Source organism: Strix aluco, chromosome 5 (genome assembly GCF_031877795.1).
Source record: "Strix aluco isolate bStrAlu1 chromosome 5, bStrAlu1.hap1, whole genome shotgun sequence".
Taxonomy (NCBI): domain Eukaryota; kingdom Metazoa; phylum Chordata; class Aves; order Strigiformes; family Strigidae; genus Strix; species Strix aluco.
Window position 1 is genome coordinate 85,344,958 of NC_133935.1, and position 288,358 is coordinate 85,633,315.

General features: G+C 44.6%; 2 protein-coding genes across 4 annotated transcripts; one reads left to right on the top strand and one right to left on the bottom strand.

The window, feature by feature from the left end:
• Nucleotides 1-23,429: 23,429 nt before the first annotated feature.
• On the top strand, nt 23,430-122,976 carry MKLN1 (muskelin 1). 3 transcript variants are annotated; one of them, XM_074828071.1, is made up of 18 exons: nt 23,430-23,548; nt 38,237-38,306; nt 45,599-45,741; nt 47,157-47,245; nt 53,757-53,866; nt 57,826-58,018; nt 65,595-65,672; nt 66,871-66,936; nt 75,180-75,292; nt 92,638-92,850; nt 94,703-94,924; nt 96,910-97,039; nt 106,007-106,154; nt 107,227-107,341; nt 109,963-110,102; nt 112,677-112,779; nt 120,842-120,896; nt 122,662-122,976. In XM_074828071.1, exons 1-18 carry the CDS (start codon nt 23,457-23,459, stop codon nt 122,781-122,783), a joined length of 2,202 nt encoding a protein of 733 aa, XP_074684172.1. In that variant the 5' UTR covers nt 23,430-23,456; the 3' UTR covers nt 122,784-122,976. The 3 variants fall into 3 exon arrangements, with proteins under 3 accessions (XP_074684172.1, XP_074684173.1, XP_074684175.1); XM_074828072.1 differs by lacking the exon at nt 23,430-23,548 and adding an exon at nt 38,114-38,131; XM_074828074.1 differs by lacking the exons at nt 23,430-23,548; nt 38,237-38,306; nt 45,599-45,741; nt 47,157-47,245 and having other exon boundaries at nt 57,823-58,018.
• A 10,161-nt stretch (nt 122,977-133,137) lies between these two features.
• Nucleotides 133,138-179,998, bottom strand: PODXL (podocalyxin like). The gene is made up of 9 exons (XM_074828070.1): nt 179,879-179,998; nt 149,738-150,562; nt 147,396-147,550; nt 146,483-146,548; nt 141,060-141,216; nt 140,123-140,184; nt 139,852-140,019; nt 138,100-138,156; nt 133,138-136,834 (listed from the first exon to the last, which is right to left on the bottom strand). The coding sequence occupies exons 1-9, from the start codon at nt 179,916-179,918 to the stop codon at nt 136,640-136,642; spliced, it is 1,725 nt and encodes a 574-aa protein (XP_074684171.1). The 5' UTR covers nt 179,919-179,998; the 3' UTR covers nt 133,138-136,639.
• Nucleotides 179,999-288,358: the final 108,360 nt, after the last annotated feature.

A 288,358-nucleotide genomic window follows, 5' to 3' on the forward strand; every position in this document is an offset into this window, starting at 1 on the left:
TCTCCAGAAGGTCCAATTCCTTCCTTAGTTGCCTTCTCTGTTTTTTTCCCCCTCACTCCATGCGCAGACCTCCCAGAGAGCAGGGATGGCCACGTGGTGAGGAGAGGAAATTTCAGCTCTTGTGGCTGAATGGCCAATCTCAGGGGAAGAGCAGGAGAGGGTATGATGGGGCATGGATGAGTTAAAGGTTTTTAAAGGTGACCTCAAATCACTGCTCCTGATGTGCCCCTGGCTGCTTCAGCATGAGTGAAGACTCGAGGAGCCTCTCACTTGATCAAATAAGAGGGAGGGTTCTCAGTCAGAGGGAGAAACCCCTTCCCCACTGCTCCCTTGAAGGTGAACAGGAGCTGACTTTATCTCCTGGAGAAGACCAGCAGCCTTCTCTGTGACCCTGCTGCCTTTCAGCCAGCGCATTTTGCCACCAATTTACTTTTTTTTCTGGTCTCATCATTCAGCAGCGCTAATTGCCTTTCCAAATTGCTGGGCATGTGACCGAGAGCATCTCCTTTGGCATCTCAGCTCTCCTGTGCCTGCTTACGTGCACGCCGGTAATTTGTGTCTCTCCAAGCCGGGGAGCTGGAGAGCTCTTCCCCACGAGGAGCTGATGATTCACGTCCCCAGAAAAGGGAATCAATAAAGCATGACTAAGGCAGCCCTACATCAGGATGGTGATTAGAGACTGCCTCCGCATCTTTGTCCGGAGTGGCAATTTACTGATTGTCTTTACGATTTTTGTCTTGCAGGGTCTTTGCCAGGCTTCCAGCAGCCCTTTTTATTTATTCATTTATTTTTGACTCCGGTGTTTCGCAGGGTTTGGATTTGCTGCCTTGCGCTTTCTGGGGATGAGGAGTTGTGCCGACCTACAAATTTCTCGGCAATCCGTCGAGAACGGTAATTCACACTGCCCTAAACCAGCCCCAAACAGAGAGATGGGTGTTATTAATCACTGCTATGGGGCCTCTTGGGGATTGCTTGCCCACAAAAACGCTTTGGGGCAGAAGACTTCTTGAGAGCTTTTGATTTATGAACTTGCCACCAAATGTGCCGAACACACAGACAAGATAAGTGCACACTGGACATGAAACTAATTATATACTATCTGCAGCCAGCCGTTCACAAGAAGGTAAATTAACGCTTGGCCATGAGACAGAGGATACTTTACACCTTTTGCAGGCCAGGTCCCAGGAGTACACATACACACAGGTACTCCACAGCCTGAAGTTCAGTTCTCGTGTGGCTTCATGCTGTTTCTCAGTGCTTCTCCAATTCACCCTGTGTGGAAACCTTCTTGGAGCAACGTGTGGATGCAGGGATGTGCCTGGTCACCAAACCAGCCCCAGTCTTAATGGCTCCGGGAGCATTTCTCTAGTAGATGTGACATCCAAGCATGGTCTGGGAAGGGTTTCTCTTTGCAAGGTCATTTTGTGCTGGATCAGTTCCCCAGCTCAGGTCGTTGCACAGTGCCACGGCAGTGAGGCAAGGGATTTGGGGACTGTTAAATAGGGTATGGCAGCCTTAGTGACAGGTGAGGTGAGGATGGGGCTTGGAGATACTGGCTGGTGTAGGAGACATCAGGAAAAGTCTTCTTGTGAGGAGGTGCTGCTTGGAAGACCCTCCATAAGGCTCCTGGAGATGGGGCACAGAGATGGCACTTGTCGCCTGATGGCATTTCGTGAGCATCCAGGCTCCAGAAACACCATGGGGAGCAGAGACCCAGTCTCGGAGCAGTCCTCAAAGCCTGCAGAAGTGATGACAGGGAAGAGGAAAGACGGGAAGGAAGAGGCACTTCCCCGTGCCCATGCCAGGAGGATGCAGCACATAATTCCTGGCACAGAGGTTGCAGTTTCCACAGCAGTCCCCGAGGCTCAGCCTGACCTCCCTAACCACATGAAACTAAAATATATCTCTAATCCATCTGCTCATGAAGCCTGTTATTGTCGTGGTACCCAGGTGATGCCTAATGGGAGAAAATGCTCCTGGGATGGATGAGCACAGGAGGACTGGGACACGCCTTAGCTTAGACACTGGATTTAGGATCTGCCTCATCCCATCCCCAGTCTAGCATAGTCCCACTTACCTGAAAGAGCTGCTTTAACATCCCAAAAGGGTAGATTTCTCCCTGCAGCCCTTCAGACGTGTCTAAACTTCTCCATCGGCTCACTCTCACACTTGTTACTACTAGAGTCGTTTTTATTACCTCCATCAACGGTGCGAGGCGCTGCCTCCAGGGGGCAAGCCAGGATGCCTAAATTAGCTAAAGGGAACCTGTATAGGTGACTTCAGTCTGTCCAGGACCAGCCAGGTATCCCCAGCAGAGACCAAGTCTCCCTGCTCTGCTCAGCCTGCTGGAGCCCCTGGCTCTATGGGGCGCCCTGGGAGAAAGCATCTCCCTACCTGGGCATCTCCCGTGGGTAAATAAACAAATAGAGGAGGTAACGGCAGTGCTGAAGCACGATGCTGATGGACACCTGGGGTTTTGTTGGCCACAATCCATCCCCCTCCCCTTTGCATGGGTGCTTTTCCAACAAAAAAGAAAATATAAGCCAGATTCCAGCCATGTACCACAGGTTTGGGAGCGCTGCTGCACCCGGCATTTGCTTTCCCAAGTGGGGACACGCTTTGGCTTAGCCGCCCTGGTCCTGGCTCCAGGTCCTGCTGGGGATGGCGATGCCACGGGCAAGGGTCTCGCTGGGGATGGTGATGCTGTGGGCGAGGGTTCTGCTGGGGACGGCAATGCCATGGGTGAGGGTCTCGCTGGGGATGGTGATACTGTAGGTGAGGGTCCCACTGCAGATGGTGATGCCATGGGCAAGGGTCCCACTGGAGACCCCCCTGGCCCTGGCGATGCTGCCTGCTGCTCAGACGCAGGTCCTCATCTCAGCCTGCCTGCGAGGCTCCCGTTCCTGGTCGCTTCCCAAAACCCAGTCAGATGACAGGGTTATTTACTAAGGCTGGCAGGAAGGAAAGGCCATAAATTCCCCAGATATAACGGCTGAGTCAGAGAACGAGGCGGCCGCGGCCAATTCCAGCGTGGCCTGAAAGAGCAGCTTAAAGGGAGGGGACAGGGTCAGCTGTGGCTCGTGCTGTCCCCCCCTAACCCGGGAGGCTAAGAGGGATGAGGAGGTATCAGACAGCAGGTCCCGCCAGCTCCCAGCGGTCCCAGAGCTGCTTTTGCTGGGCAGGCCACCCTGCATTTGCTTCCCGTGCTGGGAGGCAGCAGTTTTCTTTGGTCTCCTGCCCTGCTCGAGGATCATGGTTTGGTTGAAAGGCCTTGCAGACAGCCTGCCCTTCCACCCCAGGGATCACTGCTTCTCTGGCAGGAAAGCAAAAGGTTCAGCCTTCGGGGCTGAAGACCACGTATTATCTTCTGCAGGGTTTTTGCAACCCCTTGGGTTTTTTTAAAGAAAATAATTGCACATTCCTAAAATTAGCCCTGACGTGCTGCAAAAGCAAAATCAACACATTTCATTAAGAAAAAAAATAACCGCCATAAGGAGACATTTGGATCCATTCACATGCATTTCTTTTTCCTCTGTTTGTTTGGTTGTTTGGGAGCAAATTCTCCAGCAGGCTTCAAGCAGCCACAAACCAAACCGGATAAATATTGTCTCTCCAGAAGGCTTTACCCCACGCTGCCTGCTCCTGCCCCTCACAGCGTATGGCCTCCACAGTTGACCCACCCAGACCCCAACCCTGGTAATTTTGCTCCTGGTTCCCTCACCAGTTGTTGCATCCATTATTTCTGCTCTCTCCAGGTTTCTTCCTGCTCCATCTCAGGGGCACTCTAGACCTCCTGGGAAGGACTTCCAGTGGGTCATGATGGAGGGTCCTACAGTTTCCGATGCCCACCCCCCATTTAAGACTTTACAAAAGCTCTGGGAATTGAAAAATGCACCACTTGAGGACCAGATCCCACCACATCTCCAGACCTCTCAGGTGCCACCGTTGTATTGACCTCCCCCTTCAGTTCTCCTGTTCCTGGTGTGGTGCTGGTGTCTCACACACCAGCATCACGGTGCTGCAGCCCCAGGGACAACTGGTGATGCTCCGATTGTGGCATCTGCTACAGGCAGACACAGCCAGGAGAGAGGACAGGGTGCTGGGACCTGCCGTGGAAACCTCAGGTGAAAACAGCCCGTCTCCTGCTGTCTCCACCTCTTCCTCCTCCCCCTTCAGCCTCAATCCCCAGCAGATCCTGAGAAGGTTGACAGATGAAGGTCTTCCTTTCCCACCGCGGCTCCTGGCTCTCTCACTGAGGGTAACACTCTTCCCATCGCCAGCCTGATTTCCTTGCACTATTGAGATTTATCTGCGAGGAAAGACAAAAAGTCATGAAATCAGCCCCAGCAATAGCCTGTGTCCTTCCAGCCTGCTTAGGGAAGACACGAATGCTCCCAGGTCTCTGTCCTCCGCTGCCCCCTCTCTCCTGACAGCCAGGAGAGCTCAGCTCAGCGCTCCAGGGACACGGCTTATGCTACTCGAGCGATTCACGGCTGTTGCTCAAGACCTCACGGATGGAAAGGTCTTGAGCAACAGCCGTGAATCGCCCAAGTAGCGTAAAGAGAAGGCGGTCAGGGAGCATTTTAGGTGCCAGGGGAGCGCGTAGGCAAGCACAGACCTGGGAGATTTCTGGTGAAACCAGTTTAAGCCACGCTAGCGAGTTGGAGAACTGAAGGTGGTGTAGAGATGGGGCACACATTTGAAGGCACAACGCTGTTCTTTGGTGGGCTGCCGGGCTGCTCATCACCGGCCTTTCAAGTGGTTTTTGTTGCAGGTGGGGAAAGGAAGCAGGTAGTAAACCTGGAGAAGGCGGCTATGTGCACCGGGGGACACAGCTGCCCTGTTCGCTCCAGGAACATATCTCTAAATATCAAACCAGCTAAGGATGAGGAGGGCTGGGTCTGCAGAAATACCTGTGAAAGACACCCGTAAGTATATTCAGAGGGTTAAAAAGAGACTGAGTGGGCTAAGTGGTGAGTAATGAAGATGTCACTCAACAAGATGAGATGTTTCAGTGTATTCAAAACCGCTTTACATTGGATGGAAATTTCCAGGTGTTTGGAACAAAACCAGAGAAAACTCTTTATTATTTACCAAACTGCTTCAAATTTACTATTCTCTGTGTATCTCATTTTATACAGGAAGACATCGTCCTTCCAGATCATTAGCAAAGATGTTAATGAAACTTGATCTTTAGCCCTGACTCTTGTTCCACCCTGATAAATGTGCCTTGCTCAATGTAGCACACTCTTGTTTAGGATTACTTACTGCATTTCAATGTGTTTTCAGTTTGTACAAACCACATTTCAGACCAATGCATTTTTTTTCTAATTTTTTTATTTCCTAAGACAAAGAAGCAAAATACATTAGTCAAAATAAAAACACATGTTCATAAAGGCTGTGCTGTCTTTATCCTCTGGCTGTGCCATTCTCTAACAGCATTCCTCTTCGCACCAAAAAGAGCTGGAAAAGAAGAAAACCTGGCAGTTTTCTGTGCCCATCGTCCCTCGAGTCTGACTCTTGTCTCATGGTAATTTTATTCCTCATCTGGCTTCTGCAAAGTTTCTCCCCATGGACACTATTGTGTGGACAGAACCAAGCTCTAAATATTTCATCATGATTTTTTCTTAAATATTCATTCTATTATTTTTATAGGCTGGTGATTGCCAGAATTATATTCTCCCCCCTTTTTCTAAAATCACCACCACATTTCCTTTCTTCTTCCTCTCAGGATCATATTGCCCAAGATTTTAAAAGATAGCCACCCAAGGATCAATATGTTCATTAACTAATCCCGTTATTAGCACCTGAGAATGAGTACTGGATGATGTCTGCAACATACACAGATCGATTTCTTAAATATAAAATTTCTCAAGAACCCATTTTTTGTCTTTATCATTCACCTTTCCTTTCTCCCTGCACTTGGAGGACAAGATTTTAAGGAGTGCTTACAGTATTGGCCCTTTTGACCTGTCAGTAGTGTTGTTTTCCTCCTCATTCACCTTCCTGCGACATTTTTGGGTGAAAAAGGCCTTCTTAATCCTTCAATGAAGTCCAACTTGTTTTGCTGCCTGGCTCACTGTCCTCCTCCCAGCAATCCTTAACTGTCTCAAAAGGCTCCCGCTTGGTTACCTCCCTCTATTCTCCAGCCACGGGCAGATGTTCACCCCGCAGAGGGCTGTGCCAGCTGGAAATGTCACCGTGCCCCAGCTAATTGTTACCGTCCTCAGCTGGAAAGGACATTCTGCACCACTCTGTCAACGGCAAGTATCATTCTGACCCCAAACCCGCCGCATCCGCTCCAACGAGCGGTGCTGCTTCATGTTAAACGGGCTGGAGCAGCTGGTGGGTGGGGAGGGGCGGCTGGAGGGGGAGCACGTCCAGTGGCACAGCTGGATCCAGGAGCACACATCTGTCCACGGCTCCCCATCCTTGAGCCTCTTGAGACTCAGCCTTGGCCAGCTTTTACATTGGACAATCTTCTGGCCTTCAGCCCTGGGTAGAGCCTTGCTTGGGATTTTCCAGCCTTTTCCCTCACTACTGGCTTTTACTCTTCCTTCAAGCACAGATTTAAAAACCTCCAAATCCCTGTTTTGCTTTCTAGTCCTATGCAATCCTCTCCGTGGCCCTGCTGAACTCCGTTCACAAGCGGCGCAGCCAAGGTTTCCCATCCATTCCTAGTCGGTAAGAAGCAGATTCAGGAAGGTCTTCCAAAGCGTAACTCATCACACGAGTGCATGTGGCAGACTCTCGCCTTGGGATGAGCAGCTGAGTTGGAAAGAAGTGGAGAGGGGGTGGAGGATTGGCTGGAAAAATATGAAAGCTCAGTGCAGTCTCGAAGCAGCAAGACAGCAGGACCCAGTAGTTTTAGGGAGGCTGGGGTGGTCCTTCAGGCTTACGGCAGGAGCTGCCTCGCGCTGTCGCTGTGGCGGATGGTGCCGATTAGCCACGGGCTCCTTTTCAAAGCATCAGGCCATCCTCTAGCTCCAAGGAGCTGGCGACTCAACCTCATGCCACGCAGCCGTAACCAGCTGTGACAGCTTTGATTTCTCCTGCGCTTGCCTTGCCGCCTCCAGGCTCTGCTACAGCACCCGGAGGAATCGGCCCTTGCTGACAGCTTTGTCACCTTGGGCTGCCTGCAGCTCCGTGCCCCGACGAGAGACGCCAGCGAGGGCTGCTCCCAAAATAGCAGCGAGGCTCCTGGCTTTGGGTCAGACGTCCCCTGTGCTGGCCCTGTTGTGGGGAACGCACTTTGTACTGGCGTTTCTGCACTCACTGTCCAGACGTTCACCTGTGGAAGGGGGAAAGGAGGAAAGTTTCAAGTGCAGAAGCATTTTGGGTGCCCCGTCTTATGCCTGAAGCATCACCCCATTCCGTGGAAAGCACAAAGAATAAACCATCCCACTTTAATCACTGTCGTGATTAAACCAAGAACCCACCGGTGATTTAGTATCAGATTGCAGCCCTGCCATGGGGAATAATTGCTACATCACAGGGACTCGATGGTCATCGCCTCGCAGGGCAAACGGGAGCGACGGCGTCAGCCTGGGAGCCTGCGTTCCCCTGTAGGCTGGCCCTCGGGTGCTTTAGCTTTCAGGTCTGTGTTCTTCCCCAGGACCAGGCTCCGAATGGATTTCCCCGAAAGCAACTTAGAAACGGGGTGTGATTTTGACTGCGTGCACCCAGCAGATCCTGGAGCACGACATGCACGAGCTAATGCAAAGCCCTTGAAGGTCTTACTACGTTATCTGCTTATTGTGTAGCTGGAGGAGACTAAGCAGTGAGGGAAGGTCACTGGCTTAGGGGATCCTGGGGCTGGCAGGGACAAGCCTGGAGGTTTGCTCACTGCCACCCAGGCCACAGCTCTGCAGAAGCCATCCCTGGGGGGAACCACCAGAAATCGCCCAAGGCAGAATCTCTACAGCCTTTTTCTCCTGAACAAAGGAGTCATTTCCCATGGAAATACCCCAGACAAACTCCAGACACCTCATCCCTTCTCCTTACAAACTCAGCCATGGCAGGGATGCTTTATTATCTTTCAAATCACAGCGATTTGCCTTTCCTCTCCCAATTCCATAACAATAGTTGGTGTTTAGAGGGCATTTTCCTTACCTTTACCCCCTGCCAGTTTCTAGTAATTTATACAGAGGGAAACTGAAGCAGAGAGACAAGGTAAGTTCATTTTTCAGTGCTAGAGCTCTCAGGAGTTGTGGCTCCTCTGGACCTCCTCCCTTGCCAGCCTGCCAGGACTGAAATTGCTGGGAAACAGAAAACAGAGATATTTGGGCAGAACTTTCCCCAAAAAACAGTTAAATCCTCACCCTACCTTCAAAGACTTTCCTCCCCTGCCCTGGGCAAGCCACCGAGTTTATTTGTGAGTCAGAAATAATGACACCTCTTCACTTAGCAGCGTGAGGGTGCAGAAAGGAAAATAATGCTGAGCAGCGCTAAAACCCTAACACGCTCCTATTAACCACGGATTTCTGAACCTGCTTCTTCTTCGCGCGCTTTATCAACATGTTCACAGTTGCTGTTTATTTGGTAGAATTATTTAGCAGCAAAAGCTCTCCTAGTGGTGTTTTGACATCTGCCTCTCCTCCAAGAAGTTCGCATCTGAGATGCAGATGTGCCGGCTGCGACCTGCTGCAGGCAGACGTTGAATTGTGGAAGGAGGTTCAGATGAAACAGTTTTGATATGTAGAGCCCGAGGGCCCAATGTACCCCACCTGTATTCTCCAGGCTGTAACAACACCGTTATTTGTACTGAAATCAGTGGTAAAGTTTTCATCGAGTCTCACTACGCTGAATCAAGGCCTACAGATGGCACCAAACCGAAATATGATTGATGATTTTGCAAGCGCAAGCCAAAGGTGGGTGGAAAACGCATCTTGGAAACCAGCTTGGTAGCACTTTGATGCCTTCTGAAGTCTTACCAGAATGCAAAAACGTACCTGGCATTTTGCAGCTGTAAATATGGTCTTCACAGCCACGTACAGCACTTCCAGCTGCACAGATGCTACTTATCTTTGTGTTCTCCTGGAACAAAACCTTGCTTTATTTTTCTCACTTCCAAAATAAACTTCCTTTTCTGCACTCCCACAGAGAATCGCCACCGGGAAGAAAAGCTGTGCAGAGTTTTCTATCCAGCAGATTGCCTCTCTGTTCCCTCTACCCTGAAAACCTGAAAGCAGAGCAGGGCTACTGTTTACAGAAAACCGAAGAGCATTTAAAGATGTCTTGTTTCTAAATACATCCATTTCTGATTGAAAGAAGCTGAGCTAGTCACATTGAAGGAGCTAATTAAAATGTAAACAGCATCGCTTTTAATTGCTAGCGCTAAAAATTGTCATTATTTATTTTAAAAGTCAAGGTGCATAAGAATATGTGTTTAATTGCAAAAAGAAGGAGGAGGTGAATTTTAAACGTACTTTGGAGATGCTGCAGTCTGAGCTCTGGCTGGTTGCTTCCATGAGAAAATGCAGTGGGCTTTTTCACCCTGCAAATCCTTCGATGCAGACACACAGTTTGATTTTTTTTTTTCTCTTTTAATGCATCTGTTTGTTTGTTTGGCCTTTTTTTTAAAAAAAAAAAAATCCTATTTCCCATCTTCTGCAATTCTCGCTCTTGGAGGAGTCTGGAAATCAGTCCAACACTTCCAGATCAGTCATTATTGGATGTTTTTCTGTTCACGCTGTTAAATGGCTCGATTGTGTGTAATTAGTTAAAGATGTGAAGTGCCGACTAAGTGCTAAGTAATGTTACATAAGTGTAATGTATGGCAGACACACTGTGCCACAAAAAGCATAATACTATTTTGCACTTAACTAGCACCTCTTACCCCAGGTTGGCAGAGCTCCTCACTATCCCTGCTGGAGGTTGTCAGCACCCCGGAAAATTAGGTTATTGTTTTAATACGCATTTACAGCTGAGAAAACTGAGGCACAGAGCAGTTAAGTGCCTTGTCCCCATTCCTCTGGTGACTCAGCAGCTGAGGGACATCCCAAGTCCCACTGCCAGCTCTGGTTAGGGGTGACGCTCCATAACCCCTGGCTGCACGGCTGCTGCCACGCTCACTGTCGGCAAAACCCTGGGGTCACAGCCCTAGGGACAAGCTGAGAGCAGAGGGGGAGGATCTTTGCAGACGCTGCAGCCCGCCAGTGCGTGGGGAAAGGACCACTGGGTCGGTGCGTGGTGATGGGGGCCGGTTGTAGGTGTGCTGAGACAAGAGGCTTGTGTCCTCAGAAAGGCTCCCGTCCTAGTGAAGGATCGAGATCCCACCTCTTGCCTCTCCTCGGTCAACTGCTTGTTAGAAAGATCCATTTCCTTTGAAGGTGGCAGGCTTCTGCTTCCAGCAATGCATTTTTGTAGGGCTTGCTACATTGAGGAGGGAGAGGAAGAGCAGCTTCACCTCTTGCTGCCGAGCTTAAGTCATCTCCCAGCTCCCATTCCATGGATACACACTGGACAAAGCTGCCTGTTAACTCGAGGACTTTCTGCCTGTGAAACCCAAGCAGCCATGCAGTGAGCCAGCACAGGTCGGGACATGGTTGAGCCATGGCAGGCCACTACTCTGTGCCTAAGGTCACCAGCCACGAGCTGGGAGTTGCCACCTCGACGGATTGCTGATCCAGACCCAGCCAGATTGGCCCCGGAGGGCTTGGGGCAGGATGCGCATCATCCCTGCTGCCCGGGCACCCCTGCTCTGTCCCCTCTTGCAGCATCACTATGTTCTTCCTCTTCCTTTTTCTGGTGAGCGAAGTCCTTGCAGACTCTCTCTCCCTCCCCGGGGTGTTTTCTCCAGGCCTTGAATTGCTGTTGTAACTGTGCCCTCCTCGGATTTTTAACATCCTCTGGAAAATTTAATTTCACACCGTATTTGTATGTTTAACAAAAATAATTCCAAACACCAAAAACAAGCCATGCCCTGACTGGCATTACGTAGCATTTGTGATAATTGGATTCTCGGAAAGCCAAGCACTTTCTGGGCTTTAATGAGATTCAAACTTTAATTACTGCGTCCCTTTCCCAGGCATGCAGTGGAAGCAGGGAGGAAAATGACCATAATCAGGTCTTCGGCATGTTGCAAGAGGTGGCCTCGATGGGTCGCATTTTGGTTCCTTAATGAGGGGCCATTCTTGCCACGCACAGTTGGAAAGCCAGTTTCTCTTGCATCGTGGCCTACATTTACATCCCTTAGGATTTTGGCCACAAACCACTGCTGCATCTTCTCAGAAGAAGGCACTTCTCCACAGATGGAAAGCCAACAGAGATGGACCTGCGGGACAGGGAGATGAGAACGTGTTTGGGGCTGGTGCAGACTTTCATTAAGGTCTTGATAATGAGTGATATAACACAGGGTGGTCCTTGGGCGGGGCCCAGGGTCCCTGCAGGACCAGCATCACCTTCCCGCAAACCCCTTGCACGGCTCTTCTCCTCCTGCACCGTGCAGATCCCAGGCAAATCTTGCCTGTAAGGCTGGGATGACTCATTTGCTGGCTTTCTCACTTCCCCGCCTCCATCCCGGAGGATGCGGTGTTTTGCCGAGTCTTATCTGCACTGAGGTTGGAGGAGGCAGATGAATGCAGTGGTTTCATGTCTGCAGAGGGATGGGCTCATTAACAGAAACACTTAAACTTTATCTGGGAGGAATCAAGATACCGCGTGGTCATCTGAGAGGACCTTTAAATTGCAACGTTCAGCCTGTGTGACGATGTTCAGATCCGAGCCAAGAGAAATTAATTACAAAAGAAAGGGCTTTGTTAGACACTGCATCAAATGCTTCATAGAGTTGATATATTGCCTTAAGGTGTTCCCACATCCACTCATTTTGTAAACTGATAAGAAATCTTTCCATCTATGTGTTCTTGATAGCCCCACAGCTTAACTTTTGTTACTCCATGATTCTTTAGATGGTCAAAGATTTATGTCGCGCCCTGCCTTTCCCCTTGCTGTGTTCGGACCAAAGTCAGAATTGCCAGGTAAAAATTTCCAAGATTGCTCTTCTTTCCATTTCCTGACCTCTTTTCCAAGTTCCCAGCTATCACCCTGGTTTTCCATCACTTAAAAAAGGTCACCGCTGTTGCTTCTTTTCCTCTCTCAGCAGTCTGAGTACACGCTGTCCTTGCCTAATACATGCAAGGATTTTCTTAGAATTACCTTCTTTTTAATCGCTAGCTGGTTTTGTATTCAGTCATGTACTCTAGATGCCTACACAGCGAGACGTGACTGCTTCTTGCTGGCAGCAGGGGAAGCCAAGGTCTAAGCGGGCAGGAGCAGTGGGTGGCTTGAATCACTCTTGACATGAGACACCCCAGCAGTCACCGTGGGCAGGCGTCGTACCTCCAGTCTGCCCGTGGCCGTGATCTCCACCAGTTCCTGACATTACTCACGCCACTTTCTCCGTTGGCTGAATGTCGGCAACTCAGCCAGCTTAGGAGGAGGAAACCCTTCTTCACGGCCATGGGGTCGGCAGTGAAGGAGCTGCATGGGGAGCTGGGGCAGGTGCTTGGGGTGAAGGAGCTCAGAGGGGCTGGTGCTGCAAGGGGAAAGCCTTACACAGGGCTCAGAGCACCCCTGGGGATGTGCTTTTTGCAACCAATTCCTTCAACATTGCCCAGGGGATGTCAGGCAGAGCAGGTAGGCACCTTGCAGCCCTCCTCCTCCAGAGATAGACCTGTCTCTCTGGTACTTCTTGGTCTGGCATTTTTGCTGTCCTGCCGGAGGAGGCAGGGTTGTTCTGCCTCCCCTGGGCTCATTTTTAGGGCTCTGCAGCAGGCATGGGTGGTGGGTGCTCCCCAGACATCCAGGACAAGCAGGGAGTTGGGAACTGTGAGCAAATCTGCAGCTTTGGGGTACATGTAGGGACATATTTTGTGAGGTTACGGCACGCCCTTGAGCTTCTTCCAGGTTTGCGTGGAGCCAGATTCCCCATCTTTGACAGAAATGACTGGATTCATGGCAAGGGGCTGAAATAAGGGTCTTGGGGAAGATAAAAGGGTGAACTGGAGGGCTCCCATGGGCTCAGAGCCTCACCTTGCAGAAGGGCACAGGCAGCCTTAGGCCCCATTGAGACAAATCCCAGGAACAAAGTGCCCGCATAAAGGCTCTTACCCTGGGGCTTATGCAAAGCAAAGTCCTCTCCCTGCAGTGACCAAGGACCTTGAATTTCCTGTACGTAAGTCTGGACAAACATGAACACATCAGCAGGTAATGCAGGATGACCTGTGCTATGTGTCCAGGCTGGAGAAGGGCAAGGTGCTTCCTGCAGGTGTCCATCCTGTAACACCCAGGACCCGAAGTAATTGGAATCTGCTTGGCTTGTGGCATGCAGCACCACTTCAGGACATGATTTGAATGTTGTCCTGTGTTCCAGTGTAAACCAGCAACGGAAAATCCATGCTGGATGGGGTTAGGCGGGAGCTTGTTTTATTCCAGCATGCATTGGGCTGATACTCTCTGGACCGTGCTTTTCCGGGTGCCCATGTTGAAGGACATGGTGAGTTGGGTCATTCTCCTATCTCTCTTCTCTGGCTTTGGGTAGGGTATCCTCCTCCTCTGGCACATCTGGAGCAGGACTCCTCACTCTCAGCTATGCGGGGAGGACCCTGAGCCCCACAGCCAATCTATGGATGTGGGAGCAGGTTGGGAAAGCAGCACGGATGGCACTCACGCAGCCCACAAACCTCTGAGCTCTGGCTGCCAAGCCCACACAGATGACTGCCCGTAAGCACGAGTCCATCCCAAGCCTTCAGCAGTCACAGGACTGTTGTCTCCCTCCTCTTCCCAGGAAGCAGATTGCAAAACCATGTAACCGCAGAGACTAGCAGTGTCTGAACGGGCTCAGGCACCAGTCCATGCCCATCTGTGGCTCCTGGGAAATTGTCTTCTACAGGGTGGGAGAAGCTGAGCTTGGTGAGAAACAAAGCCTCCTGCTGGGTATACAGCCCTTCTGTCTGCTCAGAAAATGGAAACGCTCTCCTGCAATGGACTGAAAACTTCTGGACCTATAAGAAAAACCAGCCACATCCCATGTATCACCCCAACCTCCCCAAAACAGCCTTTCGGGGAGGGCAGCTCTTAGTGTCGGGCTCTGGACAGTGCAGAGGGGGCTATTGGGGTGGATTTGCTGCTGGGGCAACCTCTGGAAAAAATAATGCAACTTGAGATCCCCTGAATGTCTTGCACTGAGAGAATATGCTTATTCCTTCACATAATATTACTTCTCTCTTTGGTAGAAGGAAAAATCGTCCCTCTTCAGTGTGTTCCCCTTATTTTCCACTTGAGCCTGAGTGCTGAAGAGGGTCTTAAGTGGAGCATCTAGCCGTGGCCCGAAGGGTGATCTTGATGAATAGGTACATCCTTCCCCAAGCCCTGCCCTTCCCAGAACTGCTGCCAGTATTTCCACCTACTTAGTACAAAACCAGGAATAGACACAACAGGAAGCGATTCTCTAGAATGAAGCAGCCTCTCTGAGACTTCAGAGATTGGGCACAACCTCTCCCCGGGGAGCGCTGGGATGGGGCGGTGGGTTTAGCACAGTCTGTCTTACAGTGGGCAACGCACCATGACAGCGCGTCTGCAGATTTTCATTTCATCGGGCATGGCAAGTGAAAGGATGCTCTCCTTTTCCGGAGGTCAGGCATCACTCCTCCTTATGGACCTCTCTGCAAAGATGGGGAATGCAAGTGGTGGAAAGAATCAGTTCCAGGTTATCCGTGGTTTCTTCTCTCCCTACTCCTGGCTGTGGAGATCCTGAGTCAGATGTCTGTGCAGGGCGCAGAGCAGTTGGCAGAAGCTGCTGAGACGGTTTGCGGCTGGCTAACCACCGCCGGGGAAAAGAGAAGGGAGTTGGCATCATCTCCGCGTGGCCTGTGGCTGGACACTCAACAGGAAACAGGGAGAGCCCAGCAACCTCACTGGAAAAGTCATCTTCTGCACGGATCAAAGCATGAGACTGTCTCCAGGACGAGAAAATAAGTAGAGAGCGTGAGAAACAGCGGCTCATTTAAAAAAAGAGGCAGAGGGAGAATGTGCTTCCCTGGCTTGGCTGGAAAGTGAAAGAGCCAGGCTTGCAGAGGTGGAATGGCAGATCACAGCAGCGCTACCAGGAGGGCACTGGGACAGCACTGACTGTTTAATAATTTTCATATACAACAAGAAGAGGTTAAAAATATTTGTTTGCAAAACCAGAGCATAATTAGTAGTGAGTCATGGAAAGCGTTGTTCCAGCTACTGTGAAAACAAGGTGGTGCTGAAGGGTTTGCTGGTCATTTGAAAGAGTCGAGAGCTTCAGCCCAAGATTCCTTCCTTAATTGCACCACTCTTGGCCACTCGCTCTAAATTAAGCAGACAGGAGCACAAGAGAGCTAATGCAGTGCTCTGAAAGGCAAACTATTAACCAAAGTGTCTCTCAGATGTTTAACTTCAAGGAGGCATGATTGAAATCTCATCAATTATGATCAGCGGACATGAGAAGGGCTTGAAGTTCATCCATAACGTAATTTGCAGAATAATAAAAATTAAAGATGTGAAACCTATTTTAGGTTGAGTCTACTTCAGTGCTCAGGGTGAGTTAGATAGGTCTCTGTATTATGCTTCCCGCTGTGCTGCATGCATGCAAAAACGCAGTGCAAGAAAAGTTTCCCTGATCCATTTTTGTTACTCAGAGGATGTTGCTATCTAATATTTACACTACAGTTACAGACATAAGCACTTTCTGTGCAGTCCCAGGCATATTCCCTGCTTTTGTCTTCATTGGCAGTTTTCTCTTTCCAAAACCCACCCAGTTATTCTCACAGCTCTTCTCCTGGATCGCAAACAGCTCTCTGCTGTCCCTGGCATCCTCTTCCTTTAATCACTTTGCACAAGTCCCCTGCCCTCAGCAGACTTGTCAATGGGAACAATGAACTTAGGGGAGACCGTGACATTCCTGATTGAAAAACAAGATTGAGTCCTTCACTTCCCACTGTGCTGCTGACAGCAATACTACTTAGCACTCCTACCCTATGACGCATTACCCAAACATTAGCTAATTATCCTGCCTGACTCCTTAGAAAGTAGGCAATTAAGTATTTAGCTCCATTCTCCAGATGGGGAAACCCAGGCACAAAAAGAGGTTAATAGGGGAAAGGCCAATCCTACTGCGTAGGGTGGAGAGCATCCCGATGTTTGGAGGAGCAGTGTTGAGCATGGGGCTTGTCTCACCCATCTCAGCTGTCTGCGCTAAAGCTGAGCTTCTTCTAGAGTTGGCATAAAGGACCAGCACCTTGGGAGAGTGATTCATCCTCACCCAAGACGTCTCCCAATAAACTGGGCTGAATCATCCTCCAGGAAGAGCACCCAAGGCGTCCATCCACCTTCTCCATACTGCCAAGGGGAAGGGGAGCACCTGGGAAGGTTCGGATGCCTCAAGCAGACGGTGAGAGTTGTCTCCAAACCACAGACAGCAATGTTGCCAGAATCAGTGCTCAAGAGCTCCTAGATCATGGGAAATGTTTCGCTGGTGTCATTTAAACCAACTTTGATGTGCACCTTGGAGCACAGTGGCAGAAAGCAGGCTGCAAGCTCCATCCTCCTTACTATCAGTTTGGTGACCAGTGCTCCATTGTAACCGTGAATTGGGGCTATCTTTGGAGGGAGAAAATGCTGAAATAAACTATTTTTAATGCAGACAGAAAGTGTTCAGCAGAAAGGTCTTTAAAATAAAGCAACAGAAGGAGTCCAAGCCTAATAACAAGAGTTCTAGCTATTGTGACTAAGTACTCCATAAAATGTGTAATTATGGCACTATAGCAACTATTGAATTCCAAGGCACATTTTGCATCTGAAACACAGGGCAGAGCATCCTCTTTGGGTGATTCAGAGAAATAATCACAACACCCAAGCGCGGCGTAGAAAAGGGAGAAGCACCGAACTGCAGCACACCATCAGCAGCGTGCGCCTGGCATGCAGGCGCCGTCCCCGTGGGAGCAGCCCTGCCCAGGATGAGCGCACCTGCCTGGGGGGGGGAAGAGAGGAACAAATATTTTTAGCCCATGGCACAGCTGCGCCCGAGCATCTCGTCGTCTGCTTCCTACGAGCTCTTGCTGAATCGTGGAGCGGAGCCGAGCACGGGGGCGCGGCGCACGGGTGGGCACGGAGACGGTGGCACGGGGGTGACGTCGGAGAGCGCATTTTACCAAAGCATGGAGGGTGGGACTATGATTTGTACCACCGCTCCCATCTCACCCGCTCCTCCTGCCCTCGGGTGCCCCGTTTCAGTTCAGACGGGGCCAAGCACACAAGGGTACCAAGGAGATCTTCTTTCCTTGGCGTGGCTCAGAGCCACTTGCATCCCTTAAAAGGCATCTTCTGACTCAGATACACTCTCCTCCATTGTCTGGGGCATGTTGTTTTGCAGCTGGAGACTGGTGAATGAAGCTGAGTTACTGACCTTGATTCGAAAAAAATGCATGCTTGTGCTTTGTAAAACAAGCCTTTTAAAGCTGGCTTTTATACAAAGAATTATGCCAATGTGAGTATGGAGGCGCTGGTATTTCAGGCCCCTTTCAATCTTCTGGATTGCCAGGGAGCTCTTTCACAGATTTAAGGCTTTAACCAAAGGACGGATGCTGCAAGAGGTGGTGAAGAGGACTCAAGCAGGTATTTAAGTGCGTGGCCTAGGAGCAGATGCTTGGATCAGGGCCTAGATCAGAAGAGGTATGTTATTATGCTGAAGGAGGTATTGTTTTACTGTGTTGTAAGGAGGCACAGATGATCCTTCTCCCTAAGTGGAGGAAAAAATAAAATAACCTGTCTTTGAGGCTTGCTCTCACCCCTTTTTGGTGTGGATATGCACTGCAGCCCTGGAGAAAATGGGTCTCAAACAGCTTTGCCACTTTTTTTTTCCATTGTGTCATCAAAATGAGAGATGATGATGAATGAGGCCAGTTTGGGGGTTTTTTTTTGAATTGTCCTTGGTCCTGCTCCATCCTTGCCCACAGGTTAGAGGTATTTTTCTTTGAAGACGCTATGGGAGGCAGCACCTTTGGCTTGGGAAGATGCTCTTCAGCCGGGGTCCAGCGCAGGCAGGCGGGTTTATCCCCCTTGCATGGCGTACTGAGTTAAAATGAAGCCCTGGTTTTGCAGAGGGAGCTTGGTTAGGTGAGCATGGCCAAAATCTGGTACGACAATACCCCGTCAGGCCAGCGCTCTGCTTCCGCTCAGAAAACAATAGGAGTTTACACAACTGCAGCCCACTTGAGGTTTTCGCCTTACTTCACAGCTAAGCAACGAGACCCCAAATGTTACAGCTCTGCCTAATGTCCTTGGCTCTGTCCTGCTTTGGAAGGAAACATGCTGTGGCCTGTGCTGCCAATGCTATTTCCTCTCGCTTGTCTTTAAAGGTCTCTTTTTCCAACAGCTGATCGGCTCTGCAGCTCCGGGGAGTACGTGAGATCCGGCTGGCCCACGATCTAGCTGGTATGGCCGCGTGCCATGTTGTTGTTTGTATTGCTTTCATTTTTTTGGCGTTACTTGGCTCTTCCACGCAACTTGTTTTCATCCTGAACTATGTGCTCATTACATATCCAAACACCCACGCAGGTTTTGCATGAGGAAACTCGAAACACACGCACAGTAGAGGAGCAAGTTTGTGATGGGGGGGAATGAGATATTTGTCTCGAGGCAGACACAAACAATTGTCAAATCCCCGAGCTGCCCATGGCTGGATTTCAAGCTTACTGACGACAAGCACTTGAACGCCGTGTGCGCATCCTCCTGGCACCTCTTGTGGTCACCTTGTCCTCTCCCAGAAACTCCAGCTACTGTCCAAGACACCCATCCAGGGACCTCCTTGCTCTCTGGCAGGCTGTGCCCTGAACGCCAAAGGGACCCATTTTTGCTGCTAGGAAAGCTCTCAGTTCTCCTCCATGGCACCGTCCTCACCGAGCAGCCAGCCACAGGCAGTACAGATCTATCTGGCCAGTTCAGGTCTGGCAGGCACCAAGTCATGTTGGAGGGTTTCAGCAAGGTCCCAAGCAAGGGCGTCAGAAAAAGGACTGTTCTGCATGGTATTTGCTTCATAAATGCTCTCTTTGGGGTTTTTCTCTAAAGCAGTGTGTGTGAGGTGCTGTTGGAGGTAGCGTCGGTGCCATTGGGCCCCCCAGGTTGCATGGATCTGGTGTTACATTAGCGCAGCAAACACAGCATGGCCCTGGACTAGCAGAGTGGGGTTCAGATACTCATGTTTTCTGAGTCTCTCCCATTTTTATGGCCCCACCAGCATCGCAGTTGAGCTCCGGCAGCCGCCCTGATCGGGATGCAGAGAGCTCAGCTGGAGGCTCCAAGCTGTCCAAATCTGCAGCATGCCGCTCCCCTGCACATCGCGCTCCTCCCCACCGTGCTCGGCCTGCTCAGAGCGTGGAAAAAACCTCTCCCAGCAACTACCGGTAACTGCACAGTGCTGGGCAGTCTGAGCCTGAGAAACTGGGGGACTCGGTTGGCAGCTCAGAATTGCTTTGCTTCCTCACAGCCTTCCCTGCTGCCTATGCTGCAGAAGAATAAAAATTTTCCAGGGCTGTCAGTACTGCGTATTTCATCAGCATTCACTTCACTTTAAGTCCAAAATGTGCTAAAAATAAGCTGTCTCGGCATTCAGGTCTTGATTCAAGTGGTAACAGGATACCGAGCAGAGAAACTCCTGGGGTGGTTTGCACTGTGCAGCGCTGAGCAGGGGGCCGTTGGCTCTCCCTCTTCCTCCTCCTCCTCCTCCTCCCGGCTGCTGCGGGGTTGTTGCCCACTGCTCGTTCATAATCCCCTAAATTTCATATTCAAAGGTCACAGGTTTTACAGCTCCCCTTGGGCTGGTTGTCAGCGAGGCTCCAAATGCTGAGGTAGCGTCTCTTCTTCTGGGGTTGGTAGTGTATTATCAGCGAGATCCTTAGTAAACTATTTCTTTTAATACTCCTGCAGTAACTTTGGGATGGGGATGCCCGCAGGCAGAAGTTTGGACAAGTGAAGTCTGAAATGCCACGGGAAGGCCACTAACTTCAAAAAGCCTCATTAGTGCAGCAGTGGAGGGAGGTGTGGACGTTTGTGCCTCCTGCATGGACTTTACTGGCTGTAGCAGAGCTGTGTGGCTTTGATACCAGTGAAAACGCTGCGAACCCCCCTCCTGGGAAGGGGTCCTGAGATGAAGCGCTTGCTGCTCCCCCTCGCTTTTAAAATGCCCAGTTGATGTTCAGCCTTCAAGGCTGCTGAACGAGTTTTTCATCCGCAGTCAGATTTTACTGCCACATTCTCACTCGCTTTCCTAAAATAAAGGGGAAAAAAAATAAAAAAAAAATCCTTGTGCTAATTTAATCTAGCCAGGCATCTTGCTGTCCTGCCTGATAATATCTCTCCAATCTGTCATTTCCAACAGACAGCTGTTTATTTGTTTGGATTTTTTTTTTTTTTTTTTGCTTGCTCTTGAAATATCTCCTCTGCTTTCTCAAGCAGCCCAGAGCTGCCCCAGGGATGTTCCAAGCTTCCCCCTTGCTTTGGTGGGGGCTTTGGCTGGAAACATCTCCCTTCTCCAGGAAAAACCCTACAACCACCTCAGACAGAGAAACATGTCAAAGAATACGTATCTTACATGCTGGTCCCTAGTAGGTGTTTGGGGTTTCAGAGCCAGCCTCATGGCCAGCAGCCATGCAGTGGGCCAAAGCACTGAAAACCAACCTGGTGCAAATCTGGAGATCCCAACGGGAGCTTCTCTCCAAACTGAGCGTGGCAGAGGGACCAGTGCTGCCGGCGAATTATTCAGCGGGATCAACTGCAAAGGAGGAGATGATTAATATTTTACTATCTGTTCAATATCTTCTTAAGTGATCTAGATGGTAGGATCAAGCGTACCATGATGAAGTTTGCTGACGATACCAAACTGAGTGGGGCAGTGGACACTTCGGAAGGGAGAGCCACCCTGCAGGAAGACCTGGATAGGCTGGAAGAGTGGGACAACAAGAACCTTATGAAGTACAACAAGGACAAGTGTAAGGTTTTGCACCTGGGAAAACATAATCCAGGAGTGCAGCACAGGCTGGGATCTACCTGGCTGGGGAGCAGCTCTGTGGAAAGGGACCTGGGGGACAACAAGCTCAATATGAGCAACCAGTGTGCTGCAGCAGCAAAGAAACCCAATGGGGTGCTGGGCTGCATCAACAACCGCCTCACCAGCAGAGATAAAGAAGTCATCATCCCACTCTACTCAGCGCTTGTCAGGCCACACCTGGAATACTGTGTTCAGTTTTGGTTCCTGCTATACAAAAAAGATGTGGAGAGGCTGGAGAGGGTCTAGAGAAGGGCCACAAAGATGGCCAAGGAACTGGGAAGCCTGCCACGTGAGGAAAGGCTGAGAGAACTGAGTTTGTTCAGCCTTGAGAAGAGAATGCTTAGGGGAGACCTTATCACCATGTTCCAGTATTTAAGGGGTGGCTACAGAGAAGATGGAGACTCCCTTCTCACAAGGAGTCACATGGAAAAGACGAGGGGTAATGGGTACAAGTTACTCCTGGGGACATTCTGATTGGACACAAGAAGAAAAATTTTCACAATGAGAACGATCAGCCACTGGAATAATCTCCCCAGGGAAGTGGTGGATTCTCCCACACCGGACACTTTTAAGATTCATCTGGACAGGGTGCTGGGCCACCTTGTCTAGACCGTACTTTTGCTAAGAAAGGTTCGACCAGATGATCCTTGAGGTCCCTTCCAACCTGGTATTCTATGACCCTATGATTAAACACAAGTTATTTCCTAAAATCCACAGTAAAATAAAAATTATTAAATACAACAGCGTGCAAGATGTGGGAAACCACTTGGGTTCCTTCCCACAGCCCAGGCCGCCAGGTTGCCTCTCCATGAAGCACATAGACGAGCTGTTGTATGGACTGAAAAAATGACCCCAGGAAAAAACCCTGATTAATTCTGGCACCCAGCACCCAATTTGCAATTGCTTTCAAACAGGGTTGTCGGTCAAACACTAAATCTGGGCACCACACAATCATCCGCATTTTCATTTTACTTGTTATTTACTTTTATTTATCTATTTACTGTTATTTATGATGACTTTAATAGTTTTAACTCCTTCTTGGGAAAAAAACCAAACCAGCCAGCATTTAAAAATTCTTGGGAAGTGTAAGAATACGTGGTCAAATATTCAGCTGATAAAATGGAGCAAGGGAGGATAACTGTGCTACCCATGGCAGGGATTGGTGCAGGAGCCAGCATGGGATCAAACCCCACTGAGTCTTCTTAGATCCCTTTCCCAAGCACCCACCCATGGCCGCTGTGGGGTCAGGAAAGGAGACGTCCCCTTAGGCAATCAAAACCCCACTCCAGTCCCATAGGGCATCTCCCTGAGCCCCACAACCCACCTCAGTCCCATGGGCATCCCCCTAAGCACCACAGGGCATTCTCCTGAGCCCCACAGCCCCATGCAGCCCCACGGGGCAACCCCCTGAGCCTCACCTCAGTCCACCTCAGCTCCACCAGTCATCCCTCTGCGTCCCACGGCCCAGTGCAGCCCAGTGGGTTATCCCTGTGAGCCCCACAGTAACCAACACAGGGCATCCCCCTGAGCCTCACCTCAGCCCCACGGGGCAACCCCCTGGGCCCCACAGCCCACCTCAGCCTCACAGAGCATCCCCCTGAGCCTCACCTCAGTCCCACAGGGCACCTCTCTGAGCCCCACAGCCCACCTCAGCCCCACGGGGCATCCCCCTGAGACTCACCTCAGCCCAAACGGGTCATCCCCCTGAGCCTCACAGCCCACCCCAGCCCCACGGGACATGTCCTTGAGCCCCACAGCCCATCTCAGCTCCACGGGGCTACTCCCTGAGTCTCACAGACCACCTCAGCCCCACAGGGCATCCCCCTGAGCCCCACAGCCCACCTCAGCCCCACAGGCCATCCCCCTGAGCCCCACGGATCATCCCCCTGAGCCTCACCTTAGCCCCACAGATCATCCCCCCGAGCCCCACCTCAGCCCCACAGATCATCCCCCTGAGCCCCACAGCCCACCTCAGCCCCACAGGGCATCCCCCTGAGCCTCACAGCCCACCTCAGCCCCACAGGCCATCCCCCTGAGCCCCACGGATCATCCCCCTGAGCCTCACCTTAGCCCCACAGATCATCCCCCCGAGCCCCACCTCAGCCCCACAGATCATCCCCCTGAGCCCCACAGCCCACCTCAGCCCCACAGGGCACCCCCTGAGCCCCACAGCCCAACGCAGCCCCATGGCACACCCCAGCCCCCCGGGTGTCACACCCCACTGTGGCCCCACGACCCGTTGTCCCGCCCAGGCCCTACCTCAGCCCATGACTCCCCCGCGCCCCCCAGGCCCCGCCGTCCCCCCTCCCGCGCGGCCCCTTTAAGAGCGCGGCCCCGCCCCCCCGCGGTCGCTGCCGGGGCCGCGGCTGCCGCTGCTGACAACAAGATGGCGGCGGCGGGGCCGGCGGGCCCCGAGAGCCGGGTGCTGGGCTACACCCTGCACCGCTGGAGCAGCTTCTCCTCCACCTACTTGCCCGAGTGAGTCTTGGCCTCGGCTCTGGCCGCGGCCTCGGCGCTAGGCCGCTCCGCGCCGCGGCGGGCTGCCGGGCCTGCGCCGGGCCTGCTCCGTGGCCTGCGCGGGGAGGCCGCGACGGCGGCGGCTGCTCTGGGGGGGGGGCGCGGGCCCGGCCACCGCCGGCGGGAGGGAGCTGGGGCGGCCTGGGCTGGCCTGAGCGCCGGGTTGGTGAGCGGAGGGTCGGCTGCGGGGGGGTATGTGTGTGTGTGTGTGTGTGTGGGGGAGAGGTTGGTCAGCAGGGTTTGGGGGGGGCTGTGTGGGGGAAGAAGTGATCGGTAAGGTTTGGGGGGGCTGTGTGTGGAGGAAGGGCCTGGTCAGCAGGGTTTGGGGGGGCTGTGTGTGGGAGGGATGGTCAGCAGGGTTTGGGGGGACTGAGTGGGGGAAGCAGTGATCAGCAAGGTTTTGGGGGGCTGTGTGTGGAGGAAGGGCCTGGTCAGCAGGGTTTGGGGGTCTGTGTGGGGGAGGGATGGTCAGCAGGGTTTGGGGGGGCTGTGGGTGGAGGAAGGGCTGGTCAGCAGATTTCGGGGCTTCAGTGGGGGAGGGGGTGCTCAGCAGGGCTGGGAGGGTGTGTGTGGGGGATTGAGCACCAGCATTGGGGAGGATGTGTGTGTGCTTGGTGGTTGTTGAACAGATTTAGGGGGATCTTTGGGGTAGAGGGTCTGGGTGGCAGGTTTGGGGGGTGGGGAAGTGGGGAGGGTCTGGCTGCCAGGTTGGGGTCAGGTAGGAGGCGGGGGGGTTGAGCACCGGGCTTGAGGAGGAAGGGCAGTGTGCATGGGGGGGGTGATCAGCAGGTACGAGCAAGGGGAGGGGGGCACGTAAGGAGGAGCAGTTGGCCCCAGATGTGGGGGAAAAACAGGCACTGTGTGTGAGAGAGGCTGGTCACCAGGTTAAGTGGGGAGAAGGGTAAGTAAACCTTTATCCCTCCTGCCCTGCAGGTTTGGGTATGTCAGGTGCCTGTGAGCAGTGTGGTTTTTGGCAGCTGGGCTTCCTCTCCTGGCCTTGACCTCTGAAACACTGGGCCACTGTCACCTGCTCTGTGTGGTGTTGGGGGAAGGGGGTCACCTGCTGCCCTCTTCTCGTAGGGATTTGGGGTTTGGCAAAAGGAGAGTGGAGCTGTGTTTTACAGTCATCAGTTTGCGCTGCCATGCTAAGGTGAAGCCATCCTGAACTTGGCTGTGTGGCAGTCCAGCTATGGCCTGTTAAATTCCTCTTTCATAGTAAAATTTGGAGTGACTAATGTGGTCTGGGTGTGCTGTTTTTGATACACCTTTTCAATAAGTCAGCATCACTGTTGGTCGGGAGGACCATTAGGATTACAGTGCTTGGACACCTTAGTCATTGCAGGCTGTAGAGTCTTGTCTAATCATTGATTGTGCTGAATTTAATAACCTTTGATTGAAATATCTTTGTCACCCACTATCAACAAACGACAGGGATGCCTTATTTGTTAATTATTAATGTCATGAATTATCTCCACTTTCCAAAAGGAAGTGAACCTTTAAAAAAAAGTTTTTCTGACTAAACTCCTAGTCGTATCTTTCTGTATATTTGCTTTGTTAAATGTTAAAAAGAATTGGATTCTTTTATAACTGGTAATCTTTGGTGATTATTAAGTAATCCCTTTACTGTTAAAAAGACTTGACTTTAAGGTGTTTCTTTCAGGCCTGTGATCATGCTTGTAGTTAGTTCTACCAGCATTTCTGCCTTTCAACATCGTCTTAAAGTGTTGGTCCCTGAATAGAAGGGTGATGGTCCATTATTGATCTCACTGGTGCAATATAAAAAGATAATACCGTCTTTCTCCTTGATACTCTTTTTCAAGGCTCCTGTTAGGCCTTTTTGTTACAGACTCGTGTCAGGAATTAATGTTCACGTGGTATCTGCAGTGCTGCCCAAAGTCCTTAATGTCATTGGCTTCTGTGATACAATTCCCTTTCCTACAGCAGGGCTGGTGTTTTACAAAAACATGACCTTGCATTCGGCTGTTTTTTAAGATACTGTTTAAGTGGGCTTATAATCAGTAAAGACAATTTTAACGGCTTTTAAAGCGGTATTCAATAATCCCAGTGATGGGGTTATTCTCTGGCATGCTGACCTTGCTCTGAGGGATGCTGGTCCTAACGCTTGTGTGCTGTCTTCTATGAAAGTTTTGGTTTTTATTTGCTGTCTGCTAACTTTTGATTCCTTTGTTATGGGAGAGAGAGATTAAATGAGATCTTAAAAGCAAAGGGGAGGCTTTGACCTGCCATTTAAGATCAGATTCTCAAAAGGAGAAGCATATGGGAGGGTGGTTTTTTGGGCATGAAGTGAAGATGGAAAACTTTAAAATTGCTGGGACAGCAACGTAACATACTGTGGGATGAACACGCAGATAGAACTAGAAGTTGTCTTAGTATTTAATATGTGGAACAGAATGATGGTCTTCTGGAAGGATACTGGGAATTCTGGTTATACTGTTGTTTAAACAAGTTTGCTACGGTAACTAGGAAGAAACTACTTTAACCTTGAAGTTGAGGGATGCTGCCATAGTGTGTGTAGGAATACACTACTTATTTAATAACGTTGCTTGTCGTGGGGAGCTGCGGTATTGCAAGCAAAGTGCTTGTGGAAGAGGAACAGAGTAGATTGCGCGTGTTCTTGGTCAGCTAAATATAATTTAAACACACTGCTTAAGTAGTTGTATGGTTTTAAATCTAAAACAAAGCTATGAAATATAAAACTTTCATCACTGCTGTCCAGGGAAGAAATGAAATGTCTAGTAACTTACATTGCTTATGTGATGCTGAACTGATACCGAAACTTTTCGGAACACTGAAATCACCTGATAATTGCTCTTTTTAATTTAAAAAACCCAAACAACAAGTGTTTTTCAAAGACCTTTCTGGTTATGTTCTAGTTTAGGATCAGTAGTCTATTGAAAAACACCAGTTTTCTTTCAATGACAGAATTTTTTTCTGGTGAATGCCAGTGTCTTTTCTGTTGTGTATGGTGGTGGTACTAGGGGATTAGTTAGTGCTGGATCCCATTTCTGGCTGTTTTACTAGTGCTGCAGCTAGCTGCATGTTTGCAAAGACCTTTCCAAACATTAAATGAAGATTGTCCTTCTCGAGTCTGCCAAAGAATAGTTCTACTGTTTTTCAAACTGCTGGAGTTGTCCTCTATTGGCTTGTAGCTACCAGCAGGAAGACTGACTTGGATATTTATTTTAAAAACTCTGTGGGTAGAAGTGAAAGAGTTGATCTAGTAATAGTGTCTAGTTCGGTCTGCGTTGTAGGGGAGGTTGTACCTTTGGGAAGAAAACTGATCCAAGAGGAAATTTGTTCTTGAAACATCTGGTGTTTTCTGAGACACTCTGCCCGTGCAGAGGCAGCGGGGCATTGAGAGGCTTCAGCTTGTCCAACTTGGAAAATGTTCAACCCAGCACATTGCCTGAGACTCCTCCATCGGATCCCTTCCTTGCCGCTCTGAGGTTCTTCCCCAAAGGATTGGAACCGTGTGGGAGGCTGCTCCCTGATGTCTCACAAGGGACTGGCCTAGGGATTTCCCCCTCCTTCCCCCCCAGTCACTTGACATGAGCTACACAAAGGAGTAATGGTCTCTTTTGACATATGCTGAGAAAGAGAGCTGGACTTTATTCCCTTCTCTCCTCTGGCCTTCTGCAGAAAGTTATGAGCTCAGTCACTCCTGGTTTGGACAAGGCGGGAATACACAATTTATAGAAGATGTTGTAACCCTTGTTCAAACTTGGTTGGTTTGGTAAGGAAGAAAACCAAAAGTTACGGTTCTGCATTCTGAGGGAAGCACTTGCTGTTCTGATTTTGGTTTTTAATGGCCTGTTTTTGTACCTGCTTCTGCTTAAACTTCCTGCTAAGGTGACTACGGTGACTACGAGGTGAAGTATGGCCCTCCTGTACCCTTTTCTATTGCCAAATTACACGCTAAATTACTGTATCCTAGGACCATGGTTTCTAGTGATTGCATCAGACCCGTGACTGATGATCTCTTGTAGATGGCGGTTGCGCTCGGGTCCTTCTGTCACTGTTTTATATAGCCGAAATCCGACTTCAGAGACTAACAAGAGCTTTTGACTCTGTTATGCTAGTCATGTACCTTTTGAGGAAGTTTCATCCCATTTCTATTGCTCAGATCTTCGGAGTCACTCAGGTTTTCCTGTATGGTGTCTCTGTAGAGGAAGATCAGTACATTTCCTAGATCTGACTTTAGTTTTTTCTATTGGTATTTTGTTCAGTTATTTCTTGTGTTAAGGTTGTTATTAAGAATATAAAATAAGATTGGTTTCTCAGCTGATAACTGAATGCCATTAGCAGCCTGCTAATTGGTAGTCACTTTTTCATTGCAACACATTTTCATCTATCTCACCGTGGACTTCAGTTATTCTGATAATTCCAGTCTTTTCCAGTTTGACACCTTGTGTGGTATTGCATCAGATGCTGAACGCTGGAATGTTGTCTCTTCTAGAAAGCACTCTGGAACAGAGAAAGATCCAGCTGATTTGTTACAATACACTTAAAATAATTGTGTGCGTTTTTGCTGGTTTTCTGTATTTCCATCAAACAAGGGGAAGTAAACTCAGTGAAAGATATTTTGATGAGTGACTTGTAGACTTCTGAAGTGAGAATGCAGATTTTTTTTTTTTTTTTTTTTTTGCTTTTTAGTTAAGAGGCTGTGACAGTAATTTCCTGCCCGGTCTAACCAAACATCTGCTGCTGCACTGTGTTTACTCTGAAACAAAGGTGTACTCTCCCGTGTTTTTTTAATCTAAGGTATTGCAAAGCATTAGTAAGAAGGTACTGAGAACATGTGTAACAAACTTTTTGGGGTAAAGTCCATAAGGATTTAAAAAAAAATAAAACCCGAACTGGAAAATAAGCCAAATTCCAGCTACCATGTTCTCTGAGATTTCTGTATCAGGAAAAAAGACGCGTTTGTGGCTAGTGAAATGTTTTTCTCAGTTTCTCCTCCTACCATGTGAAGCTGATGATTCAGATCTGTACCTTATAGGTTCGCTGATGCATCCAGGTCTTGAAGAATCTCATGTTCTAATTGAGCTCAGTCATGACTACTGAAAAGGTTTGTTTTTTCTGTTCTGTTTTCTGATAGCGAGCTCTGTTTCCTTGATGAGGTGAAGATCCCTTCTGTTGAGGTCTCAGCAGTTTAAAGCTATCTAAACCAGACCAAAACGCTGGACTAGCAAAGTGTGCTTTCCAGCTTTTCTGGCAGGGTGAACTGTCTTATCATCCATATGCTAGAATCACAGAATATCACAGAGTCATAGTTTGGGTTGGAAGAGACCTTAAAGATCATCCAGTTCCTCCTCCGCTGCCATGGAGTCTTAATGATACTGCTGCTGTTCATGGTCTCTTAAATAACTTCAGTTGCATAGCAGTGATGACTTCCATTCTAGTTTTAGAACAGTGAGTTTGGGGTTCTTTTGCACATATAAGCATGAATGTAGTTTTTTCAGCTTTAATTGTCAGCATTAATAGTTTTACTTGAGTATTTTCATGTAGCCAATTCACTTTCCTTGCTCTAGCTGCTTTGCCTGTCGGTAGGGGCAGATAAACCGGCACACCTGCTGGCTATCTGTAATTATGTGCTTGTGATGTCTTTGCAATATTGGTCAATACTTTTAACATTTACCAAAATGAGCTGGGAATGCAGACATTGGCTAATGAAGTATGCTGACTGACTGTTCTCCGCTGGTGAACCCTGCGGATAGAAATGGTCTTGGTTCTGCTTTTGTCCTTTTCAGTGTCCAGTGGAATTTTTTTTTTTTTTCCCCCACTTGTTTGTGTGGATTTTCTGGATGTTTCTAGACAATCTCATGTTCTGACAGGAACTTTCCCCCTAGTTTACATCACTTCTCTAGCTTAGGATTTTTCTCTGAAAGCTGAAATTTGGTACTTAAAAATCAAAATATTTCTGTAGCAAATAGTTATCTACAGATTGCATATTTAACTATTGGGTGCTTCTCTAGTGTCTGATAAGGTGAAGTGGTGAGAAAGAAAAAGATCAGAGAGGTAGAGGGAGTGAAAACAATCACAAAATTATGAAGTTGTTCATTCCTTACGGTATTGGCATCAGAAATCTGATAGCTCTTGCTTCCCAGGTAAAAGCATAAATGCTGTAGTATGAGAAGAAACATCTTTAAGCTCCAGTTAAAATATAGCCATTATTTAAGAGATTAGACAAGAGTCTTATTCACTGGCAGAAGGATGAAGGCGAAATGCTAATTGTTCTGGTTCCCTGGTGTGACTAACCTGGCAGAACCTGTATTCCTCCGACATTCAACCTTTTCTGGGATGGCATTTTTTGGGGAACATTAAGAATGTAAAATTTTCATAGGATGTGTTAACATCATTAGATTATGGATCATTTGTTCTGTATGTGGCTTTATATCCTGCAAGCTTAATAAAGGTTTTCTAGCTCCTGATTACTAATTACTTCCTTAAAGACTTAAACACTATTTCAAACGGAGCATGTTTTCCTTGGGATAGCTGTTGTTATTGCTCAGACAGCATGTACAGTCCGTTTGATTTTTTTTTTTTTTAATGACAGAGAACATAGTTTCTTATTCTGCACATTCATCATCTTTTTAGCAGATCGCTGTTAGAATGCTCAGTTAGGTTTATCGCCACCATTGATTTTTATGATGTGTTCCTGATTTTCCTGTTGAGGTTAAGTGGTGTGTGCAGCATTGATTCAGTCAGATATCCAGAGGTCAACATGTTCTAAACTTCCAAAGCAAGCCAGTGCTTGACTGACTTTAATTGCATGTTAATATAAACTAAAACCAAGTGTAGTTTTGCTTTTTTGACTACAGCCTGTTGAATTTTGTAGGAACAGTGGACTGTAAGTTCTGCTAGGTCTGAATTCAATAATATACTAGTTACTGGAAGGGGAGGAGGGAGCGCTGAAGATGTAGAGTGGTTTGTAACCTTAGGTAGTTGCCATTTCAGTCATTACTTGAAACTCAGTATGCATAATCTTTGAGAAATTATTTCCTGGATCAATTTAAATCAAGGAACACAACCATATATTTAAGTTGAGGATAGCAGCCTGTATGTCTGAATTTAAACTGCAAAAGCAAACTGGTTAATAGTGCTTGCTCCTCCTCTGCTGGTGTGTTCTGCAGTTCCTGGAAAATGACATGATCTCGATAATGGAGAAAAATTGTGCACTGGTCATTTTGAACTTGGTGGTGTTTTCCTCAGCCCTCTCTACCTTTTCTTTCCAGACTGACTGCTGCGTTCATAATGTCACTCTCAACCTCTGGAAGGGTGCCTGAAAAACACTGAAACTCTGCTTAGGGGACACTGCCTGTATTTTTCTTGAATGCTTTTCTGTAGGTACATACTTTAAGCAACATTTGGATCTTAAGATAAATATTTAAATATTAATTTGCTAGCCTACTCTCCATTTTAAAATTGTATTAGTAAGGACGCGCTCTTAACACAGAGCGTTAAAATGGAAGAAGAAAATGTGGATTAGGTAAATTGACCTGTGGTAAGGAATTGCTGAATGAGTTCCCACGCCGCACAAGGGCATGCTGTTGCGAACTTATGCATTTTGTCTCCTAAAAAACCCACTTTCTGATACAGGGTTTGGAAACTGCCAAATATCTAAGTAATGTTGGCTTGGGAACTGGTGTACCCTTTAGCATGAGTTATTTATATTGCCCCAAAATAAGGAATTATTCCATAATGTAGCTCTAGGGGCAAATGTTTCTGACTTGTAACGTAATTCCCCAAATAACTAGTACTTCATGACAGGCTGATATGTCTTTATTTTCCCAGGTCAGTATTTTGTCTTCAGGATTGCCTGAGCAGAGTTAGAGTTACAGTGAGAGAACCTTAGTTTTGAAAGGAAAGCTAATAAAGTGAAGATGGTCCCACCTGGAACCAGGAAGCATTTTCTGGAGAGTTTTGGTGAAAAAGCTCCATACCTGGTGTTAGTTTGGGCATAAGGGGGCTTCAGTCTGTTTTATTGAACGTAGTCTGCTTTGAATTCTTTTACAAGCATCAGTTTTTTGGGTGAACATTTTACTAAGTGTGAAGTTACAGTGGTGATGAATATTAAAGATGTGTTTATGGCTTACAGTAAGAATTTATATCTTTATATGTGATTGCTTAGTCTGTTTTTATGGATTCCTTGTTGAGTGGAAATATTACTAATATCACGGCATGTAAGAGCATTGTTGCAATGCTGTGAAATCATGGAAGACCTAAATCTACTCCCTGGCCTTTGTAAAATTTTTCCATATGTGTGTTAGTCAAATAAAAATACTCCAAGTTTGTGATGCTTCCAAAATACAGCGCTGGGGACTGACTTAGATGTGTGCTGGACATTGCTTTCCTCTGGTCTCCTTGTAAAGGGTCTGTCCCTTCACAAGCAAATGCTTTTGGAAATGAGAAGTGAGAGCAGTGCAGTACTGAGGTGTGCTACACCACCAGTGCTGTGGAAGATTTGGGAAGTCTACGTTCAGTGTCTTTTCTGGTGGTTGCTGGCAGTAGAAATCCCCATGTTCACACACTGTCTAAACTCTTTTCCCACCATGAAGTGAGATTTTTTTTTTTTTTTTAAATGAGAACTAAACTTTGTTATAAAGTGGCTGTGGCTGGTGACGTCTTAAACTCTGACAAATTTTACTACAATATTTTATTGGCTACAAATCCAGCGAGCTGAAGAATCTAATATCTTCATTTTTTTCCTTGAAAATTGAAGGGTAGAATTCATCCTATTCTTGGTCTTTTTATCGAGCCAGGTATTGATTTCTGCTCAGGGAACCTTCTGGAACCTCACATAAACTAGGTTACATGCATGCTGTTGCTTGAGTTAGTGCTTTGTGGATCAGTTAAAAGGCTGGATTTCAAATATGCTTGTGGCCTAGACATGTAGAAATGAGCACTGAGTATGAAAAGAAATAGGCAAAAGGTTCCAGATAATCTTATATTCACTAATATCAGTTCACTAAGGTGATCAGGTGAAGCAGTCTTTATAATTGCTGATTTCATCAGCATTTTAAGTTATTTTCTTTTCAAAAAAGTAGATAGACTTTAAATACATGGAAAAGATCTGTTGTTTCAGTGATCTAATAATTCTTAAATTTAAAACCAAAGCTAGCGTGGGGAGAGAACAAACCTCGATAATTTTTAAGTTTAAAGGTCACTTACCAGTTAAGTTTAAAGTAAAATTCCTAAACATTGGGACTTTTAGGCTCATAATCATATGTGATGTGTGACATTACTGTGGGTGCCAACATACCTGAATACGCCTGACTTTATTTTTTCTACAATTTGTTTTTCTGCTGTGCTAATACTGATATTACCAACCTGGAGCCAGGAGCTCTTGCTGCTAAGGATTTGGGTTGCCGAGTGCTGTGATACAGTCAAAAGTTTAATCTGTGATTTAGAGTTGTTGAGTGTCACTGGAATAGAAGTTATTTACCAGACTCTGATAACTTCCTGGGAATTCACTATACTGCTGCAGTTTTAGTCACTGTTGGTAACATTTAATTCCTGGCATGTCAGGAGGAAGCACTGATGAATCAAAAATACCTTGTTTAAAGAAATCTTAACTAGATGGGGCGAGTGAGGAGGAGTACTTTGTGTGTGTTACTGGAAATGTCTGCAACAGTGTCATTTCGTGTTTAAGGAGCGGTTTGGTTTTTAGTAAAGGCCTTTGGGTATCATTGGACTGGCAGTCATGAGAGGCAGCTTAAAAAAAAAAAGTAGTAAATTGTTCACTGAAAGAGATAATTGAGAAACCGATTTTAATGGAGCTATTTCTAGGCCACAGCTAAGCGATACCTGTTTTGTTGTCCAGTATAGTCAGCTGTGATCTGATAAGTATATTTCTGTAAGGTGATTTCTAAATTCATCAGTTTATTTTTGTATGCTGTACTTGCTTAGCTGTTTTACTTCTGATAGAATTAAATTTATAATATACTGGATGTTTGTGTGAAACTGCTGCTGAGCAGATGGAAACAAATTTGAGCAGTAAGTTGGCAAATCTTATGACAGTATAGTGTTTAAAATAGCACACTTGTGTACATGTTTAACTCAAACTTTATTTCACCATGCAGGAGGTCCTCCTGTACTTTATAGTAGTGGGGTTAAGAAGTCCTGTGTTTTAAAAAAGGTAAAACCGAAAAATGACACTCAAATCCAAAAAAATTTTGTTTCCTGAATGTATCTGCATACTGCATAATAATTGTGCATGTTTTACTGTGTTTCAACCAGGAAATTTTCATGTCTTCACACCCTTATGCCATTTTAAGCAGAGAACTTTTCCAATAGAAAAGAGAGAAATGTTATAACAAAATCTAAAAAGCTTTTTTTCTTTTTTTCCCACCTGCTTTAGGGGAGAGCAGTAGGTATGTGTAGCTTTCTAAACATCGCAGCCAGGCGGTTTGACATCAGCATTAGCTGCACTGAGTTTCTGGGAGTTGCAGGAGAAAAACTTCACTAGTTCTTTCCAGATCCATGGAATAGGGATTTTTGGTGGTGGTTTGGTTTTTTTTTTTTGCTGTTTTTCTTGGTTAACTCTGTGTGTACATTCCAGTGTCTAGGCTGGGCAAGAGTATCTCTATTGATGGTTTGTACTGGCTGGTGTGATGGTTCCACAGGTTTGAAATAGTTGGCCCACCACATCTTACAGTTGTCTGTAAAGTGGACTTCGTGGAAATTTCAGTCCATGTATTCTAGTGGCTGTATCCTTGCCTAGTCTGTTTTGGGATGGCTGTAGGAAAAAAATGAAAAAAAAGTTGTCATATGGACAACGCTGAAGAAAGAGCTTTGTCTGTTTTCAGTCAGACTGTGTTTTCGTAGCACTCCAAATGCTTTTTGCAGTGTAATGGCGTGGTACCTCAGCAGTTTTCTAGAAGAGCAGCATCTGAGTTCCAAGTCCTCTTGGAGACGCGTGTGCCCTTTTCTGCACAGCTGCTCTCTGAAGAGCAATCTGAATGTGCCAAGCAAAGCTAGTGTTTTGGATTTGTTTATTCTTAAGGACTTGTTCCTAAAGTCATGGGTTCCTTTAATAGCAGCCTCATGAAAATATTTAGGTTAGATGCAAATTATAGCAGCCTTAAACCTAATTTGCAGTATATTCTGCAAAGTCATCTTATTTCTCCCTCCCTCCCCCCCGAAGGAAAGAAAGCTCTCCCTTAGTGATTATCATGCTTGAAACCACAGAGCTGTTTGCACAGAGAAGTCCTCTGGTAATACCAAGCGTGGTGACATCTCTAATTCCAGCTGAGATCAGCCAGCAGTTGGTACAACGGATATGACGGTTTCAGGGTTGGTAAAAGGAAAAATTATCTGCTTCCAGCGTTGCAAGACCAGTGTCTGCATGGGTAATAAAAAGAAACTTCCACTGTGTTCTGCCAAGAGGGCTCTCTACGCAAAGCAGCCAGAACGATCCACTTCTCTTATTTAGTGATGGGAACGCTTACAATAAAGGCTTAGATGCTAATAGCCACGAAGGAAGCTGCTTTATGAATTTAAGGCACACCAGTACTGCCTCTGGACATGTTTGTGGTGCAAATAAAGTAGCTCCTTCTGCTTAGCAGTTAGTGTGGGGTAGGATTGCTCACAAAGTAGCAGAGGTACCATGACATCTAATTTTTTTTAGTAGTTACTTGCCAGTGGGAGAGTGGTATTGGGAGTTCACTCGAGTATGAACCCCTAGTCCAGATCCAGCTGCTCATCTTGTTTTCTCCTTTTGTGCTGGCATTAGTAGTAAGCTGAATTGGAGAACTGATCTGACTAAAGAAGTTATTTATGCTAATCTTTATTATAGCTGCTGGTGTAGGGAGGGGGAGGATCAGGCACGAGTGGGTGGAATGGTCCCTCTTGGCAGTGGTGTAGATTTATGCTAGACTAGATCTTGTATCTACAGTTTATGATTATGAGTTATCTCAAACCGCGTTTAATGGGTTGCTTTTTTTCACAGGAAAAGCTTGCGTAAAACTATTTGGTGCTTGCGGTAGCTCAAGGGCTTGCAAATACTTTTTTTTAATGCTTTGTGAGAATTACATGGAAAATCATCAAGTTAATGGAATTTTCACTTCTAGAGTTTCTCAGAGGTTTTAATCTAGGTATCATATCGGAAAAGCCTGCCTCCAGGTACTGTGTGAGAGTGGTGTGATGTCCAGAAAAAGGGTTTTATGTGGAAAGAGGCATCTGTCACTAGGTTAGGCATTTGTTTGTTTCTTACTGTCTCGTGACTGTTGGAATGCGTGAATTCCTCCAAGCTTTTGAGCCCATAAATTTTCCTAACCATTGTGGTAAATTGACTTTGTACATATGTACTTCTGTCTTCAGTGTTTGTTTAATCTTAATAAATTAACAACCCATGTATTTTTAAACATATTTATAACTATATGGACACTGTTACCTTCTCTTTTACATTTCTTTTTAGCCTTAATTTTGTGTGGGCAGCCCACCCCTTTTCTCTGTCTTAGCAGAAGGATTTTTAATCTTGCCTAGCTGTACTGATTGAGTTCGTCTTTGGTTGTGGCAAACTGATCTTTGACCTGGAGAAGCAAACAAATCTACTTCTAAAAATATGATCTTTGGGATCTGTCCCAGGTACAAAATGCCTCTTTCCAGCAGGGCATTATCTGACCATGTAACAGTGCCAATTCCTGCAAATGTTGCTCAACGTATGAAGGGATCATCGTCTAATGTTTAAACAAATGTAATAACATCGTAAATAAAATTTATTCTGTAGGGTAAATTGTCTTGCACACTGCAATAAAGTTTCATAAAGGAGGAAAGCTGTATGGTGTTATCTGGTTTTATCTGCCTTAGTGTCCCTTAAGTATGTAGTATAAGATACATATCTTGTTTAAGTTTAGAAGTTTTTTTTCTCTTCAGATATTAAAAGGTATTAAGAAATTCATAAATATCCTTTTGCTTAGCCTCTGGCATGGTATAGGAGACTGCAGGTATGATTCTTCTCAAAACAAGTGTGTTTTGGTTTCTAGTGGTGACTTCGCTTTGAGACTGGCAACTTTTATTAGAAATCTGACTCATCAGTTCCCAAATTCTCCCCTTTGGCTGGTTCGTTTTGTCTATGTTGTAATTAAAGACAGGGGCTAGGTTTTCTCTTGGAGTTGAGCCTCTTCGTGCTGCAAAGTAGATGTGTTAGTTGGATGTTTAATTACGCAGACCAATGCATGACGTTTCCTATTTTGATGGGGTTGGAGCAGGAGGGTAACGCGTGTCCGTGTGCTGTTCCAACGCGTTTTCCCCATTGGGGACGCGTGAATAAACCAGCTGCAGGCCTGGGCCGGCGCTGGCATTGCTGTGTTAATAAATGCCGTGCTACGATGGAAGCTAGTGAAAGGGACAGGGAACCTGAGTTTTGTTCCTACGCTGTGTAAAAATCATGACATGTCTCATGTAAAGCACACAGACGGACAGCCTCTAGGCCAGCTCTCTAAAATGTATATTTTAAGGGGCCACCCTGGTCTAGCTCCTTGCTGTCTCCCTTGCCATGATGCGGGACTGCTTGGATACCGTTGCTAGTGTGGTGATTTTGGTCTGCCCAATGTGGAAGGAGCAAGCTAATTTCTCTGTCTGTTAATGCTCAACCTCTGACTTAACCTCTTTCCCTTCTGAGCTTTTATATGAGCGCTTGTTCCTCCAGTCCTTTGTAGTAATCCAGATGCTCGTGTCCTTTTCCTCCTACACAGCAGATGGAGATGGCATAAGCCTTTTGATGACTGCTTCCTTCTTTTTACATAAGTTTTACGAGCTGGCGAGTTCATTTGTTGGATGTGGTAGAGCTTGTAAGCCCTGTCCAGCAGGTGGTGCATCGTTACCTCACCAATAATTATATGTATTTTAGGGATTTTTATTTTTAGTTTTCAATTTAATCTGGGAGGTGAGTTTTACCACATGGTTATAGGAGAGGGGAAGGCAGATTCTTCATATGACTACCATGACAAATCTGTTTCATTTTAGCCAAAAACCTATGCTGAATTTCTGTTAATTACCTGCATGCTGTGCTATTCCAAACTGTAAGAAAGCAACTCGAGGGTAATTTTGCTGGTTGAAGAGTTGAACTGGTGCTTTTTGATGTGTTGTTCTAGGCTTGTAGCTCGTATGAAAAATACTTGCTAAAATTTGGCGTGAGTTAGATGGTCATCTTCCACACTCCAAGAAAGCTTAAGCAGGTTAGCAGCTTGCTCTCTCCATTCCGATATCGCCTGTCTAGTAACGGACAGTTTTTTGGCTTGCTAACTGTTTTACTGCTCATCATTTTAACCTTATTGAAAAGTTCTTACCCCGTTGAGGTGAATGAGACTGTTTTTTCCACTTCATTGCGGACTTGGGCCTACGTAAATTCATCTGGTTTACATTTATTTCACAATTTGAATTTTTTTTATTTCGCAACTTGGAGCTCCGTTTCACAACCGCAAGGCTCAGAGGCATATATTGATGGGTCCCGTAAAATAGCAATGTAGAAAATTTTTAATAAAAGAGGGGGAGAACCTTAGTCTGTGTCTAGCGATTTAGGTAGTTGCATGAGAGTGTTGCTGATCTGCATGTATGAAGATCTTATTGGAAATGTGAAATAGAATGTGGCTGTTACTTAAATTACATCTGGCTTCTCACTTTTAGGAATATCTTGGTGGATAAGCCCAATGATCAGTCCTCAAGATGGTCTTCAGAAAGCAATTATCCTCCCCAGGTAAGCATCTGAATCTCTGCAACTGTATAGCTGTGTTGTACAACTTAGTGTATACTGGAGTTTTTATTTTAAATGTAGGCTGCTACTATTTATATTGACAGCCTTTATAGCCTACCTTCTCTCAGTAAAATGCAGGTTATTGGTACATTAGGTGTTTACATTTCCAGCAATGTATTTATGATCTTTCAAGAAATGCTTTTTTGCGGGGGTAGTTTCACGTTTCATCCTTGACAATCATGGTTGTGCTGGAAATAATCTAACCTTATGGTTAGATTAAGCTGCTAATGAGGCATGCAGGTCTCCCTTTGTCAGCACTACTGGAAACTGTTGTAGATTGCTGGCCTTGAGTCCTAGATCTAAGGAGCTTGTATTTGTTTCCCCTAATAGCGCATTTAGAAATGTAGACTCTGTTTAAAGAGACATGAATGTCACCTCTTCTGCTGGTTAAGCAGCTTATTAAAATAAGATTTGTATTGATTTTAGCATCTAATTTGCTTTTTCACTATTAATTAGATTGTTAGATTATCCAGAAAAAATATGCTTATCCTTTTACTTTTTTTTTTTTCTCCAATAAATGTGTTATCCTTCTCTTTATGCTGGATCTATACCTTATTACTCTGGTACTGTTTGATTAGCTTCTATATCTCCTATGCTGGTTGTTTTAAATTCTTTTGTTTAAAACAGCGATGCACAGCAGTGTTACGCAGTTGTTTCTCCCATGCAAAGTTCTTCTGCTTATCTACTTATTTAATCCAAGTATTCCTCATGAGTTAAGTCTCACAGAATTTTTGTCTAGGTAAATTTTAATACTTTGCTTTGATAGTGTGTTAAATATCTATAGTCTAGACTGGTGGCTCCCTATAGCAGCAGGTCACCTCGTCCAGCTGACTTTCATTTTAATTTTCATGATAGTGTTCTATACTGTTGTATCTGTAAAAGTGGGGTGGGTTTTTTTTAGGATGAGAGGGAAAACCACCCTGTTTATTGCATTAACATGTTTCATAAACCTGCTTGTGAAGACTAATTTTGATCCTCTTGATGCCTCTGTGCATCTTCTGATTTTTTTTTTTTTTACATATATGTATTTTGATAAACAGCATAGGAATTTAATCCATAACCTGAAGCAGTTATAGTGTATCTAGGAACTATTGATTGCAGGGTAGTGGGTATTGAGCATGTATTGTATCCCAGTCTGTGCCATCCTTTAATTCCTTTCATGTGGGAAGCACATGTTTCTCTTTACGGCTATCTTGTTCCCAAGGCAAGGCTGATCTGTGTTGTAGCTTTGGGTGGTGTTTTTCACCTGAGGTGCTCTGAGTTGTTGCTGAGTTGTAGTTCTTCAATTTTCTGAGCCACCCTGAATATTTTGTGCTTTTAAAAACCTGATTCTGGCGTGGGAATGCATCTCTTGTAACTGGATGCTTTAGAATATTCCCAACCTGTGCTTAAAGCTGACAAGTGTGATACAAGTTATATTCAGGCATGTAGATTAAGCAGGGAATAGTTAGGGTGGTGGACTTCTGTACAAACCACATGAGCTTGTTAAAGAGATGTCTTCCAACAATTTAATGTGTATTGATTGTGGCCTGAATGAAGACGCTGTTGCAGAACTACTGAATCCAACCCTGGAGAACTGGGCACTGCCCTGCATGCTAAGCAGATAATTTAAACCAAACATTTTAATAGGAGAGAGATGAATTAACATTATCACATATATATACACCTACCTATCTCATAGATAGACCTACCTATATCATAGAGATATCGTTCAGTTGACTTGTCTTGTGGATGTCTAGAGATATATGAGGTATCCAGATTTGAGGTCTTTAGATCAGGCTTGGAAAAAGTTAGTCTTTGTAGTGGCAACTGATGTTGGCAAGACAGTATTTGAGTTTTATTCTGCGTTATTTAAAGACGAAACCAACAGCAAACCTGGCTGTCTAAGTGGAAAAGGCCATCCTGCTGGTTTCCTCTTACTTGTATCTCTGTATCCAATAGTGAGAATATAAAATGCTGCGTAGTTGCTCATGCATTCAGCAAGCCCAATCCTGAGTGCTGAGTGAGAGATGATGTATTTGCAGTGTCTCTGACATGTACTTTAGCTAATTCTCATGCTTCTAACTCGGGTTTTTAATTATTCATGTAAAGCATTTTTTACTGTGTAACTTCCCTGTTGAAAAATTAACTGGAAAGAGGGAAGGGGGAATTAACATCTGCGTAAGAGGCCTGTGTTCAAAGAATGCAGTTTTTGTTATTTCTCTGTGTATAGAGAGAAATAGTTCCAAGTTGTGTTGTCTCATACTTGACAAAAGAACTTCAGATTTGGTTGCATTTTGCTCAAAATAGCTAGTTCTTGCACCTTGCCAATTGAAAGACTGCCACATTTTAATGCGGGTAAAACTTTTATACAGGTTTTCTGCTTCCTCATTTTTGCAGATGGCTGAAGTTCTTAAGGTGGATTCTTAGCTTGGAAAACTTCAGTTGACATAGTGGATGGCCGAATTAGAAGTGTGGTGAGGAGAGAAATTAGGGGGAAATCAGTTGCTTTGTGTTAAAAGTTGGGTGCTTCATATTCCAAAAAACGATGATATATACATACATGACTTTTAATGCCCAGAATAAACATCATGTATACTATGGAAAATGAAGTTATAGAGCATTTTATGGCCTGTGTGTTGGCATCACTTCATTGAAAAATTGGTCGCTTCTGTGGTGACGCACTTGTTAAAATGTGTGGGCGGCCATAATAGTCCAGGACAGGAAGTGAACTGAAACTTGGTGAAATAAAGCTTTCCTTGTTTCCAGCTTTGTTAGCTGAAACTAGGGCTGAGACAAGGACTAATGTCAGTCATGCTCACTTGAACATGCTGTGAGATATTTTAATAAACTCTGCAGCCCTAATTTCTAGTGTTTGTCTCATCAGAGTGTCTCACCTTTATGTAAGACTTTAGGAATTCCTTGCTGAGGTTGCAGTGCTGTGCTGGCTTAGAGGTAAAAATATGAGCGAGTCCCTAAACATTGAATTATTCCCTTCCCTTGGTGATGAAAACAAAAAAACCTCTCCAGACACCTTTTCTTTCAGAGCATTCCTCTTGCCCGGATGAGCATGAATGAGAAGAACGTAGGTAAAAATCTGAGAATGTGTTCAGTAGCTCAACGAAGATCCATGCTTTGCAGTAAATGTGCTGGAGTCTGTGTTAAACCTTTTTGAAAAGGGAAAGAAAATGAAAGTGGAAGTCTAGACACTTGAAATGCTGCCACGTGACTATATTTAGTAAAGGGTTTTCCTAGCTTCAAGGGTATGGTAGAGTTAAATAATTCTTGTGGCCACGAAAGCCACCAGTTGGTTATGAATGAATGCCAGAGAAAGGAAATACATATGGCAGCTGTTTTTCTGTTTATTAAACTAGATATCTTTCTTGAGTCTTGAAATAGAATGACCCAGAAATTATATATTCAATAACAAACCTGTTATGTAGTAACCTATTCAGGCAGAAGAGGGCTGATTGTTCTATTTTTAAACTAGTTCTAGGCTTACATATGAAGTGTGAAGCAATAAGGCTGGTAATGCTGAAGACCACGGCTCTGTCATAAATGCTCATCCTGATGGCTCCAGCGATGGTCTGACTTGGAAGAGTGCATGCAGAAGAGGATTTAATTCCCCTGAGTGGCTTGATTAATGATGTGTACAACAAAAGGATAGATTTTTATTTAGTCACAAGCTTAACTGCAAAGCAATGTGTAAGTTTGTGTAGTGGACAGGGGCAGCCCCTGTTATTTTGTGTTTTTATTTTCACAAGCAATACAAGTTTCTCTATTCCCTAATAAAAAAATGCTTGAGCATAAATGGTTAAAGAGAAAGAAATTAATAAAATACAATGTGACTTTAATTGCACAAGGCAGTTTGCATAGTGCAGTTTGGAATCTGGTCCATCGTATTTGATGTAGAGATATAAATTTTGAACAGTTAAAGAGCATATGTACAAAGTTAGTTGGCACTGTCCAAACAATTGGTTTTGGTTTTGCATTTGAGAAGACCAGTTTTCCTGTCTTGATTTCCATCCTGCTGTGTAGATTGTATCAGGAACTAATTTAAAGTACATTAGTAAAATTTACACTCAGTTGTGTGATGCAGAAACGTGCATATGGTTGTCATCAAATGGTAGCACAGACCAGAGCTTCAAAAAAGTTTGGAATTTGCTGTGGCTCCCAGTGTGACAGAGCTGGATTTGCTTTTTTTTGGGTGTACCGTTAACACGCTGTTGAGGTGCTGAAGTGCCATACATGACTTACTCTGCTCTGTGCATCTTCACTCACAAATGTGTTTAATCATAAACCAGAAGTTCTACTCTTCTTATGTTTTGTAGCTTAACAGTTAGGCTGAGGTTTTTGTGCATTTACACAAATTACTGTCTGTGTGCCATGCTTCTAATGAAGCAACACTTCAGTTTATAATTTGGATTTTTGGAATACTTCGTGAGTACTTGGACAGTAAACATACTGATGTTGCTTATAGCAATGGGATGGAAAAGCATCAGATATCTTGGTACATGTATTTGTCTGAAATCCCATAGATTGTTCTCTCCAGGTTGAATAAATCACCTGATCTTACGTACACTTCTGTTACATCTTTCAAAGCTACAGAGAATAGTCTGTCACATCTAAAATCCTGGTAGCAGTCCAAAAATACCCATGCAGCCAGCTGTTTTCAGCTCTTGAGGCAATACATTTTTTCAACATCAGTGAGATTTGTAGATAGTATCCACAGTGGCAGCAGTGTGTATGTTTGTATGTAAAAACAAAAAGTATATCTCCGTATGTCTTTTTATATATGTGTGTGTATAGCTATTAAATATAAATATGCACACATAGGTACAGGTATTATGCCACAGGCTTTAAAGCAAGCCTGTCAGAATTCTGTTTCCGTATCAGTCAGCAGATGAATTCAGAAAAAGGGTGGTGTTTTTAGCTTTCGTGTTTATATTTTCCGTAATGTCTGCCTGACTCAGCAGGTGATGGGATGTGTGGAAGCAGGAAGGAGGGCTGCAGTTTCTTCTCTATCTGTAGGTTTATGAAATCGCTGCTAGCCGCGTGGAGTAATTGCTATGCCTTGCTCCCTTCTAGGCATGTATGCCAAGATAAAGGATTTAACTGCAGTCCTCGTTTCCACTCCCTTAATTTAGGGTAAGAATTGAATAATGCAGGATGACGTTTGTGCCAAGCTTTTGCAAATCTTGTGTGGTACTTGAGAAAGTATGTCTTCATGACCCAAGCATTAGCCTTGTGATTCCAGCAAGATTAAGAATTGCAGTTGCTGATGCTGGTAGTGCTAGCTTTACTTTTTCAGCTTCGGGAGAAATCTGCAGGGAAGATATGATGGTGTAGGAGGAGTTGTTAGCTGTTGTTGTGCTCTGTCTGTTCTGCATGGGAATTTTGGCAGCGGGCTGTGCCATGTATCAAGTCCTGCCTTGCTCATTACAGGACCATCCTTTTTGCTCATTCCTCCCTTTTCTCTTCTTTACAAAATCTATTTTCTGTACAGAACTTTTCTTTTAATGAATTTCGGGAAATGCTTTGAGACAAAAGCATGGCTTGCTGCTAGTTAAACTAACAGTGGGTTCTGATAGTTGGGTAGATGGTGTGCTTCACAAAACTAGAAATTTTTCACTTAAAAAAGAAAAAAATCTGGAAAAGCACCAAAGCATTCTTCTGTTGTGCCCTAGCAGTGCTGATTGTGGTTTATTTTTTTAATTCTGAAAAATTTTGACTTACTGGAAACATCTTTGGCAGTAAATCTTCCTTATTTGATTATACCGATCCAGTCTGCATTGTCATCTCTAACTGCTATATATATTTCTTTTAAGCTAAACTTTTTGTAAAGGTAGTGGGAACCAGCTGTTGAGATCACATGTTTATCCTGATGCTCTCTAGAATGATGTCAGTACTGCTTCTAGATTGAGAATTAATTGCTTTATAGGGTCATGACAGAAAGACTGAGAACTAAATGGATGGGGAAATTTGTTCTGCTTCTCACCCAAAAGATACACTTCTAGGGTAAGATTGTCCTGCTGCTGAAGCTTCTTAGCACAAGCATAGTGATGCCCATGGCACTTTATGGGGAAATACTAGTCTCTACTCAGGAACCGTAGGAAGCAGCCACATACATGCAACTACTCAGTGTTGAAAGACTTAAAATACTGCGTCATGCCTGGCTTGGCAGTGCTGCTGCTTGGAGGAAAGGGCCACCGGCAGTGCCTGCAGTGGGAGGTGTCCTACAACGCCTTGCTGATCTGCTTGTACTGTAGCCTTGATCACAGGGTTTTGTAACAAAATCCAACATGATGAGTAATTGTGATTTTGCACTTTGTCTCGTTCCTCTGTTTTGTACCGCTTGTTTCTGAGAAGTTAGAGAAGAGAGTGAAACACATTGTTTTCAGGTATAAAGCTCGTTGTATTCTGCAAAACAGGATGTCTCCAGGCTCCCTCCAAGACCTGTTTTGTAGGGGAAAGTTAAATAAACTGGGTGCTCGGATGGTCCCTGATGAATGATGCAAGCACTTCTCTGCATGTGCTTTTCCAGTGGAACAGATCTTTTCTTCCAGCAGTGCTGGTGAAGCTGGTAGCTGGGGCCTGAATATAAATAATCTGACTATTCATACTCTGTGGGGGGACGACATCTGTGTAAGGGGGGGAGCAAATGTTCACAAGGGAGAATATTTTCATTGTTTTATGTGTAAAGCCGCTTTATTGTCTGCTAAGTGGCGTGGTTTTATTTGATATAGTTAATAAGCAGTTGGTTCCTACGCTAGCCACGCATCAAACCTAGTCTGTGTTCAGTGGTTAAATAGTGTTAGCCCAGAGAGGAAAAGTAATTCGATGTTCTCTTAGCATGTTGAATATGCTGTATTTATCTAATTGTGTATTCAGTTTAGGTTTCATTTCAGGCTGTAGTGGGCGTTTGAGTCATCACTCTCCGTAGTTTGATCCTATTTGCCAGATTTCAGGAAGTCTTGCATCCAACTTGAAGGAATGTATGTAAGCCCTGAATAGAAATGCTAGGAATAGGAAATTCAACCAAATCTTTCCTGGATAAACTGCTTTTAAAGTAATATTCCTAAAAAACCTTTGCTTCATTCCAGGAACAAAGAAGAAAATACAATAATGAGGAGGGATCATCTTAGCTTCCATTCTCTGGCTTGTAAACTGTTTTTTTGAAGGCTGTAATGCTTCTCCCTTAGTGTGTTTTGCAGCCTTGGCTTTAATATTAAAATTCACTGTTCTCTCTTCCACAGTATTTGATTCTGAAACTTGAAAGACCTGCCATAGTCCAGAGTATCACATTTGGCAAATACGAGAAAACGCATGTCTGCAACTTAAAGAAGTTTAAAGTCTTTGGTGGGATGAATGAGGAAAACATGACAGATCTCTTATCCAGGTAAGATGTGATTTCATCAGCTACGGTGATCTTAAAGGCTGGACCAAAATGCTCTTCCCCTTCGCTCCCAGGCAAACACATGGCTAACAGAGCTGTGGTTGTGATCCTGCAATTAGCGGCCCTTGTGTTTATGGTCAGGTCAGAGAGCAGCAATCCCAACAGTCGCTCCAGGAAGCCTTCCTTATTCTGCTCTGACCACAGAGGATTTGTGGAGAGCAAAATCCTGGGGATTTGGAAGAGCTGAGAGCAGGGTGCAGTGTTGCTGGATTGCGATTCCTTTCTTCTGTGTGCTTGAGGCACAAGGGAGAAGATTTGCCCATGTGTGGGTAACTTAAAGTAGCTTTTAAAAGCCCAAGTAACCTGCCTATGTCAAGAACCTTGTTGCAGCTGTAAAGGTCTGAACTAGTCAGCTGCTCTGCCTTTCTTCAGATGGGTAAATAAATCAAATAAGCAAATACAAAACCCGTGTTTTCCTTTGTTAAGTTCAATTTGGTAGTTGTACTGATAAGGACTAAAGAAAGAGCCTTTTGGCTATTCAAGCTATCTAGAGCTTCCGAGTAGTTGCTAATGTAAATTTGCAAAGGCCTTTTAAGGAGTCTTCTGTTTCAGAAAGGGAAATGATATTTAAATATCTACGAGTACAAGAGAAATGAGTAGCAAGAACTAGTCTATTTTTGGAGGCCTACAGAAGGAAGGTCTACCTCCGGGGAACGTATGGGTGTACCTCATCTGTAGTCAAGCAGAATAGCCGTGGAGAAACACGGGAGGTTCACTGTTGCATGTATCCTTCAAGACCATATAGAAACTAGCCTCAGCCCTTCCCACCCTTTTGCTCTCTTTAGATAGACCAGTCTTGCAATTTGACTTTATTGCTACTAGAATTACAGGGGAAGAGGTCTTAGTAGCATAGTAATTTTTGATATCTAATGTCATTTCACTTGTACTGAAGTTTAATAAAAATTCTTATTCTGGGACCTGTACTTGCATCTTCAATAAAAATGGACTTAAGATTTTTGATAAATTATACTAAATATTTGATACTGTTATAAAGTAATGCCCATAAATGGATCATAAAGCACTTCGGCAGTGTGATAATTCTGAGCGCTGGTCCATCTCCCTCTTGAAAATGGAAGAGAGCGGTTCAGGCAAATCAGTTGCTGAAGTCCCAGGGTTACAGGTGCAGATGAGCAGCACTGATCCGATGTCAGTTCCCTCCTGAAACCACCAGCCAGTGCTGCCTCCCAGGGTGATACAAGATGGTGGATAGCAGTCCAGGCATTGGTCCAGCATGCGTACTTATGATTCATAGTAATATGAAACAAGCTTCGCATTTCAGGCATGACCTAGATTGCGTTTATTAGCTAGTCCTAAAATACAAGGTAAGATTTAGTAACCTTATTTATTTTTTCCCACAGTGGCTTAAAGAATGATTATAACAAAGAAACATTCACCTTGAAGCATAAAATTGATGAACAGATGTTCCCCTGTCGATTCATTAAGATAGGTAAATGCATTTTTTCAGCATTCTGAGTAGAAAATAATCTCTTATACTTGTGCCAGTCTTGGCACTTGTGACTTCATTGTACTCAGGCAAAGTATCCACAACAGCTATTCCATTTCATGATCTTTTAGGCTGGTTAGATTGGAACACAGTGAAGTCCTGTTACTAAGAAATAATAGCTTCATAAGTTAAATCTTGGGGAATGAAAGTGAAATACAGTAATTTTCAGAAATAGTTGTTGAGTCAACTAATTGCTGGAGAAGCTGCTTACTGTCCTACTATAAATTGCTATATAGAGCTTTAGAAAAAATCATTAAGCTAAATACTGGTAAAAGTTTCAGCATTGACAACCCTAGAGTTTGAAAAGGATTTTGAAGTCTTTTGTTCTCGAACATGCTTGCAACACATAGAGCAACAGCATAAGCCTTTCTTGTTCTCTTCCTGCTACTCTAATCGTTATGTCTGGAGCATCTGCCCTGTGAGGACAGGCTGAGAGAGTTGGGGGTGGTGTTCAGCCTGGGGAAGAGAAGGCTCCGGGGAGACCTTAGAGCGTCCTCACAGTACTTAAAGGGGGTACGGGAAAGGTGGGGAGGGACTTTTTACAAGGGCATGTAGGGATGGGATGCGGGGTAACTATTTTAAACTGAAAGAGGGTAGATTTAGTGAGACACTGGCACAGGTTGCCCAGAGAAGCTGTGGCTGCCCCCTCCTTGGAAGGGTTCAAGGCCAGGTTGGATGGGGCTTTGGGCAACCTGGGCTAGTGAAAGGTGTCCCTGCCTGTGGCAGGGGGATGGACTAGATGATCTTTAAGGCCCCTTCCAACCCAAATCGTTCTGTGATTCTGTGATCTCTGGCTAAAGTTGACATCCAGGGGCAAAGAAGAGTTATGCCCGTTGATGTCTAGTCTTGTTTCTCTGGTGAAGCTTGCTAAAGGGGATGCTAACGAAGGTTGATTATTGTGACTTGTGATGGGAGCAGGTGGGGATCTCTCTTCCTTGCTTCATGCAGGCCAGAGAAAACAAGTGTCTTACAGTGGCCATCAGTGTTACTGGTTGGATTTAAGCCAAGAATTTAGAGCCTTTCAGCTTTTCATAGCTCGGTAAATTTATCTTCCCCTTCCTACCTACTGAGATAGTGAAAGAATGACTGGTTTTAAACTAACTGGTTAAGGTTAAAAATAGAGCAAGGAGGTAGTTGCAGAAAATTGAGATAAGAGCCTGTTGACTAATTTAGATGGATTTAGGAGTGTTTTGAAGTGTTGGGTAATTCCTTTGCCCAGGCTTGGACGATAGTGGCTGCGTAGGGGCTCCCCTCAGAGCCCTTTGCTCTTGTGTCTACACAGCTTTCTGAATCTCCTCTCATGCTTGCCTGAGGAATTGAAAGCCTCAGGCTGGGAATCAAGTAATCATTTGTGTGCCATAAATGGTGGTGTTTCCCTTTCTTAGAGAAGTGGAGAAATTGGTTGTTCATTGGATTTGTTTTTGGCTACATCTTTTGAAAGCATCTGTAACACTTGGCTTCAGGAAGCCTCAAGAGGAGCTAAGGAATAGTTAAAGGTTGACTACTTCAGGAAAGCTAAATTGATTTTTTTTTTTTTTTTTTTTAAAAAATTGTATTCTGAAGCTTCCTGCATTAGGCTTTTGGGAAATGTTATTTTTCAGTGGCTGAAAAACAGCGAGTAGTTGCTGGAGGGCTAAAGGGGTGAATGGAAAGATTACGAGCTACTTCTGGTCCAGCAAAATGTATTCTGATGTTATGAACTGTAACAGTAAGTTGAAACTTGTTAGGAAAGTGAAATGCTGGTTAATTTCTACCACCAGGATTTTTTCTTTGACATGACATGAGTAGTATTAATAGTTACATGGCTTGTTTTGTTGGGATGGGTTCCTCATGTAGCAGTAAGCATTCAGTGTTATATGTATTAATATTAGATTTATATTTAACTGTCACTTGCTCAGTAGTTACGGCTTGAGAGGAGTTTTCCTTTTTAGCTATATCTATAGTCTTTTGTTTCTTGAAGCTATCTTCTATGAAGGAATTCCTATGCAAGGACAGAAGCTAGAATGATCTTTCCACCAAAACCTATTAAATCCTCTAGTTGACGGCTAGCGTAATTTTGTTTATGAAGTTGGGAGAGTGGTGTTTTGCTGTAAAACAACTGCAAAACGATGTTACGAAATTCTGTTATTTTTCAGATTCACAGCTTGAATATGTTTTCAGTTTGTTAAAATTTCCAAGCTGCTAGCCAAAGTAACTCAAAATTTGAAATACCGTGCTGTGTTCCTTGTAACGCTGCCAGTAAACATGAGGCCAAAATCTGCCCTTTTGGACTCTTAGAGACTGACACCACAAAAGTTACTGCTATCGGTGAGGTCTGTGTATTTGGGGAAGGCGTTAGTTCGGCAGCGACTTGCATCAAGCATTTGCTTTATAATTCTGCAGATAAGCATACTGAGCTATACACCACTGTTAATGACACAACAGTGACGTTTATGTGGTGGGACAGGACAGGAGGAACGTGACACGGGTAGATCCGTGAGAGGGGAAAATACTTCCTACAACTTCCATTGCTCACGTATTAGAGGAAGTTTCAGACTCGTAGAAAGCAGAAAAAATAACTTCTCCTTTTGTCAAGAAAAGACTTGCACTTCTTTTAGTTTAATTAGTTCAACTTCAGTTCCTTAGCACTGAAGTGCCCAGTTGTGCAGGCTTTTGACCTACTTGACAACTAATTTTTACATCTCATGTAGCACCTCATTAAAGAACTTGGAAGGGGGAAGAAGATATTTATCCGGACAAAATATCGAAGAATAATCTCTTTAATGTCTGTGAGCTTTGTTTCTGGCTCTGTTTTTGTGGTTACTCCGAACAGAGATTTTTCTTTGTATGTTGTCCTTGAAAGCAGAAGGTGTTGTAAAGACTGATTTCCATGAAAGAGTTTGAAGAAATGCCGGGTGTAATTCTCATGCCAGTTTGTTACTAGCATGGGAGTTACTAATAGGCTTCAAGATTTTTAAGCTTTGGTGTAATAGAAATGAGCAATACTTTCTTTATGGATGTTTCCTGCCTGTTTACAAATGTATGCCGTTTGTGTGTCTACTGCCTGAGGGACACGGAAATTAGCTTGAGAGAGGTATTTGCAATTATTATACTGTGTTTAATGCCCCTCCTGCTGTCCTCTGTAGCATACAGGGTTGCAGTCCTTGTCTAGGCATAGCTTCAGATTATTGAGAAATATCCTCTAAAATCATCCTTATTTGAGTAAAGAACTGTTTAAGTGACCTAAATACCTTCTGCTTCTGTTAAAGGGATATTGATTTTTTTATTATTATTTTTTCTCTCTTCTGGGCTCCTCTTGCTGTGGAGTGACAGTTCAACTGGTCTGAACAGTTATATGTGTTTCGGGATGTACATGCAGCAAAAAACCACGCTGAGCTGGCTTTATGGTAAAAACTGGAGGAGTACTGTAGCTTTAGGCTTCAGGTTGAACACCTTTAAACGTAGTGTATTTCCACCTCGAAGGTGTGTGTGTGGGGAAAAAAGCAACATAGCAAAGAGTAGATGGCATAAGGTATGGCCTCTGTGACTGTACTGCAGGATAGGGCGTACACTGATTTTTGGAGGGGGACATTTCTCAGCTCTTGCAGAGGCTCTAGTAGGTTTGTGTTTGCCTAGGCTGTGGTGTGAAACCTGAAGTGGGTGAAGGGGAGGACAAATAAAAACCAGCTGTTGGGAGATCTGAAAAGAGAGAGTTGCACCCAGGATCCTAGACTGCTGCTACCACCAAACTTTGTGCAAAAATAAAAATGAGATTTTTTTGTGTCCCACTGATAAGTAATGCTTATCACTGTTGGTGTGACTGTTGCTACTTCCATGCTGCACTTAGCATCGCCTTGTTCCAGGTCTAAGTTAGATTGTGGCTGCTCTACAATGAGATTTGTCTGAAGAGCCAGGTGTGCCTTTGGAGGCTTCAAAAAGGAGAGAGCAGCAGAAAGAATGAGAGGCATCTCCTTCCTGTAGTCTGGGAGCCAGCGAAGAGGTTCAAAAATGGGGAGGTGATCCAGCAGAACACTTGGTCTTTGCCAAGGGAATAGAAATCGTATTACAGTTTAAAGTCTTACTCTTTGTTTCTTTCATACTCCTGTGTGTTTAAAAAAATGAAATTCAGTTTTCTCTGCCTGTGCAGCACTGCATTCCCTATACAACTTAATGTCTGTGTTTTCCTTTAAGTAGATGATTGTACCATGAAAATCTTGATGTTTAAATCACCATTTCTGGTGTTTTGTTTTCTTCATGTAAGCAAGACTGTTGAAAGTTCTGAGTTAACTTGGGGAGGAGAGAAGTGTTAGCAAGTTGATGGCTGTGCATTTTTTTTGTGGTGATAGCTACCCAGGATTCTTACGCATGTCCTGATATGTCTTTCAGGCTGTAGTTGGCTACCAAGATAAGAGGGTGAATTGTTAAATTTTTTCCAGGAGAAGTTCGTGTAAGTTCTGAGAAGAACTGCTGAAAAGAAACAGAGGTGGACAGCCCTGTTGTTTTTTCAGGAATGAGGTGGGAAGGTGGTAATACTTAAGTTTGGTTTTTCACCCAGTAAGCTCGGTGTTATGAAATTGGCTTCAGGTTCACAATCAGGAAACTTATGGTCTTGGTCCATTTGAGGTAGTCTGTGGTTTGGTTCAGTGTTTTGGTGCAATAAGCCGATGGATAGGCTTTGATTCTTTATAGCTGAGCAAATACCAAATTTAACTTCGGTTTGGTCTTGGTCTGTGTGTTCAGGTCTGAAGACAGATCAAAGGTGTTACCCTTACACGTAGAATTTTGTTAGTCTGATGCCATAATAAGTGGGATATCTGGAATTACACTTATTTGTGTACTTGGATTCAAAAGTAGTAATGTTTTATGGTATTAAGGTACCATATTGGCAGAACTCATCTTGTGCAGAGGACAAAACTAAGCAAAAAAGTTTCTTGGGCAGAGCATATGCAGTGTGGATGGAAGACAGGTGACTCTTGTTTTTTCTGTCCAGTTCACTTCTCTCCTGTCTCCACAAAGACGCACCTACTAGGAACTGCTCTGAAAGCATCTTGCTTTGTATGCTGAACAATTAGGTAGAAAGAAACTGTTTGAACAGGATGATTTCAGAGCTGTAACATGTAACGTACCTACTTATGGATATTAAAATCAGTTAAGAATTGCATATTCAAAGTCTCTTTGGATCTTTTCTAAAAATCACTTTTCTTCATGACTGTTCCCAGAAGTTGTCATCAGTCTTTAGCAATAGGTTTGTAGAAACACCCTTTAAAATTTAGAAAATCATGTGTTTGAACATATGCTTTGTGCCCAAACACATTGCAGAAAAATAATAGATCTATCTTGTTTGAAGTATAAATGCTTAAGAACCTTTAAGAGCTCAGGAACAGCTTTGAGACAAATTTTGGTTTTTATTTCCTCAAGGAGTAGGTCAGAAAACCCTTAGTTCAACAAGTTAATCTCAGTGGTATTTCATAGTGGTTTGAAAGACAACAAACAATTTCTCTGTGGCAAAAATAGTTTCTGTGGCAGGGGGGGAAGTAGTGGACTCCATGCTGTTGCTGGTGACTACTCATTCATCTCTAATACTATCTTTTCCTGTTTATCACTTACGGTCAAATAAAAAGGAAACAAAAGTATTTGAAATGAAACCACTTGGTTTCACTGCAGTTTTAAGGAGTCAGAGTTCATGCAAAAGTTTTCTGGGAGTTGGAGTTGCTTCAAAAACTAGAACCAAGTCTTAACTGCAGGTTAATCAATAGATCAGTGCAAGACACAGAGTGGTAGAGAAGCCTTAGGTGAGAGGCTGCAGTGTGTTTCACGGGTCTTTTAGTATTTTAAGTCTGTTAGTTCCAACACACAGATAAAACAGTGTTAGCCAAAAAACTGCACAGATTTAAGTTTTTAAAATAAAAAAAAAGATACAGTTTTTAAATTGGAAACTGACAGTTTTCCCTCCTTCCCTCCTCCACAACTTGCAGACGTTACTAATTTTGTAAAATTTAAAATACCCAAGCTTCTTGTCTTCACCATTAGGGAAAATAATTGTTGCTGACAAATGTGGAAATAAATGTACTATGAGGAGCAAATACTGTCGCTAGTATGCTCGTGATTCCCATCCATGTCAAAGCTTGTTGCCTCTTTGAGCTGTTTTAAATGATAGTATTTTTATTCTTTTGTTGAAAGCAAGCTTCTGCTTTGTAATGATCTATCTGCTGTGTTAGTGTTGCTCGGCACAGTTTGCTTTAACGTGACAACTTTACTTTAATGTGCTTTAAATGACAACTTTAACGTGATGTATTTGGTAATTTTCCTAAGCTTACTTAAATGAACTAGAACTTATGTCAAATCAGAAATACGGAATTTTGTGTGACCTTTAAAAGCATTCTGTTGAAATAGTATTATGTATAGCCTGATGAGAGTAATGCACTGGTCAGTTGATGTTTATGCATCCTTTTTCTCCTTTTCCTTTTTTCTCCAGTTCCACTCTTATCCTGGGGACCTAGCTTCAATTTTAGTATCTGGTATGTTGAACTTAATGGCATTGATGATCCAGATGTGGTCCAACCGTGCCTCAACTGGTACAGCAAGGTAGGCCTGCATTTTAGATGCCTGTTTGAAGACTTGCAGTCTCAGAATCTTGTGAAACTTCTCTTACTGGAATTACGTGACCTTTTCATTCCTTGAATATCAGCTATTAAGACAACAAACACGCATAGTTAAAACTCAAACCACATGGCTGACTTCCACTCTTAGTGAATCTTTTTGAATTGTATTGGCTTTTTCTCTTGGAAAAAAAAAAAAAAACCCACACCACAAAACACGCCAAAAAATCCCAAAACCACTGCCTCCAAAAACAACTCTAACCTGCTAAGGAGACATCACAAGAAAAACATAAAGGAAAGGAACACTGAGTCAAAGGGGACAATATTAGTAAAACAGTATTTGTATTGGAAGGGAAACGAATCTTGACAAAACCAGATTCTATTTCTCCCTCTTCTAGCCTTTTGATTAATCATTCTTTACCATACCAGTCCTTCTGTAGAGCTATATGTGAGCCTAGAGCCTTTTGGGTTACATATGCAACTTTTATTACAAGGTATAAAAATGAGCTTGTTTTAAAGAGAATCCATGTTGGTGTCTTTCCTGTTGCAGCTCCTTACCCTTCTAATGTTTCCCTCTTACTGTCTTTTTGCTGAATACTCTGGAGCAGAGGGGAGCTGATGCCACTGGACTGTGAGATGAGATGATTTATGCTGTTGGTCATTGTGATAGACAGAAAGTTCAAAGGGTTCTAAACATTATTTGTATAAACTGTATTTGAGTACAACACATGCCTCTCCTGTGGGAGGGAAGTGCACATGGACAACCAGAATTCATTTTGTTGCTGCTTTTTATGCATAGATCTTCTGGAACAATTAATGAAATTCATATTGTGTTGCAGAGAAGACATCCTTCCCAGCTGAATAAGACTGAGTAGTGGAGCAGCGTATCTCTGCTTCCAGAAGGAAAAACTTAAAAGGGTATAAAGATTGTGCTTGGTAGTACTGAGACTCCCTCACCAGTTTATGGTGCTGCCAGTGTGGTAAAGAAACCTTGTGGCCATGCTATCTGGCTCCTATGCGTTTATACCAACATCACAAGCTTCTTCATGGAGGATTTAAAACCAGCACTAACAGTCACAGTGGAAGTTGCCTGTAGCTGCTTTATGATTAAAGTGTTACTGCAGTCTTTAGTCTGCTGACTGCTGATGTCCGGTTCTGAAAAGTCCGGTTGACGGAGGCTGCTGATATTTTTCTGTGCTTCTTTCTGTTGCCTCTGCACATGGTGATGTTTCTGGCATTTTTGACCACTTGCTGCAACCAGGAAGCTCTGATTTTTATTTTGTTTTGGTCAGGAGCCATCTGATGATGATGTCAGCATCTGTTTTGTTCCATCTTAGCCCATGGAATCGACAATTTTAATGGTCAGCATGTATGTAGTGACAGCTTCTTCAAGGGGTGCCAGCATTGTTCTTCTAAAGCTTAGAGCCCTAAAGCAGCAAGGCAGAGACTTAGTCATGATTGTTTGGGCTCTACTAGGATCAGTTGCCAAGTTTTTGGTGATGAGCACATGTCTCGCTGACGTCCTCCTCTCTCACAGTCCTGAGAGGCCACTGTTGCTGGATCCACGTAGGAGGATATGTGTTGACCCATATTTGGGGAAAGGCAGAAAAGTTGACCTGTTTCTTTCCAGTGCTTTGAGATGGTGTGAATTTTTTTCATGCATATTCTTGGAAGTCTCAAAGACTTTGAAATCTAATAATTCTTTATTGCCTGAGACATCAGATGGAATTGCTCATTGCACATTGTTGTGTGTGCTTCAGCCAACAAAACCTCCCATTCCTGAAGGGAGCGGAGTTGAGGGTAACAGATAAGGACTCCAAGCAGCAAGCATGCTCCTCACTTCCCTCCCTACTGCTTTTTCCTTGCTGTCCAGCTCAACCTACTGCCTTCTGAAAGCCTTCCCATTTTGCTTTTACTGAAGAGTGGGCATACTTCAGCAACGAAGAAGTGGCAGTTTATCGATGGCTGTCGCTGTTGGTTTTGATAATGAGCGCTTCAATATTTTTAATTCTACTAGTGTATTTGACATTGTTAATAACAGTCTCATGCTCTTGTTATGTTTTTAACCATAGGAATTATTTATGGCTTCAGATCAAAGCTTATTATTTGGGTTGTGATCTCTTTAAACCTGTATGACAGCATTTAAAAAGGAGGCTTTTACATACTTTTTATACACCTTTTTGCATAAAAAAAAGTTCTTGCATTTAACTTCCAAAGTGCTGCTATGGTGTCACTTAAATACCAACTTTTATATTGTGTTAAGTGGCCAACCTACGTTCAACAGTCCTTTCATGTTTTTATAAGCCAAGTCTATCAGTCATGAGAGACTCAATGGAAATACTCCAAGTCTGAATTTTGTCTGATGTCTAAACTAGGGGAGCTGAAAGTGCAGAAGCTGGTTATTACTGGTGCTCAGCTATCCTTTTGCTTTCTATCCCTTTGAGCAACAAGGAATCTAATGTGGTTTTGGCCTTGACTGATGTAAGTGAACATTTGCTTAAAGACAGTGGCTTAGGTGTCTCTTAGGGAAAAAAAGTTTATTTTATTCTCCAGTTGTTCTGTAAAACTCTGTTTTAGCTTTAGTATTCCTTTGCCACAGTCTCGCATTTTTATTGGTACGTGTCCTTGGCCTTTTTCATGTGGGCTGGGAACTGATTTTCTAAAAATGCATAGTTCTGGCTATTTGCAGCTGTGAAATACTGATGGATTAAGAACTAAAAATATAGCACATGGCCGTGTTTCTTTTTAGCTGCTTCAGTTTGAGAATCTCGCTATAGAGCCATTATTTCGAGAACACAAATTTTTGTTGAATGTCAGTGTTAGTTCCAGATTTTCAGAAAAATTCTGTTTGTTTGAATACCATAAACTTCTCTTTTTAACAGTGGTGTCCGTTTAGGAGTAAAATCTGTTGTCTAATTTGATCAGTCTTATAGATGCTTAAAGTTAGATTTGCTTTTTACCACAGTAGATGTGTGTTAAAGATGGAAATTGAGATTATTTTTTTTTCGTTAATGTCTTAGACTTTAGGTTTGAAGAGTCTATTTATAATAACCCGTTCTGCTACTTATCAATTTAAAAATCTGTGTTACTTATGCATATTGTTAGCAGCTTTGAAAACGCAGTGGATGATTTGGTGGGTTAACAGCACAAGCTGTAGCTCTTACGCAGAGTTTACTATTCCCTCATGTGTCTGTGCCTGGGTGTTTGATCCAGCGTGGGTTTCTCTAGCTTTTCTCACCGCTTCCCACAGCTGAGTGGGAAATGGGCAGCTTTGGCTCACCTGTGGTATGAAAGCAGGGGTTCTGCTTCAAGATGCACTACTCAAGGGAGTATTTTGAAAGCAAAACTTTGGTGTGCGTGTAAATCCTTGCTGCCATTGATCCGAAACCCTCACAAACCCGCAGGATTTGGGGTCAGCCCAGCCTTCTGCCTTCCCGTTGCAGGAGCAGTGGTCATTGCAAGTACTCCTATTCTCACGTTTTTTTTTTTTTTTTTCTTTTTTTCTTCTGCTTCTAGAAAAGCTGTGACCTACTTACTCTTCTAAATTATTTTGTTATATAAGAGTCATACAATCAAATTATGTAATGCTGATAGCGAAGGCTTTTTCCTGCTCTGTACTTCGTGCAGGCCTCCAACAGCAGGGCCAAGCAGATGGGGGGGAAATAATGGTCACTCCAGAGATCTGGGACACCGTGCACTCCCTTCTTGTATGCTTATTAAATTGGCTGATACCAAGTTGTATAATTTCTATACTGTTGGAAAGTAAATGCGTGCACAGCTTGTCATGTTTTTTGTACAGCGCTCCCCTGTAAGCTCGTGAGTAACTTATGTGCAGCATATATAAGGGATCCTGCTGCTGTCTCCAGACAGGTTCACAGGTAGTGCCCAGCAGTGCTAGTAAAAGAAAAATCTACATGTCTCATAGGTTTTCTTGTGTTCCAGTAGTACCGCGAACAGGAAGCCATTCGCCTTTGCCTAAAGCATTTTCGTCAGCACAACTACACCGAAGCTTTTGAGTCGCTGCAGAAGAAAACAAAGATTGCTCTGGAGCACCCCATGTTGACAGACCTGCACGACAAACTGGTATTGAAGGGAGACTTTGATGCTTGCGAAGAACTGATAGAAAAAGCTGTGAATGGTAAGAGAATCAGAGGAGTCTCGTATATTAATTTTAAAAAAACCATTGAAATAGTACTGCTTTGAATGTTAATGTACTTAGTAGTAGAATTGGCTAGACCACTGTTTCATACCTCGTGTGGTGTACTGTCAACTTTTGGACTTGTGAGTATGTGTATGAGGAAGGCTAAAAATTCAGTCATGAAATATCTTACCACTGCTACTTTTGGAGACTCTTTCCCCCAGAGGTGACTGTGTGGTGCACTTGAGGGGGTAACGATAAGTTCTTGTAAGTGGCTGGCAAGCTGAAGGTGGGCTTGACTATCAGAAAAATCACTGGAGTGGTGAGCAGGGAAGCATAAAACTTGAGTTCTCAGTAGTGATCTGTATCATGGTTTCTGGTTAGAGCTTACCATCTAGTTGGAGTTTCAGCAGAAGTTTTCAGTTGTATTTGAGAATTCTGTCTTTGCTTATGGGGAAAATACTCTTTGGAGAATGGTGTAGAAGTCGCAGTGGAGGCAGAGCCTGTTTTCCCTTGTGGAGCAGGCTGTTGGCAGCCAGTTTCATTGTAACTACTATTAATTTTTTACTTGGAAACTGTCAGTGTAGAAGCACTGTGTGTAAACAGCTCTTGGCTCCTAAAATGGGGGAGATGTACTGTCTGTTGATAGAATGGGATACAAAAAGAGTTGGGCGATTGCACTGAAGTGTTTCTTGAGACCTGTGCAGTGGTTTTGGATGACAGTCTGATAAAACAGAGGTGCTGGTGACTGTGGGTGTAGTCAAGGAGCACTATGTGCAGACGCTTTTTATGGGAAACTTGTACTAGCTGAAGAGAACCTTGTCTGATGCCAGCAGAGTTAGGGGCTTAGTGGACCAATTTCATGGATGTCTGGCACCAGAGATGTTTTTTTCTAATTCTGGGCTAATCAGTCATTTTATAATACGTTTTGGATAGATGCCAGCATACCTGCTTGACTACATCAGTGTGGTTTGTACCACTCAAGTTGGAAGTGGTTCTCAGGATATGAGAGCTTTAAAATCAGGGTTTGACTTCCATGAAAATCCATCTTTTTGTGAGTAAGCTGTTCAATTAAGCACAATGTTAGGGAGCTTATTGCACCGGGTCATTTAAAAACTGCAGTAAATGGCTCGCTATGGGTTTTGGCTCAAGGTTTCTCGACTGTATAGATAGAACAGCTGAGCTGTGCCCTGCGCTGAGCTCTCTGAGCAGCTCCAAGCATTGAGACTGAGAATTGCCAGCATTCATCCTCACCCTCCTGAGTGTTGTCTGCCCTCCTGAGACAACGTAGTGTTGTTGGCTGGGATGGGAGCGTGAACAGCTTCCTGCAATGCAGGGGCATTTTGCAACTGGCAGCTTCCTCCTGAATCTTAAGGGCAAGGGAGGGTTGCAGGATGAGAAAGCAGCAGGGAGCTGTGCCTGGCTGTTACTGTCTTTGCAGTGTTTCTCAAAGACACGAGTGCCTGGCGGGAGCTGATGTGACCACCAATATGAGACAGGATCTGCTGAGAGCCAGAGGAGTACTGTATGCTGCTGGTGATGATTTTATCAATGCATCGGTCTGCTGCCTTGGCTGTGGCTTAATCTCATCAGTGCCTAGAGGCCGTCCTCTTTCCACTTCATTGCAGGCTGTAGTAGAAGCTATTTCTTGAATGGAATTTCACTAGAAGTCTAGAATGTGCTGAAAAATTTCCCTCAAAAATGGACTACTTTTTTTTTCTTGGGCACTAATGAAGTGAATGTTTGTACTCTCATTTTTTTTGAGCTGTTACATGTTAATTTCTCTTACTACTTAATATTTAACATACTGCATTTATTCTAGCCAGCAGTTTTTGCCTAGAACTTGAGCTGACGTGGTGTTGCTGTTTCCCCTTATATGTTGAGAGTGGGTTGCTGTCTGCAGCGCTCAGCGTTCCCAGGTGTGGAGGTACTGGCAAAGGACTTGCCTGGTAGAAAACTGTAGGTCTTGTCTTGTACTGTCTGACAAATGGATACTTGCTTCTTGTCAGATTTGATGTAAATAATTCTGCTTCCCCAGTTCTTGTGATCATGTCCCTTTTTGGAGGCTGAGGAACTCAGCATCACTTAAAGAAACTAGAGAAATAAGCTGTAGCTTCTTTTATCAGTCCTTTGTTGTTCCAGCAAGTACAGAAGCAAGTATTTCTAGTAATAGACTGTGGATAACTTAGTGGGAGAGTCTTCAAGTAGCATCATTAAGTTTTGTCACTGCTTCTGAGGGACAGAATAATATGTGTGAGGATATTTATGTTGGTTCCTTTTAACCTGGCACCTGACTAGCTGAAGTTAAATGTCAGTGTACACATCTCCCATTGCTCTGTTGCTCATCCTTAATGGTTTTGCTTGTCTTTGAATACATTAACCTTCCTTCCCCCATCCTCCTGCAATTCTTTATGCTGTCTTCATTTAAAGCTCTGTTGTCTCCCAGCACCCTTCAGAGAGAAGTGCTATCCATCCCGACACACTAAGGCTGTATCCCATATTTGCGTTAAGCTGACACAACTGTGGGTTTTTACTAACTGGGTCAATCCTGCCCTTACTCAGGACATTGTGTCCCCTGGCCCCTCGCTTGCTGGCACTGGTGCTCGTGCTGCCACATGGGAAACCAGGTCAGGGAGCTGATTGGGCTACGCTGGGGGAGAGGATAGGACAAACCTCTTCCGATATCTACAAAAAACCTGAAACTGCAGCTGGAGTAGTTTGTCCAGAGTTACACAAGATGACAGTCAAGTCAAGGTGTTGAATGTAGCTGGTATTTGACAGCTGGATCCTTCTTCTTGGTAGGATGGGAATAGATGTTTTCAGCCTTCAACACGTTCTCCTATAGTATCGTTACCATCTGCTCCGTGTGGTCCTCCACCATTACCTGTCCTTACTCAGTTCTGCGTCTCTCTTGAGCTCCTCTGTTTGGAAGAGGCTTGTTAGCACCCAGCATTTTTCCATTTTACTTACTTAGCAGCTCTGTTGTGAAGTTTCCATAGCTTGCTGCTTAGTCTCTAAGGTGTGGGTGTTCTTACGACTGAACTTCTCTCTGATGCGTTGTTTTTCCAAATAAGAGCAGATTAACTTTAGTCCTGTGTATGGTCCGGGTAGTGTAGTTGAAGTGTAGAGTTAATTGAGACATACAGATCCTTAAATTATCCCTGAAATTGTTCAAAGAACGAACTGTTCTGTAACAGACTGGATATGAATATGTGAACTTCTGACCTCTTGCTGATCTCGGAGTTCATTACTCTAAAGGAACAAACAGGAGTGCAATGAGGTTGACAGAGATTGCACACTCAGTTCAGCCTAAAACGTCTTCTGTAGAGGCTAATATTTGCAGTGGTAGGTATTGAAAAAGTGAAATGCGATGCATCTCTTGCAGGCTATTTCCATAGACTTAGTCATGTAGAAAAAGAGTAGGTGGTCAAGAATTAGTGCTAGCAGAGCTAACTCTTGTTCTTTTGCATTGCTAATGATGAACGCTGTCTTCCACCTCACATCACCAGATGATTTCTTTTGAGAGCTCAGTGGCAGGCAGCCACACTTTTCCCGCAGATTCTTTTGACTTGTGCATTACACTTAGAAAACGGGCAAATGGAAACTCTGGCAGCTGCCTGACTTCCTCTCAAAAATAAAAGGTTCCCTAAATCTCAGCTGGTTCACAGACTTGGTTCAAATGCTTCACATTTGGATTCATTCCTATAGCTTTCAGACGGCCTATATTATTGAAGAAAAAAAATCTGCTTAATATTCCTACAGAGAGTATGCGGAGTGCAAATTACTTAGTTGAGCTGTTTGCAGCTACTGTAGACATAGAAAGCTGCATGAAATGGATTGAAGATCTGTTAGTTTCTTATTAGTATTCTGGGGACCGAGGTGCTCCTTTGACAGTTCTTGTGTCAGTATGTGATAAGTGTTTATCTGTTGACAAGTTGGCCCTGTGCGACAAACAAGAAGTTGTGATACACAGACTGCAGGCTGAAATGGCTCCCAAAACTTGGGATGCACAGGAGCAGTTGTATTCTCCTGGAAGCTCTAGACAGACATATTTACCTTAATTTTACTATCAAATATGCTTGGATTCAGTTCTGGGAAAGTATGGATGCTGGCTTGCTGCTCTGTGGTACTGGGATATATGGAGGGGAGAGGCTTGCTAGGGATCCAAAGCCTCTGGTAAGTACACGGTAGGGTTTGTGTAGATGCAGGAACCTTGTAGGGATTTGAAAGCAAATCTTGTTTTGTTTTTGTTAAGAATAAAGTGCGGGAGAATATTACAGCTTTGAGGCTGGAAGTAATTTGTGCGTTTCGTCGTTGCTCCCGTGTCTTGAGGAAACTGTCAAGTGATGGCTGGATTTTTATCTGGTGTCATTTTTGTTTTCTGCTTCAGCTTTTCTTTAGAAGGAATTTTGTGACTAGAAAAACCTCAATTCGTTTAGGTGTTTTGAGTATTTTTCTTTGGTTCAAGAAAAATCTTGAAAAAACAAACCCCAACACCCAGAAATTATGGGCTAAATGCCACTCTGAAGTTTTTTTTCAGCCACTGCCAGTGAAGTGAATAGATTTTAGTACTCTGATCTACAGATGTATGTTGTCTAAAAAGAAACTAATACAACTTTTACTTGTTCCCGATTGACTTCAGCAAGCTAAATATTTTTCTCCGCTATGTTTGTCCTAATCCTTTCTAGGTAACCTGTAATTGGCTGACAAAATAAAGGCTTTGGTTATCAGGGAGGTAGAATTTACTAAGCTTTAACCACTGTGAACTTCATGTTGTTACATCCAAAATGCGTCACAACTTGCTGCGAAGGGCTTGAAAATAGTACAAAATAAAAGTACTGGTTTTGGCAGTAATTTTAGAGAGTAAACATGGACATTGAAATGAGGCCTCCGGAGCGAAGGAAAAGACTTCCTTTTAAAAACTTGCACTTAACACTTTTCAAGACTCCCATAGAAAAAAAAAAATGTATTTTAAACTACTGATTCATTGGAAGCAGCTGACAAACATGAGCAGGCCTAGATCTGGTCCTCAGTGCCTCGCAGAAGCTTTGGAGACCTTTTGGTCAGCAGTGCTATCCCAGCAAGAAACGTAAGGAGTGAGCTAGAATAGGTCTGGCATCGGATACATAATCCGCCTAGAAATCCTCCTTTTTTTCCCTGGTGGTGTCAGACAGGTGGTGATTCAGCTTCCAAAACAAGCTGCTGCTGGTTTGCAGTGCAAGTAGAATGAATGTGGAACTGCTCCCAGCAGAAAGAAACATTTCTGGGAAGCAAGCTGGAGTCTTTCCAAACCAATGTCCCATGGAAGACAAGAAGCATTATTAAAAGAGGCTTGAAGGCACAGTAGGGGAGAAGTGTCATATCTTGACAAGTGCAGCCTGTGGGTGTTGAGCATGGGAGAGAGGTTAAATCACCCTTTCAGATCATATGTGGTATAATTCATCCTCTTGGGCTATTTATGTCCAATTATCTATTGGCTGCCATAGGGATAAATGCAGTTTTACGTTCTGTCTTGAAGACTGAACACTCTAATGGTAACCAAAATGCTGGATTTCTGTCTAGGTTTGTGGCTAGAAAAATCTGCTTGAGTCAGTGTGGGATTTCTTGCAGCGCATGCATTTGTCCTCTTAGAAGTTGGCTTTTCTGAATCGGAATTCATGAAATCTCAAGCTTAAAGCCTCTCGTGCCTTGTCCCAACTTCATAAATGCTGAAGAATTGGGAGTTAGGAACCCTACTCTTAAAACCAAAATAAACCACTTTTCTACATATGTTGAGCCAACTGTTGGCTTTCCTCAATTACCTGATGTGAGGAGAGAGCTGATGTTTTTGGCTCTAAGACAGGTGAAAGTAAATCTGCCCTGCTTCCACAGAGTATTTAATTTGAAAAACTTGCGGAGCTGAGTTTATGAAAGTTGAAAGCAGTTTTGTATTTTAAGACCAAATTCAGCACCTTTCGGGAGCTCTTGAGTGCCCTTATTTTCCTATTAGATAGTCTCTAAATAGAGTATTCATCCTCTCCCAGGAAGTACTTGCTGGCTTGGGTTTTAATTAAAACCTGGATTTCAGTCACGACAAACTACAGGATGCCAGGAAACGCTTTAAAATATTCTCTGAACATTGTGTCATGCTTAACAAAGATTTTTACCTTTTTGTAAATAAATAGGGATGTGTGCAGTAAGGATTATTCTTTTTTGTCTGTATGCCTACCAAGGGATTTTCTATAAATAAATGGAGGCTTTCATAATCTGTTAAATTCTTACCTCAAAGCCACAATTACTGGGGTCGGAAGAACGAAAAAGTATTAGATGCAATTTAGTAATTTTGTTTTTCTTTTCACTGCTGCGGAACGTAAAGCTTGATTCCTGAGCAAGTTTGTGGGGTACCATTCTACCACAGAGCATAGCTGTTGGGTATTACGTGATTAAGGACCCCCCAAATGCATCCTACGTCTGAGCAGTGTATGTGCAACGTACCGTTTCAATACAAACCTGTGTAAATCTGGGATTCAGGTCCTCAATCTGCCTGTGGTAGTTATCACTGTGCTAGTGATGTAAACTGGGTGTCTGAACTCCGTGGGTTTTTTTGAGACAATGAATAAAAGTGAAACAAACTCTTGTCACGAAGAGCTTGTGTCTTGAGATGGTGGGGTGATGGGTGGGATATAGCCAGTGAGCAGTGGTCAAGAGGCTAGTTGAATAGTTTGTTGTGCCTGCAGAAGGTAAGGTAGGTTTTTTAGAGGAGGCGTTTGAAGAGCAATAGCAACAAGTTCTCCAAATTCTTGCTAAGCCCTTCCCAGACTGAAGAGCAATCTCGGAGATTGTGGGTGATACAAATCTCCTTATCAAAAAATTAACGTTTGCATGATAGACTGATCGCCTGTAACCAGAATTGGGAACTGACCTCTCGATGCTGAAGAGGCAAAACGTGGTAGGTGTACAGAGGGAGAGAGGAAGGCACGAGGGGAGCCTGGAGAGTGCTGGAGTTAATACAGTTAATTACAGAAATGCTGCACTTGGCATATCTGGCCAGTGACCTAATGCGTCTTCTGTTTCTCTTCTTGCTTAACCCTCTGAAGAGAATGTAAACTATTATTTTGTTTTTCATCCAGTGCTTGGTTGTCCCATATCGTAGCATTTAAACAATCTGCTTTTATTCCCTCTTCTTCTTAGAGGAAGCTCCAGAGATGCTGCCTGACCTAGTTTTAACTAAACATGTACTAAAATGGTTGAATTTTACATGCACTGACAACTTCTCTTTTGCTTAAATAAAGGGGAGGGATTCTATTCTTAATTAAATACACCACACTGGAGATTTATAGACAATTGGCATGACCTGGCAGGCAAACTGGGTAATTCTTCATTGATCTAGTAAAGAGTATTCTTTTTATTTTAGTGCTTACACATTTAGTTCATTAACAAGTTTAACAAACTAAGTGACTCGTATAGAAGATTTACTTAATTTTAAGACTTTGAAGTAGCATACTGGGTTGAGTTAGGCTGAAATTACCTGTATTGAAAGTGATTTTGCTATAATGGAAGTATAAACGTTTCATACAGCAAAATTTTTGTTTTACAGATGGCTTATTCAATCAGTATATCAGTCAACAAGAATACAAACCTCGCTGGGGACAGATCATCCCCAAAAGCACCAAAGGTAAGGACATTTCTTAAGATACAACCCATGTACTGCCAGTTCTATCTTGTTCCTTTGAGGATATTGAGCAAGAAGATGATGCAAGAAAGCCTCCTCTAGGACCGTTGTTCTAGGGAATGGTTTGTGTATGAAAAATTTGCAGTTGTCTGCAAAGTTAGTGAAATGCAGCTTGGTTTCTGGTTGAGTAAGGAACACTAGCTGTAACTACAAGGCTAGCTAATCAGTTCAGAAACAAATCTCAGAATATAGGTTAAGCATGAGAGCAGTTACCTATATGACTGAATTTAACACCTGTACAGCTAGGAGTGGCAAATAAATACGTTATCTTAACAGGGAGTATTTTAAATTTAAGATGCATCTTTTGAAGTCTTGGTCTGTTACACGGTAAATTTAAACTGCAGAGTCTATCCGTTGCTTTCTGCCTTGAAAGGAGACTCATAGCAGCAGCTTTGTCTGCAAAGTACAAAAATCACTGTCATACAGCAAATGTGGGGTTTGAGGTGACAGTCGCCAAACGTGGAGCACCGTACCCAAACCTCTTGGGAAGGGTTATGTATGAATACAAGCAGATTTCTCTTCCAGCAGAATGCTTCCCATAGATGACACCTGTCCTGAATGCCTAAGATATCTAAAATGGTTGGAAAGCTGCTTTAATTGGGCAGTTGGAATTCCCTTATATGTGAGAATAAGTAATTGTTGCAAAATTAGCTATGCTATATCTATACCATTACCTCTTTGCTTCCATCCCATGGGTGCGCTGCCCTGTTGTCTGAGTATCTGTTCTCACTGCTCAGCCTTCAGGCAGCAATCAGGTGGTGAGAGGTGGAAGGGGAGCAAAAGGTTGTCTGTGTCCTCACTCCTGGAGAGCTGCAAAGATAGCTCAGACCTCATTTGTGTGGACCGGCATGCTTCCGGAACTCTCAAGCTCCTTTCCAAGGCTCTCAGAAGTGCAGTAGAGTACTGTATTCACTGTAGCTATCTGTACTATCAGTCACTAGATAATTTAATATAAAACTCTGTACAGTTTTATAATGCACAAAAGAATACTACCTGGAAGAAGTGTTGTACTAATCTTTAAAGAATGGTGAGTTGCTAAGTTGCTCTGCTTCTCCATAGTATTTAGGCCGTATGTGAGGTTGTATCTTTCTTTGGTTTAAAAATCTTATAATGGAAAACTCTCTCCTCCCTCTTTTTAAAGGTGATGGGGAAGACAGCCGACCAGGGATGAGGGGTGGCCATCAGATGGTTATAGATGTTCAGACAGGTGAGTAATTGCTAAATTTCTTAACTCAGTTATTTAATCAGATATTTTTCAGATAAATATGCAAATGTGCTATTCTTCAGAGGCTGTCTTAACTTCAGGCTTCGAGGTTAAAAATGCACTTTATAATAGTTGGATTAAATACTCTGCTTTTTCTTTGGAACTATACTCCAACTGCCTTTCCCACCCCCCTTCTTCCCTATCAGTTCTCTGTTACGCCTTAGTTGTCGTCTTGTCTTAACTAAGAAACCAAGAACAATTGTTTTTAATTTTTGTCCCTCCTACCCTCTTTGAGCAGGAGCTTAAACAACAGAAGGGAAATTATCATCCCTAATTTCTCTTATCTGCTACATACTATGCTATTTGGAATAGTGCTCGAGGAATAGATCTGATGTGTTGGAACCTTCTTTGTATTTTGGTTGGAGTGGCTTCTAATTTCCATAGTGTGCAAGAAACTCCTGTTAAATATAATTTGTTAGACACTTTTTTACAAAGATGTTTCCAATAGCAGTTTAAAGAATGGTTCAGCCTCTGTTTCAAAGAGCCTGCCGAGAAAAGAAAGGGTGGGGGGTATAAGTAACAGTTCAGGTGACAGTTGTTCTCCATCATTTTCTATATCTTTGTCTTGCTTTTATTTAATCAGATTTCTGTGGTATGTCATTCCTTACTAAAAAAAGGAATGCATCTGCCTGCATCTTTGCTAAGTAAATGATTTGTATGAGTAAAAAGATTGCTCTTAAGAAAGGAGAAACAAGATTGGGCTGTGACTAGCAGAGAGGAATATAGGGTGGCATTGAGGGACTTGGCAAAAAAATTACCATGGCCGTATCTGTTGTGGTCATACGGATGGGGACTGAAGCATGTGACAGGATAGTACCTTCAGGAGTAATTTGCTAAGTCATAGTGAACAAGCAAAAATGCAGCAGTAGCTGCAGTCTTTGGCTTTTACTCAGAGTGTAGTTACTGCTCTAGAGGAAGCACTCGAGTTATTTTGTATATGAAAGCAAACTTTTTTTTTTTGGTCGAAGAGGTTTGAGATTCATGAGAATGAAGTGCTGCTGGAGGGTTGCTGGTGTTTGCCTGCAAAAGCAGCTGTGAACGCTCCCTAGTGGCCTCGGCGAATAAGTAGACAGGGACTGTTTCACAAGCGCACCAAGAAAACGTGAGGCTTGTGAACTTGGAAATGACAGTTCTTTAGACCTTCTGAAAACAGTATAGTCATGGTAGTGTGAGTCTTTGTTTCCATTCTTGTTGGTTTTCTTAAGTCCTAGTAAGCTTATTATCTCTGCCTTTGACTTAAGTTTTCACTCTGCTTTAACAATGTAGTGAAAAGCATCGATATAGTTTGTTTTTACTTGCACAAAACTGGCTGGAGAGCACCCACAGAAGTAGAGCCCCGGTGTGGGAGAACTGGATCTCCCTCTTGTCATGCTAGTCCTTTCTTGCTGCAGCTCTAGCCAGTGGTGGTGGGATTACCTTCAGAAAGCTTCTCTGTGGGATATTTGGGAAATTGCTTAGTTTTGCTTCCAGGCCCACTGAGGCTTGTAAAAGCCTAAATGTTTTTGAGATTATCAGTTGTGCTATTTGATTTGGCTCATGAACAGGCCAGGGGAAGTTCTTGGTGCTGTTATTCTTGAAACCAGCTGTTGCTGATTGCTTGAGTTTTCCTTTTGAATATAGGTAGTGTTTAATGAGACTGTGGGAATTTAGCCAGTTGTGTCAGGATGTGTTTTACAGACTGGAGCTGTAAAGCTCCCTGGCTAACCTTGAGCAAATCCAGTATTAATGGAAAAAGGAGCAGCAGCATACTCTTTCCTCCAAAGACATCTTCCATCCTCCCTTCCTTACCCACATACTTGTTGAGTTGTTTTTTCAGAAGTCTTTGGCAATTGAAGAAAAATACATTCGCTTTGAACTCCTTGTTAGAGGGGTGAGATCCTTTGCAAAAAATAATATTTTTTCAACTTTTATCTTTTAGAAATGAGGTGAAACACCAAAATCATACATATAAGGAGGTTTTGAAGTTTCATATCACATAGAATAGGTGTTGGAAGCAAATTTTAATCTCTGATGTCCAGACCTGCTGTAGCTGTAACTGAACTTATAAATGGTTCTGCTTTTAGATTAAGCTCAAGGAAATATTAACCAGTTGTTACTGACTACAAAATTATAAGTTCATTTTTAATAAGCTTTGTAATAATACCAAGCCTGCTGGATGTACGTGTGTTAGTGCTAGGATAGAGGATACGGGTTAGTAAGCAGTTGGAGATAGATCTCAAGTTACTGATAGTGTGTTGTGTCACTGACACTCTGTTTATGCTCTAAGTTTCAGGTAGAATATAATTTAACTTGGTCTAAACTGCCTTTTAGCATGTTTTATCTTCCAATTAGGATAGGCTGAAAGTAACTGAAAGAGCAATTCTGGCATCTCTGCTGGCAGCCAGTGACTTGTGCTGTAGTCCATTTCCATCTGATGTTCATGTTCTTAATACCTGCTGCAGCTGTCGTAGCATAAGTGTAGTGTTCTTCGTGCTTTGAAAAACTCTGAAAGCAGTTGGAAATGAAAGTGTAGGCATTTTGGGGTACAGAACTGAGAATGCAGCCTGATACCTTCCTATAAAAAAGAAAAATAAATCGGGAGTTACTGATTCTCACAATGTCTTACATGCTTTTAACCATATTAACACTCAGACTGGAACGACTCTGGATGGCACAGTTAGCAAGTTGGTTTTGGTATGCATGTGCAGAAACATTTACTAAGAGGCATTCCTGGTTATAGTTGGAAACCACTGTTACATCCTTTAAAGCTTTAGACTGTAAATGAAAACAGAAAGTTTATGTTATTTCTGCTTTTTTCCTGCAAGGTACATGTCTTTTATGTAGTTCTCCATTTGGGAGGCTGGAGAGTTTTCTGCCCTTTTCTACACGGAAGTATTTGGGTAGTTACAACCCAGGTGCATAGATTAAAATGAAAGTATCCCCAGAACACCAAAGTAAAAACAACCCCAGTGTTCTTGTGTGTTAAGCGTGCTGCATGTCAGTCCTGAAAAGCTATACTGCTATTTATGTAGGCCCTGATGAAATAAGCAGTAAAATGCAGGCCTGTATATACTACTGTGTTGCCAGACGCATTACGCCCTAATGCAGTTTTGGATGAGGATGTAGGCATCTAGCTCTGGTACCTTGATTAACATACCTTTGATTATGCCCTCTCGGCCTTTTTATAACTCAGATGTGGCATGCGTTTCGAAATAGCAATGTTTATTCTGGAAGAAAGTGGGAATGGTTAAGTGGATTGCCAAATTTGAGTTTTAAGGTATAACATCAGTACTTGAGAGGAATATGTGTACTGTGTTTTGGAGATTTGGTTTATAATTCCGTAGTTAAAGTGGAATTGATCTCCTCCCCTCTTACAGGGCAGAGACAATTTTGTGTGAATGACAGTGTAGTCCATAAAGCCATGTAATTTATTTTGGTAACAGAATTATAGACTGTATAGAAATCATTCTATCAAAAAAAATATTATCTTTTGTGAGATATCCTGTTTGTTTAAACTTTCATATTTTATTTCATTTTGCTAAAGCCTTCTGAAGTTTTCTGACGAGTCTGTTTTAGAAGTAATAACTAAGCAACCAGGATGATTTTTTTGTCTGCAATTCTCTTTGGCAAGAGAAACATTTTTCTGAAGGAAAATATTAGCGAAATAGTCTTTATTGATGTTATCTCTGTTCGCTCACTGAAGTGAAGCTACTCTGTTATTTTGGTTGCACATTACTTTGCTTTTCCTTTCGTAGGAAGGAATTCTGCTTACTTCATTCTGTTAGATAAGTGAGAACAAACCTGTAGGTTGGGAACAGTGGGAGATTCAGAGCAGTGGGCACAGTGTGCCCATAGTATATGTGGGCAACACAGTAGAAGTGATGAGGCTGGTGCAAAAGCAGCGTGGAAAGATGAAGTGAGAGCAGCAGACATGAAGGATGCTGTTTTGCCTGAGGAAAACACTGCTATCCATAAGATATTTAAAGATGGGACTTGTGTACAAGATGAAGAGATCTCTGAAACAAAACACAGATGGCTTCTAAGCTCTGAAACACAAACAGCTGCTGGATCCTGGAGGTTACTCAACTTTGTGGTGCATTCACATTTGAGAGGAAGACTGTATGCCTACCCAGGCCATCCCTGGCCTGAAAAAAATTAGATCCGGCCACTATCTACGCTGAACTGTGATTCAGAAACTGAGTGGTGTGATACTTCAAGAAAATTTAAGGTCTGGCTTTATAATCGTGCTCTAAGTGCTCCTTTATGAAGTGGACAAAGCTGCTTGCAGAGAACTAAATCTATGGTTACTACATAAGGAAGTGACATCCTTTCATAGAAGACTTTTGAGATATGATACACCTAGATTTTTTTACTTCTGAGATGAGTCCCTCTTAGTTCTAGGGACACTGATTCTCAAATACACCCTTAGCAAGTTTGGGGTGGTAGCTAATTGGGAGGGCAGTGGCTGATGACCTACAGAATAGGGCTGGGAGTCACAAGGCTGCAGGGAGAGCCTTGTGAGGTTCAGCCAAGACATGCAGAGCCCTGAACCTGGGATGTAACAGCTCTGTGCAGTGGTATAGTCTGGGGACTGACTGCATGGAAAGAAGATTTGCAAGGTGGTAGACAGCTGAATGTGCGTCAGCAATGTGTCCTTGTGGTGATGAAGGCCAACCCCCTGCTAGGCCGTATTAGCAGAAGTATGGTCAGCAGGTTAAGGGGAGGGATGATGTTCCTCTGTTTGGTACTTGAGGCCACGCCTGGAGTACTCTGCCCAGTTTGGGCTGTCTGGTACAATAAGGATGGTGACAGTCTGAAAGTGAACCCAGTGAGGGGCCACTGAGGCGGTCGGCGGCTGGAGCACAAGATGTATGAGGAGATGCTCAGGGGGCTGGTTTTGTTCAGAAGAAAGGGCTCACGGGAGGATCTTAGAGCTGTCTTCAACTATGTGATGGGGGAGCGTGGAGAAGATAGCCAGACTCATTTTGGGGGGTACAGAGGGATCGGATGAAGGGCCACGGACACATTGCAGCAAGGGAAATTCCAGTTAAATAAGTTAGAAATTAGGAAAAAAAAATGAAGGTGATCAGTCATTGGAGCAGGGGTCCAGACAGTCTGAAATACCCATCTTTGGAGGTATTCAAAGTATAACTGAATGCTTCCCTCTGCAACCTGGTCTGTTGCTGAAGCTAGCCCTGCTGTGAGGGGTTTGGGAGATGGCCGATGGACCGGATGACTTGCAGAGTTGTTTTAGGTCCATAACTCTTTCATATTCTACGGAGAACTGTTCTAGCAGAGACATGGAAATACCATTTGACCAAAGTATTTAGTTAAATGTGTCACCAGGTTTGGAATGTATTCTTTGTGCCTGTTTGTTAGAAGTTAAAAACAGGGATGCTCAGACATGCCAAGCATCTTTTATCAGCCTGGCTTTAACAATTTGCCATGTAGCATCCTGATCAGATGAGGAAGATCCACTGTACCAGAATCCCACTAAGGATTTTGCCACACAGAGGAGATGGAGTAAAAAGAAGTAGAAAAAGCTGACTTGGAGAACATATGTGAACCTCGACTGAAACTACCTCAGGATTTTTGATATTTAACAGGGATTGGAGAAGGCTGCTTTGCGTACTCTTCCGAAAAATGGAATTTAAGGAGAGGTTGACAGGCAATATGTTAATTTTTGTGAACATACGTTCTCTAATAATTTGAGGAGTGTGCTTGAGCCTTCTAGTCTTCCAGAGAGTACGGGAAGAAAAGAACTCAGACATTATAGAAATATTTTTGACTAAGCAAGCAGTTCAGAAATATTCACAGAACATATTTAATTCAAAGTGTTGAATTTGTATTCAAAAATAAACGTAGAGGAGATAAGGTTAAGATGCTGGAGGAGAAGTTTGACTTCCTAAATGTAGCTGGTAAAAGCTTTAGATAAATATAACCGCTTTCATGTTTTTCTTGTTGCCTTGCAGGTAGGTTTGAAAATTCTTCTGCTCTGTCCCTAAGGCAGAATAGAGGCTTGCTTTAATAAAGCAGCATCAATATTGTCCCGTTACATATTGCTCAGATACAAAGGAAGAATCCTTCCCTGTGCCAGAGCAAGATGCCCTGCTTGCATCTTGAGTTCCCTAGTGCTACTAAAGTAGAAATAGTTATATTGATGTGAGACTGCTGTGCTCCCTTCAAGCTTCCCCACTCCTGCTGCCTGGAAGTTCATGATCTCTTCCCTGTGTCTGTCTGCTTCTTTGAGTATTTGCTGACAACGTTCTTTAGATGGCAATGACTGAGTGCTAGGCATGCATGCTGGGTCTCTGCAAGCAGAGTGAAAAAATAACCCTCCCCACAAAATCTGAATTGTGTAGAAGGTGTGATACTGGTTGGGGAACAGACTGAAGTTTGACTTGGGGGGGGGGGGGGGGGGGGAAAGGTAAAAAAAAACCCAACAAAAAAAACCAGCAACCCGCACAACCCAAAAAAGCAACAAACCAAAAAAACCCACCAAACAACTTTTTCTTTATATCATGGGAGAACAATTGCAAACTTCAGAAGAACTATGAGAAATTATTTTCTTGAGATTACCAGCAACAGATGCATTTATGCATTGAGAAATGCTTCTTTAAAAATACAGAAATTTCCTATAAAAATATGTATATAGTTCCGTAATGTCCTAAGACTAAAAAATGACAGACATTCTGAGTCTAGATAGTGATGGAGCCTTTGTTTCATTCGAGCTACAGTTTAACATCAAGATGAAAAATAAGTTTGCTCCACTGTTGGTGTGCGCTTCTGTTATCACTGTTGCTCTCGGACTCTGGGGATGCTCACAGTTCGCGCTAGCTGTATGATTGTACTCCTCTTTCAGTGCTTACATGCCATTTAATTCTGACAGCTTGATTTAGGTAACTTTCAAAATCTGAGTTTTCATCAGATTCATTCAGGTTTGCTATTAAATTTCATCTGAGACAACAAAGCCTTTACAGGCAGGCATGACATTTTGGCAAGGCCCCAATAGGATACTTAGCTGGTGCCAAATCTTTTATTTTTCTCGGCTATCAATGAAGCTGTTGTGGTAATGTGGGTTTTGTGAGCTGTGAGAATTTATGTGCACAAAGGGACCTGCTCTTTGCAGGGAACACTGGGAGCCCTGAGTCCAGGAGGAAGGGTAATTAAAGTTAATGAACCAGGGTAACCTTTCCATGGTGATGACCACTATCCTGATGGTAGGTAAGGGTCAGGGACTAGTCCCATTTTATAATCGTGCTTCTAACCCTGCTCTTTAATTGGTGTTGGATTAAAAATTGGCCATTACCTCCATAATAGAACTGGTTTGTGGGTTTTAAAGGGGTTTTTCAAACTCTGCAAGTCTTCAGTGGCTTGTTCTTCTTGGACTTGGCTTCGTGTTGTGTTCTAATGCAGTCTAAAAATGAAGTATTTTTAGCATTTGAGACCAGATAGTGATGTTTCTATAATGGGAGCAGCTTAGTTACCTCTCCATGTCAGAACAGAGACTTCTTTCTTAAATGCTTCCCATGTTCAGAGGCTTCATCTAGTTTTATCAGTGAGTCTGAGAAGCCTTCGAACTTGCTGTGCACAGAGCAGTTGTGGGTCTAAGGTGACAAGCTCTGCAGATAGGCCTGAAACACTGACTTATATCTGTAACTCTTCTACTTACTTGCTTTTGTGACATCAGGTAAGTTACTTTATGTAAGGCATTTCCCTTCAAGAGGATTTCATAGTTGAAGTAAGTTTTTCTTTCTAGGGGATGGACTAAACAACAAAAAAAAGCTTTGCTGCTGCTATCTCACAAGTCTTTCCAATATATAGATCAGGGTACAATCTGAGATGTCATTAATAGACTAAAATGCACAGTATCCAAAATGTTAAATATTGTTCATTTGTCTGTCTTGAATTTTAATCAGAAGGCTGTGGATTTGATTGCCTCTTATGTAAATGTAGAAATAGAAAATGACTCCTTGAGAATTGGCTGTCGATCAATCCTAAAAACCTCCATTACTAAACCAAATCACATTTCTTTGTCTTGGTGACTGGTTCCACTCAAAGAGGAGAGTTGCTTTAAGTAAGAATCGGTTTCAATTTCTCTTCTGATAGTCTGTCTCTTTGTCACAGGTGTTTTCTAGGCATTAGCCTGTTTAAATGCATTCTTCTTTTAAAATAAAATTAACATGTTCTTCCGTTTTTTTTAATAGAAACTGTTTATTTGTTTGGTGGCTGGGATGGAACTCAGGATTTGGCTGACTTCTGGGCGTACAGTGTGAAGGAAAACCAGTGGACCTGCATATCCAGGGATACTGAGAAAGAGGCAAGTTCTGTAAACATCTGTATTGTTAATAAAATATGACTTGTTGCACAGAAAATGCCATTCTTCTGAAGTTCTTGTATTGATATATAGCAGGCAGTGAGAGCCACAAAATTCAGACCTTCAAGTTACAAAGACTTCTGAAATGCTTACATTGGGGAAAGTGTGAGATGGATGTGAATTTGAAGTGTTAAGGTTACTGGAGGAGAAAGGTTTATTTCTCAAGAGCAGAGTGATCGGCTAAAAATCAGTTCAGTGAGTAGAACATGAGTTAAGTAATTTGGTAGGACTGAGCAACCAGACTTGTTAATAAACATTTCAGACCTGATGCTGGTGTTGAGCTTCAGAAACAAATTGTTTATTTTTTTAGCTTTTGTCAAAAATGGGTAGAAATGGACAACTCATAGACAGAAATCTAGAGGTCAGGGGTAATAGCCAGAGGCCACAGAATCCCAGGAGCTTTCGTGGTATTCATTTGAGCCATTTTCCTTGGCCTGTTTTGCTCAGTATTTGACGTATGAAACCTCTGAAATGAATGTCGCTTGGGTTGTAGGAGGTAACAAAAAAAGTCCAAGACCTTTGGATTGTGTAATTCCACTGTATACTGTGAAATGTTCAAGTTCCTTGTGGTTATTGTGTTTTGAGTTCATTATTTGTTTGTCAGAGCATAACTTCAGGAAATTCATGCAACCTCTTCTTGACGGTATGAAGACTTTGAGATTCCACCACTTTTTGACAAATTCGGGAGCCGATTTCCTCAACTATTTGAAAAAAAGTGTAAACCAGTCTTATTTCTCATTTGTATTTTTCCAGTTTCTTGTCATAGCTTGTTTTGTGAGCTTCCGTACCAGATAAAAGAACACTTAATACTCCCATTTTTTCCTGGCAAAGGTGTTTAGAGGTTATAATCAAGTAGGACAAATAGCCTGAGCTGGAAAAAAAAAATAAAATCTCACAGCAAGGCACTTCCCGTAGCCTTCAAATCTCTGTGTCACGCACTTACTGCTTCTAACATCCTTTACAAAATGGACAATAATAAACTGAACGTGATATTCTGGTTTCTATCCTAATAGAGCTGTATAAGGGTAAAGTTGCCCTTACGTTTTATATCCTTCTAAGTTGCTTTTTTCGCACATAGTCCTTTCATCACTGCTCGTGGCTACTCGGATTTTTACTCATAGGATGCTGAAGCCGGATTTAGTTTTCCAGGGTCCAGTCCTGTAGGCTGGGCTTACGTTGCTTCTATTTGTCTTGAACTATGGGTTTTACTGTTTTTCTCACTGTTTACCTGACAGGTTACCTCCTTAAGATAAGGAGGGGTGTGTGAGTGTGACATAATACCAAGGGGAAATTGGGACTCATCTCTTTTATCAACTATATGGTAAAGATAAGCAGCTAGACTTTCCTTTTCTTTGTCTCCCTTTAAAAGCACTTTTCTTGCTTTATAGCCACTTAGTGTGTATATTTATTTGTCTAGCTCAGGATGCAGTGAAATAGGGCTTTTCTGTCAAAAAGGGGTTACCGTGTTTTCTTCCTGCGCAAACCAGTGTGTGTAGTTCTAGTGTTTAAGGGATTAATTTCCTTTCTTGCTGGGATTCTGCAGCATCCAGTTGAGCTTCTGTAAAGCTTGGGAGGCCTGGCTGGGATGCAAGGCATCAGCAATGCCAGGAGCAGTGTGTGTTTTCTCTTCAAGTTCCTCACGCCTGACTCTAGCAGGGTAACGCTGGGATGGGAGAAAGATGGGATATGCAAAGGAGGGCTGTGGAGGAGACACAGCAGAAGAGTTGTGAGTTGATACAATAATGCGGCTATAAAAGGATTTTTGAGGATAAAACATTACAGGGCGCAGTGGAAGGTCAGAAAATTCAAATGGAAGATAGAAAGGGTCTTGTGCTGAGAGGAACTAAGATAGGGGAATTTGAAGGAAAAAAAAAAAAGGAGAATGGGTTGAATGTATAGGGAGTTTTGAAGAGACATAACAGAAGTGCGAAGAAGTGTGTGTGGCTTTAGAAATGGAGTTGTAGAAGGACTCTCTGTGTGGCTATATTCTGCAGTGGAGTTCAGAAGAGGACCTGCTGAGGCATAGTCCAGGGTTTTGGTGATTTACTGAGGTACGCTGAACTGGTGGCTGCTATACTTGCAAACTAGCAGTGTGTTGGTTTTTTGTTGTGTTTTTTTTGTTTGTTTGTTTGTTTGTTTTTTTTTTTTTCTGAAGAGATCTGGATAAAACCTGATTTAGAAACGAAAAGGTCAGTATCAAATGTTGAGAAGTACTTTCAAAAACAAAGTCTCCAGATGTTTCTCTAATAGAGACATCAACTGTTCACAAACAATTTGCTAAAAGGAAATCTCTGTTGACATGGAATTTGAAAAAATATTCAGAGTAGATACCAGTAGAACTTAGTGGGGTTTTTTGTTTCGTATTGTGCTGGTTCTGCTTTTAGCTCTTTTGTTCTAATTAATGAGTGACAGTGGTTAAATTAACCACTCAATCATTTAGCTTGGACAAGGGCAGAATATGGTAAAAGTTGCATCTTATCCAATGTTATCGTAGAGGTAACACAGAGTAATGGTTTTGGGATAAAGGTACCGGTAGCTTCTGTTGCAATGCATAATTCACACACAGAATTTCACACACAGAATTGTCTAGGTTGGAAAAGACCTTGAAGATCATCCAGTCCAACCATTAACCTAACAGTGACAGTTCTCAACTACACCATATCGCTCAGCGCCATGTCAGCCCGACTCTTAAACACCTCCAGGGATGGGGACTCCACCACCCCCTGGGCAGCCCATTCCAATGCCTAACAACCCGTTCTGTAAAAAAAAGCTTCCTAATATCTAGTCTAAACCTTCCCTGGCACAATTTGAGGCCATTCCCTCTTGTCCTATCGCTTGTTACCTGGTTGAAGAGACTCATCCCCAGCTCTCTGCACCCTCCTTTCAGGGAGTTGTAGAGGGCCATGAGGTCTCCCCTCAGCCTCCTCTTCTCCAGACTAAACCCCCCCAGTTCCCTCAGCCGCTCCTTGTACGACATGTGCTCCAGACCCTGCACCAGCTTTGTTGCCCTTCTTTGGACACGCTCGAGTAATTCATATTTGAATAATGAAAAGGTTGTGTGAGCTTTTTAGTGAACTCCATTGCTGCTGTTTTTCAGAATTTGCCAGTGAGCTGGAGAAATGTCTCTTTGTCACCTGAAATTGCATTTGTGATTTTTGAACAGTTAGACTATCAAAGCTAACTTTCCATAGCCCTTTTTATGCCAGGAAAAAAATGGCCACAGCACTGCTGGAGTAGCTGATCACTTAAAGTCTTAAAAAGGGGGTCTAGAGGACCTGCTTGCAGTGTTGGGCTGAACCTGCAGTGTATGTACCACAGCTGCTGATGGACAAACAGACCTAAATTAGAGCGTCCCCACCATCCCTTCAGTGTATGGATCCGACAAGGCTCCCGCAGTCCGTGTCAAACCATCCTCCTCCAAGCCTGCTTCCTTCCGAGGAGTTGCACCATGGAGCAGCTCATGACTTCTCAACTGTACCCACAGCTTCTGTCCTTCTGTCTCCTTTGAAGTGTTTGAGTATGCAACAGCTCTAGGGATCAGCTGGCATTAGGCACAGCCAAAACATGTTTAGTCTAAGAGCCTTTACAGGTTTTTACACTGAACCAAGTGGAATATTCTGACAAATGCCGTTATCTCCAGCGTTTATTAATGGCTGTAGAGCAGTAGACCTTTCCAGGATTTGGGAATAAATAGTTTTGAAAAAACAAGCCTTGTCATTCCTTGGGCATTTTGATCCTAGGCCAGTGTCAATTAATAGAGAAATGTAATGTGTGTGTTTTGATGTCTAATATTTCTAGTTTCCAAGCAGCAGCTTTCTTTTTTCAAGGCTAATTTAGTGAAATTCAGTATAGGAGTGCAGTTTAAGAGAACTGTAGGAAAGACTTTGCTTGGTGTAGTGATGTGGATTTTTATATGGATAGTTATGTGGATTTTTAAATAGCATCAAAATGCTGAGGGATGTTGATGCCTCTGGAGATTTGATAAATGAGAAAAGAGAAGCGTGATAGTTGGCATATTTTGTATGTCACTAGTATTTCTGTACCTTGTTTCAGTATTTCCTAGAAACATGAGAAGAGATACAGGATCTCCCTTCAAACTGTGTTACTGCACAAATTGGTAGCTTCTGTGGTACATATTTGTAAATATGCTATGCTGACTCATTCTCATTCTGGCTCTTTTAGAGGAAAATCCTGCTTACAAATCAGCTCTGTGAAGGACGTGAAACTTGTGTAAATGGGCTAGGTTTAGGTGACACTGTGTTTCTCCAACTTTTTAAGTGTTTCTCGCCAAAGGTAGAAGTGAAGGTCTTGTCATGGGTTAGCTGGTTGAGAGGGTAAGTCATTTCTCACAATGAAGGGAAGTGTAAGTCAACAAGCTCCTACTGTTCAGTAGGTTCAAAATGATCTAGGAAAATCAGTGTATTGTAAGGTGACAGTTTTCTGCTTAAGACCAAGTGCTTTTCCAGGATATTGAAAGTAAAAGCTGACAAGTGTAGAAAGATCTCGTAATAGTGAGAGCCAGGGCGAATTTCATCTGCTACTGTATTTCCAGTTAAACTTTTTATGGTGCCTGCGTGCATGTCTTTGTTTGTTGACATGGATGAATTTATCCAAAGCTTTCCAATGTCATGTTACCACACAAGCGTTTTATGCATTTGTAAGCATTTGTGACACCTATGACTGATTTTTTTTTTTTTTTTTTTTTTGGGTGTGATGCAGAAATATGCTTATCTATGTAAAGCTTTTACCCTATGCTGTTTCAAGTGTAGGAACTGAACTAGTCTCAAATATTGACTCCTTCCCACAGATGGTGATATAGTTTGGAAGACGCTTTAAGTAACTTGAGGGTTTTTTGTTTCAAATACTGTGATGTTTATGGACTTGAGATCTAATATGCTGAATCTGCCATGTCCTACTTCTGAGTAGTTTCAGTTGTACAGATGCTCGGTTGTACGAGATGCCTGGTGCCACAAAAGCACATAGGGAGAAAGCAGCTGTCCCCAAAAGCCTCCAATAGAAACTTGGATACTGCAGATACACCTCTGAGCCAACTTCCTAAATAGTGTAAATGCCTACAAAAGTAGGGACAAAGGCGGCAGATGCTGAAGTGAACCAAATGAAAAGTATTCTAGGCTGATCCTAAATAGTGCATGCTAATGTTTTATTTTCCTCCCTGCTTAGTAGCATAATGGTTTTAAAATGTTCTAGCTGGTATTCTTTCTCCAAAATATTAAAGACTTATAGATATGCCTGACTAACTTCTCCAATGATTTTCACGTAGGCAGCCTAAAACAAAAAGACCCTGATGAGGGAGGAGTACTTCTTTCTTCCTTTCTTTCTTCCTTCCTTCCTTCCTTCCTTTCTTTCTTTCTTTCTTTCTTTCTTTCTTTCTTTCTTTCTTTCTTTCTTTCTTTCTTTCTTTCTTTCTTTCTTTCTTTCTTTCTTTCTTTCTTTCTTTCTTTCTTTCTTTCTTTCTTTCCTTCTTTCTTTCCTTCTTTCTTTCTTTCCTTCTTTCTTTCTTTCTTTCCTTCTTTCCTTCTTTCCTTCTTTCTTTCTTTCCTTCTTTCCTTCTTTCCTTCTTTCCTTCTTTCCTTCTTTCCTTCTTTCCTTCTTTCCTTCTTTCCTTCTTTCCTTCTTTCCTTCTTTCCTTCTTTCCTTCTTTCCTTCTTTCCTTCTTTCCTTCTTTCCTTCTTTCCTTCTTTCCTTCTTTCCTTCTTTCCTTCTTTCCTTCTTTCCTTCTTTCCTTCTTTCCTTCTTTCCTTCTTTCCTTCTTTCCTTCTTTCCTTCTTTCCTTCTTTCCTTCTTTCCTTCTTTCCTTCTTTCCTTCTTTCCTTCTTTCCTTCTTTCCTTCTTTCCTTCTTTCCTTCTTTCCTTCTTTCCTTCTTTCCTTCTTTCCTTCTTTCCTTCTTTCCTTCTTTCCTTCTTTCCTTCTTTCCTTCTTTCCTTCTTTCCTTCTTTCCTTCTTTCCTTCTTTCCTTCTTTCCTTCTTTCCTTCTTTCCTTCTTTCCTTCTTTCCTTCTTTCCTTCTTTCCTTCTTTCCTTCTTTCCTTCTTTCCTTCTTTCCTTCTTTCCTTCTTTCCTTCTTTCCTTCTTTCCTTCTTTCCTTCTTTCCTTCTTTCCTTCTTTCCTTCTTTCCTTCTTTCCTTCTTTCCTTCTTTCCTTCTTTCCTTCTTTCCTTCTTTCCTTCTTTCCTTCTTTCCTTCTTTCCTTCTTTCCTTCTTTCCTTCTTTCCTTCTTTCCTTCTTTCCTTCTTTCCTTCTTTCCTTCTTTCCTTCTTTCCTTCTTTCCTTCTTTCCTTCTTTCCTTCTTTCCTTCTTTCCTTCTTTCCTTCTTTCCTTCTTTCCTTCTTTCCTTCTTTCCTTCTTTCCTTCTTTCCTTCTTTCCTTCTTTCCTTCTTTCCTTCTTTCCTTCTTTCCTTCTTTCCTTCTTTCCTTCTTTCCTTCTTTCCTTCTTTCCTTCTTTCCTTCTTTCCTTCTTTCCTTCTTTCCTTCTTTCCTTCTTTCCTTCTTTCCTTCTTTCCTTCTTTCCTTCTTTCCTTCTTTCCTTCTTTCCTTCTTTCCTTCTTTCCTTCTTTCCTTCTTTCCTTCTTTCCTTCTTTCCTTCTTTCCTTCTTTCCTTCTTTCCTTCTTTCCTTCTTTCCTTCTTTCCTTCTTTCCTTCTTTCCTTCTTTCCTTCTTTCCTTCTTTCCTTCTTTCCTTCTTTCCTTCTTTCCTTCTTTCCTTCTTTCCTTCTTTCCTTCTTTCCTTCTTTCCTTCTTTCCTTCTTTCCTTCTTTCCTTCTTTCCTCCCTCTTTTTGGAAAAGCTTTTTAGCTTTTAAAGGTAAATTCTTATTTGCTTATGATACCTTGTGCGCCTAAGGAGCTCTGTCCTCTTAACCATTGTTTGTTTGTCTTTAACTTGACATTTTTTTAAAGAAAAGATCATCCATGTTTTAAAAAAAAGCACTGGGTCTTAAGTTATTCAGTTGCATCACTAGGAGTCCATAGTTCTTGCTTGCAGCATGAAAAAAGCACAGAAACCCAGCCAAACTTCCGTTATTTCTAAAACCAGATGTTTCAATGTGTGGAGGTCCATTTCCTCCACACATTGATATTGAAGTCAGTCTCACAGAGGAGAGAGTACTTAAATAAATGCATTATGCACGGTGTTTTGAAGGCTGCAAAACTTTGGCAGTCATGGAGCTAGTGAGTGCCAGCCTTCAGATTATATGTGGATTTCCAAACCATCATAAAGCCTTCAGCTGCAAAGGGTGCAGCTTGTAAACTACTTTTACACCTTGAAGTAATGCATCATGTATAGTTGATTTGTGGTGTTCATGTTCTGATAAAAATCACCACTTCGGCTCTAGCTTATGATGAGTTTACTGCAGCGATCTCTGATCCGGAACGCAGCTTTATTTTACTTATATGACTTTAGTAGGAAGTTATTGCATCATCCAGTTCCCTGTAAATTGCAGATGAGGCAGTGTACAGAGACACGCTAGGGTGGCTGTGAATGCATCTCGGGGAAGATGACACATTATTCAACTGCTTAAAGTATTACAGAATTTTCAGGTAAGGATTTAGGGAAACGATGGATATTGGTGTAAGGAACGCTGATTTATGTCCTTTTGGGTTTTAAAGGCACAGAAATACGCACCTGTAAGACAAGAGCCAGCTGGAATCCCTGTAACCTTGCATTTCACACTGAATGGATGGGGAAAAATGATTTTAAAGAAACAAGAGAGTATGTGGGGGGTAGAAGGTGGGAGGAAAGCTTAATCTCTTGCCAGCAAGGTGAGAGTAGCGTCACACACCAGTCAACTTTGCCTTGGGAGCAGTCTCTTATTTCAGCTAGTCTGTGAAAGACTTCCGTTACATTAACGCTCTTCAAGCTGTACAAATACAGAAATCCCTAAAGAAATATCAGTTATCCCAATATGGTAACGTTGGGGAAGCAATCTCAAGTAGTATCATAGACAAATCCTTAGCTAAATTGCCTGGATAATTACATCCTTGAAGATGTAGTAAGTTTTTGTGGACTTTGCAGCTAATAACGTGTTTCTGCCACTGGGTTTTGGAGGTTTCTGGACTGTCTCAAGAGCATATACTGACAGAATGGATAGTGCATTAATTTGTTGAGTTCTTGGACCTGAGAGAGCTTAGTATGTTTAATAGGACTTAATCCATGAATTTTCCAGGGCATGTATGTGATGGAGATTTTATTGATGCTGGGATTTGGAAACTGTTGGGTTCTAGTCCTTGTATTGCCCCATTATTGCTTTGTCTTCAGAGCTCTGTCTTTAAAAGCTCCTCCTCATGTTCTTGCTGCCATGCATTACGCTTCCTCTTCTTAATATAAGGAAGAGGAGGGTTTAGCATGGTGCTTCACAGACCTCCCATGAAAATACTGGCGCTGTTTCCTGGCTGATCTTCCTGTGTGCAGATTATTGCAAAATTGAAGATGCCTTGTTGCTGAAACTATGACACAGCAAAGACTAGCTGTGGGCTGCACTTCCAGTGGTAATCGATGCAGTTCCTGCAGCTGGATAACTAAATTATGTTTGGAAAAAGCTGAAAGGTGATATAACCAAAAATTTCAGAAGCTACATCTTTCCTAATCTGTCACTCTAGTTCAAAAGAAGGCATGTCTCCACAGTTCTGTTTCTTTAATGCTGAAAATATTCCTTTCTGAAATGTATCTATGTATTTGTTTTCTCTTGCCATGTTGCTGTAATAGCTAATAGAGGAAGCCTACATTAAACTGTACTTGGTATCTGTATCCTTGAGATACATATAGATGGGTTAGCCTGAGGGGGGAAATTATACAGCCGCTTTTATGACTTTCTAACACCTCTGGGTACAAACTACTCCTTTGTCATCTGTTTAAGACTGTCTTTGCTTTCTCAGGAACATCTGAGAGCCTGTGGCTGTCAAAGTATTTAGACTTATAATTTCATGTTTGTTTTATCACCAGCCTTTCAAGAACAATGAATTAAAAAAAACCTTCAAAAATTCTCGTCTTGCTACAATCCTCATCTTTGTGGCTAAACAGTCCATAAATGACTAGTTAATTTTTTTTTTTTTTTTCAGTCTGCTAGCCTGTTGGTCTGCAAGTAGCTAAGCTGAATAGTTTGCATCTATGGAAAAATCTCTCTTGGCTGGACCTTCACTAGCCATTGTTACTGCTAATGAGAGGACAGCGTGAACTTATGATGCATGCAAAAATGACCTCATTCAACATCCTGCAATTGTTAATGGGGTTAGTTAAATTCGGCACACGAGGGATGTTGTCCTGAGGGCCCATCTCTCAGAGCTGGTGAAAGCTCTGGTTCTGTGGTGGGTCGTCTGTTATATTTCATCAGCATTACTGAAAGCAAAGCTGAGCAGCTGATGTGTAAAAAAGCAACAACCTACTTGCTAAAATTTAGGAAGAAACAATTTTACTCACATTTCATCAGTGTGAGTAGCGCTTGGTTTGCAGGTAAATTATGCCTTTGGTTAGAAATAGCACAGTACTGATGTCCTTTTGCTGCAAGGTTGTCTTGTACTAGGGTATTACCTCACTGCTTCTCTCATTTGCATTTGTAAGCTGAATCACGTAGGCTGGATGACTTATTTGTGACTGTAAACTAAAGCCTAGACAAGACCTTCATATGCATTCTTGCAACCTGCTTCACACAAATTAAAGAATTATTTCATAGTGTTTGCATGCTTGAAGCTCTGGGAGTTTTTTCCCCTTTTCACTATTCCACTTGGTTGCCTAGAAATTCTCTTGATTATAGGATGCCTTGGTTTACTGCAACGTGAGATCCAGGGTGTTATGCATTGCTGGAAGGCCTTGATAGCTTGGTGTGAGAGCAAGCCAAGTGAGAGAGCACATAGCTTAGAAATGACCCAGGGATGTGGCTCCCTGCACTGGCAGTAATGCAGACATTGGTTGCCAAAGTTGTTTCGGCGCTGTAGGTAAACTCATACAACACAGCTGTCGAAAGCAGAATATCGGTGCTTTGGAAAGTTCACAAGTCAATTCATAGGGTGCACTTTATTTCTTTAGAGGTACGTTAATTAGGGCTTATCAGAAGCCAGTAGATCATGTGCTAGTTCATTCCTTTATGAAAATACTCTGAAATTAGTTGTTTCTGCAAGCGGGCCTGCTGGGATACGAATTTTTTAATAGATAATATCATGGGAATAGAACATGAAGCAGCTCTTTGTTTTCATAGCAATGTTCCTGTGCCGCACTGAGTCTGTGCTCTGCTGTGCTGAACCTGCACTGATCCCTGAAGGATGGAGCAAACAGTCTGAGTAAAGTCTTATGTAGGACTGGAAGGGATGGGCCCCTCATGGGTCATCAAATCCAGTCCACTGCTATCATAAGGATCACGTCGTATGATCGCTGAGCTTAATCATTTGACTTATTAGCTCATTGAACCAACTTTCAAAAATAGAACACTGGGCCATTTACTTTTTACTTCTAGTCTAAGCAGCAAAAGTCTCCTTGTGGAAGGCTCAGCTTGAGGCCATGAAATACCAACAGCGAGAAATTAGGAGTATCCCAAATGTGCGCATCCTTTTAGGAAATAAAAAACCCCTTTCCTCCCATTTAATTTTTTCATTTTCCCACCTTAGAGTTGAATCAAAATGTGTGCTAAAAGCTGCCTCTGACTTTAATCTGTTCCATCATGTCTGAGTCAGATGCCCAGAAAGGACTTTGCAACTAAATCTATTTAGTTACATTGCTATAGGAGGGTACTTGTAAGCAGATTAGCCATAGCTCAAATACTATGTCAACTGCCTGACCGAAGACTATCTTCCTTGTCTTAGTTGTGGCTAGACTTATTAGTGGCTAATTATTTGCAAATAGTTGTCAGAAACTTTTGGACATCCAAACCTAATATTTGTTGTAAGATATTTAACTGTTTGTGTGAAAAATTATGTAGACCCATGGTGTTCCAGTGCTGGTCCTGGGGAGTTTTAACCATTATGATTCTTAGCCAGGTTCTGATCTATTTAATAATCCCAGAATATTTATTGGCAGAACATATTTAACTTGCATACTCTCAAATAATATTCTTTATAGCTGGTACTGCAGCTGTAAAAGTAAGTTGGAATATCTGTTAATTTTCATAAATAGTGACAAGGATATCTTAAGAGTGGAAATGCGTGGCTGCTGACCTAGTGTGACTGTTAAGCTTCATATGCTGCTTTAAGCTTTTACTTGAGGCAAACTTGCAGAGTAATTGAGTGAATGGAGTGTGCATTCAGCATCCAGAATAATTTTTTTGGAGCTAGACTCCCATCTTGTACTCCTAGAAACACTTGCGATCCCACTTTAATCCTTTTCTGCGTCTACCCTGTGTGACGTTCGGAGGTTTAAGTTTAGTTGCTAGAGCTGTCAAGTCTTGGACATCAAATGTCACGTGTAGTGCTGGTTTCTACCATCATACAGAGTATGAAAAAGTAGCTGGGATATGCTATTTATGGGAGGGCCTTGCACACTTAAACTCTTGCAGACGGCGCACACGCCTAGCTGTGTACCCGTGCTGGGCTGTTCTCACCACGAGCACTGTCGTGATGCTCCTCTTGTGTGGCTGAACGTGCAAGACCCTGCTCCCTCTCGTGACTTGGTGATCACATGGGCGTTAGAAGCAATGCATCAGCCTCTGTTCGTTTTCTTTGTGGTTTGGGCTGATGGGCAATACAAATGCCCTAAGCTACCATAAAAAAACATAAGTTCAATTCTTTTTTTAGGTTTCTGGCACCCCTAGGTTATGAGAAACTTAAAATGCCTTCTGTAAGCAACTTGTATGGGATGAAAGTGTTCTATTTTGTGTATGGCCGTAGTTGTTTCTCTTGCTAAATTTATTACACATCTAGAGTAAAGCAGATCATTTTGAGCTACAGTTTAAACATTTTGGGAATACGCATTAGCTGAAGACTGGCATTGATAATAAAGCGCTAACAAGCTCTAGTCTTAAAAAGCATGTAGACTTGAATGAGCGCCAAGAATAATATGCATTTCCTTTCGTTTTCAAGTTTGTGGAGACTTTTCCTTTTTTTTGAGGGGGGGTGGAGGAGGAAATATATTCTGAAACTGGGAAATGAGAGCAATTAATCTCTGCAGTTGTGTGTAGGCAGGAGGGACTATTTGTTGTATGACAGCTTGCTCTCAGAGCTGGAAACAAAGTAGGCTGTTTGTGTCTTTTTATGTCCTCGTCCTAGTTTGCTTTAGGACAAGAGCATTTACCTCATGACGCTTATTTTTGAACTTTATACTGGAGGCAGTGTTCACATTCCATTCAGTCTTTTACAGCACCAAGAAGGGAGAATTAGTCAGCTGTTCTTTGTTTTTATTTCCCTGACTCTTGAGCAGGGTCCAGGCTTGCTCCTGAGGTTTTTCATCTGGATCAGTCTGAATAAAACAGATTTTCTTGCAACTGAAAACCCTTTATTTGCAAAAGGTTATGATAACCAAAAGAAGCCAAGCTCCCCCGGTTTTTGTTTGGGGGGTGGGATGGGGAGTGTAACCGGTTTCCTGCAGCCCCGTTTGCATTAAAGCGGGTTCGTATTCATTTGTTTAAAAACAAAACAAAAAATGAAGGCTATCATGTTTGTGCCTTAGCGGAGCATGCCAGGATGCTGTTGCTAAGATGATGCATGCTGATTTTGGCATAAATAGTCATTTGAGCAGACCCTACCCTAAGGAGTTGAGTCCCAATCCTTTTGCTCCTGTATAGGAACAAATAAATTATTCTAAGGAGGCAGTGTTGTCTCTCAGTGCTGTTGTGTTGCTTTTTGAAAACGTTTTGTAAGTTAGTCCTTAAGTGGGATAATTGCTTTCAGCATTTGCAAGTTAAATGAAGAAAGCTCTAATTAGATTTTATAAAGTGGCTTAGCATGTTGAGAAGGCTTTTCATAAAGTATACTGTGTATTCACTTGGCGTTGCACAATTGGATTTCGTGTAGCACTGACGAAACCAAAAAATCCTATTTGGCCTTGGTCGTTCCTGGGTGCTTAAAGGATTGAAAGCCTGTCTTGGGTACTCCAAGCTATACATACTCTATTCCTTTCCCCACCATCCCACCCTCATCGGGGCATTTATCTGGGTTTTAGAGACTGGAGGAGACCAACCTGTTTGAGGAAGGATATTAAGAGTAGAGCATAGAAGCTTGGTATTTTGTAGCGCTTTAAAATGGGGCCATGGCACGTACTGTTTAATCGGTCTTAGCCGTTATTATGCTGTGCTAATTGTACAGTGGTGCTGGGTGGCAGAGAGCCATTTTGTTCAGGTTAGTCTTAGCTCTGTGTGGGCACTTATTGAGTTCCACAGAAAGCGAACAGTGCCCATGCTTAGTAATCTTTGGTATTGTTTGGTGGCCTGTAGGTTAGAAATGTGATATGCTAATGCTTTACTATTGCCATTGCAGCCTTGGCATGAGTGGAGGGACTGGCCAAAGCAGTGTAACACATTGCTTGCCATCTGAATAAGGACTTAGCCTAGTCACAAGCTGCTTTCACGTGTGGTTTCTGCAGCGTGTGTGCCAGGAGCTTCCTGATGAGAATTGGAAAGAGTCCCCAAAGCCGGTGTTTGTTCAGATCATTTGGGCGCTGTTGCTGGTGTGACTTACTAGAGTCTATTTTAACTCTGTTCGGGAAGTAGTATCTCAACTAAATCAGTCAATCAGTTCTTGAAGGTTCATCTGCAAAAATGTAGATCGCACGTGCAAACAACTTTGAAGACAGTTCAATGAATCTAGATCTAAAGTACAAGTACTTAATGAGATCTTGCATTGATGTGGGATGAGTTCAGATAACCACAGGAGCTGATAAATGGGAATTGGTCAAAACTGTATTTTCCTTCTGCTCTGCTTGAGAAGACTTGGGCCTGTTTAATCTTCTCTTGTGGTTATCAGTGTGCAGGTGAAACTGTCTTTATTAGCTGCAAATATGTTTGGGAATGGCAGTTAGTGTGTTTAGAGGGGTAGCAAGATACTTTTTGTGTGTCTGCAGTTTATCTTTGGTGATAAGGCCCAAATTTGAATAAAGGTACAGAGATCTCTAGTAAGATCCACTCACCTTGGGATGCTAACTCATGGATCGTCAATCAGCCTCCATCCTGGTAGGAGGGGACAAAAGGTCCCTCTCCTGATCTAACCATACTTGATCTCTTCAACCATAGGTTAGAGAGTCAGGTCTATCAAGGTCAGTTTTTCTCACTTGCTGCTTATAAGGGGTCAAGGTCTTTGAACGCTTCTGGAATCAACAAACTCTGTCCCATTTGAGCTTGGTGGGTCACTTTCTCCATGACAAGTTGTGGCAGCGCCTTCTTTGTCTGTACAACAGGCTTGCTATTGTAACCACATGAAGTACACGTCTTTGGATGAACATTCGCAGCCGCCCACGGGCTCTTGATTCACTTAACCACATGTGCCTTGAACTGTTTTATTCATTTTCAGCGTCTGCCCGTATCTGTCTTTGGACTTTGTGTCCCCCTTTGAAGTATATAGATACTACAAGGACGTCCATGGTCAAATTGAGTAGCTCTCAAGTGAACTCAGATTTAGTCCTTTCCCTTCTGCCTCAAATGTCAAACCAATGTGTACCACTGTTTGATGGAGTTATTTACTCATATTGGTACACATGTAGACTAATTTGGAAACTTTTGACAGCTGCCATGTGATCTTGTAAGTGATAGGCAGGAATAACTCTGGTTTTCTTTGAGAAAAAATTACAAATTGGATGAATTTTTCTTTATTACAAGAGAGAGTTCATGCTATGGTAGGTTCTGCAAGTTGATGAAATTAAAATTAAGTGAACCTGAGGTGATGAAGTTTCTGTGCCTGCATAGATAAAATGGTCAATCTTAAAATCTTTAGTAGCTCTTTAAAAAAGCAGATATTGTTGTGTCAGATGTGGCCAATACATAGCTCAAGAACAAAGATACTTTTTCCTGAATTCTTTTCTCATTTTAGCATAGTCCTAGGAGCTGAAATTTGTATGTTGTATACTTAGTGAGTGTAGTACCGGTGCTCTTGACGCTGATGGCTTGAAACTGGTATTGTAGGTTCTAAGTGTCTTAGACTCATGTCTGTATTTAAACAAATTTCAGTTGAAGATGCAGCTTTTCTTCAAGGCAAGGCAGGTCTGGAAATTGATAAATTGGTGATTTACTCCTGAAAGTGCCAAAGATGTTACTTGAGCAAATTTAGTAGTATTTACTTTAGCCCATAGAGTGTGTAGAGCTGAGGGAGTGGGGGAAGGTACTTAAATCAGCAGGTTCAATTAAAAAACTGCAATGACCTGACAAAGAGGGGAGAGCCAGGAGGCACAGGCAGGTCTTACTGTTTCGTCTACAAGGCAGCTGTGCCAAGGCAAATAAGTGCTCTTTGGTGGGGAAACAATGGCTTATCCTTAAGTGTCCCAGCTGCATAACTAGAGATGGACTTTGTCTACTGGGGTTACTTTCTTATGAATCAGGGGCAACCTTTGTGACTACTCAGATCGGTACTTTTTATGCAAAGAAACTACCCTTTGTGTTTGGAACAGGGTCCTTTGGAAGATACTGATTTATATTTTCTAGGAACAAGATAAAGTATATCGTTGCCTTCTCTGTCAACATCTTCCATGTGACCAGAGGCAGTGAATGAACTTTTGCTGCATTTCAGGATTTTATGCTAATGTTTCACTTCCATCAGTATTTTTTTCAGAAAAGAAAATTATCCTAATTAGCATGAAGTAACTAATCCTCAAAGCTGTAATCTTTGCTGACATAATGCTTCATATTTACAAAATATGAACAATTCAGTTCACTACTTCAGATTGACGTGGGAGTTACTTTAAACAGTTTCCTGTAACTCTTCTTTAACCAAGAAATTGAATTCCATAATGAGTAGTAAAGTTTTGACTACAAAAATATAATGTTTCCTTTATTTTTTTATCCAATTTAATGAAATGTGTTCCATCAGTGTATTTTAAGTTTCAGTAATAATTTCAGTGTAATTTTTTACATGAAATGGTACAATTATGAAGATTTATTTTCTGTAAAGGTGGTATTTGGTAGCACTTGGAGCAAATACTGTGCTGATTATTTGGTGTGGCATAACTACTTTTCTTTAACTGTAAGTCTTCTAATAAATGGTGATTATGTTACATCTTTGCCTAATTGCATAATCTTTAATTTTCAATAGACTTTAGTAGATTTTTTTTTTTCTTTCATATCTCAGTCTTTTGTACGTCTGACCTTTTTTGGTCTCTTGAAATCTTACAAGTTTTCATGTTGGTTTACAGACTCTCAAAGTTAGCTAGCCACCCTTGTTCTGACATCCTCATTTCTAAAGTGCCAAAATTATACAAACTAAGGCCAAATAAACTATAGGATTTATCTATAAGCACGATGCTGATTTCTTTCTTTATTTTGTCTGATCTTCTGCAAATAAGGCTTTGCACATATTGATTTCTTGTATTTTGAAGTATAGGAATATCACTCATGCTTCAAGATGAGTGTACGACGGCTCTCAAAATTAGATTTGAGAAGCAGAAAGGACACTGCCCAGTAATGCGTAGCATCGTTGTAATGTTACTGAATCAATTACTGTGTGATTTAATTTGAGCACTCCTGGATGGATAAGCACGTAATAATTTGACAGGGGCCCTCTGTGTTTCTCTTGAAGATCGTAACTCATGGCAGTTTTGCTTACTGTGGGGAAACTTTCCTGTGGTCGGAGGCTGGAATGGTCATACCTATTTGTGAAGGACAGGGAGTGCTTTTGTTACCTTCAAAGACCCATTACGGGATATGATTGCTTGTGGGAGTGTCTTGTTATGATCTGTTAGAAAACAGCCTATTAATAAAACAGAGGCTCTTGTAATAGAGCACTTCTTAATCTTCTTCCTATGTAGTTATTTATAGGCTGTGACATCTTAATTTACCTCTCATGTGCATCAACTTCTGTTATTTTAAAAGATCAAGTAGCTTTCACACGCCTCTGGGAATCACTTCTAGAGGAAACGGTCTGTTTTCTGAGGCATCTTACAAAAAGGCTTCAAGTCATAAGTTTGTGGTAAAAAATGTACTAAAGTTTTTGCTGGTGTCTTTCTAAAGGACAGAAGTTACGGAATGTCCTGTTATATAGATACTTATCTATTAATCCTGTATTTGTCTGATTACAAGCAGATTTTTCTTGAGTTCTGAAAGGATTTCCAGTTCATGATCATACTTATTTACCCTTAGGGAGTGTGCAGTGACCTACCTGGAGCAATATTAAATTTATTATTCTCTTTATTTTTGTGATCTTTTTCTTTATTAGAGCGGTCCTAGTGCCAGATCTTGTCACAAGATGTGCATTGACATTCAACGAAGGCAGATCTACACGCTGGGACGCTATCTGGATTCCTCCGTGAGGAACAGCAAATCTCTGAAAAGTGACTTCTATCGCTACGACATTGACACAAACACATGGATGTTACTAAGTGAAGACACTGCAGCGGATGGAGGTCCAAAGCTGGTGTTTGATCATCAGGTCAGCTCCACTGATACTCTTAGTGCAAGTTCTCAGTGTTTGTGAATCAATTTTGATCGTAGCCTCCTGCGATGTAGAAGTGCTGTACCAGGTAACACAGCAGTGATGACGAAGGCTGTGATCTGCACTAATAGCCTTGTTGTCTAATGCCACTGACTACTGGTATTCTAATCCAGTCGAGTCAGAAGAATCATAAAAACCTTTGCAAACAAATTCATTTTATTAAGACACATTTTATTAAAGCTCAAAGCACAGTTCATCTGGTTTTAATCAGTTGTGTTGAGCTGGGTTTGCAGATCTGCCTAGTCAGAGGGCGTTGGGGAACAACTTGCAAAGCTGTGTATGGTACCTTTGGAAAAAGAAGCAAGTTGCTTAAATGAGGCCAACAGGATCAGGATTCTTTCAAATTTGGTTCTCTTTTAAGATTTGTAGAATGTGCTTGCTTTGTAGAGATTGAAACACCTTAGAGGAGTGGCTACTAATCTTTTAAAAAGCCACACCTGTCCTTGTGTTCAAACTGAGTGCTTTTTTACTTAATGTTGTGTGTTAAATGTTTTTTGTGTACTTGAAAAAGGTATTTTGTTCTTAACTGATTTTTATAAAACATGGCCAAAACCCAGCACATCACTACTCATTTTTAAAGCAGCCTAAGAACTGTTTTTATTGGTGCTAGCTGTTTTGTAACTAAAGCTGTTGTTTGCCAGCACAATATTTGTTTCTGCTGACAGTGAAAATTAAAGATACATGTTGTCTGCAGAACAAAAGCCAATCAGTCTTTCTGTTCTATTAATAACAAATACCAGTCTCCCAGGTGTTGGGGAAAAGGTAAAAGTAAATTGTCAGCTGGCAAGGCTACTCTGAGTACCTTGTTTGCCTGCTTCTGAAATTGTTTCCTTTTTTCCCCTGCTGTCTCTTAGGAAAGAATGTCCTCCCTCAATTCTTTATCAATCTGCAGCTGCTGCTCTTCTCTCCCTCAGTACCTACTGTGATAGCGGTTTTTGTTTAACCTTCACAAAAATGTGCTGCACTAGAAGTGTTTTGTGTAGGCTTTGCTGAGTAGCATCTCTATCTTACTGTTATCTTGTCTGGTTTGGGGTTTTTTTTTGTTTGTTTCCCCCACCCCCCACCCCCCGGCGTTTTGTAATGCTCTGCATTGTACTGTGTCTGAAAACATCACCTGGAGTCGGGGAGTTTTGTTTGATTTGTACTGCAGTGGATCTCTTGTGTGTCATAACCTGAATTCAGGTTTTGGGAATAAACATATTTCTGCTGCAGTCTCATCAAAAATCCTTGGCCAGGTTATGCCCCTACGTTATGTTGAAGTAATGGAAGTAACAGTAAAGTTGAAGTAATGGAAGTAACAGTAAATGTATACTGAGGATGGAATCTGAGTAACAAATCACAGTCTGTTTTTTGGATTGATTGAGTGGTGATCAGTAAATTAACAGTGATTTTGAATTTTTCCTTTTCATAGCCATTGTCAAAGGTGATATTCTGTTAACTTTCTGGCAGAATTAGCTATGGATCCTAGTGAAAGAATCTAAAATGGTTTTCCCTGAAATCAGCAGCTAGAGGCAAGTTTTTTAGGTGATGAAGGGTACATCCAGTCTTACTTTTTTTATTATTAAATAGTAAGTTGAAATTAGACTTGCACTTTAAAATAATTTTCTGAGATTAATACGTGCCAACTGTGAAGACACATGTGTTCTTTTCTGTTTATTTGAGGTTTGGGAGATGTGCAGAGTACTGTCTAACTTACCAGGTATCACTTGCAAGGGAGGGATGTTTAATCTTAAATCTTAGAGTGTTCAAGTGTTAATGTGCTGGCTGAAAACTGCTCTCATTCTTACAGATGTGTATGGATTCTGAAAAACACATGATATATACCTTTGGAGGCCGAATTCTGACCTGCAACGGCAGTGTTGATGACAGCAGAGCCAGTGAACCGCAGTTCAGTGGACTGTTTGCTTTTGACTGCCAGTGTCAGACATGGAAACTTTTGAGAGAGGATTCCTGTAATGCTGGACCTGAGGATATCCAGTCCCGAATAGGACACTGTATGTTGTTCCATTCTGTAAGTATCCACACCATACTTTGATTTATGATGCCTGACTTGAAGGAAAACATCTGGTTTTGATTTTTTCTTGCAAGTTTAAAGCTCTTTAATCTCCCAAGCGATGTGTTGTCTCATTTGATTTTATGTTCGCTGACTTTCTGATGCTTCTTTGGTAAGTGCAGGTGGTATTAATTCAAGTCTTGGAGCTTTCATGACTTCAACTGAATAAAGTTTCTACTGAAAAGCAAGGTGAATTTTAAATAGTTGTTTTTATTAGAATAATGGTAAATAGGCCCAAAGACTCTGCTTCAGTTTGATCTAAAGAGTTTTCTTTTAAAGTTAGTGGAGCAACTTAGAAGCTTCTGGTCTAGTAGATACCCAGTGTAATTACTGGAATGGTAAATTTGACTAGTGTAGGGGCTTACGGGGTGTGTGTTGAGATGCATGGGCCTCATATTTGTTTGTGCTGAGGACCCAGCTGCGGCTTGGTGTCTTGAGTTAACAGCTGGGCACAGATGGCATCACAGGCACTTCACCCAGAGCCTGATGGAAAAGTGGAGGGGTTGGGGGCGGGGTGTGTCTAGCACTTTATGTGGTATTTGGTATTAAAAAAACACCTTCCGTTGCCTTTCCATGCTTGTCAACCACGTGTTTGCTTGAGTGCAGAACATGGGAGATGCAGGGTGAGGGTGGTAAAGGGAGGATGGTTAGTGTCATAGATGTTCTGGACTAGGTTTCCATGTAGGTGTTTTCAGTGGAATAACACAATAAAGAGGGGACCAGCATCAAGCAGGAATACTTGCATAGGTAGGTGTGGTGCAGTGGCAGTTCTGCACTGAATTTACATGGCAGCATTTAAGTGGTAGTAAGTGGAGCTTGTAGAGGTTTGCTGACATTAAACTCTGACTCGGGGGTGGGGAAGAAGAGAATTAAAATGAACGTTGTGGCATTCAAGTGTATACTGATACCACCAATTCAAAACTGAACAGTTTGAACAATTTACAGAGTTTATTTCTCTTTCCCTTTCAAATGAAAGATCAGAATTTTTATAGTGAATACTGTGCTTTCAGAGCTTTCAATATTTTTGTTTTGAATGGCTCTCTAAAATCTGGTGAAAAACAGATTGCCACACAAAATTTTGCACCAAGTGCCTGAGGATTTTTCAAGTATGTGTCTGTGGTAAACGTAGGAATACTGGTTTCTGTAAGCATGGGCCATGGAAGTTTAGGTCCTTTGCTGTTTTCTCAACCATTTGAAAGAAAAATAATCTGCCTCTTGCGGACTTCCCACTTGGCAAACTTGAAAGAAGTAACAAACCATTATTCTTGGCTTGCTGCTTGCCATTTGCCTGTTCTGAGTTTAGTAATGTGCTGGTACCTGGATGATTTCTCTTACAGTCTGTCTTTTGTTCCTGTTTGTGGTTTTTTTTTTTTCCCCACAGTGAAGTTATGATCTAATGTATTTTAGACATAGAGCCTGTTAATTCTTTAATATTAAACTTGAAAAATGAGTTGTTGTTTAAATGTTCTGAAGTTATAGCTTGATCAGGCAGGGTTACAATAGTTACGTGAAGTCTGCCTAGTCACTTTGGAGCTGAAACTCTGCTGGATCCAGGTTCGTGGCCTCATACAGATCACGAAAAAGAAGTCTTTAAAATTTTATTCGTAAGAGGCTTTTTGAGGTGGAGAAGCTATGAGCCCTTAATGGTTTAGCTCTTGAAATGGAGAAATCATAAATTCAAGAATCCGATCAAGAATTCTTAAGTTTTCACTGAGTTTGAGAATAATACACTGTTCTGCATAATTGTTCCCTGTGAATCTTTGTGGAGATGACCGTAAAAGACATTTACCAAACTAAGACTGATGGACTTGATAGTTAAGGCATGATTTTAAACTTACAAGAAAATGTTACTCTTTGATTCATTAATGTTTCTGTTAATGATCACCGTTGGCCAACATACTTTCCTGAGCTTTGTAAAGACATACTTTTTTTTTCCATTCTAGAAAAATCGCTGCTTATATGTATTTGGTGGCCAGAGATCAAAGACTTACTTGAATGACTTCTTCAGTTATGATGTGGACAGCGATCACGTGGATATCATATCAGACGGCACTAAGAAAGATTCAGGGATGGGTAAGAGTATAACTACATATTAATTTCTTTCTGTTGGTACAAATGAGAAAAATATTGCTAAGTAGGTGAAAGGCCAGCTTCAGTGTCCTGTGGTGTCAGGTTAGCATCCTTAACTAGCCCTACGTACCCACGTAAACTCCACAGTATATAGGTTAAACTTATGCCAGCTCTTTTGTCCTTCCTGTCATTTGAAACTCACCATCTTCAGCACAATACAAATAATTGATGTGTGAAACCACATAGCACCTCAAAAGAAAAAAATTTCAGCAAAATAAGATCTAAAAATATCTCCTTTGAAATCCCAGCAAAGCCAAAAAAAAAAGGCTGAAAAAAATTATTTTCTTTAAACCAGGAAAGGCAAATGCAATTTTTTTTTCTAGTGTTCACCAAGTAAAAGATGCCATAAAATAGAAATAATCTGCTTGGTTTGAGATGCAGAAAGGCAGGTAGGATGCTCAGAGACAGAGAATTGGAGTAGAAGGATAGAGGTTATTTTGCCTGGCAGGAGCTGACCAGAAAGATGAGACCTGTTGTCCTGCTATTCTTGTGCTAAATTATCAGGGAGGGGCAAAAAAAGCTAGGAGGAGGGAGCAAAGCTTCAGTCCTGTTTGGTTCATACCAGTGGAACTGTATACACCAGGCATAGCTCTGTATACCAGAAACCTTTAAAAACAACCTGAAAGCATTGTAACATAACCATAAAGAACTGATTTTATACCTTTTCTCCTTAAATGACATGGAGAAGAGTGTTGTTGTTTTCCAGGATTTCTGCATGTATAAGCACATCAATTTCCTGTTGCAAATACCCTGATTCTCAGCATACAGCTCAGAAGTTGAAATTTGTGTTGCACTGTGTACTACTATAGAACAGAAGTTATGGGTATTTTTTATATTATGTCTATCTAGTCCTGATCTTGTTTTCTCTTCTTCCAGTTACCAAAATCCCAGGAAGCTAATTTATCTTGAATTTAGGCTGCCCTCCTTATTTTGATCAGGCTTAATTTTTAGCAAGTAATTTTGCTGAACTTCTGAAGTGAATTATTGATGCTTATGAGTTATTGTTTGCTCATTAATTTAGTTATGCCAGTGAGGGAGAAGAGTACCCAAGCTCTTATTCTCTGGAGTAATTTATTTACTTGAGTGCTTCCAAGAAAGAACCAGCTTGTATTGTTGACAGTCTCCTTTATTAAGGTGCCTGCATGCTGCCTGATGCTGCTCTACACACACCCACGCACCGTTTGTTGTCCTTAGAGCTTTTCAAGAATTGATTTTTTTTTTCTGTGAAATTGCTAGCATTCTGCCATATTGCTTTTTTAAAACTACATGTCTTTATAGCCAGAAGCTTTAAAACATGTGGCTTTAAGCTTACACCTGTGTCTACTTCAGATTTAAAGATACTGAGCTTGCTTTATGGCTGAAGAAGACACCGAGTGCTGCTTCTCAGCAAGTACATGAACTGCAAGGTTCGGTTAAGCAAATAAAACTATAATATTTAGCCCTCCTTCCCATTCCCCCAGGCCCTGAAGTGGTGAATACTAGACTTTGTAAGAAAATGACTCATTGGAAATAATACACGAGTAGATTTTCAGTTTACTGTTCTCCTGTGTGTAGAAAGTAAACAGATATGAACATTTCCCTTGCTTTTGAAAGAAAATGCTAGGAATATTTGCATTTTAACAGGAAGAGAACAAAATGCTTGTTACATTCAGACAGCAAATGCTGACAGCACTGTTTTCACCCAAAAAAGCAAGTCATTATTGTGATCTTATTAGGTAGTGATACACCATTTTGATCTGTAGGAATAAAGTGATTCCCTGACTGGTCGCTGTGAAGTTTTAAGCTGCTCGGAGTGATGAGTCAAGTTGAGGATGCCTGACCTAAATGTTCCTATAAAGTCCTATGATTACATTTTGTTCCTGGCTCGCATGTGGCATTCAGTTCTATTCTTAGTTGAGCTATTTTGATTTTTACCCTTTCTAAAAGAACTTAATTGTGCATTTGGTTACAATTTCCATTAGAGTAGTGAGAAGATTTTTTAAAAAGTAGTAAAATGGGTAGTTAAGGATTATCAGTAATATGGATTTCTTGCAATGCTATAAAACTATGGTAATGATATGTTGGTTTTGCTGCTCTCATCTTCTGCATGAGATATTTATGCTCTTTAGTGTTTCTTTGCTCCTAGTTGTGCCTTTGATCCTGGAACCGATTCCTTGTATAGGTGATGTGTTTGAGAATATTGGGTGATAAGTATCACTTAAATTTTCTTAATTTGGAGTAAAGGACAATAATTGCAGCAAGTTTTGATGTGCTTTTTTATTTTGGGGAAAAGTTCAGATTTGATCAGGTACAACTTCTAAACATAGGTTTGCACACAGCTTTGCCTATTAAAAATGTCTCCTGACTCAATTTGCTTTGAAACCACAGGTAAACCTTGGAGCTCTTTGTGTCTGGGAAATGCCATTTGCCACTGAGCATAGGTGTTTTCTCCAACTCATTGCATCGAAATGGGTCTGGATCATGGATCTTACAAGGAGCAGCTGAGGGAACTGTGGTTGTTTAGTCTAGAGAAGAGGAGGCTGAGGGGAGACCTCATCGCCCTCTACAACTCCCTGAAAGGAGGGTGCAGAGAACTGGGGATGAGTCTCTTTAACCAAGTAACAAGCGATAGGACAAGAGGGAATGGCCCCAAGCTGCGCCAGGGCAGGGTCAGACTGGCTCTTAGGAAGGATTTCTTTGCAGAAGGGGTTGTTGGGCGTTGGAATGGGCTGCCCAGGGCAGGGGGGGAGTCCCCATCCCTGGAGGGGTTGAAGAGTCGGGTTGACCCAGTGCTGAGGGATATGGTGGAGTTGGGAACGGTCAGGGTGAGGTTCATGGTTGGACTGGAGGATCTTCAAGGTCTTTTCCAACTGAGATGATTCTGTGATTCTGTGAAAAAAAATGGTGCTTTCTCTTTGCTGTCAAAGGAGGGTACTACAGGGAGATTAGGCCATTAGGAATGGTTATCTTTCTGCTGTGTGATAACTGTTAGGAACAAGAAATTTGTTAGTTCAGCTAAGAATGGACAAAATGGGACTGAGGAAAAGAGACTGCAATTGTGATAATGAGTCGGATGTGAAGAAAAGCAGTAGTGGTACAAACTGGAGGAAGTATAGTACAATTGAGTAGAGCCTGTGGTTGGAGGAGAGGCAGAAGTGTGTATGATGATGGACATACCCTTTTAGAGCAGTTGTATACTTTTAATTACTTGGAAAATAACCCCAAAACCAAACAACAAGAACAAACCCCACAACCCCAAACCCAACATGCATATGCCAGAGTGTATCTGTGAAGCATACACGTGGTCTAGAGATGCCACCAGTATCAGATGTCTTCAAAAGGCTGTACTGACAGCTTGCCTGACTTGCTTAGCACACAATCCATGACTAATCACAGACAGTCATTTCAGGTCTAAGGGAGCTGATGGGAACACTTGTGGTCAAGGTTCCTGTGATAATCCTTTTTGGCCCTGACTCAGGTGGTGTCAGAGCTGTTGCTCAGGGGGAGAATTTCCCTTTGCAAGAGAATCAAGATCATCTTATATCCCTTGGCATTGAGTAACTTCCAAAGTCAAATGAGAACAAGCCTTCAGTGTTCTTGTGGGTCCTTTTAATGGTGAAATAGTTCTTACAGGCAAACTGCAAATATTTTTTTTTTAGCTACCAGTGAAGACCCCGTGTCTCTTGCTTGGGCAGGTGCTCATTCCAGATACAGAACTGTGCACCTGGCAGACTGGAGGTTTCATGGACAAGTACCACGGACAGAGGCGACAGCCCAGTCCAGGAAATCCTGATATAAAACAAGATGTAGTCAGAAAAACATTATCAAAATAGATAGCAAAGCTAGCTCAACATGGCCAGGATCCAACTCGGACAAGCAGTCTGAATATCCCATTTTGATCATCTGTTGGTGACACCTGACATGTTTTGCCCTTGTTCCGTTTAAGGTCTACCTTGCCAGTGGCCAGTGTGTGTCTCTTGTCATGGAAGCATTTTATCTTGTGAGGGACCTTATGTGCTCTTCATTTTATGAAGTGTCTCTGAACCAGTCTCAAAATACTTTCCTCTCACTGTGAAGGTGAGGAGGAGAGTGGGCAGTCACCAGATCCTAAGGATGTTTTACAGAAACGGCAGAATTCCCCTCAGATTTATGAACTGACCTGTTTTTTCCAAAATCTCAAGTTGCTTGGGAGAGAACTGAGCATTGGGCGTTGGGTTGTTGCTTTTCCAACATGACAACCACACTGTTCACATGGTCTCCTTAGCTGCTCCTTGGCTGACTGCCAACCGCAGTCTCATCATGAAAAATCCAAGAGGATAATCATTATCTTGCTGTGTCAACAGCTGGCCTGTATGCTATCTCTATCACTCATCAAGGTTTGCTCCATTAAAGTTCAGGGGAGATGCTGCTTCAGTTTTATATGGATTACAAGTAGCAGTATGGAGTAATTTGCTGACCTACTGCTTTTTTTAAATTAATCTATCAGGGAGGTGCCAGGTTCTGGTGAACAGCAATATCCGTGTGATGGAGCTTTCTCCAATTTTTTAATCACAACGCATCACAAGGACGGAGAATACTTGCGAGTCACTTGTAGTGGGATTAGCAGTAACGTGTTCTGAGGGTTTCATAACTTAGGTGGCACTAAAAGGCTGTCAGTGAACTTGCTTCCCTTAATTATCCTTCACAAATCCTTCAGAAGTGGTCTGTAGACTCCCAAGTTTTATATTGTTATTTTGCCGATGCTGTGTTTCAAAGCATGTTTAAAAACATGCTCTAGTATCCCCTCAAATGTGAGAGATGAGGTTTAATTTCCAAACTTCTGTCTAGTAACTGTGAGAACCACATCTGTGAACTCCCGATTTACTTCTCTGCAAACTCTGCCTCTGTGTAAAAGCTGTTTTCTTGCTTAGCTACTGGCAGCAGCCAACATTGTGCTTGAAACAACTGTAGCTGTTTGCACGTACGAGCCAAAAAATATTTAGCTTGCTGAAATAATCACTATGACCAAATAAATGCCGATAAGTAGGGGCTGTGGTAGTGGGAACATACCCATTTCACAATTAGGTGTCACTTTTGTAGAAAAGCTTTTCCCATGCGTTACATTTAAATGGAAATTATATTGTACAGGGTTACACAGCATCTTATCGAAGCTTTCTCAGGAATTGCCACTTGTTTATGTAACTGGCTGCTAACTCAAGGCCTGTGTGGCTGAATATGGTTTTCAAATACTGAAGCCACGAGCTTTTTATTTTTGCTATATAAAAATAAATTAAAATGTTAAGTTCTGGAGAGAGGATTCAGACCTCTTATTTTCAATTAGTTACTGCCCTTCTACCCTGGGCTGGTTAATGAGATTAGGGGAGGAAAAAATGCAGTAGCACAAGAAAAGCATTCACCATCTACTAGAATTTTTGGGATTGTATTGTGTTTAGTAACTTCTCTCTACAGCTCCTCCTCTTCAATCAGTAATATATTGTCATAGGAGCCAAGTTAATGTCGCATAGCGGCAGGCCAGTGCCCTGTTCAAAACACCAGGGCTAAGTCTTCAGTTGCTGCTTTATGTCCTTCAAGCTGTCTGCCCACAGCTGGCTGGCGTGATCGCTGGACCTGAGAGATGCTCTGAAAGGTGTGAAATTGGTGGAGATTTGCTCCAAAGCTGTTTCACATCTACATCTATGCGAAGAAGCAGAAAAGTGAGGGAACTTCTATGGAGCCATTATTACCACTTTATGCACCCCTTGGATGTAGTACATTGGAAATAAGAGTTCTTGCAGCACACTGACATTACCACGTCAGATTCTCACCCCTTCTTGTTTATGGCATTTGACTCTGATTCTTAAAAATTTAAAAAAAAAAAAAATAATTCCTAAGCAATCGGTTACCATCACAAGTTCAATTTTGACTCCCACGCAGAATTAAATTTCCTTCCCAACGTACATTTTGTTAGCTAAGTATCACAAGTACTTTTCACAAGTTTACAGCCCGTGTCCCTCTCTAATATGCTGACCACAATCATTTGAATTATGTCCAGCATTTACTGCAAGTCTGCTGCACTTGCGGATTATGAAGCTCTCTTACCCCCTAGTGGAAGTGTTCGTCAGTCGTGAGGAATTTATGTAGCCCTTTTGCTCTGTCAAGGATCCGACTTCCTTGGCAAACATCTTTTTGATGTTTCTGTTGTGTTTAAAATATCACAGTATCTCCCTCTTACTGTGTAGTAGCTTTCCTTATTTTCTATTCATTTTCAGGGACTTGTTTACCAAATTTGTTGTCTTGCGTTGGTTTTTTTAATCATATTACATCTAATCTTCTAGTTTGGTCTTCCTCTACGAACGACTAGATGACAACTTTGTCTAGCCTAAGGCAGTACTTAAATCTGGTTTCTACACAGTTGCTTAGATAGGTCAAAGAGTTTATGTAAGTTGCTCTTCATCTTAGGCCCTTACTAAATGTAGGGATATATAATTTTTTTAATGTTTTATTTTTCTAGACTTTCTGCATTGCAAATAGTCTCAAGAAGAGATTGATTTACAACTGAGGGAAGCCTGAAATTACTTGAACTTGGTTTTGATTGCAGTTGCTGCAGATAAATTCTATTCTTACTATCAAGAGTAAAAAAACAGAGGCGCTGAACTTTGGCAGCTTTTCCCTCCTTCATTATTTAAATAATAATTTCAGCTTCAGGAAATCGAGCATAAACTAGATACAGAATTCATTTATTTAACAACATTTCAGGAGGAGGGATGGGACTTCCATAGACAAGTTTCATAAGCTTTCTGTATCAGTGGTAATATAGCAACTGTATTCCTCATGATTATCATTTTCATTTCAATGAGCCTGAGGTATTAATGCTCTGAAGATTTGCATGCTTTTTTTCTGAAAACCCAGCCATGGTCTTGAATGTTCAAAGCAGCAGATAGGGTTGCAAAGACATTTTCCATGTACATTAGCATTGCTGATCAAATTTAGATGGCTCTCCTGCCAGAAATGTCTCAAATATGCCTTGAATTTAATCCTTTTGGGTCAATAATTTAGTCCCTGACTATGCAAGCAAACACATTACATGATACTTTTCAAAAATTAATGATATTTAGTCTGTAATTGTCTTTTTGTTCTCAGTTTCCTTATTGGGTGACTTTCACAGTGCTCGTTAGTCTTATTTAAAAACTTCCTTGTGGTTTGTAGCTAAAACAAGGTATGTAGTTGTTGTTGTGCCAGCATTGTTCCCTGCTTTTTTTCCTATACTCTGCCACCCATTTGCTTATAAACTAGGTTAGTTTTCCTTTGAAACTTCATGGCAAAACTGGAGGTCAAAAATAGGGAGGCTTATGCTGGTGAGGGCTCCAATGGCTATGCCTCCTGCTTTTCCTATAAAACCATAAGCAAGGATTTAGTTGACAGGACTCTGAGAATGAATTATCTAAATACATTTCAATTTCTCCTTAAGTTTACAGAAGAATTAAGCATTTTTTATTTTTTTTTTAAAGAAATGTTTGGGGTTTTTTGGCTCTGTTAAACATTTCGGTAGGGGCTTAAATTGTAGACAACCAAATGCTGCACAGAATTTTTTTAATTGATGTTTATTACTTTCCTGGCCTACCAAACGAGAAGAGTGAAGTACGAGACCAAAACCTATTACAGAATGGGCTTGCAAAATACCGTTTTGTGTGTTCTTAAACAGCAATATTAAATGGTTTATTAGCGCAGGGCTTGTTTTCTAGGCTGTGTGTGCAGTTCACAGTTAATTGCAGGGAAGAATTTGCAAAATACAAGAGTTCTGAGAATTTTTCATGCCAAAATCTTGATCGAAGGCCAGGAACCTTTACCAGCCTTTGTAAACTGACCCAGAAAGAAAAATGAGACAAACAGGATCTGTAAACAAAGATCACGTGCCCTTCACAAATACATTTTGGAAGGATGGTTGCCTAGGGAAACAGGAAATAGGGAATTATACAACAAACAAAAAGGACTGCCAAACAAATTTGCTGACCTTTTTTCGGGGAATTATGATGAAAACTGCTGGAATCCTCAGTATTTCACCATATTTCTAAATCTGAAGGTGGAACGGAAGAATAGCTTGGTAATTATACCCCAACTATGCAGAAAATACAGGAAAATTCCTTGACCTCTTTGTCCTAAAGGAAGCAATGCAAGGTTGTGAGCGATGTAATTTTGAGTTCATTTTGAATTTTTCTGAATTTCCCAGATCTTGCAATTAAGCTTTTTGGAATCAATGCTTCTTTTGCGGATGAGATTATAACAAAATCACTCCATTCATATCTGCAAGGGTCATCTAGCTGTAACTTTAGGCAGCTTAATTCTCATTTCTGAGCTGGTAGTCTCCCAAATAGCTCTGTCCTTACCTTTCCCTAGGAAACAGATCTCAGAATGGCTTTTGTGCTTCCGTGAGTCACAAATAGGAAGGAAAGAAGAGAATTTGCATTGGACTTATCCTTAGCAGGGAAGAAGTCAGCCTCTGGATGATGTTTGTTCTTCTCCTCCCTCTCACTCTGCTTTGAAGGGCATGTGCAAGGAGCAAATTGTTTGCTTGGTGACTTCTGCACGCCTCCTATTTTGAGATGTGTCATTTCAGTTTTAAGTTGTGGTAAATAATGAGATCGCTGTGCAGGAGTGGTCATAGAAAATACCAGTTTGGGATCACTCAGTCTGTTGGGCTTGGTTTTGTATGAAAGATGAAGAGGTGAAAGTAATTAAAAAGAAGAAAATGGGGAAACTAGGTAGTGAGGTTAAACTTGATGCTCTTTATCCCAGAATACTGAAGAGGTAGTTATGTGAAATATCATGCTTGCATCATAGATATTGGAAAATCTGCTGAATTGCAGGGGAAGGGAAATGCATTTGTCTGATGCTTGGATTCTTTCTTGTATCCTCCACTGTTTTCAGTGTGTAACTTTTTTTTTTTTTTGGCAGTTCCAATGACAGGTTTCACTCAAAGGGCTACCATTGATCCAGAACTGAATGAAATCCATGTCTTGTCAGGGCTCAGTAAAGACAAGGAGAAGCGTGAAGAGAATGTAAGGAATTCCTTCTGGATTTATGACATTGTGAGGAACAGCTGGTAAGTCGATGAAAGGGGTGCTATTTCTAACATCTAGGCTGACTTTCTTTAGAAAGCAATCCTACATGATCCTATCTCCCAGGTAGCTCTATAACCTCTTATAACCATGGAATAGTAATGTTGAAGACAACTGAGTTCCCTTGAAGTTCCCTTCTCTTTTACCCCTAGTCTTTAGAGACACCATGGCAATAAGCCAAATGAGGGAGAGAAATCTTGTGAACTTCTTTACTGGAGGCAGGTGGGGGGGGGATGAGGGAAAGTAAGCCTTTATAAGAAGTTTTTCCTGTAGGAAATGTTCAAGACCAGGATTCGTCATCAGTGCAGCAAACTTAGTCAAACATAGGTTAATAGCAGCATACATGGTACTAGTAATTAGAAATTAAGGTACTGGTCTGCTGTATGAATGGTGATGGAGAAGTCTTCGTGCTAGATCTGTCAGCTCTTTCCAGGCTGCATGCAGTGGTACTTTAGGTAGCTGGTAGATCCAATATTCTGAGAAAATACCTCCTCACCTATTTATTGTATTTGGTGGCTGGTTGCCCCTGTCCCTTTCCAGAGCTGGCAGCGTTTTTGCATTCAAGGTCTCTTCTAATGTGGGGCAAATCTCTTTGAAAGGTGTGAAATTTTTTTGTAATGGATTTTCAGTTACAACTTAAGTCTGCTTGGAAATCAGTGATTGAAATACTAGCTTTGCTGTAGCCTGTGGCCTGTAGCTCTACTGTGTATTCTCCATAATGAAAAATACTTCATGCTGACAATTCTGCTAGCAAATAATACAACATCTAAAGATACCTCCAAAGCTCATGACATAACATTTTCTAGAATTTTTCTTACTTGACTTGTAATTGAGGACTGTGTTCAGCCAAGATGACCTTCTTTGATTGTTGGATGGGCTTCTTTGTAGAGCTAAGAATGGGATGGGATAATAGAGGACAATATACAGAGAAGCAAGAGAATCTTTGGTGTTATACGCCAAGCAGTTCAAATTGACATCAGCTGTACCTTATAACCTTTCAGTAACTTCTACTTCCTGTAAGTACTACTAATCATCACTTACTGCTGTGTATTTCAGGTCTTGTGTCTATAAGAATGACCAAGCAGCAAAAGAGAATCCAGGTAAAAGCCTTCAGGAAGAAGAGCCCTGCCCAAGGTTTGCCCATCAACTGGTGTACGATGAGTTGCACAAGGTATGAGGGTCCAGATACATAGACAGGATTTTTTTAATCTTACTGCTCTTAGGGTGTAGTTGATTCTTCAAAGATGATATAATGAATATAGCTTTTTGTACAGGGTTAATGTTTGGGTTAATGTGGTGGGTAACTTTCATTGAATTTATTATCTTCTTTTGAAATAAGGTGCTAAGCTACTTTTTATGTCGATGTGAAGTAGACATGATAACTCCTAGATGAAATCAAAATGCAGACAGTGGGATATGTTAGACCCCTACAAGGTTGTCAAGTGGCTAGCTCCTAGCTGTTCTCGTACTTGAGAAGACTTGAAGCTTTGTTCGTTATCCTCGGGGACTTAATCTCATGATTTCTTAGTGACTAAATATTCGCAGGTAGTTACCAACATTTCTAGGACAAAGTGTGTTTGAACTAATCACTGTTAAGAATCTGATCTAACAGAGGTGTCTTACTTTGCCCTGCGTGTCAGAAGCAACTGTCATTCTTTAACACTGTGACTTTGGTGGACACATTCATGCTTAAATAGACTTAAAGTTGTTTATAGTGTACATGACTGCTCAGTAAACTTAGGGCTTTGTGCAATTAACCAGTAAAGCACAAACCCATGGATTAGGTTACCATAACATCATTAACCTATGAATTTAAATTAGACACACTCACTCAACCTTTCAAGGATATTTTGCATTTAAAATAAACTTTTTCTAAATTTTCTTTTTAATCTGAAACAGTGTGAACTGAAAAAGACAAATACACTTTAGTCTTATCATTCCACAGGATGTTTATCACTTTTGAGAATCCTAACTAGCCCAAATGTTTGTGGATGAGGGGGATTTTAAGGAGCAATAGGTGCAGCTTCTGTATGGAGAACTTGTATTGTTTGTCATCTTCACATGCTTTAAGGATAGACTGTAAATACTGTTCTGCCTTTAATGGCTTACTTCTAAGTGTAAGGTACCATGAGATTGAGAGTAGTATTTTATAAGTTATTGTGACGGTTGCTAAATCATGGCAGTTGCCCAGCTTTATCTGAAGGGCTATTTGATGTGCTTGTTTTGAAGAGTCTTATTTTTAGAAACTGCTGTTCAAATGACCTTTCTAAACTCCTCTGATATAAATACGGAGTGCCTACATCAATGGGATGCAGAATATATTGTTTTGAGTGATTATTTTTAAAGCTGTGGAGAAAGGTAGCCTGTTGGATTTCTTGAACCTGAGTATTTGAAGACCCTTTGTGGCATGTTTAATATCAACAGTTCAGAGTCTGAAATACCAAACGATGTGAAGAAAAAAAAAAAAAGTGAAGAAATAAAGAGTCCTTTTTTAACACTTCCACTTTCCTTGAGGTTTGCCCCTCTCTGTAAGTCTGGCCTTGCATTTCAAAGGTGTTGTATCCTGAAGCTATCAAAATAGATGTTGGACTACTTCATTTGAGCTACTCTGAACAAAAAACGAATTTTGCATACAGGTATATTTAATATTTCCATGATTGGCATCTCAGGATTGCTAGAACTTCTTCTGAAGACAGTCACAGTAATGGTTGTGACTTCTGATTCTAGATAAGATTGTTTTCTTTCTCAGATCTTCGTAGCATTACAGTTTTGGCTTTTTGTTTTACTCTGTATCCAGTTAGCTCTTTCCTTTGTGCCCAGGTAGTGTATTGAGTGTCTTGCAGCTAGGCTGCTATATTGAGGTGAGACAAATCTGCCCTTCCAGAGAACCATGGAAACACTTTTCTCTGCAAGGCAAATTCAGGCTTTGTAGAGCTTATGGGACATGTCGGAGACAGGCCTGTTGGTCATGTCCCAAGATTATGCCAGACTGGGCTTGTTGTCGCTTTACTTTGAGCATCTTTAGGACTTCCCCCTCACTTTGCCAGTGGCCCTTGTCTTTGGGGAAGGTAATGGTCTTGCTGACTCGGGGAAAAGGCTGCTTGTCTGAACTATGGTGCTTTAGGAGTGCAGCTTCACCAACAGTGCTCTGACAGGAGCCAGTGCATCACTCTACAAAGCCCCTTTTTTCTGAGTCTTCCTAACAAGCATAAATGTTACTTCAAAGAAAATGTGTGATTGCTGGAGTCATCTCACAATTATGTGCAATCTACTCATCCCCAAATTAGAGAAAGGCTTAAAACAGGTTCCTTAATTTAGCCTCTCATGACAAAGAGAATTTGGAGTCTTTGAGAACAAGACTGGAGAAGAAGAGGTTGGTAATCCATCAGTTTGAGTATTGTTTACGTCAAGTATTTTGAACAGGGCAAAACGAGTTGGTTCAGATTCTTCTTTTCTGCTCATATCTTAAGGATTTATCATGCTCATAGGTTTTTCCTGAAGAAAGAGATCGTGTGGTTTGTGGATTTTTCTCTATAAATATCTTGGGAATCTGCTAGAGGGAGGTTCTAACAGTGCAGCTTTTCTTATTATCTTAAAATGTAAGCAGTTTAAGAGAACTTTATTCATCTCCTAGGGGACAAAGTAAGGCTAATAATAAGATGGAGCAGCTTGTCTAAAAGGCAGAGTTTTCTCCCTCTAGAATAAACCTCCCCAAAGATGCTGACATAGTAAACAGCATTTGTTTAACGGATGTACACAATCAACTTTTTGATCTGCCTCTCATTTGCTTAGGTTCATTACTTATTTGGAGGGAATCCTGGTAAATCCTGTTCTCCAAAGATGAGATTAGATGATTTCTGGTCTCTGAAGCTCTGTCGACCTTCAAAGGAATACCTGCTAAGACACTGCAAATACCTCATAAGAAAGCACAGGTTAGAAACAAAAAGTGGTTTGCAATTTTCTTTTCCAAAGTGTCTTTTGTTTAAGTTGCTAAAACTTCAATATCTTGTAAACTGTTTTGGGAAATGTCACTTCACTGCTTATATGATGGCCTGCTGGTTCTTGATGATTTTTAATTTTTTAAAAATTATTTTAATAATAAAAAGCAGGGCTAAACTGTAAAATTGAATTCATTCTGGTTTTACTATTTTATTGTAAAACCAGAAAAATCTGGTTATTGTGTGGGGAGTCGTGGGGAATTTTTAGATTCCCTTTTCATTCTGCTGCTCATCAACATGTGTTTTGGTACTGTCACCTCCCAAGGAAATGGAGTATGTTTCTGAAACACTGCTAGGAGATAGTAACAGCTCGCAGGGATGCTAATGAAGTCTGGGGGCTGGATGCCTTTGCACATCTGAGACTCAACTCTGGTGAGGTCATCACAGTTTCTTATTCAGAATCGCTTGGAAGATCTCAGTTATGTAGAATTCAGCTACGCTGTGATGCTTCTTGCACTCTGGATGTTTCAGAGCTGCCTTATATTTGCTATTTAGGGCAATAGCTTTTCAAAATCAAGCTCATGGTGTTGCCTTAGGCAAGAAATTGCAGCAGTGAGACAGCCTTTCAAGACCCAGCAAATTATTTGAAGCCAATAAATAGCTCTTTCTGCATTCTCAGTGAGAATACTTTGTTATCAGGTTCTGCCAAGAGTTGGAGGTCGGTTTTTACTGATGGTATTTTACTTCTGAGGCAGCAAGCAAATTGCTATACTCAACACACAATCACTGTGGCTGGTGAGGCCTTTTACAGATTAGCCACGCAGTTAATGTGAATACCTACAAGAATGAATAAAGGTCTTGTCCAGTAATCTGGGAGGCTTATTAGACCCGCATATGGTTGTATGAAAATACAGTTGTACAGCCTCCAGAGACAGGTCTGGATTATTTGTTTTTGCTTCGCTTAAATTGCACTCAAAGGAGACGTTGCTGCCTGTTGTCTGGCAGTAGTTTGGGGTTTGTGCACCATTCTCCCATTTGTTGGCGTCTGTATGAGGAAGCCAAACATGACCAGCCAGGGGCTGGTATGCTGGAGTTCATGTCCCTCTTGGGGCTGGAGCTGAGCTGCTATGGCATCACTTGGCTGCCCGTTATCTGCGCTCCCTCAGGCTCTAGGTAGCAGACCAGGTACTTGGCTTGCATACACAGCAAATCCACTGCATCAGCTGGAGTCCTGGTCAGCCTATTAACTTGTTTAGTACCAGTCAGCTGTAGTGTAGCGGAGCTGGCCAGGTGTAGAAGAGCAAGGTGTCAGTGGTTCTGCTTATTTAACTCTTTAGGCCTTGGTAATATCATCTAAGAAAACCTATGTGAATGTTTGGAAGAAGTCATGCTTAATTACCAAAATGTCATGTACTGGCACAATGACTTACATCTTTAGACAATTTAAAAATTTGGGCTACAGATGTCCACTACAGTATAAATAGCCAAGTAGATGACCCCCCCCCCCCCCCCCCCCCCCCAAAAAAAAAGAACCCAACCCAATACTATTAAATCTATTCAGTGTAACTTCTTTCAGTTTGACAGCTATATCCTGTTAAAGGTAACTGAAATATCTTATGAATAAAATGTCTTGCATTCCTGTAAGACAGTTGATACAAGGCAGTTAAGTAACTGAGAACGTGGTTTTTAGGGTCCTCATCTCTGGAATCTGGAATTGTCTGAGCTGTTTTCCTGGGAAGGCTTGATACTGTGTATTGGTGATTCAGAAGATGACAGAGTGTGATACTGCACTCGATGTATAGGTGACAGGAAAAAAAGATAATTTTAAAGCTCATCCTTTCTAGGCTTAGGCACCCAACTCAGTGCTGCAGGGAAGTAGCTCTGCTCACTGAGGATGCTGAGCCCAGAATAATTTTCTGAGGGCTCTATTAACTTTTTCAGGGAACTCACAGAAGTTACAGTTTCTGCTCATTAAAAGAAAACGAGAAAATAATGGTGGTGGTGCGCAGGATTTTTATGTATGTGTGCTCTTTCCAAAGAGGCACAGTATTCATAGAATCCGGAGGTTTTCACCCCATCATCCCTTTCTCTGTTGAGTGGCAGAAGCAGGGAGCGTTCTCCATCCCTGTGCTTTCAGTTACGTTTCTGCGCAGTCAGGAATGTAAATATCCCTGGGACTGAAGTGCTCGAGGCTTGCCTGTGTCTGAACTGTGCTCCTCACATGAGGAGGATCATACCTTACTTTAATTGTGGAAAAAGAACTGTACTAAATGTTTTACATTTATGTATTAAGAAGTTGTGGTACATACGCTTTTGAATATTTTTATTAAGAGAGTAATACTTTGCCCTTGTAACTGCCTTGCACCCCCAAAAAACCCTCCTCCATGTTTCAGTCTGGTTTGGAAGTGTCTACTCCAGTAAATAGGAGGCTGAACTGCCATTAATATTGTTTTGTTTAGAAGTATTGGGCTGAAGGTTTTGCTAGATGGGTTTTGCTCTTTGTAGAAATAGTAGTACTTAGGCGTGAGGGAAATGGCTGTGCTCAAGTTTTCTGTCTCTTCTGTGCAGATTTGAAGAAAAAGCTCAGACTGACCCTCTTAGTGCACTGAAGTATCTGCAGAATGATTTGTATGTAACTGTGGATCACTCGGACCCTGAGGAGACAAAAGAGGTAATGATGAACGATCCTCGTCTCAGTTATAAAGAAACATATACTGTGTTTTCATGTGAAAGTTTTGAGCCTCTTAAATCTTGTTTTTATTCAGTTTGAAAAAGCTCTACAGGTGCATGAGACTGCTGTATCGTGTATTTCTCCGCACTAAATATACTGCATTAGAAACAGTCATTTTACAATTGCAGTTCCAGATAAAATATCTTTTGTACTCATAATAGTGAAGACTAGGCCTTTGTTTTAATTCCAATGTACTGGTGTGTATTTTGGGAGCTTTAATTGAAATGTAAACTCTCTGAAATGTCACGAGTCTGTAGTTGGTTGCGTGGTAGAAAGTGAATAGAACTCGTATTCATGCTGCCTTTTGGCTTGTCAATATCAAATAGCTCTAGAGGAGAGGAAGAGGTTTTTCTCTGGATTATAAGTATTTCTGGAAGTAGATTGTATATATACATTGCTTGCTAACCTTAAAATCTTGTTTCCTCTGCCTTCTGAATATTATCCAGTAGGCATGTTCTTTTATTTGTTCCAGGAATTTGTTCCCATTTCCTGTTTTGATTTCATTACCGCAGTACGTGTCGCTTTACAGAAAGGATTAAAGAAATAGTGAGAGGTGTCAGCTAAGGTGGTTGATTTGCCTCTGCCATTAATTTCCACATGAAGCTTGGGGCAGCCAGCTAGATGTACAGGCGTTCAGCGCCTGATGGGTAGATGAGGAGAAGATGACCATGACTCTTACGCTCTTCTTGTGTTAATGACTTTGGAAGTGTTTCGACAGCTCCTTCTGCAAAATTGCCGTAGGAGGATGGGCGCTCTGACTTCATGCTGAGTCTCTGGATTAAATCACTTAATCTGGTGGTTTTAACTTGTTACTTTAGGTAAAGAACAAGATCCTTACACAGATACTAAAAGCTTTTGGGAGAGAACGTGCTTCTTGCATATGCACAGTATAGAATTGTAGGTTAGAAGAATTAAGACTAGAATTAAGTTGTATAGAAGAATTAAGAATAGAATTAAGAACTCGTATCAGGATCTTGGAACCAATCACATTTGTCATAAATTCTGGTTAGCCTCTATAAACATCTGATCCAATAAAACATTTAAGTGCTGTGCCTGTAAATTCTCTGTTAGATAGTTCCTCATTTAAATAGTCCCATATCAAGTACTTTCACATCATTTCTAGCATAGGAAAGACAAATAACATAATCCTGCTTTGCTTCAGGTAGAAAAGGATGTGTTTTGGTTGTGGCTTTTATTTTCCCCCATGCAACATGCTTCAAGGGGGCTCAGCACAATTATGCTTCATCTTCGCAGTGTGGTAGCACTTTCCTCTTCCTATTTAAACCTGTAGTAACCTATAACATACAACAACCACTCTGATGCTCTCTTCTCCCCTTTTTCTCCCTCTCACCCACTGTAAGACTATGTCTTGTGTTCTCTGATCTTTTTTTCTTCCATGTCATACCATGTGTGCTGGTAGCCCCCGTCATGCCTGAGAAGGCCATGTCTCTTTTTGCCCTGTTACTCCTAAACAGATCTTGCACCTCATGGCTGGCTGTGCCTTTTTATTGCCTGAACAGAAAACATTTGTGGTGTGATCAGCAAGCTCCTCTCCTTTTAGTTCACGCTGCCTACTGTCACCAGCAGACCAAAGGAACTGCCATAATGGCTGCACGTTGTGCACATCTGGCATAGGAAATCCTTTAATATTTTACATTTGATTTTCCCAGTTCAGTGTGTAGTATTTAACTTGTCCACCTTGTAAGAATGAAGAATTTATCTGACTGCCTGAGCTTTGAGATTTTGGGGAAAAGTAGTAGCTTTATCATACAAAGTAGAAACAGAATAAAATGTTTTAAAAAATAAATTGTCCCTTTTCCCAGAGCATACTGTGTTCTGCACATTAATGATCTAGCGTATGAGCTTAGGTAGCTCAGTCCAGCTGAGTGAATATATTGTGAATCCTTTCTCTGCAGGCCTAACGCCTCATCCGAACAAAATTCAATAGCTTCTGTCCATCATGCTGGTCCATCAGATCAACGCAATACCATTCAGCAGATTTAAAGCTTCCGTTCCAGTGGCCTCCTAAAATCATTTAACAATTTCTGGGAGGCTTTTCTTTGTTTGGGTTTTGGGTTTTTTTGGTGTGTGGTTTTGTTTTGTTTATAATTGTGCTGGTCAAAAAGCTTTAACTTTCAAAGCTTTTCACACTGGAATGTATCTGCCTGGTATATGGCACAGAGCCAGCTACCGAGCTGGTACTGACTGGGTTTATTTCCAGTTGACGTCAATTTATCTTCCGGTTATCACATTGAGTTGGCTTTTTGCTCTGGCATTACATCTTCAAATAGCTCTTGTGCTTTCCAAAGGACTGACGCAGGCTTTTTGGATTCCATATCAAATTTCAAGCACCAGTTTGATTGTGTATCTCAGCCCAGACACCTACATACTCTGTCTTTATTTGTCGTTGAGATCGTCTTAATTAATATCAAAGGCTATATATCTGATCAGCTTGCTCTGTGCTGGCTACAGCCATTGAACCTTGTAAGGCTTCTTGGTGCGGCAAATCTTAAGGAAATTGCCTGTTCTTTTCCCTCTCTTTAGGGCAACTGTTAAATTTGGGAAGGATGGAGCTGCATGGGTTTATCCCTAACTTTGTACTACAGTTCTCTTGGAGACTGGTCTATGTGGTTTTGTGTTTTATGGGTTGAGATATGGGTAGTGTTATATAGTATTACAGGCAGAATTTCACTTTGAGGTAAGGTTTACTTGCTTTATAATAGAAGTAATTTCTTCTAACTTAGTTAGGCAAGTCTCTTCAGCTGTTTTGAGTTGGATGCCAAAGAAAATAAACAGACTGTTCTTGAAACTTGCTTTGGCATTAGTAACCAATTTTGTTTAAAGTAGCATGAATGATTGATAGTAGGAACATAGCCCCAGATTTTCATTTCTTTGTTGTGAATTTTAGGGATGTTAATAGTATTATAGTTTTATTTCCTTTTTTATTATTCTAAAGTGAAGTAGGTGCCTGCAAGTTATAGGTATCGCATGGGTGCTTGTTTTAGTAGCCACAGGCTATATGCCAGCTCTGTCTCGGCTGTTGCCCACAAATGCAGATCCAGTTTTCTTTAGCTGTGATTCTGCTTGAAATTGCTTAAACCTCTTCAGTTAGTTCAGCGTGTTCTGATCAGTGAATGTTTTTTTACTGGCTGTGGGTTAATAGCTCCAACACTGTACGTAAAGGAGGGTAGATCCCCAGAGTGCGTGGAAGTTTGTCCATGTATTCTAGTTCGTGGAAAGATTAAAGTTGTAAAAATGACTGGCATTTGTTGGTGTAAAAATTTCTGGTGGCATGGGTGTTCTTCTATTTCATATACACACAGATGTGTATTTGGTAGTTTACAGCTAGAGGCTTTTAAAGATAAAAGGATGGTCAAAATAGAAAATGAAAATTAATTCCAAGTTTTGTACTTATATCAAGGAAAACCAGGTGTATTAAAGCACAAAAACATCAGTAGATCACATATAAGGCTAAAGGTGTTGTTACTTGAACACTGGAGTAATCATAGCTAGAACTTCACTGCTTCTTAGTGGGCTATAGAAGAAATCAAGATGATATTAAAAAAAAAAAAAAAGGCCAGCGCTGTCCAAGTAAAGGACAGTAAGATGATTTTGTATGTTGGGATTAAGATTCAACTACTAGTGAAGTAAAACAGATACAAAGTGCAAGTAAAACTTGCAGTATGTTTTTCTTGGAGCATGGTAGGAGAAAGAGCAAGGACCTGGAGGCCAGTTTGAGGCCTGACTAGCTTGTAGACTGAGACTGGAGGCCCCTGTTCAAGGCTGCTTCATACTTTCCATTCTTAAGACCTTGTCTTTAATAAATTTGCCAGATAAAGCCAGCAGGGCCCAAAAGTATTGTTTGAGTCTGCATTAGACTGATATTTCTGGGAAAATTGAAGGCCAAATGGGAAAAATAGTTCTAGGAAGGAGCTAAGAAAAGCATGCTTCTTTTCTTCGTGTCCTGCTGTGATTCTTTGTAAAGCCTCAGAGTCTGAATGCTGCAGGAGCAGAGGCTTTGGAGCCAAGGAGCCTTTACAAAAACAGCGTTCAGCCTTCCTAACTTCAGCTGGTGATGGCTCTGTCCTCAAAGAATTTGAGCTTCTCTTTGCTTCTTTGAGCCTATACTACAAGGCACCATCCCAACAGACCTGGTCAAAGCTGAGAAACTGTTTTACGCTGTGACCTGAGCGCTTGCCGAACAGACATTACGGAGGAGGAATTATGTCTGATTCATACAACCTGCCGGGTATCCCAAGCAGGAGTTACTCATTCCCCCGTTAGTGTTAACCTTTTCATTTGTGCAAAAGGCAGAGGCGTGCAGCAAATATACTAAAACTTGCATGGGTTGCCACATGGCAGAATTGTTTTTTTGCTGTAGGTAGAAACCTTGATAAAGTACACACAACTGATAAAAGAACAATAATGTTGGAAACATGAAGGTCATAAGCTGGAAAATGCCAGAATTAATGTTACCCCTGTACTCTTCATTTGGCCTCTCTCTGAACGTTGTTGATAATGTTAGTTAACCTCATATTAGTTAGCCAGATATATATAACTAATGCAGCAGATACGCAACAAATATAGCCTTATGTTAGTTAACCATATATATTTATCTCTAAGGAACCCCTGCCTCAGTCCAGAAGGTGGGTTGGATCTCCGAGAGAGAAGTTAATTGTATAACGAAGGGGAGCTGTTATCTTTTGAACGGAGGCTTAACTTGGAATGGATGAAGCCAGTGAGCCAGAGGGATTGTCAGAAGAAAATGGGTGGTGGTGTCATTAAAGCAGTTGGACGCTTCTGCTGGATAATTGAATTCTAGTCCTGCCTCTGTAACAGAGTTGCTATGTGATGTTAAGCAAATTGTTTTTCCTAGATGGTCATTAATTGGGTTTTTCATTCTGGTGCTTGATGGGAGAGATGTGAGGTGTGATTTGCTCGAGGGCTTTGCTCTTCTGGCTGCAAGTGAATTTGGAAGCTGCTGCGTAATACTATGTAATCTGAAAAATCAAATTCTGGTAGTTTCAAATAGGGGACCCAAAATTAGTCAACATTTGAAGTGCTGTCTGTTATGATAACAACATGATAGAAAAGCTGATCAAGAAATTAATTCCTTCTTTAGAGCAGAGTTTAAACTTCATGAAGAAAATACTGCAGTGGATATATGCTGTGAATGGTGTGTAGGAGACCTGGTCTTGAGTAAGCAGTAACTGTCCTATGCACTGGTAAAAAAAGCATGGGTCCTTTGGGAGAGCATCATACTGTTAGCTGGCATTGTGATGCAAATGCAGAGTGAGCCAGTTTAAGCTCAGTGCTGTCCATAACTGATGTTCCTAATTTACGTGCTTGACTTCTCTACCAGAAAATGCTTTTTTAAAATGTGACATGATACATAAAATATAATTTAAAAACAAACAAACAACTCACCTCAAGGTTAGCTGAAGTGCAGTGTCATCAGTGAAGGAGGAGACAAGGTACTCCTTCCCCACAGAGCTGGAAAGCAACTCGTAGCCATGAAAATCCATCATGCCTAGTGCAGATGAGGCTGGAATACTTGGCAGAGGGTCTTTTCAACGGATTTTTGGTCTCAGTTCAGCAAGTTACTAGCTGGATCCTGCTTTTATGGTCTCATAGTTGGGCATCCTGAGACCCAGCCTCGAGCATGGCTTGCTTTCTGTTTACAGCAGGATGGCTGCCGGCGTTGCTGGGGGAGGCAAGGGAACCCCTTGAAGCATGTGGCATCCGCTTTGTCCCGGCATAGCCGGCTTCATGTGCTACCAGGCAGTTGGCAGCAGGCCTGTAAGGCAATTGTGTGGGAGGGAAGGATGGCCAGGACATGGCATTTGCTATCAGAAGCAGCACAGATTTAGCCACTGGTTTTATTGGAACTTTTGGAGCTATTTATGCAGGGCATCTGTTTAAGTACGTTGCTGATTCGGAGCCAAGCAACTCGTACAAGTTACGCTAGCAGTGAAATACACGTGTAGCATTGCAATCCCTTTTGATTTCATATAACCAGACCTCACACTCAAGAGGGTACTTAATCAACCTCTTCCCCCTGCCTGCAGTTTGTCAATCCTATATCTTTCCAACCTGTTCTTAAATACCTCCAGTGCTAGCTTCTCCCCAAAAGATGCAAACTTCTTCCAGTGCACTACAGTCCTTATTTTAGACTGTTTGTTTTGCTTGATGTCACGTTGAAACGGATCTTGCTGAAGTGTTTTTGTTGCTTCTTGCGCTTAGATGTAGATTTACCTTTTTGTAGCAGCCTTCTGCATTTGTGACATTTTGCAGTTTTGTCCTTGGACATTATTCTGTGCAGGCTCTGCAACCCTGACTCCTTTGAACTTTCTTTATAGAGCTTGATTTTCAGACTACTTGATTTTTTTTCCCTGTGCTTTCCTCATACGTTACTAATTGATACAGGGCATCCAAAAGTGGTTGCCTTATTGTAGATGAGACTTAAGAGCCTTGATAACAGCAGTACTACTTGATTTATTTGAAGATCCTACTCGTTTTCATGCATTTTCTACCCATTTTTTCTTTTTGCAATAGGATTATACTCACTATTATAACTCCTAAATGTGTTTTCAGAGCCTATGTACCCCAACCTGTTCTGTATATCTGATTTTTCCTGTCTATGTTGATTTGCACCTGGCCCTAGTGAATTACACCTTGATCTGTCATTATAAGCTGGATGAAATGGAAAAACAGTCTGAAGCCTCTCTGCTACCATGCTGGCAGCCTGTCTGAGCATGGTGTAAGGTCTGTGGACTCTGTGAACGTGTCCTGTTCTGTCAAGCAGGTTATCACTGAAAACCCAGAATGATGCAGACCCCGGGGCACAGATGAATCACTTCTGATTCATGGCTCCATTTTGATGTCAAACCATTGATGGCTACCCACAGAAAAGTTATTTGACCTATTTGCCATTCCCTGTTAGCTTAATCTAGGTGATGCCTTGATAATTTGCCTTAAATATCGTATAAAAGCATCAAAAGTCTATGAGAGTTAAAATGGACAACTGTCTGTTTCCAAGTCCCATCCATAGGACCTGCTGCCTTGTAGAAGAAATCAGATTGATGTGATACAACTTGTTGCCAAATCCACACTGGCTGCTACTCACCACCTTCACCACTCCTAGATGCCTGCAAATTTTCTGTGTTCCCGTTTTTTCTTGAAATTAAACTGATGGATATGTAATTCCTGGCTGTTCTTCCCACTCCTTCCCTGAACATACTTGCTTCTCTTCTGGTTCCCCCCCCCCCCCCCCCCTTCTTTCCTTCGGGCCGTGTGCTGTAAAAACACACAGACAGGAGACAAAAGATTACAAGCCTTTAAGGATCGGCTAATTCTTTAAGGAAACATGACAAAGCACTAAGCTTTGCAACGACATGGGTAACTGAAAACAGCAGCCAGGGGCAGAGGAAGATACTGTGTTCACCGTCTATCAGTAAGACATTAAGGGAGAATAAAACTGAATTACTTAATTAAAAATACTTAATTAAAAAACCGTGTTCCTTAAAACGTTTTTACTCATGATTCTGATGTTCCCAAGCAAAGAACTCTTTTTTTTTTTTTTTTTTTTTTTTTTACTTTTTAGTTAAAAAGGCATTGCCGTAAACTTGTGATAAGAGCTTCTCTGGCAGTTCAGAAAGGCTCTACTTTACTTCTGCACTGTGATATCTGCCAGAGAGGCAAAAAAAGTATATATAAAAAATTGGGTTTTAGGGCTCCCAGTCAAGTACCTTTCTTTGTATCAACACTGCTCTAATTCTAGGAAAAACCATCCAACTTGCTCTGCCAAGGTGACAAATTGTATTGCTCTTATGAAAGTGTCTGCTGCTGTTATTCATACGTATGGCACAGTAGTTCTAAGGATTGTGCAAAGAAAACCCAGCAACTCTAAAGCCACTTGGACTTCTATGAATCTTTTGGGTTTGTTCCTGTGCCGTTAATAACACTTTTTTTTCTTTTTGTCCCTCCACCTCCTCTTCTGCAGTTTCAGCTTCTTGCCTCAGCATTATTTAAGTCTGGCTCGGATTTCACGACTCTTGGTGAGTATTGTGTATCAGAAGAACGATACTAATTATGTTCCCTCTGATAAAGATCGTTGCTATTAGTTTATACTGGTTTTATATGAATTTGAATAGTTCATATGGATATTGTAGGCCCTTTTCGGTTCGCATATGTGAAGTGCCCCTACTTAGGCATTTGAGAGATTATTTATAATGACCAGTGTCCAATGCCTCGGGCCCATATTTAAAACATCTGTCACCAGAGGGTTTTAAACCCATGCCTCCCAGGATCATTTTATGTCTCTTATTACATCTGATGCTTCGCTGTTACTCAAATAAACAGAAGCTTTGGTCAGAATAAAGCACCTCCTGTCATGTCACTTTGGAATCTCACAGCATGGCTACAGCTCTGTTTGCTGTGATAACTGCAATTCCTGGAGTAGTTTGGTTCGCTCTGTTCTTTGCAAAACTAGTTCTTTGGGCAGAATGTCAAGAGTGAAGAAAACAGTGGCGTGTAGGGCTGGAAACAGGAGGTCTGAGCCAAAGCCATAATTTGTTTCACTGTTCTGTCCAGTTAACTCTTTTAAACAGTTGAGAGATTAATCCCGGGCAAGCTGTAGTTCGGCTATAGGCATAACTTACATTCTTGTAACGATGTGTTGTCCTCAAGTTACCCAGCTCTCACTAGGAGCATGGATGACTTCAGTTTTTAGACAAACGCATAATTCCCAGTCTAAGGAATTGAGGGAAGGAAAAAGCCCACTGCACTGTCTTCCCTGCTGGATGAGGAAGCTCTGCTGAGCTTGTGTGGTTTGGAAGATGTTATCTAGTTGATGCTGTAGGATGAATTTTTTTAAAGGAAGAAAACCCAAGTTTCAGAAAACTGTTTTTCCCCAAGTTTTAAGTGGTCTGAAAGATGAATTAGTTCTTAAGACAATATAATACTTTCCTCGAAGGTTGGCTTTACAGATAGAAGGATGCATTCATCAAGTGGTGCTTCTAAAATAAAACAAAAACCCAAGCCCTCCTTGATTTGATTAACACGGTTGACTTTGATTAACTGAAGAGCAAGTTCACTGAATTATAAAAAGCATTCCTTTGAGATACCAGTGATTGAAGTAATACAAAGCAGAGGAAATCGTTGTATGCCCACTCTATTGTTCTTGCTGTTGATGGTTTAAGTATGGGGATTTGGATAAACAATGCTGCTGCCGCAGACTAAACCCTCCCCTGTTGGGATGCAGCTCTTCACAAAACTAGTTTACAAAGCACCCTTGTGCCAAGATGCAGCCTGGGTCCGCGGTGAAAGTCCAGTGATTTAAATACCAACTCTGACTTGGGACTCCTACCATCAGCAGAGCTTGTCTCAAGAAAAACTGCACGCAATACGAGTACCAGTTTTGGTTAAAACCAGTAGTGAAGATAATGAGGAAAGCCTGAGGACAGAAGAAATGAGGCACCAAATAAAAATAGCTACACAGATTTTTGTTTTCTGGGACATCGGAGCAGTCCCCTGGGGAGTCTTGCTTCCCCTGTTTCTTAGGACTGTCAATGAGCTTGACAGCCGTTTGCTTATTAATTTTTATGGCATTTTGATGGCAGCGTTGGCTGGGGGTGACGTCATCTCTGTGTGTATATGCGCGCAGTGGTGGGACGGAGAGCTGGCAGCCTTGTTAGTTATTTGAGGCAGAAGTAGCAAACAGTTAACATCTGTCCCAAATGGACAACTGGCATATTCCACAGCTAAACTGAGCGTTTAAAGTAGTGAGCACTGACTTGCTTTCCCCTTTTCTTCCTCCCCCAGGATTTTCAGATGTTGACCACACGTACGCGCAGAGAACTCAGCTGTTTGATACGCTAGTTAACTTCTTTCCAGACAACATGACCCCTCCTAAAGGCAACCTGGTGGACCTCATCACGCTGTAATGGAGCAATCACTGGACATATGGAAGAGGGGAAAAGCATCCATTTTCAGTATTTTAATTTTTTTACTGCATTGATTGACTGCTGGGATGAAGTAATATAGTAACCCCTAGGTGTTTGAAAGGGGTTTTATACTTGTATGGTGAATCCCTGAAGCTTTTCCCTTGGAGTAGGTTAATAAAATGTAACTGATGTACTTCTGACTAAATATATATATTTTTTCTGACTTTGGATTTTGAGTTGGCAAATGTAAGATGAAAAGGTGGGGGAAAGAAAAACAAAAAAACCAACAAAACCCAATCATGCAGTAATCGTTTTTGCCGGTAGGGGAAAATTGAGATTTGTGGGTTGTCTGGAATTAAAGATGATGGGTTTTATTTTGGGGTTTGTGAGTAAGGGGGGGAGGTTGTTCTTTACTCATTTGTAGCTAGTCATGGTATATTGCTTTACCCTACAACTCCATCCTCAGCAGTTGAATAACTTGGTGGCAGGACACTGGCACGCGTTGAGGTAATAGTAATGTGTGTGTCTTGAGTCTCGTAATCGCAGTGTGTCATGTGAAGGGGAGCACGTATTACAAATTATCTGTCTCCTTGCCCCAGAATTGGGCTGACAGTCGTGTCTAATTGCATCTGATACCCGATCTAAACCTGAGTACCTACGCGCCTGTCTTCTGTTCTCTGGAGCCTTCCACTTAAACCTGACAGACAAGTGGGAACCTCAGAGAAACCGCTGGAAAACGGGAGTGCAGTCATCATCTGCACAGGCCCCTTTTCAGGGATTATTCTGTTTTCACTGCTGTGCTCTTCCAATGAGAAACCGTGCAGGTCATCTCAACTGGGTCTTCCACCGCACGCACACCCAACCTCTGCAACCCGATTCCGGGTTGGGTGTAGGATTTCTGAAGCAGATTGTCTTCGTTTACGTGCGCCTGTGCTTCTGTGTGCGTTTGTCAATGTGTAAATGTAAAGAGGATTGCTCCGAACAGCTTGTCTCCTTCCTATGTAGTGCAGCTCATTCACTTTTAAATGCATTTTAGACCTAGATCTGAATGTGAGGGAGGCCTTTTTAGCATAAATCTCTTTGAAAGCAAGCTGATGCATATGTATACAAAATATATTCTTCCTCGCTGAAAGCCTTCTTTATAAATAAGGTAAGGGCTTGGTGCTGCGCTGTGAAGTGGAATGAAGGATACGCATACCCAGCATTAGAAACTTCTCGCATTTGGTGTCAGTGAGCATTCAGTACAAACTGGCAGATGTAAATATTTATATGAAACTGCAAAGCTTTATGTCCAGAAATGTTCATGCCGTTAGGGTATCATTGCTGCACCCACTGTGGCTACACGACTCCTATTGAACTTGATGGAAGTCTTGTGTGTGCAAAGATGATTTGGACTCTTGAAATAAAGAGTTAGTGAGTGTCTTTTTTCAGAGCTCAAGTGTCTGCTTGCTTTGATTGCATTGTATTGCCTCTTTATCATGTTCTTTGTGTGACTTTTGTAGTCCTGGTACATTAGAAATAAATTTAAAAACTCATACTAGTGTTTAATCACTTAGAAAGAAACAATATGTTAGAGGCTGGGCTTTGCTCTGTCTTCAGGGAGGACTGTACAAATACAGTGTTTTTAAGTGACCTGTAACTTGAGACTGTTTAGACATTGTATACTTTGGTGGATGGCAAATCAGATGTCTGTGGAAGAATCCACTCGGTACATAGTGCAGTAAATGAAATCTGATGAAATTGTTTCTTTAAAACATTGCAATTTTTCTTCCAGTGACGCAGAAAGTTTTATGTCACTGCGAGGCCTTACAATGGGCTACCTTTGACACTTTGTTGACTAGTTAAAATAGAGCTTATATGGTATGAACGTCGATACTGGCGGTGCTATACAGGGGGAATATTCCAGTTGAGGCGTTGCTTCCATTGAGATTGAACTGAGCACTTTCAATGCAACCAGTCAAAATGCTGCAGCCCTCTAGTACTTAAAATTTTACTGCTGTTGTGTTTCCTTATCATTGATCTCATTGCCTGTCTATTCTCCAGCTTCAGTCAGATGATTAATTGCTTTTTGTGACAGTTTTCTAATCAACCAAGCTCTTCATAAATTTTTATGCGTACACCTTTGACTACGTGTGAACACAAAAGATACCACTAGACTGAGGAGCCACAGCGAACAGACAGTAGAAATTTAGGAATGCCAAAAGCTTAGTGAATGGTCTTGGTGAGCAGTGCATTGTGTCAGGCTTGACTTGTGTTATAGGAATTCGATCAAAACTCATTGTTCTCTGCGTCGGGGGTGTGTGCAAAGCCTGACAGCCTGGCTCAGTTTTTCGTAGCATAGCATGAATGAATGATTTGTGTGAGCGAGGTGAACGTTGCTTCTGCAGGACTGACATCCCAGCTAATGAGAGCACTTCAGGATGATCAAATATTGACCTACCTTTATCCTGAGCAGATCGATTTCAGCTCGCACGAGTACAGTTTATGGATTACAGCTGGTGATTAACCAGCAGAAACTATGTGCTCGGCTTCGGAGTATTTGTTGAGCAGCAGAGGCACCCTGTGGCCAGAGAGGTTAATCTGAAGTGAAGGTTTCTTGTGCCTTTGCCAAGGGTCTTTCCTGGTTCTGTGTCCTCAAAGCTAGGAGTCAAAATTAAGTGATTTCTTTGCATTGGTGTATGCTACACTACCTTGACTTAAAAACTAATTAAAAATCCTGAGCAGTGAAGCATAAATTTCCTTTCAAAATAAGCCAGTTACTGACAGGCAGTTACAGGGAGAGTTTTAATTTAATTACATGCAGATCTTTAAAGATACTGGTGATATTCCAAGAAACCATTAGATGTGATCATTACAGAAATAGTGAAGTACAAAGTGAAAAAAAACCCCACTTGATCTGAAAACAGCCACCTGAAAATGTTTCACAGCACAGTGCATGCAATGTTATAAATATAAAAGCTCTGTATGAAAAGTCTTCAAATCTCACCCTTATGGCTTGCAGAGCAGAGACTGCTTTTTAGTTTAGACAAGACAAACGTACTGTATTTGCATTTACCTTATAAGGTGACTGTGTATGGATTTAACACTGCATAATCTTTGCACTACAGTAGTTTAAATTATGTGTTAACTTGTAAATAAGGTATTGCAGAAGAAAGCGTCATTACTTGTCAGAGGGATTCATTATGATGACTGGGGTCTTTAAAGCCAAAATCAGTCTTGATTTTTTTTTTTTTTTTTTTTTTAAATCCTTTTGAGATCCATAGGTTTGGTTCTTCACTGACACTGGCTTTCCGCATCGTTGCCCTTCCAGTATTATTCAGTAGATCATCTCTTTGGAAAATGTGCAATCATTCCTTATGCAAAGTTGAGCCTATTGAGTGACGTATTTTCCTAGAGAAATAAAGCCCTTCAGATTTGATTTTAGGTCACTTGGGTTAGACAGAATTAAGTGAGTTTCTTAATGTTTGTCTTGTATGACCCCTTAGCAGGCAATGAGGCAGAAGTCCTTGAGTTCTCCCAAAGCTACTTCTCCAAGCAAGTACTGCTATCACAGTGTGAGCCAGCACGTTTTCATGTGGCGGGTGGCAGAAGGACCTGCTTAGATGATATTGTTAAAAATGAGGAGACTAGCTACCTTCCTGCCTGGGTTTTTTGAGGAGCCCATTAATTAATATCGATCCAGGGAAGACCTAAAGGGTGATACAAAGTGGCTATTGAAATTAGTTGTATTTTGTCTTCTGGCTCTTTTAAAGATAACATTTGTGACGTATTTATTCTTAAGCATCTCTTAATCTTGCTGAATATAATGAGAAAGGAGATCTAGGTCTTGTAAAAGTTTAGTTTGCACTTTCTCTGGACACCATCTTGTATGTGTAGTTTAAGTAGTCATATCCAGTTGTGTAAATAAATGTCTGGGATTTGGTTCTGTTTGCCCAGGATGGCTCGGTGCACACTGGGACAGGCTGGAGGTTCCTACCGGAACATCGATTAGCAAAATCATACTCTCATTTTGGAAAAAAAATCAATCTGTGAAGACCCAGTTTGGGAGGCTTTTCTAAGGTATTTGCCTTGTGCGGTGGCAACTCTGATGAAATGAGGAAACTTTCCTAAAGAGCATACTAAAGCTTCCCTTTATGAAGATTGTACTGGAGCGAGGATGCAGTGACGGGTTTAAATTAAATTGCTGAAACTTTTTGGTCGCTGATTATAACAACCTAGCCTGAAAACTTAATGGTTGAAGAGTCAGTAAGCAAATTAATTGGACCCACCTATTTGCAGGAGGGCAGGCTCTTTGCAGAGGTATGGGGCTAGTGGCAAGGGACTGTGGTAGCTTCATCTGCGTATTTCTTTAATCAGCAGCCACAAGTGTCAGGGTCTCCATTAGCTGTTTCTTCTTCCAGAAGAGCCTCCTTCCAAAGCAGGGTAATGACTCTGGGAGAGCGTTTTCCACAGGGCTTTGTGGAACAGCTGTTTTCTGAATCGTTTTCCTGATGTGTGCAAATTTTTAGAAGGGAGTTTTCTTTGTGACAAAGTTGTACGCTGATCTTGCCCTGCTGTGCAAACCTGCACTCGTGAGTGCCGCAGACGATGAGTGATAAATTCAGAGCAGTGTTCTGAGAAACACTTGAAGCCTATTTGCTGCTCTTACTGTAAGAAAGATTAGCATTAATGCTGCTTGTTTCAAATGCAGGAGGGTGGCAGGTACCTGTAACGCTAATACTATTAATTCTCTTGCTGCCTCCTGTATTTCGGAATTGAGAAGGAAATACTTTTGTAGAGCTTATCAAGTGAAACTTTTAGTATGACTTAGCTCCGTGCAACCTTAAACTTGAATGCTCCTACATCTCTGTACATGCAGTAATTCTGTTGATGTAATGCTGTGCCGCTTCTGGGGAAAATGGTGAAAATTACTGGATACGTTTCCATTCAGTATCTTTGTTTTTAGAAGTGGAAAAATGTCTTGTGAAACCTTGAGTCCCAGTGTATGCTTCGAATTTTAGCTTATTAGTTGTGGTTGGCTCGGGGTTAAGGAATGTTTGGCTATTGTCAAGTGAAGTCCTGACAGTAAAAGCAATTCATATATGTCTCTGGAAGTGCTTGTGTTGTTTTATAGCTGTAGTTATTACAGAAACAGAGGTGGGCCCAGTTAAAAAAAAAAAAAAAAAAACAACACAAATTATTGCTGTTCTGACTAGGGGGAAGATTATAGAAAATCTGAATGAGCTTGGCCAATTTGAATTAAGTACACGTGGTAATTTGGAGATGGGTCTTACTTTGTGAAAGAGTTTAAGAACAACTATATGACTCGTTCTTGATATAAATTGATAGTAGTATATAAGCTGTAAATAGTGTTGAAATGTAAATGTACTGTCAGAAGCTTGTTAGTGTATCTAAACGTCTATGGGTATGGTAGACCTGATCATATCCTGTCATGGAAAAGGTTATGCTGGAAATTATTCAAGTTGTGGTAATGACTTATAGGCAAAATCCCTGTTTTACTGAAAGCCTCTTTTATAATGAAAAGTTGGAGTGGAAAAAGTAGGTTTACTGTACTGGAACCATTATAACAGTACATGGCTCAGCGCTTGGACAAATTGACTCCAGATGCTTTTATCTGTAGGCAGTGGATCCAAACGTGGTTTTAGAGTGGGAAGCCAGTTAATGACCTGCTTATTGCCGTTTGAGAGTCCCACAAGAAAACGTCAGGATTGATGCCAGAAGGTATACTTTTGGCGTTCCTGGCAGAGGCCAGAGAACTGGATGGAGTTTTGGATTATCCACGTATGCTTTGGTTATATACGTACACCTCCGAGGAGGACAGTGGTTGCGTGGGTTGTTTATAACGCCAGCTGTATGGCTTATGTGTAGAGGCCTGCAAGGCAGCATCTTCCCCAAGCACAGACCCTAAAGGTAACATATTGCTGCTGTCTCCTTTGCTTTCATATACTTGAACTCGATTTGTTAGCGATGAACTCCGGATACTTGCTGTGACCCAAATTCAGTGCTCCGCTTCTGCGGACCTACAGCCACAGACTTTCTTAAGCTGCTGTCAGTGTATCACTTCAGTACCCAGAAATCTTAATTTATACTTGGTCCAAAGGTACGTGTTGCCTTGGCTTCCAGCTGTTTGCTGTAAGTCAGCACAGATTTTACTGACGACCTGGAGACTGTAAGTATTTGAGTGCTGTCAGAAATCAGTTGACACTTCAGCCCTAGCGTGGCACTGCAGCTCATTCCTGGGAAGAGTGGCGTGAATGAATAGCTCAAAACTGGCTCCATCGAGTTAGATTTTTGGTTTTGCTACTAATTTGAAAGGAAAATCTATCACTAGCATATATGCTGTCCAACGTGATGATCAAAGCGTGGTCCCTTGGGTACTCCCCCATTTATTCTGACTTTTTCTTTCCCTGTGTGACTGTTCACTGCTATTAAAATGCTGTGCCTTCGGACTTACCTGAGTTACGGAGTACTTGCTGAAGAATTCAAGGTTAGAGCTGTGTGGTGGTTATCGAGGCATCAGTTTCTCCACGTCACATCATCATACTCTTGTTTCCTTTGCAAAACTCCTTACTGCTGCCTCTGAAACAGTCAGGGAGGATCCTTGTGATTTACGTTGATCTCCCCAGGGGCTGTTCCTCCTGCAGGATAAGGACGGGGAAGCGTGGGAGCTGATTTCCCAGCAGCAGCACAGTGTGCTGTCAGTGTAGCAGTGCAGCACACACCTATTTACTTGTGTCCCTCCATGACCCTATGTTCAGTGCTGTGGTAAGCTTTCCCTCCTGTCTCAGCAGGGTTTATTTTGCGTGGCCCCTCAGGAGCGTGATAGCTGTTTGACAGAAGAAAAAGGTGACGATATCAACCCTCAAGTTGTCCTAGCTTTCTACCACTTGCTTTCATCGTCCCAAACCTTTCAGCAGTGGAGGCAAACAGCTAGTAGTTGGGGTGTGGGGTTTATTTCTGCAGTGTAGCAGGGCGGAGGGAATGGGAAGAAAAATAGGCTTGAGGATAATGTAGCGGTGGCTCATGTGAGTATGTGTTTAAGATGTGGTCTGTCTTTTTTGGAAGGACTTTGAAGACTCTTAAGTAGATTCTCTGTTCAGAGCTTATTTTTTTAGGCGAGCTGGATTCTCTGACTCTCTTTCAAATGGCAGTGATGCAATACCAGGATCTTCTAGTCCTGGAGCTTCACCTCGAGCTTTGTTCCTCTCCACCCCAAAGACACCGGAGAGACTAATACAATTGTTTTGTTTTTTTTTTTTTTTTTTTTCTTCCCAGTCTCTCTGCAGCAATTGTAAGGAAGCCAGCTGGGCTTAACACTGTTTAAACATACTGGATGGCGGCTGTGCAGCACAATCAGCTATCAGACCAGGTCTGGCAGTCTCGAGAGACTGTTAAAACCTAAAAATGTTCTGAGCTTTCTGATGAAAGCTGCCAGTGAGATTAAGGGAGATTAGCCGCTTTTTAATTAATATGATGGTGGGGAGGGGAGACCACAACAGTGGCTCCAGTGGTTGCAGTCTTCTCCACATCCCGAATACCAGTGGACAGGTTTTTCTCCTGAATGATGAGAAAATACACTTTAAATATCCCAACTTTGTAACTAGCCACCCAAGGGATTCAATCAATTACGTTGTGTTTCACTAAATAGAAAAGTGCTGCAGTGTGTGAACAGAGTCTGTTCGTTGAGACTGAAAAGTGATTTTTTTTTTGAGGTTTTGACAAAAAACTCAGCCCTTAAAAGGGGAGAATGGCTCTTACCAACCTGTGTGTTCTTAGTTGCAAGTCAATGATTTCACTGCAGATAGTCCCATCTGAAGAGCAGCTGATCCTTCTACCTCTGCTTACCCTGCAGTAACATGCGCTATTCAAAAGGCGACAGCCTGTTTTCCTTCCCCAGGCAGGGCGGAGAACACTTTTATCTACCCGTGGAGGAGATAACTATCGTGCCACTGACTTGTTTCCCCTCTCTCTTGTTTCTCTCTGCCGTGGCAATTGGGAAGGCAGACGAGCAGTGGAGGCTGAATATTGCCTTCATCTCTCCCTCCTCAGTCCTGTCCTTCCTGCCCTCTCTCCCTCCCCTTGATGTTTTGATATGCAAAACACTTGTCACTTCAGAAGCTGCTGGGCTGGGTAGTGGAAAAGAAAACAAACCCCTAGTTATTAGTAGCTGTTACTATTTACTAAAGCTGTATTTTCTGCTATGTCTTCCAGCATACCCTCCTCCACAGCAGGAAATGAGGGGATGCTGGGGAGACTGTAAGCCAGAGAAAAGAACTTAATTATACAGACAAATGTGTTTATGGGAGTCTTGAGCCTTGGAGGCCTCAAACCTCACAGACCACTTTGCCTAGGGGCAGAAAATTAAAGCCCCTTGGCTCGTTCTTATTTAATGGGAGATGATGTTCCCATCCTTGTGGGCTGGTGGTGATGTGCGTCTTGTACATTTAGATGCTGAGCTGCAACATGCCTGATTTTAGAAGTATTGAGCCTCGGTAAGCGTTTTCCCTTCAAACATTGTACTTTGAAACTGCTGAAATAACCTCTCTTTTAGACGAGTTGATAGCGCAGACAGCGTCTGGGTGGCTTGGGGTTAAACACTGATAAGCTGGCTGGCTGGACACCATCACCTGGTTAGGGGTGCTTTTTCAAGCTGTTTCTCTGAGCTGTTGCCTCTACTTTTATCGTAGTGCTATACTGTGTGATGGTTGGTTTGTCTGGACCTTCAGTGTTCGTTACCTTGTCCTCTCCACCCTCGTGTGGTCCCCAAAAGCTGGTTATCCCTATGTAGTGCTTGGAGTTGTGAGTGTCCATGCCCCGTCCACAATTTGGCCTTTTTTTCTGTTTTGGCATCTGACTCAAAGCGTTTGCACCTCTACAGCAATCCCGCAGACTCTGGTGTCTGTCTGAATTCCCTTTGGTGTCTGTCCTGCAGTTGTTGTCTCGGACACCTGACCCCAGGAGAGCTGAACCGAGAGGCATGAACAGCCCCGGGCTGGGAAGGGGTGTCCGTGGGGTGATGAACGCTGTGAACTGCACACGTGTTTTAATAGGCAAGTCAAATACTGACTAGTCCTGTGTTGGAACCCTTGGTGGTTACAGGCATCATTCCTGGACTCTGGTGATTCCCCATCCTGCCCTTTTCTTTACTGATAAACGGATGATCTTTGTTCAGCCCGGAGTGTTAATTTTCTTCCTTGGCATAAATCATCTTTGGTAATTTCTGGGTTGATATGTAAGCCCCATGCTGTATATAAATGAATGAGTGATATGAGGAATATCTACAAATGTAGTTATGTTGTATGTAATGTACATAAGGAGAGAATGTATTTTGTTCATTTTTTTCTTAATAAAAATGTATATGCTAGCAAGGGCGTTTATTTAAGGTCTGTTCCTTCTAACATCGCTTGCTTCTGAGAATGGGAAAATGTCTCGTAGCGGTGCAGAAATTGTGAAACCGGTGGTGTGTGATGCCTGGGCGGCAGGCCCTGTTCCTGCTGGAGGAGCCTGCCCTGTCCCTCCGCAATGCAGAGCAGCTGAGAAAATATCCTGTTCCCTGAAATCAGTGATGGGCTGGGTCAGGATCACATAAATCCATCGTGCGCTTAGCGGTTGCAAGAACTTCTACTGGGGAGGATCACGGAGTTAAAACATAGGGTGATGCAACCCACCCACTTCTAATGTTCGAATCAAACCAAACTCCTTTTTTTTTCTTTTTCCTTCCTTCTTTTGCATAAGTGGAAACTTAACCTGGAACAAAATGTTTTATTTTGGGCACTTGAAGGCAAACGGAGATGCTGAACTGCCCACGCTGCTGCTGACCCTGCTGCTGCCCTTGCTTGGCAGCTCTCCTTCGTTAGGCTGCTTTGGCTTAGGGACGCGAGGTTTGATTCCCTCCTCCACAGCCTGACGGAAGTGCAAGGGGAGGCTGCAGGCTAGGACTGAGTTAGGACGAAATGCAAAAATAGGGGCGAGCTCCCTCACCATCTCCCAACACGAGCCTAAAGCCACAAACAGTTCAGGTAGGTGCTCTGGCTGTGGTGGGGGCTGCTCATGCCCACATCAACTGAGCATCCCACGCCTCTGGGTTTTCTATTTTTTTTTAATTTTGTCACCTTTCTGCTGCATGGGAAAAATACAAGCTCCTCCATGGCTAGCTACCTCTGAAAGTCTGGGTTGGATTTACTCCCTCTTTTCCAATAATTTTACATGTTCTTGCTAGCAGGACCATGCAAAACCTGTGCTGTGTTTCCAAATAAGCTTAAACCATCAGCAGTTGCCACATAACAGCTAGTTGTGGCTCGCAAGCACGCGCTCTGCTCCCCCCACCCCTTTTTACTCAGCTGAGAAACAAGTCTTTTAGATAAGAAGGTTTATTGACAGAAATACATGATGCTTTCAAAATATATTTGTAGGAAAATGCAAGAATAATCTCTACAATCCAGTTCCTTGGTAAATTCCAGTGTAAATCAGACTCCTGTCCCCGTGAGAGATGCTGCTATACAGTACGTAAGAGCTCTAGTATATGGGCAAGGTTCAATGGGTGGCCGCCTTGGGAAATAGGTTCTCCCTCTGCAGTCCCTCATGGATTATGTCTTCTGCTGTACGTCTTCTGTAGGCAACAGTCACAGTATCAACCTCATCAGTTGGGTCATGGCACTGTGAGCGGGAGATAAATGGTCCTAAAGTAGTTACACATTCCTCGTGAATCCGAAAATAGAAAAGTCTCTTGCAAGGACATCTGAGCTGCTTGTAAAACTCTCACCAAAAGGTAAGAGCAATAATCTCTTTGTACAACGTGTAGGATGTTAAAGCTGTTTTGAGGGAGAGGAGTGCAGGGAAGGGAGGTGAGGCAGGGAGGGAGGAAAATGCCTGGGTAGATTTATTTTTTTTTAATTATTTTTGGTCTAACTACTATGGCTACAGTCTACAAAGGGAAGGGTTAAGGCCAAAGACGCTCATCACTGCATTTCCTACCTGATTTTTTTTTTTTGCAAAGAGAATGTTCTCAACATAAAAAAAGTAGTTTTTCCCATGGAAATAGTTCTTTAAATAGGGGAAGGAAAATCTACTATAAAATATTAGTGGTTTAAAAAAATGGTGTCTGGAAAAATAAATAAATGTACAATTCCTATTCAAATATAAATCACTATAAGCACTTGCTGAGCAGTTAATATCTTCAGTGGTCTCTGCTCGGAAGATTTAAGGTTGCTTGATCTCAAGCCTTTGTAGGGTTCTCTTGGAAAGTCTTTGGACCTGATTCATTAAAGCACTTTGGCATCTCTTCGCTGGGAAGGGGGATCTTTAGGCACATGCCAAAACCTGACTGCCTGGAGATGCTCTGCCAGGGGTGTCCTTACAGCAACGGCAGCCCCCGAGGCCAAAGCCTCGCTGCTGCCCCGTGTTTTCACCACACTTATTCTCTGTGAAGGGTAGAAACGTGAGGTCACCGACCTGCCGATCATCTCTCGGGGCAACTGGGAAGCAAACGCACTCACAAAAACAATTGCAAATGCCGAGACCGGTTCTTTGACCCTTGCTGCAACGTTAAAGAGCTGAACTTGATGCTGCCGGAGTGGGGACAAAGCCATGGCGTGGGGTTATCTGGGCGGGAGGTGTTTTCCGGCTTCGTGTTGAATTTTGATCCCCTACCAGACTGGCCTTTAGCTTTTTCTTTCTTTTTTCTTTTTTTTTTTTTTGTTTGTTTTAAATTCCCTCCCCCCCCTCCCCTACAAAATTACTTCCCCATAGTGCAGTGCACAGGTAAGCGAAGTGTGCTGAATACATTGCTAATGAATAGCAGGAATATTTACATACAAAAATATATAGGTTTGAACACTTCAAACTCTGCCCTTGGGTACAGGAGAGAAGGGAGAAGAGCCAGTCCCTTTGAGAAGACGTATCTTCTGCCAGCTTCTGTCCTGGGGCCGAGCAAATCACCCCGACCCTTTCCTTTGTGAGTACTCCTGAGGACTGACTCGAGCTGGGTTTCTCCAAGTTTTCCATTGCTCAGCTCTGCTTCTCCACTTGTTCAGAGCAGCCATGGGAGCAGATCCCCATCGTGTTGACCTGGTGGCAGAGCCCGAAGGAAATCACCCCGTTGTGCATCGAATACACGGTTTATGGAAAGTAGGGGAGAGGAAGGGCTGTGCTCGGGCATCACTCTTCATCTGCAGCTCCTCTGGCTTGTCGAGGGCTTGGGACCATCACCATCCTCATGTGATGGGACATGCACTTGCCCAAGTGACCTTCTGGTCCTCTCCTCTCTCTCCCATGTGCTGGAGGATGGAGCCCTGCTCCGATCCCTGCCTCCACGGGGGCTGAGCTGCTTCACCAAAGCCAGAGCAAAGGTGTGAAACTCTCCCCATCCTTTTAAAGCCATTTAGGAGCTGTGATGGGGAGCAGAAAACCAGAGACGGCTTCAGTCCAGCCACTTCCTGCTCCCGCATATTTTTCTTTTCTCCTCCAAAGACTTACGGCAAAGGGAGAACTGGGTAAGAGACCAAGGGCTGCAGGACAAAGCTCAGTCTCAGCTTCGCTGCTGAGCTGGAAATGTCTTTGCAGGTCTCTGTTACTTTACTGGCTTTTGAAGAAGAGCTTGAGAGTGTGGACTGAGCTTATAAACCTCATGGGGAGGAAACACCAAGGGCTGTACCGATGGAAAACCCTGAATGCCACCAAGCTATGTGGCTCATGCTTCTGCTGCTCTTTCATCTCTTCTGCTGCTCATACAGGAAAACATGACCACAAAAATCACAAACCATCATGGTGCATGTAACCCACGGTCTCAGGAGAGGATGGCTGTGGGCTGTGAGATGCTGCTGCATAATTACTGAAAGGCAATCAACGCTTCTGTAGGGAAATGCAGCAACAGAGCTGGTCTGCGCTGGAGCTGCGCTCCTGCACCGTGAGACCCCCAACCTCATGCGTGGGCTAGCGACCAGGCATCGCTCTTGGTCTCACTAAACCCTTCCTAGGAAGAATGAACTCAAGGAATAACTCCTTTTCCTCTCCCTCCCCTTTGCATCAATACGAGAAGCTGCTGCACCTCTCCTGGTCTCCAGCCAGGTGCAGGATCCATCCCGCAGCCCTTTGTGGCACAGCTGGTGGTGGCACGGGACTGAGCATCGCTTGGCACTGCTGCATCCCTCCCGTCCAGACGGGTCTGGATGCATTCCTGTGCCTGTGGCACGACGCGGGCCTCTTGTGCGTTTCAGCCGGCAGTTTATGGGGAGAGGATGGAAACTGGATTAAAAAGGAACAGGCTGTTCCAGATTTTTCCTCTTGATACCTGGGCGTTTCATGTCAGGGAGGGCAGAGCGATGACTAAACTGTGTGGGCCAGAGGATTTTTCTAGCTCTAATTGCCAGGTGCCGGTTTGCTGTTGAGAGTTGTGCTCCCTTTCCCATCCTATTTACATCTATTTATTTTTGGAGTTGCTCTAGAGCTGGAGGATGCTGTTGGCATGGTCGGATGTGGGACGGGAGGGGACACATTCAAAGGAAACACCAGCTCTGTGGGAGAAAAGGCACCTCATTCTCCCCTGGCTGGTCAGGTCTGGTGCGGTAGGTCCTGCTGAGCACCCGCGGGTGATGGAGGATGCTTGTCTGGATGCGGCCACTGTGGTGGCTTGTGTTGACGATGTACCCCAGAGGTGTCTTCTCGTGTCCCTTCCTCTTCCATCCTGCACCCCACGTGGTGGCACGAGGGGCCATGATTAGTTCATTAAGGAATTTTCTGGGTTGCGTTGGGACTTTTGCCTTGTTTCAGAGTTGTGCGCGCGCGTGTGTGTGTGGGGATTATGATTTTTTTTCTTTTGGGGGGTGGTGGTCGTTTTTTGCTTGGTAGAGTTCTGTATCCTATAAATGTGTGTCCTCCTCTTCCTCCAGGTCCTCCTTCATGAGGGTGTCAAGAGGAACGATCCAGCTGTCCCCCAGCTCACCGTTGAGGTTCACCTTCTTCTCCTGCATTTCGGAGGAGGTCTCCATCACCTCAAGCGTGGGGTTATCGTGGTAGCCGTTCTCCATTGTCTGCAGCTCCTCGGTCAGGCGCTGCTGCGAGGAAAGAAAACCCAGAAACCCCAGTGAAAAAGAGCTTGGCCCTGCTGTACGTGCCACCTCGGGGCCATCACCTGTCAGCCAGCCGTGGCCACTGTCCCGTATAGATGTATATAACTACATAGAGAGACTTTCACAGTGAGGCTGAGGCTGGGGGCTGCAGTCAGCGCCAGCGCAGCGAGGGGATAGCGTGGAGCTGGTAAGAGAGAGACTCTGCTGATGGTGGGAGGGATGAAAGAACAGCCAGAGACACGTGGAAAACCTCCCCGAGCAGCTGCCAGCTTCAGCCCGGCCACCACTTGGTCCCGCTGGGACCTTGGGGAAGAGGCTGAGCATCGCTGCCTCACCCCAACCCTGCATCCCAACTCCTGCCTCCCTTACTCGACTCTGTTCTTCCCCTCCCCTTTCTGTCCCTTTTTAGCTGCTTTATTATTATTCTCCCCTTTGACCCGGAGGGCAGCTCCGACCTTGCAGATGGTGCCCCCCCTCCCATTTCCCCTCCATAAACATCATCCTCCTCATTCTGGAGCTCTCTTAGGCAGGCAGCGATGAATCAGGCACTGTATCACCCTGCTCCTTTGGTAGGCCAGGCTCCCATCCAGCCCTTCATCCCCCTGGCAGACCCCCAGCCCATCCTAATTTTGCATTCACCGTGGCAGCTCCTTCATCCCTGTCCTGCCCTGGAGGGATTCACCGGGCAACTGCAGTCCTTGGTCAGCCCTTTTTGGGGAGCACAGGACTCTCCATGGGCACCCCTATTAAAATCTGCCTGGATTTACAGCTTGATCTATTACAGTGCTCCTAATAAATGTCAGGAGACAGGCGTGGGAGGGAATCCATGGAGAAGGAAAGGGATGGAGAAGCAAAACCGCAGGGCTTGGTGCTAGCGGGGGGGGGTGGGTGGGGGGGGGGGGCTGCAAAAGCACTGCTGGGGGTCCCCTGGGTTGCACGTGGCAGGGGGCTGTGGGCAGGGGCAGCGGGATGCTCGAAAGCAGAGGAAGGCACCTGGGCTCTCGTGGGGGTTGTTTTGTCCTGTGGAGTTGCTGGTACAACTCAGATGGATGCTCAGGCAGCGCTTTCTCCCCCTGTGGCAAGGCACCCGCCCTCCCCGCCCTGCAGCAAGGGGAAGGGGTTTTTTAAGCTGGGCTTTAGTAGGCTTTAGTCCTGTTAAAAGCTACTGAACCCTACCAAGCACTGGGGGTGAGAGCTGGGGGTGTTATGGATGCGGTGCCCACCCCTCCAATCCCTGTGTTGGAACTCACATTAAAGATCAGGGCCACATGTCCATCATCAAACCCGGGGAGATCAGGGTGGATGTGCTGGTTATTTCCAAGGTAAAACAACAGCAGGGTTTAAAAGGTGGGGGGGGAGGGGGAGGGAAGGTTGGAGAAAAATAAAAATAAAAAAACAACTTTCAAGTCATTTTTAGAAAAGAAGCAGGAGGAAAACAAAAGAAAACACCCAAAAACAAATCCAGAAAGGAGAATGTATTTGATTTTTTTCTAAAAGCCTGTTGCAATTGCTTGGAAAAAGATTTTTTTTTTTTCTTTTTTTTCCCCCCATGTTCTGAGCAAGAGCTGTATTGAGGAACTGGCAGCCCTTGCTCTGGTTTCACTGCCTTTCCCTCTGGCCAGCAGGTATTTTCCTCCAGCACATCCAGACAGGGCTGGTGCCTGTTCCTCTGCACCATATTACTTGAGGGACACACATTCCCATCACTAAAAATACCTTATTTCTACCTGCTTTCTGTACAATACAGGGCAAGTGTTATGCTGCTCACTGTCCCTGCTGGGATGTTTTTCACCTCGACCAGGGAGATTTCAGCCAAGGGATGGCCTGGCTGCAAAACCCTGTAAGCTCCAAGGGGCCTGCAGAGGAGGTCAAATACCTATTGAGGTCTTGCATCCTCCCCCCTTCCCTCCTGAAAAATCAAGCCTTGTAAAAACAAGTCTGACTCCAGCATTGGTTTGTTCTTCCCTGCCCTCCTGTGTTTGTCTCTGTTAAACTGCAAACATTTAAAGCAAATCCCTCGCCTTCACACAGCTCCTGGTCCATGGGGCACAAGGTTGGGACCCCCTGGGAAGGGTGAACTGGTTTGGGAGGAAACAACTTGATATAGTATGAAGGGGTTTGCTTCTCCATCGAGAGGGTGGTTTACCATAATTGCATTCATTTTTTTTTTCCCCTACTTTCTGTTGCTGTCTCTCCTCAGGAGCTAAATCCTCAGCAAGAGCAGCAGGGGCTGATGCCAACCTCGGGTACATGGCAGAGCTCTCCCCGCCGGTGCTGCAGGGCATGGGAACGGCCTGTCCTTGCAGGTGGGCACTACACTAAAATCACTCAGAATTGCTTCCTGAGATAAAAATGATACTAACTTTTTTTTTCCATGTCTGTTCTTCCTTAAATCCTGCTGCTGCTGCTCTGAAATTTGGCCCTGGGCCAGCTCTCCTGAAGGCTGAGCCGTGTGGCATAGATGCTCCCCTGCAGCTGCCGTCCTCCTGCCATCCTCCCACCCTGCAACACCCACAGCCCCTGGCACCCCTGGGAAGGCATCAGGGTGACGCCGGGCACCCAACCCTGCTCCTATACTCATAGGAGTATTTTGAAAATTTATTTTTTGAGAGGTGGGGGTGTAGATGGGTTTGGAGGGGAGTTTTGGGTTGAGAAAGCCTTTCTTGTCAAAATTATGAGCCAAGGATGCTGCTCAGCTGCCCTGTGCCCTGGCTGGCAGCGGGGATGCTCGTCGCTGTACCCCACCACCACCAGCCCCTTGTTTCTCTGGTTTTCATCCTTGCTTCCCCCCAACCCTGACATTCCCAAAGGGCAGCTCCTGCCCCTCCGGAGCATCCACAGCACTTGGGCACCCCTTGAGCAACATGCAAGGGTGGTGCCCACTGGGCAAGCTGGGATGTCTCCACCAGCGGAGATAGCAACATTGATGATCTTCATCTCCTGAAGGTGCCTCTGGGACAAAAAACTCTTGGGGTACCTGTCCCACCCCCCTCCCACCTTACCTGGTCCTTCTTTTGGGAGAAGCGCTGGTGGCAGCAGCCATAGATGGCCGCAATCAGCAGCAGGGAGCCAGCCAGGGTGACAATGGTGATGATCAGGGGTGTGCTGAACTCATCGTTGATTATCAAGTCCCTCTGCATTTTGTCGTAGGTGATGTTGGCAATGCCGAGCTGCCACAGAAGGAATGGGTCAGGCCCCGAGGAGGGTTTCCTGTGCCACCCACCTCGGGGGACATCTGTGGGGAAGCCCCACTGTGCCTGGGGACCCACTTACCTCCTCTAACTTGTCCTTCTTCTCCTTCAGCTCCTCGAGGACTTTTTCAGGGTCCAAAGGAACTGGGGGAAGAAACTGCAATGAGCACGGGGTGGGGGGGCAGGTTGTGCCACCACCTCCCTGTCCATGGGGTGACCCTGTCCCTGGAGGAGGTGGATGAAGAGGTGCAGGCATGGAGCCAACCCTTGCAGATGCCTCCACAGCCAGACAGGATCCAGGACTTCTTCTCCTGGAAGGGGGACAGCCCCAGAGACCCCAGCCCCCAACAGCCCCAGGCTGTGCACACCCTGGGGTGGGGTCTCTGCTTCAGTGGGTGATTTACTAGTGAGAGGGGGCGAGGAGCTGTGACCAGCTCCTCCAGGCCGTGCCGGAGCAGTGCAGAATTAGTCCCCAGGGCCCAACTGCCCTGCCCGTGGTTGGGTGCCGGAGGCTGAACCCCCTACCCAACCCTGATGATCATGAGGAGGATGGAACTTAGTCCTTCCTCCCCCTTGTGCTAGGGTAGCGTGATGTCTCCATCCTCCCAGCACCCTGGTGCTAAAGCAACACTTGGGCAGCCCCAGGCTGAGCTGGATTTCTCCGAAGGAAGGGCTCTGACTTGGGTGAGAAACTCCCCTCTGTGGTCCCCTGGGGAAGGATTTGAACTGGGTGTTGGATTTTAACCACTTGGGAGGAATTTTTCCTCCTGGAGCCTGGTCCTTGACTTGACTCCTCATGGATGGGAGAGGGATCTGGTGCATTCATTGGGCAGCAAAGGTGATTTCTGCATCATTGTGCCTCTCCTGAGCCATTGAGATGGAGCAGCCCAAGTAAAGGAGCCCCTTGGCCAAGCTCCAGCAGACCTGAGGGTCCCTGAGGGTCACCATCTTGGTGCCAGGGTCCCCGATGCCACTCCCATCCTGTCCCCTTCCAGCCAGGATAGTGGGACTGTACTCACGGTGCACGACTGCCCGCACGGCCCACTGCTGGGAGGGGGACTTGGGGGAGCTCAGCGTCACTGTGCACGTCTCCCTGCTGGCATTGAAAGTGTGCTGGCCTGTCGAGCAGAAGCTCTCGAAGAAGGAGACATTGATGCTGGCGGTCCTCCACTCAGCCTGCGGTGACAGCAAGGGCTCAGCACTGTCCCCCGGACCGGGGAAGTGCTGAGGAGCATCCTGCCCCATCCCCAGGGATGCTGTGGCCATCCTCATCCTCCCCTGTCCCTTCGCACCACCCAGTCGCTGCCAGCCCTCCCAGGGAACAGGAAAAGTTTAAAAGTAGTTTCTTTATGAGAAGCTGAGCTCTTGGCTGCTGTTACTCACCAGGGCCCTGCCGGCCTTATCTGAGAACCGCAGCTTTTGGTGTTACAGGAATAGCAGGTCCCAGAGGGAAGCAGGGTGGGGGGAGCAGGGGAGATCGAAGGACTATGGTGGGAGCAGGACAGGGCTGTGCAGCCCCCCTGTGCCCCTGTGGGTATCTGTAGCCCCCCCCCCCCCGCCCCGCATTTCTACCTTCTGTCCCCACCAATGTGGGTCCCTGTCCTCCCTAGAGCTTCCCCACATCTCTGTGGTTCTGCAGAGACAGGAGAAGAAGTTTTACTTTTGGATAAACTGGAGCATCCCGGGGAGGGGTTAGCCTGGACAGCACCAGAGGGATGGTAGAGGGGTTGATGGAGCCCATGTCCCCTCTGAGATGTTCCTGAGCCTTTTTGCATCTGCTCGTTGCTCTGTAGCAGCTGGGAGCTCACTAAGGTAGAGATGATCACTCTCCTGCCTGCACAGACCTTGTGCACAGATCCTGCCTGCACAGGTCCTTTGTGCAAAGGTGCCATACATCCAGCTCCTACGTGCACAAGTCACGTATGCACAGGTACTGCACACACAAGCACTGTGTGCACAAGTCCTTCGTGCACAGATTCTGCACGCATAAAGTTTTGCCTGCACAGGTCCTGTGCGCAAAAATCCTCCGTGCGCACTGAAATGAGGTGCTGGGAAAGACTCTGGTCCTGCCTGCTCCAACTCCCCGAACCTTCCCCTCCCTCTGCAACACCATCCTCCCCGCGTCCCGCTCGCAGTCACGGCCAGCAGCATCCCTCTTTCTCCACTGCAAGGGCGGGAGCCGCCCAGCCAAGGAAGGCACCTTATCTCACCCCATCTTATCTAAATATTTGGGAAGCAGTGCTGGAGACAGGATGCACTTTCCGGGGCGGAAGACCAGTCCCCGGCACAGAGCAAGGGTGAGCTCAGCATCGTGAGGCCCCGGCCATCCCTGGGAACTGCCACTGGCCCTCGCCTGTCCTTTCACTTTGCATGGGGAGAAACTTCCCCCAGGCCCCTCTCTTGAGTCTGCACCATCCCGGCTGCATCCCTGTGAAAAGGGCTGGGTGGGAAACCTGCTCCCAGCCCTGTGCCAGGGCAGCCCATGGGCAGCCAGATGAGCCCTTGGCAAGGCAGCATCCCCCAGAAAGCTCATCCCCAGCAGACAGAGAGAAGAGGGTTACAGCCTGGTCTGGGCGATGTTTTTATCATCTTTGGACGCTGGGTTGTGCTCCTACGCTTTAAATGTCCTGCAGTTTATCAATCCCTGCCTGTGAAACATTTTCTTCTTGGCAGAGGTATGAAAAGCCTCTGCTGCCTCCTTGCATCCTCCCTCCCCAGGTTTTGCTGCAGCTCTGCCTTCCCCCACCCCTTAATAACCTACTTCTCCTCCTATCACCCCATGGGGGAAATAAAAAAAGACCTTTAAAAGGCCTTTTTTTAGGGTGGGAAGGGAAATCAGACACAACGCTAAAACGCAGCTGAGCACCGAACCACTTTGCTGCTGGATGGTGAGCAGTGCCTAAACCATTTTCAAGACTGAACTGGAGGGATTTACCCTCTCCAGGGTTGGAGAGGGGCACGGTAAGGCCCGCTGCAGCTGGCAGGGATGCCCCGGCAGTGGTGCCACAGCCCCAGCAGCTCTCCCCTCCCGCCGCTGGAGCCGCTCACATTCCTTGGCCAGAGTTGACAGGCGCTGCCGAGCAGCTCGAATCCGGTTCCCACACTGGCGGGGACCTAAAACTAACATCCCCGAATGAGGTAACAGCACTTGAGTCAACAAACCACCCCGCCAGCTGGACAGGGTGAGGGGGACCACAACCCTGCTCGGTGAGAGGGTCCCTCAGCCTGCTCCAGGGACTGTCCTGCTGTCCCCAGAGGGGTGGGTGTCACACAGAAAATTTCCTCAAGCACCTGGGTGCAGGACAGGGTGATCCCATTGTTGATTTTGCATCCTCTGGCTGGAGCAGGCTCTGGTGCTCCCCAGCAGCCTCCAACTCAGCTCACTGGGCATATCCGCATCCCGGCTGGGGACACGATGGGGAAGGAATGCTGGCCCTCTGGGAGGTGGCCACAGGGTTGTGTGGCTCAGCCACAGCTCAGGGGATACCAGCTACCTCTGACATCGTCACCTCTGACATCATCACCTCTTGCTTCACTTAACGCATTTTGGGGTTGGGATGAGGAACAGAGCAGTCAACCATCCATCCATCCATCCATCCATCCATCCATTTATGCCAAGGCTGAAGCACCTCAAGCAGCCAACGAAAACCCAACTGAAGATGCATTTGTCATCCAGACCTTGGGAAAGTCATCCTATGGAATGCAAGGCATTGAGCTAATAAGCCTAAGAAACTTGTTAAGATCCTGCTATAATTGAAGGGTTGGGGAACATGGACCAAATGGTTCAGTGCTGGTTAAAAGCTGGGAACCAACCAGCCCATAAAATACCTTCAGTCCACAAAGTGGTGCCAACCATATATTTGGCTTTAGTTTTTAAGATTTACAGTTTAAGCATGGATTTTTTTTTTTTTTTAATTTTTAAATTTACTGCAGCTGGAGAAACTGAGGTTCAGCACGGTCAGTGCCCTCAATTCCTGGGTTCAGTCCCAACCATTTTGCTGGGGTCCCTGTGTCACCAGTGCTGCCCCATGAGCCCAGCTCCGCATGGGGTGGGCTGCTCTGCATTGCCCTCTCCCCTGCCATGTGTGATCTGGACACGTCCCCCACCACCGGCCCCCACGTTGCCCTCGATGCTTCCCTGGCTCCTCTCTGGAGCGGAGCTTTTAGCACAATGCTGCCCTAACTCTGGCTCGTTCTTGCGGACCAGGATTGAAGCCATTTCTGGAACACTTCTCCTTATAGCGTGCACTTTCCTGTTTTCCCACGGGTTGTGAAATGCAAAGGATTTTTTCACTTTGCTGTCAAGATTTGGCTAGAGACTTGTTTACCGGGCCTACAAAGCAGGGAAACCAGATAGTGCCATTTCTCTGTTATCTGCTCAGCTTGGGAGGCATAAAATTTGTTGCAATTTTCAGGAATACACCGAGTGGAAAGTTAACGGCAAGCGGGTGGGAGGTGTTTTGGCAGCCGAGGAGAGCGATGCTATGGGAGGATGCACCCTTGCAGCCCTTCTGCAGCTGTTTCGAGGCGTACTTGGCATTTTGTACTAACAATGCTTCGGCTCGTTTTTATGCCCAGAGGAACCTAAGGGAAACAGGGCGGCAGACTTGCTGGCTCGCCAGCTCCAGCGCCACCATCGCCCAGCGAGGCGGGTAGAGAGGAGCGATGGATGATGCCAAACCATGATGTCTGCCCACCCCTTAGCTGGCTGGCGCATCGCCATGCACCAGTGCTTCCCAGCCTTACCATCCCCGTTTCCATAAAGCCTCCTGGCACAGCTCCAGAGAAGCTCCGGGGAGGACAGCAGCTCCATGCAGAGCATGACTGCGCCCAGAAGGAGAGGGAAAGCATTAAACACCAGCACAGTCATAAGTTGCCCAGGTGGTTTAGGCTCCAAAATTAGATTTTGTCAATCTGATGAAATATTTTTATATATTCAATGTAAAATTTGATGAGAAGCTTTTCCAGCGTGGACACGGCTGCAGGTTCAGACACTGTGCAAAGCAGGGCAGGGGATGCTCTCAGAAGAGCATCTGGGCCACAGGCATCATGGTAATAAGGTCCCTCCTTGGAGTCATCCTCAGCGTTAAGGGCATTATGGGTAAGAATATCATCATTTCTGCAGGTGTGCGGGCAAGGAGCGTTTACACCCAGCAGCAGCCAGAGTAGGAAGGTGATGATCATGAGATGGCAGCAGACAGGCGCTTCCCCTTCTCCAGGAGCGTGGTGGGTGCTATTGGGAGGTCCAAGCCCTCTCCAGGGCTGCCAGGCAGGGCCATCACCAAGCCGCAGGAGATTTCAAGAGCTGCTGTGGTCAGTAGGAATGATCGTGCTCGTCTCAGCACGTATCTCAAGGCGTTTTATGAACACAGCGTGGCTTTGCTTTGCGTCTTGCCACTGTAGGGTGAAGTCAAGTCAGTCCATTTTACAAATGGGACAGCAGAGGTTCATGAACCTGGGCAGTTATTTCTGATGCTGTGCAGCATAGGCTGTGAGAAGGTCCCTGAAATGCCAATTTCCTAATGCTTGCACTGCCTTGGCAGTGCTGAGATGCAGAAACCAGAGTATTATAATGACAAAACCCACCCCTGAGCCCTACCCACAGCTCAGATAGACACAATCACTGTCAAGGTCTCACCAGACATGTGGTATTGTCTTTTCCTCTTGGTCAAACTTAAACTTCAGCCTATTTAGAAGTTATCAATATATTGCATCTTCCCTGTTACAGGAAATTCACAGTTTCCACACGAATAATTTTGAAGATGAATATCCCTCAGAAAAGCCAGCAGACAGTACCCACCCACCAGAAGAAGGGGTCTTGGGTTGGGCTTGTCTTTCCCCAACCTTGGCACTACATTTTACTACCCCCTGGTCTTGTAGAGGGTTTGAAACAAATGAAATGGAGTTTTTTGCTCTCACGTCAGGGTTCTATGAGAGCTGATATAGCATCGAGGTGCACAGTGAGTCCCAAAATCCAGGCTGCTGTTCTTCCCAGTTGCTCTGCAGTTGGATGCCACCCTACCCCAGCTGTGAGGTTGCAAGATCTCACCAAGTACACGACTGTGGAGAAACTCCACATGTTTTGCTTGGGTTTTGGGATGAACTTCTGGCCCCTCTGCAAAGGCAAAAAGCTTTCCCGTTAGCCTTTGCAGAGGGCAAGTTTCACCCTCTAAAATTTCCCATTGCTTTCTCTGAGACCTGGGTGGGCTCAGCTGGTCCTTTTAGTTGAAGAAGACCACACAGGCCTCTCCTCCTGCCGTATCTCCACCAGGTGATACTGCTGAATGTGGGTTTGCATTTACCATTTTACATCCCAAAAGGAGTTGCACCTTATTTTGGTGAAATTACTCGAATGTCTGTAGGTTCACATGCTCAGAGTACCACAGGTTAAAAGCAACAGAGCTGCTAATCCTACATAGAAGTCCAAAAGGGTGGTACTTACACAGGTTTTAGCTTCTTTCAGATACATGATGGGCCCATTATTTTGCACGTGGTCTTTACAGATGAACTGGAAAGACAGAAGAAAAGCAACTCTCAAATCGTTGATATAGGTTGGAAGGACAATTGGTCACTGATACAACAGATTGCCCCAAACCAGGAGACATCCCAACCAAAGCCATGATCCATTTTATAGAGGTAAGACAGGCCTGGGAGCCCTTCACTCAACCCTTTTTGTGTGGAAAGGGTTTACACATGTAACTGACATGGTTGCTAATGCACTTCCCAAACTAGGCTTAGGATTTGCAGTATGGCGTAAAGCAGGAATTGGTTTAGGCAGTAGGAAGATCCATGCCAGTGGGTCACAATGCAGTCCCGCCCTACAAAAGCCAAGCATCTAGAGGCAGAATCCTCTTCCCTCCTTCCTAGCACTGGAGTTTTTAGTTATCGTGGCTTGTGATTTGAGACCCACTATACTCCCAAACTATTTTCTCCTAATATCACCCATGCATGGTTTATACCGAATTGTGGTCTTTACCCTCTCATCAAGTCCAAGTCCACCCCAAGGCAGTTTCTACTCTCCATAATGTTTCTCTCCCTCTTCCCAAATTTCACTTCTTCCCTGTTCAGCACCCAGACCATAATGCCCATCACCTTCATCCTGTGTGTCTCTTCACTGGAAAGCTACAGGAGAAAAGAGTTGGACTAAACGATCTTTAAAGGTACCTTCCAACCCAACCCATTCTATGATTCTATGACCCAGAATTATTTTGCTGCCTCATGTTTTCCTAAGGCAGATCTCTCTGACACCAACTTGCACAGTGAGAAGGGCTGCAGACTTCACACGTACAGGGGATGCCAGCTAAATATTCATAGACACCGCCACAAAGTGCCCACCTTCCCGTAGGCATCATTACCTCATTTTGGAAAGAAACATTAGGGTGCTGGTGTCCAGGACTGCTGCTCACTGTCTGGTCACCCGGGGCTGGGGCTGATGGCTGTGTGCTGGCGGGGCTCCAGTCAACACTTGCAGGTTCGGTTGACACAGATCTGGTATCATGGCTTTTCTGGTCTGGGTCCCCAATACACACCAAAAAAAAAAGCAGACAGACAGACACTGATACAGTATAGAGGTACAGTTGACACAGCTCTGTGCATGCCTGAAAATAAGTTTTGATCTCTAGACCTGCCTTGAAGCTCATTGTGTCAAAGCTTGGAGAGGTTTTGAGTTGCTCCTTTTTTAAAAAAAAAACAACCCAACTTTGATATGGAAAAAATATTATTGCTGATTTTATTTTCTGCTGCTGAAAGTCATCAGATTGTTCTGGAGAGATGAACCCAAAGGCTATGATGGCTGTGTGTTGGTAGCTAGGTGATCACTTAAAAAAGGAGTATTGCTGGGTAAATGGGATGGCCCTGATTTCACTTTATCTGGGGTGACTGCCATGAAGGTTTCTACAACAGAGGTAGAGTATCTGAGCTGGCTACCCAGGAGCTCCCAGTGAATGGAGCTCATTGTGCAATCCCACTGACAACTGCAGCCGCCTCTCTTAGGAGGGGATGAAACCCCATAGCCCCTGTTGACTGCATCTCCATCAGCTATGGAAGAAGTCCAGGGTGACATGCTTAGAAGTAGCACCTGGTACCATGGGAGACAGCCTGGGGTGTCCTGCCTGCCTGCTACTCCAGAAGGGCACAAGCTCCATGTCTACCAGCCCCATGCAGGCATCTCAGATACCTGAGATCATCTCAGATGCCTTTGTTAAGGTCTGTAGCACGGATTCTTGTGCAATGGGAGCATAGCAGGTTCCTGCCTCCCCAAATCCTTTTGAAGAAATGGATCTCCGTCCCTGGGTTCCTAACCAATCCCTAAATGGTGACAAAGAGAGTTAAAACACCACATCCTGTTCACAGCCTGTTTGCTTTTGGGACTCCTGCCTCTTCCACATAAAAGATGAGGGATATTTATCTCCCAGACACATTCTGAGGGCTCCAGGAGAGATTTAATTTCAAAACCATCTGTATATCTCACATTCTCTCACCTATTTATTAAATGTAAAGGTTTTTTAGACCTCTTCATGCTCAATGCTTGAGGTCAAATTTGAATTAACATAATTTCATATATCATCCTTTAATAGAGAATAGCCCTGTGGAGCAGGAGGGGAAAGAAACATCCTTCATGAAGATACCCATTTCACCTCCTCATGCCTGCTAACATGCTCAAAACATGACTTGGGTGAAGCCAGTGAAGATGGTCTTGACTTAAGACCTTGGCCTATTTAGTGATGCTGAGAGCTGGAAGACTGAGGGGGATGGAGATGTTTTTTTGAGTGGCTTCTGTATTACAGATAACTGGAAATTGGGTCAAAAAAACCATTCTCCAGAGGAAGATAGTGAAGGGCTTCAGTGTCATCACAGCTTTTATTCAGACCCAGATGTGAGCTGAACCCACAATCTCACCCAAGTCTGGAAAGCTCCATGGAACCCTCACAGTCCCACAGCTTGATTACTTCCCCATAAACACTACCAGGCAAAATTCAAGCCAGGAGCCTAAACTGTGCCTCACCAGGACACTTATGAACAAACATGACTCTGTAAAGCTCCAGAGGTCTAGAGAAAACATATTAATGGTGTTCAGCAAGATCCTAAACACCACATGGACACTCATAATGCTGCTTAGACAGAAGTCAGCAGCCAAATCCCCCGCAGCAATGATGCATATCCTACCTAACTGCTTAGACTCTTTAGAGGTTGTAGACTCAGAGTTTAGCCACAAAATCTCCTTAGTCACCTAAAGCTTATTTTCTGTGCATGCCCAGACAGCCTTCACTAAGCTGTCAGCCATACTAGGGAACTTCTACAATCAGCACTCAGGGTGTTGTCAATCTGTTTCACCAACTCTACCATGTCAGTCTCCACCTCTGAGCTCATCACTGTTGGCTCCCTTTTGCAGTCACTGAAGATCGAGTCATTGCAGTTGGTGGTGCTTTGGGCACAGTTTGGTCCATCCGAAAGCCAATGTCTACAAATTGCCAGTTGATTCATGCCTTGAATTTCACAAACTGCATTGACTCGATCTCCACCAATGACAACAGGGACCTAAACACCCAGTTGTCATGGAGACAACTATGCTGGAAAGTCCTAAAATGAGACAAAGTGATGGCACCACATAATGACAGGAGGTGTTTAGGGTAGCCAAAGGAAAAGACCACAAAAGGCCCTCCCGGCATGAGAAATCAAGGTTCTTGTCTTCTGGTACCTGCTCCAGGAGTCGGCGTGGTGGCTACCTCTGAGACCTTGTCGATGCTGCCAGGTGGTAAAGACAGAGACACTTTACTAGTGGTGAGAAACATGGATCCATCAAAAGGGGTAACAGAAGCACTGATGTTTCCAGGTCTGGTGGAAGAGGCTAGACCCTGAACTGGAGAACTGGAAGAAGAGTGAGGCTGCTTGGCGACAGATGTGGTAGAAGAGAGAGCATAGTCTTTGACCCCAGGGGGAAGGTTGCTTCCTGGGACTCCAGTACTCGCAGTGGTGTTGGTCACCTGGTCCGAAGGCTGGCTTCCCTGAGTGGCCACGCTGGTAGTGGGTGTGACAGCAGTCTCTAAACCTCCTGGGTTGACTGGAGGGCTGCTCACATGAATGGACACAGGACTTGCAACAGTGGTGTTTGCCGGGCTTCCCAAGATGGCTGGAGGGGTGGTCTTCTGCTGGGTGATGCTGGAAGTTGCAGCTGGAGGGGTGGCTGTTGAGGCTTTGGAGCCAGTTGAAGAGCTGACCTGCTGAGACGGGCCAAGCAATGTTGTGAGGGCAGATGATGGGTTTCCCAGGTTGTTTGTGGAGGTGGTCCCTTGAACTGTAACAGATGGTGTTGCAGAGGTGGAGTGTGGGTTTCCCAGGTTGTTTGTAGAGGTGGTTCCCTGAACACTGGCAAGGGACACCGTAGAGGTGGGTGGTGGGTTTTCTGAATGGCCTGTAGGTCCTGTGGTCCCATTCGTCTTGCTGCTGGCTGTAATTGTGATGTTCTGCCCATTTTCTCCTGGGTTTTCAGGGAGTGTGTTTGTAACATTATGAGAGCTGACACCTAGGGAAAAGTAAAAACACCAAGATAAACTTTCAACTAAGGAAACTACTCTTGGTTTCCACCCAGAACAGGTACTAGTAGAAATAAATGCTGACCAGAAACCAGGAGTCATTCACTCAGGGCTTGTCTCATGCTCTCTAAACTCATACCAAATGCCACGTTCTGGTATTGCCCTGTCCAGCAGAAAGCAGAGCAGAGGAAGAGGAGAACGAGAAGGAGGAGGAAGCCTGAGCAACCTCCACGACAAACATAGTCAAACTTACATGACTTCAAAGGGGTCGGAGGGTGAGCAGGAGGGCAAGACCTGCTGGTTCCCAGAAGGCAGGTCTCCCTCAGATGGGGGGTGCACCTGCTCCCATGCAAAGCGCTGCAAGTCATTCCCAAAATAAAGTAGATCCAGCCCTTGTGAGGGGGAAGCCAAGGGATGCGCTGAGTGCTGTTTGTCCAACCCTGTTATGAGGTCCTTCACATCTCTAAAGCGGTGAGAAGCCTCAGATAAATAAGGTGACATATTCTTTTTACAAGCTCAAGCTTTGTTTCCTTAATTATTCACATTTCAACTTAGGTTTTTCTTCCCCTCTCCAACTCAGATGATTACTATAAGAAGTCATAAAAGAGGCGCTCTCACTTAAATCCAGAGAGTCAAACCATTGAGAGTGGTGAGACACTGGCACAGGTTGCCCAGAGAAGCTGTGGCTGCCCCTTCCCTGGAAGGGTTCAAGGCCAGGTTGGACGGGGCTTTGAGCAACCTGGGCTAGTGGAAGGTGTCCTTGCCCATGGCAGAGGGGGTGGACTAGATGATCTTTAAGGTCCCTTCCAACCCAAACCATTCTGTGATTCAATGAAAATTTGTACACACTGAAACTCCCAGCTGGGTGAACTGTGAAAAAAAAATTTATTCTACTTGCTCTTAAAGAATGGGTCAACACTGGACAGAGTTTGCAAGTAAATACAAAAAGCATTTACTTGGAGCTGCGTTATTTTAATGTTCAGTTCAGCTGCCCATTGCAAATATTATTACCAATCTACAATCACATACTTATTTAGCTGATTATTCTAGTATTCTGAAAAATCCCAAGAAAGTCACATGAAAATGTTTAAAGTCAGTGTTCACTTCCAAAGGAAAATCTTAAAAAAAAAATCAAAGGATGCATTTAGAAAAAGGAGAAGGAAGCCAGGAAAATTAAGGGCTTCGTCTACATGTGCTACACAAATCTCTAATGCCACCGCCCAAACCATGAAATTCCCATGTTTTTCCACGGTCTTTACCCTGCATTTGTATGTCACATAGAAACGCTACTTTCATCATGGCTTATTTGTTTTTTAGGAAATCCATGAAGTATTTCACTGAGAGTTGACATTACCTAAGTGGGAAAAAAGCTCTGCCTTAAAGCAAAGAGGATTGTCCATTGATCAATTATCTCACATTATCATACATAAGGAGACCAGCAGTTTGTTTCTGAAGAATACTCTAAATTTTCAAATTATGAAGCTGTTTCTCAGTGAGGGATGCAGCTGAAGGACAGCTTCCCTGACAAAAGAGAGCTCTCCGACAGCAGAGAGCTCTGCAACATCCTGCAATGCTAAACTGTGGTACATTCACTACTATATGGATATAAAAACTTGAGTCCAATTTTCTCTTTGTAATCACTGCAGGAGCTCCATCAATTGCCACGGAGATAATCGCACATGGTAACCACCAGCTCTGGGCTCTTGCTCAAATTCACCCTAGGAAAGGTTTGACCAATTTTTCACCTTTCAGGAAGCACGGGGTGCACTGAGACACTTCATCATGGATCTGTCTGGAGTCAAGGCAACAACCTGATTTGGAGGGGGAGAGTTTCTTCCATTTGATGACTGTGCAGAAGAGGGCTATTCTTTTGCCCCGTGAAGCAATTGTATATTATTTCCAGTCCTCCAAAACAAGAGTCACACTTCCAAGGTTTGATTTTTAGCCATATCCTAATGCTGCTCTGCAGAGATCTGCTTCGTTCCTCCATGCTGACATACTGGCAAAGCATTTTCTCTTATGAAGCCTGTTTATTAACACTGGTTGTGCTTCAAAGATCTGATGAAAGCTCAAGTTTCTGAGATTCATACTGCTGGGGAAATCTAACCCCATCATGTCAGGACCTGGCACGGTGGAGGTATGTTGGAGACAGGACCTGGGAAGTAGGATTTGGAATGGGGAGGCTGCAACAGGTTTGGGGTTCCACAGGAGCTGCCTGGGAGCAGGGTGGGTTTGGAGGAGTCAGAGGGGCTATGGTTCTGCATAGACATCCGAATGGAATGGAATGGAATAGAATAGAATAGAATAGAATAGAATAGAATAGAATAGAATAGAATAGAATAGAATAGAATAGAATAGAATAGAATAGAATAGAATAATTTTCAGTTGGAAGGGACCTACAATGATAATCTGGTCCAACTGCCTGACCACTTCAGGGGAAATGCAGAGCCAGGAGAAGCAGACGCCCTCCTGAAACATGGCTCCTATTGCTGTTTCCCCACCAGCTGCTGGGGGCAGCCAATTCTGAAAACACCAGTAAGATGTGAGTTTAACTGAAACTAGCAACACGAATTATTTTAGGAAACCCTGGGCTTGTAAGAAAACATCTCCGCTGCATCTGCAGAAAAAGAACTTTTGTGGAGATAAGTCGTATTTCCTATAGACTGACCACTGTCTGCAGGAGAAGAAGAGGTAAGGAAGAAAAACACAGGCATGGGGATGTAGCAGATGAAACCCAGGTGCAAAAGATAGGAGGGAGTTTTCATCTAACCACCTTCTTAGCTGTATTATCAACTTGCCTGGCTTGAATCCTCAGTGATGGTTGCACCAAGCTGGAGACCAGGCACCCAGTCAGGCACAGAATGGGTCTATCCCATAAATGGGGCTGTACAAGTTTGACAGTGGTTTTGACAACAAGGGAGGTAAAAAAAAAAAATCCTCTAAAGGTAGAAACAATACAAAAGAGACATAAATAAAGAAAGGGTTGGAAGGAAGGTAGAGGAAATCCCCCACGGCTCTTGCTTCCTTTTCATGCCCCAGCTCCATCCCAGAGAGTCAGGAAGTAAACATGCACCAAAGGAGAGGTAGAAAAGACAATTCAATTCAACTTGGTCCAAAAGAGAAAGGGGCAGGTCCATGTTTTGGCTCTGGGCCAGCCTCGGTGGCCAGCTAGGACTCCACAAGCCAACAAACTGGTGTCCCAGCCCCAGCACTTCCCTGTCTACCCCAGGGAGCTGCAGATACATTTTTACCACTTTTAGCAAAATTTGGGGGAAAAAGCCCAAAGCAAGGGGTTGCTCTGCTGATGGAGAAAGAGGATATGATCCTCCAGACTTGCCCTGGCTGGGGTAGTAATAGGGCCTCTTTTTAGGGACACAACGTGACACAGCCCAAAAAAGCAACTGGAAGAACCAAGACTCAAATTGATGCCCACAAAGCTTACTAGCATTTTGTCTTTCCATATCTCCACACCCACTCTTAGCACGCCTCTCCTGCTAAGGTCAAGAGATGTTAAAAGATCCATTTATTCTTCATTGTTAAGCTAGGCCCAGTCGTTCAAGCGGGCTCAAAGCAACTTGGGGAGCCAGCACACTCCTGCTTGGAAGTGGTGAGCCACCATGCAGGGGGAGGGAGGGGGGGAGGGAGCGAGGGAGGGAGGGAGCGAGGGATGAATGGATGCATTCAACAGGTGCTGACCATGTGGGCACTATCCATCCTACTACATGGGCCTGACTGAGGTCAGGCAACACTAAGTGCCACAGAGGTAGAAATCACTCTCCTTTGGTGGGTAATGACATGCATGCTTTTGACAAGTGGCAACACAAATGATATATGAGCTAGAAAACACTTCACCACACCATTCCCTCCCTACAAGCCTGTTCTTGCTGTATCAGGCTGGATGGGACCACTGGGAAGCCCTTTGCAAAAAGCTCCCGTTCCAAACTTGATCTGAAGGTGATGTTTCTTTACTAACCTCCACCCCAGCTCAGCTGGACTGCTATGAAATTTTTGCTTTCCCCCTTTCTTTTTCCACAGCCAGCTTTTCTCAAAGCAGAATATTCTGAAGAATTATTGTTGCTGGCCAAAATGCAATGGCTGTGGTGAACAGCAGCCGTGGAGATGGCCATAGGAAGAAGAAATCCAGGCAAGTTGCAAACCTGACTCTCTTCAAGATAATGTGCACCACTGTGGGCTGGACCTACAACATGCCAGAGGAGAACAGCCACGGCTACAGCTGGGTGAGATCCTACTTCCACAGAGCATCGGTGCCCTTATCCATCCTCCCACCTTTCTCACAGATTTTTAGGCACCCATCTGCCAACAAAATGTACCTTCTCTCTCCAACTGCATTAAATTAGACTGTTTTCTCACCACTGTTGCACAAGGAGCCAGAAGCTGCTGCAGTAGCAGGGCTGCACACTTTTTTGCAGTTTTATTGCTCTGGGCTTAATACTAGCTGTTTGTCCAGGGACTGTCTCACTGCAGCATTGGGAAAAAATATATTTTATTTAGACTGGGGAAAAAACAAATTGCATTTTTTTGGTGTCTTGCAGGTTCACCACCCACAGAAGACCTGACTTATGCAAACTCATTGCTCTCATTTTCAGAAGCCTAGCAAACACTTAATTCCAAAGCAGAAACAAATGCAGAACAAGCAGTGAGAGCACTGCAAGCCCAGGAGTCATGGTTTTCCTTCCACATGGGCCTTATCTCTTTCAAATGCTGGAGAGCTATTTTTTTATCTCTTCCTCCCTAACTGGCCACCCGTGCCAAATCTCAGCAGCAGACCTGGGGGTAATAACTGGTAATGAGCCCCTGTTTGCCTGGGCTGGTAGCCAATATTGCCTGATGACTGTCCTCAACAGAAGAAATGAAAAAGATCTGGTCGAAGGAGGAGAAAACCCCTGCAACCACAGACGAGAGGTAATAACAGCCAGACAGGACAGGATTATGTTCAGTGCCCCTTTAGCATGAAAATTGCTCACAAAAGATACAGTACGTCCTTTTACGGGAAACAAATGACCCTTTCACGCCATGAGTCCCAGAGATAAAAGGATTTAACGCATGCTATGAGAGAGAAGAAGGATGGAGGAGAGGTCCTCTAAGCTATCACTCCCCTACTAGGAGATTCTTTCCAAAAGAAAGTTCAGTTAAATTTCAGCCAGAGTCCCTCACCCTGTTTTCTAAAAGGCAGAAAATACTACTTGCCCCTAACCTTCCTGGCTGGATTTTGGCAGGGCAAGGCCACTTATCTGATTTCACTTCTGGGACCATCATCAATTCCTCATTTTAAGGAAAATAAAAGCAATATAGCAGCTACTGGTGTATTTTGACAGCACTGGTTGCAGTGAGTCTAATGCTTTGGTCTGCACCTCTTCTCTCACATGTATCGCTCAGAAACCCCCAAACCTTTGCATTTCTGTGCTGGGTGCGGGGCAGACCCGCAGGAGGAGCGTGCAAGCCCCCCACACATGCATCCGTGCACACGGCAGCCAAACAACCCAGAGGAAATGAGTCTGCTGCAAAAACATGATTTCATTTCCGGATATGTGTATCCCATGACCGTGCCTGCGATACGGTGTCTCCGCGATGGGGACAACCCCAGAGGGGAGAGAACTTTCCCTTATTGCTAGCTATCAAGATGGGTTTATTTGGCCCCCAGTGAGCAATATTTGGGAGGCTGGAAGCGCCACTGTTGGTCCCCCGCTGCTGTGGGGCCTCCTGGACAGGGCTGGTGTGGGAATACTCTCGTTGGGAGCTGCTGGGATGTGAAAAGACACCCAAAATGTAAAAGGAAAGGCGTGCTGGTTTGTGCCAGTGCAGCTCCTTGCAACGTCAGTTGAGGGCCACAGTTTTCAGCTGCTGTGCACCACCACTAACCATGCCATGAAGTGATGCTCTGGTTGTAACCTTGTTGCAGTAGATGTGAGGTATTTTGCAGGCTGAGGAAGATGCTTGGGGGGAGTAACTTGTTTGGAAAGGTCACAGTTTGGAGCACAAAAAGATAAGAAAATGGATGCAAAATGCAAAGCGAAAGGACATGTCCTGTCCCTCCTCCCATTAGCCCACCCGAAGTCACCACCTCCTCACGCAGCTCCTCTGATTAATTCCCTGCCCAACAGCTTCCTGCTTCCGATTTCAGTACTGCCTCCCACCCCGTCCACCTTGTTGAAACAGCTCAGATTGGCTGAAAATCTATTAATAGTGAGAAAAGGAAACCCAAAAGAATAACTTAGGAAATGGTGGGTGACACACCCCATGCTGCGGGGCTGAGCACAGCTCAGAGCCTTACGCCAGTCGGCTCCTGCTCCTCCCAAGGCGGGATGAGAAAGCTAAGGAGTCTGAGCAACCCAGGGAAGGGGAAGGGATGTGAGCCAGGCCTGAGGAAGTTCCTATTTTCCTTCCCTTTTTTGTAGCCTTTCCTGATTAAAGAGGGGCAATGGGTTGAGTTTGTCAAAGGGAAAGCAGGGGCTGAGGCTCCAGGGGTGGCCTTTGCTGGGGAAAAGTGTGTGCCAATGCCAGTGAGGAGGCTCCTGGTCTTTTCTTTGCCTCGCAAGGGGCTCCTGGGCAAAACGAGGGTTTTTATCCACCCGCTGCAATGCAGCCGTGTCTGAGCTGGAGCAGAGACCAGTCACTGCAGATGACAGGAAATTTGTCACCTCCTTTTAAAACTGTGAGAGTGATCAGATTGGCAGAATATCACAGAACGACATTATTCATCCTGGATTTAAGCTGGGCTACAGAGCAAATGGTTACCTCACAGGGTTTTTAAATTTTGCCTGTGTAGAGGCTCTCTCCCTTCCATCTGCTTAGGGAAAGTCAGGGTCCAAACACCCTCCCTAGCTACCTGCCAAGATTTTGGTGAAGGGTGTGGTACGAGGATGCTGTTAATGTACATACTACCCCCTGCCCTTGCAAAGAGGCACTCTCCATGTCAGAAGTTGCACTTCCAAACTGGCATCACCCAACCCCTTTGCTGCCAGTCTCATCATCAACATCATGAAAAGGTTTTGCTGAGGCCAAAGACCAACTTGGCTTCCTGAGTGAGAAGACAGGGAAAAGTCCAACAGCTGCTCTCAGAGCATTTTCAGACTCGAATTCATCAGTCCAATTATCCAGTGCAGGGATGACTATTCTCTCCAAAACGCTGCCAGAATAAAAACTGCTGCAGAACAATCTTGATAGAATTGCACTGCAAAATATTAAAGATGACACCTAATGACTGGATCTAAGGAATGGTACAGTATCCCTTGGGAAGGAAACGAGTATGTCTGGACTCTTGATTTAAAGCCACTAGGCTTGTTTTTAGCAGGGAATCTCCTTTACACAGCTGTGAAAATGCTCTATTGAAAAGACCCCCCTCAGATGGGTGCTGTTCAGATCGTGCATGCACGTGACAGTGAAATCAAGGGAATAATACTGGCAAGTGTCCTCTTCTCTTTGGTCAAATGAAATGAACCTGCAGCCACAGCCTCTGTTCCTGAAGGATGTACCCAATCAGCCCTTACTGGCTGGACATGGAGGGGAAAAATAGATGTGCTTCAAGCCCTGAGGGGTTTTACTCCATCTCCAGATGGAGACGAGCATCCAGGGCGTCCTCCTGCATGGCTGCGCTGCCAGACCAGAGCTGCCCCTTGGCTGGAGATTTGGGGCATGTCCCCTCAGCACCTTAGCATCATCCTGAGGACTCTTATCAGCCTGCAGGATTTTGCAGTCACTCATATCCCTGCAGTAGCCAAAGCCACTCTGCTTTAATTCAGTCCTGGGAAAATTTTAAGCTGTCCCTGTTTTACCCAGGGGAAGTAACCCCGAAGCTCAGAGAGCAGGACTTGAACCAAACTTCATGCAAGCTTTGGCTGCTCCATCGCTTCTGTTAGATCTGCCTCTTTATTTTAATCACACAACAGCCTTTAAACCTCCTTGTTTTCAACCAAGAAATCTATCCGCAGCCTGAGGCGTCTTTCCTGCCAGGACTGCAACACACATCCCCAAAACACAGGTTCTGATGAACTGGCATTTTCTGATGAGAAACTTGCTTCATTAACAAATTCCCCATCAGCTTTTTCTGCAAGTATTTGAGCCAGCTCAGCTTGTCTGCTGTTTCATTTGGAAGTATGACAAATATTAAAAATAATCATCCCAAGGCACATCTCCCCACTTGGACACACTCCTCTTCCCCTGCAGCCCTAACACATCTCTGCCTTGCTCCCTTGGTCCCTCTAAGCACCACATTTGGGGAGGCCAAAATAGTTTTATTTAATGTACTAATTAATGACCAGCCGGTGGATTTGAGGGAGCAGAAGTATCTCAGCACTCCTGACTCCCATCTTCTCAAAAATATTGTTGTTGAATTGTCTTTCATGCCATGCTTGGACCTCTTCTGAATTTCTCCTGGAAGACTGGTTATTGCTAGAAAATTGTGATCAGAGGCATCTTTCACCCAAATGGACCCAACTGATCCATCCCAGATAGTGCCATCTGCACAGCCAGCTCCAGTCAGAGGTGAGGGGTGCCAGCAATGGGAGCACTGGTCCAGCCTCTCTTATAGATAAACACAGGACATTCCATTTAGGATTGAGTCTCCACGTCTCTTCCCATGGAAATTCTGTAGCTATCTAAGAAGTGAAGGGGAAAAGGCAAAAATAATCAAAAGGACACAGGAAGACCAATGTGGAAAATTAAGGCTCCAAAATCCTTCACACGATGTTGTCAAGGAGGCAAACAAACACAGACACACTGACACACCTCTATCCACGCCGCCCCCCCCGACATTTTTCATCACTGCGCCTGGAAACATCCTCTTTCCGCTGGGGGCTGGCGGGATTTGTAAGGGACCTGGCTTCTGCCCCACATCTTTCCCAGACTGCAAAATGAACTGGGGACTCTTTGCAGCCCCAACAGAAGTGTCCCGTCGTGCAGGAAATGGCAGCGGAGCTGCTGGAGTGGAAACACAGGGAGCACGAGCCAAAAAAGCTGCATGTCCCAGCCCGACGAGACCCTCCAAAGCACAGAGCATAGTGATGCTCCTGTCCTTATCCTTTCTCCTTTATGTCATTAGCATGGAGTTATCCTGTGACAACCTTGCTGCTTCGAAGCAAGATTTGTGGCAGTGCAGCCTACTCCTGTATCAAGTGAGCATCAATCACCCATCAGCTGAAGGACACAATGTCTGGTACATTTAGCACTGAGACCCCTCTATTTCTGCAAAAGTCACCCGGGGACTTTGGAAGAAACTCAAGGTTTACACTGAGTAATGGGCCACAAAAGTTGTTCTGCAGCAAGGCAAAGCCCAGCTACCCATAGCCCTAAACAGTGGCTGTGAATCAAAATGACACTGAAAATCACAAGAATGCCATAAGACCACAGGACTTTGTTATACACCGAATATTTGGGGTTTTTCTTGTATAATTTCCATGTTGTAAGTTTTAAGATACTCTTTCAGGCTTTTGTCTGCAAACATGAGTGCTAAAAACTTCCTTTTTAAAAAAAAAAAAAAAAAAAAAAGATTAAAAGCCTAGGTTTGTCTGAATTTGGAGAGGAATTTCAGGTCTACAGGAAGGACCGAGAGACTAAGACTACCAGACTGGTAATGCCACCTTGACTCCTGAGGAGACCGCCCAGCTTCACCACCTCCCTCCAGCCAGGGTTGAAGGCTGGCCCGTAAATTGACTTCAGCATTAAGGAGCAATGAAGCTGACAGCCAGGTGGTGGGAAGGAGACCTTCAGAGAAGCCAACACTAAGAGCTGCTTGGGTAAAGCCACCAGTTTGCTCTTGAGGGCTGAACTGTCACATCACAGCAGCCCCTCCTGGAGACCTGACATCCTTTCTTCAACCCTGCCCCAGAGCTGCCTCTCGCCATGTGAGGAAGCCCAGGGGGACAGATTTATTCATTAAGACAGAGCAGAAGTTCCTTCCCATGCTTCTCACTCCAGAAAGATTAATCATCCCTTGTTGGCTTCTCCTGGAGGACTACTTCAGACAACTTGAGAAGGCGTGAGGACATGAGCCTGCGAGAAGGGAACTGATCTTTATTCAGTCTGATGGCTTGTCTACACAGAGGTACTTGGCAAAATTAATCTAAAATTAAATGAAGGTATGATTTCAGAGTGGATTAGTCAAAATGCACACAACCCACCAGGTGGCCACTCTTGTTGGGCTTTAAATCAGCCCTCATTTAATTTAGCCAAAATGAAGTAGGGTAAATCAAATTAGTCTCCTTAGCTCTGAAAGCTGACAAGGGGGAGCTGATGCAATGTAAGAAAGTTAATTCAAGAGAAACCTGGTGTCGGTCCACAAAGAAACAAGCCCTCAAATATTGCATTGGGCACAGGCACTGACCAAACATCAGGGATGGGGCACACCTGCCTCCCCAGCTGAGGTCAGCCTTTCCTGATTCTTGGACATGGAAAGCTCTAATTGGTGTCAGATTTGATGTCACATCAGCAGCTCTTGCTATTTGCTCAGTTTTTGTCATGGAGGAAGGCAGGACAGTAAGTAGACAATGGACAGACCACACCACAGGACTGGGGAGTGGGCCCATGGTGCAGCAGGCAGTGGGGTCCACCCCACTATCTTCTAGGCCAGGCTAGGCAAGTGGACAGAGAGGCAAGCTGGGCTTGCCTATCCATGGCGAGAAGCAGCCTCGTTGGGTGGCATGGGGAGACTGAATTCACCACCTTGCCCTTCTCTCCAGCTGGCTGGTTTCATATTTGGGTTCATGTTGAGCAATGTGGGGAAGGAGTTGGCCCTGAGCTACTCTTTCTCTGCCAGCTGGCCAGCACTGGGCAAGAGTTGTCACGTCTAATGTCACTCAAGTTAGGTGCTGTGCATTGGCAATGTGTCTAGACTCTATCCATGAGAGATGAGGGCCACGAGGTTCTCTCAAATGGACAAACATGCAGATCTACTGTGGGTAGGTTTTGCAGCCAAAAAATCCCCCCAAATTTTGTAAGAATCACACTGACTCTTGCAATGAGGAAGGGGAGCAGAGGTAATATGACTCTTCTTGTGGTGGGGGCTCTTCCTAAAGGGAAAGAGTCAACCCCAAACCCAAACAGGGACTATTGGCTTCTCTGGGTCCTCACAGCCCAACAAGGCCAGACCACAGAGGGGCATTAAAGCTGGCATTAGCAGCAGAGACCTAATGCCCAGACTTGTGCCATCAAAACTAAGGATGCCAACCTCAGCTGGAGGCTGACACTTGCTGGAGGTCTGGCATGGAGGAGGTCCAAGCTGCAGCCCTAAGGGGCGGAAAACAAGAGGACAGTCTCCAAACCTAAAGAAATAAGGAGACCTCATCCTGGTCATGGGCAACTCCAGTACAAGGGGAAAAAAAGTGGAGACGGGTGACTGGAAGGTCAGTTTGTGCTGGCACACAGCACTGCTGCGGCGTTGCAAAGCGTTGTCCCCTGCTCCATGCACCTCCCTTTCCTCCCCTGAAGGTTTACAGCAGGAATCACCCTCCCACAACAGCCTCTGCCTGCTCCTGCCACCAAGGCATTCGTTTGGAGGGGAGGCTGCCAGCCCCTGGCAGCAGGGCCATGCTCAGGGCAGGACTCGAGGATGCTTGCCCACCCTGAGGGCAAAAAGGGCCAACGGAAAAGTGATGGTGAGGAGGTGATAAGACCAAAGCCTCACCCTCTTTTGTGCACCCAGCGCCTTTGATGAGTCACGAGTCAGCCCAAATTTATGCCCTCCAGCCAGCGACTTTATTTTTAAACTTTTCGGGGTCGTGAGTCACATTGCCTCCCCCAGCCCATCCGCACACTTCCCACCAACGAGCCAGGATAGACCCAAAGACAATGAGCTGAACACGCCTTGGACTCGTTGATCCTTATAGGTCCCTTCCAACTTGAGATATTCTATGATTCTATGATCTCTGGTCCTTTGAGACTTAAAGGTGCCGTGATGTGAAGTGGCTAAAGACACAGGTGATGTCAAGTGACATAGGAGCCACCTCCAAGAGCTACTGGTGACTTCCTCAAGCATCCCAACCTCTCTAAGTAAAGTTTTGGATGATTTCTAGTTAAATACTCACTCCCCAGTGCCATCTGCTTTGCTGCTCATTCAGGCTATGCTGGGAACAGGTTCCTCTGCAGGCACGTCTGGGACACCTGCAAACTTTCACCAATATAAAAGCTGCCACAGCATGTCCCTCACCCCATGTTTTTGCAGAAGAGCCAAACTGGATGGCAGGATCCATCCCTCTGCCACGATCAGTCCCCCATGACCTTGGCTAGCTGGGGTTACCAAGCCAGCAGCCTGGAGATTTCCTGTTAACGCCACGAGGAGAGCTCCACATTTCCTCGGGATCCTTTGTGTGTTGGTGCTATTTCGGGTCCCACCTTTTTTTCTTCAGCTCCCCACCCACACCTCCCTCAGGGTGGGGTCTTCCCGGATAATTCGGAGCTCTATATATACACATATATGTATGCACCTACATATATTTATATAGCTGTGCATGTGAGTTGAGCCTTTGGGCATTGACTGGACACGGCGGACTTGGCAGGAGGCTCGGTGCTATTCTTTAGGTGGGGAGAGCCTAGGAAGGGAAGGACACAGCTAACCCTCCCTCCTATTCAAAACTATTTAAAGACTGTCTGGCACAGTTTCTTTCCCACCAAATGGCTCCAGTGACGATCTGGCTTTACAGGCTGTGTAATCTGATCAACTTCTATTGTTGGCAAATTCATAATTGCCTCATTATTTAACTCTCCTGAAACAGTCAGTTTTACAGAAAAAGCATATCCATTTTAGCTCTTTTTTTTTTTTTTTTTGGTTTTATTTTGTTTTTCAAGAGCATTGGGACTCAGTTTCAATTTGAAGAACTTCTGTTCTTCAACAGGTCCTGTTCTTCCTCTCCTTAATATAACACACATGATCACAGGAATCACTGATGAAAGGCGCAAACAGTGAGAGACGACCTTTTCCACTGCTGTCCTAGTGCAGGATCCTCCAGCACAGCATATTTATTACCCAGCGGCGTCTTATATGTAGCTGTGAGCAGCACAAGTAGAGGAGCCTTAACCATTTCCTCCCAGAGATGAAGGATGCTCTTGTAAGCACTATGCTCTGACTCACATCCTTGCTCAACCACAACCCTCTGAAACAGCCCTGGTTACATTTTTTTAACCTCTCCCTGCCTCAGTTTCCCCTGTCTCTCCATGTAAGAGGAGATAGATTTCAGATAGAGGAGCTGTCTTCATTTAGGGGCTGGTCCAGCACCTTTCTAATGGGAGCCCCAATGTTGGTTAGGTGCCAGAGCAATACAAATAATTACTAATAGTAATCCCCATGGGACTCTATCACATTCTGGTTCAACTTCCTCCCAAACAATTGCTCCTCTTCCTTGCTTTGTATGTTCTTCAAAAGAAGCGACTGCTGTGCTTTAGGGCTGGGACACCAACCACAGTAAACATACACCCAGCGTTCCTGCTCAGCTGCGCCTGGGCAGTAAAAAGAAGATAAATCTGATTTAAGACAATTACACTGTGGGCAGGAAAAAAATTGAGGGTTTAATGGAAATGGCAACCTAACAGCACTAAACAGCATTTATGCTGAGAAGTCCCTTAGGGCACATATTCACTATTTACAGGATGATCTTATTCAGAATGGCAGTAAAAGCTAGAAATGTTGAGAGCAGAAGTGCCCACTGGTCTCGGGGCTCAAAACATCTTCATTCAGAGAGCGGTGAAGGTCCCGACACTTCATGAGCACTCAGTTGAGGGAAGCAGAGATTTACTGTGGACACATAGCTTGTCAGTACTTGGACATTTCCCTGCTTTCTGCCTATGCTGCGGGCAACCTGTCTGCACCACCCAAAAGGTGCATAAAGGGAACAATGACACATAAATGGGAAGAAAAATGCCATTGGTCCATAGCCAGTCCTGGGCTGAAGTTGGCCGATCCACTGGGTATGTGGGCCAGGCAAATTGTCCTTGCAGGGTATGCAGGGTATAGGAGCATCCCATAGACTTAGGTTCAATATCAAACTCCTGTGGGAGCTGGGAACCCAAAATAACAAGTGTCCAACAAAAGGTGGGTTGGTAATGCAGAGAGGCCATCCCAAAGTGGTTTGAGCTGGGTCGTGTTAGAGCAGAGTGGACTTTGGGTGGGCTCTCTTGAAGTTCAAACAGTTAGCTTGCTCTGAAACACATGGTGACACATCTCTGAGGAGGTTTTTCCATTGCCAGGACCAGGAATTTAGGCCTACACAACAAGTAGCAAGGTGGAGAAGGAAGAAGGGTCTCACTGATGAGCTGGCCAACTGGTCTGACGATGCTGATGAAGAACAATGTGCATTTTGGTCACCCTTTCCAAGATGGAGCCTGCAAGGGCTTTAATTAGTCAATTAAATGTGGCTTTGTCATAGGAGATGAGACACAACCGGGATCAGCCAGCTGGGTTCTTGGCTGCTGAATGACATTGTCTTTCCAGGCCAATGACCTCATTGTTATGACTCAATAGGGGAACAATGTTGTCCACCCAGCAGCCCAGCAAGGAGTGAGATTCCTGCGTGGTTACAGCTGAGTAGAAGAGCATGGGAAGTTGTGGGATGTCACCGGGTCGGGGATGCAGTGATTTGCACTCAGTGCAATCAGGCTGCGTTAGGTTTTAATGACATGGTTGAGTGCTGAGAAATTCCAGCAAAAAAATATAATATATAATACAAATATAGCATGAAGCAGTGGTCATATTCAGCTCCCCAAAAACTCGCTGGACAGGTAGGTCCAGGTAGTGAGCTTGATCATGAAGAGACTCACTGGTTAGGGAGGACAATCCAAAATGGTGTCTAGTAGAAATGAAAACTTGCAGTACTTACACCTGGGGTGGTCTGGATGAAAAAAACCCCCATCTGTATCACCTTTTGAGCTCAGAGCTTCACTGACATCTCCCTACCACCAAAACCCTTCTCTCCGGAGCAGTGTCTGGCGGTTGTGGTGCAGGGCAGGCCATGGCAGGGCAAGGGAAGGGAGCAAAGGAAGCAGGAAGGAAGAAGGAGCTGCATCCCCTCCCTGCCATTAATCATCCTCCTCTTTCTCCTAAGAGAGGCCGGCAAGTCTGCAAACCCCATGCTGGGCTCCCACCTTGGAAGGGACCCAGGGAGGTGACTGGCAGCTCTGGGTGCAGGAGGGGAACATGGGGCTGGGCTTCATGATAATATCCAAATTACTCTGCTCCCAGGATGGTGGAGACCAGATCCTGCTTTTGGCTCGTCAGTGAAACTTGGACATGTCAGCTTGGACATTTCATTTAGAAAACTGAGCTGGAGTCGTGGGGTTAGAAATGGGAGGAGAGGGCAGGGACTGCAGGTCAGGTCCGTGATGGGACCTGCAGAAAGCCATCAGCAGAGCAGAGCAGAGTGAGGGAGAAGGCATTGAACTGGGATTCAGTGGGTTCTGCTGGTTGTAATCCTGGAGCTGGGGAGTAGGTATGGGGAGGGTGAAGGAGAGCAAATGCAGCCCCATGTTGGGGGTGTGCTACGCTGGTGAAGGCAGCAGCTACATGAACAGCCCTGTCATGTTTGCAAGTGATCACTGCCAAATCAAAGCAGGGCTCTGCTGCAAAAACTACCTATTTTACAAGATACAAGAAAACTAGCATCCCTGATTATAGACAGGCAGAAGAGACAACTGAAAAATCCCCACACAGACTTCAAATCCACATTCAGAGAAGCACCATCAGATCTACAAAAAGATCCTCCTGTTACTCTGAGCCCAGTCTCATCCAGACATCTCTGGAAATTATTATCTTGGGCAAAATGCTCTTTCATTCCAGTCAGGGCAGTTCTCAGAAATCAAGCCCTGAGCCTGCTGACCATGGATGCAAAAAAGAGCTGAGGCATCAAAAGCAAATGGTGACTTTTAACAATGCTTATTGATAACTCTCAGTAATTGATTGTTGTAGTATTGCTTTAAATAATTAATAACTAGCAAGCCTATCTACTCCAGACAATGCTCTCCGGTGCAAGTGTGCTCCTGGCCCCTGTTAGCTGGGGTCACTTTGCACTTGAGCATCTCTGCTTGTCCATCACCCGTTCCCTCCAGTACCCAGACCTGTTTATGTGGGTCACAGTGTCACAGATTAGAGGCTGAAATGCTCGAATGATGCAAAACAACAGCACCAAGTCCTTCACCAGTGAGCTTCTGCACAGCACAGCAGCCCAATAAATAGGACACAAATGCTGGAAGCCAGGCATTGCACTTTGACACTATGGATGCAGCAGATGGCCAAGTCCTTTGCTGCTGCAGGATTTAAAACTGATCTCCCAAACAAGAGCAGAACAGTGTTGGAAAAAAAGCAAGAAGTGGAGCAAATCCCCATCTTGCAAACAGCCCAGGCGCATGGAGGGCTGAACGCACCTGCAACGGAGATGAGTTACATTTGGTACCGTGCTGTGGCACACATGCACAGACTCTCATCCAGGGGAAGCTGGCTCAGTCCTGATCCAACCAGATCCAAAACCTGATATTTATTACTACAAAACAAATGCATTATTCCTAATCTATATTATCAATGAGAGGGCTCCTCCTTTCCCTATTCTTGGTAGTTTCATGGCAACAGCCATAGATTGAGCAGGATGGGACAATTTGCAACTCATTGACTTTGGGAAGTCCTGCGAGGTGCAGGTGGCACCAAGTTGCTATAACAAGCCATTCCCTGACTTTTGTGGGGAGAAATATGGGAAATCTGCCCACAGGCAGGTCACACACATCTGTCCATCCCAGCAAAGAGCAGTCTTGTTGCTTAAAACAGGAGCTGAGAGATCTGAAGGTCTTTCCCTGCCTCTATGAAATAAATTCCTGCAGCACAAATACTTTTACCTACTTCAGAGATAGACTGTGAGCATCTGCTCTTGTCAAATTTGGGCGGAGGCAAAATCTTATTACCCCTTGCTCTCTCCCGTCCCTCGCCGGGTTGCGTGCCTCTGCTCAGACTGAGCCAAAATCCTTGCAGAAACAGCTTGCAGGCTGCACTTTTCTTACCCTTCCTTTCCCCAAGCCCCCCTGCTGCGATGAATGTCAGCCTTGAGGATGTGAGCAAATAAATAAATAAAGTGCAACCCTAAAAGCGCTCTCCAAAAACCAGCTTCAAAGCCAATTCACCTATAGGGATTTCCTAGCGCTGGTCCCACTCGCCCATCCGTATTACCAGCCCCCTTCTTCCAGCGCCTCAGGGTACCAATTTTCCCAGCCAAGACAGAGATAAACCCCAGTCCCAAAACTGCTTCTGAGCTGGATTATAAGGAAACTCTCCCTAAAAGGCCAGCTGGGTTGTGTTCACTGGCTCTGGGCAGCCCTCGGTGCCTGCTCCTGGGGAAAGCACCTTACATCCCTGTATTGCTGCTGTCAGCCCCCCGAGCAAGCCCCTTCTTAATCAGATTGGAGCGGTCCCGCCAGACATGCAAAATGCTCTCACGGAAGACAAAGCGTAGAGCTGCAACCTTCATCCGCCAGCTCAAACAGAAATACAGTCCCGAAATAGCCAGCATTCCTTTGGCATGGCCATCCCCCAAGTATTTCTCATCAAATCTGCAAGGCACACACAGCTTCTTCTTTTGGCGGTTTCCTGATAATTTTTTTTTTTTCAGGGGGCTTTTTGCAGGTTTTTATCAGGACTGTTAGTGGGATTTTTCTGTGTGAGAGCATTGCTGAGATACAGAGAGTCATATGCAGTGGGTCCTCAGCAACCATAAAGCCAGAGCTTGGCTTTGGGTCTTGTCTAAAATGCACCAGCTCTCCACAGTTCCCCTTTGACTTTCTTACCACTAAGCATCGTGCTGGGGCTCCGCCCCCATCCTGATGCCTATCCAGATGTTCACACCATGTCCTGCAATGATGGGAGCTTCTGCACTGGCCGGGGAGTGCATGCAGAGGGTCCTGCAGGAGCAGGAGCTGCTGGCAGGGTAGAGTCACTTTGCTTCCATCAGAGATGCTGATGAGATGCCGTAATCTCCATTTCTAATGTGATCAGGGGAAGGAGAGCCCTGTTTCCTCGGGGGCTGTCTGTGCCACAAAAAACCCTTTAAAACACCCAAAATTTTACCATGTGTAGCTGTCAGCTACCCATGGCCAGACTTCATAATAGGAGCCCAAAAAATATGGAATTTTTTTTAAAGCAGAAAACCATCTCTTCGCTTTATCAACCCATAAGTTTGGATTTCTTCATTTCCTTCCCTAACCCTTCATAAAGGGCATTCGTAAAGGACCATACAAAGTACACATTGACCATGAGGTCCCCTACTTCTCTTGCTGCCAACGCAACCTTATGTGCCCACTTTTGACCACCCCCCTCCCACCAGTCCGCCCTTCTTCTTGTTGTGCCACTTTCTTTGCCAAAATAACAGCTTTCTTTCCCCAACTTGGCTGCCTTAAATCACCCTCTCAGCAGCTGAAGCCATGATTTGGAGGAACACCGACATGAGGAACGTGGACAGTGATGGGTGACAGGCTTTGTGTTTGGTTGTGCAGCCCACAGTGGTGGTTGTATTGGCCATCCTTGTCCTCATTAGGAATTGCTTAACACCTGCTATCAAACTTCTCATGGATGGAAAACTCCACAAAAAACAGGGGTTTGGGTGAGATAGTAAATTATAGGCCAGACTTTGAGAACCACTCACCAGCAGAGCGTCTCTGGAGCATGGCCATCATGGGACACTGTTCCTCCCAACAGCATGAGAGGGACTTGGCCTAATGAAACACAGCGTGAGGGATGCAGGATCTGGCCCAGGGTCTGAATGATGTTAGTACATCCTTGAGCTGGGCCTAACTGCAGCATATCAGACAACTTTAGCAGCCTTAACTGATGTGTTGTAGCAGAAGCAGATGTGTCCGCACCATGGAGGTGCTACCCCAATAGCTGTAATGGCTACATGCAGAGAAATGATGGCAGGAGTGGCAACTGCAATCGTTTTGGTGGCAATGATTGCTCTTGAAGCAGCTTCCTGCCTAATGAAGATGTCCTTTGAAAAGGGCCTCCTATGGTGAGGAGCTCAAGACAGTGCACCAAGGACGTGTCAGTTGTCAAGATCTTTTTTTTTCCCCTTCTTTTTCCCCCCCCTGTGATTGTTGCCTTAAACTGCAACATTTTATTTGTCAAGCTTGTTGGAGAAAATGCTCTTATGTTGGATCAGCAAGGAGATGCACCTAAATAGGCTGGATGAGGGTATCCAGGCTTCACCAGGTGTTGCAGAACTGGCTATTAATACTATTTTACTTTGGAAAGAAGAATTGAGTTTATCACTCCTATCCTCCCCAGACTCCCATGATAGGCATGCAATGTGGATGAATGGAGGTACACCAGGATCTGCCAGGCTCCATTGCTCTCCTGGACACAAGAAGGATTGCTCCAAGCTGGTCTTCTCCCATTGGGAAAGTGTGTATGCATTGCCATCAGCCACAATCCATCAAGGCCAAATTCCCTCCTAATTTGTGAAAGGCCAAATTTTATTGTCTAGCACCAAAGAGAAGATTAAATATATTGCAGCAGGACTAAACCCAACCAGGACACCCATGGCATTTGGAGAATTTTGATTTTCCAACGCTAGATGGGACTGGATTTGGATGTGAGACAAAAACTGGGTAGCCAATTAAAGGAAACCTCATTAATTCTTGTTTTTCTTCCCTTTAATTGCTATATGCCCACTCTATGGGCAGGTATCCAGGGTATCCAGACACTAAGCGTGGGGTTCCTCTGTATTCATTAGACAGTCAAAAGTTATGCATATAAACCTCGGCTAGCCATTTAAATTTCCTCTGCAGATCAAGGAGAGACACATTCAGCTGCTCCATCACTAGTTAATTCTAAGCTGCGAAAACAACTGGAAACTGGCAGCTGAAAAACAAAATTGCTTCCTCTCCCATTTTAAACAGTAAAAGTGAGTTTTAAGAGAATGACTCCTGTTTATTCAAAACCCTCGAGGGACACAAAACAATTCATTTCAGTCACTAACTCCATCAAAGATTGATGCTTGAGATTTGCTCAATGAATTGCTTAGCATTAAACTCAAAAGCATGTTGAAAAGTTTATGCGCTAGGTATCCAGGCCCTTGGTTACTTGATGTATCTTAAAGGAATTTTAAAGGCTGTTTTGCATCTGTCAGTTTAACAGAAATATCCTCTACAAGCAAAGAGTGATTGCCACCAATAAGCCCAAAATTAGTATTATTCATTATTACCTAGGAAGACGTAACAGATAAATAAATTAGGAATCAAAATAGAGCAGTGGCAGGCTATATAACTGCTTAAACAAATATGTTCATAATGTGTCCACCTGGTTGGAAAACACAGCTGAAAGGCAAGAGTGGGCTGTAAATCTCCAAGTTTTACAATGAGCGAGCGAGGAGAATCAGCCCTGCTTAAGGGATATAGCTATGAATTGTAAATGAAAAACATGATTAAAATCAGATCGTTCAAATTAAGACTTTCTTCTTCTGTATTTTAAATCGTGATTAAAATTCATAATTTAAGCCACATCAATTTAAATCAAAGCACCCTGCCATAAAATGAGGTTTTGAACCCTTTGTGAGGCTTTAATGAGAAAAAAGGACGTTCTCCTGTTGAATGCAGTTAATGGGGATTTATTGGTCCCATTCATGGGTAGAAACTATCTTAAAAGCCTACAAAATTGCACAGACTGAAAGTCTTGAGGTCTTTTTTTTAGCTGTCTGAGAAAATTTAAAGGGAACAAAATAATTTTCTATACTAGGGTGTTCTAATAAGCTCAAAACTTACTTTTCTACAATATTCCACATGACTGTTCAGGACAGGAAAATTTATCACTTGTGCCAAAGAGGTCAGCATCTCTCATTGCTTTTATGGCATGGGAATTACCCCAAGGCTCGGGTGAGTGTGGAGGTGATGGTGGGCTGAGATTAACTCCTACACGCTTGAAAAATGGGGTCAAGGGTGTGATTTTCACTTGCTGGCTTTGCGGCTGGTGCGATGCCATGTCCCATTTTGCTTATGTGTTGCCCTGGCTGTCTCTCAGCTGGATCAGGCTTTGCTGGGAGCCCCACGGCAATTGCTGGTTCATCCCATTTGCAGTACACGCATCGCTGCCGCTCAGCTTTTCATTGCCACATGCGATTTTGGTGTGCTTATGGCATTGCTTTGGTTTGGTATAAATTCATGTGCCCTTGGAAAGAAGCAGCGGAGAGCACAGATGCTTCATAGCATTCTGTCAAACCAGATCAGGGGACTTCTCCATCTGAAAACTAAACCAATATAAAAAAAAAAAAATAAAAAGAAAAATATAAAAAAAAGGAAAATAAAACAAGAGGGGGTCATTGCATGTCTTCACTGCGTGTTGCAACCTTCTCCACTTTGCCAAGAGAAACCCACGGGAACAAATTTTTATTTGTTTATTTGTTATTTTTATTTGTTTAGGCTCCAAAAACAAATCAAGTCACCACCAGCTAGAGAGTGGGAAGAACGCTGAAAAACTGCATGAATGAGAATGCTGGTTTTGGAGACATGCAGTCGCAACCTGGTTTGAGGGTGCTCCTTACTAGTTGGGCTAGCATCTGGTACAAAACTTGCTTCCCTTACCTGTGCTTTAAACATTCCTTCTGTTGCTTAATAAATTAGAAATGTCCAACAAGGACAACTTTAATTGCTTATTTAGTATATATATATTTAAATATATACTATATATATGTTTAGGACCTTGCTTACTTGTTGTTATTCCAGTATAACCACTGCTAACTGGATCCGTGCTGGGAAGCACAGTGCATCGTTTTAACTACTCTGCTTTTTCTCATAGTCAGGGCATACAGTATCTTGATAAGCAGCATATAATAGTCACCCTGAGAGCTATCCATTTTCCGCAGGCTGCAGCAGTATCATTTAAACTTTTCCATTTTTTTCCCCATTTGTGTACGTGGTGGAATGTCTTATCTCACCCTTCTGCCTTTAGACTCCAGGGAGGAGAAAAAATAAAAGTGGCCTTTGCTATTATGTTTCAGAGAAGGACTTTCTAAAACACAGTTTCTCCAAACCCTTCTGCAGAGTCTTTCAAGTCCCCTTTGTCGAAGTTACAAATCTGGCATTTTCTCTTTGCCTGTATCTAGCAGAAGCCACTTAGAATAAATGTCTGACAAGGTTGTCTCCTTATTTCTCTACAATAGATTTAATATATCTTTAAGTATTACAGCTTAATAACTCTAAGCCAATTTCTGCCTCCTCCTCAAGTTAAATTTACTAAAATCAATTAAGGCTCAGAGAGAAAATTTCAGCCTTTGCCATTAATAACTAAGGCCTTATTCTTCCACTGCAAAATGACCTTCCTCCTCCCTTTCACCAGTCTCATGAGCCATGTGGCATCAGACCAAAGCCCCCTGCACACAGAGCTTGTAAGACAGAGAAAAAGCTGCTGGATTAATCCAATTTTTATTAAAGATGCTAAGAATATGAGCCAGACCTCAGAGCAACATCTAAAATGGGACTAACTCAGAAATAAAAAATTACCTTTTCCATTTTGGAGGAGGTTTTAATGCAGATCCTGTCTGCCTATTTCTAAGGCATCTGTCCTGCACCTGGCTTCAAACACACACTTGGTTTTTAAACCCAAAGTTCTTATCTGCCTTCCCATTTTGCAGACTTCAGAGTGTACTCCTGACCCACTACCAAGAAGTTCTTTTAAATCCTGAAACCCACTTTTTTTTTTTTTATGTTTTTAAGCAAATACAGGTACTGTTAGAGAACATGAGGGTTTCCAGGGGCAGATCCTGGATCTTTTTGGTGTAACATCAGATCCTGTTGGGGAGCATGTATGGAGACAAGCATCTCTAGGGGCCAAATCATCCCAAGGCAGATCTGAATTGGCTTCAGAAGATCCCTCTCTCTCTCTACACTAACAGCAGCTGGATTCAAGGACAACTCAGCTCTAACCTTAAACACCTTGGTTAAGTACCTGAACGTCCATGGCATTACCTTGTGTCCTTCAGTGGGAGGAAAAAGCAACATGACCACAACTGCAGAAGAGCTGGCAACACCAGGACTCCCGATTTTCCCTTCCTTTGCGAGGCAGCTCATCCCAGCTCGACCAAACCTGGGCCCATTCCCCTTCCACTGCCACCCAACCCCAGCACTACACTGAGGCATGGGACCTTGGACATTACCCACAAGTCGAGCCGTGCTGAAAGCCAAATCTCAACCTGGCGTCTTGCCTTCCCGCAGCTGGTTTATTGTGGATGCACATCTAAAAGCAGGTGCTTCAGCAGCGCTAAATTCCCATCACCCAAAATAAAGGCTCATTCCCCTTTGTTACCCCTTCTGCTCTATGTTGAGCACTGAGGCATTACGCTGAGTTAATTTTAATAAGCCATTTGCATTCTCCCTGTCTCCTTGCAATACTTTGTCACCAAACTGTTACCGGCGTCTGCCGAGCACTCCTGGCCTGCGGCCAAGCAAGCTTTGAGACGTATGTTATTTACGGGACAGAAAAGGTGCCTGCCACATGCAGAGCAGCGTGCGCTGCAAAGACTCAAAGATTTGCAAAGCAGGCACATTTATTGATGAGTAAAAATTCAGTGAGAAGACCCGAGATGCAATAAGCAAATGATCAATGGAGGATATTGGTGCCTCTGGGGTTTGGAGCAACTTCACTCCACCTCTTGAAGGAGAGAGGGTTTTTTTCTCTTTAGGGTTGATGGGGCATCCTGGCATTTGCTGGTTCCCAATGGCTTTCAGAAATATTCAGTACTGAAGGCTGACTGAAACACACTGTGGCTCAAATCAAGTGAATATGTGCATGCAACCCCCCTAAGAAGGTCACCCCAAATAACCCACCACAGAGTTTTGTACTCCCAGAAGGCAGTAACATTACTATTGGCATTTTCCAGGACTCCCCCAGGCCCTCACTATTTCCAGTACTATTTGCAATTCAAAGCCAGCAGCTAACTCGAAGCAGGCTCCAAGTCATCCTCGAAGGAACTTGTCCCTCTCCCTTGGCTGTGGAAGGAGGTGAGGACACTGATTCCCATCACCTGGAAGTTTTGTTAGAAGAAAAATACCACTGCATCAGCATGGCCCCAGGTGGTCACATTGTGAAGGGGTAGAAACAAGCAGTGCAAAGTCAGCAGCTCCTCCTGAATCATAGTGTGGGGTCAAGCTCCAAATTTATTAGGTGTCATGATAAAAGCTCTCTAAACGTGACTCCTCCCCTTGCAGCACGGTGAGGTTGCTTCTGGCCATGGAAAGCTGTTGTTGCACTGCAGCCCCCAGCTCACCAGCCCTTCATTGATGCTATTTGTACTGCAGCAGCCCTGGACACCCCAACTGAGAGCACCTCCCCATTCCTGAACACTCATCACATGGTCTCTCCACCGAACAGCACGTGGTCTAAGCAGACACATGCAAAATAGAGAGAGAAACTGTGGCCCAGCCAGTCCTTTAAACAGCATTCCAGCTCTTCAGATCTCAACATATCATGTATGACTTCTGCACAATAACAAGGAAGCTCATCTTTTTTTCCTCAGCTCTGTCTACTTTCTTGGACAGGGCTGTTTAGCTCAAAAGTAACATGTTTTTGTATATAGGCTAGTCTCAATGCTTAGGTACCTTGAAACTGGAGCTGTGATACAGGCAGAGCACGTCCCTCCTGTCTCCACCCAGTTTCAAGTGGATCTACATATTCTTCAAGGACCTCCAGAGCAAAACACCGTGAGGCTTCAGCCCAGTGCTACAATGGACAAATATACAATTAGAGCCGTTAAAACCTGACGAAACTCAGATGAACTCTTCCCATCCCTCCCAAATAACAAAGAAGTAACAGGAGAAAGCACCTCACCCTGGGGTGTGGGACACCATCAGGCAGTTTGGGGGAAAAGATAGGGATTTTTTTTTGGTTAAGCACCACTGGCATATGGAAAGGGTTTTGGGGCAGATGGGTGATGCATCCCTAAACCCCACCATGCAGTAGGATCTTCAAGATCCCCATGCAGAATCAGGCTCAAGCCTGGTTGTCTCACAAGCTGGAAGAGGAAGACTCGGTGGATTTTCTTAGCAATCCCAAGACCAAAGGCACTGCTCTGTGCAACGTGGATTATTCAGCAAAGCCCTGGGGGTTGCTGTGAACTGAGCACAGGTAGCTGGAGAACAACAAAAGCCAGATGGCTGTGCGCATCGTTTAGAATTTAAAAAAAAAAAGCAAGGGTTGGTCAGGAGCTCTCTGTGAAGGAAAGGGCAGGCATTGCAAGAATTCAGAAACAACATCCTTAGGTGGAGATTGGCCAGTTATGGAAGAAGCTGTGCACGTAAACAGGCTTTCGACAAGGAAGTTGGCAGAAGCATGTGAAAACACTTCGGAGGGTTTGAGAGATTTCACATGCCTGCACATGGGGAATGGACCAAACCGGGCCACCCGGATTCCTGCAGAGTTCAAACCCTCTCATGGTGTTCGGCTCTTGGCAGAGCTGAGGGTGGACGTCTGTCATGCAAGCGTGCTGCCGGGCTGGGAGCAAGACTGAAGGAGAGGCAGATACTCAGGCTCACAACCTGCACGTTTCTGCCTACGTGTCGCTCCCCATCAGCTCAGCAGCTGGGAGGCAGAAATTTCTGCTCGGTCATGTCTGGGTTGTTTGCTGTGTGCTTGGTCCTGCTACTGCTTGGACCACCTGGAGATGGATCTACTGGAGGCACCTGGGCTTGGGGTTTGAGCCCCCTGTGGCACAGAGCAGCTCAGCTGCGTGTTATGGTGGGATCTCACCTCCCCAGACCATCACCCTGTAAGGATGAGGCCTCACTCACCCCATCCTCCCCCGCCCCGCAGAGCATCAAGGGGATCTGAGTGCTGCGGTGGGTGCTTGGGGATGTGGCAAAGGGGCCACCCAGTCCAGCATTGTGGAGAAGGGGGCAAGATTCAGGGCAGGTGAGAGCAGGTGGGGTGGATGCAGTCCTGCACCTAAACCGCAGCAGCTCCTCTCTGCTCTCACATAGCGATATAACACCCAGAATAACATAGGGGCTATTGCACGGGGGCAGATCCTCGCTGGCTATAATTAACCTCTGTCAGTTCCCACGGCCTGAGCCCCAAAACACCCCAGAGCTCATGTCGGCAGGCTCAGGTCTTCTAGAGGGTTCAGATGGGGAGAAAAAAATGCATGATTTATATGGCAAATAATAACCAAAGTGCAACCCCAGCCTCCTTGCAAATGCTGAGGACAGATATTTCCAGCCGGTCTCCCATCACTGCCAACACGAATGATCACCGGCCTCCTCCTCATAAGCCTTTAAAGCAACTCTCTGGAATTAAATCAGTGTATTGCATGGTTCCAGCTCCTTTCATCCAAGGATCTTCAAGTGCTTTACAAACAATTCTTTAATTAAGCCGCCTAAACAGACCCACGGGGGTATCGTTACTGTATCTGCTTTGCGCTGGGGAATCAAAGGCATCGCACTGCTAAAACGGCTTGAAAAAAGGCTGCAAAAATCTTATCGAAGTTCCTCCAACAGCAAACATATAAGAAGACACACTCCGCTTCAATGCTGATTTTAAAACTCTCTGGTTAACAATTTTTTTTCTCCTCCTGTAGACATGGCCCCAATTGCCTGCTCCTGCCCGTGTCAAGATTAGTATTCAGTGGATAAAATGGATTTTAAAAAATGCACATCTTGGACAGCCTGTCTTGGACAAACACGAACTTCCAGTACCAGGGAGCCAGCACAGCTTTGGGACTGAAAAGGAGTGTTTTGGCAACAAGGATTTAAAACCCATCAATCTGTAGATTGCTTTGAGCTGGGCAGAGGGTTGATCTCTGCTAAAACCCCTTCCTGCCTTTTTTGCCCCCAGGACAGGTTTGAGCAGTGGCTCTTTTTAATCATTTGAGGATAAAAAGTATCGGTTTTCTCTTCCTGATGCAATTTTGCTATCATACCCCCTGTGGGACAGAAGATCTAATATGGGGAAAGAATAAATAAAATAAAATGTCCTGTGATGACGCTGTAATGGGTAACTCTGAACCCCTTGCAGGCTGTTTGAATGTTAAAGCCGTTATTTGCCTGATACCACGTTTGCTGCATCTCTTGTACACACTGGCTGTGCCTTGTCTGAGGCTGATTTTATTCTGATTTACAGCAGGGGAATTAAGAGAGAATGTCTGCAGAATCAGGGGCTTGGGATGATACGGATCCGGAAGGCAGTATTTCTACCAAAATCACCATACCCAAATAGCTGCTTTTAAAAACTTTATCAATCTTGGGCTCAATTCTGCTCTGTCCCACACGCAATGTTGTCACCTTCTTATTCATGACACTGAAAAACATGCTCCAAAAACCCAACTCCTTGCTCACCCAACCATTTCACATCCAATTTAAACAGAACTAATCATACAGGCTCCATCCCAATTACTATTTTTTAAGATACCAAAAATCTTAAACTTTCACTTACAAACCCAACTTCTTCCCATTTTAGGGGACAAAAAGGATGAATTTTGGGCTTTGAGTAACTCAGATGATTGCAGCAGATACCAGCCTTAGAGTTAAGCACTGCTGGGACTCCAAGCCCAAAACCCAGCAAAGAGGGATGCATATTTTGGCCCCTAAAGAAGAAAATCCTGGTGCCAATACCCAGAGAGCAACATAAAGCGCCTCTAAGAGGCTTATTTCAAAACTTAAGAGCGGCGACGAATGGCAGAAAACACTGTTTTGAAGGATTTAATCAAATAATTTCCAAGAGAAAAGTAATAGGATCACTTGAAAGTGCTATAGAAACAGGTCCCCACCCCCCCCATCCTGCCACTAAGAGCCTGTTTTGTACCGATCCCAGCATTTTATCACTCTGTTTTGAAAAACAGAACAAAACCGTCTGAGAAGACAGCGTCAGCTAAACGCAGCTAAATTCTGGCCAGCACAAGAAAAATTGCATTAACAGCTCCTACTTTATGCCAATATTAATGAGTCTAGAGCTACTTGAGTTTTAATGGGAAGAGAAATCTCTTTTGAAGCCCACTTTGGCACCAGGGAGAGACGGGGGCTTCACACCTGCTCACCCCCCAAGTCCTAGTGCCACAGTCCTGAGAAGAGCAGGAAAAACCCAGGCAGGCGGAGATTTCAGCCAGACCTTTGTGAATTCACCCCATAGTTAAACCCCCAGGGCCCTGCCTCCACTTGTGCTTTTACCTCCGGAGGGTCCCCCAGCTTTTGTTACCTTGAATAAAAGCACATTCAGCTCAGCAGAGGCTCTGCTGGGAGACATGACCCAGTGCAAAATTTCACCTCCAATTTTATTTAATTTTATTTAATTTTATTTAATTTTATTTTATTTTATTTTATTTTATTTTATTTTATTTTATTTTATTTTATTTTATTTCATTTTATTTTATTTCATTTTATTTTATTTCATTTCATTTCATTTTATTTCATTTTATTTTATTTCATTTTTTTCCCCTTCCCTCATCTCACCTGAATACAGGGAAGAAATACCCCACTCCTCTTCCCTACCTTTATTCACTTTTGAAATAAGCAGTGCGTTTCCTTTCCCTGTTACTTTTCGGTGTGGTTTATGTCCATCTCTCCAATAAAACACCCCACCAAAGAACCAGACCTCCCTCTGCATCCCCCCCAGCCCTTTCCACAGCACCCTTAACCCCAGCACTATCGCAGGACTCAAGACACTGTTTCCACCCCCAAACCTCCCCGGCGCGACGCATCCCCACAGCGAAGGGTCTCCAGAAGTTTATCCTTTTTCCAACTCCACCATCAACTTCCACCAGGGAATTGCTGTCCCCCACCAGCTTTTTCCCCCTCTTTTTCCACGAAGCAACGGCGAGGGCTCACGCTCAATCAGTGCCAGCACCTGGCGCGCTGGACCATGGCACGACTGGCCATACCAAACCGAACCAAAGGTCTCCCCTCGCTCCATGGGACCCCAAAAGAGGGGTGTGAGGCTGAAGGCTTTGCACATCGGTCTCCCAAGAGCCCAAAGCCCTGACCAGGGGCTTTGTGAGGCTGGAGGAGGGAGTGAAGAAGCGGCGTGTTTAGCTCATACCGCTGCATAAAGAAACAAGCACTGCGGCTCTTGCGCCCCAAGTTGCGCTGCCGTGGACGGTTTGATGTGCTTAGTTTCTAAATAAGAGGGTTAATCAGCCTGGATTCAGAAAGCGGGCGGGCACGCAGCATCTCCCAGTTTATTTTCTGCTTTTCAGCCCAATTTTCTTCAAACTAACAGTAAAGGGGGAAAAAAAAAAAAAAAAAAAAAGCGAGGGGGGTGAGGGGTGGGAGAAAAAGCGAGGGATGCTTGAGAGGGAAATAAAAGCAGGGCAGCTGAGGGGAGAGAGGCTGGGGGGGCCCGGGGAGGCGGCACTTACCGAGCAGCAGCAGCAGCGGCAGCAGCAGCGGTGCCCGCATGGTGCCTCGGCGCCGCCGTCCCCGCCGCGGCTCCCGGCGCTCAATCCCCGGCGGGGCGGGCGGCCGCTGCCCTCCCCCCGGCCCCGGCCCCGGCCCCGGCCTCGGTCCCCCCCCCCCCCGACCGCTTCTCCCGCCGCCGGGGGAGGTGCAGCCCGGCCCCGGCCCGCCCTCGCCTCCGCCCCCCCCCGGATCGGAGGGGAGAGACCCGCGGGGGGGATGCGGATGGGGATGGGGGGGGGGTGGGGGGGACGACAAGGGAAGGGGGTGGGGGTGTTTCTCCTGCGTGGGGGGATTTGGGGGTTTCGTCGGGATGGGGGGGTTGGAGGGGGTTGGAGATTCGCATCTGCATGGGTGGGGGGAATTGGGGTTTTTGTTGGGGTGGGGGTTTGGGGGAATTTGGGGTTTTCAATTATATTAGGGGCTTTGGGGGGTCTCATTGGGATGAGGGTTTGGGGGGGATTTGGGGTTCTTAGCTGCATGGGGGGGGGAATTGGGTGTTTCATTGGGATGGGGGTTTGGGGGGGATTTGGGGTTCTCAGCTGCATGGAGGGGATTTGGGGTTTTCGTTGGGATGGGGGTTTGGGGGGGATTTTGAGTTCTCATCTGTACGGGGGGGTGTTGAGATGTGGGTTTGGAGGGATTTGGGGGTTTCATTGGGATGAGGGATCTGGGGGGATTTGGGGTTCTCAACTGCATTTGGGGGGATTTGGGTTTTTTGTTGGGATGAGGGTTTTGGGGGGATATGGGCTTCTCAGCTGCATGGGGGGATCTGGGGTTTTGGTTGGGATGGGGGCTTGGGGGGATTTGACATTCTCAACTGCATGGGGGAGATTTTGAGTTTTTATTTGGTTTAGGGGTGGTTTGGGGGTTTTCACAGGATGGGAAGTTGAGGGGTGGTGGGATTCCTCCATGCATGGAGGGGATTTGGGGTATTCATCAGGATGATGTATTGGGAGTGATTTGGGATTTTCATCAGGATGGGGACTGGGGCGGGGGGGGGGGATTTGAGACTCTTGCCTGGATGGGGAGGATCTGGGGTTTTTGTGAGGGTGGAAGTTTGGGAGGGATTTGGGGTTCTTACATACATGGGGGGATTTGGGGGTTTCATTGGAAGGAGTTTGGGGAGGATTTGGGGTTTTCGTTAGGATGGGGGTTTGGGGGGGATTTGACATTCTCACCTGCATGGGGGGGTTTGGGGTGTTCATTGGGACGGGAGTTTGGGGGAGATGTGGGGCTTTTTTTGAGATGGGGGTTTGAGGGATGGTCTGGGTCTTGCATCTGTGTGGGGGGACTTGGGGGGTTATCATTGCAATGGCAGGAGTGAGAATAATTTGGGGATTCCCTCCTTCGTGGGGGGGGATTTGGGGGTTTCACTGAATTTGAGGATGGATTTCTGGTTTTCAGTGGGATGAGGGCTTGGGGATGGTTGGGATTCCCACCTGCATGTGGGGCGATTTGGGGTGTTTTTCAGGATGTCTGCTTGGGGGGGTTTTGGGGTTTTCACTGGGTTTGGGAGGGATTGTGAGTTTTCATCTGCATGGGGGTTTGTAGATTGATTTCAGGTTCCCAGCCCCATGGGTAAGTCTTTGGGATTTTCATCTGGATGGGGACTTGGGGATCAGTTTGGGATTCCCACCTGCATGGGGAAAATTTGGGATTTTTATCAGGATGGGAATTTGGGGGTAGATTAGAGATTTTCATCTGGATGCAGGCTTGGGGTTTGATTTTGGATTCCCATCTGGAAGGGGGTTACTTGGGGATTTTCATCTAGATAGGGTTTGATTTGGGATTCTCACCATGGCTGGGGGTTGATTTGGCGTTCTTATCTGGGGGTGGGTGTTAATTTGAGATTGCTCCCTGCAGGTACAACCCCTCCGCTCTCTACGCTCTGATGGTACAGATCTCTCCTCTTCCCTTTAGTGACACATGAAGCCCCTGGAGCAGGAGATGATGAAGACCCAGGGGACGCAGAATGTGGGAGCTTGTTGGTTGGGGCATTGCCCTGGTGGGGGACAGCACACCACCACTGCAGCAGCTAAGGTCACTCCTAAATCTAGAGACTGGTCACAGTGCTCACACCCAAGCTCCGGTCCCACACATTACCCCAGCATCCCCTCTGAAATGAAGCTGCTCTTTCAAATATTATTTAAATAAATTAATATACATTTGCATAAAATGTTTTCTAAGAAAGTTTGCACCAATTTGAGAATGTCTTGAAGGTAACAACATGCCCAAAGTACTAAGGACAAAATTGTTATCAAATCTTTGCATTTTTTGTGGCGAGAGGGAAGGGTGCTGAAAGTTTTTTATCAGGCAAGGAGCGTTCACTGCAGCTAGGAGGAGACTAAAAATAAGCTCAGAGCTTTGCACCGAATCCTCCCCCTTGCACTGGCAGATCCAGCTAAACCATGAACCTTCTCAGCCTGGACCCAGATGTGGTAAAAATAACCTTCACTCCAAAAATGACTCTTCAAATCTGGTTTTCTGGCTGCCTTCAGTTAAAGGTGGACTTTCTTGTTGCAAGGTCACCTTGAGAAGACTTGAGGAGAGGCTTGGGTTGGCTCGCTCAGCCCTCCCTACCTGCTTTGCATGTTGTCCCCAGAAAAGGCTTCTTGTCCTGATTTTAGCTTCTGGGTCAGTGCAGCAAGACTTTCCATGTCCCTCAGCCCAGCCTCACCTCCTCTTGCTATGACTCTGCATCACACAGTACCAAAATCCATGAAATTCAAGTTGCAATAAATGAATGAATGTGTTGATGCACATTATTAATCTTGCCAGTATTAGAGGCAGTTCCTTTTCTCCTTGCAGAATATTTTTAATAACAGATCACATTTCCTCCTCCCCCCCCCACACACACTCTCCCAATCATCATATTTCGGTGTTAACTGCCAAGTCAAGACAGCCTAGGGAAAAACCTGAGCTGCGTCAGTATGACAGAGTCCCTGGGATGGAGAGGAGGGTAAACTCTCTGTTTACCGCACCAGCACACGTAATACACTGCAAAAATATCCTGTGGCACATCGTTCTGGGGTGACAGTGCCTGGGAGACTGGGGCTCCCCTGAGGTGTGTTGGGTCTCCACGTTGAGTGAGGGCTGTGGCAAGAACAGACAAGAGCAGAGCTCCGTTGGCCACAGCTAAAATAGACCTAAGGAAAACAAAATGACCTGAAAACCACTTAAAAATCAGTCTGGCTTCAATGGCTATTGGGTTTTTACCACAGTGATTGTACTGAGAGTTAGGAGGGGAAGAAATTCATCTGGCTGGTCTCATCAGCAGACCTGGGCTGTACTGGTCCTTTGGCCTTGTGCTGGGTGGAGGGAACCTCACCCCCTGAGCATTTAATGCTAATGTCTTTAGATTGCTGATCCGGGCTGTAGGTTTTCTCTGGAATGATCACCCTGCCAGTCGTACAGGGAGTTTTCTCAGTTCTCAGCAGGGCTCTGATCTCAGCATGCCTGTTGGACCTCCTTTTGCCATTAGAGACAAGGAGGAGAGCACAGCCACTGCAGGGGGAGGGTGGATGGTGTGCAGAAAACTTCCTTTGGGGGTTTTGTGGCCATCATTGGATACTCAAATTATAACGGCTCTGCCATCTGTGCTGGGTATTGCTTCTCCCTCAGCAGGGTTATCTCCAGAGGGTTTCCAGCCTCCTCTCTGCCTGCTCCCCACCGCACGGTCACACAGCTCCTCCCTTGCTGCCAGCCTTGGCTGCTAGCAATTGCCATGGTGGCTGAAATAATGGCATGGTCCCCGCTTCTTGGGAAAACGGATTCATCCAGAAACATGGTGCTAAACCTCCTTTTCCAAGTGGGTAGCAGAAGGGACTCACATTATTTCTGCTGCTTTGCAGGGTACAGGCTCCTGCCCACTTCTATCGGCACAGAATCTGCCTCTCGTCTCTCCTGCAAAGGGGATAATTACTAAGAGGGTGTCAGATCAAGACTATGAATCATGAGCAGCTGAAGGAAGAAAGAAAGGGATATTTAGCACGACTGCTTCAGAAGCTGGCTGTCTGTTGAAGCATATCCCACTCCGATGCCTAACCATCAACTGGGGGAAAAGGTCAGAAAAAGCCCTAACTTGGGAAACCGGGCACTTTTATTGGTGTCAGAAAAGCACTGTCATTTCATAGAAAGAGGTAGACAGTCTTTTACACCCAAAGACATGCAGGATTGCTAACTGGGAGCTTTATCATGAGTGTTCCAGCTCTGGAGGTTTTCCTAAATAGCAGCATCACGGGGTCAGGAAATTATGTAAAGGTTTTTGCTTTCAACTCCAAACATGAAAAGGCATGGATTAGAAGTACAGAGAAACCCTTTGGAGAATGATCTGCACATCTGCCTGAGAAACGGGAACAAAAAGATAAAAATTTACTCTAAAATTTATTATGAACATTATTATTATTATTGTAAATCTCATGGACTTAAGTCACTCAGGTGTCTTTTTTAAGCTTGGTATTGATGTGATAACATGCACAGACTCACGTATACCTGCTTCCTTGTTTCCTAGCTAAATATTTATCTAAGATTGTGAAAGAGCAGAACAGAAAGCCAGTGGTTTTAAGGTATGTAACTCAGCTGGAATGAAACTCTTAGGTGGAGGAAGACTTCACATGACACAATATGTCTTTGTTGAGGAAACCATAAGAGGCTTTCATGGTTCCCCAAAGGCTATAGAAACCCCATTTCTTCTGCTATTTATAAGTGAACTGGACAAAGGAGAAGAAAACCTAACATGGAAGATGGTCTTGTGCCCCACAGCACTGGAATAAATTCCCGAAGAAAGCTTTTTCTTCACTGTACCATATAATACCTTCTCAGCTGTGTTCAGATTCGTCATAACATTTGACTGACATCTTCAGGCATCCTTGCAATATTTACCTCTTTTCACAGAAAATGACCAAGGAAAGCCTATGCGGCATGAAAATCCTTGGGTTGAGATCCAGTTTAGGGTCATTTAACTTGCTGGTAATCCAATTTTATTGAATGTCATCACCTATCTACCTTGTGCAATGGGGCACAAAGTAATAATGTTTGGAATTCAAATATGGGGTTAAGACGGGAAGGCGAACGCACGGGGCTGATACCTCTGGTGTGAGTAACAGTGTGAACAACGGCCCCTGGGGTGAAGATCACCAGCGGCTATTTCAGGAACGAAAGCAAAAAAATCCAACTTCAAACCACCCTCCCTTCAGCAAGAGACAAAAGTACCTATGGTCTGATGTCTGCTTGACAGATAGCCTCAAGGAAATGGGACCACTGATGGAGTGATGCTTGCAGCTAGATCAGAAGTGAGTAAAAGAGGCCGTTCATGAGAAAAAAAAACAGGGGAAAACTTTGTGGTGTGTACAGGATGGGGAATGGAGGCAATTTCTATGTATTTCAGGAGATGGAGAGTCAGAAGTGTCATGTGAGGGCCTGTTCCTTAGCTTGGACCTCATCCAGCAGGAGGAACGGAAATGCAGCTTGCCTTGGAAGCAGGAATTATTTCACAAAAGCTAAAAACCATCCAGGATACCCCTCACAAGGCTAGCTGTGGTTTCCCAAACTCCTGCAAATAAAGAGACAAAAACCCTCTGGAGTTGACATATTAGACAAAGACTTATAAAAGCTAGGTTCAGCTCTCAGCTCTGAAATGAGCTCCTGATCTCAACCGTGATCCTATTTTGAAAGATTTCTGTTCCTCCACTGTGCCATCAGACAACTATAATTCCTGATTCTCTTGGATTTAATCTTCTAAGAGAAGGAATTGAGGAACTTTGTTTTCAGTGAGCTGCTGACCCACCTGCAACATACGCACTCCAGGAATCTCAGACACCTACATTTGTGTGTCCATGTCTCCAGGGTAGTGGTAGGTATCTCCATTTGAGGTGGTGTTGGATCTGCCATTATCATCACTGGAAAAGGAGGACACTGTGAAGTTAAGCATAGGTGCCTGGAGGCGTCTTAGGTGCTAAAGATGTCTTCATGGGGATGCACAAGGCTTCTGTGAAACCCAAGCCCTCTGGGCAGCAGCTCTGGTCCAGCTGGCATTACACCACAGTGTGCAAAATCACACCCTGCAGCCTCTGTTTAAGCAACCAAATCCTGTCCCTACTCTGAGGAGCCCGAAGAGAAATTATCAGTCTGAAGGACACAAAGACATCAGATGAGCTGAATCACTATCTAAACTCCACTTGGGGTTCAATTCAGTTGCCTAAAACCAGGTATCCTCCTTGGTAGGGAGTCCTTCCAACCTCCACCTGCCAGTCCAGAGGGGCACAGCTATCTCACACATCCCATGTCACACCCACCAGCCCCAGGGAGACGTCTCAGACCACCTAGGACATGTCAGGTGGCTGCAGAAGGTTTTATCAGGCACCTGAATCTGGTGCTGAGCCCCACATACAGTGCATGGAGAAGTGCTGCTTTCAGGTGGCTCAAGAACCAACCTAATCTCAGCAAAAGCCCGTGTTGCACACCAGATCACGTAACTGCATTGGCTTAGTGCCTCCTCCTTGATTCCTTTCCAAATCCTTCAGTGAACCCTGCACAAAAATATGAAACCTGTCTGTCTTCCAGGGCAGGGTCCCCTCTGCGCTTGGAAGGCACCAAGCCCTGGCCACACATCACTGCATCTTTGCAGGGGAAATCTCCATCCAAATGGTCACATTTCTCCTCTGCTCTGCAGGCTGCATGGCAGCCCTGGTTAGACTATTGATGAGATGGAGTTAGGATGGATTGGCCGTAGGTGCCTGGAGGCATCTCAGGTACTGGAGATGTCTTCATGGCAAGTGGAGATGTCTTCACGGCAAGAAGCACACTCTCTGAGAGATGTGGAGCTGCAGCATAGGAAATTAATGGCTTTTGTATGGCAGGTGTATTGGAAAGAGCAATGTGGAGAGGCAAAATCTCCCCACTGGGGCTAAGGAGCATTCATAGATACATCTGGAAGTTTCATATTGTCTCTGTCTTGCATTGTCCTTTGTACAGAGCTTGCCTAATGGTTTGTTACAAAAGGGAAGGAGGAGGGATGCAGGAAAGAAAAACAAACAGCCCTTTAGGAGGGACAGGCAAGCAGATAGACACATTTTCCGCTGCTAGAAATAGGCACTGGTGGAAACCTGTTGCTTTGCATGCCTCCAGCTAAATAGAACAGAATAGAATATTTCAGTTGGAAGGGACCTACAACAATCATCTAGTCCAACTGCCTGACCAATTCAGGGCTGACCACAAGTTAAAGCATGTTGTTAAGGGCATTGTTCATTGTGCATAAACACTGGCAGGCTTGGGGCATTGACCACCTCTCTAGGAAGCCTGTTCCAGTGTTTGAACATCCTCTCAGTAAAGAAATGCTCCCTAACGTCCAGTCTAAGCCTCCCCTGGTGCAGCTTTAAACCATTCCCATGTGTCCTACCACTGGATCCCAGGTAGAACACCATCAGCACCTCCCTCTCCACTTCCCCTCTTTGGGAAATTGTAGAGAGCAATGTAAGCATCTCTTTTTTCAAGCCCAGAGGGGAGAATTGTATTGCTCCTGCCCCAAAGTCCCTTCTATCCATATTACTCACAAACTCCTGCAGAGGTTGGTCTGTGGGCTGGAAAGGACCAGTAGGAGACCTTTAAATAGATTTGGAGTGGATTGCTCCCTTTTGCTGGACAATGGACCATCATTATTTCCTTCTGGATGGAGCAGGGGAACTCCTTGGGGTCCTGATCTCCTGGATTAGGTGGAAATTTACCAAGATGATCCTTTAGGTCTTGGCATTGGGTGCAGCATGTCCCTCCAACCCAAATATCTTCCATGTCTCCCACTTGGGTGCACGCTGCTCTCCAAATGCCATCTCTGCATCTCTTCCCATAGGCTTTGCCACCTTCTCTTCCTTTTTTAACAAGGATTTGCCCTGAAACAGCCTGGGAGTTACCAGGGCAACCTGCAAAGGTCCGGCAGCTCAGATCATTGTTCAGGGCTGCAGCCGTCCTGAGGAATTCATTATTTGTTTTAGAGATAAAAGCTGCAACTTCCACACATTCTTCTTCAATTTCACTCTCCATTAACTGCATTGCCCTGTCATAACAAAGCTCATTGAATTATTAGAGATGAGGCGAGTCATTCGAAGCCTGGACTGGGGAAAGGGATGGGGGAGAGCCTGTTGTATGCGATTTTTTTTGTGGGTCCCCCCCCCGTGAAACACCCATTGGTAGCACAGTGGATTTAGGATGTGGTCAGGGCTTTGTGGAGGTGCGCAGGGGACAGAGAGGGTTGCTGAGAGTTGTTGCAGTGAGCTGGGAGTCAGGACAGGAGGGTTAATGGTTAGGTTGAGTCAGGTAGCCTTGGGCAAGTCCCATTTGCTTGTTTCTCTGGTCCTGCCCTGGATTGCAAGTATTTTAGTTCATATCCTCCTGCTTTCCTTTGTGCTATTTTAGACATGGTGGAAAATAAAGGTTAAAGAGGGGGTCAAATGGAAACCTCATGTCCCAGAATAGTGGTTGACACCTCCACCTCCTTCAGTACCATCAAAAAACTCATACTCTCTCCCCTACTCCAATGTCAGCTATGGAGTTGATGCTCACAGCTTGTCTTCTGAGTAGTTTTCCTTAAGTCTGTTTGAAACCATGGGTTTTAACATGTGGTTGAAACCACAGTTGGCTTCCTTCATCCTCCAGGTCTCCTCTCTGGGATACCAGCATGGCAGAGCTGGTGTAAATCCTGTGTCACTCCAGCATCTCCAGTCCTTATGCTGGCATTTGCTTGCGGTAGACTAAAGGGAGAAATATGCTTTTTGTAAGGGGAATTCACTTCAGTGGGAACCCAACCTAGGCCAGATGAGTCAGTTGTTGCAGCCAGATGAGCTGAATCCCACTCCTAAGTCTCCTTTGTAATACTGACATCGGTTTAGTTTTTAACATGTATTTTTCTCTTCCAGGGCCTCAGTTTCCCAATGCAAGCTGTAAATTGAATCCTGCATCTCAACAAGATTAATAAGACAGTAGTGGACTGAGTCTATAAAAGGTTTTACGATCTACAGAAAGAACATGCAGTAACTATAATAAATGTTATTATTTCCAAGAACTAAAGTTTTTTACAGATAAACTCATTTGCTCTTCTTCTTGCTTAATAGCTTTGGGGTTTTTAAAAATATTTTATATGGAGCTCTCCTATATTTAAAGACAAGAATAAAACCAAACTGGAAGCTAATTGAAACACTGCCTCTCTTTTACTTCCCTCCTCCCAAGTTTTAGTGAAGATTAATTTAAGGGACATTCGTCCAGCTAGTGGAAATGCGTCATTCACATCACCAATAATGGGAATTACAGAAGGACATCGGTTGCACAAAGAACCCCCTTAAATCCCTGTAGCATTAGAAAGATAAGTACAAATCACAGCACGTTTCAGTTTTATTTGGCATGTTTAATGGACAACAGAGCTAAACTGCATCAGTAAAACATGCTGGCTCACTCCTTGGCATGGATCTTAACAGTAGCTGGTGACTCCTGGCTGGGACAGTGTCTTTCTGAGGAAGGAGAAGAAATTAAGTCTGCCTTAGATGAATGCAGCCTCACCAAAAGATTGATAAGGATGGAGATACAAGTCCTGTATTTCCCTGCCAGACAAGTGCAGAGGACACGGGAAAATTCCTGCTTGCATCACAGCATCTGGCTGAAATACTTCTCTCTACATTAGAAGAGAGCTGAAGATCTCCAGCTCTCCAGCTGCAAAAAAAAATCCACCACAATAAATAGCTAGAGGTTCACTGAATTTAGCTTGCTTATGAGGACAGAGAAAATAGGAACCAATTGTACCTTGATACTGGTGTAGTCAGGAGTCCTGCTGAGACCAGACCCTGTGTGACATGGAAAGTCCTTCAAAGATTATTTGCATCAGGACACCCCATATATTATTGTCTTCTGAAAGCAACTTCTTCAGGTGCACTTCCAGACACATGATGCCGCTGAACATCCAGGTACCCAGCACCACTCCCAGGGGCTGCCAAGCCCAGCTCAGGAGAGGAAGACTAACACAGTCAACAGCACTTTTTTGGGCTGTCCTCCTTCCCTTCACTCCTGCATTGTAATGCAACCCAACCTAACTCTGTACTTCTGTGTGTCCCTGTCCCTTTGCTAGTGACAAATACAGGCAGAGCAGAACTACAGGCAGCACAGCCTCACTCCCCTACCCTCACCTCTGATGGTTGCCCTGCACTGAGCAGAGCAGCTACAGACTTTGCCAAGTGCATTTACTAGAAAATATGTGGTGGGGAAAAGGGGAAATGAGGTGAGGATAACAGGGAAATCTCAATCCAGCCAGTCCCTCACTATTCCTGCAGGTCTGTGCAGGTGCCCACATCAGCAGTACCCCCAGCAGGACTATTTTACATAGTGTCTGCAAAGCAAAAGACATCTCAGAGCTTTCCAAGCAGGTGGGAAAGAAAAGACCTTGAGGATGTGAGACCCTGTCATCATCTCTCCTTTGCCTTGTGCCAGGACACCCAGCAAAGTGCTGACCTGGGTGCATCTCCGGGAAGGTTTATGGTACGTTTCCCTGCTGCAGATGGGTACTGGTGATTTGTGTTGGGTTTAACTTTCTCTCTGGTGGTCAGGTCTACGTCAGGTTAGGCAGGATTTATTAACCCAGATCACCCCAAAATGTGGAGTCACTGTTGATTCAGCTTAAGCCACTTCCAAATCTACTGCCCAAATGCTAGGAAATTGTTGCCAGGAGACCCTGTGCAAACAGCTCACCCACTTGAGATCAAGCCAGCCTGGAGGGAGTCTGCTTACAGCCTCCTTACCAGTAAAAAGATTTCTTCTTTTAGCCTGGGCCATTGGCAATGAAATGGGACTTATTAGAGCTATTCATTCTTGTGTTTTGGATTGATCTAAGAAAGCTCAAATGAATTCAAAGCTGTCTTTTACTAAACGCTGTGCAAACAAGTGTCGAAGAGCATCCCTGTCCCAGCACAGGATGAAACCACATCCTCTTGGCTGGGTTAAGGATGCTAATTAGGTACCTGGGGAGCTGGCATTTTGTGGCTGTTCCCAGGCACTGCAAAGGAGAATTAGCAGCATTCACAACTCTTCACCTTGGTATTTTACATCAGATACAAGCCTGCTTTTTGCAGCAGGTACCTCAGCTCTCTGCTACCTTCAAGAGGAGGGATTCAGCTTGCAGAGGCAGGCTCTGGTGTCGGGGGGGTTGCTGCTTCATCCTAAAAATGTCACTTTTGCCTCTGAAGTTGAAAAGCCTGAAGGAGGGAGCTCTGCAAGTGCATCACTACACTTACACCAGCCACATGCACGCACCCACTTACCCCCTGCTCTGCAATGTGATGGACTGCAGCTGTACTAAGATAATAAACGGAGGAGAATTAAAAGCCAGGGTGGAGAGAAAAAGAAGAAAATTAGCAAATAAGGCATTAAATGCCCAGTAATCTGTGGCATGTGGCCTGATCTCCTCTCTCTGGGAGTCCTTGCAACAGAGTCCTCGTAATTACATGAGGATTACAGTATGCATCTAGCAACCTGGAAGGGTGTATCACATCCAGCAACCCCCCTTTGCCCTTTGTTGAAATGCAACCACTTCTGGGGCACAAGTTAAGGGTAAAGTGGGATTCAAGTCACCAGTTTTTTGGACATTCACCCACAGTGGCAGATGTCTCCTAGTAACCAGAGGAGGCACATGTCCTTTCGCAGCGGCAGCTAGAAACCATGGGGGATTCTCTGGAGCATCTCAAATGGATGCTGAGGGGACCAGAGAGGTATCCTGTGCTCCTGGAGGTGAAAGATGTGGCTGCTTTGTTGGTGTTTCTGCATTTGAGAGTTATCTCTATACAAAGCAACCTGTGCAATGGTGCATGCATGCAGAAGGACGGGAGATCTGAAGACGCTGCAGGCAGACACAGAGGGTTTTGCAGGATTCAGTTCTGTGGCAAATACAAGGTAGGGCACAGCAAAGCAGACCCATTCTTCCTCAGTCAGTTAAAATAACAGCTAAACAAGGAGGCAGTTTGAATCTCTCCCTCCAGAGAAGGGAATAAACATCACGAAAAAGGGTTGCTGGTTAGAAAGTCAAATGTCCAGAAGAACATTCCAACTGAGGTCTATGTTTCACACTGTTGAGATTAACAATAAAAGGAAATTCCGTGAAGAACAGGGGACTGGCGTGCTCCCTAGCTCTGTAACGAACATGGTGGGAATGTCCCCGTTGTGGGGAGAGCTTTGCTGAAATTTTTGAGACCAAAGGAAGTTGTCATTATGTTGCTACATCCTGTATGTGAGCAAGCTGCGGTCCACTTAAGAGAACATCTGCAAAAGATGCAAAAGATCATGCAAGCCTTTGGCCTCTGTTTATCTGGTTGAGTGTGATTGATTCCCTTGATAAGAAATGACAAATCCACTCAAAGAAAACCTGCAATTCCTTCACAAAAGTCTTGCAAACAGCCAGAGCTAAAACCACCACCAGCAGTGACCATGCCAGAGAGTTCCCATGGCTCTGATGACAAATCAAGCTTACGAGTTTGGCAAATCAGGCATCAGGGGAGAAATAAAGGACGCTTTCTATGCTTTGGCTGATTGACCTAGTCCATGATTTGAACTAGATGCCAAACTTGCTAAGAGCAGGGTAGAGCTGGGATCAATATTGCAGTCTCTTGGTCTCAATCAAAGGGAAAGCTTAATCTCTGTCAACATCCAACTATTAAGTGCTGTATGTCCCACTGTAAAGTTCCTATAGGTCCTAGTTCACTAGCAGCTGGCCATTTTCAAGCGTGTCTTTCCATTCAGGGTCTCTTCACTTAGTGGAGGTGGAGAATTTTCCCTGTATATGACTCACACCACCAGTCTTAGAAGTCTACATTGCCCTTGGTGGAATGAACAGAGAGAGATTAGAATGGATGTTATTCTCTCATGCCCCAGAAGGTAGTGGCTTACTAACTTTCTTGGTATTTGGAGATATTTGGGATCCTAAGTCAACAAAGAAAATGTAAGTCTGCTCTATTTCTGTATTTCTAAGCCCCTGGACAATGGACTCAAGGATTGAGATGATACACAAATTTCTTTGGTGAAGGCAGGGTTGTCCACCCATGTGTAGTGGCCACGCTGATGATATTGAAACTCTGGAGCACCCAATAGGAAGGGTGGAAGGAGCAGGATGGTTTCACAAGGGTGAGAAGGGTGCTGCAGCACTGAGAAGTGTCAGGTAACGTTGCAATAACTTCCAGCCCTTTTGGCTCAAAGATCTTGAGAGCAAAATTAATTCCTATGTAGACTCCAGGAACTCCTCAGTTAATATATAAAGCTTCATATGGATCAATGCAAACTGCCTGCTACGTAATGGGAAAAAAACCTCTCTGAAATAAGGATTGTGAAAAACAGCTGCTGTCCTGTGAGAATCTTCCCCGGAGGAGGAGTCTCAGCTCCTTCCAAATAATTGAAGTCACGGGGTAGATGACAAACCTAGATGTTGACTCTATATGTTGCTTTTCAAGATTCTGGATTAAAGAAGAGATTGATAGTTCACATGCTGAATCACAAAGAAAATTTTTCCTCGAAAAGAGTCTGCTTGTCCTCTTCAAACTTTGCTTTCTTTGTCCCTTTAACATGTCTGCATGTAATGACATTACAGAACAACATTTAGCCCTGAAAAGTGACCAGCCTGCAAGTAGTCCTGGAAGGCAAACATGGAAAACAGTCTAGGAAACATTACAGATCATTTTCTACAAATGGCAAAACAAAATATGGGAGGCCTGAACTCACCCTCAAACTCAGCTAAGCAGGTTCCCAACTTAGCTGCCTTTTTTGAGTGCTTAACCTCAGATGAGTTACCAAGCCACAGTGATGACTAACCCAAACTGGGGTCTCTCTTCATCTCTTTCTATGTGACATCGCTGAGTTTGAATCGTCTGCTTCCTTGGTTTCTACAACACCAGGCAGGGTAGGACCAACAATTCCTCATTAAATAGCACAGCGAATAATCACAGGAAATAACGAGAAAGAAAATGGAAGCCTGAAACCTCCTCTGGTATATTAGCCACAGACAATTTTTCCTCTCGAGTGAGGTCTGATTTTGATGTGAGACATTCATTTGTTAATAAATGAGAGAATCTCTGTGGATCTCATGACACAGTGCTTGTGCATCTTCTGAGTATGGTCAACAGAGGGGCCAGCTGGCCCTTGCAAACCAGTCAAAAGCAGAAAGAGGAGTAGGGAAGGAGAGGTACAGGAGGTGGTGAGGAGCTCCCTATTTCCTTGAGGTCACTCTTGGCAGGAGATGAAAGCACAAGACAGCGCATATTCAGGGATAAATGAAGTTTTTCCTGCCTCTGTTCCTTGGCTGTTGTCATCTCTTATTTACTAGCCAAAAGCTGAGCTACTGGCACGGCACATATTCCTCCCCACCTACCCGTGCTTAAGAGCAGCTTTCCCTATATTTAACATTTACTATTTTCCATTGTGTTGCTGCAAATACACGTCCTGTTGGGCGCTCCATGGGTGCGCCGAGGTGGGGCTTGGTGATTTCAGATGGACGCTCCCTATTTTTAGCTATCAGATGGCGTGTGGATGAGTTGGCTCATCATAATTCTTTCCATGCAACAGATCTGAACACAGTTTATAGCTCTCCATGATGCAAAATCCAGCAGATTTTTCCCTCCTGGTGCCAAGTGGGTGGAGGAGGGGAGAAGGACTGGGAGATGTGTCCTTACAGGTAGTCTGGGTGGGATAAAGCAAGATCCTTCCCTCAAGGAGAGTCAATCCAGGCAGAGCACGGGGAACTATCTCAATGCTTGGGTCCTATTCATCTTCCCATCGTGTGGATTATAGGAAGACCTCTTATGGGAATCCTCCCTTGTGGCCACCAGAAAGATATAGGCTGAACATCAAGAGTGAGACCATCACTGTGGGCTTTCTGGCCCTTTTGCTGGGCTCTGTCAAAAATATGGGTGAGATGGCACATGGGTCAGATCCAATCTGATTGGGCTGATCCAGTTCCTGGGAAGACTATCCTATTGTCACTATTCACAAACTGCGGTGGATTAATTAAATGTTCAAAGCTGGGAACAAAGAACAGGAATGCATGGCTGATTTTCCCAGTAGAGACGTGATGCTGGTAGGCCCAGCCTCTTCTGGTCTTGTTCAGCTCAGTCTTTTCAGGGGTGATCTGGCAGAGGAGGGTGAGAAATGAAACCAGTAGAGATTTATATAACTGAAAGCTCAGCATGAAAAACTGCAGAAGGATTTTCTAGTCTGCAGGAATTGAGCAGGAAAAGGGACAGTCCACATTTGATGTTGAAAAGTGTAAAAGACTGCACATGGAAAAAAAGCAGCCTAACAATACATGGGCCCCGAATTATCCATTCCCAGGGCGATACCTTTGTGTCCCTGGAAAGAACTGAGTGAAATGTCATCACTGCACTCAGCCAGAGTCAAAAAGGTCAAATAGAAGTTTAAAGTTTTAAAGTAAAGAATAATGCTTAAACCTCCCCCCACCCCAGCATTGAGTAAATCTCTGGGGCACTGACCTCTTGCATGGTGTATACAATGCTGATCCCCCCCCCTCAACAGGATACAATAGGACTGGAAAAGGTAAAAGCACCAGGAACAATTACAGGCCCTGAACGACTTCTGTGTAAGCACTACCTAGGGAATAGACTGGGACTCCATTGTCTGCAGAAGAGAAAGCCAAACAGGAGAACAGCCCCTGGGTCACAATATCCGGAGTGATACGGTGAGTGGGAGGAGGCAGGAGCATTTGCTCCTTCCCGTAACTCCGGCATCTGGGCTGCATCCCTCAGCCAAAGTAAAACCAGGCAGACCTCAGGTGTGGCTCTCGCTGCCTCAGGACACTGTGAAAATGAGAAGCATGAATAAAGCTGAAAAAGAATTAGGAAAATTCGTGGAGGACGGATCTATCAGTGGATGATTAACATGGTGCTCTGAATAGTCATCCTCATGCTGGAGCTTCTGGGGAGGTCACCTATTGCTACCATCCTTATATTCCTCTCCAGGAATATTACTCCCTGCATACTCTCACTCTTTATCCACCTCTAGTTATTTTGGGGACATAGTGGTGGCTTAGACCAGGCTTTGTTCTGACCCACAGTGGTTGTCGTTATGCTCTGAGGAATGTGACTAGCTGGGATCTGACAGTGAAACGAAGCAGTGTAGCATCATGTCAAAAGAAGAGCCAGGGGAGCCCCATCAAACGGCAATTATAAAGCAAAACCAGACAAAAAAGCTGAAGGGATTGAGCCCCCTGGGATGTAGGGAGAAGATCTGAACAGGGCTTTCCCGTGGGGATCAAAATGAGTTAGTGTTATCAAGGGAGATGGCAGGGAGACCTCAGAGTTCCCTTGAGAGCTGTGGCTCCCTCAATAAAACACTGAATTTGTAGGTTTTTTTTTCTTGGAAGCCGACTAGGGAAGGGGATAAAAAGGCCCTCAGTTCTGCGAGTGCAATCCCTTCTCTGCTGGAGGGGGCAGGAGGCTTAATGCAGCTCTGCATCCCTCCCTTTCAGTTCAGCCCCCAGATACAAAGGCAGAAAAATGCCAGGAATTTCCCATCACCCTCCCCAAACCCGCTCCCATCTCACTTTCCCCCCCCTTCACCACCTCCTCTGACTGGGAAGGAGGAATACTAATAAGAAAATAGGGATCTTTAATAGGCCGCTTGCCCGGTCACTTTGAGATTGAATGCTGAAGGGGATGAACGTGACCAACCATAAGGAATGAGGCTTCTTCAGGTCCTCACATTTCTTGTTTTGGCTGCTTTGTTTTGCTTTCCCTTCCCCAATTTCTCCCCCCTCGCTACTCAGCGCTGAAAAATTCCTCTCGGCCCCTCGCCTCTGTTTCTTTCCCTTGGAGTCAGGCTGCAACTCTAATCGCTGCTGGGTGATTAGCATGTGAAGGGAGAGGGGAAAACAAAATCTTTATTGGTCACTGGTGGAGCAGGAGCAGCTGTGTGGATGGATACTGGCTTCTGTATTATCCTCCCCACCACCACTGATCTCTTTCATTGTGAATGTTTTCCTGTAAAAACAGGCAATACACCAAGGAAGGGCAGAAAAGGGGGTGGGGATGAAAGTCAGAGCAGATGGACAGCTTTCATGGGGGAAAAAATAATTTTTTTTCAGCCTTGCTCTTGGAGAGAATGAGGGGGGACAGGGACTTCTGCACTGTGCTGAGGGGACGACAGCAGGAATGAAAGGATAATTTGTAGTGCCGACCTCAATAGGAGCGGGAGGCACAACACAGAGCTCTTTGATGAGACAAGACTGGGATGGAGGAGGTGGCTTGAGCTGGAGGCTGGGAGGAGAGAAAAGGCAAACGCTACACGTTGGGTGGTGGTGGGGGACCATCCTTTGCAAGCCATCACTCACTGTGAGAGAAGTCTTGGCCAGTGGAAGATGAAGGGCTGGCAGGTAGATGGCATCTTTTTTGCTCACCCTCCCCAAGTCCCTCGACATGAGATGGCATCTGGAGAGCCTGGTGTGAAGAGCTGCGTAAGGAGTCTACAGGCAGCCCAGTGCTGGCAGATGGGCCGGCTCTTGCTGCATTAATTACAGCTTGAGGCTGGACAGTGACTCCGAAGGGACATGCTACTGGAATGGAAAACACTATCTATTTGTTATGAGGCTGTGGTGGGAACACCAGTGTCTCTGGGGCGGGTATTCCCTTCAAGCGCCAGAGCTGGCTGTGCTCAGCCCCTCCTCCCCTCACTCCAGGTGTTTCCTTTTTCTGTGCTTGATAATGAAATCTGTGAGCCTGAGCCGGTTTATATTTAGTTTCCATCGTTGCTGGCAGGGGTCTGGTGGTGTCTAATGAACAGCAGCAAAACACCACTGGTGGGTGCCCAGACCCTAAGGTTTAGGAGCTGCCTACGTGGTGGGAGGAGGTGGGGTATGAGGGATGGGGACAGTGGCAGGATGGGGACAAGGAGGGGCAAGGTTGTGTTCTCAGCGTACATCTCATCATGCCATTAGGCACTTCTTCAGAGTAGCCCCCTACAAAGCTGTGAGATCCAGATCAGTTTTGTTTTGGGAACTGTCTCTGGCTATGCAGACTAATCCCGTATAATGTCTGGTATTCCTGACCTGTCTCTGCTCCCTTTGTGAGGAAGCTCTTAGCCGGTGCAGGTAATCCTCCACCTTCCGTGCTACTTGTTCCTCAAGCTGACCTTTACTTTGGACTACTGCCCATGCCACCCACAGTAGGTGGGATTCAGCCACCTAATCGTAGATTTATTGGGCCCTCTGAGTTGTCTCTGTAAAGTATCTGATACATCTGTAAGCCATCTATGTCTCATATATCTTAGAGAATCTCAGCAGGTACTAGAGCTCAACAGGCTTGAGCCCTAAGTCTCTGTTGACTATCATGGGATCTCAGATACCCAGCTCACAAGGATACACCCAAATGCAGATGTCTTAATTTTGATATGGCAGTTGGGATTCTGTTTCCTAAACAGAGGTTCCCAATGCCATAAGACCTGCCTTGTGTTGTGTAAGACCTACAATCTACATGGGTTTCATGGGTATGGCATAGGACTTACAGAAGAGCCATGCCTCTTTGGACAAGCGGCGAAAGACTGTCCATAATACCCAAAAAGACACTGAGTACTTGCTTTCTGAAACCTGGATATTCCCCAGAAAGTCTACTCTGAGGTACAATTCTGCTATTTATGGCTATTTTCCAGAAGATGCTATTGGTGTGTCACCAAACCTACCACACATTTACGCAATTGTTTTGGGTAAGGTCAGAAGATACTCAGGCATGCGTCATCCTCGATACCTCCTTCTGAAGTGGCACTTATATTTTGGGTTGCTGATGGCTTTGTTTCTGGATGGCAACCTCTACACATCCTCAGAGGTGATGTGGGAAGAGGCTGATGTGGATACTCTAGATTCTGGTTAACATCATAGGGTCATTCTTATTGCAGTTGCTTCTTCCTGAAAATTTTGGGGCATGTGTCCCCAACCTGTACACAAACCCTCTGTCATATCCTTCCCTGACCAAGGGCAAAGTTTTTCTGTTAAAACTCAATTGAAGTGGGAATCATTCAGGACAAGGAAAGTGCAAAGGTCTAGACAGTATTGCCTGTGGGTGCTATCATTTCAAGTTGTATAAAACTGATGAAAAAGAAGGAGGAAACCTAGGTACTAGAAGGAAGGGTCAGAAGTGGAAAGGGAGAGAAAAAAGGGAATAAATTACACACACTTTCTAGAGGTGTCAAGCAGGTAATGGGACAGAGGGAGGTGATTTTCACAGTGAAAGTGAGGACTGAAGCGAGTATGTCAAGCTGGAAGGACTCTGATTCAGGAGTGAGTCATGGATGGTCCAGAAGGATCTTCAATGTCTCCAGAGTGTCCTTGAGATTCTGGCACCTCCTGTTTCTGAATGCTCGTTACTCCTTTGACTTATCACCTGCACACTCCTTACCTGCACTATTCTCTGGATGTGCCCTGCCTTTTCCTGCAGATTGCTGTGTTCCCTGCCTGCTTTAACTCATCCACACTGTGCATCTGACTTTATCCATGCTCCTGGAAACTCCTGGCTGTAAGGCAGTGCAGAGCTCCAGTGTGCCTGTAGTTGGAGACATCCATCAGCCAGGTGTTCTCACGCTTTCTGAAGAGCTACTTGCCACTCATTCTCCTCTCTGCAGCATCATTTTGTCATGTCTGGACTAACACTGGACAGGGAGGGAAGCAGAAGGAAGGAAAGGGAAGAAAGACAAATGTTCATTCTTGGGGCTATGCCCTGAGCCAATTGTGGAAGTATCTTGGAGAAACTCTTCTGATCTGACCACATCACTGAAAAATCTTGAATCATCTGTGAGAAGTTTTGACCAGGCTTTTTCTGGGGACATTGGTAGGGTTGAAAACCACTGAATTTGGGGAGAATACATAGCAAATAGTATTTCTCCTGAATCACTAGGCAACATGACCCTGCTCTGAGCGCCATTTGAAGTCTGCCACATCTCACAAACTCCCAACCCTTACCTGCTCTGTGAACAAGATTGAGCATCTGAATCCCCATCACTTGTAAAAACCAATTAACCCATCTACTGTTTTGCCAAGACTTAGGTAACTCGACTGAATGGTCTCTTGAAAACTGTTTCTAGGGCATGTGTTTATTCCGGCCACAGGAAGCACTTGATCTACCAGCATCCTGTAGGATATCTGGAGCTCACCAGCCACGCAGGACAGAGAGGAAACCTCTGAGAGTTAGATCCCTGCATCTGCTCTTAAATTATCTGCTTGTGGTTTGGTAACTGACTGTCATTTAAGACTGTCTAATACAGGCTTAAACTAGAAACATAACTAAAATTAATGGTCATCATTCAAGGAACTATTGATATTCCCAGAATATTTGTGGCACTGAAAGTCATCTGGAGTGATGGAAATGAATTTTTCAAACCCTTCTGCAGGAGGTAAGCTAATGTCTCACAGTTACAGTGACTTCTGTCATAGCAGATCCTAAAACAAAAGACTATTGGGTCAGGAATTTTGATGCTACTGGTTAGGACAGAACTGCAATGTACTTTAAAACTCATTCAGCACGTGTTTGGTGCAACGGTGACGTGATGCCTGTATGTCTCTATTCGCAGAAAGAAAATTTCAACCATGGGGGGCAAAATGCTATGTATCACCACTTGTATCTATGTACCTATGCACTTGAGCTGGATACTTATTTCAAGGGTCACGCTTCTCCATCGGATTACCTGAATGACACCATGTGGCTTTCATGGCCAAACAAAACATCTGCAGTATCAAATTTTGAATATTGAGCTGTTTACAAGCAAAACTACTACCCCGAAAATTTCAAACCCAACAAAGCTCATCCAACAGAACTAGGGAATTATAAAACAAAGAGTTTGGGTAGTAAATCCCCTAGACCTGCCTAGGCAGAATTGCCCAGCTTAGACTTGAGGCTGCACTAGTTGCACAGTGAGACTGCTGAGATCACCAGACCCACTGGAGACATCTTACGCAGGGATCCTTCTTCAGAAGACTTGCTGTATATACAGTAGTACACTGACAAAATGCTACAGCAGACAGCCTGCCGAACCTGAAATGGTGAGTGTGTTCATGCGTAGCTCTGGTAAAGCATTGGAATTGGGATATTTTATCTTATAATAAGTTCCAACATGTCGCAATTGTCATGAGTTCTCTTGACCTTTGATTTTTCTCTTCAACCATAGCTAACAGCTCCTGTGTTACCATCTGTCCTGCAGCCTGGAATGACTGTGGAGTGCACTGTTTGTCCTCAAAGGCAGAGCTTTCCATGGGCTTGAGACGTACAATGCACTTGAGTTATATTTTTGGCAAGAGCAGTGACGTTTGAAGGAACATCCTTCTTGATGATTTCTGTAGATACTTCCATTAAAAATAAACTTTTGTTTAGTCAGGGTTTTAAATATACACTCATATCCTCTTGAGAGTTGAAGAGCATAAATGCATTGTTAAGTGAAACCTTTGTTTTAGTGGAAATTAGTGGATACAAACTACTTGAAAGAAGATTGAAACTGAAAGGTAGTAAGTAGAGTTTTCTTTCTGGATAGACTTAAAGATGCTCTTCCTAGTATAAGAGTATGTGAAAATAAAAGGAACACATTGATCACTGAGACTGGGTCTACACTTTCGCAGATTTTTATTAAAGAAATCAAATAAAATTTGCTTCATGAGGAAGAAATAATTTATATCCACTTCTACACCCCCTCTTTGCAAGGGGAACCTTCTGAGAGGCAAAAACACAAAACCAGAATGAACTTTATGTAGTTAATATGTCTGAAAAGCAGACCAAGGAGAGGAGTTTTGGGATAGTCTGGTGAAACAGTCATCACAATAGCATGACAAATAAAGCCAAGTGATTTCAAAGTTCAGAGGAATCAAGGTGTAACATTTGTCACACACATGTAATACCCCCATGGTTCAACACTCTGCATAAATTGTTGAGGAAAACATCCAGAAGGAACAACAGAGATCTCTTCATGCTGTCAGAGAGCTGAGGGCTTTCTGCCTGGGTTCCCTTTCCTTGTGTTGGCCACACAACCAAGGAGGCCCACAAAAGGGTGGGAGGCCTTTTGTGGCAAGGTAGGCCACCATGCTTCTCTGTGAAGGAGCATGTAAAATTCTGGGTGAGCATCATATAAATGGCATGGGAATTAAAAATAGTGTGATCAAGCTGTGCTCAAGATACGGGTGTGTATTTAGAATATCTAATGGTGAGGGTCATGCATGGGATAGCTGTGGTTTGACATGGAGCCAAAAAGATGGATAAGCTGGGCTCTCCTCCTGTTTGCGGGATCTGGTTGAAGCCCATGTCCACTCTGGCCTTCCTTTGCCTGTAAATTTGGAAGAGTGACATTTAGTCTTAAGGTGACCAGAATGCTACCGAGTTTGCTGACCTGGAGTTGGAGAAGCACAGCAGAACTGCTACGTGTGGTCTGTCCTCATTCATCAGGTGACTGGAAAGGCTTCATGGAAGCAGCCTCTGAAATAAGAGACGCCCATGTGTGTCAAACTGCCATTTTAAGAGATGTGGGATCTTATAGACCCTGTTGGATGGAGAGGTTCTAGGGAAGGGGACAAAGCCTGGGTAACGAGAAGAGCAAAGCATTAAGCAAGGGAGTGGACATTGTGCAGCAAACTCACCAATGTAAATGTATCCTCTCTGCCTCTTCCCATAGGGATGGAGCAGCAGCACCCCCATACCAGAGGCAGCAAGTAAACCCTTCTGTTGCTTCACACCTAAGGGCCTCCCCAGGAGTGGAAAAAACAGAGGCTTTGAGGGCAAAAAAATCAAGCTTGGCTAAAGGATCTGCTGTGCTGCCCTGGCATGGGGGAGCTAGCTTTGTGCCAGTGGCTGCAGGAAGCTAAGAGGGTGTGATCCAGCATCACATTGCTCTGCCAAGCATTGTTGCCAAGCACTGCAGTGACCTGCCTACTTTCTGGAATGGATTGTGAGCCACCAGATGGGGAAAGCTGAGCCCAAGGGCCTTGATATTTCTTTGTGACTAGTCATTAAGCACGTACCACCTTATTATCTCTGTGCTAATGCATGAGGCAGGGACTGGGTCTACACTGTGTGCAAGGTGGATGCTAAAAGCGACCAGGAGTCAGGTTCAGATCAAGAATGTGCACTTTGTTTGCACAAAGATAAAGCAAATAGTCACTAATGTTATGCTCTTTCCAGGCAAATAACATGCCACTTCCATGTCTCTCCCACAGAGCCCTGCATCAGTCTAGGCAGGGAGTGAAAGTGCTTACAGACAACTTTTTTTCCCAAACAGTTGACCATATCTTCTCCAGTAGTACTGCAGTTTTTCCACCACAAGGGATTCATATTTTAAAATAGCTCAAATACTAAGTATGTATTCAGACTATTCTGTTTTCAAAAGACAATAAAGACTTGCCAGTGATTTATTGTGGCAATTCAAGGGCTGGGGACACGGATTGGTGGCACCAGCATGACATTCCTGCTCTCCAGATGGACTTGTGATGTAAAATTTGAACAGAGATTTGTGAGTTTGATCCCAGAGCTCAGGCTTAGTTGCTTAAAAGTGTATATGAAGGTAACCAGGCCATACACAATCTCCTTTTGGTGCGCCTGGCTTTCTTCCTGAAACATTACCTGAAAATCACTTCATCTTTGCAGCTGGACCTGACTGGGTTGGGATGTGAGAACTGGTGTAAGGTCTTTCTTGGAATATAGAGCAGACATGGCCAACAGCTCTGAAGCACTTGCACAATCTTCAGTGCACCTTAAGTGTCTGAAGTGAGTCAACCTATGAGATTTGCTGGTTAGAAATAGTAAATAGAGTCAAATGGGAAACACATTTGAAAGAAAGTAAAATATCTGCTGCTTGGGAGTTCAGTCTCTCTAGTTGGATCAAAGTCTCATCTTCATTTTCAAGGTCCTTTCCTGGAAGACCTTGGAGGTACCCTACATGCGAATGTGCCCATAGAGGGTCACCCACAGCAGACAGAGGGCAAGGGTATGTCCCAGGAACTTAGAAAAGATTTTGATTTTGCTGTTGATGCAGGGAAATGAGGTCTTCCATTTTCATAGATATTTGTCAGAAATACCTACCTAAACGTAGATGATCTCCATAAGAACAAAGAAGCCCTGTCTAATGGTTATCAGCTGGTAGTCTGCATTGAATGGTGGAAGACCATAGTGTCAAAACAGGTTTTATATCTTCATCTGGGGAGATTTTTTGGCTCAGAAAATACAGTCAGTCAAAGTCAAAATACTGATATTGGTTGAGCCAAAATGAAATGTTTTCTTTTTTTTTTTCCCTTCACAGAAATAAAAAAGCAAGCAAAAATCATGTCAGGTTGAGTCATCACTTTGGTTTTGTCTTAAAATTAAACACTTCATATTAGAATCAGGTGGTTTTTTTGCTTATCCCTGCAAACTCTTAGGAAAGGTCAAGTTAAATCACCGCCAGTTTTGCAATTTAACACTTCAAACTTTCAATTTGGAAATGAATCAAAATATATGCTTTTAAACACCTCTAACTTATTTATTTATTTTTAATGTATTTTTTTTTTTCCTTTTGAGAGTGTTTTTCTGAGCAGTTCACAGGGAGATCTGCGCTACCCTCCAGTAGTACCCTTGCCAGCACAACTCAGTCTGGAGGAGGATGTCTCTCCATGGTTATATTGGACCATCTAGATCTGCCAGCCTTCAGATAAGCCTATAACAAGAGCACATTTTTGTCCCCTCTCCACATACAGGGTGATTTAGGCAACTGGTGAAAGGCAGCCTGTCAGTATTCAAAGCCCAAGTTCCTGGAGCCATGCCAATGAGCTGCCATTAACATTTCAAATTTAAAAAAAAAAGAGAAAAAAAAGAAAAATAAAAAGACACATTTTTGGATGTTGTGGTAGCAGCAAAAAAATGGACAAGACTGTAGCTGTTAGAGCTCCTGTCAAGTGTGGGTAAACCCAAAAGTATTCTCTTTGATAGTAAAAAAGGCTAATTTAGCCCATCTCATGTCTTTTGGGGATGGGCAAGTGACCAGCTGAGCAATGATGACCTTTATGGTCAGTCCTACTGCAGTGAGAGGCCAAGGGAATGAGAGAAGGTGGAAGGATGGCTTCCCAGGGGCTGCATTGTGCTGCTGCAAAGCAGAAACAAACCCAGGATGGGGATCATGCCTCAGAAGCATGACCTGGCTCAGTGAAGTTCTCAAGGAGGTATGAAGCCCCTGTTCAGTTGATAAGGCTCACACACCTTGCCAGCCAGAGGACTCAGTGTACATATCTGAACAGAGTACTAAGTATACTTATTTCTTTTGCACTGTCAGCCTACCTAGCTGCGAGGAATGTGATACTCCTCCCTCTTTCTTTTTATCAGCACACTATAAGTCTGTAGATTTGTAACTCTCTTGGATTTGCCTTTGTAATCCTGACGCAAACCCATCAGATCTGCTGAGTGAATTATTACTTTGATTGGGACATTCTGCTTGGCTCTCCTTCCACAAGCTGATTCCATTTATGTGAACAAGAGGAACACATGTTTGGGGAAAAAAAGCTACAGTTCTCTCTGTAGTGATGTCTACCTGTGTTGGCAGTGTCCTTCGTGGTGCTATTCCACTCCATCTCAACCACTCATTTGAGGGCTGAGACAGCTCAAAAGCAGCCACAGAGGAATCTTCAAAATTAACCAGCATAAACAGATGTGTAGATAGTTATGAGAGAGAGATGAAGGAACAGCCAGGAAGGAATCTCTCTGCTAGGAGAAGCCAGCAGTTAGCTCTATACTATTTGCTGAGCATCCAGCCCAGCCTTGTCTATCCATCACACGATCTTTGGTGATCCATGTGTGGTAGCCAGTGTCTTGGCATGGCCAAAGAGGGGCTCTGCAAGGCAGGTGTGTGGGAGGGAAGTGGGTCACGCCATGCACACCTCTTACATTCAGAGCAGCACTGATACGGACCTGCTGGCAGGTGTTTGGCCTCTGTAGGCAATACATTTCTGAACACTGAGCCTCTTTCATTTAATGAAGGCAATAAGAGATTTTCAAGACAGATCTGCTATGAAGACTTCTATTAAATCTATATATTACATCTTAAGTTAAGTGCACTGCAAACAGACTATCCAGCCATTTAAGACACACACAGACATCCGATTGCTTGCTGTGGGAATCTCTCAGATGAAGGCACTGAGAAGGAATACCATGGGAGGGAGCTGGAGAAAGTACCTGCATGCCAAGGAACTGAGTCAACCTGGGACTGAGTTTACTTATCAGGAGGAACTGGTACATGGTGGAACATTGTTTAAATGTAAAATCCTATCTGTATCAATGAAGCAGAACATAAATTAAAGGGAGTAGAGGGCGGGGAGGGAGACTGGCATGTAGGAAGGCAGAGAAATGAAAGGCAGATTTCACTTTGAATTCAGACCAGAGCCCCAACAGGAGAGGGCTGAATTTAAGGCAGAAGCACTGGGGATGTGGAAAAGGAGGAAGCTCAGCACTGTAGAAAGAGGATCAGATTAAAAATGTATGTATGTTCTTGTTAGTATTGGCCCATACTAGTAGCGACGCCCAGGAGCTCCAGATGTGGTTGGTTCTCTGAGCAAGCATGGGTCAGTCCTAGCCCTCCTCCCAGCCCAACCCTGTGCAGCTAGGTTCTGCTTTGGGGTAAAAGATATATCAAGAGGAAAGGTTGAGTTACACAAAAGTAAGAATCTGATCCTGCACAAAGGACAGACAGGATGGACTGCAGGAACACTCCTTCCTCTGCTCTTCTAGCTCAGCTTTCCAGGCAGTGTATGGTTGTTATACGTTGGGTTTTAATCCTGTAGCATGGGGTAAATGGTAACTGATGGATGAGATTCTTTGTCCTACAGCAGTGACAAAGAGGTTACTCTTCCCCTTGCCCCCCACTCAGCAATATCAATGCTGGCTGGCCTGTTGGTAGGGCTGTCTATAAACACAGCTCTGCTAACTCCATGACATCTGTGGGAAAGGTTAGTATTTACTGAGCATGCAGCCTTGCACAATCTGTTGAGAAAAACAGCTTTAGCTCCAAAACAAGCAGCTGATATCGTCATCAGATATTCTTTAACTCTGTTCTAATGATGATATTGCACAGAAAAGCTACGCTTGCAAGTGAGTGTCTCTGAAACTGCTCCAGGAAAAGGTCATAGAGACAGATGCTTTCTCCGTTGCCACAAAACTGTGTGGGACTATATATATGGAAATAACTGAGGTACATAATGCTCTCTTTGTCTTGGTATTTACTGGCAAGATCTTCTCTCAAACTTCCCAGATCTACCTGCCTTAGAGCAGGGGAAGAGAGATACTACCCAGAGTAGAGAAGGATTAAGTTAGGGACTATGGCAGTAAGCTAGGCATGTACAAGTCCATGAGGCAGGAGAGAACATGTTCAAGGGGGATGAGGAAGCTGGCCAAGATCATCGTGAGGTTTTTTGCATGACTCTGGCAACTCCAGGAATTTCCTGGTGGAAAAAGGCAAACATCACCCTCGGCTTCAAAGGGGCAAGTAAAAGGGTCAAAGGAATTTAAATCTGGTCAACTTTTCTTCAGTCCTTGGGGAAATAATAGAGCAAGTCCTTCTGCAAGCTATTTCCAGGCATGTGAAGGACAAGAAGGTGGCTGTGAACATTCAGCATGATTTACTGAGAACAGACTGTGCTTGGACAACTTCTTTGACTTCTGTGATGAGCTGATTGGCTCTACAGATAGGCAAGAGCAGCTGATGTCATTTACCTCTACTTAAGCAAGGCTTTTGACATGGTCTCAGATAGTGTCTTTATATACAAGTTGGAGAGATGTGGACTGCATTGGTAGACTATGAGGTTTATGCAGAAGATGGACTTTGCTTGGAGGAGACACTTCTGAAAGGTGAACGGTGAGATGGCAATAGACAAGTAAAAAGTTGCAGAAAAGGAGATTCTGTATGGATTTAAGGTACAATTCTTCACCATGGGCATGACTGACTATTGCAACAGCTGCAGAATCTCCTTCTTTAGAGATGTTCAAAGCTTTACTAGATGAGATCTTGCACAACTGAATCTAACCTTAAAGTTAACCTTGCTTTCAGCAGAAAGTTGGACCAGAGACCTTCAGAGCTTCTTTCCAGGCTATGATTGAATGATGGTCTCTAGATATGCCTCAATGTGCTCTTACCAATGACTGTCAGAGTCCAGTGCTTTTTCTGTTCCCTACCAGAGGTATAAAAATGGTTAAAAAAAGCTATGCAAAGAAAAGCATGATATAGGAAGAATCACAATATTTTATTTCCTTGTTCCTGAAGTCTGTGAATTCCAACATCTTCCAAAGGCAACCTACACGGTACTGTGATAGTGAATATAATGTACATAAGCTCAAATACTTGCAAAGAGAGAAAAAGATAAAAGACCCCACTAATGAAACTTTAAGTCCAAAAGGGGTTTAACTTAGTCAAGATCCCCTTCTTGACTTTCAAAAAGAAAACTATAAGAAATGGCAGAAGGTGCAAAATGCCTATAGATAGCACAGCAAATACTTTGAAGGTAACAGACTGGAGACTCAGAGGATAAATATACACCAAGTATTAAAAAGACTTTGAAAAAGACTAGATCTAGATAAATAAGTCAAGTGGCTACTAAAAGACTAAAAGTAATTAAAACAAAAAGACAATCCTTAGAAATATTTAAATGAGAAATGAGGAATAGAAAGGACCTTAATGTCTAGAAGTTTAAGAAAACATCAGTAAAGCATGCCAAAAAGATTTTGAGAACCATTTTACTAAAGGAATGAAATAGTAATAAAACCTTTCTCAAACTTGGTACAAGAATCTGCCAGGGACTCTATGGGACTTAGACATAACTGGAGTAAAAGAGATGTGCAAGGAAGACATGGCCACTATGTGGTTTCATCCACAGCATTAAATCCATGGCTGTGGTTTCATCCACAGCAGAAAGGCTTGATGAATTCTTCTATGTCAACTATGGAGTAGTTTAAGATGGTTCCTACATCAGCATTTATCTTGTGAAGGAAGAGAGAGTGGGTCAATCAGAGGAATGATTCCTAACAGAAGTATCAGTAAAATAAACTTTAAAAAATCAATCAAAAGAAAGGAAACATGATTCAAGAGTTCTAGGGGAATGGAGATACAAAACTACTGTATTATTAATCATGATACGCAACTTGTAACTTCAGTCAGACTTAGCTGCAGGGGAACATAAAACAGTAATTGTGTTGTGAATTTTTAAGAAGGACACCATGAAGGATCTGGGAAACTTCAGTTCAGTAATGCTGGCGTTTGTAGAGTCTATAAGGAGGAATAGAATCTATAGTCTCAGGGCTAAATGCAACATATCGAGGAAGAGGCAACACTGCTTTTAGAGAAATTATTCCCCACAAATCAAACTGTTTTGAAGGACTTTGTGAACATGTGATAGAATGATCCAGCTGGTGTAGTGGAAATGGAAGAGTTCTCAGCAAGTTCTTTCAACAAAGGACTCAAAAAATTGAAGTGTTGTGAGATGGATTAACCCTCTGGATTATTAATTGATTAAAAGGTAAGAAACAAAGAATTGTTTGGTTTTGATAGTGGAAAGCATTGTCAGCAGAGACCTGCAGGGTTTTCCGCTGAGAGCTGTATTCTTGAACACACTTGTAAATGATTTGGAAAAGGTTGACAATAAAGGAGTGATAAAATTTGCTGATGACATAGAATTATTCACAGTGATTGAAACTAATATTCCCATCACGAGTTGTAGGAGTGTCTCAAACTCTTGAGACACGGGCCAACAGAGAGATAGGTGAAACAGTGTTAGTAAATGCAAAGTAATGCACATGTGGGAAATGCAGCCCTAAACATTTATACACAGTGATAGTCTCTAGAATAGCTATTTCCACCCAGAAAAGAGATCTTAGCATCAGAGCTCAGGAGAACTGAATGTTAGGAGTTACTGGAAGGGAATAATGCACAAAACAGAAAGTAACAGCATGGAGCTGCTTAAATCTACAGTGTATCTGTATCTTTTGTGCGGCATCATTCCAGTTTCTTTTCTAAAACCACATTTTAGAACTATCAACAGTGAATGAAGAATGGAGAAGGTGAGTAGGAAATGGTTACCAACTATTATTCATAACACAGGAACTAGGAAGTAACAAGTAAAATGATCAGGAGTCAGACTGGAAGACAAATGAAAGGAAATACTTCATCACACATGTCCATATTAATGCAATTCCTTCTCTCTGAGTCACTAGGGTGGGATTCATTTGACCTAACTTTAAGAGTAGATTCACCCCACTTGAACTGGGCATCTTTTGTGCTGGAGGCCACTTCTCAGCTGGGGACTGAGGCTCCAGTTGTAGTCAACAGATGGTCAGGAGTGGTAGGCATGTGATTCACCTCAAGCACTACAGATGTTTGTGTTAGTAGAGGATGCATCACACATCATTTTCCACTGACTGCATTGGCTAGCTCCCTAGTGTGTACATAGAACCACGGAATCAGAGAATGATTTGGGTTAGAAGGGACCTTTAAAGATCATCTAGTCCAACCCCACTGCCACAGGCAAGGACATATTTCATTAGGTCAGGTTGCTTAAATCCCCGTCCAATTTGAACACTTACAGGGATGAGGTATCCACAACTTCTCTGGGAAATCTGTTCCAGTGTCTCACCACCTTAATTGTAAAAATTTTCTTCCTTATATTCAGTCTAAATCTACCCTTTTTCATTTTAAAATCATTGTCCCTTGTCCTGTCACTACAGGCCTTGGTAAAAAGTCTTTCTCCATCTTTCTTATAAACCCCCTTTACATTTTGAAAGGCTGCAATAAGGTCTCCCTGGAGCCTTCTCTTCTCCAGGCTGAACAACCCCAGTGCTCTCAGCTTTTCTTCATAGGAGAGGTGTTCCAGCCCTCTGATGTTTTTTTGTGGTCTTCCTATGGACCTTCTCCAACAGGTCCATGTTTTTCTGGTGCTGGGTACCCCAGGTCTGGACACAGTACTCCAGGTGGGGACTTGCCAGAGCAGAGTAGAAGAGGAGAATCCCCTCCCTTGACCTACTGGCCATGCTTCTCTTGATGCAGCCCAGGATACAGTTGGCTTTCTGGGCTGCAAGTTCACATTGCTAGGTCATGTCCAATTTTTCTCCCACCAGTATTCCCAAATCCTTCCCTGTGGGAGACAAAAGGACCCTAGTGTGGCTAGTTCAGCTGTAGACTCTTAGTGGACATCAGCCTTTAGACAGCTGAACCCCAGCAAGTGCTGTACTGGCACAGCAGCTGAGTGGGTTTGCCTGAAAACAGAGCTTGAACACTTGGGATAGGCGCTCCAAGAGGGAGATAAAAAGAAAGCAGAAGTCCCATTCCCAAGTGATTGCCATGATGACAGGCATGTCCAACACCCCCAGGCTGCTAGGAAAAATACAAAGCTTAAAAATGCTGCTTCTTTTTTTTTTTTTTTTTTATTTTTTCAGCAGGTTGACCTTAAAGGGCAACATGCTCCACTCTGTCTGGTTTACAGGCAGATAAGAGCAACATCCTGACTCTGGGTGGATGAAGGGGAAGATAAGTTGCTTTCATGCATGTGTCTGGGAAAAGGATAAATTTTCTCCTTTATGGGCTCCTTGTTGCTCCTTGCCCAATTCAGGGCTGTATTTCTGGCAGAGCAAATGCATACTTATAACAGAATGAAATGCTGTACATCACAGAGGGCCATTGCTCTTCTGACTGGACTGCACACTCCGTACTCATGGCAAATGCCAAGAGAAAATGGATGGATATGGGAAACACAGAAAAAGGGGGTCAGTGGTTTTCTGCTGCATTTGATATTGGTAGTAGAGGGGAGGTGAATAATTACACTCATAAAACAAAAGCGTCAGTGAGATAAGGAAACCTGGTACTCATGCAAACAGGTGTCCTTTCTAAAAATTGCATCTGCCTATTTTTGTCATGTGCCAGCCCTTCCCTTCCTCCAGCTTTTGATTCTGTCAGCCAGAGCAGGCAAGAGCAGAAAGCAATAGGCTGCCAGGAAACCTGGGGTCATCTCCTACCTCTACCAGTGACCTACTATCTATACCTGGGTGTGTCATTGCTTTCTCTTTAATCTTTCTTTTGCCTTCTCAAATATGAACAATATTTTTTTCTAAGTCTCTAAAGCATTCTGGGAGCAAGATTTGCTTTTATTATACTTTCATATACAATGAAAACATACTCTCTCCTGGGCTACTACACACTCCAGCCTTATGAATAATATTAGTTAGACAAGAAATGCACAATAAAGTAGCAAAGCCCACATCAAATGGCTCCCAGAGCTTCCTTCCTCAGACTTGCTCAGCCTGAAACCTAAATCTTCTTTTCCCAGAGCCTTTCACCTCCCATGTATCTGGGTCACACAGAGAATCATTAGTTTCTGTAAGTCAGAACTCAGCAGTCTTTTATCAATGCAGCAGTGCCAGACAGCATGCTACCCTTGTACTCTTCACTATCTCAATTTCATCTATGCCCACATACCCACAGTGCTGAGAGATTATTGATCACGATCAGCAGTTATGGTTTTTCATGTGCAGCTGTACTTGCACTGGTTGTATCTCAAGCAGTTAAATTCTCGGTGGTCTGGTGTGATGCCTTAACCCAGACCATTTCTCTGTGCGTATTAGCAATGGTATTAACCTAGGAAGTGCAGATTGCAGTTAAAATTGAGAGTGCCTTTATGCCTAGTACAGCGTGTCCATACTGATTGGGTGTAGGTAGTACATACGACTGCACATCCTCGATGAGCTTTCTCGATCAAAGGAATTCTCCAGATGTCTTAGGTTGACAGGTACACACAGGGTCTAGAGTGACTGAGGGACCATGGCTTGGAAAGCTATAACCCATCAGCCGAGCCCCCGCTAACTGCTCGTTTGGGTGGTCTGAGCCAGCCCTGCCACAGGTACAGTACAGGCTGATGAGCCTCAGCAATCCATATGTGTTAGGACCACAACTATGGGTAATTAGTTACTGCAGATCAGATGACGGGTTAATGAAAAAGGTTTTATTCATTTATAACATCAGAGCTTGCAAGAGTTACCCCACCCTTCCTAGTATTTTTTTTTTTGGAAACGACTTCCTCCAAGAATAAAGCATTCCTGAACACAGGTCCTCCCAGTAGCCCTGGGAAGGATGTGTCCCTATTAAAGCAGATGATGATTCACCCTAGTGAAAGCTCTTTGTCCCCTGCATAGACCTTTCTTAGCCTTACGAGTGCTTTTAACCAGCTCCTGACAAGATATCAGCTGAGAGCGATTCATGCCAATGAGCTTGTGGTTTGACTTCCTTATCCAATCTGCTGAACTAATACCTTTATAACACCAAACCCATTCATTTTAATGAAAAATATTTAAAACTGAAGAAATATTCTTCCTTGTTCTCCCTGACAGGTAGCATCAAGGGCTACACTGCAACAGACTTCCTAAAGTTATTAGGAAGCAAATGAGCTTTTAGTCTTGGCAGGACAATGGCAAGGCGTTTGCTTTCACTAACTTGGGGCTCCTCCATCTGATCTGGTCATCTTTGCTGTCTCAATATTTAAAGCAGAGGAGCAGACACTTTTAGGGATGAGTTCACCCACCCAGGTTTGGCTATCTGTTGTAGTATGAGATGAATTGCGCTCTGGAGTTGCCCATTTTACTCTGTGCAGGGAGCCTAGGTGATTGCTTATAGGTCACGTAAAATCCCATTTTAGGTGATAAACAGTTTTAGGAGTGGTATCGGGAGAAGCAGATCTGTGAGGTACAAGACAGTTTGCTCTTGTCTCGAGCTTTGGTAGGTGTCAGCTTACAGCATCACACACAAGGTTGAGAGCGACCTCATGGAGTCTCTCTGTTCCTTGTGGCATGATTAACTCTAGAGTTTGTTTAAAAAATAGAAGCAATGCCAATGGGCTAAGCTTCCTGAAAAAAGAACATCTTGAATTAGTGTATTAAGTACAAAAGCAGCAAAGACTGGCATCCAAGGTCACCACTTTTTCTGAAGGTGATCTGGATGTTTACCAATGGCCAGCAGGACCGACATTCACACTAATGACTTTAGAAGAAAGGACAACACATCGCCTACTAAGAATACAAAGTTGAGGTCCACTAGCATGTTTTATTCAGCACTTTCTGAGGCATGTTCTTACTGTAGCCAATGAGACCTAAGAACCTGATGTATCTGGGAAGAGGTTGGGAAATTTCTGTGAGCTTTCTCTCTGGCTATCCTAGCACAGGTACTTTTCAAGAGTAGATCCTGACAGCTTGGTCTACACGGGGACGAATAGACTTTGTCTACACAGCCATGGAAATAAGCTTAAATATGTGAACCCTAATGGTCTCTTTGCTTTCAATCTGCAGCAGCTACTGTTGACCTGGTGGCAGGTCAGATTCAAACGTTCTCTGAGGAACAGAGTGAAGAAGTGGAGTTCATTCAGCTTAGTCCAGGTCTGGCCTAGCAAGAGTACAGACTCCCTGAGCAGAATAATGTGCTCATTACAACAAGTGGTAATACCTCTGTTGAGCTCTTTTATACTGCTGTGAGCCACAGAGAGGTATTTAGGAGGGTATCTATCCAACCCAGAAGTAATTTTATCTGCCAGCTAAACTGTTTTGCAGGGGTAGTATCCTCCAGAAGGAGAAAAAAGTGGTGTCCTGGTAATGACACCCAAGTCAGCACTGAGTTGTGAGCAGGGTCAGAAGGAGCTGAGATATTCAGGCTGTGTTTGCTGCCCAGACAGCTGCCTACTTGCCCCAGGAAAAGATGCTGAGACAGGTTTAAATATCTGTGCATTTGCACGCATGGGTTCAGCTTGCACGTGCATGTGTATGTGTATAGACCATTTTGAATGACCTTAAGATTTTCTACAACTTGGGAACTGCTGAGCTAAGCTCTTTCAGTGGCCCCAGACCCTGGAATATCCATGCAGGTGCCAAGGAAAATCAATGGATACAGGCAAGTGGTGGAGCCAGACTTCTGCCTGAAATGGGTTTTTGCCACCAGGACTTGAGGCTGAAAAAGACTTTAAGTATTGAATGTGTCATGCTCATGATAAAAGGTCTGTCTTCAGAAAGGGCTGCTTCCTCAGAGCCTGACTCCATTTCCTCTGGGTATTTGTTCTTTAACCAGCCCCCTTGATCAGAAACACTCTGCCTGGGAGCTCTCAGGCATCTTCTGATCTGCTTTGTCCCACCGGAGAAGGAGCTGTAATCCATAAGATGGAGTTGGTCTTTATGTAGCAAGGTTGGAATCCATTATTTCCTTTGAAAATAATGACTCTGCTTTTCAATTGGTATTGGAAATGGACTGTCCCTGACTTCAAAAGACTGAGAGGATCTCTTATCAAATATCTTCAAAAGCTGTGAAAGGAAGACTGGGAAATGCCAGCCAATTTCCTCTGTTTTTGTAGTAACTTGTTTATGTTTTTCGAGTTCTACTCTGGAAAAGCAGTTGGCTTGGATTAATATGCAGCGAGTTTGGTTTTCACTGTTCATGTGTATGTACGCTTTATTTGATTCCCGGAGGTTGCTTCAGACTTGTTTTCTCAGAAAGAATTGAATTGTTTATTGATCTTTGTTATTGTTCTGCATTAGTGTGCTCATCTGATGCAAGCTTTCATTCTCGCTTTGCTGCAAATGAGTGTTCAATTAAAAAAAAAAAAAAAAAAAGAGCAAATCCACCCCTTGTATTTCCTATTTTGAAGAAAAGCAACAGCACTGAATCAGAACTGAAGAGAAAACTGAGAATGGTTGTGATAAAACAGTGTAGGGTTTACCTGGAGGGGTGATGGAGGATGGGCCTCTGACGAAACGACTGCTTTTCAGCATCTATGAGTACATGAGGTCTTCCACTTCCTGATGAGGGTGTAGAGGGCTTCTTTTTTTTCTTTCCACTGCCCTTCCCCCATATTGTTAGTTCCCAAAGAGATAACTTTTCTAGCTTTTCACCGTGTGTTCTAATTCAGGTTGTTATGTATGGAGACTTCATCAAGACTCAGAAGGGTTACTCCCTCCTAGCCTCTGCCGTAGCTTTCTGGGCCAACCAACCCTGGGAATGGCACTGTAGTGGTGTCAGACCTTCAGAGTGCTGCAAAAAAGTGACATAGAAAGGAGTGTTTCCCACTCGTTATCACCAGTCTTATCCCACAGCCTTTCCCAATAGTTTCTTCATCCAGGATCAAGTGTCCCTGTGAATGTTAGGGTGGGCTGCTCTTCATTTTTGGATTTTGTGCTATCCTCCATTTTGGGGATGAAAGAGAGGACCCAGCCATAGAACTGAGACTCAGAAACCCCATGTGGAAGTCCTCAGACCAGTTTGATGGGACAAACAGGCTGAGGTGACAGAGAAGGAAATCCTCCAAGAAAATTCCTTGAGTTTTATTGTTGAAAAAGTGGGCTGTCCTTACCCCCAAAAGGCATATGAACCATCCTTGTGAAGCCACACATCTGAAGACAGCACTGCTTCACCTGGCTGGACACCATTCACACATTCAGACCAATTCTTTCCTCCTCATGACCCAGGAGGGCTTAATTACATTTGGTAAAAGTATTTGCACTAGTCTAAATTGCATGCTGTATAAACAACAGTATTTCTTCTCTTCATGAGGCAAGAAAAGAAGGAAATGTCTCCAAATTAAGTATTCTACCTAGCACATGGTTCAGCCTGTGTGTCAGAGGGCAGGGCTGGATCTGTAGTCACCTGCTATGTACTGTGAGGATGAAGATCTCCGGGAGTATGGCTGGGATAGACTTTGAGGCTGCTGTTTCTAAAACACTGAATTACCACCTAAATTTCCCCTGGCTGTTGGGACACTAAGGCTTGTGAATATATGTATGGTAACCTACTTCACAGGCTGTTTCTGAACTAGCCTGTTAAACTGTCAGGTCATGGGCCCAGCATGCGAATTTAAGAAGTTGGGTAGTGCCTCACCCTGTCTGCTGGCCACTAGACAGACTTGTGAAATGTTTGGTTTAGTTGTAGCTGTGGGGGTGAGGTTGGTATCTCACTCATATACACACATTCTCATACATATACACACACATCAGTATATGTATTTCATAGAATCATAGAATAGTTTGGGTTGGAAGGGACCTTTAAAGATCATCTAGTCCAACCCCACTGCCATGGGCAGGGACATCTTCAGCTAGATGAACTTACTCAGAGCCCTGTCCAACCTGACCATGGATGTTTCCAGGGATGGGACATCTACCACTTCTCTGGGCAACCTCTGCCAGTGTTTCACCACCCTCATCATAAAAAATTTCTTCCTCATATCTAGCCTGAATCTACCCTCCTTTAGTTTCAACCTATTACCCCTTGTCCTATCACAAGAGGCCCCACTAAAAATTCTTTCCCCATCTTTGCACACAAACTTTTCACCACAACCACATCTTTCCATTTCTTTTATATTTTTACTTTATTTTTTTTTTTCTCCACAGAAATTTTGTCCCTAAATCTTTCAGTTAAAGTATTCAGCCTTTTGGGTGAAAAACATTTTTTTTTCCCCTTCTTGGACTTTTGTAAAACAAGCAAACAAGAGCATACAGAAAAACTATTAGAACACTTTCACCAACAAAACAAACAAACAAAAATTTGGTCACTTGAAAAAACATCCACACATATTCCAAGGAAAAAATCACTTAAAACATTGGTTTACTTTTGGCAAAATTTTAGGAAGAAGAAAAAAAATCAACTCCCTGAGTAGTGTTGTCCAACACTCAAAATACATGAGGTTGAAAGCTCACAGGAAACCTTCAGAGATAAAGGTCATCCAGACCCCCCATGAAGGGAATCAAATTTCAAGTAGGTTTAAGATTTATGGTGCTCTGTAGTCTTGCAAGGGTTTAGTAAATGTCTTTCTCTGTCTGTTCCATAGCTTACACCGTTCTCTACAGGCTACCCATGTTTTTATACCATACACTCCCATGCAATTTTCAAACTCCAAACTTAAATTGCATTTCTTGAGATTGGTAATGAAGGAACGAACCATTTAATTTTGTTCAGGAAAAACCTCTGCAGAAGATGAGCACAGGATCTGCTTATGGACACGCCAGTGGCTGTGAACCAGCACCAACTCCTACCTGCTAACCTTGTGGGAATGCGTGTGTAAGGGATGGTTTATTTGCTTTCCTTGCAGCATTTCAAGGACAGATTTCTGAGCAGCAGTGGCCTTCTGGTGCCTCAGACTGAGCAATGCTGCTTTGATATATCACTGTTTTAACACAGCGGCCTTTCGGCATGGTGAAGTGTGGCAGAAGGGCAAGTTCAGTAAGGGTTGCATGGAGGAAAATATGGGCGGGAGTAGATCCTGGTGCCCTGATGAGACGCAAGGTTTGTGAGGAGCAAAGAAGTTCAAAAGAGGGGCTGAGAGAAGGAATTATCTGCAAAAAAAGGGAGAGTGCTGCATCTTTCTAAAACACTTTAGAGGGTGCTTTTTCTAACTCACAGCCAGCAATGTTTTAGTTATCACTGAGCTGTGCAAGTGGACTCAAAGGTATATTTAATCACCTAGATGTATTAGCCCACAGCCAGCCAGAAAGCACCCTAGATTGTGCTTATATGGGGGAAAAAGCTCCTGCAGGCCATATGGACATCTTCACAAGATAGTTTGCATCATCCTCTGACCTGTGTCTTTCCTACAGTGCATCAAATGAGCCAGGCTGCAACCACTCTTCTAGAGCTTCTTGCTGAGGTCCTGGATGCTCTTTTTCTTCACCTTTTCCTCTTTACCTTCCTCTTCCAAGGCCTCAACAAATAACAGGATCTCCTTGTCAACCTCAGCCTTGTCAAGGGAGAAAACTAAGGTGGGAGATCCCAGAGGCATCAAGGATGTTTTCTGTTCCCTTGTCCTGTTAGGACTCCACCCAGAGCAATATTTGCAGCCTACCAGCTTCTTGGACACCTTCAGGATCATCTGGGCTTTAAACATCAATTTTTTTCAGAGTTTTCCTCCTCTTACTCTAGCTTTTCCCCTTCTTAGAGAGGTCTGTTTGGCTTTGGTAGGGCAGCCTGAACCTGTCTGTAAGAGGAAAGCCAACAGAAGAGTGGCTACAAGTGGACCCCACAGGAGAGGTCCAAGCAGGGTAAGCACATGTAATACCCCCCTCCAGATATTCTCCAGCTTGCAATTATTTTCAGTGGTTTGTCTTGCTAGTAGCCCCCAAGGGATCTCTCTCTCTTCAATACTTGTCTTGTAAGGTATGAGACCAGACATCTCAAGTGGAGACACAACCTCTTAAGCATTCATATTTAATAACACTTATTCTTTAACACCATTAAAGCGTGCTGGAAAGTGGATTCTCTTTACCAAACAAGGGGGAAGAGGTTTAATCGGGGTAGACTCCAGGAGGATGACCATTAGGCAGAGCTCTGCATTGTGTCGACATGTGTATGTTACAGCTTCATCTTTAACCTCTGTCCTCATGGAGCCAGCTGGGAGATGAGACTGAAATTAACCTTTCCTTTCTGCAGGACACCCACAGCTATCTGCTTACTGGAAAGTTTTCTTTTTTCTTTTTTTTTTTTTTTTAATTATAGTGATTTCATGCAGCTGTTGGCATCTTCCTGCTCCTCCTGTTAACACGAGATTTGTAAGGAGGGTCTCTTTTCAGGAAGGCAGCTGTTTTTTCTCATTCCTTCACTTAATTAGGATGTGAGCTTCTACTACAAAAGACGTCAGAAGTCACATTGGTCTCCATGTTGGGGAGTCATCTGAATTAGAGGTCTACAAGGAAAACAAGTGATGCTTAGAACCTGCTCTACAGTCAGGGTTTGTACAGTGCAACCAGCAAACATTTGTTGGATCTGGTGGCAGCTTATTACACACAGAGAGAAGTGTTACTTGACTGTTTATCTGCATTCTCAGAGGTGGCTGTGTCATCGGCTTTGGCACTTACCATCCTTGGAGGTAAGCCCCATAAACAAGAGCTGGATTTAACCATCCCTGTAGACACGTGGTCTATATTTGAGCATGAACCTGGAGCAATGGACAATGGACAATAAACCCCAATTCTTTCTCTATTTTAAAATAATGTAAACCCTTCCTATTGTCTTCTTCATTAGTGCCTGTGATCCTGCAGCTCTTCAGAACTTGCTGGACCCCTTAGGACCCCATTTGTAAGAGAACAGTGACAGCAGCAATAAGGAAAGCTACTCCCTCCACGCTGTGTCCCCTTTTGCAGTCAGCTGAAAAAGACAAGCACAGGGTTGCCGCAGAGCCTATGTCTGGACCATATTTTAAACTCAAAATGTACCGTGAACTCAAGGAAAAATTCACCTTGTGTTGCTTACCGGGGCAAGCGGGAGCAGAACATGCTCCATGCCACTGGAGAGTTACAGGTCAGAAAGTTTAGATGGTGTACCATGAAAGCTGAGAAAGGGGGAACTGAGGTAGCAGTCCCATGGATGATGTTTCCAGCAAATTCTGATGCACGTTGTTAATGTTTGCTGTTCATCCTCAGCCACTGGGGCTGTTATATGAGATTCTTGCGTTTTGTTTGTGAAGAGTTGAGATTTTCTAGGAAATAAACATTGAAACGAATGTAACATCAGATTCTAAACCCCAGTGATGTCAAAGTTTTACTTATTTTAAATGCTGACTATTCTGAGCAGAAAACACTGGAGAATTTTCAACATTCAATGGTTTCAGAACTACCCAGTACTTTTCCCTGTTGTCTCCTAATTGTGCTGAGAACAGAGATGGAGGACATGTGGGAAAAGAGGAGAAAAACCTGTTTTTACTTAACTTCTTTGTCATGGCCCACACCCCACCTTGCTTTTGGACATACTTGCATTCCTAGGGCTCTTGTTCATCTGGGGCTTCACTGTCCTTCAGGACATTCACTGCTGGGGTGCATATTTTTCCTGGAGTTGTTGTCCCCCACCAGCAATAGCTAGTCCAGGAGGTGTGTTCCCAGGTGTGAGACAGCCATGGCCCCAGTTCATGTTCCTGTGCTATTTCCCACGTGCACGTAACTTTTGGAAACAGTTTTGTTGGCCCATTTTAGCTGTACTTTTAGTGACTCTGTTTCTGAAAATTGTTCCTGTCATGAAAAAACAGGTTCGTTTTAGAAACATGGAGCCCATTATTGCATGAAGAAGCACTTGACCACTTTTGAAAAGTGGTCAGTGGGAGATATGCTTTGAAGCTGAAAACAGACTGTGAAGGTCTAGATTTCCAGGGAAGCAAACAATGTGCTACACTGAGCAGCTTTTCTCCATAAAGACCCTGGCAGGAAGGTGATAGGTCTCTGCAGCAGCCAGAACTGTAGCTCTCCATTCACTAGTGTTCCATCTCTGTCAGTGGAAAAGGCTTTGCTGAGAAGGGAAGCACATTTCCTTAGGGAACAATCTCAAAGGCTGATTAGATAATGCCTACAGGGAGGTGGGCAAGCTCAGGGTCATGGATTGTAGAGGTCCTTGGGGTGGATCCAGACTGTAAATACCCTGATGGCAGAGTCACGGCAGGGAGTCACTCGAAAAACAGATTCCTTGGGGAGCAACATGGAGTGTCAAGGTCAGAACCTCTGTCATGGTCTACTAGGTGCAAAGGCTTGGACTTGTGAGGCTTGCAGGCTGTCCCTGCAACAGCAATTAATGGGGATTTTTCCTTGCAGGCCATTTTGCAGGAACCAGACTTGCTGTGCAGGACACTATGGGTCCTGTGGGACTGTTATACCTGACATGTCAGGTGTGCTTCTGCAGGAGCTGGATAATCGTCCAGCAGGGACTTCCTTGGATGCAGGGACAGAGGCCACCTCTAGGACAGTTACTGCCTCTTCTTTGCTCAGTAGAAGTTCATGGCCTTGTTCCTCTCCAGATCCGCAGCCAAACTTCCCAAACTGCCAAAATCAAGGAAGGAGTGCATGTGCCATGTCATCTAGGGGAGAAGTGTGGGAATGATTCACATCACTTAATAAATGAGAGGAAGATCTCTGCTACTAGGCTATGGAGATAATACCCAGTGGAGCTAGGGCAGGACAGATACACTGTTTTCCTTCTGTGCATGACTTCTGGCACCTTCATTTTCTTTAAGGCTGTTACAAGTGTGATTATCCACAAAGGATGGTTTGGAAGCTGGGATCATCCCTTTAACACAGGATTTATACAAGAGGAGATGACTGCAAACTCCTCCAGATCTTCCTTTTTAATGCAATTGGTTTTCAAAAGCTCTCCTCCTCATCACACAGCCTGACGGGGTTAAACACCTCTGAGGAGGCTGGAGGGAGGAATGTTTTTAATCCCATTGATTTATTAAAATCATCTAAAGATAGCCAGCTGCAACAGATAAAACTGCTGCCTTCTTCACTTCAGAAAGGTCCTCCCTGAGCCAGTTCTGCACAGAAAACATTGGCAATAGCTTAGCGACCTCCGGGACATGGTGGTACCTGCCTGACAATTGCTGGCCAAATCCATCCCTGGCCAGCTTTCCAGCTGGGCTGCCTTCTGCCAGCTCTTGCATCTCCCCTGGTTGTAGAGTACATGGAGAAAGGTGTCATGGGGGCAGCGGAGGTAGGCACCGAGCTTGCTGAGAAAACTGCTCCCAAAAGGATTTTAAGCCTTGGCTGATAGCAGCAAGAGGAAGAAACAAAAAAAGGTCCTGGCAAAGTGAGACAGGGATTTTTATTTTTCCCTGCAAGGATTTATTTTGGGTATTTGTGCATGTGTGTGTGTGCACATACACACACTCCTTTGGGGTCTTTACCTGAGATTTGATGATCTGGAAGACAAAAAGGATATTCCTGAAGATTTTTCTGTCCTTCAAATACCTGCTACGGTCAGATGTTAACTGTGCTTTGCTCTTCCCTTCCCAGCTGCTCTCCCCAGACCACCAGATGAGCTCTGGCCAGCACAGCGCTGCAAAACCTCATCATTCAGGATTAATGTCCGATGCTGGGGGATGAGGCAAGAGAGACATCTGAGTTTCTACCCCACAACAGTCCTGCCCGTAACAAATGGTTGCAACAAGGCAGAGTTCAGAGATCTCTGCACTCCAGGCCAAACCAAGGCTCTGCAAGACATGACAGCTTTGATTTGTGCCTGTCCAGGGCCCACCGGAGACAAAAGACAGTGTCAAGAGTAATTACATGAGCGTGGCAGGCAGACCCAGCAGTGCTCTTATCAGCTGGGGGAGGCAGAGCAGATCCGAGGAGCAGAGCAGAGCAGGTACCAGGAACCAGATCTTAAGGTTACATTCCTCACATACGTGGGATTTCCTGCGGTCCCCCCTAAGTTTTCTTTGTAAATTGAAAATCTAAAATCTGTAAGAAAACAAAAAAAGTGTCTTACTGAAAAGAAAGTAATTAATTTCCTGCACTGTATAAATCTATAAAGTAATATAGTATAAAGAAACCCTTAGCCCAAGCTAGAGGGAGTGTATTGTTTAAACCCCAGGAGAAGCAATGTTTAATTTAATCTTACAGGTAGCTATTTTGCAAAGTCTTGGTGGGAGGAAACTCTTCCAATACTACCACTCCAAGAATTTGACACAATATAATTTATATTGCCACTGTACTGAGAGACCTCAGTATGTTGCACACACATGCAGGCACCCACTCACACCCACAGAGAAACCCTCCTGTGAACATGCAATGTAATGACACAAAAAGCAGCGAGAAAAAAGGAGAAGTGGAGTTGGCCAAAGTCTCAGCACAAGTCTGTGATGAGCCAAGAGCAGGACTCCTGGTATCCCATGACCCTGTCCTGGCTGTTCCCTCGGGATCACAGTGCCCTCCTACCTGCTTTTATTTTTACAAGGGTTAGGAGACAAACAGTGTCTACAGGAATTCTGGGGTTTTTTTTAATCTCTTTTCAGTGAGTGTAAGCCTACACAGAAAGCATATACTTGCTCTTGGTGGACTGACTGAATGGCACAACTATGCCAAGACTACACAACCTCTTCCCAGTGCTAATGCCATCAAAAGGTGTTGCCCTGCAGGGTAAGAGAGGGGACTTTCAGGTACCATTCACTTTCATTTCATCTTCTGATTCGTTCCAAACTTGATGGAGGTTTCAGTGAATAGCAAGAGGTTTCAGTTTGCGTGGACATAAAGCATTGATAACCTCACAGGCAGCCTAAAATGATAATCCAAGCCCCAGGGGCTCTAGTGGTTCAGTGCTGTCTGGCAGCAGTTTAATTTCATTAATTCCCTTGGGGTGTGATCTAGTCTTATCCCAAAGACTAGTGTCTTTTTTCTGTGTTATTCCAATCAGTCATTGATCAGACCTGCCATCTCTCATGCGTGGAGTGATGGTCTTGAAGAACTGATTCCCCTCTTCTCTCCTGCTGTTACTGCACACCTTTCCCTCCAAGAGCCCACCAACCAGACCAAGCAGGCTGGGGTGAGCCATGATTTCCAGCCCATTTGCATGTTATGATGCTGATGACCGAGAAGGGGAGAGACTATAGCACGCCATCAGCTGGTATGCCATCTAACTAAATCCCGATCTCAGACACCCTCAGGAAAAGATACATTTCTTGGGCACAAGCTGGTCCTGCAGCCTGGGGTCTAGAGACCAGACACTGTCCTCCCCGTTACACAGCCCCGTGACATGCTCTTCAAGCAACTTTCACAGGAACTTCTTGCCAAGATCTGTGCTATGATCCTGCCGACTAATTCTGGTGAGGGTGGGACAGCCTAGTCCACATCAGTCACTCCTCTGGAGAAGAGATACTCAAGGGACTGGGGGTTTATGGCTCAAGGGCATCCACTTAGCTCCGCTAATCCCTTTTCGGTTCAACAGCTGTCCCGTGGCACTTTGCCACCCGTGAGTTTGTTGAGTGTGAAAGTCTCTTGCTTCACAGCTAGCTTTGCAAAATCTACATTATTAGGATTTCAAAAAGTTGTTCCTGGTCCAAGACAAACAGAGAAACCCAAGCAGCCTGTGAGACCAATCTCCTGAAGGGAGAGACTTGAGAGGGCAGATTAGAAAATAAAAGGAGAAAGAAATGTATAAATCCTGGCCAAATTATGACTAAGGCGAAGATAGGATAACGACTTTCATTTCTTTGAAGAACATAAACACCACAATGTGAGAGCAGATACAGTTTAACGAGATGGATGAGGCCGAGCAGAAAAAAACTTTTGCTGCAGGTTAGGAGATTATTTGAGGCCACTGTGGAGGTTATGAATTATTCAGAGGGAGGAGTGGAAGCCCTGTGGCTGTTGTCCATTTAACATGGACAAGCCCTCATATAGGGAACATGCCTGGATGGTGTGGAGGTGGCAGGCTGACCTGAAATCAGATGGGAGAAGCCAGTGAAAGGAGGGAGTTGTTCCTCTGGTTTTTGTGTGGCTTCTGAGAGCAGGCTTAGTTTGTTTATTACACCCACGTAATCCCGTATCCTGAGCTGCATCACAAGAAGTGTGTCCAGCAGCTCAAGGGAGGGGATTCTCCCCCTCTACTCTGTTCTGGTGAGACCCCACCTGCAGTGTTGTGTCCAGCTCTGGGGGCCCCAATACAGGAACCTGATGGAGTGGGTCCACAGGAGGCCACAAAAATGATCAGAGGGGTGGAACACCTCTCCCATGAGGTAAAAGTGTTGGGGTTGTTCATCCTAGAGAAGAGAAGGGTCTGGGAAGACCTTATTGTAGTCTTTCAGTACTTAAAGGGGGCTTATAAGAAAGATGGGGACAAACTTTTCAGTAGTGCCTATAGTGGTAGGACAAGGGTCATGGTTGGAAACTGAAAAAGGGTAGATTCAGACTAGATAATGAGGAAGATATTTTTTACAATGAGGGTGGTGAAACACGGGAATGTGTTGCCCAGAGAGGTGGTAGATGTCCCATTCCTGGAAACATTCAAGGCCAGGTGGACAGGGCTGTGAGCAGTCTGATCTAGTTGAAGATGTCCCTGCTCATTGCAGGGGGGGTTGATCTTTAGGATCCCTTCCAACCCAAGCCATTCTACAGTTCTATGATCCTGTGATTCTATGACTTAACCTCTCTGCAAGCACAGCTTGCAGCTTGCATAGCACTGAAATACAAAAACTGTGCCACAGTGCTGAGAGATGACAGAGGGGTACAAAACCCCTTCTGCAAATGAAATATATCTACATTTAAAAGAACCTGATCTCAGATGCCCGAGGTCTCTGAACACGCAGGGTGTAACCAGTGCAGCCAGCCCTGGCAGAGCACCAGTCCCTGCAAAACAGTGATTATGTTACAAAACAATCCCCAAACTTTAATCAGTTCTTAATTAAAAGGTGCCTTAGAACTAAAAGAGCATATTGCATTTAAATCCTTTGGTGCAGTGCACCAAGAAAACATCCTCCTATTTGCAGTCCCTGGAAGCCACATCTTTCCAAGGGGGCACATATATATTTCTCAAGCAGTACTGAGACCACCATGACAGCACATTCAAATAACATGGTTAAAATAGGGCCACAGAGAGATCTAGTTTTTGCTTTTCAGCCTACCAAATCAAATAAAGTGAACTTGACACAGAAAAAAAACCCCAGGATTGCCAAGCTCTAAAGAAATTCACCTGGGAGCATTTGTGAAACCTGGCTTCACAGCCGAATCTGTAATCTAAGCTCAGGCATCTGGGAACAGTTTCACTGGTAGAATATTGCAGTGAAAATTGTTTCAGCAAGAAAGTCAATGTAATACTGCAGGAAATAGAAGAATTGGTATTGCTAAGTCTTTCAATTTGATCATGAGTATGCGCTTTTGAGGTGAAGTCCCAGCTGCTGTAATAATGCTGTGTCGCGGGATTCCCAGAATTACATTGTAGTTGTAGCACAGTTGATTGCAGAGAAAAACAGCAAAATATGACAGCTTTGCCATCAGAAGGCAAATAAATGTCTTGGCCATGGTCTCAGCAGTCTCAAAATAGTCAGTGGCAAAACTTAAACTGGGGGTGGAGGAGATGCTGTCCCTGAGGTGGGAAACACTTTCACCCTGAAGTGAAACACTGAGGGGATCAACACCAAAATAACAAAGTGTTATTTCAAACCCTGGCTAGAGGGTTTTTCACCAACCATCAGTCCAGGCATAAAGATTTTCTTGCCAGTTGCCAACCTCTTTAATCATAGATGAAAACCAGAGTAAATTAACCATGGTGGATGGAGAGAGGATGGAGAACTCCAAGGTGTTTGGGAAGCCAGACCTTCTCTGTGCAATGTTTACCTTCACCTGAGGGCTATTCCTTGTAGGACCACAAAGCAGAGCTATAGGTACCCTTTCAGCAAGGCATGAAGAGAAAGGTGGAGACAAAGTTTATCGAAACAAGATTCGGGGTGACCACAGTAGGGCAAAGTCTGTGGAACAAGGCAACACAATAAGGGGCATCTCACATGAGCCTGGGGTAAGGACAGAAAAGCAGTAAAAATTTATTCTCACTTCTCACCATCAGATTGCACGGAACAGGGCTTTGCACCTGGAGAGAGCAAGAGCTGGGACCACTTCTGCTGCCAGACAGATCCTGGCAGAACCATACCCTCTCCTAGATGCTGACAGGCTTGTGAATTAGGGCCTGTGTGTTGATGTGAGGCAAAGAAAGCCTAGAATAGATTTTTTCCTCACTGCAAAGGTATTAGTAAATTGTTTCTACTTGCTCAGTCTGGGAAAAGTTGCAGCAACTGCCCTCCCTGAGAGCAGAGCAGTCCTCTGCAGCTTGGGGTAATGCAATGTAATTCAGACAGCGTGGGAAAATCCTCTGAGTTACCCCAGAGAGACGAGAAGTAGATAGCTGGGGGGAGGATGTGGGCCTTCCTTTACAGGAGGTCTTTAAGGGCAGGTTACACAAACATCTGTCAGTGGGGCCATAGGAGAGCTGATCGTGCCTTGCAGGGATGTAATGGACTACATTGACCTTTTCAGGTCCCTTCCCACCCTCTGAAGCTGTGGGCAGAGGGGGGATGGTGGAATAAATCCTTTCTGGCTGCATGGAGGGATGTGAGTGTGTGTGGCTGTACTTGCCTGGGTACAGGCGGCACCAATACAGTGTGGGCTGACACTTGGTTTGGGTGTAGTTCTTTGAGACTCACCAGTGCCTGCAGCCCTGTTCAGCTGCCTTTTGTGCTTGCCCATTTCTTCTTTGCTGCATTAACCGGGAATTTGGATCTGGACAGGCTGGGCTGAGACCTTCACAGAGGGAGAATTGAGGCAAGGAGGTCTTAATCTGAAGACAGGCAACTGGAGACCACTGCAACTTCCCTGGGGGATGTGCTGTCTGCTACCTTCCCATGATGGGCTGGGGATCACTTGTGGCTGCCTTCATCTGAACAGAGAGCCAGAGCAGGACCAGAACAAAATACAGAGCAAGAAATCGGGAAAAGCTTCCTACAGTTTAGGTGCTTCCACCAAGGCTAAATGACTTGACCAAGGTCATGCACAGGGTCCCTTTGGCAGAGTCACGATGCAAACCCAAGTGACTTGCAGCCAAGGCTAACTTAATTCCTTAACTACAAGATCTTTTTAAAAGGCCCCCCAAATGCTACAGAAGCATTGATCAAAAATTGCCAAGGGTCTTATAACTCCTTGGGACAGCTGGTTGGGATGTGTTACATCTCTAGGAGCATCTGTAGCAACTACAGGAGAAATTTCTGCTGATTTCATGAAACGGAAATTTCCTTTTATTGCAGGGAACGGTGATGGCTGTGAACAGCAACATCTCCTCTATGTGAGCCAGGAGCAGCCCCCACACAGGCTCCATGCAGGGGTTAGCTGAGAATGTCCCCTTGGATGGATGGCATCTGGGCTGTGCGCGTGCCCTCACAGGGAAGGAATTCAGGGTGGAGCCCAAGGAAACAATCCCAGCTTCGTAGTGGTGATTAAAATGGCCGTTAGATTGCAGCACCAGATCAGGTCAGATTAAACAATGAGGTCAGATGACGGCAAGGAGCCATCTGTGCATTGCGGAGGGCTGGGATCGCTCCGGGGACAGAGTGTGACCCGACATCTCACAGCCTGTCGCTGTCACCAAGGCCACCGCTTCCTTCTCGCTGCATGAGGTATCACTGCAGCCTCTGGCAACCCCCTCCCACCGTGGATGCAGGAGCTGCTCTGGAAAGAAGCACTCTGTTGAAATCTAATCAGCTTCAGATAGGAAAATACCCCCCGCTGTGGAAGGGGAGGGCCTGTCCCCTGTCCCATTCCCTGTCTCTGCTTCACCTTTCCCCTGTGGGAGTCAGCGATGTGAGGAATGATGGGATGAAGGTGTAGGGGTAGGAATTTCATTGTGGCCAAGGCATTTGGGGGTGGACAGGAGGGGCTTTGCGAGGGTTCATCATCCCATGTTCACAGCGGGAGTGGGAAGCACAAAGAGGTGTAGCAGTGGAAGAAGTTTCTTCTCCAGAAACTCCTGCTGCAGTTCCAGCTGCACTTCTCACCTTTTATTTACATTATTTCTATGAGATGATCCCTGGAGTCATGAGGACTTTTCATCACCATCCCCCAGCCCTGAGTATGCATCCTGGAAAAAGATGCTTAATTTAAGAAGATACTTGCTATCTCCAGGGCTCTCCCTTGTTCTCCAGCATCACCAGGCTCAGCCCTGGTGGACCGTGGGAAGGTGCTTCAGGGACTGCTCTTTGCTCTGTATCCCCTTCTGCTTCCCTCAGCCTGAATTTATCGCTTGTGTCTATCCATCATCCCTGATTTTTTCAATCTGTTCTCCCTCATTGGTCCATTTTCTGTGCCCCAGGAAGAGCTGCAGGGACTTGACCAAGCCACCTGAACACAACTGTCTGATGCCACTGGAGAAGTATCCATGTATCTGCAATGTCCACACAGGGCTGGCAGGTGTGACACGACCCATGGGAGACCTGCATCCTTTTGGATAACAGTTGGGTGCCTGGCAGGATCCTGGGCATCTCCGGTGACACTAAGCATATATTTCTAAGAAAGTTAAACATTTAATTTATTTCTAAATTAATTTTGATATTAAACTTATTATTATTATGTTTATTATTTCTTCTTCATTTATTTTCAGGATGATTTTAGACCACCCCAAGAGGAATTGTGGTGAGCGTCAGAGGCTGCAGATGCAGATATTGTACAACTGTCATCTTCCTCCCCCATCTCTCCCATGGTCTAACGTTGATTTCTAAATGTTAGTGACAGTTTAATTCTTCGTGTCTACAGTTGGCAGTTTTCTTCTGTCATTAGTCGTAACGACTTTCAGCTGCTGGCAAGAGCTGATAGAGCAAGGCTGGAGTTTCCCAAGAAGCATCACAGGGGTCCCAATAGATTTGAATTAGCTAAGACAGCAAAAATGCTTCTCTAGACGACAGCCCTGCTTGCAGAAGAAGGGGTGTGGAGGGGATCAGTCAGGACTTCCACTTAGTGACGTCCCCGATTACCTTTGCAGTAACAAAGACTTTCTTTCCTCAAGAAATAACAAATAAACAGAGTTAAACATGAATTGGCCCCTGCCCCGTGGGTCTTTCCCACTTTCTGCAGGGGGAACACACGGCTGTTTGTTACCCAGAGGTCTGTTGCTGTGGGGATTATCAACTTCGAGGTGAACTGGAAAAAGCCGTAATCTCTTTCCTGCCAAACTTTGTGCTTATCTGAAAACCAAAAAGGCCATGTTGGGTTGCTGTTATGTGCGGTTTTTTTCTCTCTTTCAGGACTTTGGTAATTTATGAGTTCACAGAGTTACAGCTTTTTTCTTTCTTCATTTGCCACCTCCTTTGGCATGGAGTGTGAGCCAGATTCTCCTAAAAGGAGGATATGTCTCTTGAGGTCTGTGTAGATTCAAGGTGTCTCTGGGTCTATCAAAATGATATAGAGGTGCTTTTAGATGCTCCCAAAAGCAGTACAGCTCTAGGAGCCTTCTCCTTCCAGACTGCATCTGGCCAAGGTACCAGTATGGGGAAAAGAAGGATGTTGGCTATAGAAGAAGAAAAATTAACAACTCCTCTCCTTTGGTGTCAGGAGATGAGGTGCAAGGGAAATCTTGGCTTGCTTGAAATAAAACCATGGAAATGTTTGAGTCTCCATCCTTCAGCATGCGCAGGCATGAGAAGGCAAAGTTGGGAATGGCTCCAGTCCACCAGAGAACATAAACAGGCCCTTCCTGACCCTGTCCCACCATGCCAACATCAGCAGCATCCTTCAGCTATCCCTTCCCAGGTGGTGGGAGGTGTCCAGGGAATGCCCATGCCACCTGTGTCCTGTAGCCTCCTGATGAAACTGCCTCCTTGCAGGTATCACCCCACTTCCATAGTGCAGGAATCATGATGGAGTTTGGCTGGAGGTTAACCCATCCCTGATAGCAATTCCCCAGGCACCAGAGGTATGGAGAACACGACACAAGACCGTGTTTGCCCTCATTGCTGTTCCCTCACTGCCCTGATAACCTTGCAAAATACACTCTTTCTTTTTCCTCTGTCTCTTAGCTTTTGACACATTGCCTATAAATACAACTTTATGGCCATTTTACAGGCTCTTTCTTGCTCCAGTGCTTGGATGCTTAGGGGTTGAAAGCCTGAGCTTAATATGCTGCAGATTCTCTCCCCTGTATCGAAACAGGTTTGTCCTCTGTTTGTTGATCAAACGCTAAACTTTTGCTCTGTCTTAGCCCATATTTCTCTGAACACTCATGTTTATTTAGCTTTTCTTCACTTTTGAGTGAAGCAGTGCCTTAGCCTACGATTCTCTGAACATGCACGTTTATTTAGTTTTTCTGAGTGAAGCAGTGCTTTGCCTGGTGAGCGTGACACCGTGATTAATTGCGCTAGGCAGAAATGTGAACTGAGCTGATCTCAACTGCTGGGAACTACCCGCTGGAAGAACAAGAGCATGAAAGCATCTCACTCTGGCCAGCAGGCACCATAGGATGTGGTTTAGATGCGTCTTTTATCATAAAATACAAAGGCACTCCGAGGGGATGCGCTCTGCTTGCTGCTGCAAGGTAACCCCTTTACATGGAGGACAGCTTTTGACCAGCATCAGCCAAAGTCATCCTCTTGTGCAAGGGATTTATTGCTCCTGTGAGAGCATCTTCAGGGTGCTACATGTGTATATGTAGTATCCATATTGACTGCAAAGCTTTCTAGACAGTCATGTCAGACTGTTGTGGTTTAACCCCAGGCAGCAGTTAAGCACCACGCAGCCGCTTGCTCACTCCTCTTCGCTCCCAGTGGGATGGGGAGGGGGGTTGGAAAGAAAAGCAAAACTCACAAGTTGAGATAAGAACAGTTTAATAACAAAAATAAAATAAAATACAAAAACAACAATAATAACAAAATACAATAATAATCATAATTGTAATGAAAAGGAAGATAACGGAAAGAGAGAGAAATAAAATCCAAGAAAAGGCAAGCGATGCGCAATGCAATTGTTCATTGACCAATGTCTGAGCAACGATCCGCCCCTCCTGGCTGACTCTCCCCAGTTTATATCCTGAGCATGATGTCCTACAGTACAGAATATCCCTTTGGCTAGTTCAGGTCAGCTGTCCCGGCTGTGCTCCCTCCCATATTCTTGTACACCTGCTGGCTGTCAGAGCATGGGAAACTGAAAAATCCTTAACTTAGGATAAGCGCTACTTAGCAACAACTAAAACATCAGTGTGCTATCAACATTATTGTCACACGAAATCCAAAACACAGCACTGTACCAGCTACTAGGAAGAAAGTTAACTCTATCCCAGCTGAAACCAGGACACAGACAAAGCATGAAGGAAGGGAAATGGCTGGAGAGAAGTGGATTGAATTTGTTTAAGATCATTGTTCAGAGCTGGAAAAAGAAAACAGCTGGATGCCAATCCACTCTGGTCATGCCCTCTGCTTTCCAAGGCATCACATCTCAGCAGTTGCTCTATACCCAGCTCTCCCTGCCTCCCCTTTACATACATCTTATAAGCACTGAATGCAGGAAAAAAACCCTGGTGAAGCAGGAGCAGCTCAGACTTTTCAGATCACCATGAGTTGAGAGGAAGGTCTAATGCACAGGGCAGCTTGGTTTGAACTTGCTGGTGTCTTGTCCAACTCAACTCTACTTCTTCAAAGCACCTGGTACTGCAGAGGCTTTGAGACACCTTTCATCAAGGCCCTCACACTGCTTGACATCCCTCCATAAAGAACATTAACCTCTGAGCAAGTTTTAGGTTATTTTGTCCCCTAAATCAAAAAAGTAGCACAGAGAGCTGCTATGGAGAACTCCTGCGTCCTCTGTCAGAGAATACTTCTGCACTGACTCTCAGAGCACTACAAGAAATTTCCCATCATGACACTGTAGGCTGAAAACAGTCCTCAGTGGTGTCTCAGACTTGAAAGGACAGCAGAAAAAAAGGGCAAAAGATTAAAGAAGACATCTAGAAGCTGCTCTGCTGGGCAGGTCAATGAACTGTCCTCTATGTCCTTCATGCTGGTGATACAGTAACCCATGACTTCGCTTTTTTCCCCTATGACTCTAAATTTACCTGCTCGCTGAAGGGGTAGATCCATCCCAACTTGCATAACCTAGTCAAGTTGATGCAGCATCTGTGAACACAGCTAGGTCTTCAGAAAAGAGAAACAGTCAAGCCTTTTGAAATGCTGGCTGTGTCCAGAAATCCCCCAGGTATTTCCTCTGGTGTCTCTCCACCACTGCATATATTCAGCTTTTGTATTGCACTGAAATTTTCCTTTTTCTTCTCAGAGAAAAATCATTATGGTCATATTATCAGACTGATTTTCTATAGGATCAATAGCAGTGCTTCTAGACAGAACTTAATACACACCTGTTGTTTGTTTGCAGGAGAGCTCATATAATATAACTGGACATTTCCCAGACTAAAAGGAGACTCCCATCAGGAGACATCTACTTCCATAACACAGAGACAAAGGTGCAGCGCTTATCTCGGGCTGATAAACGACTTCCCACACAGATAAAGGGTAAGTAAGGTGAAAGCCGGGTTGTCATCTCTCTCATTTGAGTGCACAGAGTGGATCAAAGGAAATGCCAACAATCAACCCTCCATCACTCAGACTTCTATCCTGGAGATCTCTCCATGTTGCGACCTCCTCCGGTTTTAACCTGGTTGAGCCCTGACGACAGCAGGTAGAAGAGACTTTCACAGCTATTCTCTCAGTCTGCACAAACCATTCCTGGGGTGGCCTGCTGCTAATCTGCTTTCAGCCCATGCATTATTTTCTCTCAGTGTGGTGCCAGGTTGAGATGATGAATCTCTCTGCAACAAACTGCCAATTCTTCTTTTGCATGTTTATCCGTCTGTGGCAGTTGCCTGATGATTTCTTTCTTATTTGGATGGATCAGCACCACAATAAAGCACACAGCAGTTATCTTTGGGTTTGCAGCAACTGGATGCACCCCCTTTCCCCCTCCTTCTTGCCAACGAATTAAAACCACACCATCTTCTGATCCACAAATTGCTCTGTCAGATATAACGATTTTTATTCCAGCTCTTAATTTGCTTAACATGTAAAGGCTGGTGCCAGATTCACTACTGCTCTGATACTTAGCCAATTGCTCATGCTCAAGCAAAATGAGTGTAAATTGATAATCTTCCTGATTAACTTGCTGGGACAGTCTGCAAATCTGAGGCACTGGGGAATCAGGCTCAAGGCTTGATTTTCTGCACAAATTCACCTCTTACATGCTGTCAGATGACACGGCCAGGACCATGACAGTTCATCAGGTTGGGCTCTGGTCTTTTTGACAAATCTGCTATGTACAGGTTGTGGCAAGCATGGGAGGATGCTGCACGTTTTGGTAGACTAAGGCTCAGTTCATGGGAATAAACCCATTCTCTCTGGAGAGGTGAAGGAAGATTTCTTCCAGAGGCTAATCATATACATGGAGCTTAAGCATAACACTTCATCAAATTCTTTAAAGGCACCCCAGGGAGAAATTTGGGACCAGTCTTTAAGAAGCATTCATAGAAACAAGTTTACTTAATGGTATTCACTGCTATTCCTTCTCTCTCCAGAGATTTTGACTGCAAGGCTGGCATCCTTACTCAGGGCTGCCAGCTTGGACACATCAGGGCTGTAGCAGTGTTACGACCACTGAAGGAAACCACTCTGGCTCTTTCTGCTGATCTCTGCTCCAGGAAGGCAGGTCTTTTACCTACGCTGGGATATGAGTGCACAAAGCAAGGGTCCAGGGAACAGCAGAAAAGGACACTAGCCAGGGCAAATGTTTAACCCATCTGTGTAATTCAGCTCCTTCAGCGAGATGTTCTCTCCCCATCCAGCGGTGACTCCATCAAACAGCAGCTGATAAATCTGCTGCAACCTCCAGGCAGCAAAATCCTTTTATTGATCTGCTGTAAGTGCTGGCTCTTGGTGTTAAGAGCCAGAAGAATCTGGTTTGTCCCTGTTGGAGATGACTTGCTAAGGACCACAGCATCACACACACCACTACGCAGCAGCCATAACATTAATTATGTTTGTATTAGCCAGACACTTTCAGCGTTCAAAATTTGAGGTGTGGGAATACTGTTAACACTGACCTTAAGCAATATTTCTACAGCTCCAGGCATCCTTTTTGGAAGACCTATGATGACATTTTTTATAATGGAGCCATATTTGTAGATCTCTTGTTGAAAATCAGCCAGCAGTCAGTATCACTAGAGCAGTATTATCACCAAGGGACTTCAAACAAACCAAAGAGCCTTTTATCCTGGATTTGAGAGGTTGAAGTGGGATTTTTAACATGGGAAGGTGGAAGAGGCTGCCCTCGCGTGGTAGTTTTAATGAAACATCCCTTTCTAACATCTGGCTTTCCCAAGTTTAGGGGATTTCCAGGGAAGGATAAAGTCGGGGGAGGGTGGTGGGGGGGGTGGTATTCCCTGGGTCACATTTGCATTCAGACCAGAGGCACTGGGGATTGAAGTGAGGAGTGAAAGGATATCCTTTTCCCAAGCTTCACACAGTTGCTCTCTAGGAAAGAAACACATCTACAAGTTAGTGTTAGTCAAATAAAAAAACCAAACCACAAACCACAAAACAAAACATTGGAGGAGTTTCACAAAGCAAAGCAAGTTCAGGTCTCAGTAGGTGTCTGTGATGGAGAAACTCATGCAGGTCACAGGTGCCACCTCGTGTTCCCAAAGATATTGAACCTTCTGTGCAACCTCTGCTTTTGCTGTCATCCTTTATGTCCTGTACAAGGTGTCCAGCCTGGCTCAGGTTTGTCAGCAGGCAGTCATAGGAACTGTCAGAGTTCTGGTACCATTTTATCCTCCATCCCTGGAATGACTGTCCAGCTGTAAACTTGTTTTCAGGAGTTATTATTTCTCCCTGCATCCCCTAAGACATGTTAAATCACATTTCCATCCATTCCAATAACAGGTGCAACATGGAGCAGGGCTGCGTGAAGGCATTGCCTTCCTCTGCCCTCTAATTCTGTCAGTGCCTGTGCCCTCTGCATTTGATCCCATCTGGGTGGGTGGTGAGGGAGGACTCCCCATGGTGCTGATGGAGTTTGCTGGTGTTAGCTTCTCCCCACTTGCATTGCTGAGGGCAGACTGTTCTCCTGAGAACAGACATGGGAATAACCTCCAAAAATGCTCCAACAGAGCCTTGGTTTGGAGAAAGCTCACCTGTGATTCCTCCTCTGCAGAAGCCCAGGCCGGAGAGAGAGATGAGAGCTGGGTTGGTCCCAAATGGACTATCCAGGTGGCTGCAATGTTGGCTCTTAGGCACCTTTAGCTGCCTGCATTTCTGATATCACCTCCTTGGGAGCATGACCAAGAAGTCTGGAAAGCAGAGAAGCCAGGCCAGATTACCTCTCCACATCGACAGTGACCGTCTCCCCACCCTCCTCCAGTGATAGACAACTGGCCACCACAAGTACTGCTGACAATGTGACTCAGAAGCTCTCTCTGCACCAAGATGCTCGTGGCATCCCCAGGAAGCACTTTGACAGCTTTCTTACCAAGGTGGAGCAGCTTTTGTTCCCCTCCTTAGCAGACCCCTCCTGCCACGCTTTCCCTGGGGACATCTGCTTTAAGTTTTCTCCCTTCACCTCCCACTGTGAGATCTCCAGAACAGCAGTTAATTACCACAGGCGGTGTTGTCAGTGGAGCTGTTGGTACCAGGGACATGGTTGCAGGCAAACTGATGGCAGCCATTTCTGCCTATAACCCATAGTTCCTTGCGTGCTGATACATCGTTCTCTTCATGGTGGTAGTCCCAGATTGAGAAACTGTAAGGAGGAATCTCAGCTACTTTTTACGCAGCAAAATACCTGCTTTCCTTTGCAGTGATGCTTGGTGGAGAGGTAGACAGGATGAACAGAGAACACAACTAAATGCATGGACCCCCTCCGATGGTTGCACCGACTAGGTTGCTGTTAGCTCATAGCAGGAATCTTCTGTGGCTGAACTAGCTGAGGTCTATGTAGGAGGAAGAAACATCAGTTCTGCTCTGTAGAAATGTGGAATCAACCTGGGCATGAGCCTCTATCTGTTGCATACCTGGAGAAGGCGAAGGTGTGAGAGTCGTTAGAAATGACAGACATTCAGAAGCAGATCCTTCTGTTCTTCCTGAGACACCTCTCTTGGAACAAGGAGAGCTGTGCCCTACAGTCACCTTGCTTGAACTACAAAGAAAGGCTGAAGTGCAACACAGTTGTCCTTACATTGGTGCTTTTGAGATGCCATAAAGTGTCTTTTTTTTTAATCTCCAGCTTACATTTCAGAAGCATGCAAGTTTCCTGTAGGTTCTGTGTTACATCCACTAGACTCAAGGAAAAGTTTTGGACATGCTAATGCATCTCAAATGATACCAGAGATTTGATTTGATTGCCTAAACAATGTTTAGAGCCTGTGGTTGAGATACAGCTCACAAATGATGGACATGGTGTCTCCATGTAACCTAATCTCCCATTATGGCCAGCGGAGGTCCAGTCAATGCAGGTGGTGGGAATGGGGAGGACTGAGCTCACCATTAACACCTACATTTGATCAGCTGAGTCTCTCTTGACCCTGCTGAGTTATTGATTTTCAGAGGTTGTAATGGGAACTCAGTTACCAACTCATGTGGAGATTCCTCTGAGCAGACACACACACTTCTATGTCTCTACCTGTGAGCTTAACCTTCTCCTTCTTGAAGTGTAGTGAGACAAAGGTTACCCACAACTGTTTGGGTGTATTCAAGAGATTTGGCAGCATATTTGAAGAGCCTGAACCCATGACAGGACTTGAAACAGCTTCAGGTTATGTGTGGGACAGACACACCTGTACAGACAGACATGGGGTCCTAGTCCCCTCTATAGACAAGAGTCACCTGGCCCTTGCCAGGTCCTTCCTACACAAGTGCAGACTGCTTTTCCCACTATGACAGGGCATCGGGGAAGCTCCATGTCTCTGATAACAAGCAGCACATCCATATTACCATCCCTTCTGCGGGGAGCATACAGCTGAGTTTGTTGCAGAAATGAGTGTGTGCAGGTTTCTGTCCTTTGCCTTTGAGAGATGCCATCACACGGCCTGAGCCCTGGAGGTAGGTCTTGAAAACAGGTTTGAAGAAATAGTGGATGAATCCATTTCCCATTTCCTACACAGATGTCACCTGAATTCACAGGACTGTGCTAGCAAGAGGGTGGCCAGCAAGTTGAGGAAAGTGATTCTTCCCTTCTCTTTAACAGTTATGAAACTGCATCTGGATACTGTGACCAGTCTGGTCTCCCCTGTGCAAGAAAAGCATTGATGACCTGGGGTGAGTAAGTCCAGCAGGAGCCACCAAGGTATTCAGGGACCTGGAACACAGAGGCTGAAAGCTGGGTCTGCTAATCCCGCAGAGGAGGAGGCACAAGGGAAACCTTACTGCCATCTACAAATACCTAATTGGAGCCTCTAGAGAAGGTGAAGGAGGACTTTCCTTCAAGATGCACAGCAATAGGACAAGAGGTAATGAAGACAAGTTGAAGCACAGGAAATTCTGATGAGATACTAGGAAAAATAAATTCAAAATGAGAGTGCTCAAACCCTGGCTTGGAGGCCCAGGTTGCTTATAGAAATTCTGTTCTTAAAGATATTCAAAATTTGTCTGAATAGGGTCCTGAGCAAGACAGTGTACCTTTAAAGCTGTCCCTGCTTTGAGAGGTTCACAGAATCTTCTAGGCTGGGAAAGACCTTGAAGATCATCTAGTCCAGCCATTAACCTAACAGTGACCTTTCTCAACTACACCATATCCCTAAGCACTATGTCAACTCCTTCCAACCTATATCATTCTAGGAATATGTTAATTTACACATGTCCCAGATTTTAGGAGCCCTTGACAGGCAGCAGCTTCAGCACAACTGGGGTGTAGTGTGATTGTTTTCTCAGTCAGTATGACCCAAGACCAGCAGAGGAATGCCCACACCAATATACCTGAAGGTCTGGTGGGAGCTGGTCATGACCCAGAACACCAGGAGCAGCAGCCAGAGGCTGTCACTTTGAGCAACCATATGTAATTTCATCTCCCTGTCCCAAAGGTCTTTCCTGCAACCCGTCCAGTCAGACATTGAGACATGTGCTGTGCTTCAGCTAATGAGCAGCAACATGAAGGGCTCTGGTCTCCACTGGTTACCCAGGTATGCTGATAAGAGAAGCATAGTAAAGCCTTCATTTCACAGGTGAGAGAAACTGAAGCATGGGGGAAAGGCTTGCCCCAGGAGCTGGGAGGAAAATAAATGAACACTGAAGTGCTTGTTTGATGATGTTGTAATTATTGATATTGGTTTTTGACTTTGTTGAGTTTGTTGGGTTCCTTTCACTAAACAACCAGACAAAGCTTTATTGGGAAAATTTAAGTTAGCAAGTTTTCTAAAGAACTCAACATGACAGAACCCACATGAAAGACAACTCCCTTTCCCTGGGGAGCTGTTCTAAAAAGCCCACCTTTAAGACACTTTTTAATCATTAAACTAGTTTACATGTGGACCCACAACTAGCCTGGGGGGACACCATGACCTCTCAGTCCAATGTCATCATAGTGAGATTAAATAAGAGCATTGCTGTAAATGTATTCATGTCTGAGTAATATTGCAATGCCAGAGTAACTCATTAAATATCATGTTTTGTGGCAGGACTTTTCCCCTTCTGCTTGTTCATGAGTTGATCCCACACAGTTTAGTGCCCCATGTTCTGGGAGCCCACACTACACAGCACCCTCGTCAAGAGTAAATTGCTCTTTCCCCTCTGTTTACCATCAAAGTTTTACAGATCAGACCTCTCTCTTATAAGTTCTTTCCACATTTCCAACGCTTTCCCTGCTAACTGTAAAACTGTAACTAAGAGTTAACACAGATCATCCCAGAGAGCCCCTTGCTGAGCCCCAGCTCAGCTTTCCCCAGTCTCATGCTCCTAGCACAAGCTGTGCCTGTGTGAGTCAAGGTCGAAGACAGGGACTGCATCAAACGGTCCTCGAGTGTTGCCCAGGTGAAGGCTCCTTCTCCATTCAAAGCGAGCCGGTGCGATTTTGCAAACTGGTCACTTTGCATTGCGGTGTACAGCCAGCTGAGGGCAGGAGAAGCCCATGCATTAGGCGAATGTGTGTGCATGTATTTGTGACTGCGAAGGAGAAGAGGGAGATGGGGGAAGGAAGAAAGCAGCACGGCCTTGAGCATGCCTCCTGCAGCAATTCCCCCTGTGTTAAAGCTCCACGACAGAGACTGGTCCCAAAAGAGGTCCTTGAGAGAGGCTGGAATGGAAACTGAGATTTTGCTCTATACCAGTCCCAAGCACGAAGCACGAGCCTCAAGAGTCAGTCTCCAAAGACCCTGGGATGGAACAGCCCTGCTCATGGACTCAGGCTGGTGGTGGAACCACCACACCCCAGCAGCTAGTGGATAAGGAACTCCCTTCAGGCAGGCAGATGGCAGTTGATGTCCTTGCATTTCCTATTTCTGATGGACGGATGCTGTCCAGGCAATGAAGAAGGTTTTTGTGATGGGCAACAACTGTCATTAAGGTGTTCCTGCTGACAGTGTCTATGACCACTCACCATGTATACCAGAATTATTCATCTGATTCCCAGGGTCTGCTGGGTGTTCCAAACCCCCTTTGCATCAGGGATGAGTCTAGCAGAGTTGTTGAACTCTACAGTACCAGTTTGCTCTGGGACCCAGCTACAAATCCAGACTTGCCTTGATGTCTAAGAAGTCTCCTGTTGAGCTTGTCCACTGCAGCCTGAAATCTGCTCTCAGAGTCCCTCCTGCCCACCCAGAGCACTTTGTGACTTTTCATCCTTTGAAGATTTGAAGGTACATACCTAGCACCACTGTACCATAGCAACCCTTGGGTCATGTGTTACCACCACCACAGATCCCTCAATTTCTCCTTAGTCAGACCAGGACATATTCTCCATTGGGTGACAAGAGACAGTGTCATCCTGAGATGTCTTTTTCCAACAATGTCTTCAGACCTTCACACTCTGGTGAGTGTGTAGGGTTAGACGGAAAAAACAAACATTAGAGGAAAGAGGTAATTCTGCAGAGAGAGGGTCGACCTGAGTTCATCTCAGGCAGGCTGCTCACACACTAGTGATAACTGGTCTTACCCAGATCATCCCAGCTTTGCACACTTCTGAACTAACCTCTGATACATCTGTTGACAGTGTGTCTATTTGAACCCTTTCCTTTAGTACCTGTGATATCTCATCGTCCAGTCAGTCCCATCGGTTAGATAGATATAATCTTCCTTTTGCTCATTTCTCCATACTTTTTATTATTGTTGTGCCTTGTATGGAAGTTAAGCAGGGGCCTTCATGGCTCTCATTTTCTGTTTGATGTGTCCCTAAGCACAGACGTGGTGTTCTTCCTCAGAGATACAGCCACCATCCTTTCCCTCAGGAGTACTTAATATTGCTTCATTCCAGTTGGTTTTCTTGCTGTAAAATGAGTATTACTGCTTGTGTAAGAAAATGTGGATGAAAAGTCTTTTATCCCTCCAGACCATTCACATATAGCTTTTGCAAACATTTTGCTTGCCTCTTCAGACTGGATTGATGGACACAGGTAAGTCATAAACTGGACAGAAACAAATCAGAGAAGTGGTGGAGCTTCCATATTTCTTTCCCTTCCCAACATGATGTACAAGAAAAGTGCTTAAAATTTGCTTTTGTGCCCTTAATTCTAAGCCTGACTGTTAAAGGGTTTTGGTTTTTTATGAGTATCTTTCTCTTTGACTGAGTTTTGGCCTTCAAAATGGGGTTGCCAACCCTCATTTTCCCTGAGTTTTGTTAGAATAAGTTTGCAGGAGTCTCATATCTACTTTCTGTGAGTATTTTCACCTTATCAGGAGGGAATGGCATTTTGAATCTCTGACAAAAAATGTCCTTTCTCCCAAATCCTGTGATGGGACTTATGTTAATTAAGAAATCAATCCAAAAGAAAGGGGTTTAAATATTTTGACCCCAAAGCCCTTTTTGCAAAAATTGTTCACCGTTCATCTTATGTACTCTTGAAAAAGCACTTTCTCTTGGAAATATCATATTTTGAGTGATTCACCTAGCATTCATCTTCCCTAATTTCACCCACCTAAAATTTAAGCAGCTGAATTCTAACCAACTACAAAGTTTGCTTCAGAGGAGTGAACTGAATTTTGGGTAGATTGGCGCATGTCAGCCCTCCTATTACATAGAAAGGTTGAAGTGATGTTTGCTATTGGCTGTAAAAACCAATCGTGATATCTATATGTTAGAACACTTGGTTATGTATGAAGAATTGGTTTTGGTTTTGAACCAAAAACAAAGGCAAACTGCAATACTATTATAACCATAGCAACGCAATAATATGTGCTTGAAATGATCTGTGTGGTCAAAAAGAGCAGATTATCTAAATGTCTTAGATAGAAAAGCTAAGAAATTACTGAAAAAATGAGATACAAAGCAGCATGTTGAAAAAGAGGTGGCTGTTGGGAGCTTTCTGGGATGATATGTCTGGATGCCCTGAGGATAAAACCTCAGCGGGAAAAAACTCCACATATTCTAACCCTTGACTTCAACAGAGGTAATCCCATGGTTTTCTGTGATGAATTGTAGCATGACTGGCCCGAATTAAAGCCAGGACAAGGTGTGCTGATCAGATCCTTTTAATGCTTCCTTGTGTCTGAGGGACAACGCCCCACCCAACAGCCACGATGCTGAACACTAGAGTACTTCTGAGCTTTCCTCAGCAATCAGGCTTGGAAATGTCCCCACATTCTGTAATGGAGATTTTTCTCCCAAATCTCTTTGTTTTTGCCTGCACCAAGACCCAGTGTTTCAGGGTATGTCCCACCAGGCTGCTGGCAGCCCTGAGAGGTCACAGGGCTCTGCCCAAATGAGCTCAGTCTCCTCCCATCTTACAATGCCCAATGGACAAACCCAGTGCCAGAATTTCCTATGTAAAATGTCCCTGCAAAACCCAAACGGTGGCTGCCTCCTGGTGACCCAGCAGATCAGCACAGCCAAGTGCCCAGACCCATCTCCTCGAAACCCCTCTGCCAACCAGGGCTGCCAGTCCTCAGGAGTAGCATTGCAGCAGGCAGCACTTGGAACACAGACCCAAATACCTGTGAAGAGCAGCCAAACCACAGCTCCAAAGCTGTTTGCCACCATTTCAAGCATGGCTTGCACCAAGCCTGCATCCCAGGTGGTGTACAGGCAGGGAGAAGGACATCTGCATGATCTGAATGTGCTCAATTAGTTAAATCGTCTCTGGCAAACAATTTGCCCTCTCAGTCAGTATAACACAGCTAACTCTCCCCTCCTTGCCCCAGGGAGTCAGCTGGCAGCAATACAAGACTGGTCCCCAGTCCTGGAAATCCTGCGCTTCAATAAAAAATTCAGTCTAATCACTGCAGAATGGGTTAAAAACCAACCACATTCCCCTCTGCGTGCCCCTTTGAGGATGCAGAGAAGTGATTTCTTAGAGCAAAGAGCTCGGTCATTCAGCAAGCAAAAATGTAATAAGATCCGTGCAGCTGGCATCCACAACAAAAGGAGAAACATGTGTAAGTGTTTAAAACTGGGGCAATTACTCTTTCAAACAATTTACCAATGGAGGGCAGAGGAAAAACGAAAGGATAGGGACCAGGTGGATTCTCCTCCTGGGAAAGAAAGCCTGGATATCTTTCTTACACAGATCCTCTTGTCCCAACCCAGGCTCTGGGCTTAACAGGAGGATGCTCAAGGCGAAACCATCGGGACATGCAACGTGGGAGGTCATAGATCATGGTCTGAATATGGGTAGGGGTTTGGGGGCTGAGCCTGCAGGCAAAGGGCGAACTGCTCAGATTAGAAACAAAGGAGGATTTTTTTTCTTTTTTTTTGGATTAACTTTAAAAAATTGAATTAAAAAGAAAAAAATAGAAGAACAAAAGAGCGAGGGAAGAATGCCTGAAATACAACATACAAGTCTGCCTCTGTTTAGGGCCTGGCTGGAGATGAAAACCAAATGTTTCTGAATTAGAATAAAAACAACAAACGGAAGGACATTGTGATTTGATGGGCTTCATTTTATCCTTTGATAATTTTTCATTTGTATCCCGCAATGGCATTTCATTCGGGTCTCTGCCTGACTGCACATTTTATTCTGGAGCTTGATTTCACGCTATTACTGCATACATCAGTGGCTCCCGAGATTCAGTAACTTGGTCCTGCTCCTTAGCAAATTGACATGTCTGTGGTGTGCTTTGCTGTAGATACTTTTACAAGCCATTTCCCCATTGTGCAGGCTCATAAGTATTCCTCTGGCATGGCCTTTTCTTCTATAGGAAAAAACAACAGCAGTTAAACTGAGAGTCAGTAACATCTAACCAATTTGTCAGTGGCATCTTCAGACAATTAAAAAGCCCTGCATCTCTCCCTATTTTTCCTATCCTGAAGAAGAATAAAGAAAACCAAAGATGAGAGAAAATGTACCTGCTAACTTAATTAAAATCCAGGAACAGGGGAAAAATATGCAGAAGAACTAGGGGCTTTTAAAACTGAGGGTTTTTTTTAAAAAAGTAAACAACTGATATTGATGTTAGTTGAGAACAACAGGTATATAGAAGGTCTTGACTTTGAGTAAAGGGAATGGTTCAGGTGGTCTTGCCCAGTCCCTTTAAGCTCTATTGTTTGCTGATCCTCTCTGTTGCTGAGATTTGGATAGAGGGTGGAGCTGTCTCTGACCCTGAGCTAAGTGCTCTGGGTGTCAGTTAACCCCCCAGAAAAATGAAGATACTCCTTCTTCATGACTCAAGGAGTTAGTCAGGGTTCAGAAACCCATGCCCTCTTTCCAAGACTTGATGCTGAAAAGGATGTGTTTGATGCACAGCACTGGTTTTACAGTGAGTGTACACCAGAAGAGGCAAAGACTCGCAGAAGATGTTTCCTGTTCTCACAGCTTTCTCTTTCTACAGCGGCCCAGGAGCTCTCTTACATTATTATCAGGATCCCACTCAGAGGAAGCTATTTCTTCAAATTCTCTGGCCTGTTCTGTGGTATGGAGAACTTCTGAGGCTGTAGATCCAACAGCAACCTCCGTGGCCCAGCCCAAAATTTATATTGTCCTGAGGCTCAGCACACTGCCTCAGCTCTGGAAACACCACTTCTAAGGGATGTAGAGGGTTGTGAAACACATCTCCTTGGGGAGTTTTCTCTACACAGTGGGGTATCTGCTGTGTTACACCATTCAAAGCCAAGAAGGGGAGAAAATGTTAGTGGGAGAGGAGCAAAGCAGATCAGTAACACATGGGAAAGAGCTGTCCCTCCCCACTAATGAAAATGTTCCCTCAGTATGTCCCATAGTGTCTGGCCTCCCCGAAGCTGAAAATATCTCCAGGAACAGCTGCTTCCAGCATTTCCCTTTGAAAACAATCATGTATCCAAGGGACAGTTCAGGGAGCTTTTCCCAGCCGCCTAATATTTTAACTCCATGATGTTTCCCATTAGCCTGTTAACCCCTTTCATATTTTCTGAAGTAGTCCCACTTCCTCCTTCCAGCTCACACCCATCTCATGCTCAGCTGCCGTCGTGATGTTCCCTTGGTCATCACCATTTGACCGAAGAACATCTCTTGGTTCTGCAGGGATGGAAAGCTGGCTTGATCTCAGGATTTGTAACTTCAAGTTCTCTCCCTTTCCTACTAAAATTTATCCCAACTGAGTCTTTGTTTGAACTCATAATTTCTGTTTCCAACCTGAAGAACAGATTCTATGCTCAAAGCTTGTTCCTCCTTTAGATACCACAACTGTGTTCCTTCAGAAGAAAGCCCTTCCTACAATTAGTTCAACCATCCCAGTCACAAACTGTGTGATCTCAGTCACAAATGGCTAATGCCAAAAAGTGAAATTTCTTTTGGCTGTAATTATAAAGGATGGTGATCGTGGGCCAGGGAGTAGTGTGTTATGATCTTGTAGTTTAGCTGACGTTATTTATTGTGGCTGTGATTTACAGCCTGCTGATGGGCATAGCATGGGTACTTGGTGTTGTACTCTCCCCAAAAAGGCAATCTGTGCCCTAGAGAAATGACCATCTAAATAGAGCAGCCAATCAGGAAAGAGGGGAATCATTTACCCATTTTGCAAAAATTAATCCCCTGGAGTTCTGTAATTAATAGATGTAAAATATGCTGAAAGCCTGTAGCCACGCGGGAATCTGAGCCCAGGTCCCAGCCCAGTGCTGCAATCACAAAGCCTTCCTTCCTCTGTTCGCAACGCATTAGGAAAAGGTCTTTGTGACCTAGAATGATCTTAAAATGACTCACTTTCAATCTTTCAGCATCCTCTTTGAGGGGAGGAGGGATGGGGAGAAAGGCAGAGCTTTGGTTATTGTTGTTTTCCATCTTTTTAATTTGCAGCTACATTGCTTGTTAGTCTAAAAGCAAATTGAGACAAGGCTGAAGTAACCATCTCAGCAATAAAAGCTCTCTGCCGAGACAGACCAAACACTCTATGAAAGTGCAAGCAAGAGTGAAAAATTGGCTGCTTGAGCTAAACAACTGCTCAGGTTGACTTTCAAAGACAGTCGAGTTTCATGCTGTGAATGGGGGACAGACACACACACAACCATGTCCCCTACTTTTCCCTTCCCGCCTACATTTAGAGCATCTTTCCTGCTCTGGGACTCCATGTCAGACACAGCTGGGGGACCCAGATCCATCTCTTTCCAGCAGCAATATTTCACCAGGTGTTTTGTCTAGGGTGGGAGAAGGATGTTGGGCTGCTGTGATCAAAGAAGCCCTAATCCTTCCAGGCAGGCAATTTCCTTGTCACGAGGACTGAGGGTGCTGATCATGGATCGCCTGACCAGTCCCTTCATGGGAGTCAACCAGTATTCTCATGTGTGGGAGGAAAGGAACGGAGTGAAGTGCTGTGATTTTGGTGAAAGCAGCCACTCTGCAGGATTTATGGCTAAAGCAGAGGAAGTGCTCAGCACCCTCCTCTCCAGAAGCCAACAATCAGTGGTTAATAACTAGCCTTTAATACATAACTGATGAAATTTCCAGCCTTTCACCATAACCACAGGATCCAAAGACTTGAAAAGAAATACAGTGAAAATATTGACATGACTCCAGAAGCAGAGACTTTCAGAAAGCCACAAGAGTCATCAGCCATCAGAGCTGGTAGCATTGCCTTTCAGCTCAAGTGTCTCAGGAAATGTGACCCCAGAGATGATGCTCTGGTAGAAACTACACTGGTGTTTTACTTGGAGGTCTCCACAGGGAAGAAGTGAATATTCAAGTGAGAGGGTGAAAGGAAGACCCCATGAAACCTTCCGCAGCTCAGCCAGAAATACTCACTTCCTTGCAGAGCCATGGGATGGTACCAGACCTAATTCTGTGCTGGTGTCAGGATCTGCATTTTGGTTAGAGGCTTTTGTTCAATAGCTATCTCCCGAACATAGGTTACATGTCATTAATGTATTTAAGCTTTTCCAGACTTATCAGTACTGAACCTCCCAAGGCTCCCTCACTAAAACCCTTCTGTCTAATGAAGTAATTGGATTAATAGGTAAACAGCAAATCAGTATGCTTAATTGATGTTCCCAGGTAAATCAGCACAGGTAGTGCTTATGTTTAAGGGCTGTTTCTGAAGGAAAAGCAGAACTGAATTAAATCCTTTTGGCAGCTTTCTTACGATGCCTGAGACTGATGTGAAAGGTTATGATTTTCTCCCCATTTGGCTTTTGCATTAGAAATAATTTTGATCTCTCCTGTCCTGTTTGTACGTGTCTCATACTCCTGGAAGATACCTTGGGTGACTGGAAAACTGATGGGGCTGAGGTATCAAACACTGAGAAGTGTAAAGGGACTAATATTTAGGGATGGAGAATATTTTCTTAACTCTGGTTTAATCTGCAGTCTTCATTTACCTGCATGTAACTGAAATGCCTGTTGAATGGTTGGGAGAAGAAGCACTTCCACTACAAACCTGGCATGATGGTTCTTTGAGTTAAGGACTATGCAGGCATCAAGAATTTCTGCCTTTGGCCTTCCAAAGGAACATTCCCCCAGGGAGCTTCATGCCATCTTGTTCTTCCTCGGGATTAAAAAAGCAAGGAAAAAAATCACAGATATGAAAATAATGCTGTTAAAAGGAGAAAAAAATACTCCAGGCTTTTCTGATTTCCTTTTCAGCTCACTGTTACGGACATGGCACTGCTGTGCCTGGTCCAAAGATCTTTTAAATCAAGGGACTTCATGATGCACTGCTCTTTCAGAGGCTCTGTGTTCCACTGTGGTAGCTGCACCACTGTGCTCCACCACAGACACTGTCCTCAGAGGGAGAGGTAATGATGAACAGAAGAGGACAGTAGAGAACCAAAAGTGTACAAGTGGCCTGGAGGAACTGGTTTATGAGCTGAGATCAGAGAGAGTTAAGCAAGGACAGAGGAAGATCTGGGAAGGCTCTTTCTCACAGGGATTTCCCCCTCCCGAAGGACAGGGCAAGACTGGTGAAACAGTGGGATACCAGAGGAGTGTCTACCTAGAGGTTTCTACCGGGCTGTGGGACAGCCTCTGTTGTTTTTTGGGACATTTTAAACAAGTCAGGGTGGCTCAGAGCCTGTGTTAGGGAGGACACAGGCAAAAGTGATTGACGGACACCCCTTTGGATTTAAAGCAAGGTTCTCCTTGCAGTCCCTCACCTACTTCTGCAAGACCCCATGAATGAAGTGAAGCGCTGACCCCGTCCCTGCTCCGAGGAATCATTTAACACCTTTGCACAGGTGTCTTGGTGTCTCTTTTCCCTGCACACAGTCTCTGCCTCTGAACTCACGATGGCAGCAACGTGCTGCAGCAGAGCACAGCGAGGCACAGGGTGGTGGCTTCCCCCACCGAGACATTCAGCCTCTTCCTGAAGGATCCTGACCCTTCCCTGGGGCACATCGACTGGCAACGCTCAGGAGGCAACAGAGCCTGTCCCAGGGACTGCACTACAAAGCTGGGATGAGGAGAAAGTCAGGGCTGGACAAAAGATGGGATCCTGCTCCCTTTCTTCAAACAAAGTTTCCATCAAACGGAGCTTTTAGCAGGACACTGCCCCCCTTTTTCAGGATGTACCCAAGGTGTTCATGTTTCTTGGTCCTTGCTTTTTGCCAGCTGCTAAGCATAAGGCAGTGGGTGGCTTTGTGTGGAGCAGGCCATGGAGAAATTTCACATTTGGGAGCTCCACAACTAAGAGAAATGGATGTCTGGGACCAAGACCTTGCTCCACTTGCCAATTTGTTTTGGCAAGGAGAAAGGTGGGTGCTTGCTTGCAGCAGGTGAGGGCAGCAACACCGTCTTCTTTGATCTGATTTCAATCTGTACTCACAGTTGAACACAGGTTCCTCAAGGTTTATGGTCTCTGCAATGTCAATGAGTAGCAGTTCTCTTTCGGGTAGCAGCATTGGGCCAGACCCCATAGAGCGTCTTCTTCCACTGTCCTAATGCACACCCCTGTTGACTAGTCGAGTGATGGGACCTGATGTCAGCCTGCCTTGGGAGGAGGACAAGGATGCTGGGGACACAGGACACTGCTCCTGCCTTTACCATTAGATTTTTACCTAGCTATGAACGTGCTGTAAAACCTTTCCTGATAATATCTGTGGAAGGCTGTGAGCTGCCTTGGTGATCTGGGTCTGGAGTTTGTGAAGGGTTTGGGCAGCATTTAGCACGAGGCAGGAGGGGCTGTGTGGGGACTCCAGGCAGCACTGGAACAGAACTACATTAAATCAAAAAAATATGTCTACAGATTTACTTCCCTCTGATCTGGTGTGGATGTTCCCCTGGCCCTGTGCTGAACCAGTTTAAGACATTAACCTGCTAGAAAGCCAGTTTTTTCTTGATTGGCTTTATTTTATTCCTCTTTAGAGAGCTGAGCTGGCACACTGAGGTGTTGTATAAGAGCAAGACTGACACAAAGGACATGGTATGAGTGAGGAAGGGGCAAGGTCAAAAGTTTTTAGACCAGTTCTGTTGGGTTTATGAAATCACACTTTCATGGGGCCAGGATGCTGCCGCTTGGGGTCATCTTCAAGGATTTGCTTGTCCCTGGATGCTCAAGCACAAAGACAACCCCACAACTACATCAGACGTGAGCTGAGCTGGTCAGTGGAAAGCCAGCCCTTCCCCTCCAAATAACAATGCCACAAGCCATCGGTGACCTCCCGTGCATCAGACCTCTCTCCCAAAAGACATGAAGAGGTTTCCTGAATCCTCCGTGTGAAGGAGCCTTAAATCACAACCAGCAGTTGTCACAAACTGCCCATTGATTTCTTGCAGCTTGCGAATGTGGCAAGTGGCACAGAGTTGATACTGCAGATCCATAATTAATGCTTTGTGATCCCAGATCTGAAGGCCCTTTCACAGGCAGAGAGACTGCTAAACTGCCCCTGAAGATGAGGGATAGAGTCAAGGAAGGGATTAACAGTCAAGCCAGTAATGAGCTCAGAAAAACACAAGCATGGGAGATGAAAAAATAATCCAAGCTGGGAGTGAAAACATTCATTTATTAAGTACTTTTTTTCAGAAGCCGGGTGCTTCTGAAGCCAGCTCTTTAGATGGCTTTAGAAGAACCCTGCTTCTGCAAAAAATTCTTGTTGCTCACTTGCCTGTGAAAGCCTGAGTCAGACAGACATTTTGGAGCCTAGACTTCCCAAGATGTGGTTCAGCTAGATCAAGCTGGAAGAAGGTTTGGGGGTTGATACTTTCTCATGAGACGGCAGAGCAGTGACATTGGTCTCCAGACTAGTGCATCTATCATTTGGTTTCTCTTGTTAAGAAGACCCCTGTGAATTTTCTTACGTGCTTTTACAGATGGCTGGATGGTGGGAGAAGAGAGTAAAAGGAACTAGTGCAAGGAGCAGAATGAGGGCTAAAACCTTTGAGTTGCATGAAGGGCCCTTAGCCAACCTCTTTCTCCTGATAACTCCATCCACAGCACAGACTGGGGTAAGAGCTTGCCTGCTGGGAAGGTCTGTCTAGAAAAGCCATTCCCTGACACTTCTGTTTCATCCTGCTCTGCTCCAAAATGCTGCACTGGGAGCCCACCGTGTGGTGCTGGCACTCACTGTGAACCCACTCACTGGGTGACCATGCTGAAGTGGCAGAGGGGTCATTTTAGGCGTTCATTCCTTACCAAGAAGGACAGAACTTGGTAGTGTGAGGGCTTTTCAGACCTGGTGAGGGATATTCACTGGGATTTAGGCAGAAAATAGAGACACACACACACACACACATATATATATATGTGATTATAACACACACATACATATATGTGATTATATGCAGACAACAATGCCTGTATTGTCATATGTCCTAGGGTAAAAACCACCACAACAGTGAGAACCAGGGGAAAGGTCTCGAAGACAGATGCAGGCTCTCTCCTGCTTAGGGATATTGGCTGTCTACACATCTTGAAAAAGAGGGATTTAAATCAGCTGGAACCTATAGGTAGATAAAAAGCCCACTTCAACGGCAAAATGAAGCCATTATCCATAGCACAGTTAGCTTATGAGAATGAAAAAAGAGCATTTGGAGAAAATATCTGCCCATTAAATATGAAGTTAAGAGCTTGGCTTAGGTTCAGAAGGGAAAAAAAGGTTTTTGATTAACCAATAAAGCCAATGGTGATGTTGAGATTATTCAGGGCTTATTGCTTCTATGAAAAGGAAAAAAAAAGGAAAGGAAAAAAATGAAAAAAGGAAAAGAAAAGAAAAGAAAAGAAAAGAAAAGAAAAGAAAAGAAAAGAAAAGAAAAGAAAAGAAAAGAAAAGAAAAGAAAAGAAAAGAAAAGAAAAGAAAAGAAAAGAAAAGAAAAGAAAAGAAAAGAAAAGAAAAGAAAAGAAAAGAAAAGAAAAGAAAAGAGAAAAGAAAAGAAAAGAAAAGAAAAGAAAAGAAAAGAAAAGAAAAGAAAAGAAAAGAAAAGAAAAGAAAAGAAAAGAAAAGAAAAGAAAAGAAAAGAAAAGAAAAGAAAAGAAAAGAAAAGAAAAGAAAAGAAAAGAAAAGAGAAAAGAAAAGAAAAGAAAAGAAAAGAAAAGAAAAGAAAAGAAAAGAAAAGAAAAGAAAAGAAAAGAAAAGAAAAGAAAAGAAAAGAAAAGAAAAGAAAAGAAAAGAAAAGAAAAGAAAAGAAAAGAGAAAAGAGAAAAGAGAAAAAGAGGAAAGAAAAGACGGTCTGTTTTACACTTGTTGGGACTGCAGTAGATTGCTCTTGCCATGGTAATAAACAGTAGCTTGGATGCATCATGCAAGGCTGGTTACGAAGATAAAAATATGTAACTCTTTGGGTTTTAAAATGGTTAGAGGCATTTTAGATGACAGCACAAGCTTCTGATGCCTCCATGGAGGGAAGATTGACTACAACAGCCTTGTCGGTGGTTACTAAATCTCAACGCAATTCTTCTATTCAATGGAACAATGGGAGGTCTTCAGCTTAGTTATGACATTTAGATGGATCCATTAGAAACAATAGAGAAGAGAGTGATCCCAGGGCTCCCTCTCCATGAGGAAAGGTGGAAGAAGGAGGAGTATTTTGTCCATTGAGGAGGGGGCATGATACCACCTTCTAGTCTGTAGAAGGCTAGCACAGAGGGGAAAGGAATACGTTTTTCTCCATGGGGTAAGACACGAAGCTCTACAATAAAATTGAGGGAGATTCGAATGAAAAACTGGGAGACATTTCCTAATGTGACACTGGACTAGATGGCCTGTGAGGGACTGGAGGAATCTCACAGCAGATTAGATGCACATCAATCTTGAACTGCCCAGGCAGGGTTGAGGCTTGGCACTGCATGGTAACACATCTCAAGGTTCCGCCAGGACTTACTTATCATAATCAAAGTTGTAGATGGCATAAAATTTGGGGAGTCATACATTTAAATGGACAAATGAATAGGATACAACACTGCAGTGTATCCTGCTCATGCCTCTCTTACAGTTAGTCACTAAAGCAAAGTCGCTGCTTCCTGGAAAGTGGGCATAGACAAATGTAAATGAGAAATAAAGGGAAATAGTTTTAAAGACTCATTTTGAGACTAACTATTGGAATAATCTGCAAAAAGAGTCACTGGATTCCTCACCCCAAAGGGACAGTGGATTGTCCCCTAGTCAAAAATAGATGTAGAAGGAAGTTCTGGAGAGATCAACATAGTTTATGCAAGTAGCACTGACTATGATTTCCTGCTATGGGCACTCAGAATGATCTCTGAAGGTCCTTTCTAGCCTTGAATTATTCCCCTGTTCCACCGAGTCCATCATCTCTTGTGTCTGAGCCTGCCTCAGCCAGGGGCTCTCTTCATTTTGAAGGCATCCATCACACAGAACTGGACTCTGGCCATGTCCCCTTTGCAGACAGGACTTGGCTTTTTCTGGCAGACACCCATAACAATCAGAGTCTGTTATGAAGAAGGATTCCCTTGTCTAGTCCTTTGGCTGAAACCTGATGGGATTTCATCTCTGAGTTCCCTCATTTCAGCTTTTTTTTGGTCTGAGGCCTCTTCTGAAGTGACTTTCTGTGAGCATTCTATGAGACCCCAGTATGGTCTTAATTAAAGCTTTAGTAACCAGGACAGATTAAATGAGAAACAATCACTGCAGAAATCCAGTTTGCCTTTGCTGAGTAACAAGTAAGAGGGAAGAGAATGGCCCCATTTTACTAGTTTTTCATTTGTCAACCTGAGAAGACAGTTCCCTACCAGAGTTTCCTGGCGGTTTCTCACAGAGCTTCACAATACATGTGCCCTTGGGTGTTCTGGAGGTCCATGCTGTTCATGAAAAGAGACACATTATAGCCATAATCATAAAAACATAGAACACCAGGTTGGAAGGGACCTCAAGGATCATGTGATCCGACCTTTCTTGGCAAAAGTATGTTCTGAGCAAGATGGCCCAGCACCCTGTCCAGCTGAATCTTAAAAGTGTCCAGTGTTGTAAGAAAGCTCACACAGGACACCATCAGAAAGTGGTGGTCCACTGCTCAGCTCAGTTTTCCTGCTTCCTCATGTCCCATCCCTCAGCATTCAAGAGCCTCCATTTACTGGTGTATGACTGATGGGGTGTGGGACTGATCCATAACCCTTCACGAGTTGCTCCACTGCCCGCTGCCACCATCACAGCCTCATCCGCCACATGGTGGAAGAAATTCACAACCCCTCAGTGAGCAATTAAGATCTCTAGGCAGATTGGGGTAGACCCAGGACAAGATCCTCCTGTTTCCAGCATGACTATTCCCTCCCAGCCCTCCACCCAGTGCTGCTGAGGGATTTCAGGCTTGACCTGGTGGGCTGGTTGCTGCAGCCTGTTTCTGTTGCCCACAGTCTCTCTCTAATCTCTGTCTGCCTTCCCAGTGGCTCCCTCCAGTCATCAGCAAAAGCAGGGGCTGCGTGTGCTGTTAGGATAATTAGAGTGCTGCAGGGTGCTTAGTATGCAGGCAGTGGCTGTGCTATTGCTCAAGAAAAAAAGAAAAAAGAAAAAAAAAGCAACTGAAAAAAGCCCATTTGCCCAAGCAAGAAAAAAACACTTTTTGCCACTTGATTCTCTGCTTCCCCAGGAAAATAAAACCTCTGCGCAGAGGCACTTTTGGTTGCCATGGGGGATAGATGGCTGTGGAGGGATTACCAGGCTTTGTTTGGCCCCACAATGTGGCAAAGCTATCTGCTGATGGCTGCACGGAGAACAGTTCTACCCCTTGCCTTCTGCAATGGAGGAGACTGCAGAGCCACAGTGGAGCAGGGGTGGTTGGTTCTGTGCTCCTTTCAAAAGCGAGGACTGTGTTGAGGTCTGATGGAGCTGAGATGTTTGAGGTTTGTCTGTTTAGGGCCACTTGTGCGATGCAGACATGATGCTGTCTTGGTGTCCTCCATCCTACATGTGATGGGGACCAGCTCTGATATCTTTGGCGTGGGAAGAATAGGAATTGAAGTAGGATCCATACACAGTACAAGGGGTGCATAAGGGAGCAGCTGCTCCCTGTGGCCTCATTATTCTTCAGAAAATATCAAGGAAAATCATCTCTTATTCACTCTGCTCCATGCCTCCATGATGAGAGGAGAGAGAAGAACAGAAGAGGCCACTGACCAGGAAGCATTTCTACAGCAGTTGGGAAGCACAAGGCTGGAAGCTGTGTGGATGCCCTTGTCCATAATCCTCCTCTGTTCCCATCACACTCCAATGTAAAACCTGGAACTTTCCACTAAAGGTGACTGCCTTTCAGGTGGGCGTGGAAGGGTTAAACATTTTCCTTCAACTAAACCACATGCACAGGGCAATAATAGTAACAGCAGAGATTAAAGCAGCACTTCAGAGTTTCAGGCAAGACTGAAGCACTAGGCCTGGCACACAAAGGCAGCAGGAAGCATTCCCCACCTGAAAACCCCACAGGCTGTGTGGGCAAGAGAAGGGGATGAGAAAAGGGTCATCCTCCTTCATATTTCACAGGGAGGGAGCTGAGGCACAGAGGGGTTCAGTGACATGGGCCATGAGCAGGCTGTGGCAGAGCTGGTTTCACACCAGGGCCAGGTAAGAGCCTCAGCTACAGGGCTGCTTTCTGAAGTGCTCTGCTGCAGATGTGCCATTTCTCTCCAACTCAATGCATCCAGTGTGAATCAAGACTGGGTACAGTCATGGGAAGGCACTGAGATATCTAGTGCTGTTCTCATAGTCCCAGCAGATCCTGGGGGATCTCAGGGTCCTTGGGTATCCTCAGGAAACTAGATGGTCCAGATAACACAGGCCAGGAAAGACCTTATCCCACTGCCTCGTACCATTCACCCACTAGAGCTCTCCCCATATGATCTACCGACTGTTGCTGTGGTGAAAATACTGCTACTCAGGATGCTTTGCTGTTTTAGGTAGCCATCTACTTTTCTGGCCACCCACTATCCAAGACAGAGCAAAAAGTGGACAATATCCATAAATCCCAACGAATGTCACAGTGACTCCATGTGATCGCCTGTGCACGTGAGATGGGATCCATTGAATTAATGTTGGTCTCTGTGCAGATGTTAGCAGATATGCTAATCAGTCCCAGTACAAAAGATGCTACTGCTGTCCCAAGAGATTTCTCCAGTGTTTCACAGCCTGGATGTGAGGACTATTTTCCTGATGTCAACAACCCCTGCTGGAAATTAAACTAAGCAACTCAACTTTCTTGGACAGCTTCAGGGACAAATGAAAAGAATTGTCCTCCTTCTAGCTGTACCATATACTGAGGTGTTCTCCGTTGTACCTCCCAAAACAAATCTGCTTTTACATTACTGAGCTTCAACCTCTGAGTGCACTTCATTCATGCCCCTAATTCTCTTTTCCAAACTTCTGCCTATCCTGTCATTTCCCATTTTCAGATATCCAATTCTCTTTTGTAAGTTTAGCCACTTGCACTGTCTACGAGGTGACAAAAAATCAGTGAACTGTTGCCCTGGAAGAGGAAAGGACACACTGTGATACCTGATGAAAGCCATGTTAAGTCTGCTTGGAGGACAGTGTGTGTAAGCAAAGCACAGAGAAGGGTGTGGATCTAAACAGAAAAAATACATATAAGGAGCCTGGACAGACCCACCTTCAGGTGAAAGGCTAGAGAAAGCTTGGAAATAAGGAAATGGAGCTGTAATGGGTTTTCTATCTTTTCCATTCCAGGTAAGGATTTACAAAGGGCATTAAGGCAGCAAAGATGGTGTTAGACTGGAACAACCAGACCTTGTATTTTGAGAAAGTTTCTTATGAAATTTGTACACGCAGACAGGGTAGAGACTTCATCAGAGTGACAAGTTGTCAAGACTTGAATTAAAACAGTTCCTTCATCATTGAAGAGAGAATCTCCTCCACTTTGTAAGGCGTGAGCACATTTCCAACAGGCAATGGTTGAAACATAAAATAAGAGGTCAGTGCCTCTGGGCTGGCCTGGTACTGCACACAGCAAGTGTTGTTTTGGATATTTATTGGTGCTCAGTACCATTCCTTCACTGATGGTTGTTTTGTGCCTCTTGACTTCAGCTACTGAAGCAATCAGTAATTATGTCACTAGACAGAATTCAAAGCAAAGTGAGGAAGGGAAATGCCTTTTCCCAAATAAACTGTGTTTTCCTGAACTGAACATCCCCACTTGTCTGGAAATGTCAACACTGATTCCAGTCAGATTTGCCTAACTGGAGATGGAGCAGTGGGCTATGTGTGTTTCAGAATTACAGATGGATGATGAAAATAGCCAACATTTTTGCAGACTTACTGATACCTAATATTCTGAGACAAAAATTTCCTCTGGTGAATCTGGGACTTTGTGAAAAAGGAATCCCTTGGTTTGAGTTACACTGACGGTCTGACTGTTTCACTGGGAAGCTCTTAGTTCTTGCATGGTGGGGTCAACTTTTATTTCAGCCTGTCCCCCCAGACAAGCCTTTAGAAACCTTCAGATGTCTCTTTCCTACACTGGAGAGCCCTGTGCTACACAACCCAACTCAGTTCACTCTGCAGACGTTCCTCCTGTGGGACTGCAGCTGATTTCTAACCTGTTTCCTGTAGTTTGGTCTCAGCCTCCTTCCTTCACAACAAGGTAGTGCTTTGGGCTGTAGACTTGCTGTCCACTGAAGTCCTTGATCTTGGCGAAGCAGAAGTCTTTTCATTCTAATAACTCCTCCAAACAGCCTCATAAATGATGCCTTAACAGCAACCAGCTTCTCCCATGCTTTGCTGCAGAAATTGGCTTAATTCATATCAGGTGCTGAGAGATTGATTTTGGGTGTCTGGGTCTGTCTTGGAGAGGATCATGTTAACCCCTTCTCTGTGGAGATCTCAAAGCACCCTGCCACACGTGCTCGTGGGAGGCATTGGAAGGGAGAAGAGAACTGTCCTCCATAGAAGGAGGTACAGGCTGCTGGAGATGATGGACTGGCAAAGCCAACCTAGATTGCAGCTATGGATAATAACACTGTGGAGTGCCTTGCCCTCCTCCTGAGGATCCATGTGGACAAGAGGAAAAGTGAAGCACAAGGTGCCTGTGGTGCCCAATCCAGCCATGATATCCCAGGCTATGAGGACTGGCAACCATCTACCCTAGATGAACATCAGGAGATGCTTATGCACAGTGGCTACATCCAGCCTGGACCTGAATGATAGATTCCTTGGTGCAACTCCTGATACTGGTGTGTATACTGGACTCAAACTACTTCTGATATCATTATTTCTTATGCAAAAAATCTCTGGGCTCTCCTTAAGAAGGACTTGTGGTTGTCTTTTCTGTAGACCATATGATATCATTGCAAGATGGGTTGGAGAGGGCTCTCTGCCAAGCCTCAAATGGAGGGGCCCAGGTGAGGCTCCACGCACTCAAAATTCCCTTGAAAGCTAGATCCAACTGTCACACCCTGGAAGATGGATGTCCCCAGAGATGGCCCCCAGGAAATTCCTGCAGGCAAGTGTTGTGGATGGCAGGAGAGCTTGTCCTCATGCCCTGCACAGCCCTGCTTCAGAGACCCAGCCCATCAGATGGGCAGTTATCTGGCATGGTACTGGGGGTCTTAATGAAACCTAGTGGAGAGGAAATCCTAAAGGACTGAAAAATAACCCCCCTGAGGAGTATTCCATACCTGTTCTAGGACCCAAAGACAGCTGTGCCAGCAGTTTCCATGCTGAAGCAGAGCGTGTGATACCCATGCACATCTTTACTCAGACAAAGGGCGCATGGGCAGATTGATCCCACCCTGCAGCTGACTGAAGAGTGGCTGCAAAACCTTTTCAATCCTTCTCTCCACCAAGTATTGAGTCATTGTGAGTCATTTAGTAATATGGGTAACTTCTGGTATTTAAGTCACTCAGCACATTTTCAATGAGTTTTCCTCAAGCTGAATGTTTTATTGGACATGTGGCGCAATGGATAAGGCTGTGAAAGGGGAGTTAAGAGACTTTGGGATCCTTTTTCTTGTGCCTCTGTTTCTTCCTTAGCTCAAGATGATTTAACACATGTGGCACCCCAGTAGTCGTGGTAGCTGTGATGAGGGCTTGGGCTCTGGCCTTGCTTCATTCCTTGTATCACAGTCTGTGTTTGGGTGTGTAAGTGCCTGTGTCCCTGCTGTCTTGATCAAGGGCGTGAGGGTTCTGGGTGGAAAATGGTGCTGAGAGGTCTGTCACAGGGTCGGTTTTGATGGAGAGGCAGAGGCTGATTTTTCTGGTGAAAGTAAGAAGATTTGGGAGTGCAGAATTTGAGCAGTTCTCAAAGGGAGAGGCCCCTCTCAGCTGTTGAAAAACAAGATTCCTAGTTTGTGCAAGTTATCTAGGCTCCCTGGAGAAGGTAGTGGAGAGATAAATGCATTTTTAGGGCAGATTTTTTTGTCTTACCTCTCTCCAGCTTGGCTAATAACCTTCTGGAAGTGTCTGTCTCTATCCATTTGCTGTCAATGGACCCCAGATGACTGTTCAGCTGGACACTTACCTTGCTAAATGCTAGTGTTAGGTGACATTACGGGATCTTAGGAGACTAGGCATTCCTCCCGTGAGGACAGGGGCCACTTCAGTGCTGGAAACCTGCAAGACAATGGGGAACTTTTTTGGCTGTTAACTCTGGAATCTACTAAGGGAGAAGGCAGTCATCCAGTTGGTCCAAATACAAGATTCTGAGAAAACTTCTCTCCTCTTTCCTTTTCAGTCTTATTCATATCCTGGTATACAGCAAAACTCAAGGTAACTGGTTGCCCTTCCTGAGAACGGCTAGTGTGATGGAAATGAGAACACAGTGATCTTTAGGGCTTTGTAGTCTTCTTTTCCTCTGCTCCTCCCAGCCCCTCTCGCAGCAGAGTTGTTTGAAATGTGTGCTGAAAAACTCCTTTCACTTCCAGCACCCTAACCCGCCTCAGCAACTCTAACAGGCACGTGCACACACACACACACGGCACAAAAGGCTACAATGATCTTTGTTGCTGTTGCTGTTGTTTTGATGCTGAACAAAAAGTCTGGCTCCTACCCCCCTCCTTGCAGTATCACCTTCAGGATTGTGTGTCAGGAATCAATGCTACAGATGTTGACTTAGCCACGTTGCTAGCAGGAGACTTTTAATACATTTCAGATACAACAACAAAGAGCAGATGCCAATTCATGGGGAGGGAAGAGAGGTGTTTTGATCTGGGCTTTTGGAAATGAATTTTCATGCAGCCTTTATTTCCAATTTTATAGTTTTTTCTTTTCCCTGGAATGCATATTAAATGCTGATAGCCTGTTATCCTTGACCTTTAGAGCCTGTGAATTTGAAAATCCAATTCCCTGTGAAAAGCAATGCATACAATATGGACTTTGAAGAAAATGCCAGTAAGTGTGTTATTTTCTTTTTGGCCCTGCAAGGGCCTACTACCAACAGAAAAAAGGCAAGAACGCAACTTGGGTGCAATACAGTCAACAAGAAGAGAGGTTTCTCTAACTCTTTGCAAACCATTGGTTTTGTTCACCCAGTGGGGAGGGAGGAACGTTAAGCTCTTAGGAGAAATAATTCATTTTCCCCTTTCTCAGCACTCCAGTTATTGTGCTTTTTAACTCCTCTAGTGCTGTGAGATGGGCTCAGAGCATCCTGGTAGAACGTGTCTCCAGATGTGGCACTGGTGGGATTTTCTTTGAATGCTGCTCGATGGTGCTGGGAACATCATGATCACCTTTTCTTTCTGATGTGCTGAAAGCTTTCCAGTGACCTCCAGTTCTGTTGGGGGCATCCCTTGGAAGCTGCCTTCCAGATGTGCTGGAGATACCCCAAGGGAGTTCTCTTCCAGCTGTGCTGGGAACATCCCTGGGGAGTTTTCTTCCAGCTGATGTGGGGATAGGTCAGGAGACTATTCATCCAGCAGTGCTGGTAGGCATCTACAATCCGCTAAACCCACTGCAGTGCTCAATTTTACAGATATTTCTCTGCATTTGTCCTTAGCTGGTCACCACTTTTTTAAAACTGTATTTGCTTGGGCAGAGAGGCACTGACCCTTACACAGTCTGCTGTAATAAGTAACAGCACAATTTCTCCCACTCTAGATTCTGGCCAGGAGTGATGTTTACCTTATTTTTGTTTTTAATATGCCCTGGGTTTCTTTATGGAAAAACTCTGGGACTGTGTTCAAGAACTGTGTTAAATCAATGAGTATGTTTACTAAAGGTTGTTGGATGGCTGTGGGGTAGGTAAGGTGGGAAATCCAGCTGTTGTAAGAACAAAATAAGATACTTCTCAAGTAAAAAGGTCATTCATTAGTGGCAGTCCCCACAGACCTGCATCAGAAGACCATACTGACACCAAGGAGCAAAAGTTGGAGTTTCCATTCCTGAAGAATCCAGCCACAATCCCATTGCTTTTCCAGCTATAGGCCCTTAGCAGATACACAGCCCGTATACTTGAAAAACTGATCTCTCTTATTGACCATGAACACTAAGACAGGCAGTGTGGCCCTCCACCATTTGTCTGGCCATCACTTAGCACCATGGGACTTGGCTGTTTTCATGGTCTCACTGAGAAAGGGCTGCAGGAGGAATTACGCTTGTGTGCAGGCACTGTAGCCCAGGACTAAGGCAAAACACAAATTCTTTAGGATTGGGTTTTCTGATTTTTGTGAGGACGCCAAACTTTATATGAAATCCAAAGGCTGGAAAGTCATGTGGACCTGAACTCCCCAAAATCAGGAGCTTTCTGAATCATTTTTCTGGCAGCTAAACTCTGTCTCAAATAAGACACAGCTCCTAAGTCCCTTTGTGCATCTGGACCTTCCTGCGTGCCCAGGCTCAGGCAGGGAGTCTGCGGTAGAGCAGGAGAGGAAACCAGGTCTGTGAAACTCCAAGATGGGTCTGTGATCGCTGGACATCTTGCCCCTGGCTGTGCTGCCTGTGAGCAGCATGAAATGAATCTTCAAAGGGCTCTGTGGATCTCCTGCCCTCTCTCATCCCTGTGGTGGCCAGCCCCTCAGTCTTTGCTCACAGACAATGAAACTGCAGGGTGCACACAGATATGCTGAGCCATGCTTGGCTTTTCTAATTTTTTTCTTCCCTTTCTTATTTTTTTCCCACTCTTTTCCTCCTAATTTAGAGCTCTAGATTAAATTCAACTTAATTAGAAGGATTATACATCTTATAAATTTAATATTTAATATGCAAGCATAGGCTTTTATTAAAGGTGTCCTAGGAGGAATGGTAATGAGTTATTGCATAATAAATAGTTGGATGGAAATAAGTGTGATAAAGGACTGGAACTTCTGGAGCAAGGGAGGGGGAAAGGGGATGTGAATGCCTGGGAAACATCTCTAGTGACTGCTCAGAGTGCTGTTGTCATCTCTCTGCTGCTCACACAGCGACCGACCCAAAACCAAGAGGAATTTTCCTTCAGCATAGGTGGAAGAGAAGATTTGAGAGGCTAGGGAGGACAGTGGGGAGGGAAGGACATGAGGAAGGTCAGGAAGTAAAGATCCTTGCAAAGAGAAGAAACTCTGATGTAGGGTCCTCTCTGAAAACCGTGCATAGGAGTTGTGAACTGCCCACTCACTGCCTCCATAACTGTTGGAGGGGACACCTTAGGTGTGGTTAGGGGTTTTTATTGCAGTGCCCATCCACCACTCCTCTGCCTTAGGGGCAAGAGCCAGGGCCCAGCTGTGATGTGAAACATGTCAAGAAGACCCTGCGTTTGTGCTGGCCCTTGAACTGAGAGCTAAGGTGGAATTAATCTCTTCATGTTTTCAATGTAGGCGTCCTGTGAGCTGGTGACTATGTTCCCACAATAGACAACGGAGAGGTAATTAAAACCGTCAGCAAGATTTAGGGTGTGAGTCATTGGGCCATGCGTAGGTGTTTGTTTTAGGATGAGACAACTTGCACTGTAAATTCTGCAGGCGAAGTCTCCAGGGACTATAAGGGATCAAAGGCTATGTTTGTGCTGGTAAATAAAATGGGCCAGATATTGCTCTTCAGCCTTGAGGGCAAACGGACCAGTCTGATTCATGTTTAGTATTTTCTGTGAGAGTGTTAGCAGGTCCCTTCATCTGTGTCAGGTTGTTTAACAACGAAATAGTGTGGACACTGTGAACTAGTGCTTGCTACGATACCCAGTCCAGTTTGGTTCCTAGGACAGGAGCAACCACTTCCCAAACACCATTGTCTACACTGAAGGCATGCAGATGAATCTTTCTACTCTTGTCGAATGAGCTGTTGCAGAAGGGGATCATTTTACCATCCTGGCAGCATCCCAGCCTGGTAAAGCTGTGTGGCATAGATGGCCAGTGTCCCCACAGCAACTCCTAGCAGCCAGTGGTTGTTGCCAGTCAGCTGATGGATAGTAATTATCTCTTCTGGTAGCAAAACCATAGTATTGCTAGGAGTTGTGCATCCTGTCTGGGTAACAAAGCAGAGCTAAGTCAAGGCATATCTGGGAAAATGGGGCTGGAAGGTGCTGTGGTCCATCAGTGGATAACCTTAGGGAGTGTCTGGTATCAGGGTGAGGAAAGAAGATACCAGCATGGTATTGGAGTCCCAGTGTGAGGGTGTGGGGAGCACTAGGAAACAGCTGGAAGTAAGTGAGGAACAATGGGTGTTGGGTGATGGAGGAATAGGTTCTGGTGTATCTCTATGCAACCTGGTACAGAACTGGGCTCATCATGGTCTGTTGGGGAACAGAGATGGGGAACCATCTGGTGGTTTTGTAATGGACAGACCCTCTGGGGGCCAACACTCTGCTGTGGTTTTAAATGGCCAGTGAGAGGAGAAGGCATCTCCTCCTGGAAGTCAATTCAACCCAAGGCTTTGGGGACCTGGAGCATCCCATTAGGGTGGTGCTGTCGCACTTCACATCTATGCTTTCAGGGGCCACCCTCTGACCATACCAAGTCCTTTCCCTCCCACTCAGCCAAGATTTTCTCAGCTGGTTTTACCCAGCCAGACTAATTAATCTCCAGCACTGCCTATATGTATTTCTGTATGGGGAACTGCTCTCTGGAGGGTTTACCCGAATTCAGGTCTCCTTGCCCACCCTCAGGATTCATCTCAACTCCCAATCAATGCATGTGGTTTTTCTTTGGCTCCAAGGTATGCACAGGATGTAGACAAAGCTGCCACCCATGGAACTAGCAAACCAGGCTTCAGGGCTCATGCAAAGAAACACCTTTTTATTTCAAATCAGTGCAGGGAGACTGTCCTTGACAAGAAGGGAGATAAGGCATCATGTAAATACAGTTTTAGGCCTTTTGGATTTATCCAATGGAGCTGACAAATAGCTGGAGCCATCTCTGGTTGCCCTGGTCAGTAAACAGGGCAGTTGCTATCTCTGCAGATGGCCCCCGTGGCCCCTCATGCCTGATATTCGTAATTACAAGCAGGGATTATGCAGGAAGGAGATGGAATCAACTGTGAAAACTCATCAGACAGCAGGGGAGCTTAGACACCGGCTGGTTCCTCGCTGATGGAGGCAGAGATAGCACCAAGATATGTGAGCAGGCTTGGGGTGCATATGTCAAACCTATGGGGATCCCGATAGAGGGATTAAAACTGAGGGGAGGGGAAGGGGGGAAACATCTGATTAACATTTTTTATGCATGCCCAGGGCTAACATGGTATGCTAATGAATACTGGTGTAGTAGCAAAGATATCTTATTGCCCTCTGCCCTGGGCAGCCTCACAGAAAAGGTGGACATTGACAGGATTTAGTTCCTGGCTTTTAAGTACAGATTTGGACCCTTTGGAGCACAGGTTGGAAGGAGAAGTGCTTTTGCTGGGGCAGAAGTGTTGCAGGAAGATGGAGGAAAGAAACTTCCCATTCTTGAGTCTTTTCTCCCATGCATTGTGATGATAAGGAGAGCACCTGGCACCCCGAGTTGGATATTTGGTGACAGGGGATGTCTATGTGGCTGGCCTGTTGTCCAGCAGTTCCACAAGCCCTGCCATTTCCCTGTAAAAGGACCCATGCTGCAGTGCCTGGGGATGCTGGGCACTGAGCACATGAAGCTGCTGGGAATACAGGATGAGGGAGACATCAGGGCTGGGAGCTGTTCAGAGACACTGGGGTGGGAAAGGTGCATGGACCTTGTGGAATTGCAGCCTACAACCTCTTCATCTCCTTGGAAAGGTTGGATGGTGGAGTCAGCAAAGAATCCTTCCACAGAGCAATGCCAGCCACCACCTTCCAGTTTTGGGACAAACTTTATCTGCTTCATCCCCTTGAGGAGTGCAATGGGGATGTCAATCCTTACTCATACCCTAAGGGTAAAACAAGGACAAACACCCAGGGCGGCTCTAATCTGTTCCTGCAAATAGCCAGAAGTCCTTGAACTACCTCAGGGTTAGCAGGGCTGGTAGGAAAAGGGACATCCAAACCTTTCCACAGGGTATCTGCCATGGTTGATAAAGTTATTATGGTCACATAGGACCATGTGGGACCAGGCACTGCACAAACACAGAGAGGGAGATGCTCTTTTGTTTCCAGGCAGGAAGATATTCCCTTAGGATGAAGACACCTGGGGAGCTGCAGTCTTGGCAGGGGATGAATTCAGCAACTTGTCCAAGGACATCAACCCATCATGGAGAGCTACAGCAGGTAAATGCCCTTTGTTGGACTCCAACACACCTCACATGGCCACCTTGCCCTACAGACAGCGGAAAATTCCCTTTTTCCTTCCTTCTCTCTGTTTCCTGTGCAGAGGATTGTGAATTCCTGCTTGACTAGAAAAACCGACAGAAAATACAGGTGATGACTCTCTGCTACCTCTTTTTATCAGAAGGAGAGGGAAAATGTATGGTGAAAGAAAAAGGAGGAGAGAGGGGGAAAACACTCTTTGGGTCCAAACTGTGTTTGCAGTTTTCCGCATCGTCTCTTTTTATGAAAGCATCCAAACAAGACAACAGGAGCTGATGATTCAATAATGCGCAGGGCTGGGAGACAATGGGGGGAAGAAAAACAACAAAGCAAAGCGGGTTTTAATAACCGTTCATTGAGGCTGTAATTAAATCTTGGTTTCTGTTTGGAAAACAAGAATCTCATTTTGTACGTGTCCCCACCACATCTGCACCCATGTTTTCTTGTGGGCAATTACCAAGCATGCTGTGAGCTGATTAGCAAATACAGGTGTGGCAGGCGCTCTCTCCTGTGAGGGAAAAGGGAGGAGGAGAAGAGAGGATGAAGAGCTTATTGCCAAGCCTGACACCAGCACTGTGAAAGTGGGAAGCAGGAACCTGCAAACAAGTTGTGGAGCCAGACTTCTTTGGTGCTTGAGAGAGATGAGGAAAGGGTGTAGAGAGGGCAGGAGTGTGGGGCTGCTCACCTGGTCTCAGTGGTTGCCAGCCAGTATGAATTGGTTTGGAGGAGGGATTCAGTCCCTGTGGAAAGGCAAAAGGCTGCTGAGCATCACCATGGGAGTTGTGGCACAAAGTGTGTTGCAGTCCATATACTTTCCATGTGTGCTAAAGAAAATTTTCATAGACACAGCAATGTGTATAATGAAACATAAAAGGGCACATGCTCTGAGGCTGAGGCAAGTAGTACAGTTATTTATGTCCATATATCTCCCTTTCCTCTCCTCCATCACATGGCCTACGGGCTCAGGCAGTGTACATGTTAGCTCCTCAACCCTGCCAGGGCATTGCCTGTGAGGGTACTGGTGGCATTGGCCAAAGCTCTGCCAGGGACTGTGCAACATCTGTGTCCCTGGCCTTGGTTCATGTGTTTTTACAGGCTTAACCTCATAAGTGGATGCTTTTGTAGGGGGATGCAGAGCACAGCAGAAGCACAGCCTCCTGCTCACATGGAGAACCATGTCAACAGTGAGCTAACACATGGCTGTGGCCAGACAGCTGTGTTATGCGAGACAGAAACATGTACGTGCTCTCCAGCCGACTATCCATTTTGGAGAGGAGAATATAGTATTTCACTTGGAGCTGCTGTTTTCCAGTCACTATCTTTCCTCCTCCTTGTCTCCCAGCCTGATGAAATTCAAGGAGTGACTGAGGAAAACCCTACCCCAGCTGAGCCAGGCTTTCTGTGGGACTAAACCAGCATTTCTCCTTCTCAGGGTCTGCCTGCAGGACTCATGTGAGAGACGAGAAACCAGACCTGTAAGAAACTAAGAAAAGCAGTCTGAGAAAGCAAAAGTTGAGGCTGATGGAAGAAATGCCTCAAACACTCGCAAGACAAAACTATGAGTCACAGGGTGCATTCTGTGGAGGTCAAAGCTGATAAGGCTGCCCGAATAACATAAGATGCAGCTGGAGGAGGGAGCCCTGTGGAGACAGGAGGGCTCTGTTCTGGTGCACCTGGACAAATTTCAAGGGCCATCTGTCCGGTGAATGAACTTTGCTTCATTATCCACAAAATGCATATTAAAGTTAACACCCCTCAATATGCTAACGAAGGCTAACATGATCATGCTAATTACATCATCCCATGAAACACCTTACCCCTCCCCGTACATGGGATACATAGGTATGTGGGTCGACCTAGGGGACGGACCCAAGGAAAGTGTGTATAAATCAAGGTGGGGGGGAAGAAAGGGGGGGGCCTGGACAGTGCAGCAAAACGAAGAAGATGGATGCAAGCGATAAAGACGGATGCCTCCTGGAACCCTCACTGGTGGGATCAGTGCAGAAACCCAGGCCGGTGATCTGTATTTCCCCATTCCCTCTATATCCCTCTTTTCCTTTTCCCATTAAGAAATGCAAGGCATATTGTATTGCTTGCCACAACTTGCTATATACTTAGCCAATTATCATGTGTTCAATTAGTACATTGTGGGTAGTTAATAAATGTTTGGACTTGGAGACTTGTTGTCCGCTCTGTTAGGGATTTGCGAATCTGAGTCACTTGTCTCCCTCATTTGAGCGGGACGTGAAAACTCGTTTCCTAATTTCTGGCTGCTCATTAGAAAGCATGGCAGTAACACTGCTGTGGCCACTGCCCCAGAGCCCATCACCTCCTTGCATTAGCTCTGACTGCTAATTGCCAGGACCTGAGTGGAGGCACTGCTCCTAGTCTCTGCCAGAGTTTGCCCGGGCAGAAGGGCTGCATTCGACCTTCATTTATATTCCAGAAGCACCACTCACTTAGCAGTATCTCCTGCCATCAATAAACCAATGCAAACAGAGATAAGCCAGATAAAGCGAAAGTAGGTCACTTCTGCAGCACAATGACATCCAGCTCAGTTATTCCTTACGCAGCCCTAAAATTTAACTCTCTCTCCCATCATGGCAATTCTGTTCTTTTCCTCTTTTTTGCTTAAAGTTGCCAGGGAGCTCAGGGCAAGGTGATTAGGCAGATATGAAATCCTTCTCACTGCTCTACTATGCACCAGACTGAGGGCATCTGGAGATTGTTCTGCAGCTGTGCAGTGAATGGGCAGATGGAGAGTTTGGTATCATTCAGATACTCTAACCTCTGTGTTGCTTTCCTACCAATTAAAGTCATGAAAAGGTGCTTCATGCTGGGGGAAACTGTCTTCTCCTCTCAAGGACCCATATTCTTTATGTGTAGGTCCCATATTCCCTACTCTGTCTCTGGAAAGAACATTACCACTGCAAATTCTTCCCTTAGTATTGGCTCATCTTCAAGCCTTGACGCTGACTTAAAGCCACAAACTACCTCTGGCAGTGAGATAAGATTTCATTCCCAGTTGCCTATTACATCATTAACTTCTTCACTGGGAACCCTAAGACCTGGTTAGTGTCCCATAAAAAGTAATTCTTGTATCATGAGATGGCAATGGCTTCCTGTTGATGTCACCTGAGACCAAGTTTGGGCTGGTAGCATGTAGGTGAGAAGCTTAGCGACCTAGATATAATCACCTGAGCCATCTAGGAACCTAAGTCATGTGTGATTTTATTATAAAAAGAAAAATCAGTGTTACTTATTGGTCAATACATAGATTTCAAGTGTTGTTATGAAAGCATAAGAACCTCTGGAGGTGCTTCTAAGACCTTTTAGCACTGCAAAGAAATATAAGCATTAGCTCAGTCTTGGATGACCTCCAGAAAACAAGACAAGTAGGAATGATTCAGTGCTCTTTTATTGAGATTTCTGTAAACGTTGTCTTCATTAGCATAAATGCTTGTGGGAAATACATTTTAAAACTTTTTATTTAAGTGTTCATTCTTACAAAAAGAGGCCCTAAAAGTGACCCTCATCCATCCAAGAAAACAGAAATGACACCGTAGAAGTTATGAGTTTGGTATATCACCAACTTGAATGGTAAATAATCTCTTCTTTGTGCTACCTCCACAGCAGAAAGAAATCCATTGCAAAATAAAATGATAAAACAAATAAATCTCAGAAAACAACAGCCTCCTCTCAGATATTCCACAAGAGAGAAATATGGCAGCATCCAATATACAAGTTGTTCTGGAGTGAACAGTCCACCTAGCTCCAAATTGCTGATGGTGAGCATGACACTGGCTACTGTACTGAGCACCCAGATCTCAGCCACCTCCAGGCATGGGGCTGTCGGGGATAATTGGCATGTCTGTAGCATGGGTGCCAGGTTTATTTGTATTAACCAAAACATTTCTCTTGTCCTCTGAGCCTAACTGAAGAGCCTAAGTTCTCCTAAAAACCTTTGTCTTACCTCTCCCAAGCAGTTGCCCCTTTGGTGCCTGAAGGAGCAGAGAAGGACAGAGTACCTACCCAGTGAGATGGCCAGAACTTCTTATCAAGGCTCTGAAACATTTAAGTGGGTCCTGAGATGTCCCTTCTACTCAGATAACCTTGGCTTATGGTCTTTTGAAGTACCATCATCCTTCGTGTCCCTTCCCCTGAGAGACCACCCTGTGCTGCTTAAGCAGAAATCACTCTTCCTAGAGCTGCTGCCTCCAGCTTCTTCCCTCTAAATCTCAGTATATGTCCTTCAGGGAAGCTCAAAGCATTTTGCGTGGTGTTACCTCTACCAAGTCGTGTTGCCGATCAGCTAGATGGAGAAATGCTGAGCATTTTCATCCTGTTCCCATCATGGATTAGATTGAGGAACCAGCTTGTTTTCTCAGCACTTACTCAAAGGCCAGAGATGCTGTCTGCAGTGCTCTGCAAGTTGGTGCTCTATATTCATCATCTTGAATTTATATTCCAGGTGCTGCCAGAAACCTGCATATGTCTTGTTTGGGGATGGGTTGGTGCTGGTGCATGGAGTCTATAGAACCTCAGGACACAGCTGTCCTCACTCCTTCCTCCAGAAACAGTGTAACAAGCAATTAATAAAACCTACTATGTGTGTCTGTCAAGAGCAAACATCATGTCCCCTGTTCAAGGTGGAAGGGCTGTATTTAGGGTCCTAAGGCCTCATATTTCTTGATTTTATTCCTATAGATCTGTTTCATGATCCTTAGCAAAATTTCCTCTTCTCCACTTTCACAAACCTGGCAAACAACACTTCTTTCCTTAACTGTGTCTGTCCAGTCAAAGCTGTAACCATGCAACTACTATCTCTGCTGGTGTGTTTGCCCATAATGGGCCCCATTCCCTGACAGATTGGTTTTTACATTGTGCTGGACTCCAGTGGGAGAATGCTAGCACAGACAAGCAGACTGTGCTTGTGCAGGAAGGGTTTAATTGTATTAATGAGTGAGAGCAGGATAAATCACCTTCCACCGGAGATTTCTTTGTGCTCTTCTTAGCCATCTAGGTTGATCTCTTGGCCAAAACAAGACTTTGCTTTTCCCACTTGCTCTTAATGCAAGGTTCATATTTCTGTGCCTGGCACCTGACACATGGTCTCGTGGCTGTGTGATCATGACAGTGGTGCCCATGGGTGGTCTGGCACCAAAGCATGTCCCTGGATGCCCTCTCTCTCTTCCTTCTTCCTACAACCTCCTCTGGGCATTGCTGCTGCTGACCATGTAATTCAGGCAGTAGACAACACTCTTGGGGGCTGGTGGAGGCTGAGAAAGTTGGGGAGGGGATGAGAAGCAGAGAGGACCTCCTTAGTCCTTTTGCAGCACCTTCAGAGCACATAGGGCTGCCTCTGCTTCACTTGGGCTGTAGAAGCTGTGTGAAGAACAGAAAGAGGTGGTAAGCAAGATGGCCCAGAGACAGATAGCACCCTTTGTTCCCTGTTATGTCCTGCTCCTTGCAGCATCCTCCTCTGCTTCAGGTCACCATCCCCAGGGAGCAGCAACAGTCAGAGGAGGCTGTGAGGGAAAGGGGATGAAGGGCACAAGTGACCTGGTGGCTCTCATCTCCCCACCACCTCCCATGTCCTCCTGTCCTGCCTTGGCTGGGGCTAAGGGGTGGTCAGAAGAAGCCAGAAAAAGCCATGAGGCCTGAGCGGGAGGGAGCAGGGACATCAGGAGCTGACAGCTGTATGTGCTCCTAAGCCCTCTGTAGTCCTCACTTTTAGCAATTTGTTCTAAGTAAAACTCTCCCGTTTTGCTGTGTCGGTCATTGGCTCTACTACCTTTGCCCATCTAGTCAGGGCTGTGCTCCTAAAGAGCTGGCAGACTGTTAGATCTGGCTGATAGCAAGCTAGAATAAAATTATTTTCCCAAACCAACCTATGGGCCATTTTTTTTCTTAATTTTTCTTTTTCTTTTGAATGTATATGTGAAGAAAGGGTGGAGGAGACGGCTGGCTACTTGCACACCCACCCAGCCCACTTCACCTGCAGGAATTGCATCACCATAAGGAGGGGGAAAGAAGACAACAAGGTTCTTTGGGATGGGGTGAGAACAGCATAGAAAGCCATAAGGCTGCTGCCTGAGAGAATGCCCTATTCGTGAAGGGGCTGTCCTTGCAGCACAGGGGATGAACTGGCAAACTGTGCCTGTCGGTGCTGCAGCAGAGGCATCAACCCACGGAGGGCAGCGAGCAAGCGCTTTCCTCTCTCCTTCAGCTGCTGCAGACCCTGCGAGCAGTTCCCGCTGCATGTGAGCTGAATGCCAAATGGCATGGAGCTGGCAAGAGCCTGCACAGTCCCAGCAACAGAGCCAAGGTGTCCCACAAACCCAATTACAAAGTGCTTTCCCCAGCTGCATTTTTAAGTCTTCTGCATGACACCATCATGTACCCCGGTAGATGAGATGGGTGGGTGGGGACGAAGGGCTTTTATGGATCATTACCCATCATCTGTGTTTCAAACGCAGGAGAGGAGCAGGAAGGCTCTGGTTCTTGCCTTGGAGGGGTAGCATGGGATTTTCTCCCCCATTTTGAAGCAGACATGGGGACTGGAACTCCCCACTTGTGAGTGTATGAAGGACAGGGTTGATCTCAGCATGGATGAACTTTCTATGCTGGTCTGTTATTCCCTTAGAAGAGCCACCCTCATTTCTGTATCAGCTGTGTTTCTTCTATAACTGCTTATCTTCCCATTGCATTTTGCCCTCCCAACAGCCCATCCAGCAACTGTGAGAATTTGTGAAAACCAAGGCACCTTCCCCTTTACATGTAAGATCTCTTCTCCACCCAGGTGGGCTCCTGGGCCAGCAGAAATGCTATGCAAGCCTGTCTGTAGCCAAAGGCATAAGAGAGAGAGGATGACTCTGGCTTTTCATCCTGTTCCCTCTGCTTCCTTGGCTTCATGGTTAGGCAACAGCCTGCATAGGAATTAATCAGATGACCTTCTGTCTGAAGCCTCTGTTGAAGCACCAGACTGTTTACCAGCAGAGGTCAAGTGATTTGTGTAGGGAGCTGGGACAAGAATCCTTGATGTTTCATACCAAATCCTTCTGTCCACTCAAATCTCTGCCACTGGTGCTTTGTCCAAGCCTGCTGCTCCCACTATGTTTGCCATTATTAAATGCCCCAGGAGGCAGCAGGGAACCTTGTCCTGCCACATCCCAGATTTGATATTGTATCATCCTGCATCTAGTTCATCTGTTCCTGTTCTCTCCAACACTGTTTGGAAATCAGGCTTTGCCGGCAGCACGCAGCACGGCATGTGCCCAGTCTGGCAACAAAACCTCCTCCGGAAGCTCTCCCATTTTCCTTGTATGTTAATATGACCCTAATGGCCTCATTAGTTTTAATTTGTTTGGCCACCAGATTTAGATGAGTATTCCAGTGATAACGCGAGACCTGGAGAGAGTAAACAGTGACTAATTAATGCAGTTAAAGTTACTGCCTAGGGTGGCTGTTGAGGAGGAAGACGGTGCTGGAAGGCAGATTTTGATGCACCTGGATGCTGCTGGCCACAGCCACTGACTCACAGCTTTTGTCCTGCAGAGGCTCAGAGCTGGTAAACAGCATCTGCAGTCTGACCTGGAGGGAGGTCAAAGAAACTTTGCAGAAATCCCTGGCTCAGGGGCGACACCTTAACTGGCACAAAAAGTACAGAAATGCAGGGATCAATCCAAGAGGCGCTGGTAGAGGTGAAACGCCTCGCTGCCCAATTTCATTGGAGTTCAGGCAGGTCCGTTTAATGAGCTCTGAGGGCAACAGCCTACATCAGCTGGTGCTGGACAACATTCTCCGTGTCAACACAGAGGGAATTTGTACCTTCAGGTGCAAATGTAGGTGTGGATGAAGAAGTCCCAAGAGGATGGGGTGGTGGCCAATGCATATTTTTAACATTAAGAGATATTCTCAGTGGAAAAATACCTTCAAATGCTTCCTCCTTTACATACCTCTGCTCTGTCACAGTCCCCAGGGTACTTTACCTGAAGTCCTCTGATAAAAGTGGGGAAATTAGAGCACAGAGCAGAAGTACTTAGCCTTTCTGGGGTAAAGAAAGGGGAGGTCTCTCAGAAATACTGGTGATCTGTCCTGGATTGTGTTCTTGTGAAAGAGAAAGCAAATACCCTTTCCTCCTTCCTTCCCTCTGGGTAGCAGCTTCTTCAGGAATGGATGAAATCACTGCAGCTCTCAGCCAGACAGTGTGGTCCCTCCTGCCCAGTACAGAATTTCCTGGTTCAGACCTTACTCATGGCCACAGTATTTCCTGGATCTTCTCTAATCTCTTCCTCCTTTTCTTCCATATTTTCCCTGTCATTTCACATTTGTGTCCCCGCTTCTGCCTGAAGTAAGAGATACAAAATAAAATAGGGGACTAGCATATCCTCAAGTTGGTTGATTTATCTTGGATATTATTGCACCTGAGAAAGATTAAAACAGTCACCAGCATTGGTTTTCTTCTATTGAGAGCTGTCTTGAAACTTCAGCCAAGTTTTAGGACAAAGGGACTTGAGCCCATCTTCAGCTCCTGCTGTGTAAATAAATTTTAGTCCAAATGTATGAATGACTCCTATAGAACATCAATGCTTAAAAAAAAAAAAAAAGTGTATGTGACACTTCCTTCCTCATGCTACCTGTTCCTGAAACCCTGAGATTGCTGCAAGCCTTAACTATATCACAAAACATTGTCTCACCCTTGGCCCCACTCTTATGCTCCTATTCATTGATTTAATCTGATGTTAAATGCTGCTTTGCTTTTGCAAGCAGAGAACAAGCCTCTGCGAGGCACTTCAGGGAAATTCCATTCTTCTCCAGGAAGCAACAGCCTCGAGTACCAGTCAAGAAACAGTGCATTTCTCTGTGCATGTGTGTGCATTTCAACCATGTTTCCTGCATCGTCTTACTCATGGCTGGTCGCAAGAGCAATAAAAGATGGGTATTGAGCACAGCTCATGCTCATTTGACGAGGGCATCTCTGAGCAGAAGCAAGAAGGGGTTGAATGCCACTGATTAGAAGTTTGCCTCCACATTGCTCCTGGAGATGGGGAAAAGACAGACTTCATGTCGATCCTGTTCTCCACTGATAGGATGAGGATCTCATCTTTGTGCCAAAGGCACCTGGAAAGTGGAAGCGAGGGAGTGTGATGGACAAAAAGCAGGGGAAATGTGAATGGTTGCAAGTCTTTGACTGTGAGCACCACCAAGTACAGACTCAGCTGGGCTCAGACTCTTCCTGTGGTTTTAAACTGGGGAAGGCTGAGTTAGTCATTAACCAATGGCATAATGAAACCTGGAATTGCCCCCAGAGCCATATCCCATGGTCCTACTTGCAGCACAGACACTGCTGTGGTTCACTCTCCCTTTAAATTAATTTGTATCAAACCAGGGATGCTAACAACAAGTAATATGTCAAAGGATATGCCTTCTCTATTAATTAAGCACAGGTCAGAGCTCTTTTGAAAACTGTTATGGACTAGCATGCATTTATACACAGGTACTGCCTGAGCTCTTGAAACACATGAGGGAATGAGCACATACATGAATGTGCAAGCATTTGTGTGGGTCCGAGCTCTTCATCTTGTGCCCTGGATGTATTAGGTGTGGGCATGGTGGGCAGCTCTCAGTCCAGTTCATCAGCACATATGTTGGCTGCAGTTCTTCAACTGCATGTCTGGAAAGCCCAGCAGATACATGATGTGGTGTCCTGTTCTCTGCACCATCCACACTGGGGATCCTGGCACTTTGCTTCCAACACTTGAGCCCCCTTGTACACTTGGAGCTCCTTTCAAAGGTTGTCTGTGCAGGTGTTTATGGTCAGCACAATGCTGCATGGCTGGGACACTGCATACTCTAAGGAGATGTTCCCCAGTACACACTCAGATCTGGGACTCTGGATTTCCTCCTGCTTCCCAGTTTGAGCCTTGACTTTGGCAAAGCTGAGAGCCAGCACTGTCAGGAAAAGCAGACACAGCAGAAGCAGGATATTAACATTTTGCAGTTCAAACATACCTTTAAGTTACCTATGCCCTCCATCATCTTTTCTGCACTGTTTGAGCAGGATCCTCATCATCTGGGCAGTATAAAAATACTTCCAAAGCTACCCATGTCCAGTATGCAAGTGTAGTTGCCTAGCCTAGTTCCTTTATACTCCTTCTCCCACCTCCTCTGAAGGGCAGAAATGAGATGTGCTTTTTCAGGAGACAACAGCAGCCTTTTTGCTCTCATTAGGTCATACTTATCATCATTAGCTGTCTGAAACACAGCATGGGCCAACGTACAGGTAAGCTAAAGCAGGCCTGAGAAAATTGCTGTAGGGTTCATTACAGCAAATGATCCTGCAGAGACGAGCACCTAAAAAGTCATTGAGGTTGAATTCATCTGAGTTGGTTGTCTAGACTCCTGCTTTAGTTGGAGAAAATCAGGTGTTTCCAGAGCGTGATTAATCTCATTCTAAAGTAGACATCTCAAATAGGTCAGATGACTCATGTCCTGGCAGCGCTTATTTCTCTCTGCAGACTATAAAGGGAGCCGAAGGTGAATAGCTTAGCTGCAGATGATCAACGTAGTAGACATCTAATGCTGGGTGAGATGAATCCCATCCCATGAGACAAATCAAAGCAGTGGACTTTGCACGCTACAAGAAAGAGGTTAAAGTTGTCTGACCAGTCAAAGCCACTGAAAAGAGTTGTTGAGGGAGGTGAATTTAAATAGCTGTGCTATCAGGACAAAGAACAAAATCTTCTTGTGTACATGTTGTCTGGCAATCATTGTCCCAGGAATTGTATTTTCAGCAAAGAAGGAAGAAAAAACTGAGGAAAAGAGTAAAGCAGAGTCAGCCATGCTGGAGACTGTGTAGAGGGCTCTAAAGAGGTAAGGCACTTTCCATCTCCATCATGACCATCAAAGGCATACGAGGGTGGGGACTGAACTGCAGATGGACCTTTGAGAAGACACAGATAGACTAAGGGCAGTAGCCTGGTGAGGTGAGGGGTAAGCAGGATGAAACTACTCAGGGGTTGCAAATTCAGCCTCTTTATCCATGTACAGTGCTTCTGTTGTCTTTCAATACCAGCCTATGGTGATATGGGACTATACTATTATGTAAGAAAGGAAAGACAATGACCTGCCATTCTTGTCCAGGTTAATGAGTAGACTCACCACTCCTCCTAGGGATGAGAACTCAGGCCTTGAGGTCTGGGACAGCAAAGTACTGCTCATGTTGGTTGTCTTTGCAAGTGCACAGGACAGAGAACATTTGGCAGCTTGGATGTATCTCCTTTTCTCAACTTTGCTGGAGGAAGGGGGGCCACCAGAAGGTCCTACAATATCCATACCCTCTCTGTGCTCCTGAGAGTCTTTTCCACATGAGAAGCCTTCCTATATTCTGGAGAATTGACCTATGTGCAACCAAACCGGTTCGCAGTTCACCTCCAGGTCTACCGACAAGCTCTGGCACTGGGATCCGCTCCTCCTGGGCTGCTCTGTGGCAGGACCGTGGCTCAGCTGCACTTGTCATGCAGGAGGGAGGTGACATGTTTTGGGCCGGGTTTGTTCCAACTGCGTACCATGGCTGCTGCCAGGAAATCTGCTCCAGCAGCTTATTCAACCATATGGGAACCTTCTGGGATATCTCTGGGGGACATCCTTGTACTCTTGGCTTCAGAGGACTGCATTTCCCTCCATCCTGTGGCCCACAGTGAAAGCTTGCAGAAGGGAGCCTGAGGAGTGACCCTTGTGTATAGTTAAGACTGGAGAACTCCTGGGATGAAAACCCAAAATGTGCGCCACCAAAATCAGAGGTTTCACACACTTTTTTTTTTTTTTTTTTAAATTTTTAATTTTCATCCAAATTTCTTCCAACTCCCATTAGATTTTAGCATCTGATTCCTTCAGTGTGGGGAAAGGATATGGGAAAGACCTTCCCTGTTAGCCTGTGGGGTTATTCAGTGGGATGGCTCTAGTCCAGGAGTACTCCTGTTTCTCTTAGTGCTTGGCAAAGGAACAAGTAAAAATACCCTCTCTGTTTCACACCTGAGCATCCTTCCCTACAAAAGCCCATCCCTGCTGTTGTCTGGGCACACATCCCTTTTGGAAGAGGAGCTATTAGCTCCTCAGGAGCCTCTTTCTCCCAGGAGGAAGCCCAGCTCTCTGAGTAGAATTGTTGGTTAGTTAAAACTGCCTATTTGATAAGTTTAAATGCATTATACTTGGATGGTAACTGCAATTCATACCAAGCAATCACCGTGTCAGCTGTCACAATAACAAACTGCTTAATAAATGTACACTGATGGGCTGTTGCCGGAGCTCCAGAGAGAGAAAGACTTTGACTCAAAGGGAGATGTCATTCCTTGCTTGACAAGATCTAAGTAAGCACAGGGGCTGCTGGTCCTGATGTGCAAGTATGCCCAGGACTTCCCTTGGGCGTTTGTTTGCTCTTTCCTGACATCTGACCCAAGTTATATTTTCGTCTGACATGTTCATCACAAATCCTGCACTACTCCTTTTCCTCCAACATTTCCACCCCATCCCAACCCTCTCTTGCTGTTACCTCTTGCAGGTTCACTCTACACTTGCAGATGAAGGTGAACACAAATGCCAGGCACTACATGTGTGTCAAGAAGCAGATACCTGCTGATCCCAGGCTGACATAACCAGACTGTGGTACGAGGAAGATGTTCTTGGCCTTGTTATGCAGGTGCGTCCAAGGCCAGACAAGTCAAGCTTGTGATGATGGGACACTGCTTGAACTGCAGCACTGCCTGCATCCTTCTGCTGAGAGGAAATAGAGGACAAAAAGGCTCTAATAGTCTGACTGAGACAGGAGATGGTGGATGTTGCTTGCATGGCAAAGCAGCAGCATGGAATTGAACTTCACTGTCTACCCTCCCTGGTGTGAGGGATGCTGAGAACAGCTCTTCCTCTGGGAGAGGTTGTCATGGAAAAGGAGGAAGCTAAGGATTTGGGAGTGTTCAAGTAATTTGGGGAGTTCAGCACTGCAGGTGAAACCTTGGCTCGAAAGGCTGAAAGGTTAAATACACAGAAAATTAACTTCTAATGGAAGTGTTAGGTACAAATTGGAAAAGGAAGCTTGCTGCTGCGTCCAAGGATGTGCTCACACTGTGTGCTGCAATGGGATGCAGAGTTCCTTCATCCAGAGTGGTCTAAAGCAGACATGGGGTAAATTTAATGGAGATGACCTCCATACTCCACTGTCAAGACCACTCCTTATGCCCAGAGTATCTCCAAACAGGCTGCTCAGCATCTCTCTGCCACCCCACCCTGCACCAGGTAGAGTGGCAATGCAGAAGGTCTTACCTGAAAACCTGTGGTGTATGTAACTTAGAAGTACTAGGACAGATATCTCAAAGGCTGGTGCAGCTCACCACCCTGTGCCATTGTATTTTGACCACCATGGTTAGTGCAGGACATCTTTGAAATTTTGTACTGAGTGGCTACAGAACCAGATAGAGCTCAGTAGAGATGTGAGGTTTGTGGCCAGATGAGAGGGATCTACCCAACCTTGATCTGCAACATCTGAATTGCACAGGAACATGCAGAAGGGACCCAAAAAAATATTGCCTCCAGAGCTTGTGAGTGCCATGGTCAAGAGTCCAGTCCACACCCTGCACAGACACTGTCTGACCTCTAATCCAGGTGTTGTACAAAGAGAAGGATGTCTGAACATGTCAGAGGGAAATGACAATTGGAGGTCTGAGGACTATGATGAGCCCACAAAAGCCATAGCCTACCATTTCAGGGAAAAGATTTGAAACACTGGAGCTTTCTATGAAGTCTCTGTGCACACAGACTCTGTTACTGCAATGCTATAGGGGATTTCCGCTGAAGAAGAATCAGACCCTCTGGGTCTTCAGTAGGACAAGGACCAAGGCCTTTGGGATGTCTGTTGGCTGCAGTACGCAAGAACCATAATCCATATCCCATGGATACTGGGAACCATGTTACTGGGATTAGTTGTACTGGGAAGAGAAGTGAACGACATTGGGGGAGTTGGGAAGGGAAGAGAGGAAAAATGGGAGGAAACAGGAATATTTGGCTCCTTTCTACAGGATTTAGTATGTTCTGCTTTCAAGCAAGCCATCCAAATGCTGCTGTCCCACCACAGCCTTAGCTGTGGCCACTGAGCTGCTGCGGCAGGAGATGCAAGTCCCTTCAGCAACTCCTCGATTAAGACGTGGTGCTGGGGCTTGAGTGCTTCTGACAGGTCTCCACTCTGGTAATGCGCAGCAGCTGCCTGGTTCTTCCTGGCTGCACACTGGAGATGGGTGGAGGAGAAAAGTGGAGATGTTCCTTTTCACACTTGAAGGGACACACTGGGTACTGCACACTTCTGACAGCTGCTTCCCCTGCTTCTCCCTCCGCTCCATGGGGAAAAGTTTTGCAAAGTATGGGATGCCATGCTGGGGAAGATGACATTTGCTGGCCTTAAACAAGTTGTCACATCAACAGGGCATGGGAGAAAGGAGCCTGCACCCTCCACACAGGGCTGCTCTCTTCAGCAGCTTGAAAGGCCTCCCTTCTGGGGGACTGGTCTGCGAAGGTCAACGGGGAAGCAAAAAGGGGGAGAGCTTATTGTTACTGCAAAGTTGGTTGCTTTGCCTAAACACTTCAGTTAATGAGGATATAGTTTTATTTGGAAATGAGGCTTGGGGAGGCTACTTTCTGCAGTATCACTAGACAGTGCATTGCAAGTGTTGCTGTGAGTTTTATTGGGTATCTTCACCCCTTCCTCCTTACCATGTATGGGAGACAATTTCTCAGAGAAGAATTTATTTCCACTTTGTAGGAGAAGTTCAGTTTTATTCCTACATTTAATACTAAAGATTTATGACTGGTCTCTGCCTAAACGTTGCTCTGAGGAACTGATAATTTAGAGCTGTCACTTGCAGGTGACACCTCTGCTTTTTAACCCAGAAGCATGATACCCTAACGAAAAGCCACCATCCACAAAGCTCACCTTCTCTCCAAAGGATGCTGAAGGCTGGGAATGCCTGCGAGAGAGTGCTTTGGTTGAAGGATGCCACTCGGTTTTAGCAATGAGCAGATGCTGCTCTCCCTCTGCAGCTGGGAAGCCAGGATATGCAAGTAAAGTGACTTTACTTGAGTTTCAGAGTGGAGTCAGGAATAGAAACGATGTCCCTTGGCCCTTTTTGGGATGAATCATCCTTGTAAATCCGCTTGCCTTTACTGATCTGGTAAATATAGGGTGTGAGAAAGGGTGATTAAGTGACTTATCTGAAGTCACATGTGGCATTTATGGGATTTGGACACAATCCTAAACCGGCTCCACTGCTTTAACCACTATGCTTTCCCCGCTGTAGCTGTGACCCTGAAAGCATGCAAACACCATCATGTATTACAGCAGCAAAGAATAAATTTGCAGCCAGCCTGGAAAATCAGCTCCCTAAGGAAATACAAGATTAATCCCATACGGGAGAAGATGCAATCTAAAGCAGGCTGTTAATTAATTATTATTATCTTAACCAACCCAAGTATGGAGTCAGGGACAAAAGTAAGGTTACAATTTTTGACAGATGCAGATTGGTTTCTCAAAGCATCCACACCAGGCAGAACAGCTAATCCCTTTCACAAAGGTGCAAATTTTTAATCTGATTTGTATGCTTGGCTGGCTGCTTTTGTCCTGCTGATGGGCAACAAACAGGAGGAGCTGGAAGCCGTTGTGCAGCAGGAAAACTATGATATAATTGCCATCATGGAAACATGATGGGGTGACTTGCACAATGGGAGTGCTGCAATGGATGGCTATAAACTCTTCAGAAGGGACAGGCAAGGAGGGAGAGGCAGTGGAGTAGCCCTGTATGTTAGGGAGTGTTTTGATTATCTAGAGCTTAATGATGGTGAAGATAGGGTTGAGTGTTTATGGGTAAGACTCAGGGAAGGCCAACAAAGTAGATATTGTGGTGGGAGTCTGTTATAGACCACGCAACCCAGATGAAGAGGCAGACAAAATATTCTATAAGCAGCTGGGAGAAGTCTCACAATCGCTAGCCCTTGTTCTTATGGGGGCCTTCGACTTACCAGATGTCTTCTGGAAATACGGTATAGCAGAGAGGAAACGGTGTAGGAGGTTCTTGGATTTTCCTGTGGAAGATAACTTCCTGCTGTGGTCTGAACTCAGCCGGTAACCAATCACCATGTGGCCAGTTGCTTACTTCCCCCCCACCTCCACCCCCTCTGTCATGGTGAAATACGGGAGGGACAAAAAATGAAATTCGTAGGTTGAGTAAAAAAAAATAATTTAATAATAGTAACAAAACAACACTAGCAATGGTAAGTCCAAACAGGTAATATACAATGCAGTTGCTCACCAACTGGCAACTGGTACGCAGCCTGCCCCCAGCAGTGATCCCGACCGCACCAAAAATCCTGCCACACCAACCGGAAAATGGAAATGAGAGAGCACCATTTCCTTTATACACTGAGCATGATGTCACATGATATGGAATACTCCAGTGACCAACCCAGGCCTGGCCGTCCAGCTCTACTCCCTCTCAGCTCAAGGAAAGTTAACTCTATCCTGGCCAAAACCTGGACACTTCCTGACACAGCTGGTGAGGGAGCCAGCTTGGGAAGGCATCCCAGTCAAGCTGTTGTTTGCAAACAGAGAAAGACTTGTGGGTGATGTGGTGGTTGGAGGCCATCTTGGGTATAGCAATAACAAAATGATAGTTCTTAATTCTTGGAGAAGTAAGGAGGGGAGTCAACAGAACTGCCACCTTGGACTTCCAAAGAGCAGACTTTGGCCTGTTTAGGGGCCTGGTTGACAGGGTCCCTTGGGAGGCATCCCTGAAGGGCAAAGGAGTCCAGGAAGGCTGGACATTCTTCAAGAAGGAAATTTAAAGGTGCAGGAGCAGACTGTCCCCACGTATCAAAAGACGAGCTGGGGGGAAGAAGACCAGCCTGTCTGAACAGAGAGCTTTGGCTGGAACTCCAGAAAAAAAAGAGAATTTATGACCTTTGGAAGAATGGGCAGGCCACTCAGGAAGACTTGCAAGGATGTTGTGAGGTTATGCGGGGGAAAGTTATGGCCAAAGCCCAACTAGAAATTAGTGTACTGCAGCAAAAGACAACAAAAAATGTTTCTATAAATACATTAACAACAAAAGGAGGGCTAAGGAGAATCTCCATCCTTTATCTGATGGGGGGAAACAGTGACAAAGGATCAGGAAAAGGCTGAGGGACTTAATTCCTTCTTTGCCTCAGTCTTTCATAGTAAGACCAGTTGTTATCTGGGTATCCAGACCCCTGAGCTGGAAGAGAGGAACGGGGAGCAGAATGAAGCCCCCATAATGCAAGGGGAAATCTTTAGTGACCTGTTACACAACTTAGACACACACAAGTCTATGGTGCCAGATGGGATCCACCCGAGGGTACTGAGGGAGCTGGCAGAAGTGCTCACTAAGCCACTTTCAATCATTTATCAGCAGTCCTGACTAACTGGGGAGGTCCCAGTTGACTGGAGTTTAACAAATGTAATGCACATCTACAAGAAAGGCCAGAAGGAGGATGTGGGGAACTATGGCTCTGTCAGTCTGACCTCAGTGCTGGGAAAGGTTATGAAGCAGATCATCTTGAGTGTCATCACACAGCACATACAAGACAACCAGGTGATCAGTCCCAGTCAGCATGGGTTTATGAAAAGCAGTTTCTGCTTGACTAACGTGATCTCCTTTTTGACAAGGTGACTCGCATAGTGGATGAGGAAAAGGCTGTGGATGCTGTCTACCTAGACTTCGGTGAAGCTTTTGACACTATTTCCCACAGCATTCTCCTGGAGAAACTGTCTGCTCATAGCTTGGATGGGTGTACTCTTCGCTGGGTAAAAAACTGGCTGGGTGGCTGGGCCGAAACAGTTGTGGTGAATGGAATTAAATCCAGTTGGTGACCAGTCACAAGTGGTGTTCCCAAGGGCTCAGTATTTGGGCCAGTTCTGTTTAATTTCTTTATCAGTGATATGGACGAGGGGATTGAGTGCACCCTCAGTAAGTTTGCAGACAACACCAAGTTGGGCGGGAATGTTGGTCAGCTTGAGGGTAGGAAGGCTCTAAGAGGGATCTGGACAGGCTGGATTGATGAGCTGAGGCCAATTGTATGATGTTCAACAAGGCTCAGTGCCAGGTCCTGCACTTGGGTCACAGCAACCCCACGGAACACTACAGGCTTGGGGAAGATTAGCTGGAAAGCTGCTGGGTGGAAAAGGACCTAGGGGTGTTGGTTGACAGTCAGCCAGGTTGACAGGAGCCAGCAGTGTGCCCAGGTGGCCAAGAAGGCCAATGGCATTCTGGCTTGTATCAGCCAGAGTGGGCCCAGGAGGACTAGGGCAGTGATCATCCCCCTGTACTGGGCACTGGTGAGACCGCACCTTGAATATTGGGTTCAGTTTTGGACCCCTCACTACAAGAAAGACGTTGAGGTGCTGGAGCGTGTCCAGAGAAGAGCAACGAAGCTGGTGAAGGGTCTAGAGCACAAGTCTTATGAGGACCGACTGAGAGAACTGGTGTAGTTTAACCTGGAGAAAAGGAGGCTCAGGGGAGACCTTATTGCTTTCTATAGCTACCTGAAAGGAGGTTGTAGCGAGGTAAGGGTCAGTCTCTTCTCCCAGGTAACAAGTGGTAGGACAAGAGGAAATGGCCTCAAGTTGCACCAGAGGAGGTTTAGATTGGATATTAGGAAAAATTTCTTCACCAAAAGGCTTGTCAAACATTGGAACAGGCTGCCCAGGTGTTGTGGTTTAACCTCAGCTGGCAACTAAGCCCCACAGAGCTGCTTGCTCACTCTTCACCCTGGTGGGATGTGGGAGTGAATCGGAAGGGTAAAAGTGAGAAAACTCATGGGTTGAGATAAAAGCAGTTTAATAGGTAAAGAAAAAGCCACGTGTGCAAGAAAGCAGAACAAGGAATTCATTTCCCACTTCCCATGGGCAGGCGGGTGCTCAGCCATCTCCAGGACATCAGGGCGCCATCACGCGTAACGGTGACTTGGGAAGACAAATGCCATCACTTCAAACATCCACCCCTTCCTTCTTCTTCCCCCAGATTTATATGCTGAGCATGAGACCATATGGGCTGGGACATCTGTTGGGTCGGTTGGGGTCAGCTGTCCTGGCTGTGTCTCCTCCCAACAACTTCTTCATCCCTGGACCACTTGTTGGTGGGGTGGGGTGAGGAGCTGAAAAGGTCTTGACTCTGTATAAGCACTGCTCAGCAATAATGAAAACATCCCTGAATTATCAACACTGTTTTCAGCACAAATCTAAAACATGGCCCCATACTAGATGCCATGAAGAAAATTAACTCTACCCCAGCCAAAACCAGCACACCAGGGAAGTGGTTGAGTCACCATCCCTGAAGGTATTTAAAAGATATATAGATGTGGTGCTTAGGGACATGGTTTAACAGTGGACTTGGAACTGCTAGGTTAATGGTTGGACTGAATAATCTTAAAGGTCTTTTCCAACCTCAATGATTCTATAATTCTATGACTCTATGATTCTATGATTAGTTTAGAAGCCACTAGCTGTTGATGAATAAATGAGAAGTTGTGACTAGTCTCCCTCCTGAAATTAATTTCTGATTGACTTTGGAAGGCATTTCCCTGGGGCTGTTTTCTGTCTTCTGAAACAACCAAAACCAAAAAGAGAGGAAGGAGGTAGGTGGTGCTGGGGAGATGAGGAATGAAATTAAACAAAGAACAGCTCTTAATTAAGGCCTAGGAGCATATCTGAAGACACTGACAGGTGGTAGCCAGCTTTAGTACCTTGCAACTCAACTCATTAAACACCAGCCTCTGCCTGCAGTTTTAATATCTGCGAAGAGGGTGGTTGAGTCTCTTCTCTGAGGAGAGCAGATCTGTTTAGCATGATATTACATTTAAAGCACACAACAGTGCTAAAATTGAGATTGAAGCCCCAGTCCTGTTAAGCCAAAAGGCACAGTTCAGTCTGATAAATGACGCTGTGACTTATAATGAACTATACTCTTTTCTCTTAGGGTCTTTCCTGTTACTGAAGAAAGTTGGTCTCTCCTATTTTATCCTTTAGTCTCAGGCAAGTTATTGTATGTGAGGAGCTATTGAGTCTCAGGCTATCTTCTAAAATTGCTGAATTCACGGTGGAGGACAAGTCACCTGAGCATTTGTGGGTCTGCAATTCAGCATTCAGATGAAGGCATCGGAATGTCTACACAGGGGTCTTTCCTTGGGACATGGTGTCAGAGCTTCTGTTACAATTAATACCATCACAGTCAGACTCTACTGACTGCATCAACCAGATCTCCAGTGGCTACCCCAAGACCTCAGACAAGCAGCTCACACAGAGGCACCTACGGGGAGACACCTAAATGTGGGTGTCTCCATCTGTGAGCCAAGTCTTAGCCCTAAATTTCAAAACAGCATATGCTTACAAATTAGCTTTTCCCCGCAGGCTTCTTCAATAACCAGTCAGATGTGACTTTCTGCCTTCTGGAGTAAATTCCTACTGGTTTTTTAGGTGATCTGAACACTGTTGGTGATAAAGGGATCTGAAGAAAACAGGCCTGTGAATCCAGCCTCTTGTGACTCCCTTGTCAGTAGTGCAGACAGCCCAGGAAAGCACCAAGACCTGACATGGGTAGGGTTTTGATGCTGTATCCAGATGGTTAGATTACTTGTGCCAGTGCTTCTGCTTTCCTGCATCCTTTTAGCTCCTGGAGAAGAGTGGTACACTCAGAGTTGCCAGCCAGCCACTGAAGTATTTCACTCCAGACCAAGTGTTTGGTCTGGTCTTGCAGGACTGTGTATAGAACCTTGGTCATCATTTTCTCTTGAACACAATTTGTGTTAAATTCTCCTCTGTGATTCATTCAATTCCCAGGCTGTCAAGGCAGAGGATATTTGGTAGCTATTTGGTGCATATCTGTCCATTCATCCTTTTTTCTACCTTTCTGTGACTATTCTGGTTCATCCTGTCTCCTTTTGCTTCACTTAGTGCCTTGATGTCTTCCCATCTCTGCCTTTACCTGTCAGTCTCGGACCAGCCGGGATTAGGGCGATGAGCTGAATCATGACAAACTCACTCAATTTTGTTGAAGGGGGAGCATTGCCAAGAGCAAATGCCCAACACCGTATGCAGTCTCCTAACTTATTACCACTTGTTTACATAGGTTTGTTTTTATTTCTGCATCCTACTGACCTTCAGGTTTTGTCTGTTTACCGCTCACACACTCACCATGTGCTCTGCAGGTGGTGTTCCGACCTGTTGTTTCTCATGCTCGCAACATGGTGTTCCATAATGTTGCCTCATTTACCCACAATCATTCTTCTAACTTCAAGGTCAGTTTACATTTTGCTAACTACCAATTCTTAATTCCCACATTTACCTAGCTGTTTTAGTGCTCCTGATGCTTCTGAATTTGACCATCTCCCAAAGCATTTAACATCTTAGTTGTTCTTTCAGGTAGGTAAAAGCTACTGTCTGTATGTTATAGGTAGACAGTTGTGACACACAGTACATCTACTCTAGTAAATGTAACAGTTCTGGGCCATGGCTCTCAGCACTAGAAAATTTAAACTGTTGTCATAGGCCAGACACCATTTGTGATAGCCAGTTTGGATGAGGACATCTTGTTTTGGAAGCTAGGAGAGTAGCAGTATGAACATAGACCCACAAGTGTTCAGTTAGCATGAAGCTCTGAATTTGTTACCATGGTAGTCACAGAGGCATGGGAGGGGAGGTCAGAGCTAACCACTGCTGTTAACAGGGTGGTAAGCATCAATCTGGCTGCAGTCTGTCCCGCAGGAGCAGTGCACATGTGTAACTTCAGGCCAAACTTCCCTGTGGACTGAGTTGCCAGTGAAGGGTTTGCACCCAGCTGGATTTGGGAGTAGGCAGGGACCCATCAAAGTCTGGGTGAGCAAAGGTAGGCAGATCCTCTGGAAACCAAAGCTCCATGAAGTGGAGACACCTTCATGTCTACAGCACCTTTCAAACTGGGAGGAACCTTGCAGACATCATGGAAGTGCAGCCAGCTTTGAGAAGGAGCAGGATGGCTCTTGAACAAGGCTAAATCGCCTAACACCTAGGGCTTCCACCTGCCCCAGTCCTTATGCAGCTACAGTTGTGGCACTGTGGAAAGGCACAAAGGTCTTAATTGATTTGCCCAAGGCTGTGCTGGAGATTGATTGCAGAGCTGAGAATTGAACCAAGTTAAAATCCCACACTATGGACTTTCCTTCCTTTCCTATGCAGATCCAAAGGTGATGTCTTTGTGTGATAGAGCAATTAATCCTGTACGATGCCTGGCTACTGCAGCAAGTTTGATGGCTGCAGTTGGTGACACTTAGTTACCCAGAAGTGCTATCAGCTCTGTAACACAATTTGCAATAAGTCACCATTAATTAATGCTAAGTTATGAAGCACTTCTAGGGAAAGTGACACACCAAATCGACATCAGTGCAAGAAGAGTTCATTATGGCTAATGTTACGACAATAAAAGACGGAGGAATTAATGATGAATTTCAGTGTTAAGTATCACTTTTCCCATGCTTTAATGCATTGTCTCAGAAGGGAGAGG

Bases quoted from the DNA above. Each gene is read 5' to 3' on its own strand.
- MKLN1 (XM_074828071.1), top strand. From the start codon at position 23,457: ATGGCGGCGGCGGGGCCGGCGGGCCCCGAGAGCCGGGTGCTGGGCTAC. The intron at 58,019-65,594 runs GTAAGAGAATCA...TTTGTTTTACAG, and splicing joins GATAGAAAAAGCTGTGAATG to ATGGCTTATTCAATCAGTAT. The intron at 66,937-75,179 runs GTGAGTAATTGC...TTTTTTTAATAG, and splicing joins GGTTATAGATGTTCAGACAG to AAACTGTTTATTTGTTTGGT.
- PODXL (XM_074828070.1), bottom strand. From the start codon at position 179,918: ATGCGGGCACCGCTGCTGCTGCCGCTGCTGCTGCTGCTCG. The intron at 141,217-146,482 runs GTAAGTACCACC...CTGTCACCGCAG, and splicing joins TGAAAGAAGCTAAAACCTGT to GCTGAGTGGAGGACCGCCAG. The intron at 140,020-140,122 runs GTAAGTGGGTCC...CTTCTGTGGCAG, and splicing joins AGAAGGACAAGTTAGAGGAG to CTCGGCATTGCCAACATCAC.